Here is a 288,358-nt window from a genome sequence, read left to right on the forward strand (position 1 = left end):
AGGTCACACAGCACAGACAAATGGCAGAGCTAGAATTAGAACCCAGGTTCTCTGACTCCCAGGTCCATGCTTGATCTACTAGGCCACACTGCTTCTCAGTTTCCTAAAACTAATTTAGGAGACCCATGGGATTAATTTGTCTCCTGAAATACATTTCAAAGATTAAAGTAGAAGTTACGCTGGGGTGAGGCCCTTGATTTTTTATAGACAGGCAGGGGAAGTAAGGGAAAGCCAAGATTCTCTCTAAAGCCCAGGGATCCTGGGGAATATTTCCCCCAACTAAACAGAGGGCTTAACCAAGATGGCAGCAGGGGCTCTGGATGGGGAGAAACACCTCAGAAGAACTTGGAGGTTGACAGGAAAGGAAATAGCTCCCTTAGGGATTCAAGGGATATTTCTGTTGAGGTGTCCCTTGAACTAAAACATGCTCTCCAGGGCCTTCTGAACTAGGATGTGGCTCCAGGAGGAGAGAATGGTGACCTTTATCCCCCCAGCAAATCAATCAATCAATGGCATTTATCGAGCACTTACTGTGCCCAGAGAACTGTACTAAACACTTGGAAGAGTACAGTGCAACAGAGTTGGTAGACATGTTCCCTGCTCACAAGGAGTTTGCAGTCTACAGGGGGGAGACAGAAATTAGCATAATAAATAAATTATGGATATGTATATAAGGGCTGTGGGGCTGAGGGATGGAAGTGTAAATATCTACCCCTTGAAGGATACAGATCCAAGTGCATAGGCGATGCAGGAGGGAGTAGGGGAAATGAGGGCTTAGTCAAGGAAGGCCTCTTGGAGGAAATGGGATTTTTAGAAAGCTTTGAAGGTGAGGAGAGTGGTAGTCTGTCGTATATGAAGAGAGAGGGAGTTCCTGGCCAGAAGAAAGACATGGAGAAAGAGTCATAGCTAGGGATGTAAATATCGTTTTGTCCCTTTAATAATAATAATAATAATAGTAATAATAATAATGGTATTCGTTAAGCACTTACCATGTGCCAAGCCCTGTTCTACATGCTGGGATAAACACAGGGTAATTAGGTTGTCCCACGAGGGGCTCACACTTTAATCCCCATTTTACAGATGAGGTAACTGAGGCACAGAGAAGTTAAGTGACTTGCCTAAGGTCACACAGCAAACAAGAGAGCTGGGACTAGAACCCATGTCCTTTGACTCCCAAGTCCATGCTTTTTCCACTAAACCATGTTGCTTCCCTTCAGGGACATGGGCCTTAGAGTCAGGAGACCAGGTTTCTAATCCCATCTCTGCCACTTGCCTGCTGTGGGACTTTGGGCATTATGCTTAATTTCTCTGTGCCTCATTTTCCTCATCTGTAAAATGGGGATTGAATATCTGTTCTCCCTCTCCCTTAGACTGTGTACCCCATGTGGGACAGGGTCTATGGTCAATCTACTTATATTGTTCCTACCCCAGCACTTAGTCCATTACTTGACACATAGTAAGTGCTTCACAAATACAATTATTATTATTATTAGTAGTAGTAGTATTCAAAATACTGCTAATAATGCTACTACTAATAAAAAGTCCCATTCTGAGTGTGTGCCCTCTCCCTGGCTCTAGTCACCCTCTCCCAAGCTGTTCTGAGCATCTGGCTTCCAAGTTATGTTCTGATGTTCTAATTTGGTCAGTCTAGGGCAATGGCTTGGGAGCCACAGAAAAGTTTAAATAAAAACCAGTGGGGAAGGAGTCCCTTGGGCACTGAAGCTTGAAAACCTCTGTTTAGGTACCCTGATTCTCAAAGACTCCAAGCCTTTGGGATTGGAGTGGTTTTGTAACTTTTCCATAACAAGGCACAGTTACGAAATGCTTATAGTAAATTGGAATTGTTATCTCTATTTTCCAGGTAGGAAACTGAAGCATGGGAAAGTTAAATGGATCCAGTATCAGCTTGTCAGTGGCAGCAGTCAGAACTGGAGCCTCAGAGTCCTTCACTCAGTTTTCCATCTGAGTCTGACAACTAAGACATGAGGGATCCGCTAGATTGTATGCTCCTTGAAGGCAGGGATTGTGTCTACCAACTCTATTGTACTCTCCCAAACACTTTGCACAGAGATCTGTGTGCAGCAGGCCCTCAGTAAATGTTATTGTTTCTTAGAGACTGGTGGGGAATACTTTTAAACTGTAAACTCCTCTCCAGACTGTAAGCTCCTTTTTTATAGTAAGCACTGTTCTAAGCACTGGGGTAGATACAAATTAATCAAATTAGACACAATCCCTTTTCTACGTGGAGCTTACAGTCTAAGGTGATGGGGGAAGGAGAACAGGTATTGAACATTCATTTTATAAATGAGTAAACTAAGGCAGAGAGAAGTTCAGTGACCTGCCCAAATTCACACAGATTACTAGCAGAGTCAGGATTAGAACCCACATCCCCTGACTCCCAGGCCCATCCTCTTTCCACTAGACCACAAGCTCCTTGTGGACAAGGAATGTATCTTCCAATTCGGTCATATACTCTCCTGAACACTTTGTATGGTGCTCTGCACACAGCAGGTGCTCAATAAATGTTTTTGATTGATTTTTAGAGAGATTGGGGTGGGCGGAGGGAGGGAGTGCCTAAGTAGAATTGTGCAGGGGAGGGTGTTACATGTGAATGTGTAAGTGTGGAGTTTTTCTGCTTAAACAGGCAAAGTTAAAATGCCCATATCACACAACTAAACTATTAAACCATTTGGAATTGGCAGGGTTGGGGTGAGAAATGTACTTACTTCCATGAGATGGGGATTAGCTTTCATGTTATTTATCTAAAAGCAATTTGTTTTGCTATAAATGAATTCCTGCAAAATGCCAAGGAATACTTGCTGTTTCTTTGAACACATCCAGAGAAGCCCTTTGCTTTTCTTTGAGTGGGATCGAATGCTAATATTAGTAATGATAATTCATTTTGGACTTTCAAAATCATCTTCACTTCTAATAGCTCCAAGCACCAGGAATTTAGTTGAACTGAACTGTGTCTGTCCAATCCTGTTATTGCCTCTCAGAACACTTGCTGGTGGCTGTAAGTGCTTGATCTTAACTTGATCTTCCTTGAGCCAATCCTAGAAGTCAGTTGTCAAAGAAGTAGCATAGAAAAGAATCTACCTACTACCTCCCTTCTCTCCTGTCAATCTTGTCAGGAGAGGAGAGAGAGGAATCTACATACCTACCTACCTACCTTCCTTCTTTCTTTCTGTCTGGAGAGGGGAGGAGAGGAATCTCCCTATCTACCTTCCTCTGCCGTGTTTGTCTGGAGAGGATTAGAGAAGCATCGTGGTTCAGTGGAAAGAGCATGGGCTTGGAGTCAGAGGTCATGGGTTCAAATCCCAACTCCACCAATTGTCAGCTGTGTGACCTTGGGCAAGTCACTTTATTCATTCATTCATTCATTCAATCGTACTTACTGAGCGCTTACTGTGTGCAGAGCACTGTACTAAGCACTTGGGAAGTACAAGTTGGCAACATATAGAGATGGTCCCTACCCAACAGTGGGATCACACTCTAGAAGGGGGAGACAGAGAACAAAACATATTAACAAAATAAAATAAATAGAATATGTACATGTAAAATAAATAGAGTAATAAATACGTACAAACATGCATACATATATACAGGTGCTGTGGGGAAGAGAAGGAGGTAAGGCAAGGGGAATGGAGAGGGGGAGGAGGGGGAGAGGAAGGAGGGGGCTTAGTCTGGGAAGGCCTCCTGGAGGAGGTGAGCTCTCAGTAGGGCCTTGAAGGGAGGAAGAGAGCTAGCTTGGCGGATGTGCGGAGGGAGGGCATTCCAGGCCAGGGGGATGACGTGGGCTGAGGGTCGGTGGCGGGACAGGTGAGAACGAGGCACGGTGAGGAGATTAGCGGCAGAGGAGCAGAGGGTGCGGGCTGGGCTGTAGAAGGAGAGAAGGGAGGTGAGGTAGGAGGGGGCGAGGTGATGGAGAGCCTTGAAGCCGAGGGTGAGGAGTTTCTGCCTGGTGCATAGGTTGATTGGTAGCCACTGGAGATTTTTGAAGAAGGGAGTAACATGCCCAGAATGTTTCTGGACAAAGACAATCCAGGCAGCAGCATGAAGTATGGATTGAAGTGGGGAGAGACAGGAGGATGGGAGATCGGAGAGGAGGCTGATACAGTAGTCCAGACAGGACAGGATGAGAGCTTGAACAAGACAGGACAGGATGAGAGCTTGAACAAGCAGGGTAGCGGTTTGGATGGAGAGGAAAGGGCGAATCTTGGCAATGTTGTGGAGATGAGACCGGCAGGTTTTGGTGGTGGCTTGGATGTGAGGGGTGAACGAGAGAGCGGAGTCGAGGATGACACCAAGGTTGCGGGCTTGTGAGACGGGAAGGATGGTAGTGCCATCAACAGTGAGAACTTCACTTCTCTGTGCCTCAGTTCCCTCATCTGTAAAATGGGGATTAAGACTGTGAGCCCCCCCGTGGGACAATCTGATCACCTTGTAACCTCCCCAGCACTTAGAACAGTGCTTTGCACATAGTAAGCGCTTAATAAATGCCATCATTATTATTATTATTATATTTGTTGTCTGTCTCTCCCTTCTAGACTGCGAGCCTGTTGTTGGGTAGGGACCGTCTCTATATGTTGCCAACTTGTACTTCCCAAGCGCTTAGTACAGTCCTCTGCACACAGTAAGCACTCAATAAATATGATTGAATGAATGAAAGAAGCACAAGGGAAGTAGTGTGGAGCACAGGCCTGGAAGTCAGGCAACCTGGGTTCTAATCTCAGTTCTGACACTTGACTGCTATTTGACCTTGGCCAAGCCACTTAACGTCTCTGTGCCTTATTTTCTTTGTCTTTAAAAAAGCTGTTCTCCCTCTCCCTAAGACTGTGAGCCCCATGTGGGGAGACTGTGTCCTACCTGATTATCTTATACCTGCCCAAGTGTTACAGTGCTTGGGAAAGTGACTTGTCCAAAGTCAAGTGTTTATATTTTTTTATTATTATCCTTATTATGAAGTAGAACCACTTAACAAATACCACTAGTTTTATTATTTTGAAGTAAATTACTAGATTAGGTTTCCTCAAATGGATCTCTTTCCTATGCTACAGGGACAGTTGAAGCCTGGGGCTGAAGTAAACACCCCATTGTTTGGGTGGAGTGTATATCAGTCTCTGTCTCTCATTCATCCTCTGTGTGAATTCAGGAGCTTGCTATCCTCAGCTCAGCTAGAAATTGCATGTTCCAAGAGACAAAGGATTCAAGGTGCTCATCAAATGCCTGGACTCCTGGAGGTGGCAGGTGGATTTCTGCCACCCTGCTGTTTTTCCTAGTGTGGTGGGGTAGAGTTCCAATAATTTACCACTGTAACATTCCCAAGACCTGAGAAGGTGGTTTCACAGCTGCTAAAAACAAGGAATCAGTAATGGAGGTGATGATTCCTGCAGTGCCTGGGCCTAGGGTGCTGAAGAGAGCAAGCACTTTCTCAGTGTTTAGGATCAGCAATCAGTTTCCTGCCAGCAATCACAAATTCTTTCCCAGGATGCTAAGGAGACTTTGGTGTTTATTTAAAAGGAGGGCTCCAGTGGGTGTCCCGGGAGCTGTTGTGGTAATCGGTAGTGGAACGGAAAGGGAGGAGAAGCTGCTTGTCTGATAAATGACCCCCTATCTGGTACAACCCATCTCAGTTTTCCCTCCCTGTCAGCCCTTGGAGGCCTGGGACTATGAAAATCCATGGGGAGGGGGCATGCTTTTCTCTCAAAAGGAAGATTTACTGTCCCGGCTGCCATTTTGAGCCATAATGATTTGAAATTTCTCGGGATTAACCGGAAGAAGGAAAGGAGAAAAGTGGGTCAGGGTCAAGCAAAGATGAAGGGAAATCCCCGGAGGGAAACATTCCAGAGCTGATGGAGTGAAAGTCCATGAGACCGGCAGGACAAGAGGCAACAACAGGCGCCCAACTCATGCTGCAGTCTGAACTGCAGATTCACAAGTTCTAAATCTTCTTGCTGTCCCATCCCCTCCTCCCAGGGTTCTGATGGAGGAACTCTGGGTCGATCCCACCATTACATCCCTAGTGGTGAGCAGCAGCATATCCTAGGAGAAAGAAAAATCACGGGCCTGGGAGTTTGTGTGATCCTGGGCAAGTCACTAAACTTCTTGGTGCCTCAGGTCTCTCTTCTGTAAAGTGGGTTTTCAGTACTTATTCTACCTCCCCTTTATACCGTGAACCTCGTGTTGAACAGGGACTGTGTCTGATCTGATTGCATTGTATCTTCCAAAGTGCTTGACATGTAGTAATAATAATGACACTCTTAATTCTCTGTGCCAGAAGTGGCTTTAGGGGAGGGTAGAGAACGTGGCAGCCCAGGGGCCACTCTTCAAACCAGTGAACCTAGACTAAAGCTCAGTCTTAAAAAACAGAACAAAACAAAAAACCACACATTTTTTCTCCAAAAAATAAATCTTTTTTTTTTTTTAAAAAAAAAAAAAACCTAATGGATAAGGAAAAGTGAAAATGGACAGTTTACTCTTGGACCAGAAAATAGGGCCTCTAGGAGACCCCAAATGCCTTTCTTGCCCATGTTCTGGCCACTTACAACCATCACTCCCTGGCAGAACTGGAAAAGTCTCTGGAGACAGTTGTCCTGGTCACAGAACTCACCTTCTCAACCTGAAGCCTGTAGCTGGAGCTTTCTAACTAATCCTTAAACAGGTTTTCCCTGTCTGTGCAAGGCCCATCTAGTCCAGCAGGGGTCTGATATTCGTTGCTTTTAGTGACCAAACTCACCTCTGAAGAAAGGCATGGAAAGAGAAATCAACGAGAATGGCTGGAGACCGCAGCAGACCCTCGAGTTATAAGCAGGTGACTGCAGGCCTGACTGTCTCTTTCAGGGACATAAACTTAAGCACTAGTTTATTTTCCCCTACCTTTACCAACAGGGAAGCATTGTTTAATCACATTTCCATGGTTAGCAAAGATATATCCATTAAGAGGGCTGCTTTAATTCTTCAACTCTCAAACAACTAAGATTTTTTTTGAATATACACAATCTTTAAGTTACCAAGGAAGGGATTCACACCGTAGTGTTTTCTGAAAAGCAAAAATGAAGTGTGTTTGAACCTTTAAAATGTTGAGGCTGATGAAACAGAAAATTCTAACAGGCAACCTTAAAGTCTGGTGCAACCGGAGCGATGGCGTAAGCCCAGTGGTGATGATGCAGGAGAAGCTGGAATTGACAGTGATGGTAAACTGTAATTTCTCTCTCCATCCTGAGGAAATGTTGTAAGTGAGGGAAACAAGTAAGTGGATGCTGATAAGGCCACCTAAGCCCAAAATGTTTAAAAGCCTTTACTGTAGTAAAGTCTATTTTCATCCAAACTGCCCTGGGCCAAATTTAACTTTAAGGGTGCAGTGAAAAGTGGCCTGGATTGGCCCACGTAGAAACATCAAGGTCAGTGCCGCACAGAAGGTCCACTATCTGCCTGATTGGCCTGATCCATTCATTCATTCAATCGTATTTATTAAGCGCTTATTGTGTGCAGAGCACTGTACTAAGTGCTTGGGAAATACAGAATGGCAACATATAGAGATGGCCCCTACCCAACAATGGGCTCAGTTCTCCAGCTGACCGCATGGCCACGCTGAAGGAGCTCAGGGAGATTCCCAGGGCCCAGAGGGGCTTCCAGAGGAACTGGGCCACAACTGCCCACTGGGCAGACTCCTGGATAATTAGGAGCCAATCACAGAGTTGGATTCTGACAAAAACAAACAAACAAAAAACCCTAGTCAGTACACCGTCAACCCAGTGCCTTCCTCATTCAGCTGATGGTAAATGCCCCTATCAGTAGCTGGATAAGGACGCACATTTTGTTTGGGTTATGACAAAACAAGTGGAAGTGTACCTATTCCCAAAATGATATAAGGCTCGGCCAGTGTATATTCCTTAGTTTAAGTCAAATTTATAAGTTCAATTCAACAAGAAGCACTTCTGTATGTTTCTTGCGTACTCTTTTCCTTAAGTGCTAATATATTCCCTTTAACTTTTTCTGTAATTTATTTTACCATGTATCTCCCCTGCTAGATTGTAAATTTTTTGAAGGTAGAAATCATGTCTACTAATTCTATTGTGTTCCCCCAAGTTCTTAGTACAGTGCTCTGGCCACAGTAGGCACTCATTTTTTCTTTTTAATTGTATGCATTAATGCTTACTATGTGCCAGGCACTGTACTAAATGCTGAGGTAGATAAAAGACAATCAGATCAGGCATAGTCCCTCTCCCACATGGGCCTCACAGCCTAAGGGAGGGGAGAACGGTTATTGTATCCCCTCAGATGAGGAAACTGAGGCACAGAGAAGTTATGTGACTTGCTCAGAATTGCACAACAGGCAAGTGGCATATCCAGGATTAGAACCCTGGGCCTCTGACTCACAGGTCCATGCTCTTTCAACTATTAATCATTCAGTGGCATTGATTGAGTGCTTACTGTGTGCAGAGAACTGTAATAATCAAGTGGGAGAGTTCATCCATTCATTCAATCGTATTTATTGAGTGCTTACTGTGTGCAGAGCACTGCTAAGCACTTGGAAAGTACAATTCAGCAATAGAGACAATCCCTGCCCACACCAGGATTACAGCCTAGAAGGAGAGAGACAGATATCAAAACAAGTAAACAAGTAAACAGGCATCAATTTAAATACATAGAATTATAGCTATGATGATGATGATGATGGCATTTGTTAAGCGCTTACTATGTGCAAAGCACTGTTCTAAGCACTGGGGAGGATACGAAGTGATCAGGTTGTGGTTCACAGTCTTAATTCCCATTTTACAGATGAGGTAACTGAGGCACAGAGAAGTTAAGTGACTTGCCCAAAGTCACACAGCTGACAAGTGGCCGAGTTGGGATTAGAACCCATGACCTCCAGCTCCCAAGCCCATGCTCTTTCCACTGAGCCATACTGCTTCTCTTGAACATATGTACATATGCACATATATACACAAGTGCTGTGGAGTGGGGAGAGGCAAGTAGAGCAAACGGAGTGAGTCGAGGTGACGAGGAGGGGAGGGAGAGCTGAGAAAAAGGGACTCGGTTTGGGAAGGCCTCTTGGAGGAGGTGAGCCTTCAAAGGCTTTGAAGGGGGGAAGTGTGATTGGTGGATTGGAGGAGGGAGCTCATCTAGGCCAGAGGTAAGACATGGGCCAGGGGTTGACAGCAGGACAGGTGAGAACAAGGTACAGTGAGAAGGTTAGCACCAGAGGAGCGGAATGTGTGGGCTGAGATGTAGAAGGAGAGAAGGGAGGTGAGGTAAGAAGGGGCAAGGTGATGGAGAGCTTTAAAGCCAATAGCAAGGAGTTTTTGTTTGATATGGAGGTTGATAGGAAACCACTGGAGATTTTTGAGGTGGTGGGTGACATGCCCAGAACGTTTCTGTAGAAAGATGACCCAGGAAGCAGAGTGAAGTGTGGGATGAAGTGGGGAGAGATAGGAGGTTGGGAGGTCAGAAAGGAGACTGATGCAGTAAGCCAGTAGGGATAGGATGAGTGACTGTACTAACGTGGTAGCCATTTGGATGGAGAGGAAATGGCAGATCTTGGCGATGTTGTGATGGTGAGACCAGCAGGCTTTGGTGACAGGTTGGATATGTGGGGTGAGAGAGTGGAGTCAAGGATGACACCAAGGTTGCAGGCTTGTGTGATGGGAAAAATCGTTCTGTTGTCCACAGTAATGGGAAGGTCAGGGAGAGGACAGGGTTTGGGAGGGAAGATAAAGAGCTCTGTCTTGGACATGTTGAGTTTTAGATGTCAGGAGGACAGCCAAATAGAGATGTCCTGAAGGCAGGAGGAGATGTGAGCCTGGAGCGAGGGAGAGAGAACCTGGGAGGAGATATAGATTTGGGTGTTATCCACATAGAGGTGATAGTTAAAGCCACGAGAGTGAATGAGTTCTCCAAGGGAGTGAATGTAGATGGAGAACAGAAGGGGACCAAGAACTGACCCCTGAGAAACCCATACAGTTAGGGGATGGGAGAGGGTGGAAGAGTCCACGAAGGAGACTGAGAATGAATGGTCAGAGAGATGAGGAGAACCAGGAGGTGACAGAGTTACTGAAGGCAAGGTTGGACAACATGATGAGGAGAAGGGGATGGTCGACAGTGTCAAAGGCAGCTGAGAGGTTGAGGAGGATGGAGCTGGAGTCATTGAATTTGGTGAGAAGGAGGTCATTGGTGATCTTTGAGAGGGTGGTTTCAGTGGAGTGTAGGAGGTGGAAGCCAGATTGGAGGGAGTTCAGGAGAGAGTTGGAGGAGTGGAATTTGAGGCAGCAAGTGTAGATGACTCACTCAAGGAGTATGGAAAGGAAGGGTAGGAGGGAGATGGGGCGATAACTGGAGGGGACTGTGGGGTCCAGGGAGGGTTTTTTTAGGATGGAAGAAATGTGGGCATGTTTGAAGGCAGAGGGGAAGAAACCATTGGAGAGTGAGTGGTTGAAGATGGTCATTAAGGAGAGGAGGAGGGAAGGGATGAGAGTTTTTATAAGGTGCAAGGCAATGGGGTACAATGTGCATGTGGAGGGGTGGCACTTGAGAGGAAGCAGGAGATCTCCTCTGAAGATTTTGCTGGGAAGGATGGGAAAGTTGAAAAGGGTACTGAGAGGAGGGGGGATGGAGAAGGGGGATGGGTGATTTTGGAGAACGCAGACCTGATGGTGTTAATCTTCCTAATGAAGTAGGTGGCCAGATCATGGGGATGAGGGATGGTGGAGGGGGAGGGACAGGGAGCCTGAGGAGGGAGTTAATTGTCCGGAACAACTAATGAGTGTGATGGGCATGGGTGTCAATAAGGGAAGATAAGTAGTTTTGCCGAGCATAGGAGGGGTCAGAGTTAAGGCAAGAAAGGACAAACTTGAAGTGGACAAGTTCAGCCTGAGGTTTAGATTTCCTCCAGCAGCATTCAGTGGCTCAAGCATAAGAGCGAAGGAGGTGGACAGTGGGAGGTGACCCAGAGCTTTGGGTTAGTGGTGCAAGAGTGACAAAGGGATAGGGGAGCAGGTGAGTTGAGGTGAATAGAGAGGGTAGAGTTAAGAGCATCTATTTGGTCATCAAGAGTGGGTTTGGAGGCTAGCTGAGGTGAAGCCCTACTGAGAGCTCACCTCCTCCAGGAGGCCTTCCCAGACTGAGCCCCCTTTTTCCTCTCCTTCTCCCCATCCCCCCAGCCCTACCTCCTTCCCCTCCCCACAGCACCTGTATATATGTTTGTACAGATTTATTACTCTATTTATTTTACTTATACATATTTACTGTTCTATGTATTTTGTTAATGATGTGCATCTAGCTTTACTTCTATTTATTCTGATGACTTGACACCTCTCCACATGTTTAGTTTTGTTGTCTGTCTCCCCCCTCTAGACTGTGAGCCCGTTGTTGGGTAGGGACCATCTCTATATGTTGCCAACTTGTACTTCCTAAGTGCTTAGTACAGTGCTCTGCACACAGTAAGTACTCAATAAATACCATTTAATGAATGAATGAATGTGATGTGCTGAGAGAGTTGGATGGGGTAGAGAGAGCAGAGGTCTCTGTGGGGAAATAGAACAGATTAACAGGGAGGAGGAATGTGGGAGAGGAGGCAAGTGAGAAGGTTGTGGTCAGAAAGAGAGATTTCAGAGTTGGCAAGGGTGGAAATTGTGCAGCAGTTAGAGGTGATGATATCAAGTAGTGTCCAAGTTGGTGGGTGGGGGAAGTGGGGTGGAGCAAGAGGTCGGCGGAGTTGAGTAGTAATAGAAGGCGGGCGGCAGAGTCAACGGGGACATCTATGTAGATGTTGAAATCTCCAACGATCAAAGTGGATATCGATTCAAAAGAATAGGTATAGACAATCCCTGCCCACAAGGTGCTTACAGACTAGAGAGGGAGGTAAGCATTAAAATAAAGTACAGATGCCTATGTACATAAGTGCTTTAGGGCCGGGGAAGGAGTAAATATCAAAGTGCTTTAAGAGGAAAAGATCCTAGAGCAAAGGCAACATTGAAAGGGGGTTAAGATAGGAAACTGAGGGTTCAGTTGGGGAAGGTCTCTTGGAGAAGATGGATTAGGCCCCTCTATTTGTAACCATTTGTAACTAAGTGCCTACCCCTGCTACTAAGGAGACTGACGGGAATGGTGGATGACAAGAAGGAGATCTTTGAGACCCACTTATTTTCCACTCCTGTCAGTCTGTCTCCCTGCCCCTACAGGAAATGTCTTTACTCCAGGGTCTGGACTGCTTGTGGTGAGCCCAACAGCTAGGTTTCAGTGGGGCTTGGATCATTGAGGTCTTCATGGTGTGTAAGATGTCTCCCTCCTGCTACAGTCCCCGAACCTAACCCAGAGGACCTGGGAAAACTTGATTTCACATCAATTAATGGTATTTATTGAGCACTTACTGTGTGCAGAGCACTGTACTGAGCATGTGGGAAAGTGCAATAAAATAGAGTTGGTAAACACCATCCCTGGGCACAAGGAGCTTACTGTTTGTGGGGAAACAATTGTGAAAATAAATTACAGATAGGGGAAATGGCAGAGTGTAAAGTTATGTACGTAAGTGCTATGGGGATGAGAGTGAGGTGCTTTACGAGTACAGATCCAAGTGCATAGGCGACACAGAGGGAAGGGCATATAGGGGAAATGAGGCTTAGTCAGGGAAGGCCTGTTGGAGGAGATGTGATTTTAAGAGGTTTTTGAAGGTGGGGAGAGCAGTGGACTGTCATATATGAAGGGAGAGGGAGTTCCAGGCCCCAGAAAGGATGTGGGGAAGGGATTGGGGATGAGATAGATAAGAATGAGGTACACTGAGTTGGTTGATGTTAGAGGAATGAAGTGTGTGGACTGATCGAGTAGTAAATCAGTGAGATAAGATAGGAGTGGAAAAGCTGTTTGAGTGTTTTAAAGCCAGTGGTAAGGAGTTTCTGTTTGATGAGGAGGTTTTTGAGGATTGGGAAGGTATGGATTGAACCTTTTTTAAAAAAGTGATCTGGGCAGCAAAAGGTCATGTGACCTCTTCATGTTGGGCATGAATTCTGGGGCAAGGTTGGAGGAGGGTGAGACTGGAGCGACCCCTCACTGGGGCCCCATGGTAGGGTGCTGATGAAGCATCAGCCAGAAGCGGGTGAAAGGAATGCTTCCTTCTATGTGTATGAAGGCTGGATAGGAGCAAAGCCTGACTCCTTGCTGCCAGTTTCTATACACCTAGAGGCCAGTAACTTCCCCAGTGATTCAGGCTAGAAACAAATGCCAGCATTTCTGCCACAAAAGTCCAACCCTGGTTCAGTCCAGCTTCTATGGCTGTGCTGCTGGTCCCTAACCTCTTGCTGAGGCAGCTGGTGTAGCTCATCAATATTTCATTTCTTTTCTGTCACCAGCATTTGCAACTGAGGACAATTAGCAGGGACATAACTCTGCTTCAGGTGGCGCGCAGGCCCCTGCCCAGGTTTCCAGTGTGGGAACATCAGGGAAATTTATTGTTGCTCTGGAAAAATATCCATCAGAGGGGAGAACCTTTAAATTGGTTAGAGTTAAATATGTAAGGTTTTATTCCTGGTTTTGCAAACTTCGGATACCTTGACTAGGCATTGTTCACCCCAGCATACAAGCCAAAGTGGGGCAGGTTAAGCTTTTTACCTGGCAGGTCAAGACCCACTTAGTGAGTAACTGAGGGGGCATCTGCTTTGATTTTCTGTCAACAACAGCCCTAACCTCTTCCATCACCCAGGAGGAAGTAGGAGCAGCCTGGCAGTTGCCCTGTCTTCTAGGGCTCCTATGATAGCTCATCCTAGGAATGGATTTGAAATGGAGTTCCATTGCCTCTGGTTAGGCCAGGGGAATTGTGGCGGCAGAGGTGATGATGGTGGTGGCAGCATCAGTGGTGGTCCACACTGCTGCTGAAGAGGAACAGGAGATCGCACCCTTGAGCTCATCATCTCTTACCGCTGAGACTGACAGGATTTAGCAATGGATTGAGTATGTGGGTTGAAAGAGAGAGAGGAGTCCCAAGGTTGTGGGCTTGGGAGACAGGAAGGATGGTGGTGCCGTCTACAAGGGGAGGACAGGGTTTAGGTGGGAAGATAAGGAGTTCAGTTTTGGACATGTTAAGCTTGAGGTGACATACAAGTAGAGTTGCCTTGAAGACAGGAGGAGATGTGAGACTGAAGAGAGGGAGAGAGATCAGGGCCAGAGAAATTTGCGTTTCATCCGCATAGAGGTGGTAGTTGAAGCCAGGGGAGCGGATGAGTTCTCTGAGGTAGTGTGTGTAGATGGAGAATAGAAGGGGACCCAGAACTGAACCTTGAGGGACCCCCTAAGGGGGGTGGGAGGCAGAAGAAGAGCCCACAAAGGAGGGTTGCAAATGAACGGCCAGAGAGATAAGAAGAGAATCAGTAGAGAACAGAGTCAGTGAAGCCAAGGTTGAATTACATTTCCAGGAGAAGGGGGTGGCCCACAGTGTTGAAGGCATCTGAGTGGTCGAGTTCCAATAGTATGACTATAGAGTGCACTGCACTTGTTATTCCATATATTTTTCCCAGCTGGAGACCAGATGATTCCCAGCTTCTGCATCCTCCTCATCAATCTCTGCCCACCATCCCTCTTCCACACTGCATATTTCCGAGCCCCTGCCACTCTCCTTAGGCACCTCTGTTCTTCTTGGGAAGTCACAGAGTCCTGAAGCAGTGGCCTTGGAGCCAAGAAATTGGCAGAAGTGTCCCAGATTTCTGGAGTGGTGGGAAAAGCAGCCGCAGTGGCAGCAACAGCATACCGATGTGCAGTCAGGGGCAGCCTGCATGGAGTTTGCAGAGTGCTAGCAAGCAGCGAGCTTGCAGGGAACTAGCATGCAGCAAGACTGCCTACATCCCCACCTCCCAGCATACCTACAAAGAAGTCTGAGTCCTGGAATGAGACCGAGATCATTTTTAAATGCAAGACATGGGACCTAATCATCCGTCTAAGGGGGTTGGAATTTTAAGTTGAGAGAGTTTAATGTACTATTTTAAGCTGTTGAAATTGTTGGGCGTCTCTAGTGATTTTTAAATAATATTATAATATTTGTACTTGTTCCAGAGAGAGGGCTACACAACACACCGTTTGAAAAATCAGCAGCTTTAATAGATATGGTAAAACCATAGTGTTTTGTTGGGTGTCGGTGAGGAAGATTGGCTCTGGGTGTTTGTGGGTGTCCTTGTTGATGAAAAGCCTCACTGGAAAGACCCAGCTTCTTTTTCCTTAAAAACACTTTTGTCCTTTTGCCCAACCCAACCTTTTACAAGTCTTGCATGGCTCACTGACCGCTGACCACTGTGCCTCAGGCAGAATGAACAGGAAGGAAACTTGCTCAAGACCAAGCATGTTACTAAAGAAACAAGCCCCATGGATGGCTTTGGTGGGATGGGCTTGATTCTGACCCATCATTGGGACAACAAAGAAAGTGAGTTGGGGAATTAGCAACCATGGGCAGACATTCTCCAGCCCCACTCTCAGATGCCTCACTGTCAGCCCCTCACCCTCGTTTAGGAAGTACAGTGGCCCGGGATTGGAAGAAGGATCTCCAGAGGGAGCCAAATCCAGTCAGAACCTGTCTGTCCTCCTGAGGGCTCCACAGTAGTGATGCAGTGCTGGCACACCTAGTACAGGAGAGACTCGGGGAAACAGCATAGCCTAGTGGAAAAAGCACAGGCCTGGGAGTCAGGGAACCTGGGTTCTAATCCTGGCTCTGCCACTTGTCCACTGTGTGACCTGGGGCAAGTTACTTAACTTCTCTGTTCCACAATTCCCTCATCTGCAAAGTGGGAATTCAGTACCTGTGCTCCCTCCTATTTAGACTGTAAGCTTCATGTGGGAACTGATTATTGTGTCTCTATCCTAGCAGTTAGAAAATAGTACGTACTTAATACATACTATTATTCCCAGACTAAGCCCCCCTTCCCAGACTAAGCCCCCTTTTCCTCAGCTCCCCCTCTCCTCCGCCTCTCCCTGATTCGCTCCATTTGCTCTACCCCCTCTCCCTGACGCACAGTACTTATTTATATATGTACATACCTAAAATTCTATTTTTATACATTAATGCCCGCTTACTTGTTTTGATGTCCATCTCCTTACTTCTAGACTATAAGCCCGGTGTGGGCAGGGATTGTCTCTTTTTATTGTATTTTCCAAGGGCTTAGTACAATGCTCTGCACACAGTAAGCGCTCAATAGATATGATTGAATGAATGAATGTTACTATTATTACTGTTATTATCATTTTCAATAGGAGGATATTACTGACCCATTGCTCTCTATGCCTATAATAATAATAATTTTGGTATTTGTTAAGTGCTTACTATGTGCCAAGCACTGTTCTAAACACTGGGGGAGATACAAGGTAATCAGGTTGTCCCACGTGGGGCTCACAGTCTTAATCCCCATTTTCTAGATGAGGCCACTGAGGTACAGAGAAGTTAAGTGAGCTGATCAGTGATGGAGCTGGGATTAGAACCCGTGACCTCTGACTCCCAAGCCTGTGCTCTTTCCACTTTGCCACACTGCTTCTCTACAGACCATGACCTGGTTTGACTCTGGTCGGAAGGGGAAATTTCTGGTACCTGTAAATCCTTAAACATGATCTGTGAATAAACTCCAATCCTCCTCCTTGGGGTAATATGGAATATTGTGCTGGTTTTGGCATAGGGAATGAAAGGAAAAATTATTATTGAGCACCTGTAGTTTGCTAATCAATCAATCAATAGTATTTATTGAGCACTGGCTGTGTGCAGAGTACAATAGAATAAAATACAATAGAGCTGATAGACACAATCCTGCCCTCAAGGATCTTACAATCTAGCAGGGCAGATGGACATTAAAATAAATTACAGGAAGAGGAAGCAACTAAGTATGGAGATATGGACATAAGTGCTGTGATTGCGTGCCCAAGTGCTTAGGATTATGGACTCAGAGATGACCCCTTGTAAAGAGGGAAAATAAGTGATGAGAGATTAGTCAGGGAAGACTTACTGGAGGAAACAAGATTTTAGTAGGACTTTGTATTTATTGAGCGCTTACTGTGTGCAGAGCACTGTACTAAGCGCTTATGGGGAGAGTGGTAGTCTGTTAGATATGAAAGCAGGGGGAGTTCCAGGTAAGATGGAGGATGTGAGCAAGAGATTGACGGTGTGAGGGGGAGAGGAGATAGAAGTACAGTTAATAGGTTGATGTTAGAGAAAAAAAGTGTGTGGGCTGGGTTGTACTGGGAGAGGAGCAAGGGTAGGTGAGAAGCAGCATGGCTCAGTGGAAAGAGTATGGGCTTTGGAGTCAGAGGTCATGGGTTCAAATTTTGGCTCTGCCAATTGTCAGCTGTGTGACTTTGGGCAAGTCACTTAACTTCTCTGTGCCTCAGTTACCTCATCTGTAAATGACTGTGAGCCCCCTGTGGGACAACCTGATCACTTTGTAACCTCCCCAGCACTTTAAACAGTGCCTTGCACATAGTAAGCACTTAATAAATGCCATTATTATTATTATTATTATTATTATTATACATGGGGGAAACAAGCTGATTAAGGGCCTCAAAGCCATTTCTATCAAACACTTGATATGATAGGAAATGGTTTATGTCTGGTTCTCATTCTAGAAGCTGGCTTTCTTGGAGGATATGGCACAGATAGTTGACATATTGTACCTATGCTACACATATGCATATATAATAATAATAATAATAATAATGACATTTATTAAGCACTTACTATGTGCAAAGCACTGTTCTAAGCACTGGGGAGGTTACAAGGTGATCAGGTTGTCCCACGGGGGGCTCACAGTCTTCATCCCCATTTTTACAGATGAGGGAACTGAGGCCCAGAGAAGTGAAGTGACCTGCCCAAAGTCACACAGCTGGTAATTGGCAGAGCCGGGATTCGAACCCATGACCTCTGACTCCAAAGCCCGGGGCTCTTTCCACTGAGCCATGCTGCTTCTCTCTGTATGTCTGCACTTACATATTATTTACACTTGCTTTTCCTCCAGCTTTCACATTCTGTTAATTTTTGTCTGTCCCTGCCACTAGATTGTAAGCTCCTTAAGGACAAGAAACATATGTCTTGCTAATGTTGAATTCTCCCAAGCACTTAGCATGTAGTCTATCATTCATATTGGATAATCCATAAATGCCACTGATGGATTGATTAATGGACATATGACTACCACCTACATTTACAGTAGACCCTCTATTAGCCAGGAGAGTAGATAGGCGTAGATTCCTGAAATTCAGAGATCAATCAGCTCCATCTTTTCAGAAAACTGTGACCACTTCCTCTAGCACCCAAGCCTTTCAGTCCAAGAAACCGAACTGACTGATTTTAGTTACATCTACTTTCCCCAACTCTACCCATCCTCTGAAGGAGATGTGATTAAAAAACAAACAAACAAAAAAAAACAAAATGAGAAGGCAGAAAGTGGGAGGCAAAGACAAAACGGAATTATATGTTGCCAACTTGTACTTCCCAAGCGCTTAGTACAGTGCTCTGCACACAGTAAGCGCTCAATAAATAAGATTGAATGAATGAATGAGTCTGTCCCCTGGGTACATGACAGGTGACTCAGTAGTCTAAACTTTGCTTTTTTGTTTTTCCTTTCTATTTTTGGTTTCCCATTTCATGTTTCCTTTATGGAAGATTTGATAGAGTCTTGGAGACTCAGAGCAAAAGTTGCTGTATTGCTGCTCTGCCCCACACCAAGTGAAAAGGTCAGGGGGGCTAGTGGACTTGGATCAATCAATCAATCAGTCAGTGGTAATTATTGAGCACTTCCTGTGTGCAGAGCATTTTACTAAATGCTTTGGAAAGCACAATACAACAGAGTTGGGAGACGTGCTCCCTGCCCACAAGGAGCTTACAGTCTAGAGGGAAGACAGACATTAAAATAAATTTAGGAGAGATACATAAGTACTGGGGGGGTAAGGGTGAAGGTAATATGAAGTACTTAAAAGAAGGCTTTAACTAGGTTCAGATCCGTCCTAAATTAGGGGACGGCAAAGATTGTCTCTTCCAGCTGCTCAGAGACCTCTTGTGCAACTCCTGCCACCAAAAGTATTACTTTGATTCCTCAAGGTCTGGGCTAAACTGCCCAGCAGAAGCCCCTTTCTTGCTCTTCCCTCTCCCCCCTTAATGTTTTTTAAATGATATTTTTAAGTGCTTACTTTGTGCAAGGCACTGTTTTAAGTGCTGGGTAGATATAAGCTGGGTAGATGTAGATATAAATCTACATCTCTGCCCCTGCTCTCTCTCCCTCCCTCCAGGCTCGCATCTCCTCCTGCCTTCAGGACATCTCCATCTGGTTGTCTGCCCGCCATCTAAAACTCAACATGTCCAAGACTGAACTCCTTGTCTTCCATCCCAAACCCTGCCCTCTCCCTTACTTTCCCATCACTGTTGACGGCACTACCATCCTTCCCGTTTCACAAGCCCGCAACCTTGGTGTCATCCGCGACTCTGCTCTCTCGTTCACCTCTCACATCCAATCCGTCACCAAAACCTGCCGGTCTCACCTCCACAACATCGCCAAGATCCACACTTTCCTCTCCATCCAAACCGCTACCCTGCTCGTTCAAGCTCTCATCCTATCCTGTCTGGATTACTGCATCAGCCTCCTCTCTGATTTCCCATCCTCCTGTCTCTCCCCACTTCAATCCATACTTCACGCCACTGCCCGTATCGTCTTTGTCCAGAAACGCTCTGGGCATGTTACTTCCCTCCTCAAAAATCTCCAGTGGCTACCAATCAACCTACGCATCAGGTAAAAACTCCTCACCCTCGGCTTCAAGGCTCTCCATCACCTCGCCCCCTCCTACCTCACCTCCCTTCTGTCCTTCTACAGCCCAGCCCGCACCCTCCGCTCCTCTGCTGCTAATCTCCTCACCGTGCCTCGTTCTCGCCTGTCCCACCGTCGACCCCCAGCCCACATCATCCCCCTGGCCTGGAATGCCCTCCCTCCGCACATCCGCCAAGCTAGCTCTCTTCCTCCCTTCAAAGCCCTACTGAGAGCTCACCTCCTCCAGGAGGCCTTCCCAGACTGAGCCCCCTCCGTCTTCTCCTCGTCCTCCCGCTCCCCATCCTCTCCGCCTTACCTCCTTCCCCTCCCCACAACACCTGTATATATGTATATATATTTGTACGTATTTATTACTCTATTTTATTTGTACATATTTATTCTATTTATTTTATTTTGTTAATATGTTTTGTTTTGTTCTCTGTCTCCCCCTTCTAGACTGTGAGCCCACTGTTGGGTAGGGACCATCTCTATATGTTTCCAACTTGTACTTCCCAAGCGCTTAGTACAGTGCTCTGCACACAGTAAGCACTCAATAAATATGATTGAATGAATGAATGAATGAATAAGCTGACACAGTCCCTATCTGAAATGGAGCTCTTTTATCCCCATTTTACAGATGAAGGAACTGAGGCATAGAGAAGTTAAATGACTTGCCCAAGGTCACCCAGCAGACAAGTGGCAGAGCCGGGACTAGAACCCATGTCTTTCTGACTCCCAGACCAGTGCTGTATCCACTAGGACATGCTGCTTTTATATAGTACCGAATAGCTACCAACTGAGTCCAGTTTAGTGTGTGTGTGTGTGTGTGTGTGTGTGTGTGTGTGTGTGTGTGTGTGGTATAGTGGGTAGGGGAAGGGAGGGGAGAGTTGAAAGCCAAATATGGAAATTAGGGGACAAAGTTCCATGGAGAAATCTGAAAACAAGAGAAAATGGGAAGGTCATTTCGATGGCACATTTCACTTCCCTGTACATCCTAAACAGCTCCATTGTGAAGCCTCTGGCACCTTATAACACAGTAAGGGAAATAAGACTCCCTTGAACTTAACCAACGTATTTTCCTCCCAAGAGCCTGTATGGATCACTCTATCTAATTCCCAACATCCTTCTGGTGTAAGCAGGTACAGGTGCAAATATCCCCATTTTAGGGCAAGGGAATCTGAGTGACAGAGTAAACGACTTGTCCAAGGCTCACAAAGCCAGAATTAACAAATGAAAATATCATTTCAACCACCTGAGCCTGTTTGGGTGCAGCGTGGCACATAATGGAAGAAACTGGCAGTATACATAGGCATAGAATCTGAAGGGATGAGTCCTAGAGCTTGAGATTTCTTTAACACAAGTCTTTGCAAAGATGCAACCCTTTTTTATGGTGTTTGTTAAACACTTATGCCAGGCACTGCTCTAACTGCTGAAGTAGATACAAGCTAATCCAGTTGAATACAGTCCATGTCACAAATGAGGCTAACAGTCTTAACCCTATGAAGTTAACATGAAGTAACTGAAGCGCAGTTAAGTGACTTACCCAAATTCACCCTGCAGACAAGTGGCAGAGCTGGGATTAGATCCCAGCTCCTTCTTACTCCTAGGCCCGTGTTCTATCCACTAGGTCACGCTGCTTCCCTTGCATTATAGAAACCCTGGAGGTGAACTCGAAATTAGGCCAGGCTCTCCCAGAACTCAGAGTGGGTACCCTCTGGCACACACGTTTTAAGAAATCATGGTGAAAAAAGGAACTTTAAAAAATGCCTTTAATTAGCCCAGGGAGGCTAAGATCTGGTACTTGGTTATATCAGTAAAAATCCCTTGGCCTGGTTCTGGGCAAAGGAAAGGGAAGATATGTTTCTGAGAAATGGATCCCATGGTGTTTGGGTCAGAGATGGATGTTTGGGGAAGGTTTAACGTACCTGGGCAACTGTTCCTCCTTAATGACAGGCAAGCTGTTGCCTTCCTGTGAAGGGCACCGCTGTCGCTAATGAACCTGAAAATAAATCGTTATTTCCCAGCACATGTTGGTGTGGACAGGTCAGATCACAGCCTGATCATTATGACTCGATTTCCTAAGCAGAGGCGTCCAACAACACTTCAGACTGATCATTAGAGTGGAAAAGAGCAGCTTAATGCAGCTTCACAAAAATTTCTCGTAAGAGGCATCTGGCACGGAAGCAGCACTTTCCCATTCTGTACATTATAGAAATCGTGTTGTCAATGAGATGAGTCTGAAGAAGCCACAGGGGTAATGGTTTAAACCTCAAAAAGGATGTGGCATCTGGAGGAAGGAGAAATCGGCGAGGTGCAGAGGTGATACCTCCTTTCAGGCTAGCATGAGGAAAAAAAAAAGGAATCCTGACAACCCAGCTCAGCATGACCTATCAGAAGTGGAGATGTGTTGCCCCCAAAGCATGTGCTTCACAATTGGCATAAGCAAGATATTAACACTGACATTAAAGGAACAAAGCCTCCTCATCCCTCTTTCCATGCCAGTAATGAACGCACTTCCTACTAAAAATGACATCCAATCAATCAGTGCTGTGTATTGAGTGCTTAATGTATGCAGAACTATTCCAAACATCTTGTTTGTTTATTTGATGGTACTCGTTAAGCTCTTATTATATGTCAAACACTGTTCTTAGTCCTGGAGTAGATCCACATTTCATTAGGTTGGACAGACTCCTGTCCCACTTGGGGTTCACGGTCCTAAGTAGGAGGGAAGTTCTAGTTAAGGAAACTGAGGCACTGAGAAGTTAAGCGACTAGCCCAAGGTCACACAGAAAATGAGTGGCAGAGCAGAGATTCAAATGCAGCTCAATCAGTCAATTGATCAGTGGTATTTATTGAATGCTTAATCTGTGCTGAGCACTGTACTAAGCTGACTTCCAGATCCGTGCTTTTCCCACTAGGCCATTCTGCTTCTCTAAACTCTAAATAAACTCTCCTGATACAAACATATTTTCTAAAACAGAGACAGCTGCTGTTTCTCAGGTATTTCCTTAGAGTTTAACCTTTCTTGGACCTGGATTAGTCCCAGCTTAGTATGGGTTTTATGAGGGCAGAGCACATTCAGAAGGACAGAGCTTGAGCGACCGGCTGAAGAAGCCACCTTATCAGCCTCTGTTGATTCCAAAGACTCCAGACTGTTCTGTAGGCACTCTTTTCTTCAGAAAGTTCTGACAAAGAGGCAGGGACTCACACTTCTCAATCTAGGCCTTGTGTCTATGTCTGACACTAGGCCCTCCTTGAGCATTAGTGATAAGGAATCTCCCCACCTCGTCCCCCTTTACCCGTCCACATGCTCCTCATGCTCTGGTCTCCTCTGCTCTGGGGATAAGGCCCCAGGAAGGATGTGAGTTCATTGGCAGGGCCTTGCTTCTTCCCACTGGCAAACAGAGAATCACCCTGACAAGCTGGAACAGGTGACTCTCTGCTCGAGTGTTGTTCTCAAGTGTTGCACCAGATAAACGGCACGTCCCTTGTATCTGGGTTTCTTCGCCCATCACCAGGACTGGAAAGTGGAACTACAGACTCTTGAGATAATATTAGCTTTAAGCACAAATGAAGGGTGTCAGTTTTCCAGGATATCAATGCACTGACGGATAGTGACCCCCCCCACCCACCCAAACACGCAATCAGTCAATCGTATTGACAATTCTGGCTCTAATCCAACTCTAGAAGGAAAGCCAGTTAAGGATGGCAAAAAGCAGCATGGCTTACTGGAAAGAGCAGGGGCCTGAGAGTCAGAAGACCTGGGTTCTAATCCCACTCTACTACTGGTCTGCTAAGTTACTTTGGGCAAGTCACCTACTGTCTCTGTGCCTCAGGTTCCCCAGCTATAGAATGGGTATTGTAAACCTGTTCTCTATCTGTTCTACCTTCCCCTTAGACTATATGCCTCATATGGGATAAGGACTGTGTCCAATCTGATTATCTTGTATTTACTGCAGCACATAGTACAGTGCTTGGCATTTAGTAAGCACTTAACAAATGCCATAAACACTCCATGACAAAAAAAAACAACCCACAATCCTGCTCTTTCATATTCCAGATTGGCATGGCAGGCAGTTAAAGTACCTACTAAGAGCTGGAGCACCAGACAGTTAAGGATGGAAGGCTGGGAGTGTCAGAGGCTGGAAAACTGGCAGAGTGGAATAGGGAGGGTAATACCATGTCTGGTTTGATGGCTTATTGTTAGCCCATAATGCCTTACTGATTCAGTGAAGTGGTTTACAAATATTTGTGTGTTTACTCGAGTGGATGGATGCCTCTAGAGCACCACTAGACTGTAAGCTCCTTGAGGGCAGGGATCAGATCTACCAACTCTAATGTATTGCACTTGCCCAAACTCTTAGTTTAGTGTTCTGCACAGAGTAAGCGCCATGTAAATACCATTGATGGATTGATTGAGCATAGTCAACTTCATACAGTAGTAATTCCTGAATGATGCTCGAAGCCTGCTGAGGCATTGTTTTTCAGAGGAGTAGAAGAGTATACAGGTCTCTTGTTTATATTCCAGCATGGCTGCAGTAGAACAAAATGAACAGGCCCAGGCTCACTACTCTTCCCTACTTTACCCCCATGACAGTGGGGAATGGATCAGATGAGGCACCCTCTGCTCTGACATGACCAGCCATGCTGTCTTAAGGTAGTCTTGAAATCTTAATGAACTTTCCGGGGCAGCCAAATTTAGTAAATAGTTTCCAGATTCCAAATTTACTGGTCATAATAATAATAATAATAATAATAATAATAGTGATATTTTTAAGCGCTTACTATTTTCCAGGCACTGTACTAACTGCTGAGGTAGATTCAAGACAATCAAGTTGGACACAGTCCCTATCCCACATAGGTCTCACAGTCTTAATCCCCATTTTTTGCAGTTGAGGTAACTGAGGCACAGAGAAGTTAAGTGACTTCCCAAGGTCACACACAGCAGATAAGTGTTGGAGCTGGGATTAGAACCCAGGTTCTTCTGACTTCCAGGCCTGGGCGCTATAATAATAATGGCATTTATTAAGTGCTTACTATGTGCAATGCACTGTTCTAAGCACTGAGGAGGTCACAAGGTGATCAGGTTGTCCCACGGGGGGCTCACAGTCTTAATCCCCATTTTACAGATGAGGGAATTGAGGCACAGAAAAGTTGAGTGACTTGCCCAAAGTCACACAGCTGACAAGTGGTAGAGTCAGAATTCAAACCCACGACCTCTGAGTCCCAAGCCTGGGCTCTTTCCACCAAGCCATGCTGCTCTATCCACTAGGCCATGTTACTTCTCCATAGTTCCAAATAGAAAACCATAGAGTAGCCTTGGAATGCCTCCTTTCCCTTTTCCCATGATGGCTTCAACCATCATGTTCACTGTACCACGTTGTGATCTGAAGACACAATGGGGATTCCAGGACCATTTGGTCAGTAATATTCTCTAATAGTCAATCCAGGAGTACTTTGACCAAGATCGTTACATCACTGGAGAGTAAGGCTGTGGAAATATCTTGGCCTAGTGGAAAAAGCAAGGGCTTGGGAAACAAAAGACTTGGGTCATTTGCCTGCTGTGTGACCTTGGGCAAGTAACTTAACTTCTCTGTGCCTCAGTTTCCTTATCTATAAAATGGGGATTCAATACCTGTTGTCCTTCCTACTTAGGCTGTAAGCTCTATGTGGGACAGGGACTGCATCCAACCTGATTCTCTGGTTACTACTCCAACTCCTAGTATGAACAATTGACACCCAGAGGTACTCAACAAATATGACAATTAATCATTATTATTAAGTGCCTCAGTAATTATTGCAATCTGATTTTTTTTCACCATTTTTCTTATATAGATGATGATGTCTTTTGACGGCCTTGAACATCTCCTCAGTGTTCCATAAGTTGTGGAAGAACTTTGTGTAAGTGTTTAAGTAGGACAACAACACTATGCTCATAGATCTCACTAGATAATGTCATGAGATGCAGCGTGGCATAGTGGAAAGAGCAAGGGCTCAGGAGTCAGAGATCATGGGTTTGAATCCTGGCTCTGCCACTTGTCAGCTGTGTGATTTTGGGCAAATCACTTAGCTTCTCTGTGCCTCAGTTACCTCATCTATAAAATGGGGTCTAAGGCTGTGAGTCCCATGTGGGACAGCCTGATAACCTTGTATCTACCCCAGTGCTTAGAACAGTGCTTGGTTCATAGTAAGTGCTTAACAAGTATGATCATTATTATAATAATTATTATTATCATTATTATTTTCAGGTCTAGCTAGCAAGCTGGCCTCTGGTCCAAAGCAGTTGGCAAGAGAGTGATGATAGTGAACTTTCTGTCTCTTATGTAGGGGAATTGGGGGTAGGGGTGGGGAATGACCTATATCTAAAGTTCCTGGAGGCCCAGAAACAAGAACATGTGTGTTCAAGTTGGGTTAAAGTTTCGCATAATGATAGCAATAATAATAATATTTATTAGGTGCTTATTATGTGCCAGGCATTCTACTAAGTGCTGGGGTGGATACAAGCAAATTGGGTTGAACACAGTACCTGTTCCACATGGGGCTCACAGTCAATCCCCATTTTACAGATGAGATAACTGAGGCACAGAGAAGCTAAGTGACTTACTCCAAGGTTTCACAGCAGATAAGTGGCAGAGCTGGGATTAAAACCCAGGTCCTTCTGACTCCTAGGCCCGTGCTCTATCCACTAGACCATACTGCTTCTCAAGAAGCATTTGTGCCACTTATGGTTCCCTGATCTTGCTTCCCCAGAGAGCAGTTTGAGGACAGAAAGATGGGTGGTCGAGAATATATAGATGAGAAGACGAATATGAGAAGAAGGTTGGCCTAATGGATAGAGCACAGTCCTGAAAGTCAGAAGGACATGGATTTGAATCCCAACTCCATCATTTGTTGGCTGTGTGACTTTGGGCAAGTCACTTCACTTCTCTGGGCCTCAATGATCTTATCTATAAAATGTGGATTAAGACCACGAGCCTCATGTGGGAAATGGACTGTGTCCGTGCAGTGCCTGGCACATAGTAAAGGTTTAACAAGTACCATAAAAAAAATGTGAGGCATTGGCTTGGAGAGGGATAGCCAAGGATAAAGTTTCCATCTCTGTTTGCCAAGTAGTCCTGGTCCCCTGACTGAAACCCAAGAGATCCAAACAGTCAGCAACTCCTAATTGAATTGTCAACTGAAATAAGAACAATACCATCCAGATAGGTGAACCTTGTTCTTGGGGATTAAAATGCATCATGCCATTTGGAAGATAATCCTGATGAAAGAGTGACATCTGCAGAGAAATAAAATACATTTCACAATGATTAGTTCCTTCAACTAGGCCTTATTTTGAGGCTGGGTAGGGAGGAGTTAAGATTCTTAATTATCTTGGACACAGGAACCAGAATTGGAGCAGGAGTTGGGATCTAAATAGTGATGAGTAGTGGATGGGGCCATGCTTAAAATTCCCTTTACCTTTTTGTAAATATTTGTTAAGCACTTACTATGTGCCAGGCACCATTGTAAGCACTGGAGTAGAAACAAGGTAATGAGGTTGGACATAGTCCATGTCCCACGTAAAAATGGTGGTATTTGTTAAGCGCTTACTATGTGCCAAGCTTGGGGCTCACAATCTTAATCCCCATTTTACAAATAAGGTAACTGAAGCACAGAGAAGTGAAATAACTTGCCCAAGGTCACACAGCAGACAAGTGGCAGTGCAGGTATTAGATCCCAGGTCCTTTTGACTCCCAGGCCAGCGCACTAACCACTAAGCATGCTGCTTCACACTTTATCGTAGCCGAGGTGTTTACTCCCCTGCTGTGAGTGGTGATGAGGAGTGACTGAGGCAGCCTTAAAAACTCCTCCCTTACCTTTTCCTAACCAAGGTGCTTGCTCCCCTGCTCTGACTGTTGATATTAGTGAGCACCTACTATGGGTTTTTCCCTTCTTTCCGTTGATTCTTAGGAAGTTCTGGAAATAGGAATATTCATGAAATCATTGTCTATCCTCTTATAGCAGCGTGGCTCAGTGGAAAGAGTGTGGGCTTGGGAGTCAGAGGTCATGGTTTCAAATCCCGGCTCCACCACTTGTCAGCTGTGTGACCTTGGGCAAGTCACTTAACTTCTCTGTGCCTCAGTTACCTCATCTGTAAAATGGGGATTAAGACTGTGAGTCCCAAGTGGGACAACCTGATCACCTTGTATCCCTCCCAGCGCTTAGAACAGTGTTTGCGCATATTAAGTGCTTAACAAATACCACCATTATTATTATTATTCTCTTTCCAAGAGGGAATGATTATGGATCACAAAGGAGAGAAGCATCAATCCCTAAATCTGGAGCAATTTCAAGAGGTGACCATACATCTTACCTGGACAGGACAATCCTGGAAATTCATTATGTAAGGGTATCTTTTTCCCTCCCCTCTCTCAACACACTGTCAACTTTCCAGGAGAGAACAAGTCATGTTCAATATCAGGACATCATGACAACGAGCATGTTCTGGAGCAGGGCAAGTCTGTTTTCATCTTGAAATATGCGGTCAGCCTATTAAACCATGTAGTGTGGATCTTCCCTCTCGGTTGAGGGTGTATAGATAGGAATATACTAGCAGACAATTTTTCCAGACAAGGAAACCAAAGCATAGAACTCCTTACCATTGGCTTTAACACACTCAATCAGTTTGCACCATCCTATCTCACCTCACTATTCTCCTACTCTGCTCCTCTAGTGCCAGCTTACTTACTGTGCCTGGATCTTGTCTATCTCACCACCAATCCCTCTGCCACATCCTCCCCCTAGCTTGGAATCCCCTCCCCCTTCATATATGCCAGACCACCACTCTCCTAAGCTTTACAGCATTACTAAAGTCACATCTCCTCTAAGAGACCTTCCCTGATTAAGCCCTTTTTCCCCCAGCTTGCTCTCCCTTCTGTGTCATCTATGCACTTCGATCTGTGACCTTGACGTATTTGATATTCACATCACCCCTATGCCCACAGCACTTATGTGCATATCTTTAAATTATATATTTATAAATTATTGATTTATTCATATCAATGTCTGACTCCCCCTCTAGACTGTACGTTCACTGTGGGCAGGGAACGTGCCTGCTAATTCTGTTGTACTGTGTTCTCCCAAGTGCTTACTACAGGGCTTTGCATGTAGTAAGTGCTCAATAAATATGATTGGTTGATTGATTGATAGGTGCATTCCCAGAGGGAGAACAGCCTGAGGACTGAACAACTTCAGAGCTGTTCAATCATAAAATCGTATTTATTGAGTGCTTACTATGTGCAGAGCACTGTACTAAGAGTTTGGGAGAGTACAATACAACCGACTTGAACACATTCCCTGCCCACAGTGAACTTATAACTAATCACCCATGCTCCTGGCATGGCACATGACTGGCACATAATAAGCATTTAATAAATACCATTAAAAAAGAAATGTCTGTTATTCCTCCCTCTTAAACTGTGAGTACCATGCAGCACAAGACTGTGTCTGACCTGATTATCTTAGTACAGTACTTGGTTCATAGTAAGCACTTAACAAAGACCCCATTATTATTGTTGTCATTATTATTCTGAACACATCTGATGTTCTTGGCACATAACAAGCACTTAATAAAGAGCTTGCAATCTAATGGAGGAGATAGGACAAATGTATATAGAGGTAAATTTCAAACATTCACAACTTTATCTGTACAGAAGTATACAACAAAGGGCAAAGAATTCTGGAATCAGAAAAGACTAGTTGCAATACTGATGTGAGTCATAAGCAGGATTTGGAAAGAGAAGAGAAACAGTCAGGCCTTGGCAGAGAGAAAGGAGTGAAGGCATTACCTGGATGGGCAAAATGCCAGCGGCCCAGAGGCAGGAGCGGAAAAGTGTGTGTAATTATGTTTGTGTAGCTGAATCGGGAAAAACAAAGGTCGAGGGGCAGTGGGACCCTTTATTCACCCCAGCCTCAGCCCCTTCATACTATGTACATATCTGTGATTTATTTTAATGTCTGATTCCCTGTCTAGACTGTGAGCTCCTTGTGGTCAGGGAACATGTCTACCAACTCTGAGTATTGTACGCTCCCAAGTGCTTAGTACCATGCTCTGCACATAGAAAGCACTCTATAAATACCATCAATTGATTGATTGATGGGAAGACCGCCAGGAAAGTGAGGCAGGTTGTTGGGGGAAAGGCTAACACCAAGGATCAGAGTGATAAATTGCTGAGGGAAGGCTGATTCAAAGACAAAGGAACTATGTAGGTATATTCTTCCCCAGTTAAAATTCTGTATTTCCAAAAAGAACCAATTTTCCATAATCTATTTATTGACTTCAAAAACACCCCACTGAGAAATATATCTTCCGTTTTATTTTAGAAGTGGGCCTTATCCCCAAGGAACATGGTTTAGCGATGCTGAATTAAAGAAATGGAGTAAAAAAAATATGATTCTTCAATGAATTTACTGTTATTCTGTGAAGACTTTAATCCAAGGAGAGAGAAACATATCCTTACTTCAGACAATGGGGCAAGGACTTGAGAGAGGAAAAAAAACCTTCCCCATAAAAACAAATGAGTTAATCATTTTTGCACCAATCCACCAACTTCTATGCTGAAGGACCTCATAGATGGCTTGAGTTTGTTAAAGTCAAAGGTTATAATTTTTTGATTTGGCAAATGAAATAATTTAGGGCTTGTTCAGGGTCTTAAAGCATAGGATAGAACTCTTTTTCTAAGAAGCCATTCAGTATTTCTCCTGGACTTTTGACAAAAGGCAAAGGGAAAGGTGAAGGGGAAGGGAGGCAGGGGTGGGTTGAGCTAGGACAATACTGTGTACACTCTCTCAAATGGATCACAGGATTCATTCACACCAAGGTTAAACCTCTAGAGGCCTGACACTGTCATGGTCTAATTGCTGCTCAGAAGGGTGTTTGTGTGTTGTGCATAAGATTGCATACTTAGCTTGTTCTTTGTGTTTGAAGATGATCCTATCCATGCCTGAGGATGAGGCCAAAACAAACTATCCATGGCTGTCAAGCCATTCCACACTGAGTGCATGTGAAGATAGTCTCTTGTCATATTGATGTGTTCACCCCCTGTAGGGCTGGACAGTGCTTTCAAAGATACTTCTTGGTATCCCCATGCTTCTAACGAGTCTACTCAAGGAGAGCTACCTTACTCCGGACTGTGGTCAAAGAGATTGGCTACTTGTTTTATTTTTCAACAAACTTCTGCTATTCTAATTTGTTTAAGGATGGTTCACTAAGTCTCTAAAATATTGGCTGTCCTCTTTGCTTGTGCTTAATGCTTTTCAGTTCCTCTTTCAGTGGTCGTTTGGGTATACTGCATCCGTTCTCCATATATACTTTGATGATCAAAGTTGTGCGGCTACAAGTGTCACGTCCGTGTTGATGGATTGAGCCCCTTGGGGGACTGGGACTGTGTCCACTGTGCATAGGATATATCTACCCCAGTACTTAGTATAGTGCTTGGCACATAGTACGTGCTTAATGAATACCACAATTGTAATTATTTTTATTGTGGCTTTCAGACCTTGATTACCAGGGAGCCTATCTTTGCCATTTGACATTGACTACATTGCTGCTGTTTTGCCACTTGGTCTGTGATGAGGGTAGACCCATCTATGATTTTCAGCAGTACCATTGAGAGGTATTTCCTTCAACACTTGGATTGCTGTGACTGGACTGGCCTCATCCAATATCAAAATTCATTCTTCTTGGGCTGCAAAATTGCACTTGTTCCCCTCTCCATCCTGTAAAGAACAGAGAAGACAGGCACCTGGTTTCTCCAGGTCTGGCCTGGACTTGTGGTGACTTGCTGTTTTCTGTTACTAGGTTGGGAATGGGACAGAGCATGGGAAGGGAGCTAGAAGAAAGAGAGGTAGAAAGACCTCCACGAGAGGCATAATCCACTGTCAGCACTTGAAAGATAAGAAGCCATTAGGTTATTATTCCATAACATATCACTTAGGCCAATGCAGGAGAGCTGCATTTTGTTAGGATTTGACAAAATTCAGTCTATGGTGAGACAGAGCAGAAAGAAGAGGCAGAACATAAAGGTTAGGGTTTTAAATGGGGATGGACAGAAATGAGCAGCCAATAGGGCCCAGTCTTCCAGGTTCTCTGAGACTGATGTTTTATGATTCCTCAGTTAGTTATTACCCCACCCCCTGACCCCAACCAATAAGCCTATCAACCAACGCCACCATTGGTCATCTACACCCAGAGAGTGAATGTCTGTGTTGTGTTCCCTTCCAGTCCAGAAACAAACCCTGAGTTCCAATCTCAATCCCTGATCCACTGAGGCTCTTGTCTGTGCCGTTCATTCAGCAAAGAGTTAGGGAAAGCATAAATGTTCACTCAGACTCATGAAATGCCTCCTTTCCTCTAGACCATAAGCTCTTTGTGGGTAGGGAATGTGTCCACCAAAACTGTTATAGTGTGCTCTCCCATATGTTTAGTACAGTGCTCTGCACACAGTAAGCTTTCAGTAAATATGATTGATTGGTTGGCTGATTGATTCCTGACTGAACAGTCTTAGCCAACAAGAGGTTGTTCCAGCTGATGCCGCTAACCAGCCTCTATGTCCTGGAACCTGAACCATGGCAATAGAGTGGGGCTTGGGGTTGTGGGGAGAGAGGAGGAGACACAGCAAACAGTTTGGATGGAAGTTTAAAAGACCATTCATTCATTCAATAGTATCTATTGAGCACTTACTGTGTGCAGAACACTGTACTAAGGGTTTAGAAAGTGCAATTTGGCAACATATAGAGACAGTTCCTACCCAACAATGGGCTCACAGTCTAGAAGGGGGAGATAGCAAAATAGAACCAGCAGACCGGTGTCAATACCATCAAAATAAATACATTTATAGATATGTACACATCATTAATAAAATAGAGTAATAAATATGTACAAATATACAAAAGTGCTGTGCAGAGGGGAAGGGGATAGGGAAAAGGGAGGGAGTAGGGGTGATGGGAAGGGAAGAAGGAGCAGAGGATAAGGGAGGGCTCATTCTGGGAAGACCTCCTGGGAGAGACCACTGGGAGGGTAATCAATCAATCAATTGTATTTATTGAGCGCTTACTGTGTGCAGAGCACTGTACTAAGCGCTTGGGAATTACAAGTTGGGTAAGACATTGGGATGGGGAAAGTTCGGGACAAACTAATAAAAAGGAGTAAAAGGCTTAGCTGACAAGTGTGGTGCCCTGAAAAATTATGAACACCAGCATACAACAGAAAGTAATAACAGTATTTTTATTTGCTTACTATGTGCTAAGCACTACACTGAATGCTGTGGTATGGATAGGAGGATCAGATTGGAATAAATTCCTGTTGCCACATGAGGTTCACAGTCTAGAGGAAGGGAGAACAGGCAATAAACCACACTTACAGATCAAGAAACTGAAGCACAGAGTAGCTTGCCCAAGGCCGCACAGCAGACAAGTGCTGGAGCCGGGATTAGAATCTAAGTGCTTTGACTCTCAGTCCTTTACTCGTTCCACAAGGCCACTCTCTGATGCTCATCACCATGACTTGCTCACCGAAGACATCACCTCTGGGTCACGATGACAGTGGGATAATAATGAGACTCACACTCTCCCTCTCGCAAGTGACTCTCCACCCCATTTTATGCAATCTGAGTCACAGGTCACTTGGCTTCCCTCCTCCTCCTGCAGTGTAGTCAGTGAGGTTCCAGAGTTTCTATATCCCCATAGATGTTATTTTTTTTTTGGTTTTGATTTTGGTTTTTATATGGTATTTGTTAAGCACTTACTATGTGCCATGCACAGTACTATGCCCTGGAGTAGATACAGGCAAATCAGGTGGGACACAGTCCCAGCTAAGGCTCACAGTCTTAATCCCCATTTTACAGATGTTGTAACTGAGACACAGAGAAGTTAAGTGACTTGCCCAAGGTCATACTGCAGACAGGTGTCAGAGCTGGGATTAGAACCCAGGTCTTTCTGACTCCCAGGCCCATGCTCTTTCTACTAGGCCATACTGCTTCTAATTCTTTTGTTAGTGTAAAGAAATATTTAAATCAAATTTTAATGCACTAAAGTTGGAATAATAACTCCCTCCTCTTTCCCAGCTTGCCACCAAAGGCCTGTATTTCAGTGGAAGGCCTGGGACAGGGCCGGGGGCCGGTAGGGGGAGTGGTCAAAAAGAGTTGAGTCTGGACTTTATGTGCTTTGGTGCTGAAAGATATTAGACAGATTTCTGTGAACGGTTTCAGTCAATGGTATTTTTTTCTGCTTACGTGTGCAGACCACTGTACTAAGCACTTGGGTAAGTACAAAACAACAAATTGATAGATGTATCCCCTGCCCACAAGGAGTTTATAGTATAGCAGCTTGTTTGTTTAAATTCACTTGACATAAAATTCTCCTGGAGCTCCAGACCAAGCTGCCTTTATAAACAGAGAGTGAAAACCAAATTCAGTATTGGAAGCTTCTTGAGAACTGGGATCATGTCCACCAACTCTGTTGGGTTGTACTCTCCCAAGCCCTTGCCTCTGCTCTGCACACAGTAAGCATTCAGTAAATACCATCGATTGATTGATTATATGCCAACCTATCAGTGATTAGAACAGGTATATAAGACATTTGTCCTATTTGTCCCCCAACTCTCCCCTGGCCTGTCCTGGCACCCAGTCCTAAGAAATTGCTCCCAGAATCTGTTTCTCCTCGATTGCTTGTATGCTGATGTAAGTGCTCAGGTTTTTCTGTAGTGGGTGAGTCTTAGATGGACATTAACAGCTGCCTTGACCAGATATTCTGCAGCTGTGCTTTTGAGGGTGGACATAATCCACATGGTAAAAATTCCAGCTATGTGTTAAAACTCAACATGCTACTCTTCCCATCCTCTGTAGAATGAGAATTTTTGCAAGGCAAGGCCCTCCCATTAATGTGTGGCCAAAACACTGGTCACAAGACTATTTCACTCAGTCTTCTCTTTCTGAGGTAGAAATTCTGGGTCTGATTGAGAACATGTGCTGCTCTAGACTGTCAGTCCCCACTAGATCATAAGCCCATTTTAGGGGTAAGTTCTGTGTGGGCAGAGAACATATCAACCAACTCTGTGGTACTGTAGTCTCCCAAGCACTTAGTACAGTGATCTGCACAGTAAGCACTCAATAAATACCAGTGATTGATTGATTGACTGATTGAGCCAATCCAAAGACACATCTTCACTGAGATCCCAACAAGCTTCTACAGTCATCTGTTCCAAGCACCTCAAGAAGGCTTTGGGGATCATTTTCTCCAATTCAAACCGGCCCCTGCACTGAATCAAATGGCTGCTATGTCTGTAGTGAATCACAGTATGTGGTACTGTAGCTCTATAGTCAGTCAGCCTGCCCACCAATAACTACTGCATTCCTCTTACTGAGCTCTCGATTTAGGGGCAAGGAGTGAAGCCTAACCACAGTGGTTGATGCACAGGGAGGATATCAGAGTGAGAACATTCTGGCTGACTAGAATTGCCCAAGGCTCATTGCATCTTCCTGGGATTATCCACAGCATCCCTTCCTGGTACTGCTTTGGGAAACTAATCCTAATCTGATAGACAAATTCTACAAGAAATAACTGGTATTAGGAATGGAAAATCATTCAGGGAACCTGGGTTATACTATTGTTAAATCATTTATAAACTGAGATGGGGCTTGCTTACCACTGGAATTAACCTCATTCAGTAAACTGGTTCCTGAAACAAGTGTTGCCTACAGTTCTGTACAGTAAACTCCTTGTGTCCCATAAATGTATTCCCCATGCAGTCCACCCAAATCCAGAAATGCTCCATAAGCTAATGAAAGTGGATGTTATCACAGTTTACTAGAAGAAAATAATAAGTGTTGTTGTCCTTTGAATGCTAAAATCAATTTACAGCTCAACTCCCCCAGGAATACCTCCCCCTCCATTCAGAAACTGGTTATACGACTTTGGTAGTACAAGATGATCTTGATTTTCTTGCTGCCTTGAAAGTAAGAGCAAGAACTATAATAAGACGCTGGGGAAATTGCATGGTATCAAAAATGCATTAGAATAAAGCCTCTAAATCGGTCTTAATGGCAAGCGTGTGTGTGTGTGTGTGTGTAATATTTTGTGAACATAAAAATAGATGTGTGCATGTGGGAGATGTGATACACGTTGTATGCATGTGTGTGTGTGTGTGTGTGTGTGTGTGTGTGTGTGTGTGTGTGTGTGTGTGTGTAAGTGGGAAGTGATATAGGAAGCAGATGGGAAGAGTTACCCTGCTTTCCCTTACACCCAACTCCCTCCCACTTTGACGAAATAGAAGCAGTTTTGACAAAGCCAAGTAAGCATTCCTGCTGCAAGTGAAGATTTCATTCCAGCATCATGTTAACAGCTGCTCTACTTGACCCTAAATTGTTTTCCCCAACAATTCATTGGAAATGAAAACTGAACTGCTCAGCACTGAAGAGAGATTTTAAGGGAGGAACAACCCACTTTCCAAATCACCCACATCTTGACTGAATCTCCTTGGTTTAAGAGTCTCTTAATTTGATGCTGCCACCTGATGAGCAATGATCAGCAACATCACCTTAGAGAATCCAAAGCCTGAGTTAGAAGGTTATGAAGGTCTATTCAGAGACCCCCCCCCCCCCCCCAACCCCTTGGGAGAACTTGGGCCTTCCTTTCTCTAGCTGGAGAATGAAAATGATACCATAATTCAATGATACTATAATGAGCCACAGAGGCAGATGGAAGAGTTGATGATTGAAGAGGGTTTTGAGAAAACAAGGAACCAGAGAGCAGCATGGATTGGAATCAGTGAAGTCAGGTATCTGTATCTGGGAAGTGTCTCACTGTTCTCTGGTCCAACACTAGTTCAGGTTCAAAATCCTTTCAGTCTCTTCCATTAAAGCATAGGCTCTCGGTGGGCAGGGAATGTGTCTCCTGCTTTTGTTGAACTTTCCCAAGCACTGAGCATAGTGCAGTGAAGCCTGAAGGTGCTACTACTGTTACTATAACTGAAGAGATAAGATGAGTAGTTGCTCTGGGAATCCTAGGACTAGTCATCGGTAGGTTCTGGGATTAATCTTTAAGGAATTCATCTTTAGGGAAGCAGTGTGGCCTGGTGAAGAGAACAAGGACAGTCAGAAGATGAAGGTTCTAATCCCAGGTCCCCCACTTGTCTTCTGTGTGACCTTAGATGAGTCTCTTAACTTTTCTGTGTCTCAGTTTCCTCATTTGTAGAATGGGGATTAAATCCTACCATCTCCTACTTAGACTGTGTGTCCAATTTGATTACCTCAGTGCTTTGTACAATGCTTGGCACATAGTAACCTTTTAACAAATACCATCATTATCATGACAATTTCCTTGGCAACAGGAGCTTTTCCATTTCTTCCCCATCAATCAATCAATGGTATTTATTGAGTGCATATTGTTTGCCAAACACCCTAATAGGCTCTTGGGAAAGAACAATATAGAAAATGTTCCCTGCCCACAAGGAGCTCACAGTTTAGAGGAGGAGACAGACTTTAAAATAATTACAGATAGGGGAAATGACAGAGTGTGAGGATATGTACTTCAATGTCTGGAGTTGGGATGATAATCGAATGCTTAAGAGATTCCACGAGGCCGGCTTACTGATCCCCATTTCTGGGCCTCAGCCTCCCCACTGGAAAATTGGAGTGAATGACACGTCCTGGTTTCATAGGCTGTTACATGGTTTAATGAACGTCTGTAAAGCACTTCAAGATCCTTGAATGAAAGAAGCTAAGTACCCAGCCAAGGTAATTATCAAGGCAAGTTTTCACCAGCCCACTGTATAAAGCAATCATTCACAAAAAACAGGTTGTTGCAGTTGCTTAAGAAGCAGTGTGGTCTCCTGGAAAGACTATGAGCCTGGGAGTCAGAGTACCTGGGTTCTAATCATGGCTCCTCCACTTGTCTGCTCTATGACCTTGGGCAAGTCACTTAACTTCTCTGCCTCAATTACCTCATCTGGAAAGTGAACATTTAGTCTGTGAGCCCCATGTGGGACAAGGACTATATGCTTCCTGATTAGCTTGTGTCTACCTTAGTGCTTTGTACAGTGCCTGGCACATAGTAAGGGCTTAACAAATATCATTAAGAAAATGCAACAAAAATATTATCAGGCAGAAACTCCTCACCCTGGGCTTCAAGGCTCTCCATCACCTCGCCCCCTCCTACCTCACCTCCCTTCTCTCCTTCTACAGCCCACCCCGCACCCTCCGCTCCTCTGCTGCTAATCTCCTCACCGTACCTCATTCTCGCCTGTCCCGCCATCGACCCCCGGCCCACGTCATCCCCTGGGCCTGGAATGCCCTCCCTCTGCCCATCTGCCAAGCTAGCTCTCTTCCTCCCTTCAAGGCCCTACTGAGAGCTCACCTCCTCCAGGAGGCCTTCCCAGACTGAGCCCCTTCCTTCCTCTCCCCCTCGTCCCCCTTTCCAGCCCCCCCATCTTACCTCCTTCCCTTCCCCACAGCACCTGTATATATGTATATATGTTTGTACTTATTTATTACTCTATTTATTTATTTATTTATTTTACTTGTACATATCTATTCTATTTATTTTATTTTGTTAGTATGTTTGGTTTTGTCTGCCCCTTTTAGACTGTGAGCCCACTGTTGGGTAGGGACTGTCTCTATATGTTGCCAATTTGTACTTCCCAAGCGCTTCGTACAGTGCTCTGCACACAGTAAGTGCTCAATAAATACGATTGATGATGATGATGATGATTTGGTTCCTCCTTATTCTAAAAAGGGAATCAAGTCACAAGGAGAAATAGCCCAAGCACTTGCAGCTCTGAATTTATCCATCCATTTGACTCATAAAACACATCGTCCCCTCACAAAAGGGACAGTTAACACTAAATAAAATCTGGTACAAATTTCCTATGCATTTTCTATCAATTGCAATGACAGAATTAGGGGGCATTCTTTTAGCAACATGTCTCAAGCTGCGACACAATATCAGAAGAAATGTTTGTACATGTATTTGAGGCATCAAGTATAGGATGATGCCTGAAGTTCCAAGTCAGTCTCCCTTCAGATAGGTCACTGCAAGGGAGAAAATCCCAATTTTAGGAAGACTGTCTATCTTTACAACCAGCATTAGGATGGCTTATGTAGACAGGTACTTCCTGTTTGTTGTGCTGTCCTCTTCATGCAAGAACATTCTCTGTTCTTGCTCTGTTGCCTGTAGATACCTTGGGTGGAGTTTTGGGTTCAGTCTATATTCTTCTCTGCACAGGGAGACAGTAGGGTTGTCTGAATCCCCCAAAATGAGAAAGAAAAATTAAAAAAAAGAGAGTCAAAACTAGGTATGACCTGAATAGCCCCAGAGGAGAGAGTGGTCAAGTGAACTGGATCCAGGAACGCTTTTGAAAAGCTGAGTACTTCTGCCCTGAATTCAGCCCCTGTTGCTTCTGAGGACTGCCAGGAATCAGACAACAGAAGAGCTCCCCTCCCCCACCCCTTGCCCCTTCCTCCCCCATGCAAGATTTGTCCATTGAACTGCCAGGGAAAAGACTCAGGCATCGCATCCTTAAGAGACACATGTCCACCGGAAAGAGGGAAAAAATGATCTGGAGGCTTCATATTGTACTCTGAAAAAACAACTGCAGCATAGCCAGCTTTTCTCAGCTTCTCCATCCTGTCCCCAGTTGTCACAGAAATCAGACATTTTTAAAAGGAAGAAAAGAAAGGCAGGAGAAAGCCAAGTTAAAATTCAGAGTCAGGGTCTAATTTTACAGGGAAATATATTTATTTAATGTCAGTTTTCTTGCATTTTAAAAGTTTAAGGGCATGGTGAAAAAAGCCTGGGGCATTGCTGCATTCCAGCTGAAAACTGGGAGTCAGTTGCAAGGGTAGACCTGCATGGCACACTGCCGTAAAGAAGGGAGAGGCTCTTTCATTCATTCAATCATTCAATTATATTTATTGAGTGCTTACTGTGTGCAGAGCACTGTACTAAGTGCTTGGAAAGTATAATTTGGCAACAGATAGAGATAATCCCACCCAACAAATGGGCTCACAGGATAGAAGGGGTAGATAGACAACAAAACAAAACATGTAGACAGGCATAAATAGCATCAAAATAGATAAATGGAACTATAGATATATACACATCATTAATAAAATAAATAGAATAATAAATTTGTAAAAATATACACAAATGCTGTGGAGTAGGGAAAGAGGTAGAGCAGAGGGAGGGAGTAGGGGCAATGAGGAGGGGAGGAGGAGCAGAGTAAAAGGGGGGGCTGAATCTGGGAAGGTCTCTGGGAGGAGGTGAGCTCTCAGTAGGGCTTTGAAGGGGAGAAGAGAGCTAGTTTGGCAGATGTGAGGAGGGAGGGCATTCCATGCCAGAGGCAGGACGTGGCCCAAGGGTCGATGGTGGGACAGGCGAGACGAGACACAGTGATGAGGTTAGCAGCAGAGGAGCGGAGTGTTCAGGCTGGGCTGTAGAAGGAGAGAAGGGAGGTGAGGTAGGAGGAGGCAAGGTGATGAAGAGCTTTGAAGCCTATAGTGAGGAGTTTCTGCTTCATAAGAAGTTTGATAGGCAACCACTGGAAATTTATGAGGGGGGGGATGACATGCCCAAAGCGTTTCTGTAGAAAGATAATCCAGGCAGCAGAATGAAGTATAGACTGAAGCGGGAAGAGACAGGAGGTTGGGAGATCAGAAAGGATGCTGATGCAGTAATCCAGTCAGGATATGATGAGAGATTGTGCCAACAATGTAACGGTTTGGATGGAGAGGAAAGGGCAGATCTTGGCGATGTTGTGAAGGTGAGACCGGCAAGTTTTGGTGATGGATTGGATGTGTGGGGTGAATGAGAGAGTGGAGTCAAGATGGCACCAAGGTTACGGGCTTGTGAGACAGGTAGGATGGTAGTACCTGCATCAGCCTTCTCTCTGATCTCCCGTCCTCATGTCTCTCCCCACTGCAATCCATACTTCATGCTGCTGCCCAGACTGTCTTTGTCCAGAAATGCTCTGGGCATGTTACTCCCCTCCTCAAAAATCTCCAGTGACTACCAATCAATCTGCGCATCAGGCAGAAACTCCTCACCCTCAGCTTCGAGGCTTTCCATCACCTCGCCCCCTCCTACCTCACCTCCCTTCTCTCCTTCTACAGCCCAGCCTGAACACTCTGCTCCTCTGCTGCTAATCTCCTCACCATGCCTCGTTCTCACCTGTCCCACTGTCGACCCCCGGCCCACGTCATCCCCCTGGCCTGGAATGCCCTCTCTATGCCCCTCTGCCAGGTTAGATCTCTTCCTCCCTTCAAGGCCCTACTGGGAGCTCACCTCCTCCAGGAGGCCTTCCCAGACTGAGCCCCCTCCTTCCTCTCCCCCTCGCCCCCCTCTCCATCTCCCCATCTTACCTACTTCCCTTCCCCACAGCACCTGTATATATGTATATATGTTTGTACATATTTATTACTCCATTTATTTTACTTGTACATATATATTCTATTTATTTTATTTTGCTAATATGTTTGGTTTTGTTCTCTGTCTCCCCCTTCTAGACTGAGAGCCCACTGTTGGGTGGGGACTATCTCTATATGTTGCCAACTTGTACTTCCCAAGCACTTAGTACAGTGCTCTGCACACAGTAAGCGCTCAATAAATATGATTGATTGATTGATTGATTAGTACCATCCACAGTTACGGGAAAGTCAGGGAGCAGACAGGGTTTGGGAGGGAAGATAAGGAGCTCAGTCTTAGACATGTTGAGTTTTAAGTGGCAGGCGGACATCCAGGTGGAGATATCCTGAAGGCAGGAGGAGATGCGAGCCTGGAGGGAGGGAGAGAGAACAGGGGAGGAGATGTAGATTTGGGTGTCATCTGCATAGAGACGATAGTTGAAGCCGTGGGAATGAATGAGTTCACCAAGGGAGTGAGTATAGGTGGAGAACAGAAGGGGACCAAGAACTGACCCCTGAGGAACACCTACAGTTAGGGGATGGGAGGGGGAAGAGGAGCCCGTGAAAGAGACTGAGAATGAATGGCCAGAGAGTTAAGAGGAGAACCAGGAGAGGACGGAGTCTGTGAAGCCAAGGTTGGATAATGTGTTGAGGAGAAGGGAATGGTCGACAGTGTCAAAGGCACGTGAGAGGTCAAGGAGGATTAGGATAGAGCAAAACTTCACATGGAAAAGAGAACAAGGAGGCAAAAGCAAAATGAGCTCTAGGCACTACAGACATTAAGTATAACACCCCAACAAGAGGCAGCCATTTTGTGTGCCCAACAAGGATGAGACTGTGGATCCCAAACTGGCCTTTTCAGCCACACACACACTCACAGGTGAACTTTTCCATGGGCAGTGACTTCTTCAAATACAAAGGACAACTATCTATATTTTGTAAATGGATATTTTAATCATTTTCCAATTTTGGTGTTTCTGTACATGAAGCTCTACTCAGCTTTTTAACTTCTCCTTCTTTATCATTCCTAAATACTAGTCCTGTTGTCCCTCCTTTTAGACTGTGAGCCCTGTGTGGGGCAGGAACTGTTTCTGATCTGATTAGCATGAATCTAACCACTTCCCTATTTTTACCAAAAAACCTCTATGGATACACTACCAGTATGATTGCAGATGGAGAGCAGGGTGCTCTGGGAGAGATGTGTGCGTGGTGTTGCTATGAGTCCGAAACAACTCAATGGCATAAGACAAGATTCCAGTGCTTAGCACAGTGGTTGCTTGGCACATAGTAAATGTTTAAGAAATATCACAATTATCGTCATCCTTATTGTTGTTGTTGTTGTTTTCATCATCCTTATGGGTTTGCTCAGTGTGAGCCTTGCTCTTTAGCATGCTGTGGGTAAATATTCCCGATTCTGCTCTGATTGCCCATCCTTAAATTTATCTCTGCTTCAAATATAAAAATGCCTGTCCCCAACTGGAGATCTTTGTGAAATGAGTTGGATACTCTGAAAAGCACTGTGTGTCCTTTGGAAGGCAAGGGCCACATATATTCAGAGTGAAGTCCTAAGAAAACAGGTCTCATTTGGTACCAAATGGTTTAATGTAATATGGCTTTTGATTGTCAACCCAGTCCCTATAATAATGATTCTACCTGCAGGAGTAAATCCAGTAGTTCTCTTTTACTGATGGTAATATGGTAACTGCGCTACCTACTGAAAAAGTCTTTGTAATGTGTCACTTGGCTATAATATCTGTTTTCAGTTCTTCTCCTAAATGAGAGTTCAGTGTTGTCATACAGGTATAAATTAGTAGCCGCCTGCATCTGGTTGCATCTCACTACATGAAGTAATTACTGTATGTTTGTAAATTTGCAGGCCCCTTTGCATCTCCAGAATTAAAGGACCTCTACTTTGGTGTTGTTAAGAAAGTCACTCTTCTCTAGTGTACTGGAATGGGGAAGGTGGACTCAGTTGAGCTAGACTGTAAATTCTTTGTAGACAGGGAGTGTGTCTACCAACTCTGTTATTCTGTACTTTCCGAAGTGCTTAGTACAGTGGTCAATAAATATGATTGATTGATTGATTTTAGAGGAATTACAGTTTTGCCAGTGGCTAGAACTCAGGGAAATGGTGATAACCACTTCCATTCTCTTTCATTTGCCTAATTGTGGGGTCTCTGAGGAATGCCGTTAAGAGACTTGGATTACAGCAGAAAGGCTCAGTGTGTGTTGGTGTCATAGGGCTGGAAAAGTGGTGAAAATCTACTTGAAAGTGCATTTATGCAATTCTCGCCAATTTTACCCAATCTAAGCTCATCACCAAGGCTCCCACAGTTGGCTTAGAGAACCCAGGTACAGACAAGAGGGTTGGTTAGGTTTTGAAGATTAAGGACCCCAAAATAGGAATGTTATTGACTGTACTAAGAAGTAATTTGAATTCTTCCAACTTTCCTTACCTGTTCCCCAAAACAATTGATTCTGGCTTTCTGGCCCACTCTCTGCCAAAGTCTGGTTTTTGAAGGCACTTCTACTATACTACTTTGTGGAGAAACAACAATCAGCCCCTGGAATGGCTGGGTTCTCCATTAAATTCATGAGTTTGGTCAGCGGGGTGTCCTGGCTTGGTCCCACCTCATAACTTTCTTCTACCTGGTCTTGCTTCCTGAGTAGAGAATTAAACCAAATGAGGAATCTAAAAAGAGCAGGAACCGGTATTTAGATTTTCCTCTAAGAAAACAAACCATGTTTTTTAAAAGGGAAGCTGCTCATCTGGTGTGCTGTTGCTCAAGAGATAATTTTGCAAAAGCAGAAAAAAATAGCTTAACCATCTTGGCACATTGGTTCATTTGCCAAGGTTGTGGGGAAAATATTTTCTTCAAATGGTAATTTCTAAACAACGGTAATTGTGCCTGAGGCTCCCGCCAGCCTGCCACAGAATCAGCAGCCAGAGAACAGGAAAGTAACTTCACTTCACAGCCAGTCCTACCTTTAACATCCTCCTAAAATCCTACCTCTTCTAGCAAGCCTTCCCCAGTCAATTCCCCCTATCCCGCAAGACCTATCAACAAAAGTACTGTAGTACTTTTAGTAAGTACTTACATATGCATTTAGTAAGTACTAACATATGCATTTACACCCATCCTCAGCACTTACACTTATTTAGGTATCCAACTGCATATTCATTAATTTATTTGATTCCACAATTTGTGAGTATTTTTATACCTCTCTCCCCTGTTAGACTGTAAACTCCTAGCAGGCAGGGAATTTTGTGTTTTGCTTCTCCTGTACTTTCTCAAGTACTAAATGCAAGGTATTATACTCAGTATGTATTCAGAAAAACAGCCTGAAGCAGTGTGGGCTAGTGGAAAGAGCACGTCTAAGAGTCAATGGACCTGGGTTCTTATCCTGATTCCACCACTTACCTGCTGTGTCACTTTAGGCATTTCTCTGTGTCTCAGTTTCCTCATCTGTAAAATGGGGATTAATTACCTGTCCTCCCACTTACTTAGACTGTAAGCCCCATGTAGGACAGGGACTGTGTCCGACCTGATTATCTTGTATCTATCCCAGTGTTTAGTAAGATGCTTGGAACATAGTAAGCACATAACAAATACCACAGTGTTTTCTTAAAGGAAAATATCATTTTCTACTACCAGTACTGGGTAACCACTTAGTTATTTAGCTAGGTCAAACACAGATAATTCTGAGGTTGTGAGCCGAGGATACAACAAAGTTCAACAAAGGAGCCTCTAAAAGATGGCCTGCTGGTCCTCTCATTAATGATGTAAGTGTATGGAGGGAGAGAGGAAGGGAATGAAGACAGCTTAGGCAGCAACTAATAGGAAAGAAAAATGGGGATCTAAGTCCCATTGCCCCTGCCTGACCTGCTGCTCTGGGCACACAGTCTTGCTTCAGTGCTTGAGGATTTTTCTAGAGTAGCAAAAATATTTCAAGCAAATTTTTTTTTTTTTTTCTTCAAGGGCCAGACTCTTGCTTCCTTCCTTACCTTCCTCATAGCAAGCTTTGAACAGGAAACTTCAAACAGATTTCCCTCCATTGCCTTTTGTTCCGTCCCTTCCCCCAGCACTTTGGCTATACCATTTGGTCTATTTTAAAACAGAAAGGAACTGGAGCAGGGTTGGCCTCTGAGGAAAGGCGTGGATTTACCCTTTTGGACCATGAAGCCGCCATGTTGAAAGGCCTACTGGGACCCGATTGGGTGCTAAGCCATTTAAACAGGATCCTCTTCTTATGTAGGGCAAGGAAGGAAGTCTGGTGAATTACTAATCCAATGTGAACTTGGCTAAACCCAGGGCTATAGGAGCTCACCCCATCTGAGGGGCCAAAAGGTTTCACTGGAGAGAGCTGACAGCTCCCAATTTACCCAGCCTGGGTGACTCCAGGCAGTGACTCCCTATCCACTATTCACATGGCTACACTTCACTCTGAAAAATGGGCCGAAAGTTGTGCAAGCAGAGCAGAAGCAGCCCCACCCGAGAGAAAACAAAGGGAGCAGAAGCATGATACAGTCAGACCAGTTGAACCAAGAAATGGGTACTAACTGAACCTAAGTGAACTCTGCACCATCCCCAAGCAGGAGCTGTTGTCTCAGGAAAGCTACAGCACTAGGAAGAAATATCTTCCAGGAGCACTTGGCTACTCACCCTACCCCTCACCCCTACCCACAGCACTTATGTACACATCTTTCTACTTTGTTGCTTCCCCTACCTGCAATTTGTTATGTCTGTCTCCTCAGCTAGATTGTAAACTCCTTAAGGGTAGTGACTGAATCTATGAACTTTATTATTGAACTCTTCCACATGCTTAGTTCAGTGATTTATAAAAAAATAAGTGCTCCGTGAATACCGTTCAATCAGTGGCATCTGTTGAGCACTTACTGTGTTCAGAACACTGTGATAAGTGCTTGGGAGAGTACAATTCAGTAGAGTTGGCGGACACAAGTCCTACTCCTAATAATAATAACAATTCTGGTATTGGTTAAGCATGGATTAGATACAAGCTAATCAGGTTGGACACAGCCCCTGTCTCACAAAGGGCTCACAGTCTTAATCCCATTTTGCAGATGAAGTAATTGAGGCACAGAGAAGTGGAATGACTTGCCCAAGGCCACACAGCAGATGAGTGGGGGAGCTGAGATTAGAACGCAGGTCCTCTGACTCCCAGGCCTGCATTCTTTCTATTTGGCCATGCTGCAATATAGAGGGGGAGGCAGACTTCAAAATAAATTACAGGAATTAATTGAGCTAGGCGTTTTGCTGAATGAGAGAGGGTATTGGGGTCGATGGTGTGAGAAAAGGATTTCATCTCCTTTAAGAATCTCTTCTGATCAGGACAGAAGCTTTCCATTCTTGCTCGTCACCCTTATAAATGCCTTAGACACTCTCAGAGCTTAAAATGGGTGAGCTCTCAAAGGCTATCAGAGCTGATACTGTTGGTTTTCTTTTGGCTATTTCTCCTTTGTTGCTATGCCAGGGTTCCTAGAGTCAGTTCAGTCTAGAACGGGAAAAAGAGAAATAGTGTGATGAAGTAGACAGGATACCAAGTTTTCCTCCACTCACCAGTCACAACCAAAAGATGCTCCCTGACCTGGTACGGTGGGAAGAGGAAACATCCTTCCCCCATCCCCTTTCCCCCGCTCATTTTGGTCCAGGATGATGAGATGCTGGAGGTCCTGGCCGACACATTTGTCAGAGGCCTGTAGAGGCCTCAAGAGGCCTGAAATCTAGGTTTGAGGGAGGGTGGGGCAGAAGGAAGTGGAAAGAAAGGGAACTTCACTTTGCCCCCCCCAGACCAAGATCCAAGCAGCACTGAGAGGATGAAAAGGAGTTGGAGCTTCTAGGGCAGAGCAAGGGTGACAGGCTTTATAAAAGCTAACTGGTCACAAGCACCATTGCTGCCACCCATCCAAATGGCTTTCCCTGTCTAAGCTCTCATTTCCCCTACTCACCCTGCCTTCTGCACTGCCTAAGCACTCAGATCTGTAGACGGTAAGGTCCTAGTGGGCAGGGAATGGGTCCTCCAACTCAACAGTACTCTCCCAAGTGCTTAGTACAGTGCTCCACATCCAATAAATGCTCAATTTACCACTGATTGATTGAACTGTATCCCTTAAGCACTTGATAGTCACCCCACCCTCAGACCCACAGCACTTTCGTACATACTCTGCCACTTCCCCCAATTGTAATTTATGTTAATGTCTCTCCCTCTAGACTCCACACTCCTTGTGGGCAGGTATTGTGTCTACCAACTCTATAGACCTTAGTATGGTGCTCTGCACACAGTAAACACTCAATAAGTACCACTGATTGAGTGAAAGACCTGGTTCTGAACCTTTTCAGGTATGCTTGAAAGCTCCCAAGTCTCAGCCCTGACTGATTGCAAAATTATTACCTAGAAATCCCAGCATGAACACTTAAGAGCATAGGGGTAGCAGGGTTTGAGGAGTGGAAATGCTTCTGTTTCTGTCCATCTATAGCACTCTGTCCTTCTCTTCTCTTACTCCTAGCTCTGAGCAAAAAGAGTCATTACGGAGGCAGACATAACTCAGAGTACCAGACCAACTGGACTGTAAGCTCCTATTGGGCATGAATCGTGTCTACCAACTCTACTGTATTATACCCTCCCAAACATTTTGTACAGTGTGCTGCACACAGTAAGCGTTGATTGCCTGATGACTGATTGATTGGTAGAGGGCCAGTCTGACCCTGCTCAGTTGGTGTTGGAGGCCTGGGATAAGCCGGTGGGCTTCTGGCCCCCAAAGTTGTTGGGGCTTCTCCCTGACAGCTGGAACCCCAACATGCTGGCCACCATCATTTCTCCCATGGAGTCGGCATCCATGGGCTGCATCAATCAAGCTATTCCCTTTGCCTGTAATTATCTCTAGGACACATCTATCAATCAATAAATGGTATTTACAGAGTATTTTATCTGTGTTGAGTACTGTGCTAAACACTTGGCAGAGTACAATGGAGTTGATAGAGGTGATCCTTGAACAGAAGGATCTTGCAACCTAATGGGAAAGATAGACATTAAAATAAATTACAGAGTGGAAGCAACAGAGTATAAGGAGAGATACATAAGTGTTGTGGGTGTGGAGGTGGGGAGAATAAAATAAAATACATCATTCATTCAATCAATCGTATTTATTGAGCGCTTACTTTGTGCAGAGCACTGTACTAAGTGCTCAGAAAGTATGATACAGCAATAAAGAGAGACAATCCCTGCACACAACAGGCTTACAGTCAAGAGTATTGCATTTGTTATGCTCTTAATATGTGCCAAGTACTGTACTAAGTGCCTGGTATATACAATATTCAGGTGCCACATGGAGCTCACAGTCTAAGTAGTAGGGAGCGTAGGTATAGAATCCCCATTTTGCAGATAAGGAAACTAAGGCATAAAGAAGTTAAGTGACTTGCCCAAGGTCACACAGCAGGTAGGTGGCAGTGCGAGGATTAGAACACCAGTCCTCTGACTCCCAGGCCTGTGTTCTTTCCACTAAGCCAAGGGTGCAAACCCAAGTGGATAGGCAACACAACAAGCGGGGAGATCAGGGTAGGGACATACGGTTCGACAGAGAAGGCTCCTGGAGAAGGTGTGATATGGGAATATCATCCGCCATGTTTCCTCATTTCAAAACCTGTTTCCATCAAGAAGCCTTCCCTGATTAAGAAGGAACTGGATTTTCTCTATCACACCACCATCATTGGTAGTAGCCTTAGCCACTTGCAGGACTTGCAGAAAAGAACGGAGAAGAATGGATGTGATAGTGAAGCAGCATGGTTCAGTGGAAAGAGCACAGGCTTTGGAGTCAGAGGTCATGGGTTCAAATCCCAGCTCTGCCAATTGTCAGCTGTGTGACTTTGGACAAGTCATTTAACTTCTCTGTGCCTCAGTTACCTCATCTATAAAATGGGCATTAGAACCTTGAGCTCCCCGTGGGACAACCTTGTAACCTCCCCAGCACTTAGAACAGTGCTTAGCACATAGTAAGTGCTAAATAAATGCCATTATTATTATTATTATATGCCCAGCAGCAATACCATTTCCATACATGTTCATGGATTCTCCTATACCAGTTAGCAATAACTGGACTTTATTACAGATTTTGGGTGGGAAAGAGAGCAGAGCCAGAAGGTACTCTGAAGACAAAACACTCTTGGATGTAAAGAAGAAGAATCACAAGTTGAAAAACAAACAAGAAAAAACCCTGAGAGGATAATGAAATACAGTATAGATAGGGGCCACAGGAACCTTGTGGGAAAATAAATTTCCTGGCTTTTGTACATTGCTGAGAAATGTGGGAAATACCCTAGAAGAGTGGTTGCAAAATGTAGAATATAAATGTTCTCATTAAAACGTTTATCTCCCTCTTTTCAAAACCTAATTGTTTGTGTAAAACAGTTCTCCATGTAAGAGAAATAGGCAGGCAGAATATATTAGTGGAAAAAATTACCCTTTTAATTCAAATGGCTTTGTTTAAATGTAGGATTTCTATAGTTTGGAATAGAAAAAAAAACAATATCTAACAGACAGTGTGTTAAGGAGGGACCAAGCCACATACATTTGAAGTGAAAAAGTACGTTCCAAGAAATCGAGTTAGAGAACTGAAAATACATCTTTTATGAGCTAATAATAAACCGGCATGCCCATGGTGATGTTAGGAAGATGTAATCCACAGGATATTTCTGGGAAAGAGAACAGTTGAGAAAAGCAGGATAAGATGGAGGGTAATGAAGACGCATCAGAATAAAAAGAAGATAATTACTTTGGGCATGAAATGCAATCAATTCAAGGCTTATATTTTATCTCTGCTGGAGGCACTTGTATTTGTTAGTAAAGTACTGGAGTAATTAACCATTGTTCTCCCTCAAATAGTCAAAACAAATACAGACTTTGTTCAGCCCTGAAAATGACTGATTCCTCTGAGAGCAGCTGGGTGAAAGCAATCTTGCTCAATTTCACCATATTTTCCCAAGTATTACATTATTCAAAGCAGCTGGTACAAAGAAATAAAAATTCTTGCCCAAGGGATGGGCTTGTCAGAAGGACACTTTATGCATCAAATCAAAACATGACCAGTGTGAAGTCAATCAATGGTTTGTATTGAGTGCTTATCATGTGCTTGGGATTTTGAGATTTTGATTCCTTGATGGAAGGGACCTTTTCTGGCCTCTTGCCCAAGCGGGTTAAGCAGTGTTTTCATAAATGGGACAGGTTAGGCCTGAAGAGTGCCCCTGAAAGGAGCACTCTTCCACAACCCAGAGACAATGTGGGACTCCTGACTTACTTATCTTTAATAATAATCACTCTAGTATTTTTAAGCACATGGCATGCTCTGTGCCAAGTTCCAGGATAGATACAATATAAGCAGACCAGACACTGTCACCATTTCACACAGGGCTCACAGTCTAAGAGGGAGGAAGAACAGATATTGAATTCCCATTTTACAGTTGAGGAAACTGAGGCATTAAACTGGATTGAGGAAATTTAGGAGAGCACAATACAATAGAATTAGTGAGCACATTTCCTGCCCATAACAAACTTACAGTCTAGATGGTAACTACTTTATACTTGAGCTCCCAGTTCCAGAAGTGGACCTGTTTAAGCAATTTTTAAAAATCACACTGTACAAATAAATGACATTTGAGTTACTTCTTGTACATAAAAAATAATGCCAATTGATTTGCAAAACATTGCACCCAGGGCTGCTTCGGAAACATCAGTACTGCCCTCAATGTCTTGGGAATCCCTCCCATTTTCCACTGAGGAAAAGTCTGCCTTTCACACATTTTTTAATGGTATTTGTGAAGTACTCACTATGTGCCAGGCACTATACTAAGCACTGGGGTAGACACAAGCTAATCAGCTTGGACACCTCCATTTCCCACATGGAGCTCACAGTGGTAATCCCCATTTTACAGATGAGGTAACTGAGGCCCAGAGAAGTTAAGTGACTTAAGTGAAAAAGGGAGAATCCAGCAGAATGAAAACAGAATGTGATGGGATGTGTACTGAAGAAAGGCACAAGGTAATTTAAATGTATATGTACTGTAGTGCTCTGAGCTTTTAGTTGGAAAAACACAACAAGTGCATATCTTGTTAGTGCTCAGATCTTTTCTTTCCTATGCCCTCTCCATCCCTAAACTGAAGGGAAGCAGCATGGCCTAGGGGAAAGAGCACAGGCTGGAGTTGCAGGAGCCAAGTTCTAATCCTGACACTTCCACTTCCCTGTTGGGTGATCATGGGCCAGTCATTTAACTTCTTCTCAATGCCTCAGTTTCCTCAACTGTAAAATGGGAATTCAATATCTGTTCTCCCTCCCTCTTAGACTGTGAGCCCTATGTGAAATGGGGACAGTGCCTGATCAGCTTATATTGTATCTATCCTGGAACTTGGCACATAGCAAGCGCTTAAAAATACTAGAGTGATTATTATTAAAGACAAGTAAGTCAGGAGTCCCACATTGTCTCTGGGTTGTGGAAGAGTGCTCGTTTCAGGCCTAACCTGTCCCATTTATGAACACATTGCTTAACCCCCTTGGGCAAGAGGCCAGAAAAGGTCCTTTCCATCTAGGAGTCAAAATCTCACCATCGCAGAGTCATTTTCAAATTGTTAGAGAGCGTGAGTTTTTACCTCCTTTTCACCCATGATTTTCTGAGCCCTTTGTAAATGAATCTCCAGGGCATTTGGAGAATGACGGGATTCATTTTCACAGATCCCTGACTCTCTTTTTGAAGAAAGGGAAATTGAAGACTTGAGAGGGAAAGTGTGTTATCTGAGATGTCTGATGGACCCAGAAATGCAATCCAGGTTTTTCTGTCAAGGCTACCTCTGTTTGTGTACAGTCTTTTATTCTTGATTTTTCCTGAACTAATTATAAATCAGTGGAAATTTTTCATACAGTTCCTTCCTGAATTTCCCAGACTGCATATACACATTCTGCCTGTTGCCAATTAGCAGTAATATTGGAAAGGGGCCGACACGGGGCTTAGTCATAGCTGCAAACAGCCTGTGTACGAACGTGTTAGAATCAGGCTAAAAAGATCTCTCCAAAGACACATGATGTCTTAATGTGGTTTGTTTTTAGCAAAATGGCTGTGTAAATGTTTAAATCAAGTTGTTCTGGCACAGCAATACTGCCACTGAAAAATACAATTATTCACCAGGAATCATTTTTTTTTGTGGAATTTGTTTAGCACTTACGTTGTGTCAAACACTATTCTAGGTGTTGGGGTAGATTCAAGTTTATCAAGTTGGACACAGTCCCTGTTTCACATGGGGCTCCCAGTCTAAATAGAAGTGAAACTGGAGAACTGAGGCACAGAGAAATTATGTGACTTGCCTAAGGTCACACAGCAAGGATTTGGCAGATCCTCTGACTCCCAGGCCTGCATTTTTTCCACTAGACCATGCTGCTTTCCATTTTTGTCAGAACCAAAGTCATTCTTCCACGTTAGGTAGTACCATTGCTGCTGTACTCAAGTTAACCTGTTAATTGATCTACATCTGACTATTCAAAATGCTTTTAAAAGCCCAAATGGTCAACATTCCCACATACCTCATTAAATTGCAAAGAAATTTTTTCAGGGGATAAATTATTATGTTTTACTTATGACTGAATGAAGTTATTAAAATGTACATTAAAAAATAATGAACTACAACCAGTTAATCTCCTCAATTCTAAATACTTCCCTGTTCATCATTGTTAAATAAGGGTAGTTGAGAAGTACAGAGAAGCAGCATGGCCCAGTGGAAAAGACCACAGGCCTGGGAGTCAGAGGACCTGGGTTCTAATTCTGGCTCTGCCACTTGTCTGTTGTGTGACATTAGGCAAGTCATTTAATTCCTCTGTGCCTCAGTTCCACATCTGTAAAATGGGGATTAAGAATGAGAGTCTCATGTAGGATAGGGACCGTGCCCAATCCAATTATGTTGTATCTACCTTAGTGCTTAGAATGGTCCCTGACATGAAGGAAATGCTTAACAAATACCACAAAAAAATTATTATATTTTACCAGAATATAATGGAGACATATCATTTTGGTTTTCCTAGCTTGATTTCTGGGATGAAACCTTTTTCTTCTGTTGCTGGTAGCTTGTTTTCCTACAGGCTCTTCCCACATGATTATTTATAGTTGTAAATATAGGCAGTACGGTCTTCAAGGCGCTCTGAAATTAAGCTCTCCCTAAAACATATGGTTCAGCACGTTGGAAGACAAACTGACAGAGAAATCGTCTATACTAACTTTGATTATTCTTTTTCCAGTCTGGGTTTTCCTCTTGTGGGAGAGCAGGCTGTCATTAGGCTAATGCAGAAAGAGGTACACTTGGGGTGGGAGTGGGAGGGGGTCGAAGGGTGGGGAACGAAGAGGAGCAAGGGAGAAGAGATAAAAGATCAGTCTAAGCTGAAATGCAGAGCTGTGTGTGTTGATCCCAGCAGGGTGAGGCTGCACCGCTGACACTCTATGTTCCTCCTTCTTTGACAGCTTGGCATGGTTTGGGGATTTAGTGACTTTGTCTCTAATCTTCCCAACCCCTCCCTTAGTTCCAAGTCTTAACTCCCCAAACTCAACTTGGACCCTGTAATCAATCAATCAATGGCATTTGTGGAGTGCTTACTGTAGGCAGAGCACTGTACTAAGCACATTTTTAATGGTATTTGCTAAACACCTACTATATGCCAGACACTGTACTAAGCTCTGGGTTAGATGCACGCTAATCATGTTGGACATAGTCCATGTCCCACATGGAGCTCACGGTCTTAACCTCCATTTTACAGAAGAGGTAACTGAGGCACAGAAAAGTTAAGTGACTTGCCCAAGATCACACAACAGACCAATGGCGGAGCTGGGATTAGAAACCAGATCTGTCTGACTCCCATTACAATACTCTATCCACTAAACACACACATGCTGCTTCTCACTAAGTGCTTGGGAGAGTACAATATAACACACTTGGTAGACATGTTTCTTGTCCACAAGGAACTTACAGTCTAGAGGGGACTGTAATTGCAGGGGAAGCAAGACTTTATTAGTGGTCAGTGCCCTTAGTCTCCTGTCATAACTCAATACTGCCCTATCAAGGGACTTTTATATCTCTGCCCCACTCCTACAGACTGGGCATGGAAATGGATCATGGATTTCTTTTTGGCATTCCTCTTGTCTGGCCCTGTCTCTCACCATGTACCTCCATACAGAGCCAGCTATTCACCACAGGGACATTCCTTATATACTTGGTGGTAACAAAACCCTTGAAGAGAGATCTGTCTCTTGATCCCTGTGAGTGGCAGCTCTAATATATTTTGGGAAGATGCTGATCCAGCCACCAGAATAGTTCACAACTGGATCTGCCTTTCCAATCAGCCTGGCTAAAGAAATGCAATGTGCTAATGACATGTGACAATCTTATTCTGTTCTCTGGCATCTCTGTGTTATGTGCCCTTGCAACTTTCAGCTAAGGCTAAGTCTGGGGGAGGCAATTATTTTTCACTTTGAGTAGCATGTGGAGCCTGAATTCCAGATTCACACCATCCAGCTAGTTTACAAGCCTATCAAAACTCTAGGGGAAGAGAGAGTTTGGGCCAATTTTTTTTTTAGTCCATTCGGAACCTCCCTGGTGAACTACAAAGGCCCTGCTGAAATTAGAAGGGCAGAGAATAACTTGTAATTATGACATGTAATTAATTAGGGTATTGATTAAGCTCTTACATTGGGCCATTGGGCTGTACTAGGTGTTGAGTTGGATACAAGACAATCAGGTCAGACACAGTCCCTGTCCCCAGTGGGGCTCACAGTCTAAGTTGGAGAGGAGAACAGATATTGAATCCCCATTTTACAGAACAGGACACTGAGGCCCAGAGAAGTTAAATGACTTACCCAAGGATACGCATCAGGCAAGTAGCAGAGCTAGAATTTGAACTCAGGTCCTCTTATTCCCAGGCTCCTGCTCTTTCCACTTGGCAACATTGCCTAGTAATTCCAAAATGTGTGTGATGAGAGTCCTCCAAGGCTCCATAGGCACTGGGAGAGTAAGGTTCAGCAATCAGCTTTCGATTCTCTCTCTCTCAAGTTTATTTAATGTGGCTTCCAAGTAGTCTTGAAAACTAGGCATCATTAAAAATTGCTGCAACCCAAAAGATAGAGTTATCAATTATCATTGAAAAATTCAGTTCTGGTGTCCTGCCCCACTTTGAGAAAGCCACTTTTCCCTTCTGAGGGAAATCCTGTTTTCCCTATGCTGTGCAACCCAGTTTCACAACTGTCTCTCCATCCTTCCAGGTGAGCAGCCAGCATGCCTGTGTGCAATGGCAAAGCTTACTTTAGGCTTCAACCAGCGGGGATTTTTCACTTATTAATGTTCCACTGAGAGTCCGTGTTAGGGGGGCTAGTTCAGCACAGTGGAGTTTATTACTGCTTACACAGCCTTTCAAACTAACTCCACTTAGAGAAGATGGCAGAGAGAGTGAATGCCTGCTGCTCCCTGGAGTTTTGTCAGAATAGAGAGTCTCAAAACTCTGGGAAAGAGAGAAAGATGGTGTGGGATTCTACGGTGACAGCGGATGAGTAATCCAATCTAGTCTACAATCATTTCCTTCTATTTGAGCATCCGTCACATTATTTGCCTAACCTGAAATTGGATCTCACATGTTGGTGACATCCTCTTTCCAACATACATTCTTACCACTTATGCTTCCTCCTCAGCTCCGAGTTCAAGCAGGAAACTGCTCCTTTCTCTAGATTATGCTGACATGGACATATATTCTTTTCTAAAGCATGCGCCGTGGAAACCGGAGGTGCAGCCAATCTAAAGTGGTCAGAAGGACTATTGTTCCAGCTTGTAAAATAACCAGAGCCTTGGTATCGTTTGTTGTTGCATGATTTAAATTCGCGTCCACATGAATCCGAGTCTGATGGAGGGTATAAAACGGAATAACCTAAAGATCCAATCTACATTTGTATTATTTATTCATTGCGGAGCCACTGTTCAGTGTTCCATGCTTTGAGGTATATGTTAGGGGGGTTCCAGAGGGGGTGATAAAGACAGTGAGGCAATGTTGTTCTGATATAAAATACATAGAGAAGGCTAACAAAAGTCTTTAAGGTTTTTAGTTATTTTCTTAATCCCTTCACAGGAGAATAACAATGAAAGAATTTGCAGATTAAATTGGTCTGCAGGAAGGATTTAGGGAAGACAAGTAGGCTCTTTTGGCATGAACAATGAGGAGAGAGGAAAGAGAGAGAAAGGGAGAAGAGGAAGGGAAAGACAGAAAAAGGACAAAGAAGGCAGCATGGCCTAATAGAAAGAGCATGACTGGGGAGTCAGAGTACTTGGGTTCTAAACCCAGCTCCACACACCTGCTTGTTGTGTGATCTTGGGCAAATCACTTAACTTCTTTGTGCCTAAGTTTCCTCATCTGTAAAATGGGGATTCAATACCTGTTGACCCACCTACTTAGTCTGTGAGCCTCATTTGGAATAGGACTCTATCCTACCTATCTTGTACCTACTCCAGCATTTAGAACAATACTTGTTATATAGTAAGCACTTAACGAATATCATGATTATAATTATTACAAAGTAGAGGCAGGCCATGCTGTTCAGTGGACAGAGGAAGAATTCAAGGACGGGAACAGAGAGGGAGTCTCTTGAGGCTTCTAGTTGTGACTAGTCTCCGGCAAATGTCTGAAATCAGCCACCCAATGAATCAATGGCATTTACTGAGTGTTTTTTTATGTTAAGCACTGGATGGGTACAATACAATCATATCAGACATAGCCCTTCCCTCACAGTGTTCAGTCCAAGGGGGAAGGAGAACAGGCACTTAATGCCGATTTTATAGATGAGAAATTGAGATGCGGAGAAGTTAAATGAATTGCCCAAGGTCACCCAGTGAGGTCATTCATTCAATTGAATCATATTAATTGAGCACTTACTGTGTGCAGAGCACTGTACTAAGTGCTTGGGAAAGTACAGTACAGCAATAAACAGTGACATTCCCTGCCCACAGCAAGCTCACAGTCTAGAATGGAGGAAACAGACATCAATACAAATTAATAAAATTACAGGTATGTACATAAGTGCTTTGGGGCTGGAGGGGGAAGAGCAAAGGGAGTGAGTCAGGGTGACACAGAAGGGAGTGGGAGCTGAGGAAAAGTGGGGCTTAGAATGGGAAGGCCTCTTGCAGGAGATGCGCCTTCAATAAGGCTTTGAGATCGGGTAGAGTGGTTGTCTGTCAGATCAGAGGAGGGAGGGCATTCCAGGCCAGAGACAGGGCATGGGCTATGAGTTGGTGGCGAGACAGGGAGACTGAGGCACAGTGAGAAGGTTAGCAATAGAGTGAAGTGTGCAAGCTGGGTTGTAAAAGAGAGAAGCAAGGTAACGTAGGAGAGGACAAGGTGATGGAGTGCTTTAAAGCCAAGAGAGAGGAGTTTTTGTTTGATATGGAGGTGGATGGGCAAGCACTGGAGTTTTTTTAGAATCAGGGTAAAATATCAAGAATGTTTTTATAGAAAAATGATCTGGGCAGCAGAGTGAAATATGGACAGGTATGGGAGAGACAGGAGACTTGGAGGTCAGTAAGAAGGCTGATGCAGTTCTCCAGGCAGGATAGAATGTGTGATGGGTCACACAGAAGGCAAGTGGCAGAACCAAATCTAGAACCCAGGTCTCCTGACTTTTAGTCCTGTGATGTTTTAAATAGCCACACAGTCAATATGATGGCTTCTATTCTCTATCTACGCTCACTCCCTTGGAGAACTCATTCACTTCCATGGCTTCAACTACCATCTCTATGCAGATGATACCCAAATCTACATCTCCTCCTCTGATCTCGCTCCCTCTCTCCAGGCTTGCATCTCCCTCCTGCCTTCAAGACATCTCTACATGGATGTCTTCCCATCACCTCAAACTTAACATGTCCAAAATAGAGTTCCTTGTCTTCCTGCTCCAAACCTGTCCTCTCTCTGACTTTCCCATCACTGTAGACGGCACCACCATCCTTCCTGTCTCACAAGCCTGTGACCTTGGAATTATCCTTAACTTCTCTCTCTTATTCAACCCACATATTTTAGACTGTGAGCCCACTGTTTCTAGACTGTGAGCCCACTGTTGGGTAGGGACCGTCTCTATATGTTGCCAACTTGCACTTCCCAAGCACTTAGTACAGTGCTCTGCACACAGTAAACACTCAATAAATACGATTGAATGAATATTCAATCTTTCACCAAATCCTGTCAGTCCCACCTTCACGACATCATTAAAATTTGCCCTTTCCTCTCCATCCAAACTGCTACCACTATTATCGCTCATCCTTTCCCTTCTAGATTACTGCATCAGCCTCCATGCTGACCTCCCAACCTCCTGTCTCTCCCCACTCCAATCTATACTTCACTCCACTGCCCGGGTCATCTTTCTACACAAACGTTCAGAACATGTCACTCCACTCCTCAAAAATCTCCAGTGGTTGCCTATCGACCTCCATATCAAACAGAAACTCCTCATCATTGGCTTTAAAGCACACCTATCACCTAGAGGTAGGAGGCAACCTCACCTTGCTTCTCTCCTTCTACAAGTCAGGCCACATGCTCACTCTTCTATGCTAATCTTCTCACTGTGCCTCGATCTCTCCTGTCTCGCTGCCAATCCCTGGCCCATCCTGCCTCTGGCATAGAACACCCTCCCTCCTCCGACAGACAATTACTTTTCCCCCTTCCACTCCCTTTCAAAGCCTTATTGAAGCCACATCTCCTCCAAGAAGCCTTCCCAGACTTAGCCCCATTTTTCCTCATCCCCCATTCCTTTCTGCTCCCTTTGCTCTTGTCCCCCCTCCCTGCCAACACCACAGTACTTACCTATATATCTGTAATTTTATGAATTTGTATTGATGTCTGTCTCCCCCATAGACTGTGAGCTCATTGTGGGCAGGGAATGTGACTGTTTATTGCTCTATTGTACTCTCCCAAGCAATAGTACAGAGCACTGCACACAGAAAGTGTTTAATAAATAGTTGAATGAATGAATATGGTGGAGCTTATGCTTGAGTTAAACTACTTTTTTAGGGTATAAACTTCTTAAGAATGAAGACCATCTTGATATTCAGTGCAGCTTCTAGATTTATTATTATTAGTAGTAGTAGTAGTATTAAATAAAACCTATTCTCCCTATCCCTTAGACTCTGAGTCCCCATGTGGTACAGAGACTATGTATGATCTAATCATTTTGTATCTGCCCCAGTGCTCCGCACAGTGATTGGCACAAAGTAAGTGCTTAACACATATAATTATTAGTATTATTCATAATAGTAGTAGTAATAATAGTTGTGCCAATAAAATAATCCTTTCTTTTCATAGAAGATTAAAATTTACCCTGACAAAGGTAATAAAAGTTTAGTAAATGCTAAATAACCCCTAATAGTAATCCTGCATCTTCCCAACCAGCTAATTTAGTAATAGTTAAAATCTGTAATCACATACTAAAATCAAACTGCACGTGAATTGTTACAAAATGGAAAAAATATCTTTGTTATTCTGGCAGAATAGAGTTAGTGTGACATTCTTGACTTTCCCATTGCCAAGCAATCAAACTCTCAGGCTAGCACCAGAGGCCCTTGCTCCATGACAAAAATTCTAAAATTTCAGCTTCCGAGGTCAGCACCTCCTGATTTTTCCAAGCCTCGCTTCTAATCCCCCTTAAGTCCCCCCACTCTCCTGCCACCAGCCCCTGCTTCCTGTGTCCATTTTTTTAAAACAACAGCTTGCACTTCCCCCGGCTATGTCCACAGCTTTGGCCTTCAGAGCCATTAGCAAATATTGAGCATGTTTCAACAAGGTGGGCACTAGAGAGACAAAAACCCCACATGACTCTCTTTATACATTTTTCATTACAGTACTTGGCAGCACAGATGTAAAAGCCATCTAATTTTAGAAGAAGTGTTAAAACAGAGGCTTAGAGGGAGGCTATATTGTAAAACTATGTATCATATCCAAGTGTAAGCAACCTCCTGTGCTCCAGTTACAGTATGTTTTCTAGTAAGATGTATTGATTACTCCAGTCTAATTTATTTGTAAGAATTTCTGCTAATGGACACTTTGGGATCATCTTCCACATAAAATGTATCTAATATCTATTGATCAGGTCATTCATTTATTGATTATCCACTCTGCTGCCAAAATCTTCACTCTGATTGCTTTTCTGTATTCCAGAAGCAGATCCTATGATATCTTTTAGATATTTCCCATTACACTAATGGAAATTATTGACATGGAAATGATCTAGACAGTCAGCTCAAGAATTCAGTATCACATTGCATTTCTTCACATTATATAAAACTGCTCTGGAATAATTAACAGTAAATATTGACATGTCACTAAGATTGGTTAATTAATATAATTGAACTTAAAAGAACTAGACAAGTTTTTGGAAGGAATGTAAAATTTCAAATATCTTACAGTATTACATATTCTTTTAACCAAATAATTACAGAAATCCCTGCATTTATAAGTAACTTTTTGGGTTTTCAAAATTCTTTACAATTGAGATTTAAGACTCAACATCCTCAGGTAGTAGTGAGAAACAAAATACACAAAAGGGTTAAATGAGTTGTCCAAATTTGAAAGCAACAAAATATTTGAACTTGGAATGTTTGTCTGCCCACCCAATGCTCCTCCACTGGCGTAGTTTCAAATGCCAGTTAAGCAATGTTAGGTGAGAGCTATACCAGATATTCCTAGTTCAAGGTTTATTACTTAACTTTACAGGCTAAAAGTCCTGCAGAATTAAGCCCATACCCCCATCCCTTTGGGACAGTGAATTCAAGAGACATCAGATTTCTTTTGAGGAGAAAATAGAAAAAAAATCACTTAAAAGGAAAGGAAAACCTCAGCAAAATACAAAAATCAAGATGTGCAGAGTCATTTTGTCATTTTCTTGAACTGATTTTGGTTGTCATCTGGAGTTTAAGATTCATAGATGAAGACAACTTTGAGTTAGTGGGAAGATGAATGACAAGTCCATTCCTTTTGGGAGCCAGATTTTGATCCCATTATAATCTCCACAGAATCAGTTAAAATGGGTAAGAATCGGAATCTACAGCACATTTTCTTCACCTTTTTATCCCTTTATCTATCTTAACTTGTTCATATCTAGCATATGGCTCCCCTTTACTGAAGGGACATTTCTTTCTTCTAACTTTGGTCTATCTGGTAATTTAAGGTAGGTTTTTAATTTAGTGAAAACCCTGAATTAGAATTAAGACCACCAACTTTAAGAATGTGAATGTTCATTTTAATTCTGTAAATCCAAACCAGCAGCAGTATTTTAATGATCAAGATTAGCATAGGATATCCCCAGTGCATAGGCAGAAAATAGACTCAAGCTGATTGTTCAGACTGGATGTCATATAAACAACAAGTAGACTAGAAACAGGTATCAATCATTCTCTATTGATAACGTCAAATGTGACTGGTGAATTTGGGTAAGAATTATTTTACTAAATGGGGTCTAGCCTTCAGATCCTTCATCTCTCTCAGGATTATCAATTTACATTTACTAGACATCCACATAATAATAATAACTGTGGTATTTGTTAAGCACTTACTATGTGCGAAGCACTGTTCTAAGCGCTGGGGTAGATACAAGGTAAGCAAGCGGGTTTTCCCAGGTGGGGCTCATAGTCTTAATCCCCATTGTACAGATGAGGTAACTGAAGCACAGAGAAGTTAAGTGATTTGCCCAAGGTCACACAGCTGATAAGTAGTGGAGCTGGGATTACCTCAGTTACCTCATCTGGAAAATGGGGATGAAGACTGTGAGCCCCACGTGGGACAAACTGATCACCTTGTATCCCCCCAGCACTTAGAACAGTGCTTTGCACATAGTAAGCACTTAACAAATACCATCATTATTATTATTAGAACCCACGTCCTCTGACTCCCAAGCCTGTGCTCTCTCCACTAAGCCACGCTGCTGGCCTAGGCCCTTTACATATAACGTTGGCACCCAATCCCTCTCCCCAGAACATATGTAGGGAGGGGGTGATTTATGGATGGAGGGATTGGAGAAGCTTTCTATCACTTGCTCAGTGCCCCTCTCCCACCAATCAATTCCCTTGTTGCTTGGCAGTGAGATCAGAGCTGTGACTGCTGCTGCTGGCAAAATCACTCCCTCTCATCCTGGACAGTAGGGCTTGCTTTCATAAAAAACAGAGAACTTGATTTTCCTGGATTGTCTAAGCTAGGAGTTTGATGGCCTTAGGCTAAACTAGCAGAGAGGAACAGTGTCTGCCTAAATGGTGCTCACCTACCAACAGAAATAAGACTACCTGCTTTCATCCCCTCAGTGACATCATAGAATCTTTTTAATGTCTGTCTCCCAAATTAGACTGTAAGCTCTTTGAGGGCAGTGATCATGTTTCCCAATTGTCTTATAGTCTCTCAAGTGCTTACAGTAAACGTTTAATAAACACATCTGATTAATTGATTTTACGCAGAGCTGAGAACAATAGAATTAACGGATATGATCCCTGGCTTTGGGGTCCTCAACTTAATATTTTTAATTTCCCTCCCTCCCTTTTGCAGCATGGCTTAGAGGATAGAGCACGGGTCTGGGAACCAGAAGGACCTGGTTTCTAATCCTGACTCTGCCATTTGTCTGCTGTGTGACCTGGGGCAAGTCACTTCACTTCCCTGGGCCTCAGTTACCTCATCTGGAAAATGGAGTCCACATGTGGGATGTGGACTGTGTCCAACTTGATTAACTTGTATCTACCCCAGTGCTTAGAACAGAGCTTGGCACATAGTAAGCACTTAACAAGTACCATAATTATTATTGTTATTACTTTGCCCTCAGAATTAAATGGGCAGGTAGCATGCCAATGTAAAACTGGCACTTCTTTCTCTGAAATGTAACCAGGAATGAAATCTCTTATTGCATCCCTGGTTGTTGTGCTCCTGGTATTAATCAATCAATACTGAGTACTTAGTGCAGATTACTGTACTAAACACTTGGGAGAGTACAATACAATAGAGTTGGTAGAGTTGTATATATATATGTATATATATATATCTATATAGATATCTATATATATCTATATAGATATATATATATATCTATATATATATCTATATATATCTATATATATGGGTATATATATATAGATATAGATATATATATATACGGGGCGGGGGGCGGGGGGAGAGAGAGAGAGATAAAAGAATGAGAGGGAGACCGAGAGAGAAAGAGAGAAGCAGTATGGTGTTGTGGATAGAGCATAGGCCTGGGAGTCAGAAGGACCTGGGTTCTAATCCTGGCTCTACCATTTGTCTGCATTGTGATGTAAGTCACTTAACTTCTCTGTGACTCAATTAACTCATCTGTAAAATAGGGGTTAAAATGTGGGTCCTATGTGGGACATGGATTGCATCCAACCTGATTAGCTTGTATCTACACCAGCATTTAGTATAATGCTGGCACATAGTAAGCGCTTAAAAAATACCATAACAAAATTATTGAGCCTGAAGATGCTAATTGAACAGATCTTGAGTTAGGTGTCATGCATTTAGCTTTAATTCTATTTGTTCTGATGACTTGACACCTATCCACATGTGTTTGTTTTGTTGTCTGTCTCCCCCTTCTAGACTGTGAGCCCGTTGTTGGGTAGGGACCATCTCTATATGTTGCCAGCTTGTACTTCCCAAGCGCTTAGTACAGTGCTCTGCACACAGTAAGTGCTCAATAAATATGATTGAATGAATGAATGAATAATCAAAAATGCTGGAATGAGTCAAGGTCTCTTTCATATCCAGTTTCTAATACAATGCTCACCTCTCAACTCAGAAAACATAAAACCTCAGCCTATGAAACCAAAATGCAAATATGGGACACTCATTGCTCTCCCTTTCTAAGTCCCATGAGCCCTCTTGGTTTGCTTCTTCCTGGACAGCATGAACCCAGATAGTCAGGTTCTTCCCCTTTCTTCTCAGGAAGGGGCAAAGGCAAACCGTGAAGCTTCTCCCCCATCCAAACCCTGATTTTTAACTCTACCTCTGCCACCAACCCCAAGATAGCCTTGGTTTCTTTATTTTGGAGAATCCCCACCATGCCCCCCTCCAAAAAAAAACACCCAACAAAACTAGCCAACAAATAGGAACAGGTGTCAGAAAAAGGGTTCTTGGACATTGTCTGACCTGACCCTATGAAAACTTAAAATCAATAAATTTAAAGTGTCTCCTTTGAAATGAAGAAGTGTGGAAAAAAAAAACCTGCCCAGGTGAGGAGTCCTAAGAAAAATAATAAATTATTAAAGCAGGATTAAAGCAGAGGAAGTAAGGAAGTATCACCAGATTAAATATTTTCATTTTATTACCTTTCAGATGAGTTTCCCAGCTGTCATTATTAAAATTTGTTAGATATCTGTGTGCATGTTGGTTGAGAGGGATTCCGAGCTGAAAGTTCTGTGATGTGTCACTGATGCCTTAAGTGACTTTAACCAATTTCATTCATTTCTGTGACTAAGAGCAGGCAGGGCAGGGGATGGGGCCTGAGGAGGTAGAGTGACTTACCATACATCAGAATGTCAGTTGTGCTCTGCTGCCAGCTGTTGCCTTCTCTGGGCCACTGCTCCCCCTGGAGACCCCTTCAGCCCAAATCTGAGCATTGTTCTGAGAGTGGGGTCGGGAAGGAGGGAGGAACAGGGGACAGCAGTGGCATTAAAGCCTGGTTCAGGTCGGCACATTCTGTAGGGGGTCCAGTAGAATGAAAACAGTGAAAGCACCACCTCAGGTTGTCCATCTCACTAGGTGGGTGCCCTGCTTGGCCTGAGGCTCATCCCAATTGCACCACACAAACCCTCCGCCTCTTTTTCAGGCCTGCTTCATCTTAATTTACCTACTGCAATATTGAAATAATAATTTAATTATTTAATTTCAGAAGGTAAGTACCAGATGCTTCCATTTTCATTTAACAAGCAGATTTCCTTGACTATTCCTTTTCCTTGATCCTCAGCAAACTTTATAATATTGACTTTATCATATTAAGACCACTTCCATGTCAATCAATTAATCATAGTTATTGAGGGCTTACTCTGTGCAGAGCATTCTATTAAGTGCTTGGGAGAGTACAATATGACAATATAACAGACACATTCCCTGCCCACAGTGAGCTTAAAGTCTACAGGGATGAGTTTAAGGTCTAGAGTTTACAGTATAAACCAGTAATTCTAGAGCTTAGTCTACAGTCCTAGGCAGTTAGAAGTATTTTACTGAGCTCTTACTGCGTACAGAGCGCTGTACTAAGTACTTGGGAGAGTACAATGTAATAGACACATTTTCTGCCCACAAAGAGCTTAGGGGGGAGACAGACATTAATATAAATATATAAATAAAATATAAATAAAATAAAATAAATATAAATACATAAATTACACACATGCATTTCAGTGCTGTGGGGTGGAGATGAATAAAGGGAGCAAGTTAGGGCAATGCAGACGGAAGTGGGAGAAGGGGAAAGGAGGGCTTAGTCAGGGAAAGCCTCTTGGGGAAGATGTGCCTTCAATAAGGCTTTGAAAGCAGGGAAAGTAATTGTCTGTTGGATATGAGGAGGGAGGATGTTCCAGGCCAGAGGCAGATGTGGGCGAGAGGTTGGCAGTGAGGTAGACGAGACTGAGGTACAGTGAGAAAGTTAGCATTAGGGGAGTGAAATTTGCAGGCTGTGTTGTGGAAGCAGAGTAGCCAAGTGAAGTAGGAAGGGCAAGGTGACTGAATGTTTTAAAGCCAATTATGAGGAGTTTCTATTCCAATGGTGAGGAGTTTCTATTTGATGCAAAGGTAGATGGGCAAGCACTGGAGGTTCTTGAGGAGTGGGGAAACATGTCCTGAACGTTGATGTAGAAAAATGATCTGTGCAGCAGAGTGAATATAATCTGGAGTGGGGAGAGACAGGAGCTGGGAGATGAGCAAGGAGGATGATGTAGTAATCAGTCCCATGTCTTACGAGGGCTGCGAGCTATGATCAGTCAGAAGGCGGACAGAGCTGAAAGTCACTTCATACTTATGTAGTTTAGCCAAGAGTGTTCCAACCAGAACCATGCCTTTACTTGCCACATTAAGCACTCTTAGGCAAAGTTCGATGATTCTTTTCCAAGTGGTAAAATTACTTCTGTTCCGTTTAATGAATGTGGATGATTTTCCTGACTTCAAAAGCCTGGAAAAAATATCCTTTGAAACTGGGCTAAAGGGCAGTGTAAACATCCACCCAGTTACGTTTTTTGGTAGAATTGCCCTTTGTTTCCAAGGGTAAAAAAAATGACCCTTTTACAGAACTTTCTTGAAGTGATAATGTAATTGAGACATTAGAACAAATAAAGCAGCATCTTCTTTTTTAAGATGAGAAAACGTCCGTCTTTTCAGGTGAGACCAAACCTTCACGAATAAATGTCAGTGGCTCTCTTTCCACAAGCTAGTGACTGTATTAAACTTGAATTAAAAGAAACCTACTTGTTCCCAGAAGTATATTTTTGCAGGTGAGTCTGACAATTTGAATATAGAAATACATGGCAACTTTTGGTTGATTTAAATTTTGCTAGTAGACTCTGATGCTCAGCCTTCTTGTGGTGCAATAATTAGAGGTAACCTGAACACTTTCCTGGGAGTTGGAGTTTATTACAAAACTAATTCAGTCTCATTTGATTTGCTGTGCTCTCAATAAGCTCCACAGCCCGAAACTCAGTGGACATTTCTTCAGAATGTGCATTAAATTTGCCCTAATACATAGAGAAATCATTTATTTTAAATCAATTCTGGGCTTTGGGAAATTTCTGGTCATTATTGGAAAAGTGTTGTACTTCAGAAAAGTATAAGCTTTACTGAACCGCTGAAAGAAAGTACACTGAAAATGAGTCACAAGGCTATACTGATGCGACTTGTACATACAGTAGTGCTTTTGCCTTAGTGCTGATCTTGACATATGTAGGCATTTGCTTCTCAAGGCTCTCCATCACCTCGCCCCCTCCTACCTCACCTCCTTTCTCTTCTTCTACAGCCCAGCCCTCACGCTCCCCTCTCTGCCGCTAACCTCCTCACTGTGCCTCAGTCTCGCCTGGACCACCGTCAACCCCTGGCCCACGTCCTTCCCCTGGCGTGGAATGCCCTCCCTCCACACATCAGCCAAGCTAGCTCTCTTCCTCCCTTCAAAGCCCTACTGAGAGCTCACCTCCTCCAGGAGGCCTTCTCAGACTGAGCCACCTTTTTCCTCTCCTCCTCCTCATCCCCCCTGCCCTACCTCCTTCCCCTCTCCACAGCACTTGTATATATTTGTGCAGATTTATTACTCTATTTATTTTACTTGTACATATTTACTATTCTATTTATTTTGTTAATGATGTGCACATAGCTATAATTCTATTTATTCTATTTTGACACCTGTCTGCATGTTTTGTTTTGTCGTCTGTCTCCCCCTTCTAGACTGTGAGCCCATTGTTGGGTAGGGACCGTCTCTACATGTTGCCAATTTGTACTTCCCAAACGCTTAGTACTATGCCCTGCACACAGTAAGTGCTCAATAAATACGACTGAATGAATGAATGAATCAATGATGATTCAGTGACCCTAGACACCTAACAGCCACACACAATGATCTCCTGTTCTCTCTAGCCAAATGCTCCACATGCTTTTGCCCTCTATTGCAGCAGAGTGGGCAAAAAATTTACACTAGGACTTATTGCTTCTGGAGATCCCTAGTGTGCACAGGGGATAAAACGCTGGGGGGAAAATGTAAAAAAGAAAAGAAAAGGGAGGAGGGAGTTAAAACATGCCCTGAAGCTCAGAACTTGTGAGCCACAGAGAGCTCACATTTTCTGAAGCGGGGATCAAGTTTCTTCACTTTTAAGGAGCCATTTTTAAGGTTCCTCTCTTTTTTCTTGTGGGTTCTCTCTGCCAAATAATGGATTTATAACCCTACCCTGCTTTGCTTTTTGATATTAAAAAGTACTTATGTAAATATTAGTTACATAGCTTAGCAATTAGCACAGCATCTTAAACTCTTTGGGGAATAGGTGCCCTGTGGGACAGAGGTTGTGTCCGATCTGATGAACTCATACCTGCCCTAGTGCTTAGTACATAGTAAATAATAATGGTATTTGTTAAGCGCTTACTATGTGCTAAGCACTGTTCTAAGCACTGGGGTAGATACAGGATCATCAGGTTGTCCCACATGGGGCTCACACTTTTAATCCCCATTTTACAGATGAGGTAACTGAGGCACAGAGAAATTAGGTGACTTGCCCAAAGCCACACAGCAGACAAGTGGCAGAGCTGGGATTAGATCCCACGTCCTCTGATTCTGAAGCCCATGCTCTTTCCACTAGGCCACACTACTTATCTTAGTAATTGCTTAATACCATTACCATTATTAACAATAATAAGTTAAACAAATAGTCGAATACACAAAGAACTGTGGATTGAGATTGAACACAGTAAAAGCAATCTCCATTGACCATTTATTTCACTCTTTTAGGGATGAAAGTATCATGGCATTTTGATGGCAGGAAGCTCCACATTTTGGTTAAAACAAAAGGGGCCTCAGGAGAACTGAGATGGTAGTGTTTCAGCGAGATGAGCGCCTCGAAAGAGTGTTCAAAACTTCCTCGGGGACCGGATAAGTTTACTGGTAAAGTGGAAAATGAAGATTCTAGGTGAGAGGCCGGTGACGTCCTAGGTGGGTTCGTCTAGGCCTACGGAGTGCCAGGGAGAAGTTGGCATGTGGTGCCGGGAGTGGGTGGGAGCTGTACAGGCGGCTTACAACTCACAGGCTTCTTTGTATCTTGGGTCCCAGAGAGAAACTTTGGCTCCCACTGAGACCAGAATGACAGAAATCTGCCCAAGAAAACGCTCGGCACTTGCCCAGAGCCGGCTAAGTGCCCTGGCTGGAAGGAGAGGGGGTGGGAAGTGGGGCAGGCGTCCCCAGGTGCATAGGGTTTTTACAAAGGGCAGAAGCCCCAACAGTTCAGGACAATGGTCCCGGGAAACGCGGCGATCGCAGGTCCCAGAGTCAGCCAAGAGGCTTAGAGGCAGGCCCCCCGTGGACCCACGAATCCGAGGGGTCAACTCCCCGGAGAAGGGGATGGAAGACGCCCCCGGACGGAGCTAAGGAGGCTGGGGAGGGGGGCGTGGGGCAGAGGGAGGGGGACACACGGAGGGGAAGAGAAAGGAGGGTGGGAGGGGAAAGGAAAAAGGGGGAGGAGGCAGGCCGAGCTCCGTGCACGAGTGTGCAGAGCTCCGGGAGGGAGGGAACGAATGAGGAAGCCGAGAGGCGGAGAGGGCGGTGGCAGGAATAGGAGGGGAGAGAGAGAGAGAGAGAGAGGGAGGGAGGGAGTGCGTGCCCCTGTCTGGCCGCCCGCCCCTGCCTCCTCCCCGGGCGCCCCTTCGGCCTGGCTCTGCGATCGGGCCGGGCGGGGGCCGCCCGCACCCGGACCCGGACCCGGACCCGGCGGGAAACTTTGCGGGGCCCGGGAGCCGGAGCCGGGGGCGTGACGGAGCGAAGCCGCCGAGACGGGAAGCCGGGCCCGCGCCATGTGGCCGCTGCTGGGGCCCCTCTGCCTGCTCCTGAGCGGCAGCAGTGCCCCCGGGGGTGAGTAACAATAGTCGTGGTATTTGCTCAGCGCTCCCTCTGGGCTAAGCCCTGTTCTAAGCGCTGAGTAGCGCGGGGGAAGCCGCGAGGAGCGGCCGAGGAGCTCCAACTTCCTTCCCCGGGCTGGCAGAGGGAGCGGGGAAGGAAGGAGTTTCCAACCCCGGTTGCTCCCTCCTCCCTCCGGCTCTCGGCCCGGCTGCGGGGCGTCGGAGGGGCATTGTGCCCGCTGGCTGGCTGGCTGGCTGGGTGGGGTTTCCTGGCCGGTCCGGAGGCATCGGAGGCTGCTCGGCCCTGCCCTCCCTCCCTCCGACCGTCCGTCCATCTCTCCGGCCATGGGATCATCCGCTCGGGAGAAGCCTGACCCCCCCGGAACTCCTCCACCCCTCCTTTACCGCGCTGTCACTTCAGTGTGGGTAAAGGCACCTCTTTTAGTAATAATGATGGTATCTGTTCAGCGCTTAATAATAATAATAGCAGTGACATTTATTAAGCGCTTACTATGTGCAAAGCACTGTTCTAAGCACTGGGGAGGTTACAAGGTGATCAGGTTGTCCCACAGGGGGCTCACAGTCTTCATCCCCATTGTACAGGTGAGGGAACTGAGGCCCAGAGAAGTGACCTGCCCAAAGTCATACATCTGACAATTGGGGGAGCCGGGATTAGAACCCATGACCTCCGACTCCCAAGCCCGGGCGCTTTCCACTGAGCCACACTGCTTCTCTGTGCCAAGCACTGTACTAAGCGCTTAACCGATGTTTGGCTATGGCATCTTATTGTTGGGTAGGGACCGTCTCTGTATGTTGCCGATTTGTACTTCCCAAGCAACTAGTACAGTGCTCTGCACACAGTAAGGGCTCAATCAATACGATTGAATGAATGAACCAAGTTCCATCATATATGACCGTGATTGCAATCACATAAATACTGTAAATTAACGTTACACCATATTTACTTGTTTAAAAGGCCACTTTATCACCTCCTTCCTCGTCTGTCTCATCTAATTTAGTGGTTAAGGTGTGGCATAAACTCAATGTAGGGAAGGGTATGAACAGGAAAATGTTTTTACTGAATGGTTAAACTCGAATCCAGACCCCGCACCGAGGTGGGCGGGGGAGATGGGGGAGGGGGAGAAGAAACCACCCCTTGGAAAATTAGGGAACCTCCACGTGCCCTCCGTGTCTTTTTGCCTCCAAGAACAGGGATTTGCCTTACAGTTGACATTGCTCCTGTTAGAGCTCTCACAGGTCAAAGACTGGTGCCAAAAGACTTGCTCTTTACTTCTTTGTTCGTTTACTTGTATTGATGGCCCTCTCCCCCCTAGACTGTGAGCCCGTTGTGGGCCGGGATTGTCTCTGTTAATTGCTGTATTGTACTTTCCAAGTGCTTAGTACATTGCTCTGCATGCAGTAAGAGCTCAATAAATGATTGAATGAATGAATGAATGCTCAGTGTTTAGCATTTTTGTATCTCCCCCTTAGCAGGTTGAATCTTAATCCTATTTGGGTTTGATCTTTATTATTGTTATTAATTATTATTATTAATTATTATTATTATTATGGTATTTGTTAAGCACTTACTATGTGCCAAGGACTGTTCTAAGTGCTGGGGATAGATACAAGGTAATCAGGTTGTTCCACGTGGGACTCACAGTCTTAATCCCCATTTTACGGATGAGGTAACTGAGGCACAGAGAAGGTAAGTGACTTGCCCAAGGTCACACAGCAGACAAGTGGTAGAGCTGGGATTAGAACTCACGACCTCTGGCTCCCAAGCCCGTGCTCTTCCCACTAAAGCCACGCTGCTTCTCAAAATCTTTGACATGGGAGTGGGAGAGGACTTTTTCCCTAAATATCCTTGTTTCAGTGAACCTCTCCTTTTTCCCTTCCCCACTCTCTTTTGTTTACAAACTGATCTCCCGTGCTGGCAGTTAGCCAAGTTATCATTTTGATACAGTACTGCTAGCCCTTCACGTAAAGGTAAATAAGTGAGTCTTAAGGAGATTTCTTGTTTTTTCTTTGATGGGCCTGTACATTCAATCCTCTGCAGAAACTTGGATTCCATGGTTCATTCAGTAGCTTGTCACACTGTTCCTTGCTCCTGATGAGAGGAGCTGTGTCTTGCCCTTTGAGATGGCAGTCAGGCAATCAATGGCACTTACGGAGTGCTTGCTTTATGCTGAGAACTGTATGAAAAGAACACTACAGTAAGGGTTGGTAGACACAGTCTCTGCCCACAAGAAGTTTATAATCTACCCTGTGAGACAGATATTAAAATAAATTGCAGGTAGGGGAAATAGTGGACTATATGGTAATATCCGTAATTTGCGAGTCCTTTTTGTGTGGATGTGCATTGTGTTGAGCAGTTAATTTTGGAAATTCATAGGTAACATTGGGGATGTGGGTGTTCTAAGGTACATTAACTTCATCTTATTATGCCTTGCCATTTTGCAAAATTCTGGCAGCATTTTCCATTAAGCTCAGGGCCACAGGTTAACACGAGCTAGGGATCAACCCCAACTGCTGCAGTTGGTCTGAAATCCCCCCCTTCTCTCTGCCTGACTTCATATGTTTCCACCCATTTGCTCCATGACATAGAGGAGAAGAACTTTGGGTTTCTCTCCCCATTTCGTAACCTGTGGAAAACTACTGCAGAGAAGCTGTAAGAGGTTTCCTTCAGCAATGTGAGATCTTGGGGCTTTCTTGGGGCAAAAACCTTAACATTCCAGGGCTTTTGAGGTAGAATCCTAGAAATGCGGAGGCAAAGCCATTCATTTTCTTTTTGGTGAAGTGGCAGAATGAACTGTATATATTGGGGACTTTCTAGACCAGGATCATGGAATCAACCAGCATGCAGTTTTTCTTGCTCTTGGGGAAGGTCTTCATGAGCTTAATTAAAAAAAAAAAAAAAAAAAGGGTTAGTTCCAGGGTGATGACTAAGCCCTGCGATGTCATCTTTACAGTTCAGTAGCCTCTCCTAGCTCTCTGTGCAGTATACTTGATTAAAAGCTGTGGCATTGGGCAGGACCCTACAAGAGACCTTGTGGGGCATACATTTCCTCAGAAGGATTTTCTTGGGGTTATTTCTAATGATGTTCGTATGGGCTTATATTTGTCTTAAATGGGCATGTGTATCCAATAAGTAGGAAGTTGGTTAATACCGTTCCCTGTGTTTAGCCTGGGGGGAGGGTGTGAGTGTGATTATGTGCGTGTGTGTAGTGAGGGAGAGAGCAGGTATACACACTTTAGTTCCTAATGTAGGTCTAAGCCCATCATGGGGTCTTTTGACTGATTTTTGTCCTTTCAGATATGCCATTAATTTTGGAGTGTATGTGTGTAGTTTAAAAGACCCCGTGTAAGGTTCAAAGTACCTTCCACACTGGTTATGTTTGTCTTGGACCAAATTATTGGTATAGCATTCTGGGACTGGACATACAGTATAAGCATGTCCACAGAAGGACAGTTGAAGTGACTTGATAAATGGTTCTCCTGGAAATTTTTGGAAGCATGGTTAGGGAACATTTGAGAATTGGGAAAAAATCCAGAAAAAACAAGTCGCTGTGGATTAAACCTATGTCCCAAACTGTGTGCTAAGAAAAATAATTGGCATTTAAACATGTCTTTTCCTCTACCATTTGTGGAAAAAAACCAGGTATACATCTACTTAAAAAAAAAGATTTACAGAGTGTATGGCTTGGCTACATCCAATCATATAAGTGAAAAGTGAGTTTTCCCGGAAATGTAACTGTCCTGAAAATGTGTGAAAAGTCAGGGGTTGGTGGAAAGACTGGGTGGGGCCTACAATGGCAAGGGAAATATTGGAGGGACAAGGAAATGTTTTCATACAGGAAAGTCTTTCATGCCAGGGAAATGGTTTGGAAACACCTGGATTGATGTAACCTCACTGATATTTTCAGCAGGTGGTTTGTGACGAGAAAACCTCCTGGGAGTGGATGTGAGCAGTAACAGGGTTATAAGCTAGCAGTCTGTCTGTATTGCCTGGAAGAGACAATACTTGTTTGAAGCAAACATGTCCTTGAAAATATTTGGGGAAACAAAGTTTGTTTGAAAACTAAACATTTGTTTGTCTAAACATTGGCTTTGTTTAGAAATCGTTTGTCAGTAAAATCCCAACAGCAAAGCAGACGGTAGAAGGCATAGAAAATATTGTAAATGGTCTCTGTTTGAGGGTGAGAATCATCAACAGTTCCTCTGAAATTATTCTAGAGATGAGGTTAGTTTGGGGGGGCTAATGTGATCAGGGCAAATGCTCAGTTCTCTGAGCAGAACCTCCTAATAGCCACTGCCTACGTGTTGCTGCATTTCCGATATGTTTGTTGTGTGATCCTCAGAATGTGGTCACAAGGACAGGAGGAATTGGAATACTATCCATGCTGGGTTGTTAGAGTACCTCAGGTGCCGAGACCTCTCCTTGGTAATGACTTCCTGGTGGCGTGAGTCCATACAAAATTCATATGTTGCATAAACATGCATGTATAAAATCCAGATGCCAATTAAAAATTCAGTTGCATTGACCATGTTCCCTACCCTCTCTTTGTTCTTTTGCCCATTTAATGACAGCTGGAATTGTAGGAGTTGCTGCCAGAGCTCAAACACAAAACATACCCATGGGTCCTCAACTGGATTCTCAACAAACAGCTTTAGCATTGGGAAAACTGACACAAAGGACAGGAGATATTTGACAATTGGAAGGCTTTATTGTATTCAATTTTGTACTCGGATTGTATTCAATTTTGTACTCGGGCCACACAGGATTTTCTAGGAGACTGTTCTTATCATTACTGAAGTACAAATTGGTGTTAGGGTGTTCTCTGTTCTGACAGATGAGAGTATTTGTTTTAAAGATGGGCACTGAAATCCTAATCTTAGAAGTCTCCTTAACTTGGTACCTCCTAACATCCCACTCACTCTCACGAGAAAGGTAAAAAAAAAAAGTATTAGCAAAACAGTAAAATATACTGGAAGGGTGAGGAAAATTCTCCAGAATAGGTCTTCTGATGGAATTCTAGTCATTTATAAGCCCCTCTTGATCAATGCAGTATTTCACTTGCACACTGTTCTGCTATAACATCGGTTCTCATTACATGATTGGCTATAGCACAAAGAGAGAAGTAGGGAACGTTCTTCCAGTAACACGATCCACAAGTTGGTGCGAGAAGATTTAGTTTGGAGAAATTGGGTGTGCACATGTGTGTGGTGTGTATCAAGGTATGATGCTGCTATACTTCTTAGCTTCTGTCTTAGCCTTCCTATATTGTGCTGTATAGTTCTTTGGATTTCTCTAGATTTTTGTAACTTTATAGTATTTAATATAGTAAAATGGCAGTTTGTGGCAAAGGATGTGTGGCAGGTCTGTTCATGGCAGGCAAAATAATATAGAAACATATCTTTGACCCATCTACCCCCACCCATTCATTTCCACTGAATCAGTGATTACCATCACATGATTTCCTCTATTATGAGAGAACATAACCTCCACAGTAAAGGAGGACCCCTTGTACTAACTTTTCATGTTATTCTAATAATAATAATAATGACATTTATTAAGCACTTACTATGTGCAAAGCATTGTTCTAAGCGCTGTCAAATGCTAATATGGACTTTTTTTGGACTTAATAGTGTCAAATGCTTACTATGAGCCAAGCATCAGACACAGTCCCTGTCCACACAGTCTTGTAAGCTTTTTCCTGGCTGCTAGTGCTTTACAGTAACAGTGAAGTTTACCAAACCCAGATTACTTTAATAAGGCATTTAGCCCCAAACTGTGGTATTCCTGTTTCCTTTCTGGGTCTGCAGAAACTAAAAACCTGTTCCTCAGAGTGGAGATATATAGCATTATAGGATGGATCCTGAACTATTTTATTTTTGGCAAAGTTTTTTGGTTGTATTTTTTTCTCCCTCCTTTTTAAAAGTCACTTAAAGTCTCATCACGTTTGTCTAGAAGGCTGGGGGTCATGACTTTCCAATACCTCTAGCACCAACACTGTTCATCTCTCAACCTTGTGTAATAGTGTAGGTGTCTTTGGGGCAGGGACTTTTTTTTTCAATTCACTAAACCCCAGGGAAGATTGTAGCCACTTCCAATATTCAAATCAAGTGATTTTCATCCATTATGGAAACTTGACTGAGCTTACCTGGTTAACTTCTGGGTTATATTATATGCTTCCTGGGGGAACGGATATTTCGTTTCACACCAGCTACTAACATCTTAGTCCAGGCATTGGAGATATTTTTTGTTTCTTTCCTGATGTGGAAAGAGCCATGATGGGAGGAATAGGGCATGTGGGCCTGCTCCGGACCAGTAAATCTTGGATGCTGTTTGGAACTCATCCCTTCCCCCATGACTTTTGGATTATGGGGGACCATCCCGCTCCCCCCCCCCCCACTGTCCACTATGTTGCTTTGGGTGCCAGGGGAAATCTGGCACTTCTGCTTCCCCCTCACTCCCCCAGCAGAGGCCCTGTGCTACTTGCATGCTCAGAAGGATATCAGGGGCCCTTTGAGTGGTGGCCTGCAATCAGGGAGTTGTGGCAAAAATATTCTCTCACACATCCCTGCTGGAGGCCATATTCTTAGGTAAATGACCAGGAGTAACATCTGGCTTTAGGCAGGTGAATTTCCATGACTCCTGTGGTTGCTTACTCTTTGGGTGCTGGAGTGTTCCAGTGTCATCCTGAACTAGGAAATCTTTGCAGCAGGCTCTTGCTGCTCAAAATGACTTTTGTTTTGTGAGCTGTAAATCTTCCATCTTCAACTAGCCTGGGTACACATTGAACCTCATTTTCTGTTATGTTGCCAATGGTGAGCCACTCAGGGTCTTGCCTTTCAAAACAATTTCAGAGCCACCAGTATTATTCATGATAAATGGTGATGGTGGGTTGGGGGTAGGGAAAACTGACTTCTTGGGTACTAAAGAAATCAAGACTTATGAAAAGAACACCAAACAATCTCCATTTTGTCAGAAATGTTTTCCATTTTGCCGATAGATTCCCTACCTACTGCAATTCCCAATACTCAAATTCCACTGGCAGTTTTTTTAATGGCATTTATTAAGCGCTTACCATGTGCAAAGCACTGTCCTAAGCTCTGGGGAGGTTACAAGGTGATGAGGTTGTCCCACGGGGGGCCTCACAGTCTTAACCCCCATTTTACAGATGAGGGAACTGAGGCACAGAGAAGTTGTGACTTGCCCAAAGTCACACAGCTGACAAGTGCAGGGCTGGGATTTGAACCCTTGACCTCTGACTCCAAAGCCCGTGTTCTTTCCACTGAGCCATACTGCAGTTGTGATGGATGAAGAACAGTCAGGTTTATTTTCTACCTAATAGGAATCCATGTTTTAGGGAGTTTCAAGCTTCATGGACACCATCTCAGTGAACTTCCTTCTTCCCCGCAAAAAACTATGGCAAGCCCAGCTCTCTGCAGCAGCAGGCTTTGATTTCAAGTCTGTATTTTGTGATGGCCAGTGCCCTCAGCCAAGATCTGATTATCCTTGATCACAGTTGTAAGCCTCTCCTCTCAGGACTCTGAATTTGGCTGTTTGACCTGGTGTTAACAAGGGCTGTGCTGGGCACGTTTGCTGAATTTCAGGATCTTTAGCTGGTCAGGGTGCAAACCCTTGCCATCACCCAGCCCTTATTTACCTCTGAGACAGAGGGCACCCTACTTCTTTCCAACACTTGCACATTAGATTTGCTTATGTCTGAGCCTATGTTTGCACCCAAAGCCCAATCAGTCGTATTTATTGAGTGGATACTATGTGCAGGGCACTGTACTAAGTGCTTGGGAGAGTACAATACGACAAAATTAGTAAACACATTCCCTGCCCTTAACAAGTCCAATATCGGAGGCAGAGCTAGAAATTTAAACTCTTAAGATTTAAGGGCACTACTCTAAACCCTCTGGCTTTGCTCCCTATTAGGTCATGAACAGGAGAGATTCTTTTAATTAGTTGCTTTGCTCACCTGAAGGTGAAGAAAAAGCCAGGATGGCCAGTCCCTTAGCAGTTGCATTACCTGCCTCAAACCAAAGAAACCTCAACTGGAAAAACAACCATTGCTTGTGAAATCTTATCACCTGCTACATGGAAATTCAGAGAGTCAGTCAGCAAGCTGAGGGCCAAATCTAGAATGCCTGACTTCTCCTCCCTTGTTCTTTCTCACACCATGCTCCCCTCCTTAGGAGATGGTAAATTGGCTGAGTCAGCGATGCCGTGATTTGACAGGCATGTAGTGTAGTGTTAAAATAAGGTTGGTCTCCCGCTTTTAAACCTGGAAGTCTGCCATTGAGAGAGGGAGGTAAACACTCTTGCTTACCCTGGAATGGCTATTCCACAGAGCTCAGCTGAAATTTGAAAGTTATGAATGAATAGATTTAGAAGACTAGGAAACTAGATGGCCATGATCTCAGGGGCAGTTGGACATGTGTACGTTGGCAGGACAAGAAAATGGAGTTATGTTGTGGCAGACTCTCTCTCTCTTTCTCTTAATCATATTTATTGAGCACTTAAGAACTTGGGAGAGTACACTGTAACAGAGTTGGTAGACACCCTCGTTGCCCACAACAAGTTTACAGTCCTGAGAGGAAGACAGACATTAATATAAATAAATAAATTATGGATGTGCACATAAGTGATGGGGGGCTGAGGGAAGGGTAAAGTAAGCAAATCCAAGTGCAAAGGCAGCACAGTAGGGAGTGGGAGAAGCGGAAATGAGGGCTTAGTCAGGCCTGTTGGAGGAGATGTGCCTTCCATAAAGCTTTAAAGGCCAGGAAAGTGATTGTTTGTTGACATGGAGAGAGGGCATTCCAGGCCAGAAGCAGGAGGTGGGTGAGAGGTCCCTGGCTAGATAGACAAGATTGAGGTACAGTGAGTAGGTTAGGATTAGAGGATCGAAGTGTGCAGTCTGGGTTGTAGTAGGAGAGCAGTGAGGTGAATTGTGGGGGAAAGAAGTGATCAAGGGCTCTAAAGCTCATGGTAAGGAGTTTACCCTTTTGATGTGGAAGTGGATGGACAGCCACTGGAGGTTCTTGAGTGGGGAAACATGGTCGAACGTTTTTGTAGAAAAATGACCCGGGCAGTAGAGCGATGGAGAAGCAGCATGGCGTAATGGATAGAGCACGGGCCTAGGAGTCAGAAGGTCATGGGTCCTAATCCCTGCTCTGCCACTTGTCTGCATTGTGACCTTGGGCAAGTCACTTCACTTCTCCATGCTTCAGTTACCTTATCTGTAAAATGGGGATTGAGACTGTGAGCCCAACTTGGGACAGGGACTGTGTCCACCCCAATTTGCTTGTATCCATTCCATTGCTTAGAACAGTGCTTGGCACACAGTAAGCTTGTAACAAGTACCATAATAATAATTATTACTATTATTATTAAGTATAGACCGGAGTGGGGAGAAACAGGAGGCAGGAAGGTCAGCAAGGAGGCTGATACAGTAATCAAGGCAGGATAGGATAAATGCTTGGATTAGCGGGGTAGCAGTTTGGGTGGAGAGGTAAAGGGCACTCTCCCAAGTATTTCTTACAGTGCTCTGCACACAGTAGGTGCTCAGTAAATGATCAATTGATTGTCCAAAATACATACTCCTGGATGAGTGCACTGAAATCCTGTAAGACTTGCCTTTGGTTTTAGCCTTGAATCAGCTCAGTGTTTTCCCCAAGTCATTAAACTAATTGGACACAGTTGAAAAATCAGCCACAATCACAAATTTGGAAAGCTGCCCTTGATTTAAAAGGTCTTTCGACTAGTTTGGAAAGTTCCAAGAACTATTAGCTTCTAATTGTGAAGGTGCAATGGGTTAATCAGAAGTAACTGGGCATGGTGGTTTTTGGCTTATAACCTGCCTCTGAAGGCTTTCAAGGTTAGTGTCTTGGTTTTTCTAGCTGTTACAATTAAAAAATGAAACAAAAACGCCCCGATGATTAGAAGTGCGTGTGATTTATAATTGTTCCTGGATGAGAGATGGATAGCGGTTCTCAAGGGAGTCTGGAGTCAGGGTTCTCAGGGGACTTGAGGACTTCTGTGCTTTGCACTATCTGGCTTGAGAGCCAGGAAGGAGCCAATGAGGTTGTTTGTGAACTGAATCGATTCCCCAACAATGAGTTGAGGAAGAGGTGGTGAAATGAGGTGAAGTCTGTGGGGGTGGGGCTGGGGGAGGGAGGGGGTTCTTGCTGGTCAGGCTGTAGATGCATCTGGAAGCACTTTGGAGAAAATATAGTATTAATAAAAAGAATTATAACTCAGAGCAAAGGCTGTATTTTGTGGCTCCAGAAACAGAGGCAGTTAGAAATGATTTGATCCGAATGAAACTGGACAAATAAGCAGCCATGCAGGTGGAAAGAAAAGCTAGTCTTGTTGCTTCACTCTTAGACAGCTGTGGTCTGTTCAAAGCCAATTTGCATTATCAGTGTTATTCTGAGTATGGATTGCAGACACTAATCAATGTTTCATGAGAAAAGGTGCCATTGAGTGTTTTTAAACTGTGGGGCTCTTTGTTGCCAATATCCTTTAAATTAATCTGGATGACATCCCTGGAATGAGATGGGGGTAAACGGAGACAGAGAGGGGAGTGAGGAGTCTGGAACACCGTTAGGACCGCCCTGTTCTTTAATTTCTTGCTGGGGTACTATGTTGGGTGTATGTTGCCAACTTGCACTTCCCAAGCTCTTAGTACAGTGCTCTGCACACTGTAAGTGCTCAATAAATGCAATTGAATGAATGAATACTGGAGAAAGAATTTATTCTGTTTTCATCATCATCATCAGTATTTATTGAGATGTCAACTATGTGCAGAAAACTGTATTAGGCACTGACTAGTATTCAGTTATCTGTCTGTGTCAGTGCTGCCTGCAAGTTAACTAGGGGGAAGCACTATTTTCTCACTCTTTGAGTGTCTGTCTATGAGAGGCAGCATGGTGTAGTGGAAAGAGCACAGACTGGAAGTCAGGTGTCTAGATTCTAATTCCAGATCTGTTACTACATGCCTTTCTGTATGACCCTGGGCAAGTCACTTAAATGCTCTGTGCCTCAGTGTCCTCACCTAAAAAATGGGGGTTCAAAAATGGGGGTTCCTTTTATACTGTGAATGCCAGTACTCAGCACAGAGCTTGACATAGAAGGCCCTTAATAAATGCAATCGTCATCAACATCCCCCATTAGATGATAGACTCCTTGAGGCCAAGGAATGAGCATTTTGCTTTACCTGAACTCTCTCAAGAGTGTAGTACAATGTTCTGCAGATAGCTTTGATTGATTTTTGATTTGAAATTCCTAGTGAGCCCTTGCCTTGTAGGTTTGCCTATACCTCACAAGGAATATGTTTTCCAAGACAGTCTCCCCTGTGTGGTATGTTATTTGTGCCAACATAAACTATCTCGAGAGGGCAGTGAGATCAAGCCTGAGTGGTCTAGGGGCCTGAGAGTTAAGATGGCTAAAGAATACTGGTGCATCCTTGCCCTAACCCGTCCTTCCACCCCTAAAGACCACCTAGGACTTCTATCCACCCTATCTCTGCTCTGGTTAAAGTAAGGAAGCCACTGTTCCCCCGGCCAATGAGATAATTGACATTATTCCGGAAGGCAGGTCTGGAACGTGGTAAGAAACATGAGATGGCATTTTAGAAGGTGTATTACCTATTTCAGGCTCCGAGGGCAGTGGAGCAGAAGTGACCTTGTCTAATGTACTAAATGGCACAAGAATCCAAGAGAGTTACCTCCTGGAAATAATAGTGGAGACCTAGCAATTACCAGGGGGCCTTATTGCCTGAGGTGGTTCTCTGCCTTTCATCCAGTTGATGGTATTTATTGAGCACTTTCCCTGTGCCTAGCACTGTACTGAGTGCTTGGTATCATCAATTATCAGTGGTATTTATTGAGAACTTACTGTGTGCAGAGCACTGAATTAAGTTCTTGAGAAAGTACAAGAGAGTTAGTAGACATGTTCACTGCCCACAACGAGCTTACAGTCTAGGAGTATGTGTAAGTAAGGGAGTAAGAGTAAGTAGACACAATCCTTGCTGTCAAGGAGCTTACAGTCTTTAAGCAGACTCTATATCTCTCCAATCCACCGTTTTCATGTTTTCCATGGAAGTCTTAGGCCCAGAGGTTAACTAGAGCATGATTTACCACAGAGTCCCGAAGAAAGCACCCACCATCTGCCGAGGATGTTATTTAGGGTTTTTTTTTCCAAGTTATTCAGTGGAAACTCCGCCTTGAGGTTTGTTCATGGCTCCCGAGTTACCTTCAGGCCACTTACTTTCAAATTTCCAAGCATTTTCTGTGGAGAGTACCTGTCCAGCTGGAGTGAAGGACTAAATTAACCTAGTCAAACAAAATATGAAAATTGGGGAAGCCACTTTGATCACCTTGATCTGTGTTCAAGTTCCAACTGAGTTTGAACAGAGAGCCACTAGCCCCTCTGATTTCTTAATTGCTGGCCAGGTTCATAGCTCCTCACTGTGCACTCTGGAAGCAGAGAGAACGTTCAATCAGCGAGCCGACTTGAACAAAGATTTCAGCCTAAACTTTTTGTTTTATCTTTGTGTCTGTGGTGCTTCCTTGTGGTTTTTCATTTTCCTGGCAGTGAGCCAGACTTGGAAATATTAAAGCGGACACCAACGGAGGTAAAGGCATCTCCTTTTTGAAAGCAAGCTGTGCAATGCCTTCTGCTGTGGTTTTTTCAGTCCAGTGTGCAGGTTCTCTGTGGGTGTGTGCTCAGGCCTTGCAGTGGTTTTTTTTTTCTTTTTTTTTTTTTTTTTTCCAAAGGGATTTAGGGATAAAACCCAGCAACATGCTTAGTGGATAGAGCACGGGCCTGGGAGTCAGAAGGTCATGAGTTCTAATGTCGGCTCCTCCACTTGTCTAATGTGTAACCTTAGGCAATTCACTTCACTTCTTTGTGCCTCAGTTCCCTCATCTGTAAATGGGAATTGAGACTGGGAGCCCCAAGTGGAACAGGGATTATGGGTTGTGTCCAATCTGATTTGCTTGTATCCAGCCCAGTGCCTAGTACCTAGTACATTCATTCAATCACATGTATTGAGTGCTTACTGTGTGCAGAGCACTGTACTAAGCACTTGGAAAGTACAATGTAATGGCAAATTTGTAGTACAGTGCCTGGAACACAGTAAGTCCTTTACAAATACCACAGTTAATTATAAAACATTTATATCAGTGACATGGTACTCGGGTTTTGGTTTGTTTGATTAAAAGTTTTAACAAAATGAAAAAACTCGCCTGCCGTGAGGGTGCAGGTGTGCTTTGCTTTGGCTTTGTACTTGCCGTGTGGGTTAAAGTCATTAAATGCCTTGATGTTATTGGGCCTGATCCTGTTGCACATTGACTACTGTTTGACAGCTAAACTGGTCGCTTCTCTAAGCTTCCCCTTAATAATAATAATTATGGTACTTCAAGCAGCATGGCTTAGTGGATAAAGCACCGGCCTGGGAGTCAGAAGGTCATGGGTTCTAATTCCAGCTCCGCCACTTGTCTGCTGTGTGACCTTGGCCAAGTTACTTCACTTTTCTGTGCCTCAGGTACCTCATCTGTAAAATGGGGTTTGAGCCTGTGAGCCCCATGTGGGACAGGAACTGTGTCCAACCGGATTTGCTTGTATCCACCCCAGTGCTTATTACATTGCCTGGTACATAGTAAGCACTCAACAAATACCACAGTTATTATTATTAAGTCCTTCCTGTGTGCCAAGCACTGTCAAAGCACTGGGGTAGATACAAATTGATTAGGTTGGACAGAGTCCCTATCCCACATGGGCCTCAAACTCTTAATTCCCATTTTACAGATGAGGTAACCGAGACCCAGAGAAGTTAAGGGACTTGTCCAAGATCGCACAGCAGACATGTAGCAGAGCTGGGATTAGAACGCAAATTCTTCTGCCTCCCAGGCCTGTGCTCTATCCACTAAGTCATGCTGGAAAACCTTGTAGTGCTCTGATAAAGGTAGTCACCGATTTGTACTTCCCAAGCACTTAGTATAGTGCTTTGCACACAGTAAGTGCTCATTAAATAGGAATGAATGAATGAATGAATGAAATGTCTGTTTTTTCTTTATAGAGCCCTGCCTGGTGTGGGTGAGGCCAGCACTACACCTAGCTGAATTTGGGTTTGGCTGCCTCCAGGCCTCATGCGTCCTCTGGTTTGATGATTTCCAGGTGCGGGATGGTGGAGGGGAGGAAGATGGTGCTTGGAGAGCTACTGTGGCTTTTGGAACAGACTTGGTTGTTCCAAGGTGTTGTGGGAATGACAAATCTTTGACTCCCCTACAACACCCACACATCGTCAGATCCTGTGTGTGAATCAGTCAGATGTATTTATTGAGCACTTACTGTGCGCAGAGCACTGAACTAAATGATTGGGAGAGTGCACTATAACAGAGTTGGTAGGCAGGTTCCCTGCCCACAGCTAGCTTACAGTCTAGAGGGAGAGAATGTGACCTATTTAAGGTTCAGCCTGGGTGCCTGTTTGATCTGGCTTGGTCTTCTGCCAAGCCAAGGGCAGGAACAGGGACCAGGGGCTAGTACTGGGTCAGCATCTAGAGCTTTGGCTGGCGAAGGACTCTGGTGTCTAGAACATTATGTAGGCCAACAGTGAACAGTTGACTCCTGTTGTGAAAGTTTAGTCATTAATGGTAGCCAGACTCCCTTCTGCCAGAGGAGTCTGTGCAGTTCAAAACATGAGGGGTTGGCTTTCCTCTCAGGAAGATCGAGGTGTATTCCAGGTTAATTCTCCTTTCACTTGGTGAGACAGGCAGCTACAGGAGTGAGATTCCTATTTTTCACTAGGTGACTTTGGCACAGACAAGGTGAGCAGCTTGCTCAAAGTACTCATCTCATCCACCCGGTTGTATATTTAAACCAGTGAAACATAAAATTTTCTCCACCAAGGATCCCCTGGGCCCTGATTTTACTTCCCGAATAACCTTTGAATGCCTCACCCAGTATCTGGAGTTGAAGTAAACTTGGGGTTCTAGACTGTGTGACATTCCCTGTTAAATCATGCGTCTTACTAGTTGGCTGACCATTTGTCGAGTGTTCAGCAGGTGTGTCTCCTAACAGAGATAGGGCACCACATGCCTTTATGTCTGGAGTTTATATTTTAAGTGCTCATGCCACGGGAGTTGTGTGTTTCAGAAGTGGCACTTGTGTTCATGGGGATCTGTGAGGGGAACACATGGACCTGGAGGAGTGGGAGCTGGGAGGGCCAAGGGGCCTTCTGGAGAAATGATGTAGGTCCTGATGGACTTTCGCAAAATGTTACGTTGTGTGCCTTCCTTGCATACACCACATCAAGTGCATCTGCTTGGGTGTCCGGTATCCACAAGTGTTGCTATTACCCCCACCCCCATCTTATTATTAGGATTTAAGATTTTGGGGGGATGAAGCCATTTTTCGGAATTCGGAAAAGCTGTCCCAAGGAGGAAACCAATGAATTGAGAATTGAAAATTGCAAACAGTAGTATCAGAGTACGTTAGTGCTGCTTTCACAAACTTCATTCAAAGATTTTTGAAATGTTAATCATCCAGAAGAGGAGAAGCCACTGTGTAGTGAGTTGATTGCTAGGTTCTTCAGGGCAAAGAACAGTGGCCTTGGAGAAAGGAGAGCTGGGGCAGGTGCTGGGTGGGGAGTGGTGATCTTAGCATGGTTGGTGAATCAAACCTTGATGTTAGGTTTAGGGCTTCATCCTCTCTCTTTTCTCTGCATTTGTAGAAAGGCGATATCATGCGGTCCTCCAGTATTAGAATAAAGGAGAAAGGGTGTTCAGTTATTTTGTTTTAATCTCCAAAATGAGTGCTATGTGAAGCTGTTAATTTTAGCCATTCACCTAATATAAATATTGTATAATCTCATAAATCTGACTTGCTCAGTCTCTGGATTATCAAAAAATTTGTATCTGTGTTCACTTTTGCAGTTTTGGGGCCAATGAAAATACCGTGTATAGAGACAACTTTTTATCAGACATGTTGGGGGAATGAGGGGTGCACGTAGTTATTTGAGAGTCAGGATCCATACAGGAGGCTAGAAAGAGCCATCAAATTAAACATCCAATAGTATTTATTCAGTTAATCATCTTTTAGAGCTTACTGTGTGCCGAGTACTGTAGTAAGTGATTTATTGAGTGCGTACTCTGTGCAGAGCATTGTACTCAGCACTTAGGAGATGAAAATACAACAGAGTTGGTAGACATGATTTTTGCCCTCAAGGAGTTCAGTGGGATAAAGTCCCTTCAGAAAGAGGCCTGTAGTCTGAGGGAAAACTGCAGTGGGGAACACCAATGGGGAAGTCCCACTACTGTCCTGAAACCAAAGGCCTTGTTGCTGATTGCCTGATTGCTGATTGCAGCCTGAGGCTGCCCAACAAGGGTTGCTGGGAAAAGGTTCTGGAGAATGTCCCAGAGGAGAACATACAACTTGGATTTATTCATCCTGGCCATTGTAGGTGGCAGGTAGGCTCTGCAGTTTCCTTGAGTTTCAATTTCCTGCAGTTTCCCAGGATGCCAGGTTTTTGAGAGCATTTGAAAGCAGTGTTAAAAATGAAGGTAATCTATCAAAAGACATAGCTTGACCTCCCAAGAATATGTTGCTCTGTTCATTAGAAGCTGAGAAATGGTATATGTGTGTATATTGGGGAGGGGAGTGGTTTATTATGTTACTTCAGCTTCAATTTTTCTCAGTCTCTGGACTTGAAAGGAAATATTTGTTGTGTTGGTACATATTTCCAAATGTGATTTGGTGTGATTGCCAACTATACTGTTAGAATTCAAGCCAATATTGGGCTTATTTTGAGCTCCTTATTTGCCAGAATACTTTGGAACTCAGTAGTGTGGTGTTTGTATTGATGGTCATCTCCAATGAATAGGAATGGAAATAGTGAAAGGAACCCCAATGATTTTCTTTGTATAATACTATCAATCAATCAATCATATTTATTGAGTGCTTACTGTGTGCAGAGCACTGTACTAAGTGCTTGGGAAGTACAAATTGGCAACATATAGAGACAGTCCCTACCCAACAGTGGGCTCACAGTCTAAAAGGGGGAGACAGAGAACAAAACCAAACATACTAACTAAATAAAATAAATAGAATAGATATGTACAAGTAAAATAAATAAATAAATAGAGTAATAAATCTGTACAAACATATATACATATTATATATATACTACTACTACTAAGAATAATAATAATAATAATAATTGTGGTATTTATTAAGTGCTTACTGTGTGCCAGGCACTTTATTAAGCTCTGGAGTGGAAACAAGCAAGTCAGGTTAGACACAGTCCCTGTCCCACATGGGGCTCACAGTCTCAATCCCCATTTTACAGATGAAGTAACTGAGGCACAGATGAAGTGAAATGACTTGCCCAAGGACACACAGTAGACAAGTGGTGGAGCTGGGGTTAGAACCCACGGCCTTCTGACTCCCAAGCCCATGCTCTATCCACTACACCATGCTGCTTCATGCTGCTTTGTTTCTTAAAGTTTATTTCTTGAATGGGTAGATCAAAGCTTAGGCAGCTCCTCTCGGTTGCAGATATTATATTGTCTTTGGTATGTGTGTGTGATATTTGTTAAGCACTTAATGTATGCCAAAAACTGTACTAAACGCTGGGGTAGACACAAGATAATCAGATTGGACACCGTCCCTGCCTCACTTGAGACTCACAGTCTAATTAGGAGGAAGGAAAGTATTGAACCCCTTTTTACAGATGAGGATTCTGAGGAACAGAGAAGTTAAAAGACTTGCCCAAGGTCACACAGTAGGAAATTGGAAGAGCAGGGATTAGAACCCAGGCTGCCCCCCCCCCCCCCCCCCGACTCCCAAGCTCTGTTGCCCTCAGAAAGCTTCTCAATAGGTCATGCTGCTTCTTAGTGTGATGATGTGATGATGGATGCTTTGTCAGAACTGACAGATGAACCTCAATCATAAGAATTTGGTATCAATAATCTGTATAGAAGAATTGCTTATAATTCTGGTGGCTTGAACAGCATCACTCACACTTTCCCATCCCTGCCAGTCATGTTTCTGCCGAGGCATGGAGAACAATGAGCAAGTAATCATAAAGCGTCAAAGAGGAGTTCAGCGTATTGTAAACTGCATGTGTAGTGCTCATGCTTAATGCCCATACTAGCCAGCAACAGGCACAAGTGGCACTAGAAGCAGAGGCATACATTAGAGAAGCAGCGTGGCTCAGTGGAATGAGTACGGGCTTGGGAGTCAGAGGTCATGGGTTCTAATCCTGGCTCTGCCACTTGTCAGCTGTGTGACTCTGGGCGAGTCATTTCACTTCTCTGGGCCTCAGTTACATCATCTGTCAAATGGGGATTAAGACTGTGAGCCCCACGTGGGACAACCTAATCACCTTGTACCCCCCCCAGCACTTAGAACAGTGCTTTGCACATAGTAAGCACTTAACGAATACCATCATCATCCCTAGAACCCAGATCTCTTGATTCCCAAAGCAGTGCTCCTTCCACCGGACTCATAGCAGAGTAGAATTAGATGTACAAAAGGTAAGATCTGGGCAAGAGACTGTATATCAAGTGTAGCAAGATTGGAGTAGGGCTACAATCCAGGATGCCTATCATGAGCTTTTTTTTTTTCCACCTTCAGAAGGAATTATTTTGTAAGTAAACTTTCTTTTAGAGGTAGAAACTGATGAGTCTTCTTGTGGGGCATATCTGAAATCTAGCCACTGAGAGCTTGGCCTGAGGAAGGTGACCAGGATGCGATTTAATTCCTTTCCCTTCTCAGGAATCCTGAAAAGTTGTGGAAGGATTTTAGATTTCTGTATTATTAACTATTCTGTTTCTCTCCGTGGCTATCTAAGTAGTCTTCTTTCTCTCCCTCTTGCCATTTCATCCTTGTCCTATCTGTTGGTCTGATCCAACTGTGGATGAGAGCTTAGCACATGCTCTTGGTGGGGGGAGGTTTAGGGTGTGTTTGTGTAGGGTCCTGTCTGGATTTGGCCTGGCCCGCGGGCTCTGGTTGGGACCAGACTCATTAAATGGAAGGGCTATTCAATCGTATTTATTGAGCACTTACTGTGTGCAGAGCACTAAACTAAGCCCTTGAGCCAGACCATACACCTCCCATATTCTTCAAGCTGCCCCTGGGCTCGATGAATAGTCACAATTCTTGACAAACATTGTGGCCAAGTGTGTAGAACATGGACCTGGGAGTCAGAAGAACCTGGGTTCTAATCCTGGCTCCTCCACTTATCTGCTGTGTGACCTTGGGCAAGTCAGTTAACTTCTCTGTGCCTCAGTTACCTCATCTGTAAAATGGGGATTAAGAATGTGAGCCCCATGTGGGACAGGGACTATGTCCAACTTGATTAACTTGTATATACCCCAGTTCTTAGAATGGCATATAGTAAGCATCATAATTATTATTATTCGATGCAAGAGGATCACCAGCTGGTGGAATTCCTTTTGTGGTCTCTGGGATGACAGGTCCAGGAACAAAGATGCCACATCCTTCCCTGCTGGAAATGAGGCTGGCTCCCGTCAGGCCTGGCTGTGGCCCCAAATTCCGTAGGACTTTTGTCAGGATTGGTTTGTGCAGTGCATATCATGAGCGTGATGTGTCTGGGGAGAACTGTGTCCTATGAGTGCCTCTCATTTCCATGTCTCATTGAAGCAGGTGGCACTACTTTGCCAAGCAAGGATTTCTGACATAGAGAAACTTTGAAAGGTAAATTAATCACCAGCTGAGGCTGAGATCTAACTCATGTAAACATTTAATTTTAAAATACCTGCATTAGTTTTGTCATTCAATGTCTCCTCTGTGACTCCCCTGTGCTGTCCCTGTACAGAGGAAAAGAAAAAAAATGTACTTATTAAGCACTTACCATGCTCCAAGCACTGTATTAAACTGGGGTAGATGCAACATAATCAGGTTCATTCTTGGACCCACATGGGACTCACAGTCTAAGTAGGAGTGGGTAGGATTGAATCCCCATTATACAGATGAGGTAACTGAGGTATAAGGAAGTTAAGGTGTCACAGCACACAAGTGGAAGAGCTTGGATTAGAACCCATGTCCTCTGACTCCCAGTTTCATACACTTTCCACCAGGCTATGCTGCTACAAAATAATCTGCCTTCCCATTGGGGAATCAGACACCTTGTCTCCCATGTGACAGGTAGCCATTCTCACCACTAAGCTAACAAGGAAAGTAGTAACTCTGGGTGTGTATTCTTTCTCTGTCTTCCTCAGGTCATAGTTACCCCTGCAGTTGCCTGTTAGAAAACTGAAGTTTATTGTAGACATGATTGAGTTGGTGTTTTCAGTGTCTCTTCTGTGAGCCATTGCTAGTTATCCTCCCTGTAAGCTCACTATGGGCAGGGAACATGTCTGCCAACTCTGTTATATTGTACTCTCCCAAGTGCTTAGTACAGTGCTTGCACATGGTAAGTGCTCAATAAATGCCATTGATCCTTTTTGGGTGGCTCTTCTCTGGTAAAAAAAAAAAAAAAAAAAAAAAATGAGACTACACAAGCCTGTAAGGGTGGAGAGAAATGGGCCACTCTTATAGGTTCCCACAGCAGATTTGCTTCAAAGGCAGAAGGATAGGAAACACAAAGTTCCAAGAATCAGCCTGGTTGTTTGAAGCCCAAGAATGGGCACCAGGAGCTGGGATAATGTGGCTTCTGCTTTTAAACATTCTCCAGCCGTGCAGTAGTTCACAGGCCCAGATGGGAGAGTGACAGGTTCAGCCTTGGTTACAGTCCAGACAGGGCAGAAGAGTTTTCAGAATAGATGTTTGCATAGGAAACATGCAGTTGCAGAGCCTTTATTAGCTTCATGATGGTCTTTCATGTTTTGGAGAGGAACAAGAATGTGAATCTACTGAACATGGGAAATGAAATAGCATTATCTATTACAGTGAAGGGAGAGTTGAGGCAAAATGAAAACATCCATTGTGTTACCAAACACATTTTCTGAGTCCATATAGATTTGTGTCTTAGTGAGTGGTGTTAGTTCTTTGTCCCTGTCAGTTAACAAATAATGCAATGGAGGAGTATTTAAATAATCCAGTTTGTTACTGGAAATGAGGCAGGGTTCATTTGCTTCTTTGAAAGGCATCTGAAGGAGTGTGTAGGTGAAGTTGATGTCTCAATTTACTTGAGGTTTTTTTTTAAACTGTGATTGTTGAGTGGCTCTGGCAAGCAGTATTTGGTAGGGGAGTTGCAATGGGATTGATCTGGTGTAAAAATAAAGGGGCATTTTCCTGGATTGCTTTCTTTTGTGAATGAGGGATGAGATCGTCAAGTCTGGGTGGTCCTGGGTTGGAAAAGAGGGCATGTAGAGGTTCAGGCAGTCTTCTTCAGCTTGATTCTGGTCATTGGGTATATTAGATTAAAAGTCTTCACCACAAAACTTCATCAAGAAAACATTGGAGGAATGTTCTCCTTACCTTAGAAATATTCACATGAAAAAGTGGTATTTTATTCCCATTTTTCAGATGGGGAACTTGAGCTTTAGTTAGAGGGTAAAGTTTCATGGAACCAAAATTCACATTCAACTCATTCTTCAGGGCTCTATAATAATAACTGTGGTACTTGTTAAGCACTTATTATGTGCCAAGCACTGTTCTAAGCACTGGGGTAGATGCAAGTTAATCAAGTTGGGCACGATCCCTGGTCCCACATTGGGCTCATACTCTTAATCCCCATTTTTTTTACAGATAAGGGAACTGAGGCACAGAGAAGTTATGCCCAAGGTCAAACAGCAAAGAAGTGGTGAAGTCAGGATTAGAACCCATGACCTGACTCCCAGGCCTGTGTTCAATCCACTACACTATGGTTTGCTTATGAGAAATGCTGGATCGTGAATAGAGTGCTGAACTAGTAGATTGGGTCTGGTAAGATAAGGATATAGGTACATGTCTGTCTGCCTGGCAAGGATGTTGTGAAAATGAATATGATAATGATTATGAAATTTGTTTTAAAGAAATGTTATTAAAAGGCTTCACTTAAAATAACCTTGAGGTGAGAAGGAAAAGGTGAGCACATGTGTAATAAATGTCATCAGGGCAGTTCTGCCCCTTATTGTCAAGCTGTCTGTCATCAGAAGTAGACAGTTCTAGAAAGATGGAAATGGATTTTTACAAGATTGCTTTTCTCTCTGGATGGGTGATGGGTGAGTCTTGATGCCTTTTCATTATGGATTCTTCTTAGGTTTGCTTAGTATTTCACATTTTGTAGTTACCATGTTCTCTTTTTAACAGGGAAAAAAATAAAATCTCAAATGCTCCATGGTTGGCAGGCCTGTGTTAGGAAGGAAATGTTGGTTTGTATGAACATGTCTGATAAATCCTGCTGTGGGATTTCAATTTGCACTTCGTCAAGTAGATCCTTTGATGCCCCTCATCTCTTATGGATTGCGTTTCTGCAATATTTATTTAAATGTGTTTTTCTTTTCTTCCTGGTTGTCTAAAAATCTCTGTAGATTTCAGAGTATGTAACACATTTTATTTTTAATAGACACATATTGGTTTGTCAAATGATGCTATTGGCCTGTACAGCTTCTTGGCATGAGTGCCTTGGAGAATCGACAGGCCTCTGGCAGCACCCAGGAAGCTGGCATTAACCAAGGTTTAGCTGTCAACATGAACAAATTGGTAGCCTGGGTCTGAAACAGTGCTGGTAGCTGCTTAATGGCATATGGTTGTCATATGTCTAAGGGATGCATATACTGTAACATCCATGTTCACTTCCGTTGCCCATCAGACATGTGATCTTTTATTTAGGTGCTGTGACTGGACAACTAGAGACCTGGACAATATTCCCCATACCATATAGGCTCATGTGATGCCAGTTGAAATGAGACTCAAATTAAATCATCTTATTATTACTCTGAGCAAAGGACTGAAGAAAATGCTGGGGTAAATGCAAGACAATTTAGCATTGGGGGTGCCGCACAGCAGAGTCAGATTGTATGTCAAGCTGTCTCACTTGGCAGTTATTAGGGTTGGTGGACCACGTTTTGAATGTTCAAAATCTTCTGTCAGAGAAGCAGTACGGCCAAGTGGATAGAGCTTGGGCCTGGAAATCAGAAGGACCTGGGTTCTGATCCTACCTCCGCCACTTGTCTGCTATGTTACCTTGGGTAAAGTCATTTCATTTCTCTGTGCCTCAGTTGACCTAATTTGTGAAATGGGGATTAAGATTGTGAGCCCCATGTGGGACATGGACTATTTCCAACCTGACTAACCTTTATCTTCCCCAGCACCTAGTACAGTTCCTGGCACCTAGCAAGTGCTTAACAAATACCGTAAAAAATTTAAAAAATGGTGAAAAACATGGGGGGCCGGGGCAGAATGTCTGGGGAAAGCGTGTAAAGGACAGAAGTCACAGTAGTTCTTCCTATCTAACTCCAAGCTAGTTGAGGATGAACTCAGCACACTCTGTCTCCTGCAGCCCACTCCTTGTCCAGCAGTGGCCATGTTTTGTGCAAACCTGGATCTAGACCTTCCTTCTGTTCAAAATGAATGGGAGTAGCCTTTGAGTACTGGCACTTGGTATATTGGCCCAGCATCAGTCTTTTTTAAGATGGCTAGTGAGCGTTTACAATGTTCAAAGCCATACTAAACATCGAGGAAAGGCACAGAGCTATGAATTGAGACATGGCATCCTCTCCGCAAGGGTTAGGTTCTCAGTATGAAAAGCAGGAAAGGGGACAGACACACAGAGAGATGTAGCAGAGTGGATTCAGCAAAAACAGAAATTCCACAACAACAGTAGTCACAATATATTATGACAGAGAGGGAATAGTTTATGTAATTTAATTTATGTAACTTATTTATATTAATGTCTGTCTATCCCTCCAAACTGTAAGCTCATTGTGGGCAAGGAATGAGCTTGTTATATTGTTATGTTATATTGAATGTATATTATATTGAATGTATATATTATATGTATATATTATATGAATATATTAATTATATGTTATATTGAATTATATGTATTATATATTATATGTTATATTGTTATATATTGTTATATGTTATATTGTTAGATTGTACTCTACCAAGTGTTTAGTAAATGCTCTGTACATAGTAAGCGCTCAATATGTTCAGTTGACTGACTGAATAGTCATTGAGTGCCTCAGTACTCTAAACCAGGTCTTTTGGCCCTTACTGACACACCCTATTTCAAATTTTGGGAAGGTAGCATTGTCTCCCTACATTCCAGCAATGGCTGGCTCTGACCCTAGCAATAGTGGGGGGAACCTGGGTCGAAAGAAACTGTCTATTATTAGTGTTTATTTTAAAGTATAGTGATCACATTACTCCCTGCTGCTGACTTCAGTGATTCATAGGTTTTGGTTTTTTTTACATTTGTCCTGATCATCTTTGGGACATTGAATATGTGTCCTGAAAATGACTATATGGTACAGATTCTTTCATACCATAAATTTCCCTCTCATGTAGGTGAGGTGGGATGAGGGTCAATCAATCATATTTATTGAGTGCTTACTATGTATAGAGCACTGTACTAAGTTCTTGGGAGAGTACAAGAGAAGTGGAAGAGCGATGGTTTTGTGAGTCTAAGGTATTTTTTTCCCTATGAGAAAAACTTCATTTTCTCTTCAAGTTCTTTGTTGAGAAGCAGGTCCAAGTTTTTAGTGATGGCCCACCAGTTATCAGTGTAGCTGAATGCAGGAAATTGCCTTTTTGGATCCTGTGAGATCTTTTCCTTCATTTCCTGTTAGAATGTGATCATCCATAAAACTCTTGATGATAGAGGTGAAACTCCAGTGCAACAAGAGTTTGATAAAATTCCAGTAAATATTCACTTTAATAAATGCTTTTTCTCTCCTGAGGTCAACATATATAAAACTGCCCTTTGAGTTTAAAGATTGCACTACAGATGAAATTTTATCCATGTGTGTTGCTGATTAAACCAGTAATTCCTTCCCTAATGAAGAATGCAAGCTATTACACTTTCCCCTCTAGACTGTGAGCTCATTGTGGGCAGGGATTGTCTCTCTTTATTGCTTTATTGTGCTTTCTCAAGCGCTTAGTACAGTGCTCTGCACACAGTAAGCACTCAATAAATAAGATTGAATGAGTGAATAACAGTACTGTTCATATCTAATCTGCAAAATACTCCTACCAGAAATCTTGGGGAGAAGGCGGCGGGGTGGGGGAGGAGGGAAAGCAGTGGTTTGTGCTTTTCTTTTGTGGTACTTGTTAAGTGCTTACTATGTGCCAGCACGGGAGTTCTAAGCACGGGAGTAGATATAAGCTAATCAGGTTGGACACAGTCCATGTCCCACATGGAGCTAACAGTCTTTTACACATGAGGTAACTGAGACACAGAGAAGTTAAGTGACTTGCCCAAGGTCACACAGCAGACAAGTGGTGGAACTGGGATTAGGATCTAGATCCTCTGACTTCAAGGCTGTGCTTTAACAAACTGACCACACTGCCTCCTACCTCTAGTTCACGCTGTTTGGTCCAAACAGAAGATAATATTTTGGGGTAGGAAATAGTGGTGAGACTTCCAGTCTGCTGTCTTGTGCACCACCGATCCACTGCCCCTTGTTATAGAATTTTCGTTTATCTGACTCAGCAACTGACTGGTTATGCAGAGTTGCTGCTGACTAGGCACGTGCTAATCCTACATTTAAAGTTTCATAACGGGGTGCTGGAGGGAAGGCAAGAATGTAGAGGGGAAAGGCAGGGATGGTTAGGGTCCCATGTTTAACCAGAGCTGTCTCTCTTTGTTGCCCGAACAACTACCCCAGTGAAGGCCACTGAAGGAAGGAAGGAGGAGAGGGTGTAATATTCAGCAGTTCCACCTTTAAGTCTTTCCCTCTCCACAGATGTCATGGAGTGTTAAGGCCCCTAGCAGACCTGTGGTTGCTGCTGGCTTTGTGCAGCCTTGGGCCCCCTGCCCCCTGAAGATGAGGGGACTTGGGGGGAGAGGGAGCCAGGGGGTTCCAGTAATTCAGGCTAGAGTAGGTAACTGCTCCCACCTTCCAGCTGGTGTCCAGAGATCCTTTTCCAGGGAGGTGTGGGGACCTCTTGAAAGCAGGGCCTGGGGTGATTGTCCCGATAGACATACCTACAGGCAATAGCCATATCCAAAGAATGGCAGTGTTTCCAACTCCTAGGATGAATGTCAGTGAGGGCAACACTTGTCTAGGTCCTTCTTCAAGCATCCTGTTGCTGCAATAGGAGACAGAATAATCTAAACTGGATAGACCAGAATTCTGACTCAGTAAGTGACCTTTCTTATAGTCTCAATCTCAGATTCCCCAATTTTCCTAGCAGTAGTACAAAACTTTCTTGACTGTAAGCTCCTTGTGGGTAGGGATTGTATCTACCAACTCTGTTGTATTGTTCTTTCCCAAGCGCTTAGTACAGTGCTTTGCCTGCAATTGGTGCCTAGTATACTATACTCTTGATTGTTATAGACTGTAAACTCCTTGTGGGCAGGGTTTGCAACCACCAGCCCTGTGGGATTCTTTCCCAAGCGCTTAGTACAGCGCTGTGCACACAGTAAGCATGCAGTAAATATCATTGATTGATGTGTTATTCAAGGGATCAGTCACTAACCAGTTGTTAGAGGAATGAAATGGGGATTTTAGGGCATGTTAAGCATCACTTGAAAAATATGAACATGTCTCATGGAAGCTTTGTAATGAGGAATTTAAAAGTTTTTCTGCACTTTCTCAGACTGTTGTGTTGGTACCAACCGGGTGAAGAACATTTTGGGCTAGCTTTTGGTGACTCAGAGGTTTCTAATTATTTTGTTTTCTGGGGTGTGTCCCAGCACTGTCATGTATGGCTAAGCGAAATACTCTTGGTGGCTGCTTTACAGTGAATATAGCTGAACTCGCTCAATTTCTTCCAGGCCTTTTTATCTTAATGATTCAAGTCAGGAAATGCACCAAATAATTACACAGAACAAGACTTGTAATATTGCTTCTCCAAATCTAAAGTGGCCAAGCACTGTAGCTTATTTGTGACAAAGCAATGAATGCATTAAATCTCCTACCACCATATATTATGTTCCATATTGCATTTGAAAGCAGTGAAATTAATTGCAACAGAGTCAAGGAAGGCAGGAAAAACCTGTAGTGGTTTATCACATTTCAAAGGCTTTATGAGTGCTATAAATTTAAAGCATATAGGAATTATATTTATACTTTACATTTCACTTATTCATCATTTTTCCTTTCTCGCAGTTGACCCATATTTCCAAACAAAAGAGACCCCGTTGTTGACTTGGTTAGAGAAGGTGGTGTTTCTGGCCGGGCGAGTTGCCTTCAATGTAATGGCCAGCCACAGCACTCGTGCCTCTTTAATGTCCTCTAGTTTCATGGACATTAACAGCTAAATTATTCATGTAGATTGCTGGGGGAAGAAACTGCTTTTGACTGTCAGTTCTCCTCTTACACCAGCACTTTAAAGCCTGCAATTATAGGAGTTGTCTTCCATATGGAGCCTTTCATGGAACAGATTTTTGTTGTTTTGTTTTTCCAGATCAGAGGCAGAGAACATGGTCCAAATTTATCTGGATTTTGCCTGTATTGTTGGGGGGGCAGGGGGGAGAGGGAGAGAGCGAAGGAAGGGAGGGGTCGGGGGAGGGAGGGAGAATGCCCACTTTAACAGTTTAGTCCAGGGGTCTGCAGCCTGGATAGGGAGCCATATCCGGCTCTTCTGGGAAGCATATGTGACTCTTAGATTGGTGGGGGATGTGAGGCATTTAAACTGGCATTTCGGACTTCAGGAGGAATGGAGGGCCCTTAAAACATCCATCGGAGCCACCATAACCCACCTGAGAACTGTGACAGACTGCAGTGTCTCTAATCTCCATCGTTCCCATTGCTCCAAGGGGCGGGAATCAGCAGTGGGAAGCACCATCCTCTCCTGAAAGCCAAAGGAACCCCTGGGAAACCCCAGAACTTGGTGGACAAACTCTGGATAGGTCCACATGCACAGAGTTTAGATGTCACCTTGTGATTCTGGACAAGAGAATTGCCACACTATTTCACCAAGGGAGGGAATTTGCATCCCTTTGCAGAGGGGAGGCTCCTCCCCTCCACCACCCTGCATCTTAAAGGATCTGTTCACCTCCTTGCCCCTCCTCTCCCCTGATGGCAGCAACAGCTGTTGTGCAACAGCTGTTGGGTGCAATGATATCACAGTGTCATGCACAACATAATATTCAATCATATTTATTGAGCACTTACCATGTGCAGAACACTATACTAGGTGCTTGGGAAGTACAATTCAGCCACAAATAGAGACAATCCCTGCCCACAACGGGCCTCACAGACTAGAAATGGCTTCAGTGTCGTGTTCATTCATTCATTCAATCAATCGTATTTATTGAGCGCTTACTGTGTGCAGAGCACTGTACCAAGCACTTGGGAAGTACAAGTTGGCAACATATAGAGACGGTTCTTACCCAACAGTGGGGTGTTGGAGCTCCCCCCAAAGCAAGAGATCCTGGAGATAGGCGGGGGCTGTTGATCTGACCCAGCTGCCACTGATTGGGCGTTGTGGGGTTTGGATGGGGATGAGGCACTTAAAAATTAGATTCTCCAAGAAGTACTAGTCTGTCAATGTGTGTTTAGATTGCCTGCTTGACTCTGTGAACTCTCAAGGTTTCATATGGTTGGGATTTTCTATGCAAAATTGTTGCTAACTCCTGGTTTGGGCTAATGAATGTACATCTAGGAATTAAGGTAGGGGAGGAGCAAGAAGAGACAATTTTTCACTCTCTTCCTTATTGAGTCTTGCCATGGGATTAATCTCCAGCATCGCAGGTGCTTGGTTAATTCAGAGAGAGATCAAGCTCTAAATGCTGGAAGAAGCCCAAATGGCCTTAAGCAATTCCAGTCAACCAATTATATTTATTGAGCACTTACTCTGTGCAGAGCACTGCATTAAGCACTTGGGAGAGTGGAGCATCACAGTTGGTAGACACATTCCCTGCCCACAAAAAGCTAACAGTCTAGAGGGGGAAGCAAATATTAATATAAATAAATTATGTGCATATACATAAGTGCCGTGGAGCTGAGGAGGGATGAATAAAGGGTGCAAATCCAAATGCAAGAGCAACAGAGAAGGGAATGGGAGACGAGGAAATGAGGACTTAGTTGAGGAAGACCACTTGGAAGAGATGCACTTTTAATAAGGCTCTGAAGGTGGGGAGAGTGATAGAGTGTCAGACATGAAGAGTGAGTGCATTCCAGGTCAGCAGCAGGTTTTGGATGACAGGGTCGGTGGCGAGATAGTTGGGATTGAGGTCAGTGTGTAGGTTGGCTTTAGAGGAATCAAGTGTGTGGGCTCCCTTCTTTCCTTCTACAGCCCAGCCTGCACCCTCCGCTCCTATGCTTCTAACCTCCTCACTGTGCCTCATTCTCGCCTGTCCCGCCGTCGACCGCTGGCCCACGTCCTCCTCCTGGCCTGGAATGCCTTCCCTCCGCACATCCGCCAAGATAGCTCTCTTCCTCCCTTCAAAACCCTACTGAGAGCTCACCTCCTCCAGGAGGCCTTCCCAGACTGAGTCCCCTCTTTCCTTTCCCCCTCCCCATCTCCCTGCCCTACCTCTTTCCCCTCCCCACAGCACCTGTATATATGTTTGTACAAATTTATTACTCTATTTTACTTGTACATATTTACTATTCTATTTATTTTGTTAATGATGTGCATCTAGCTTTACTAATATTTATTCTGATGACTTGACACCTGGCCACATGTTTTGTTTTGTTGTCTGTCTCCTACTTCTGGACTGTGAGCCCGTTGTTGGGTGGGGACCGTCTCTATATGTTGCCAACTTGTACTTCCCAAGTGCTTAGTACAGTGCTCTGCATACAGTAAGCGCTCAATAAATACGATTGAATTAATGGTCTGGGTGTTAGTAGGCAATCGGTTTGGTAAGGGAGGAGAGGGCAAGGTTATTGAGTGCTTTAAAGTGTATGGTATGGAGTTTCTGTTTGCATAGGTGGATGGACAGCCACTGGAGGTTCTTGAGGAGTGGGGAAATGTGTGCTGAATGGTTTTGTAGAAAAATGATCTGGGTAGCAGAGTGAAGAATGGGCCTCAGTGAGGAGGGACAGGTCGGGAGCGCAGCAAGGAGGCTGATCCGGTAATCAAGATGGGTTAGAATAAATGCTTGGTAGCAGTTTGGGTGGAGAGGAAAGGGAAGATTTTAATGATGTGAAAGTTGAACTGATAGGATTTGGTGACAGATTGACTATATGGGTTGAATGTGAGTGATGAGTAAAGGACAATGCCAAGGTTACTTCTAGGTGATACCAAGTTCCTCAAACTAGGAGTGAAGCTCATCTCACTCTCTTGTTTCCTCTGTGTGTACTCTGGCTCTGTTTATGTGCTGTGGTGGTGTGTGTTCTTTCTTAGAAGGGGACAGATCCTCTAGACCAGAAACTCTTTGTGGACAGGGAATGGGACTGCCAAGCCAGTTTTATTGTACTCATGTGTTTACTACAGTGCTCTCCGCACAGTAGGTGCTCAGCAAATATCATTGATTGATTAATTTGATCCTTGCGACTCAGTCCAGAATGCAGGTGGGAAGTATGACATTGGGTGGGTTCTAAGACCAACTGAGAATGAAGTCCACTGTCCTGCCCTAGGTGTGGGGAGAGATCTGTTATACCTACTAGGTTTTTGTGTTGCTCAAGAGCTGGAAAGAGCACAAAGCCTCCTCAGTTAATCATTTGTGTAAATATTTGCCTTTTTCCAGCAGGAGCATTCCCTGAATAAGTGGAGACCTTTGTGGATTTAGTGCTGGTACAAGGTGACAACCTTGGGGACTGCTAATCCTCTGTGCAGCTGCAGCCGTCCCTGGCTCCAGTTGGCAGACCTTCAGTGTGTTCTGAAAAGGTCCTTTTTTTGCTTGTGCAGAACTTGGTATATCTCGACCAGTAGCTGCCCTTTTGGGGACCAGTTAATGCTCATTCTATCGAAGCAGACTTCTATTGTCCAGGGCTGTAGGGACCAAGGTGGGGCTAGCAGTCATTTGACCAGTATCATTGATTGAGCACTAGTGACATACTAGTGGCCGTGAGTGGTCTCAATGGAAGTACAAGCAGGCTTTGCTCTTTCTGGGGTTCATGTTCATCTCCCAGTGAAGGGCAAATGGTAACTGACAAGCTGTTGTGAAAGAGAGTTAGGCTCCTTGTATTCATGGGCCCTGTGTGTCCTTGCCACTGCTGTAGATTGATCCCAGCCAAGTGACTCCAGAGCTGGCCAGCATGGAAATTTAGCCCTGTTTTTACAATCTGCTTGATTTTTCTTGCTGTTCAGTGCTGTGGTTTGCTCCTATAGAATGAGGGAAACTTGTCACTGGAAACTGAGACTAGTGAGTACTGACTGCGAAGTTCTCTTCCCTGCCTCCATGAAGGATTGGTTGTCGCTGATTTGTATGTGTCCTGCCTGGCATGTGATGGCCTCAGACCTGGCTCAGATGTCACTCTGAGTACCTGTGGAGCTCCCCAGTGCTCCTTTAGCAACACCGGCCATTCTGCTCCCCCCATGTACTCCCCCTCCTCATGCCACATCCCTGCTGGCCTCATATGAACCCCCCTCCTCTGCTCAGGTGATGGGGTCCCTGGAGCAGTGCTGTCCAGTGCCGTCCGTGTGTGATTTTAGCCTCACAACAGGAAGAGGAGATCTTGCCCATTTCATTCTGAGCCCCCTTCAGTCCGGAAGTGTTCTGATGATGCTGCGTGTTGGAGTCAATGTTCAGGCCATGGGGGAGGAGGGCAAGAGTTGGAAGTCTGCCATGGGGTCTTGGGCAAGTCACTTCCCTTCTCTGTGCCTGTTATCTGCAAAATGGGGATTAAGATTGTGAGCCCCATAGAAGACAAATGTTGTAATTATTATTATTACTAAGTAGGGCCTACCCACAACTGCAGGAGCTACTGCTGCTTCTCACCTCCCTGCTGCCTTTCTTTTTCTACTTTTTAAACTTCTGGGAGTCTGGCTGGATTTTTATAAATTCTTAGGTGAATATGTTCTGTGTGTATGTCATTCATTCAGTCGTATTTATCGAGCACTTACTGTGTGCAGAGCACGGTACTAAGTCCATCTTATTGACTCTTTTCTACTGGAGATTGTGATCTGTCACTATTAGCTCCAGGAGGCTAATAAGCATCACGTGCATCTATCCGTTTAGAAAAGTAATAATAGATCCAGGGAGGCATTTTTTGTCAGTTTCTATCTGGTAACAGCTAATCTGACCTTGTCCTGAGTGGACAACCACCATGTTGTGGAGGATTCCCTGGTCTGACACAAGCCAGCCTTGGAGCAAGGTGGTATAGGCCAGGACCCTATTCTTCCCCAGGGAGCTCTTTGTCTACATTGCCAAGGAGGTTGGAAGATGAACACTTGGAGACCATATGTCTATGCAAGCCTCCCGAACTCTGCAGCTACAAAATAGATTAAGAAATCAACCCAAGAAATTCTAGTTGCCCAGCTTAATGATGATCATTTAAAATGGGTGCCATTACCAAAACTAATCTGTTACGAAATAGACCTAAGAGAAAACCCATAAAATTAATGATTATGGGGATTTTGAGTGGCCAGACCACCCCATGTTTATTAAATTGTACAGGTGGTTTCATCAGTTAAGCAGTAGTATTTATTAAGCAGTGCCTAGATGCAAAGGACTGCATTTAATCCTGTACTAAGGAACTACAGTAGAGGAAGGAGACATTAATCCCCTCAGCTTTGTCCCAATGCCACCGCTCCTCCTAAAAAGCCACCTCACACAAGTATTTCCTGATTTAATCCCCTTCTTCCTGCAGCCGTGATCCCAGGCTGCCTTGCACTGGTGTAGTGGGAAGGACTCAGTCAGTGGCAGTCTGTGGTTCTCACATAAGTTATTGTTGGGAAGGTTGTAGCTGTGACTGGCAGTTACCGTGGCTGTGGTTTTGATTGTTGAATGCTGAGCCAAGAATAGCCCAAAATTCTGCTCCTCTAGCCATATTTCCTTATTGCTTTTTTTTAATATTCCTGTCTTCATTTTTTATGTTTCTTTTGTTTTCTTTTTCCTTATGTGCCTAGAATTGAGTACTTAGTCTATGCAGAGCACTTTACCGAAAGCTTTGGATTGTACAATAGAGGAAGTAGGTAGAGCCCCTCCCTCAAGTAACTTACAATAGAGAGGGATAGACAGTCACTAAAATTACAGGTGAGGGGAATCAGTCCTCTGTCCCCATTTTATTCTTAAATGCCAGCCCCTTGAGGGCCAAGGGTGAGTCTCAGAAAAATACCCACACCTTCTTTACCAGTGGCTAATACAAAGTTTTGCATGCACTAGACACTGAATAAATACTATTACCACTACTGCAGCACTAGCCATTCCAGGACTTTGATACACACCTCTGTTGATCTCTTATTTATTAAACTCACTCATGTCTATTACCAACACCTGTTCTCTCATTCTTAGCTAAAATGTATTAGCATATTTATGCATCCTGTAGTAATAGAAGAAAGGGTAGCAGGCTCTATGAGGGTAGAAATTCCATCTTTCACTTCTTTTGTATGTTCCTCCCAACACCTCAAACTGAGCTGTTCTCTGAGTAGTTGCTCAGTAAGTACCGCTGCTACTATTTAGTACTTATAGTCACTCAATCAGTGGTATTATTGAGTGTTTACTGTGTGCAGCGTACTGTGTTAAGCTCTTGGTAATAGAGTTGGTAGATTCGACCCATTCCCACGAGAAGCTTAGAGTCTACAGGGGACATGAAAATAAGTTACAGATAGGGGAAATAGTTGAATATAAAGATATGTACACAAGTGCTCTGTAGTTGTGGTATCAAAATGCTTAAGGAGTACACAGCCAAATGCATATTTGGTGTCGTGGGGAGAGTGGGAATGGGATGTCAGGGCTTAGTCAGGGAAAGCCTTCTGGAGGAGATGTGATTATAGGAGGGTTTTGGGGGTGGGGAAAAGCGGAGGACTGTCAGAGGCGAAATGGGAGGGAGTTCTCGCCCAGGGAGAGGATGTGGGCCAGATGGACCTGATTGAGGTACAGAGAATAGGCTGGCATTAGAGAAGCAGAGTGTTTGGATTAGGTTATAGTAGGAGGTTAGCAAGGTAAGGTAGGAGGAAGAGAGCTGACTGAATGCCTTAAAGCTGATGGTAAGGAGACTGATGCAGAGAACATTTAAAAAAATGGTATTTAAAGTGCTTACTATGTGTAAAACATTGTTCTAAGCGCTGGGGTAGGTCAGGCACAGTCCCAGTCTCGCATGGGTCTCACGATCTAAGTAGGAGGGAGAACAGGTATGGAATCCCCATTTTACACTTGAGGAAACTGAGGCACAGAGAAATTAAGTGACTTGCCCAACATCTCACAGCAAGTAGTTGGAAGAGCCAGCATTAGAATCCAGGTCCTCTGACTCCCAGGCCCATGCTCTTTCCACTAGGCTATGCTGCTTCTCATTGTGATCAAAGATCATGAAATGATCTAGTGGGCCCAGTCAGAAAATTACTAAGGGAACTGATACAGGTGGTATCAAGGGTAGAGCTGACCATTTGCTGATTCTTAAACTGTTTGCTAGAGTGGGGGAATAGGAGTCTTGGGATGGAGCAAGATTGAATAGAAACCTTGGAGGATTCATCTGAAGTAATCCTTGAAGGGAAAATCTTACCTATACCAGATGACTCCTCAGCACAGGTTTTTAATATGTACATACATCTTTCCCTGCCCCCTCCTCTTGGCTCATTCGGGGTGTATGGACTGAATTCCAGGTGTAGGAGATCTTACCCTTGAGCGGCATTGATCTCACATGTGCTTGGGACTTTATTAGCTTGTCCACATGCTCTCCATTTATGAGACATTTCCTTGTGGGGCAGAAGAAATTAGTCAATCATCAGTGGTATTTACTGAGTACTTAAAGCCTATGATGCGTATGCAAGGTAGAAAAATCCGAACTGTCTTGCCTTCTTGGGTGGAGGTGTGTATCCTTCAATACTTTGGGGCAGTGGGGGTGGGGTGTATCTGACATTTACATTTTTGGCATCTGGTATTTTTGAGTAGCAGCCTGACCTAGTGGAAAGACTGGCTTGGGAGTCAGAGGACTTGAGTTCTAATCTCAGCCCCTCCAATTGTCTGCTGTGTGACCTTTCGTAAGTCACTTAACTTCTCTGTGCCTTAGTTCCCTCATCTGTAAAATAAAGATTAAAATTGTGAGCCCTTTGTGGGACAGAGACTGTGTCCAACCTGATTATCTTGTATATATCCCAGCTCTTAGTACAGTACCTGGCACATAGGCTTAACAAATACCATAAAAAAGTATATGCGAAGAGGGAGTATCTCAAAGAGCTTTCAGTCTGAATCAAAAGCCTTGGATAGAGTGGATTTGAATCTGAAGCAGGTCCCAAGGGAGTGAAAGTCACCAGTGTTTTAGTTTGAGTTCTTATCTGAATTTTTAAATTGTTGAGTCCGGGCTCAGAATTGGTTCTGTTTATCAGCTATCACACTGAATGAAGAGTCAAGGAGAGGAACCTGCTTCTCTTCTAGGTTGTTTGTAGCTCCTTCTGCACAAAGAATGCACCACAGAATAGACTCACTTGGCTTGTGCCTCTATCTCAGTTCACAGTTCAACTCTGATGTAATTATGTTTTTGGCCTATGCTTATGTTTAGAAAGTTTTATGCTGGTCCAAAGAGAGTAAAGGATCATCTACTAGACTTTAAACTCCTTCTAAGTCTACCAACTCTCCCAAGGGCTTAGTTCAGTGCTCTGCACAGAGAAAGTGCTCAATAAATCACTGATAATTCTGTTGTGCTCTCCCAAGGGTTTGGTACCATGCTCTGCAGAGTAGCAGAGTAACTTCTAATGAGAAGAAAGTGTGGTCTAGTGGATACAGCCCTTGCTTGGGAGTCAGAAGGACCTGGGTTCTAATCCCAGCTTTGCCACTTATCTACTGTATGCCCTAGGGCAAATCACTTAACTTCTTGGTGGCTCAGTTACCTCATCTGTAAAATGAGGATTAAGACTGTGAGTCCCGTGCAGGACAGGGACTGGGTACAACGGGATTAGACTGTGTCTGTCCCAGCACATAGTACAGTGCCTGGCACATAGTAAGTGCTTAGCAAATACCATTGAAACAAAAATAAAGTGCTTAGTAAGTAGCATTGGTTGATTATTGGATTGATTGATGGACCAGCAAGAGCAGGGAGCTCACGGATGGCCCTTATGGAAATCGGGAAAGCATATGAGAAGCAGCATGGCTCAGTGGAAAGAGCATGGGCTTGGGAGCCAGAGGTCATGGGTTCTAATCCCACCTCCACCACTTGTCTGCTGTGTGACTTTAGGCAAGTCACTTAACTTCTCTGTGCCTCCATTACCTCATCTGTAAAATGGGGATTGACTGAACCCCATATGGGACAACCTGATTACCTTGTATCCCTCCTTGCACTTAGAACAGTGTTTGGCACATAGTAAGTGCTTAACAAATGCTATTATTATTATTATTATTATCATAAGCATGTGAAATCTACCTTATTCCAGGCATGCAGCACTTTGTAATTATATCATTTTGTGGGAATATTTCTGGGACCACCCAAACAGAGAGCATATCTCTTGGGAGATTCTTGATTCCCTCACGTGCCCCAGAGCCTTTGTGATCTCTTCTCAGGTCTCTCAGAATACAGGTGCCAATTCGGAGCTGGGGAATCTGGTGGGAGGAGCTGAGACGAAGAGAGCCTGGATGCTGGAGATAAAAAAAAAAATACCAGACATCAGTGCATCCGGCGTTTTATCATCAGGCTGGCTTGAAACCGGACTGTCTGGTTTAATACTGGATGACGGGTTACCCTTGACAAGAGGCTCTCTTTATTATGGACCCTTTTGCATTTTTAACAGCTGGCCTAAATTTTAATCTCTCAGCCCTTGATGATAGGTTAATGTTTATAATAATGATGATGATGATGGTATTTAGTAAGCCCTTACTGTGTGCCAAGCAGGGTGCTAAGTGCTGGGGTAGATCCAAGGTATTCAGATTGGAAATGGGACTCAGACTAAAAGGGAGGGAGAACAGATATTTAATCCTCATTTTACAGTTGAGGAAATTTAGGGTAGAGAACTGAAGTGCCTTGCCTGAGGTCACAGAGCAGGGAGGTAGTAAAGCTAAGGCTAGAAACTAGGATGCTTGGTTTTCGAGTCTCCATCTCCCTGCTCTTTCCTCTTGATTGGACTGCCTCAGAGCCTCTCCCCCACCAACTGCCCCCTTGCCAGTGGCCTCCATTTATATTTTAATATTCATAAACTTAGTTCAACTCCACAAAGCTCAGAGTAAGTGGAAGTGTTCCCTGCAACGGAACAAACAGATACACTTTCTACCAGCAAAATAGGAACCTGTAATTGTCAGGAGTGTGTCAAGACCCACCTTGGTAAAATGCACGCCCTATAATTTGTAGACAGTTCTCTGGCATTTAATTGGCAGATTGGTAGGAACCAAGCCTTCCTGCTTTGAAATTTCACATTTGAAGTGCTGGTGTAGTGAGATTGAGTAACTGGGGGAAATGAGATCTCATTTATCTAAGCAAATTAGCATCAACTCCTTATATCACAGGCAAATAGGTGATGTTTGCTAATCCAGTTTCTTAGTCTAGAAACTTGTAAGATCTGGATAAATAGGAAGGAGAGCTAGAGAAACATTTAACACTCATTCTGCATTCCCAGTGTGGGCCTTTGTTTGGAGTGAATTCAAGAGTTATCCTTTGATTTGAAGTTGATGTTGATGACACGAGAAAAAACCTGGTGACATGATTGACATAGGGAGATTCACTGGTTCACTTTGTCTATGAAAATGCAGCAGTACACCATTTTGAGCCCCAAGACAGCCCTCCATAGACATCACAAATGCGTAAAAGCAGGATGTTTTTATTTTCTACTTTTATGGCCCATTTTCCAGACTAACACTGACACTTGAGAGAACACTAGAAAAAGGACACTAGAAATGACTGTCAATCTCCACCAGGAAATGAAGTTCCATTGATTTTTTTTTCCTTTTCCCAAAAAGTCTCATTAACTTTTCTTCTGGGGAGACCTGAGAAAGTTGATAAGAGTCTGTTGCACTCTTACTGAATTACAAAAAGTAGAGGGTGAGAGCAAGGTTTGCTAGGGTCAGAACTGGCAGAAAGAAAGAAGTCTTACTGGAACTTGCTGGATGAGACTCCAGGACTGTGCCATCCATAGGGGAAAGCAGCATGGCATAGTGGAGAAAGCACGGACCTAGGAGTAAGAAGGACCTGGCTCCTCCAATTTTCTACCGTGTGACCTTTGTCAAGTCACTTTACTTCTTTGTGCCTTAGTTACCTCATCTGTAAAATGGGCATTGGGACTGTGAGCTCCACTTGGGGCAGGGACTGTGTCCAACCCGATTTGCTTGCATCCACCCTAGTGCTTAGTACAGTGCCTGGCACATTGTAAGTGCTTAACAAATACCATAATTATTATTATTAGAGAAGCAGCATGGCATAGTGCATAGAGCACGGGTCTGGGAGTTAGTCATGGGTTCTTAATCCCTGCTCCACCACTTGCCTGCTTTGTGACCTTGGGCAAGTCACTTCACTTCTCTGTGCTCAGTTACCTCATTTGTAAGATGGGAATTAAGACTGTGAGCCCCATGTGGGACAGGGACTGGGTCCAACTTGATTCGCTTGTATCCTCCCGAGCACTTAGTATGGTGCCTGGCACATAGTAAGGGCTCAACAATACCATTATTGTTATTATTAATAATAATTGTGGTTTATAAGTGCTTACTATATGCCAGGCAGTGTACTAAGCGATGGGGTAGATACAAGCTAATTAGGTTGGAAACAGTCCATTTCCCAAATGAAACTTAATTCCCATTTTACAGATGAGGTAATTGAAGCACAGAAAAATGAAGTGACCTGCCCAGGGTCACTCAGCAGACAAGTAGCAGTGACAGAATTAGAACCCAGGACCTTCAGACTCCCAGGCCAGTGCTCTATCCATTAGCCCACACTACTTCTTCCCAAGGGATCTGCCCACATTTAGGAGATGCAGATAAAAGCTAAACATATGCTTCTGAATGGATGGCAGGTGCAAATTGCAAGGCCCTGAAGATGGATTGGATATAGTTGGGCTGAGGAAAGAAACATCTACTTGTCTGGGGAGGTAGAGGGCTCATTAGGGAGCAAGAAATTGGGGACTACTGCAGGGTCATTTTCAGTCATGAGCATGCCAAGACCAGAGAGATGGGAAACGGAAATAGAAACAAATAAACCAAAGAGTGAGTGTTGAGAGTGGACAGCAAGGATGGGCACTACATTACATGGAAAATCCCCAGATTGATTAAATCTTATGGAGAACTAGAGGGAGTTTAGGCCTTCTAAATATTTTTTTTTTGACTAGCAGACTGGAGAAGACTTCGTTTAAATTGTTATAAATTAACAAGCACATTTGTGAGAGCCTGCATTTGTTTTGCTGTTCTTCAGCCCCTCTATCTTCTTAGGAAATAGGCAAGTGGCCTTGAGTCTTGTCTACTCTTATGTGATAACATTGGTTTTTTTCACGTTTTAATTTTTTAAAATGGCATATGTTAAGCGCTTACTATGTGCCAAGTACTGTACTAATACTGGGGTGGATACAAGCTGATCAGGTTGGACACAGTTCCTGTCCCACATGGAACTCAAAGTTGTAATCCCCATTTTATAGATGAGGTAACTGAGGCACAAAGAAGTCAGTTGCCCAAGGTCACATAGCAGACACGTGATGTAGCCAGGATTAGAATCAAGGTCCTTCTGATTCCCAGGCTTTTGCTCTATCCACTGGGCAATGCTGCTTCCCTTCAGCTGGGTGGTGTTTTAGTCTCTTTGGTTTTTTTTAGAGGTTCCTCCCCCCTCCATGTATACTTGTGTGCATGTGTACACACCAAGTGCATATGTACATGTTGCGTTTACTTTTCAAGCAAAAATGTAACAACCCCTCCCTAGCTGTTTTTCAAAAACTTGGCAAGAATTTTTAAAATTGAAATCCCTCTCTGTCCATCACTCTCCCTTTGTCTATTATTTTTCCTCATTCCACTGTCTCCCCAGAATCTCTTTCCTGCTCCACCCCACTTCTTCTCTGCTTTCTGCCTCCCTCCTCCCACCCCTGCTTCCATTCCTCCACCTCCTATATCTCATTATTCTGGTTTGCATCCAGTCTCGTTTGATCAAAGTTGCCCATTTGACTTTGCTTTCTTGCCCCGGGAGGTAATTTTCTTTATATATTTGAGGCTTCCCCTTTCCATGGGAACTGCTTTTCGACTCTTAGAACCTTGAACCAATCCCTGTCGTTATCCAGGCCATGGTTTATTAGGAACTGTCTTTAAAGTGGAGCAGCTCTGAGATGTTTGTTTACTAAATCAGGTGTCTCCAGGCTGCTGTACAAATCTTCCAGTTAGGCTGCAGTGCAAATCTTCCAGTTCGGGAGCTGTTGTCATAGACAAGACTACTTGATTAGCTCTGGGGTAAGAGCTGTTTGGCAGTCCTAGTCCCTTGCTGTAAAAGAAGATTTAGATTTTAAAAAAGTATGAGGATGGCAGTCTTGCTTTTTATTTTCTCCTTGTGTACTTGAGAAATTAGTTTCCATTAGAATAGAGAGATGTTTTATTTCCACCAACAGTTTATGTTGGAAGGACTAAAGAAGAATAGATAAATGGATAGGGTGAAATTAAACTCTTGCAGAAAGAATGAGTCTCCTCCTCTCGATATAATCCTTGCTGTGTATCATCATAACTGGGTTTGTTGTTGATGAAATGCAAATGTCATTCATTCTGTTATTGATTTGCTTACAGAAAGTAGCTGAAATCTAATCCAAGTAGAGAATACTATGAGTCACTTTATCTGGGCAAGTGCTTTTCTTTTTTTTTATTACTATATCAGAACGGAGCACATCAAAGAGCCAGGTTTGGAGAAACAGTTTTCAAAAAAAGGTAGCTTTATTTTTCACTGGAAGCAATTACCCTTTAGCAGTTTGGCATGGGTAGTAGGGATTTCCAGCTCCACATAAACAGCTCTGTCTTATATTTTTAGATTCCTTTCATTTTTGTGAGGGGGGTAGGGAGGGGCAGGGGTTGGTTTGAGGAGCTGAGAGGTAGTGGTTGTGTTAGAAGCTGGAAATACGAAGGGCAGAATTCTTAATCTGGATGTCCGTAGCTTGAAAAATTGATAAGGACGCAAACCCTTTGAAGTTTGTGTAACTGTTAAACACTTTACCTCCCAAGATTTCTTGTTGGAGAAGCGTGACCAAATGGGTGAAGATCTGGCTCCCAAATTCCAGCCTGAATCCTTCCTCAGGCCTCAAGGAGGTGGAGCAGTAGGGCAAGTGGTTCTCAGCAAGTTGTCTAGCACCATGCTGCAGTGCCATTGATGGCAGAATGCTGCAATGGTAGCAGGGTTGTACTGATGGTCCCTCTTTTGCCTGTGAGCATACTAGGATTTTTATGGTATTTGTTAAGGACTTGCAATGTGAGAAACACTGTTCTAGTGGCTAGGGTAGGTCAGATACGGTCCCTGAATTGCTTGGGGGCTCACAGTCTTAAGTAGGAGGGAGAGCAGCTACTGAATTCCCATTTTACAGTTGAGGAAACTGAGGCACAGAGTAGTTGTGACTATGTGAGGGCACAACATCTTCCAAAGTAACTCCACCTGGGATTCCTTCAGGACAAAAGAATCACAAAATAAAGTCTGTTGAAGGTAGTGGCCTGATGATGATCCTTTGTTTAAGGGCCTTAACCAATCCATTGCTTGTGTCTGTTGAACTGGGGAGGTCCCAATGGCAGCCATAATCCTTAATTTGCAGAAGGTTGGCAGGACAGATCTCTGCTCACTTTAACAGGATCCCCCAGGCCTTGGCAACTTGTTAGTGGAAAGGGGAGAGGAAGGAAAGTGTGTGTGTTTGTGTTTTACTGGAATAGGTCACTTTTAAAATTGCATTTTCAAAGCCTTTTAAAAAAGATCCAAATTTAGTGGAGGTCGAACCCCAAATAAACATGTGTTTAGAACAAATTCTTTTATCATTTCTTCCCTGTGGGTTGGGAGGATTGGTAATTGGTAGACAGTTTAGTGACCTGGCTATTAATATTTCTTGACCACATTGGTGTTGACCTCATCTGTCTGCTCTATGGAGATTCCAGCACGTCAGCCTCAAGGAGGACTTCCTGCCTTGAGCAGCCTGAAACTCCAAACACCTTTTTCTTCTGACCAAAGACACAGGGACAAATAAGGGCACAGGGGGTGGAAGGGGGAACACATTCACACACATGTATGTGCACTTGACCCAAAAGATGAAATGCCAAGATCCTAATTAATTGTGTTCACTGTTGGCTACTTATGACTAAAGTATTTTGGAGGGGAAGAAGGCTCATCCTCCCATTCTCCAGGTGAATTCTAGGTGTCCTCATGCCTTAGTACAGTACTTGGTACACAGCACTTAGTAAATACTATTAATAAACCAAACTTTATGGACATTTGTCCATTAGAAAGTTTTTCTTGATTTTTTGGTGCTTTTTTATTGTATTTAGTACCTACTATGTGCCAGGCGCTGTACTAAGCACTGGCATAGAAACAAGCTAATCATGTTGGAAACAGTCCATGTCCCAAGTGGGGCACAGAGGCTCAATCCCCATTTGACAGATGAGATAACTGAGGCACAGAGAAGTTAAGTGACTTGCCCAAGGTCACACACCAGGCAAGTGGTGGAGCCGGGTTTAGAACCCTGATCCTCTGGCTCCCAGGCCCGTGCTCTTTCCGCTAGGCCATGCTGCTTTTCATCTAGTTCTGTTGGTTCCAGCACTGTTCCCACCCCATGCCCTGTGGGAAAACCGGTGAAGTGTTTCCTTTCCAGAGAGAAGGTGTCCCTCACTTCTGGTACAAAATAGGGGGCAGGTGCTGTCGGATTGTTCTGCTCAGATGGCACTCTGTGATCTTTGGGCAGGAATCCTGATGGACTGGGATAGATTTTTTTTTCCGATGATGTCATATGAGCATGAGGTGTTCCATTCCAGTTGCAGCTCTCCTGCTATCCCCAAACCATCAGCAGGCATCTACCTGCATACACAAGCCTGGGCCTTGTAATTCAGGTGGGGGAGGTGCCTAAGGATCAATTTGCCTGGGCGGAACTCTGAACAAAAGCATTCTGTTCGTTGGCAGCACAAACAGATGGTCTTTGAAAAAAATTAAAAAGCAATACCACAAATTAATTAGCATCTAGAATTATAGAGGATTATCAACTGTCTTTTGGGAGTATCGTGACAATGAAGTTGTGGTCTCTGTTGGATCAGGTGAAGCTGGGGGATAGGGGTTATGAAAAGCAGAATGGTTAAATAGGAGTTGCTGGAATCAACCAATTTATCAGTCATATTTTTTGAGTGCTTATTGTGTGCAGAGCACTTGTACTACATCCAGTAGTACATTGGGAGAATACTAGGATCTTAAAATCAAGTATTGATGAAGTTCAGAATCCTGAATTGATAAAGGCAATTCACATTGTGTGGGGAACCTTTCCTACCCAAGGGAACCATCCCCTGGTCATGTGGGCTTTATCCTTGTATTTTACTTAGGGCTTCCCACTTGGCTTTGTGCTAAGGAGCAGCTAGAACTCATTCCGGGGAGCTATGTCGGACTCCTGAGCATGCTGGGTAGTGCTCCTGGATAGTGGTAATGGAGGGGTGGGTGAGCAGAGAATGCCAAACTCCAAGAATCTTGCTTGTTGGGCAATGATCAGCCTTAAATTGCTTAATTAAATGGAAGTGTTTCCAGACTGGGTAATACAGATTTTTCTTTCTGCTTTTAATGCCTCTTTTTTTTGAGACTCCTCCCCAAGCTGTTAGCTATATTTGATCCATGACAGGCTGCTTCAAGGAGGATTTACCTGTCATGTGGATTGTAATAGTCGATGGAATTGACCTGAGGGAAGGGGGCACAAATATCTGGCTCAGATGTAATTTACAATTAAATGGCAAAGCAGAGAGCCAGACTCTAGATTGTGTCTGGAGAATTGCAGATGCAGTTGAATCTCCAATCGAAGAAGTTTGTTGCACAGTTCTTATCAAAGGACATGATTTTTTATTGACCAATTGTATTTAATGTTAATTTAGCACCTACTCCCTGGAGAAATTTTGAATTGATTACCTTTTGGAACTTTTATTTATCAGGAGAAAAGGGGAAACAAAATAAATCAATCAGTGAGAGATAGGAAATATTCCACTCCCCCAGCCACCCCCAAATTGCTGCTGCAAGTAACACTAGGTTCTGGATCATCAACTTGTTTGTCTTGTTAGACTAGTTTGGACTAGTTTGTAAATAATTTGTGTTTCCTGTCTCTGGGAGGCAACATGACCTACTGGAAAAAGCACAGGAACTGGCAGTCAGGAGATCTGGATTGTAGTTGGCCCTTTACCACTTGCATATGTGTGACCTTGGGTGAATCACTTAACCTTTTTACTTCATTTTTATTCATCTGTTAATTGGGGATAAAGATACTTGTTCTCTCTCCGTCTTAGAATGTGACCTTGTGTGGGACAGGGACTGTGTCCGATGTGATCACCTTGTATCTATCCCAGTGCTAAGCACAGATCTTGGCATTCAGTGTGCACCTAATAAATGCCATCATCACTAGTTTGTTGGCAGGCCATGTTGCAGGGAAGACGAGAAGTGGGAAATCAAAGCCGGTTTCAGCAGAGATAGACAGCCATAGCCCTGTAGACAACCTATGCCCTTAGAAGTATTTTCCAGGAGCAATTTTTCCAGAAGGAGGGCTTTTGAATGGCCCTGTGCCTGCTAGGGCTGTGATGGGAGTCCAGAACAGATACCTTTCACCCCCCAACTTCAAACCCCCAAATTGGAATAACTTCTCCATTCTGAACTGTAGCTGGCTCTGGTAGGAAAGGCCTCCGATGGGAGGGCAGAGCCAAGAGACTTTGAGCAAACTCATGAGGTTTTGAAAAAATCATAAGGTAATTTTTATGTCTTATTTGTATCTTGTAAATTACTAATGGTAAGTTAATGATTTGCATTAATGCAATTCCAAAGAGTATTATTTTCTTAAAGATCTCCAAAGTTGGAGCTCTCTCAGCCCACCTCTTGGTAGCCTGTTCCAGTGGTTTCATGAAGTCTGCAAGTTCTTCCTTAGGCCCAATTGAATTCTCTCTGGCTGCAGATAAAAATTCTTTATTTGGTGTTTTGTGAATGTGGTGAAACTAGTCAATGACCTTCAAAAAACTCTCTTCCTCTGCTAAGGCTTTTTACTAATTCATCCCTTGGAGAAAGCAGAGTGAAACCAATGTCATCAGTGGTTGCTCAGCAGGTCTGTTTTCATTCTGGTCATCATTTTGGTTTCTCTCCAGTTTCTATCCATCCCCTTCAATATACGGTGCCCCAAACTTAGAACCATAGCCCTGTTCTACATGGGGCAGGAAGTTAAGAGCAGAAGATGCTTATCAGAGAGGCACAGATAAAATGAGCCAGGCAGAGAGAGTGATTTTCCTTTGAACATTCCTGGGCTCACATTGAGTAGGAGATACTTTTGTGGCAGTGAAATTGCAGTTAGGTTCTCTCCAGATGATTTACCTGTAGTCATTGTAACCCTGGGGACATCAAGTAATTTTAAAATGGTGGTGAAAGTGAAGAATTGTAGGTATGTAGTCCAGTAGAAAGAGCAAAGGCCTGGAAAACCAGAAACCTGGCTTCTGATCCCTCTCCACCACTTTCCTGCTGTGTTACCTTGGGAAAGTTACTTCTCTGTGCCTCAGTTTCCATATCTATAAAATGGAGATTCAAAATCTGTTCTCCACACCCTCCCTTAGATTGTGAACCTTATATGGGACATGGATTGAGTCTAATCTGATTATACTGAATCTAGCTCTGCTGTAACCACAGGGTTTAACATCTAAGAAGCACTCTACAAATGTCATTATGAGGACAGATGGTATAGTTTACTGGTTAAAACTTGGTTCTGGCAACAGATTCTTTGATGCTATTGATGCGACACCTTCAATTGAGTTGAGTCTTTGTGTCAGTTTGTCCATCGTGAAAGTGGGAACATCCCTTTCCATAAGGATGTTAGTGAGCCTTAATTTAAACCCATATTGTGGATTTTTTAAATTTGAAAATTATCTTCAATAAGCTACTCTTGGGTTACCGGGTGTACAGTGTGATAGGAAGACTAAATATTGTTTTCAGGGGTTTTTTTGCTTAATTTTGGATTTTTTTCCCTACTGGAAAATTGCCTAAATGGAAAAGTCCATGCACCAGATTTCATTTCCTTCATTCATTTCTTATCTTTTGCCTAACAGGAATTACATGTCATTGTGGAAGCTAAGCTTATCTCATTGACACAAGCATTCATTGATATTGCTAAGAACTGTGGGCTCTGTGTCTCTTGTCAATCATTTGCCTTAATACTCTTGGACATCAGAACTGACCTGAGCTGGAAATTCTAGTTCATTATATAGCTTTGTTTTTTGGGCTTGGTCCAGTTCATGTCTGCATTCTTCCTCAACTCCCTGAGTAGTTTGAGATTCTGTCTTTGTCCAGAGTTTGGGACAGTGTATATGGTTGTTTTGGAGGGATAATGGCTCTATAGAGATTGGGAAGGGCTCCCTCAGGTGCTCAGTAAACATACTGAGCTCTCTGGAAGGTGTCATGTAGTCAACAGGATTTTTAAAATGACATTTATTAAGTGCTTATTAAGGACCAGGCACTGCACTAAGCACTGGGGTAAATACAAGCAAATCAGGTTGGACAGAGTCCATGTCCCACATGGGGGCTCACAGTCTCAATCCCCATTTTACAGATGAGGGAACTGAGACACAGAGAAGTTGAGTGACTTGCCCAAGGTCATTCAGCAGACACATGGCGGAACCAGGATTAGAACCTGAGTCCTCTGACTCCCAGGCCCAGGATTTTTCCCATTAGGCCACACTGCTTTTCCGGTTTGTGTAGATGTATTGTGAGATCTTCCACTCCAAAGGAATCATCTTCTCAGGATGACAAAATAATAATGCTGGTATTTGTTAAGCGCTTGCTTCATGGACCATTCCTAACCCCTTCCCGAACTGAGGATTGACCACTAATCCAGTGCTGTGTGAAAATGCCTGTCTGAAGTTTAGCTGGGTCCAGTGCAACAGCTGTTTCTACTCCCTGGATACAGACAGAGGTCATCAGGCCAAGTTTAAGATACTGGTGGCTGGGTGAGGCTGCCTTGTGAATCAGGAGCTAGTGTGCAAGGATGTTCTCGTTGAATAGTTATCAAGTGCTCCCAGGTGGAGGCAGGTCCTGGCTGAACCTAGACACGGTCCCTTCCTCCCAATAGAAGAACCAGTGGGTGTCCCCTCATTAAACAGGTTCAGTTTGTAGAAACTTGCTGGGCCATTAAGCTAATTAATCGCCGTTATGGTCTTCCTCATTGTCTTCAAAAGCATTTATTAAATGCCTGACTGTACTTGGCACTGAACAAAGTTAACTAAACCCAGATTCTTCCTCTCAGAATTTATAATCTAAAATATTAAGTGTAATTTGGGCAGTTAACCTTGATCCATAAAGGTTATGTGCCAGCGACCAAAACTGTTTTGCAGAAAGGTCTTGGGGAATAGGATATGGGGCTTTGAAACTGATTTCCCTGGATTTATGGTAGAGTTCAAGACTCTCTTGTCCTTTATGTGAGTATATTTTCTGTCTGCATCTGGGTTTTTGTGGGGAGAAAAAACCCCACAAGCCATAGAATGTCCATGAAAGAGTCAGTGAAGCAGCATGGCTTAATGGACAGAGCATGAGCTAGAGTCAGAACCTCAGTTCTAAGCCTGGCTCTGTCACTTGTCTGCATGGGACCTTCTTTGGTCAAGTCACTTAACTTCTCTGTGCCTCAGCTTCCTCATCTATTTAAAAAAAAGAGATTAGTTACATGTTCTCCCTCCCTTTCATTCATTCATTCAATTGTATTTATTGAGCTCTTACTGTGTACAGAGCACTGTACTAAGCGCTTGGGAAGTACAAGTTGGCAACATATAGAGACGGTCCCTACCCAACAGCGGGCTCACAGTCTAGAAGGGGGAGACAGACAGCAAAACAAAACATATTAACAAAATAAAATAAACAGAATAGTAAATATGTACAGGTAAAATAAGTAGAGTAATAAATATGTACAAACATATATACAGGTGCTCTGGGGAGGGGAAGGAGGTAAGGCAGGGGGAATGTGGGGGGGAGGGGGAGAGGAAGGAGGGGGCTCAGTCTGGGAAGGCCTCCTAGTCTGGGAAGTCTCCCTTAAGACTTTTGAGCCCCATGTGGGTCAGGCACTGTGTCTGATCTGTTTATATTGTGTATTCCCTATCACTAAGTACAGTGCTTGGCACATAGTACATGCTAAATAAATGCCACAATTATTATTATTACACAAATATAGACAAATATAGGCACAAAATTAGTTTTGCAGACAGTATACCTCAAGCCATATGTCAGCCCACATTTTTCATCTGGTCCTCTCCTACTCAGGCATGTCAGCACTAATTCATTTAATGTCATGCATTTTGCACACAATTGTCAGTTTTTAAGAGAATTCTAGCTTACTTTCTTTTGACACCAACTTAATGTCTTTGAAGTTCTGGTTGTGTTGTCTCTCCTTCATCGGTTACCTGTTATTTTTGTCTTGGGTCAGATTTTTCCATAGTTCTAAACACTACTCACAGTTACATTCTGTGTTCCGACACTACCCCGATGAGTAGGTTGGATTAAGAGGGTGAATATAATGAAGTGCATTTCTTTGTTGGTTTTTGAGGATGGTGTTCTGAAATTATTTTTTATGAGGTGGAAAGACTGAACAGGGTTCATCTACACAATTGTGGAGCTTTGAGTTAATAAGGCTAGATGACTCTCTCATGGAGGTAAATTGCCCACTCCTGAGCACTGGAATCTACTTTGATTCAGACATGCATACTAAAGAGAAAACTCCAGCAGTAAATACTGCTTAACTGTGGCACTTGTTAGATGTACAAACATCATTTGCTCAAGAAGTCAGCTAATTCCTCATGATGGAGAGCCTGTCATCTCTGATCAGCTCAGAGGGAGGTTGCTGGCGTGAGCAGATTATAGAGTGGGGCAGACTGGTTTAATGGATTATGCTACTTAAGAAAATTTAAGATGATGCACCCTTTAATCTATGTGTGTATATATGTCTTTTTCCTCCCTGCTTGGTTATAATAGAAATATATTGTCATTATCACTGGCTGAGTTCCTCTCCTAATGGAGAATGATTAGATAAACAATAGTTCATAAAGTACAATGTGTTGGAAACTTGTGGGTAATTGAAGTCAGGTATTTTTTAACCCACAGTGTTGTGACTCTTTGGGGCTGTTTTCTCAATCAATTAACAGCCTTTATTTATCCCTAACTCTGCACAGACCACTGTACTTTGTGCTTGGGAGAGTACAGTAAGTATAGTAGACCTACCCTCAAGGAGTTTACAGTCTACTGGGAGAGAGAGACATTAAACTACAGGTACGGGGAAGCAATATAATTTAAGGGTATGTACAGAAGTGGTTTGGGAATCAAAGAATTGCAAATCTCCAAGTGCTGAGGTGATGTGTTGTACTTTCCCAAGCACGAAGTACAGTGCTCTGCACACAGTAAGTGCTTAATAAATAAGATTGAATGAGCCAGTGTGGAAGTGCTGAAGTGACAGTAGGTGGAAGGGTAGAGTGGGGAGGTGAGAGATTAATCAAGGGAGGCTTCCTCTGGACTGTGAGCTTGTTGTGGGCAAGGATGGTGTCTGTCAACTCTGTTGTATTATACTCCCCCAAGTGCTTAGTACAGTGCTTTGCACTCAGTAATTGTTAAAAAAATGCAATCAATTCCTGGAGGAGCTGTGATTCAGAAGGGCACTGAGGATGGGGATTGTTTGCTTGAGTTGGTAGTTGTGGAGATCAGTTTGTCTGTAATCATTATAGCCCATATGTAGTACATATTTTACCAAGCACTTAGTACGGTGCTCTGCACACAGTGAGCGCTCAATAAATACAATTGAATGAATGAATTTTACTTTTACCTCCAGGGGCCCAGTGCATGGGAGAGTGGGATCAATCCTCAGGACAGAATCAAGAAACTAAAGTTCTATTCATGGCTTTGACAGTAATGGAATGACTTTAGGTAAAATCTCAATCGTTCTGTATCTTGGTGTCTCCATCTGTAAAATGCTGATTTTAAATACTTCAGCTGTTTATTTCAGGGGATTTTTGGGGCTTAAAAAAGATCATTTATGTGCAAGTGCTTTGAGCTCTTTGAAAACAAGGTGCTATCTGCAACCTGATACTAAACCCCTGCCCACCTTTTTGCAAGTGGCACCCTGAAAATGATAATCACTACAATCCCTTACTTCATGCAGGTTCTCAGTCCTGAAGTCTCAGGACTGAGTCTCTCCCCTCATTCTTTGATGGGAGAGTTGAACATTATTTTCAGTATTGACGTAGGTCAAGTAGGACAGAGGATGAAGCAGAGCATATAGTGCTACTGCAGGGGCAGGGTATACATTGGAATCTTTGCTCAGCTGACAATGTATTTTCCTAGTGTCTCTGGCATTCTCCCTCAGTCTCTCTATAAGCCATCCTTCAAGAAGCATTGAGCATTCCTGGCCTTCTGAGTTTTTTATTGTCTAGTTTTATTGAATTGTTGAATTTGGGATTTTCCTGGTTAACTAAGGTTGAGAATCCCTGTTAGAAAGGAAGAGATTAGGCAGAAAGCAGAAGCCAGGTTCAGGAAGAGGAACGGCTCAACTTTTAGCCCCGAACTGGGGTTGGGGATTGTTTCCTCTGACCCTTTTAGCTGGTGACATGAAGTACTGAAGCAGCACACTCAGTTAGCTCTATCTGAATGACTGGTACTAGCTTATCAAACAGCTGATAAAGATTGGTTATAGTTATCCTCCTTTGTGCCCTTCTAACTAGCCTCCCCACTGTCACTGTCCAGCCCTATATTGTGCTGCCCCTAATAATCACTGGCATTGTGAGCCCCATGTGGGACAGGGGCTGTGTCTGACCTGATTATCTCAAGTGTACCTCAGTGCTTACTTAGTACAGTGTCTTAACAAACACCACGGTTATTATTATTAAGGGTCCCCATGCATCTTATGAGAAGCAGCGTGGCTCAGTGAAAAGAGCCTGGGCTTGGGAGTCAGAGGTCATGGATTCTAATCCTGGCTCCGCCACTTGTCAGCTGGGTGACTTTGGGCAAGTCACTTCACTTCTCTGTGCCTTAGTTACCTCATCTGTAAAATGGGGATTAAGACTGTGAACCCCATGTGGGACAACCTGATCATCTTGTATCCCCCGCCAGCGCTTAGAACAGTGTTTTGCAAGTAGTAAACATTTAACAAATACCATTATTATTATTATCTTGTTAGGGGGTAGTGGAGCTGCCCACAATGAAGGAGGTCATATTAATGATTGCAGGCCAGTACCAAGGAAGGCAGGTTTGTGAAACACTCAGGTTGGCTTCTATCTACACATTCCAGACCCTGATGGAGACCAAAACAAATCAAGTTGGAGTATTAGAGGGGTCCCTGAAGAATTGTTAAGCAATGTTTATAGATACGTGATTGGAGGCAAACGCAGATGGTGGGCATCACATTTTTAGTTGTTTGTTTTTGTTTTTTAAAGTGAGTCAGAGGAAAATAAGTTGCTGTTTTCTGAGGCTTCATTCAAATTTGTGCGTCAGCAGAATGTATTGAGAAGTTGCCTCAAACTGGAGGGGTTTCAAGAGGTTTGCAAAAGCAGTTGTGTTGATTAGGGAGAGGGTGAGTCAGTCAGTTGTATTTCTTGAGTGCTTCCTGTGTGCAGAGCACTGTACTAAGCACTTGGAAGAGTACAATACAATAATAAACAGACATGACACAGCCCCTCCCACAATAAACCTACAGTCTAGAGGAGAGGAAGGGAGAGAGAGAGACAGAGACAGAGACAGACACAGAAAGCGAGAGAATTTCTTGAGCATGCAGATTTAGATAGTGTGGAAATGAAGAGGCATGTGATCAATCAATGATGCTTATTGAACTTTGCTATGTGCAGAGCATTTAGGAGAGTACTATAAATACAACAGAGTTGGTGGACACGTTTTCTGTGCACAGGAAGTTTAGAGATGTAATTCCAAGTGAAGCTCATAGATGCCCATTCCATGGGGGCCATTGCCTTCACAGCTGTCTGAGCTGGACTCCCAACCTTGCTCAGCCCAGCTTTCTGACATGACCCGAGAGATTCCAGTCAGAGCTGTATAGACCCTGCAATGGGTCTTTAGGGTCTGCCTCATCCCTTTCCTCATCCCCAGTAGACCCCCTCCCCCCTCTCCACCCTCATGCTCAAAATGTAAAGTTGGACCCTCTGGTGGATCTGTGTTCTCTCATACTGTTGTGGCGTCCATATGGTTGTGGTCACCCAGCTGGAAAAAAAGAGTAGCATTTGGCACTGTAACGGAATGTGGCCACTGACAAATTTCTTCCATGTCTAAGCTCTCAGGCTTTATTTCAGCAACTGGGCATCTATGGGTAGTCACTAGCAAATGGTTCATATGCCCCCGTGGTCGGAAACCTTGGCTAGATTTTGATTTATTTTCCCTGCAATTGGGTTATTGAAATTAAGCACTATGTTTTAGTGGCCACAAGTATTTCACTGTACCATCTCCCTTCCATCACTTGAATTGACACAGCTGCACAAACCCAACCACCTCCGTGCCTCTTGGTGTTACTCAGCACCTATAGGCTGTAGATGGGGAAATGAGTCTCAGCCTTCAAGAGTCCACTTGAGGGACGTCCCACCTGCTCCGGGGTCATTGTAGTGGGGAGCTTAGTCTGGGATTTCAGAGTAACTGCTGTAACCTCTCTTTGTCTTGCCCTACTTTTGCCTCTTGTCTTGAGGAACAGTAACCCTTGCCACTCATCCATTTTAGAAGGGTGGGATTACTACCTATGAGTGCTAGTGCTTTTGAACTTATTTACACACTCCCTAACACTCATGCATATATGTATTTTTGACCCCTCCAGTTATGACTATATTTTTATTTTTTTTGTCTGCCCTGTTAGAGTGTAAGCTACTTGTGGGCAAGGCACAGGTCATTTTGTTTATTCTATCCATCCCAGGAGGCTAGTATAGTGCGCTGCACCAAGTGGACATTTTAATAAATGCTATTTCTACAACTGCTGCCACTGCTACTCTGTATCTGTCTACTATTCTCTGTCTTTTTCATTTAGGGAACTCCAGCACTTTTAATTCATTCTCACAAAGCATTGAATATGTGGGTTTTAACTTGCTGATGTAGGTTAGGATTTTGATTGCTATGGCAGAAATATGCTTCCAAATAAAAATACAAGGAGTTATTATTTAGTCTGTGCTTCACACCCATCATTCATCAGGTCTGTCAGCCAGTAGTCTTATTGACTGAAACCCTGGTGGTTGGAAACCAATCTGGCCAATTTTCTGTGTCTGGAAATTGATCTTCCTGAAAGTGATTTAACCAATTCCAAGTCTTGACTTCACGCTCCCCTGCAGAAGTTAGTATTAATGATTTAATCCTCCTTGCCATAACAAAACGAATATCTAAGTGTTCCTCTTTGGAACCCCTGCAGAGTTGAACCCTGTTTTCACTGAGGAATAGTTGTTGCAACCCCAATGAGAGGGTGCAGGGACTCGAGTGCTGAGTGCAAGAGCCCACATCAGGATGACATGTACTGTACTCGAGACATTGACATTGAGGTGCATGTGACATCACATGCCTGACACTGAGCAACCTGGGTAATGTACATGCTATTTTGCAGATGTCCACTGAGTTTTCCTGAAACCTAGGGTGCTTTTCTGGAGGGACTCCTGAACCCTCCAACACCCACTTTTGTTCATAGCTGTAGCTTTCCCACCCCAGGCTTGTGTGAACGTGAGGGCCACAGCCCAGCCATGAAACACTGCAACATGGGCAGAGGTGGGTGGGGATGGAGGAGCTGGGGGAGGCTGGACATTTAAAAGTGAAAGTAGTGGATGTAAAGGTGTATTTTGCATGCCATATCCTCTAGACTCCAAGCTCATCATGGGCAGGGAACGCGTCTGCTAATTCTGTTGCATTGAACTCTACCAAGTGCTTAGTACAGTGCTCTGCACATAGTAAGCACTCAATAAATAAGATTGATCGATATCTATCCTGGATTAAGAACAGCAGAGAAGTGGAAAGAGCACAAATTTGGGAGTCAGAAGACCTGGGTTCTAATCCTGACTCTACCACTTGTCTGCTGTGTGACCATGATCAAGTCACTTAGCTTCTCTGTCCCTCAGATTCTTCATCTGTAAAATGGGAATTAAATCCTACTCCCTCCTACCTAGGCTGTGAGCCCCATGCAACAGACTGTGTCCAAACTGATAACCTCGTCTCTACCTCAGTGCTTAGAACAGTGCTCAGCATGTAGTAGGTATTTAACAAATACCATATTGAGCATCAGTCATCAGTATCATCATCATTATTATTATTATTATTCTTAGAAAATCAGACTGACTGGTGTAAAATCAGATGACTGGCCACCCTCGTCTCAGACGTTGCCAAGCGACCTTCTGAATGTAGGCGGCTGTTTGGACTGCGCTTTGTCAGTCACGCCGTGCTAGGGGGAGGTGAAGCTACCTTAGCCATGATTTGCAGTGGCACAGCATCAGTTTAGCCTCATCTGTTTTGAAAGGGGCACCATGCTTCATTTATAGAGGGGAAGCAGAGGTTTAGGGGAATAGTGGGACTTGGGACATATCAGTAGTACATCTATCTATTTGGGACTTATCGGAAATTCCAGTCGCAAGTCTTAGGGTGGTGGTTTATAGGGACAGTAATATCATCCAGGAGGCTAATCCCTTCTGGACCAATGAGGTGGGTGCTGAGGGGCTAATTCCTACAGCATCCTCTTGGGCCTCCTGCGTTCCCCCTGGGACTAGACGCTGAGGACAGTGACCAGGGATACGTGGCTTTGGCTCTGGCAGTGGCTGCTGGAAAGAGTTGGTGGCATCTGTACTAGCGGATGGCTATTCTAAAAGGGTCAACATGTGGTAACCACCTGCATTTCACACACTGGGCCTGAGTAGCTGGAAGAAAAGCCCACATCGGCACAGAATGTTCCACATTCAGGGAAACAGGGGCCGGCAGTGATTCAGTTCATTGGACGGTGGTAAACCACTCCTCTCTCTGAGGTGACCTTAGAGGACTGCTTGGTTTGGCGATGTGAGCAAATGTCTCCACTAGCTGGATATGTTTTGAATTCTGACTCATGCTGTGCTGACCTCTGTGGCCTTCAGAGTGGTCAGAGTGCATTAGCTGGTTCTTAGCTAACACCTTCTAGCCTATGGAAAGAGGTGAATCCCAGAGAATGCTACTACTACTACTAATAATAATAATAATGATGATACTTGTTAAGCACTCACTGTGTGTCAAGCAGTGTTCTGAGCACGGGGATAGATACAAGGTTATAACCTTGTATATTAGGTTGCCTGCTTTCCCTGTCCCACATGGGGCTCACAGTCTTAATTCCCATTTTAGAGATGAGGTAACTGAGGCACAGAGAAGTTAAGTGACTTGTCCAAGTTCACTCAGCAGACAAGTGGCAGTGCCGGGTTTAGAACCCAGGCACTCTCATTCCCAGGCCCATACTGTTTTCACTAGGTCACTCTGCTATTGATGCAGCATGGACTAATGGAAAGAGGACAGGACTGGGAGTCAGGAGATCTGGGTTCTAATCCCTACTCCGCCACTTTCCTTTTATGTTATCTTGGGCAAGTCACTTGGACTTTTCTCTGCCTCAGTTTTCTCATTTGTTAAATGAGTATAAACTATGTGTTCTCCCTTCCCCTTAGACTGTAAGCCCTGTGTGGGATAGAGATAGTGATTTATCAGATCATTCCTTATCTTCCTGGCATCCTGCACAGCTTAGCACATTGTAAATACTTAGCAAATATAAGTATTGTTAATTTTGTTTGGCGGTGCACATCTAGGATTTTGGTTACACGGATCTTTGGATGGTTGAGGAATCCTGGCTCTGCCAGTTGCATGCTGTGTGACCTTGGACAAGTCATTGAACTTATCTGTGCCTTAGTTTCCTCATCTGTAAAATAGGGATGATGTACCTGTTCTCCCTCCTACTTCTTGTGAGCCCCGTGTGGGTCAGGGATTGTCCGACTTAATTGACTTGTAGGTACCCCAGTGCTTAGCACAGTGTTTGACACATAGTACGTATTTTAACAAACAACACGATAATAATAATAAATCCAACACCAAGTGTTCCGGCTTGGGCCGGCACAGATTAAAGGACTTGTCCAGGGAGCTGCAGAAACTGGCAGCGGGGCTAGAGGAAGCAGTTCTGGGACAGTGGGCTGGGGAACATATGTGTAGAAATGACCCCCGTAGGGACTTCCAGGCACTTCCATTCCTTCTGTCGTGGATGGGCTAACTGCTTTCTTGAGCCTTAATTAGCTTCAGCTGACAACCGTAAAGAAAGCTTGTCGGGGCTGCAGTTAGCTTGTGCAGGTCTCATAAACTGAAAGCAGAGACTTTACATCATATGAGCTGTGTTTTATTTTCTCCCCTTCTCCCTGCAGAGAGCCAGTTGTTGCCTGGAAATAACTTCACCAACGAATGCAACATCCCAGGAAACTTCATGTGCAGCAACGGACGCTGCATCCCCGGGGCCTGGCAGTGTGACGGGCTGCCTGACTGCTTCGACGAGAGCGACGAGAAGGAATGCCGTGAGTGACCCTGTCTTCCACCCCGAGGGGCATAGGGGAGCGAGGCGCCAGTGTTCGGCTGGGTTCAGACCCACCAAATCCTCCTGTGGCCACATGGCATCCCCTGTCGAGCTGCAGTTTGTTCTTGGATCTCAAGCAGCTGCTTTGAAAAGGGCCTTGACCAACTCTGGCTGTCCGTGACCAAGTTGGTGAAGATTGCAAAGAGGAGTAGGAGCCAGAAGGCAGCTCTTGTGGCCACTGCTCACCTGGGCTTGTGGGCACGGATCCTTCTTTCTGCAGGCCTTCCTCTAGATTAGTGCTCAATCCTTCCTCCCTGTGCGTCCTTCAAAAAAAGATACTTGGTACTTATGTAGTACTTTTTAATCAAAGATTACCAAGGCTCAGTCACAAAATTGTCTAACCCCCTTGAGAAGAAGGTAAATCCGTTATTCTGTTAGATGTGGAACATGGGGGCCAGTTTTTGCATTCAAAGAGCAGGGGCAAATATGGGGTGGGCTTTCAGGGGATGGGCCTGGGGAAAAAGTGAGAGGAATAAGTTACATAAGGGACATGCAAATTCATTCATCCAATCGTATTTATTGAGCACTTACTGTGTGCAGAGCACTGTACTAAGCACTTGGGAAGTATAGGTTGCCAACATATAGAGATGGTCCCTACCCAACAACAGGCTCACAGTCTAGAAGGGATGCAGATGCACATCTGCACTCGGGCCAGGGGGGTGGATGTGCAGCCACACACGAACACAGCATCTGGGGGCTTGGCAGAAAGAGGCATGCCCATGGCTGGCTGCTGGAATCCTGGAGGCCACACCCCTCTCAGGTTGGGATCCAGAATGCCTGGTTAAGAGGTGGGTGATGGGAGAGAGCTGCAAACCAGAGCCTCATTAGAGATCCAATTTCTGGCCTCCTCTGTTTGATGGCAAGGAGTGGGCTTTGGATACCCCAAAACTGGTGGGTTTGCCCCATCTCCCAGTTCCATAGAGGATAGTGTCTGCTGCCATTCCCACTTTGCTCTCTCCACCTTCACTCCATTTATGTAGAGAGCCAGGAGGATTGTGGCCTAGTCAGGCATTGACAAGGATTTTCCTTGGGCAGACAACTTCCAGGGCCACTGCCTGGGTAAGGAGTGAGGGAGGCTTGCATTACCCTGAGGCACAACTCTCAACTATTGTTTAGATGTAGCTGTTTTTTCCACCCCAACTCCTGGGTTTGTCAGCACATCTGTTGGTGGTCATTCCAAGCTGGAGCCTTGGTTTCCATATCCTGTGCCTCCTCTGGGGGCCTAAGTTTCCCAAGCAGAGCTGATGGGGCAGGAGTGTGTGTGTGTCATGGTATACTGCCTGTGGCCCACCAGAAGTGGCAGTTTGGGTGGGCTGTGAACATTACCCTAGTCCTGTGCAGAGGTATGTGGTAGAGACGACTTCAAGGCCTTTCCTTCCTTATTCTGTGAAGGATTGCGAGTGGAAATGCAACAGCAGTGGAGCTCTAGAGAGGCAGTGTGCTCTCTGGTGAGCTCAGTCAGAGGCTGGAAGCACCAGGATTCCAGGATCTGTTTCCAAATGTACCTTCCGACTGCCACACAATCATTCAGTCAGTCAGTGGTATTTATTGAGCACTATGCTAAGTACTTGGGGGAGTGGAATACAACAGAGTTGATAGGCATGGTCCCTACCTACAATAAGCTTACAGGCTAGAGGGGAACATAAGGTCTGCTTCTCCCAGTCTTACAGTAGACAGTGTGTTTTTTAGCTGAGTTGTCCCCAGTCTAGTATGGGTATGGAATTGAACATCTTTATGTCTGGTATTTTAATTTTTCAGCACCACACCTCTCTCTTCTGCTGTGCCTTTCAGTGAGTTCTGTCACTCAGAAATGGCAGGACTTGATTAGGGAACACGATAGGTCTGAAGCAAGTGGGAAGGAGGTATGAGAGGGGGAAGGGCCAGAAGACTCCAAAGAAATGGTTTGGGTTTGGGCAAGTTTGGTTAGAATCCAGCAGACTTCCGCAAAGATAAATTCCATATCACATTTTTATGCCAGCGTAACTTATGTGTTGCTATGTGGGCCTCAGTATCTGGTATTTTTGGGTGCCATCGAGGGCCACCTTAGTTGCTCAGTGACTCCCCTTCTCTGTACCCCAGGGAAATAAGAGATTATCACACACCTTCCTACAATCAAATAGACAGGAGGCTTTCTAGAGCTTCACAGCCTATGGAGAAGAGGCACTACATCTCACAGGTTTGTGAGGCTCACACCAGATAAGTGATAAGAAAGTGACTGGGAAATATAAGAAAGGTTATGCAAATTTGAGGTGGTATGATGATGACTGCTATTATTCATAACAAGCCAACATTAAATTATTATGGAAAATGCCTGCGTGATGCACAGGAAGGTTGTTGGGGAGAGTTCTGGTTAGCTCCCCTTCCACAGAGGAGCAGAAGATGGCACATTCATTCATTCATTTAATCGTATTTATTGAGCGCTAACTGTGTGCAGAGCACTCTACTGAAGTGCTTGGGAAGTACAAGTCATCAGCATATAGAGACAGTCCCTACCCAACAACGGGCTCACAGTCTAGAAGCATGGGCAAATGACTGAATCATTCTGGTGTGAGAAATTCATGAAGTTTTACCTGCTCTGCAGAGTAGATTAACTCATCTGCCTCAGCTCAGCTGCAGGAATAAAATTCTCCCTTTAAGGGAATTTCTGAGCAGAAACATGTTATTAAACTCTTTCATAAAAAAATCTTGCTGCACAACTTGAAAGTAAGAAATGGTAGTCATCCCTGTCTCATTAAAAAGGGTCATGTTTGTTGAACTTCCTGATGCCTTTCCTCAATTACTAGGTGCTTACCTTGCCAGCAGATTTTTGCAGTCTTTTCTGGATTTCCTTTTATTTTTCTAAAGCAGGAACTGGCTCAGTTCAGCTGATAAATTAGAAATTATCCACCTGCTCGGTTGCTACTCTTTTATTAAATTTCCCTCACTCTCACCCTCCTCAAAACAGGATTTACACAGAGAAAAAAAATCTCTCCACTCTTTCACTATTTTCTTATTTTATGTAACATGTAACTCTGGCAGGCCAATATTAGCCACAAACATCTATACCACTTAAGAGGCTTCTATGTAACTCTTGTGCTTAGCTTTTTCTTCCTTAAGAATAACCATCATGCTTTGCATTTATAGCACTTATAAACTCTAGGAAATGAAAGAATTAAGATGCAATTTTCCTTTCAGACAATATTGAACAGAAAAATCCTAAATTCTGAATGCATCAATTTTCTCCCTTTAAAGTGTGTGTTATTTTTTTTAACATCTAATAGCCTCCTCAAATCTGTAGGCTCAGCATGTAACCACATGTCATGATTTTGATTCAGAACACACAGTCCAACAAACCTGGGAAGGACATGTACTTTGCCTGTCTTGCTCCCAACATTGCTGTGCACCTGTGGAAATGAGAACAGATGAAAAGGTTGTCATTTGGAAACTGCTGAAAATAAGCAACCTCCATAATTAGATCTTCTAGCAGTCTAGCCCTTCCATCTCTGGACAGAAGCACATTGCATTCACATTATCTGACTGATTTAACTGGGAGTAGTTGGGGGGCAGGCCACATGGTGCTTATTGAGCAGTGTAGGAAAGGCAAGGATGAGTAGTTACAGACCATATTTTTCAAATGATTGTCCACTTTCAGGGAAGTATCTGTATCTGGCATCTGGGGATTATCTTTTGGCTTTCAAATGTCAGTGACCAACCTGTTCCCAGAGGTTTGGAACTATTTTCCCCCTTCTTCCAGGGAGAGGGCAGGGTGTCCAGCCTCAAGCTGAAGTCTCCTGTCTGCCAGTATAGGAAGACATTCCGTGTTTAAGAAGTTAGCAGTTACTCCAGTGGGCAGTGCAGTGCTCTGCACCCACTAGGCATGCAGTGAATAATGGTATGTGGATGAGTGGGGGCTACTATCCAGAGTCCGAGAAGCATCATGGCTTAATAGAAAATGCACAGATCTGGGAGTCAGGGAAACCTAGGTTTTAATCTGACCTCTGCCACTTCCTGCTTTGGGGCCTAGGGCAAGTTACTTCTCTATGCCCCAGCTTCATCCTCTGTAAAATGGGGAATTCTGTCCCTGTTCTCCTTCCCCCTTTGACTGTTGGGGGACAGAGACTGGGTCCCTCCTGGCTATCTTGTATCTATCTACCCCAACACGTATGCAGTGCTTGACAGGTAGTAATTCTTAACAATTATTATATTATTATTTTATTATTATTATTGTTATTATTATTATTATTATTATTATTTAGAGAAGCAGCGTGGCTCAGTGGAAAAGAGCACGGACTTTGGAGTCAGAGGTCATGGGTTCAAATGCCGGCTCTGTCAATTGTCAGCTGTGTGACTTTGGGCAAGTCACTTAACTTCTCTGGGCCTCAGTTACCTCATCTGTAAAACGGGGATTAAGACTGTGAGCCCCCAGTGGGACAACCAATCACCTTGTAACCTCCCCAGAGCTTAGAACAGTGCTTTGCACATAGTAAGCGCTTAATAAATGTCATTATTATTATTATTATTATCTTCCTGCTGCCTGACAGCAGGAGTTAACTGAGGCTCCTGGCTGAGGATTTCAAAACCTCAAAGATCTGAAACACCCAAGGGTCAGGGACTCCTTGCTTGGAGCCCCTGAATTTTACTGTCTTTTTTCTGGTGCTCTTGACTTGATGCACACTTCCTTGGGTAGAGCCCTCTGGCCCTGTATTTTGTTGTTTGAAATTAGCCATTTGGGTGTTGTTTAGGGTTTCTTTGGTTTGAGTAATTTCTCTTTTTTTTCTATTTCCTCTTTCCCCCTTTTGTGTCAGACCATGAGGAAGGGCTTGTGGTTTGAGGCTGGACATGATAAAGTGAAAATACGATCCTTAGAATCAGTCAATCAGTAGTATTCATTGAACACTTAATTGTGCAGAGCACTGTACTCCAGGCTTGGGAAAGTACAATATAACAGTTGGTAGATGTGTTTCCTTTGCCCACAATGAGCTTACATCTAGACAGATTAGTTTACAGTCCTAGAGGGGTAGAATATCTTAACGCTGAATGGGAGACATGAGCCCTGGAGGGAGGTGAAAGATATGGGGCAGTTGTCCCTACCCTTATTGGAAGTAGTAGCCAACTTGAGATTCCTCTTCTGGTCAGGGGAGAGGCAGGAGTAATTCTGCTCTCTGGAAAGTTGATTTGAGGCTCCTCCATTAGCTCTGAAGAGGGTGGGTGGGATTTCTGACTGTCCAGCAATGAAGGGTGGCCCTGGAGCAGTTAATTCATGTTGTTCCCTCCACTGTGCAGTTCACACTCGAAGATAACACGCTAATGTTTGAGTGAGCCACCGTGCCACATCACAGTGACACCAAATTGAAAAGATGACCCAATCCTCATGTATAAAACTGGGTGCATAAGAACCGTTCATTAAGATATCCCCTAGTCCATCTCACAGGACTTACGTGTCAGGGGAGCTATTACCTGCATAGCATACTGCTTTCTCCCTAGCTGCAAGGACAGAATCTTAATGAACCCTGGGTTGGGGTTAGTGTTCATGGGTTCTTAAATTGGGCAGAGCACAGACATCAGGGGTGCTGTCATTCGGGCACACACTCACTGATAAATGGAGACTGAGGCAATGGGTTTAGTAATCGCAGATAAAATTAGAAGAGATGCAAAAATTTTTAAAAAGCTAATTTTTTTTTCAAATGCATCTTAGCACATTTTGCTGATCTGAGGGAGGCTGAGATTTTGCAGCTTTTTATTGAATTCTAAAGGTACACTTGCATTTCTGACATGTTAAAGTGCCTAATGGCTTAAAAATCCCAGAAACAGATGAGATAAGAAAAAAGGAAAGCAACCCCTTTCAGCAGATCCCTGCACTGACAACATCTCCACCAGCTCAAGGAGCCAAGTTTACCAGCCACCTGAAATCAGGGAGGTAGTTGGGGCCTACAAGGAGATAGGACAACTTTGCTTTCTCACACTGAATTGAATTGTCGGACCTAGGAAGTCAAATTCAGCTATTAGTATCAGTATTTATTGATCGCGTACTTGGTTCCGGGAAGTACAAAAGCAAAAACTAGCAACACGTTCCGTGACCCCAAGGAGCTTACTCTTTATTGTGGAGACAGACATAAATAAATAAATAAATATATATATATATTTAGAATAGCCATGGTAAATAATTGAACATGACCTAGTGGATAGAGCAGAGGCCTGGGAGTCAGATGGAACTGGGTTCTAATTCTAGCTCTGCCACTTGTCTGTCTCTGTGACCTTGGGCAACTCATTTTACTTCTCTGTGTCTGTTACCTCATCAGTAAAATGGGGATGGAGACTGGGAGCCTCATGTGGGACAGGGACTGTAGAACTTGATTAGCTTGTATCTACCCCAGTGCTTAGAACAGTGCTTGACACATAATAAGCACTTAATAAATACCATCATTATAATAATGATATAATAATATGCAGTTCAATCATATATTTTGACTGCTTTGTGCAGAGCAGTGTACTAAGCACTTGAGAGAGTACAATATAACAGAACAGGTAGACATGTTCCCTATCCACAAGAAGCCTAAATGCTAGAGAGGGGGACAGATATTAAAATATATTACAACTCTGTACATTAGTGGAGTAGGGCTGAGGGTGAGGTGTGAATATCAAGTGCTTAAAGGGTACAGATACAAATGCAAGGGTGATGCAGAGAGAGGAAGAGTAGAGGAAGTGAGGGCTTAGTCGAGGAAGGCCTTTTGGAGGAGAAGTAATTTTAATAAGGCTTTGAAGGTGGGGAGAGTGATGGTCTGTTGAATACAGAGGGAGTTCCAGGCCAGAGGTAGGACGCAGGTGAAGAGTCAGTGGTGAGATAGATGAGGTCAAGGTACAGTGAATAGGTTGCTGTTAATTGTATTTAGCGCTGACTGTGTGCAAAGCACTATACTAAGTGCTTGGGAGCCTTAGTTGGTAGATATGTTCCCTGCCCACAATGATCTTGCAGTCTAGAGGGAGAGCCTGGCATCAGTATAAATAAAATACAGGTATGTACATCAGAGTTTTAGGGCTGAGGGAGGGGTGAATAAGGGTGCAAATCCAAGAACAGTGCTTTGCACATAGTAAGTGCTTAATAAATGCCATCATTATTATTATTATTAACTGCAAGGGTGACAAGGGAGTGGAAGTGGGAGAAGAGGAATTGAGGGCTTAGTCAGGGAAGACCTCTTGGAGGGGATGTGCTTTTAATAAGACTTTGAAAGTGGGGAGAGTGATCATCTATCAGATATGAAGGGGGAGGGCGTTCCAGGCTGGAGGCAGGTTGTGGGTGACAGGTTGGTGACAAGATAGATAAGATTGAGGTACAGTGAGTAGGTTCATTAGAGGAACCAGCTGAGCATACTGGGTTGTAGTAAGGAATCAGAGAGGTAAGGTGGGAGGGGTAAGGAGATTAAAGTGCTTTAAAGCTGCTGATAAGGAGTTTCTGTTTGACACGGAGGCAGATGAACAACCACTGGAAGTTCTTGAGGGGTGCAGAAGCATGGACTAAACTTTTTTTAGAAGAATGATCTGGGCAGCAGAGTAAAATATGGACTGGAGTGGGGAGAGTCAGGAGACTGATGCTGTAGTCAAGATGGGATAGGATAAATGCTTGGATCACTACAGTAGCAGTTTGGAAAAAAAAAGCGTAGATTTTTAGCAATGTGAAGGTAGAACTGACAGGATTTGGTGACAGATTTAATATGTGGATTGAATGAGACACAGATGAGTTGAGGATTATACCCTGATTATGGACTTTTGAGACAGGCACGGTGGTGGTACTATCTACACTGATAGGAAAGTCAGGGGGAGGACAGGGTTTAGGTGGGAAGATAAGTAGTTCTCTTTTGGATGAGTTGTTCGAGCTATTTGTGGGATATCCAGGAAGAGATGTCCTGAAAGTAGGAGGAAATGTAAGACTACAGATGAGAGAGATTAAGGCTGGAGATGTAGATTTGGGAATCATCCACGTAGAGAGGTAGTTGAAACCATTGGCTACCAATCAACCTATGCATCAGGCAGAAACTCCTCACCCTCGGCTTCAAGGCTCTCCATCACCTCGCCCCCTCCTACCTCTCTTCCCTTCTCTCCTTCTATAGTCCAGCCCGCACCCTCTGCTCTCTGCCGCTAATCTCACCGTGCCTCGTTCTCACCTGTCCCGCCGTCAATCCCCAGCCCACGTCATCCCCCTGGCCTGGAATGCCCTCCCTCCGCACATCCGCCAAGCTAGCTCTCTTCCTCCCTTCGAGGCCCTACTGAGAGCTCACCTCCTCCAGGAGGCCTTCCCAGACTGAGGCCCCTCCTTCCTCTCCCCCTCCTCTCCCTCTCCATCCCCCCGCCTTATCTCCTTCCCTTCCCCACAGCACCTGTATATATGTTTGTACATATTTAATACTCTATGTATTAATTTTGCTTGTACATGTTCTATTTATTTTATTTTGTTAATATGTTTTGTTCTCTGTCTCCCCCTTCTAGACTGTGAGCCCACTGTTGGGTAGGGACCGTCTCTATATGTTGCCAACTTGTACTTCCCAAGCGCTTAGTACAGTCCTCTGCACACAGTAGGCACTCAATAAATACGATTGAATGAATGAATGGGTTCTTCAGAGGAGTGCTTAGATGGAGAATAGAAGGGAACCCAGAACTGAGCCTGGAGGGACTCCCACAGTTGTGGGGTGAGAGATAGAGGTACACTCCGTGAAAGAGACTGACTAAATGTGTATACAAAAGAAGTGACAAACATGAAAAGCAATGTGGCGTAGTAGAAGGAGCACAGGCCTGGGAGTCAGAGGACCTGGGTTCTAATCCCGGCTCTGCTATTTGCCTGCTGTGAGACATTGGGTAAGTCACTTAAACTCTCTGTGCCTCATCATGGCTCAGTGGAAAGAGCATGGGCTTTGGAGCCAGAGGTCATGGGTTCAAATCCCAGCTCTGCCAATTGTCAGCTGTGTGATTTAGGCAAGTCACTTAACTTCTCTGTGCCTCAGTTACCTCATCTGTAAAATTGGGATTACGACTGTGAGCCCCCCGTGGGACAACCTGATCACCTTGTAACCTCCCCAGCTGTTAGAACAGTGCTTTGCACATAGTAAGCGCTTAATAAATGCCATAAAAAAATGGGGATTTGATACCCGATCTCCATCCTCTTTAAATTGTGATCCCCACTATGGGACAGGCATAGCACAGTGCCTGGCACACAGTAAGTTCTTAACAAATATTGGAATCATTCTTAGTACTATAAATAAGTTCATAAGTGCTAGATGTGGCTAATGGGGTTATATGATTTAGAGTGACTGATTATTGGTTTAACACTGCTTGTTAGTCCTTTTAGACTGCAAATTCCATAGAGGCACAGGTCACATCTCTTGGTTATATGTGTATTCCCCAAGCACCTAGTGTAGCAGTGCACACAGGAAATGCTAAAAATGGTGGTGATTAAGATTTGATTTGAAGAGAGCTCCCAGGGGCAAACTGCATGATTACCGCTCCGTTGTGGAAGGGCCGTGTTAGGTTATCTTGAGGGAGAACAATCAGGGTTAAAATCTAGACATGGTCCTTTGGGCGTCCTCCCTGACTAGTTCCTAATTAATCAAGTCCCCAGTCCAGTTGCAGAGGAGCAAGTTTTCAGAGGAGCAACTTAGGAAGATTTATTTTCTCAGTTGATATTTCTGCTGGTCTCTTGTCACCAACTTGTCTCTTGCTTCTCTCGGCCTTTTCCAATCTCTCTATGTCTTTACAGAATTTGAATGAGTTTAGACAGAAGCCAGCCCGGACATCTCCCTCATGGGAGCTAGGGATCATTAGTAGCAGAGATCTCATACCTGGCCTGGGGGCACAGAGTGGGCTCTAGTGTCACTTTATTTCATTTCCTCAAGGAGAAGGAATGTGGATGATGAGATGGAGCTCTGGAAGTGGATTGGAGCTAGAACAAGGGCAGTGAAGTGTATTCTTTGGTCTTTAAAATTGGCATTGAAGACAATTCCCCTTTCCACGCCCTTCTCCCCCATCCCTCAAAGGGCAAGAGAAAAGCTGATGTGTGAAATGACACCACACAGGGTAGGGTAGAGAGGAGGGATATTTACACAATTTTATAAATTAATCAGTCTCTAAAATATGTGGTTATTTCTGAGAGAGCTAGAGGCTGACAATTAATCTTCCTGGCATTTGCCATGATCTCCCTCTTCCCTTTGGTCCCTCCCTGCTGTCTTTTGTGGAGCAGGATCTTGTGTTCCTAAAATGATGTGAAATGTGAGCACCGAAAAATGCTTTTGTCATTTAATGAGCAACAGAACATGCTGCTCCGTGGCACACTGTCTGCTTCTTTGTCAGATAACAAGCAGCAGATGGTGCTGGTGCAGAACATGGCAGATCATTGGAGCTCGTTGCTGATGTTACAGAAGCCAAAAATTGGGTCCTTACCAAATTCTCTCAAACTGGTATTGACAATCACTGGATTCTGAGAGACCTCTTTGCCTTTTTTCTGCTTCATTTTGTGTGTTCCTCCGCTTCAGTGGAGTTGCAGTGACACCCAGTGATTTGTGTTTTGGCTTCCAAAACCTGTGCTAGGGAAATTTTCAAGACAGATGCATCCAGCTGACTTTCTGCCTTCTGATTTAGAGGTGGAGGTGGGATGCGAAATAGCTAAATCTCCTAGTCGCCTCCTTGCTCCTCCTTAGGACTTAATAGCACGGAGTATTTTTTTTTCTTTTTTTTAATGGTATTTGTTAAGCACTTCCTGTGTTCTAGGCACTATACTAAGTGCTGAGGTAAATACAAGCTAATCTGGTTGGACACAGTCCCTGTCCCACATGGGGCTCACAGGCTTTATCCCCATATTACAGATAGGGTAGCTGAGACACAGAGAAGTGAAGTGCCTTGTCCCAGTCACACACCAGACAAGCGGTGGAGCTGGGATTAGAACCCAAGACCTACTGAATCCCAGACCCATGCTGTATTCACTAGGCCACACTGAATTTGGGTTTATCACTAAGGACAGAGCTCAGGGCCAGGAGCCAACAACAATGATGGCATTTGTTAAGCGCTTACTATGTGCCAAGCCCTATTCTAAGCACTGGGGGAGATACAAGGTAATCAGGTTGTCCCACATGGGGCTCACAATCTTAATCCCCATTTTACAGATGAGGTAACTGAGGCACAGAGAAGCTAATATAGGATTCTGGTTCCATTATTGGCTTTCTCTGTGATCCGGGGTAAACAGTTCAAATTCTCTTGGCCTTTGTTTTCTCACTTCAGTTTTCCCCACTGCAGTCTATATGAAACACCAAGTACAGGAAACACGAATTCCCAAATAAACTCATTCATTCAATCGTATTTATTGAGTGCTTACTGTGTGCAGAGCACTGTACTAAGCGCTTGGAAAGTACAAATTGGCAATATATACAGACAGTCCCTAGCCAACAAAGGGCTCACAGTCTAGAACGGGGAGACAGACAACAAAACAAAACAGGTAGACAGTTGTCAATACCATCAGAACAAATAGAATTATAGCTATGTACACATCATTAATAAAATAGAGTAATAAATATGTACAAATATACACAAGTGCTGTGGGGAGGGGAAGGAGGTAGGGCAGAAGGAGGGGGGTGATGGGGGGGAAGAGAAGGAGAGGAAAAAAGGGGGGGGTTCAGTCTGAGAAGGCCTCCTGGAGGAGGTGAGCTCTCAGTAGGGCTTTGAAGGGAGGAAGAGAGCTAGTTTGGTGGATGTGTGGAAGGAGGGTATTCCAGGCCAGAGGTACGACGGGGTCGATGGCGGGACAGCGAGTAAGAGGCACAGTGAGGAGGTTAGCAGCAGAGGAGCGGAGTATGCGGGCTAGGCTGTAGAAGGAGAGAAGGGAGGTGAGGTAGGAGGGGGTGATGTGATGGAGATCTTTGAAGCCCAGAGTGAGGAGTTTTTGCTTGATTCGAAGGTTGATAGGCAACCACTGGAGATTTTTTAGGGGAGTGACATGCCCCTCAGCCATTTCTGTACAAAGTTAATCCAGGCAGCAGAGTGAAGTATAGACTGAAGCTGGGAGAGACAGGAGGATGATAAACGTCCAACCCTCACTAAAGTCATTAGACATATAACAAATGTGGCTTGGACTGGGACCTAGTAAGGGGAAGTGACTGAAAAGTTAAGACTCCTGCAGGGTACTTTGTGGCCACATCACAGCAGCCTTCTCTGGTCATGGGGATTGATCAACCATGCTAATGTATCTATTAATGGTATTGGAATGCACTGTACCGATTGCTCGGGAGAGTACAGCAGTATCAAAATTTACATTCCCTATGTCAAGGAGTTTCAGTCAAAAATGATTTACAGATAGGGAATGCTGGAGGAAGAACATGGATAAAAAGGGAAGCGGTATTTTAAAAAATGGAATGCAATAGCTGAACAAGTAATTGAACACATAGATAAATATATGATTTGATAAAACTTGCACGTGTATATTAATGTTTAGGATAGGATGAAATTTGCAAATGCTAATGGTGGGTGATGGTCTTATGCAATGGCAGAGTTCTGAGTTAATCGGGAAATACTTCCTGGAGGAGGTGGAATTTGAGGGCTTTTAGGTGGGGAGACTGGGGAGACCTGGGTTCTGGTAGCAATTAAAGTTCCAGGCTTGGAGAACAACCTGCGCTGAGGCAGGGGCTGGTGACCTTTGAGTGCAGGAGAGCCAAACAAAACACAGCCTTTGAGCAGTTGGTTTGCAAAGTGCCAATCATACAATTAAAACACACACCTTGTGAATCTAGTGGTATTGTCTCGTTTTGCTCCACAGTGGCCGGGCTGGGTCAGACCCCCTCTCTGGGCTACCAAGTCTATTTATTTGATTGGGCCCCCAAATGGCCACATGTTCCCTGACACGATCATTTTGCATGTGCCTCAATGTAATGATGTAATTTTTTGAAATATTTGGTAAGCGCTTACTGTGTGTCAAGCACTGTTCTAAATGCTGGAGTACATACAAGGTAGGACACAGTCCCTTTCCCACATGGGACTTAGAGGCTAGATGGGAGGAAGAACAGGTATTAAACCCCCATTTTGCAGTTGAGGAAACAGGTACAGAGAAGTTAACTTGACCTGCCTGTGTCACACATTAGGCAGTATTAGAGCCGGTATTAGAACCAGGTCCCCTGGATCTCAGGACTGTGCTTTATCCATGAGACCATGCTACTTTTCCATTGTGCCATACAAAGACATATGTGTCCCTGTGCCGTACCTGGCTACTTCAGAGCAACAGGTGGTGTTGTGAGTGAGGTGAGGTAGAGTGGAGTGATGGGCTGATACCGGCAGAGCTTAGTTTCTTCCCCCTCTCTCCTTTCCTTTCCTCTCCCTTCTCCCCTCTCACCTCGTATAGCCGAGGCCAGTGCTCACTTGGTGGGGCATAAGCAGCAGGGGCTGGCCCCTCCCTCATGTCCTGGACCTACCCACAGATAACTGGAGCCCCTCGTCCTCTTCTTTAGCGAGGTCACTGGAGAGAGGCAGTTGCTGTTCACCTCATCTCAAAGCAGGACATCGTTGTCCTCCACCCCACCACCAACTCAGGCGCAAGGGCTGGGGCATGATATCCTAGGGTTAGGTGGTGGTGGGGTCTAATACCAGCTCCTGTTCACAGTCTCCCAGTCCTTTTTCCCCACCTGACCCAAAACAGTCACCCAGAATCTCTAGTGTGGGCAAATGACACGTGGGGTGGGTGGTCCCAGTAGTGTGGGTCTGGCCCTTCTCTGAGACTACCCCCTGGGGGGGTGGTCTCTGAGCTGGGACACTGGATTCATGGCCTTCTTGGGGGTTGGCACCCACCCCTCTGCCCAGTGAAAGGCCTAGCTATTGCTGACTCTCCCAACCTCCCTCTTCCCTCCCCCTCCGACCCTGGAAATGATGGGAACAGCAGAGACCAGCGGCCCTAGGGGACAAGGGCCGTTTTCTGAATTCCCCCCTCCCACAAACACTCTCCAGCTCGAGAGTCACATTTAGTTCCAAGAAGATCCAGAAATGGCTTCTGAGCCATATCTTACAAACCCCTGAGCTAGTGATTGGAGGTGGGAGAATAGAGAGTGAGGTATAAGGTAGATAATGAGCCTGAGAGGAGCAAAGAGTCAACATTTTGGTGAATGGCAACTGAAGAAAGCTGAGCTGTAAATGGAGAGAGCAATTTGTCTCATTACCTCTTCAAGTGACTTAAGGGATTCACTTTCAACATCTTCTATGTGCCATGAGACTCGAACCTGCCATAGATCTAACATTTAGTTCTTTGAGCAGTTTGATCAGCTGGCCACTATATCAACATTGTAAGTACAACCCTTGTGAAGCAGATGCACACAAGAGGGGTAATGACAGTAGTGATACAGATTCATGCAGCTGATGAGTGCTGAGCTGGAATGTGGCATCTGCAAGCAGGATGAGCAGAAGACATGCTGTCAAGTTGCACCAAAGCCCACTTTAGAGTAGCAGAGCCGAGTTGTAGATTCCTGGGTGGCAGCAGCAGTAGCAGACCAGCATGGTGGAGAACAATCCGAAGTGGAATGACTCGTTTTGAGTAAAAGTGTCCAGCCTGCAAGGTAGAAAGACAGTCAGTCAGCCATATTTATTAAGTGCTTATTGTGTGCAGCACACTATACTTGGGAGAGTACAATATAACAACAAACACACACATTCCCACATACACATTCCCTGTCCAGAGGCTTTAAACAGTGGCACCTGCCACACATCATAGACAGAATTGCTCCTCCAGCCTTGAAATCCCTCGTGTCAGCCAGATCACAGATCATTCCATCTTTAAAGTCCTCCTAAAAATCTCACTTCCTTCAGGGACCCTTCTCCAAGTAATTCCCAATACCCCAGTTGTCTTCAAACAACACTCACCTTTGGCATTTAAGTGCTCTAATTGTCTCCTCAGTCAGTGTGTACGTTAATATATAACAATAATAATAATAATGATGATGGTATTTGTTAAGCGCTTACTATGTGCAAAGCACTGTTCTAAGTGCTGATAATAGGTATAGTTTCATTTATTTGTACATTCTATTATTTTCTCAGCTGATTTATCTTGGTATGTTTGTACTGCTTCCTGATTTATCCCAAGCTCTTCTTCCTGCTTTCACTATCTGTAAATCATGTTTGTCTGTCCCTTGATACATTGTGAGGAAAGGGAATAGTCTTTTGACACTGTTCTACTTTGCTAAGTCCTTAGTACAATGCCTAGCACTCAGTAGATGTTTAATAATTGTCATTGAATAGGATCTCTACCTTGTCTTTGCTGGGTATCATTTAACAAATAGAATGGTAAATGAAACTTGTAAGTCAGATTTCAGTGGATTTTTATAACTCTATTTTGTAAAACAACTGTGGATCATTAGGCAATCCCTGTGAAGCATAAACAGACACACTCCACCCAGGTTGTATGGTTGCAATATGAAGGCTTGGGCAAATTTTTTTCTCCGGAGTGTTTCTTTTTAAAGGTCAGAGGATATATAAGCCAGGATATGTTTTATACTAACTTTTTAATTCAGCCAATTTTTTTTTCCTAAACTGTTTTGAAGGCCTGAATTTTCAACAGTGAAAATTAAGAATTCCCCATGGGCTGATATGTACCAACTTTGTTGTATTTTCCCAAGTGCTTAGGGCAGTGCTCTGCACATAGTAAACACTTTGTAAATATCATTGATAGATGTGTGATCAAATATCTCATCATGTGTAATAGTAAGAGAGAAGCAAAGTATGCAGTGAGACTGGTCATAAAGGCAGGCTATTGGGTAATAGGGCAGAGTGGTTGAGGAAGGCTGAGATTCAGAGATGAAGAGGCCACCAGCTTGCGCAATCTCCTGGATCCTCCATTTCCCCATAAGAATCACTCCTGCCCCAGATTTCCTCCTAGGGATGAGGTGATGGCTAATTGGAAGAATTAATCTCTCAACTATCTTCAGTTTTCTCAGAGACAGGGCCTCATAAATTCAAGGAGCTATGTTAGCATCAAAGCAACACCATTGAAACCAGACAGTGAATTAAATAGCTTGAAGGGTTTCATGTTTCATCAGCATCATCAACAGCATTTATGACTTTCCTACTATCATGGTGAACACCCCATTAGATTCTTGGGGAGTACACAATAGAAGGAAAGAGGAGGGCTTTGTCCATGAGAAGGAAGCTAACCCTCTTATGGGACCTATTGGTCCGTCCCTTTCAGTTGAGCGAAATCTGTTATCTCATCAAGGCACACACATGATGAGTATTTAGGCTACCATGTTCTCTTCCTAGGCTCTCTTCATCTCCTCACTCACACTGCCCAATTTTGCCTTTCCTCCTGAATCAATTCCAACATTTTCCTCTTTTCCTGGTCCTCAGTTTACATTGTCCCTTTGAGTTAGAAGTGATCCTTTATTTTTTTCCTTCTTTCAATCTAAATCCTCATTCAAGATTCAGTCCCTTGTCTGGGACATTTCAGTATCTCGATTGCAGAAATCTGTCATGATTGACTAACCAAAAAATAATTAAACAGATATTCTGCATTATTAATGCTACTTGCTTTTGTTCCCTCCTTGCCCATTCTTGATTTTAGGTTGTAAACTCCTTGTGGGAAGGGATTGTATCTGCTGACTCTGCTGTATTGTACTTTTCCAAGTGCATAGGACAGTGCCTTGCACAAGTAAGCAGTCAATAAGTTCCACTGATTGATATAAAGTGAGGCTTGCCGATTGGGCAGAGACCACAGATGTGGCATTCTCTATTAATAATAATAGTAATAATTGTGGTATTTGTTAAGCACTTACAGTGCCAGGCACTGTACTAAGTACCAGAGTGGATGCAAGCAAACCGGGTTGGAAACAGTCCATGTCTCTTGTGGGGTGCTTAGTCTCAATCCCCATTTTACAGGTGAGGTAACTTAAGCCCAGAGAAATGAAGTAACTTGCCCGAGATCATACACCAGACAAGTGGTGGAGCTGGAATTAGATGATGATGATGGCAGTTGTTAAGCCCTTACTATATGCAAAGCACTGTTCTAAGCAATGGGGAGAATACAAGGTGATCAGATTGTCCCACGTGGGGTTCACAGTCTTCATCCCCATTTTACAGATGCGGTAACCAAGGCATAGAGAAGTTAAGTGACTTTTCCAAAGTCACACAGCTGACAATTGGCAGAGCCGGAATTTAAACCCATGACTTCTAACTCTCAAGCTCATGCTCTTTCCTTTGAGCCATGCCCTAAGTTTCCAAATGACTGCCTATTATTCTCAGCTCCAGTAACTGCATACTGGAATTTTGCTTAAGTTCAGAGTTGTTATGTTTCAGACCAGTGAATGGCTTTCATGTGCAGGATCAGTCAGTGGTATTAATTGTGACCTTTGTGCAGAGTATTGTACTCAACACTTGGAAAAGCACCATACAGTTGGTAGAGGGAGAATTACATCATTTTTGCTTTCACAACAACTCTGCAAGTTAGGTAGGAAAGGTAGGCATTATCCCATTTTGCAGGCAAGAAACTGAGGTACAGAGAAGTCCAGTGATATGTGCTCACAGTCACACAACAGTGCAGTGACAGAACTTGGACTTGAACCCAGGTCCGCCGGCTCCCAGACTTGTGCTCTGCCACTCCACCATGCCTCCCCTACAAAGGGGAACAGAGGGCCTGTGGCAAGACAGAAGGTTCTCTGACGTTCTGAGCTGCTCATTACAGTGCAGGAGGGGAGTGAGGCAGGAAATGCTTGTTTGTGGGTGGGTATCTTGTGTGTGTGTGTGTCAGGGTGGGGAGAAGGGGGGCAGGTTCCCCCGGGGGATTGGATCCCCACTGTCTCTGCTCTTCCTTGAAATCCTGCAACAATAATCTCCAAAACAGACTAATCCTCCAGATTTGACAAGTTTAGTCACTTGATTGGGTTGTTTACTTATATAAATAGAAACTTACCCAACAAGCAAAAAGTTATTTTCCTGTGATTTATTTGTCTCCTTATCTTAGGCAATGCAAACAGTCTTCTGGGTCAGGAGGCTGGCACCAGCACTTGAGTGTGTATGAGGTTTTAAATTTGTGCGAAAAGCAGGTTGTAGTTGTCACCCAGTTGCCCAGAATTACCAGTTTTGGCTGGAGTCTGGCTACATATCCCTCAGGTATCACCCACAAACAGCTCACCCCAAATAGCACCCATGTGTTTTTGCAGCTGGACAGCCAAGAGGCTGAGGGGTGATGATTGCTGTCACTGGATTTGGTCTTGGCTTTGTGTTACTGCTCCTTGAGTTAGTTTCCACGCTGGAAGTTGTGTGTGGTCTCTGTCTTGGCATATGAATGGATTCTAGAATCGAACACATCTTGGGGCTGGGGATCATGGCCACCGGGACATGGATTCTGGGTGGGATGGATTAGAGGAATAGTGTGATCAAATTGATCCCAGTGTTCAGTCTCCTTAGCATTCCTGATGGCATTATTCTGAGATATTACATTCCTAAATCAAGTGCACCCACTCCCTTGGAGAGCTTATTCATTCGCATAGCTTCAATTACTATCTTTATGCGGATTATTCCCAAATTTACCTCTATGGCCCCAACCTCTATCTTTTTTCTGCACAGCCTCTCATTTCCTCTTGCCTTTAGGATATCTCTACCTGGGTGTTCTGCCAGTGCCTCAAACTAAACATGCAAAACAGAACGCCTCATCTTCCCATCCACACCGTGCCCTCACCTTGACTTTCCCATCACTGTAGACAACACCACTATCCTCTGTATCTCACAAGCCTATAACCCGGACATTCTGCTCAACTCATTTAGAGTTGAAGATGAAGAGGAGTTCCCCCAAACTGTAAGTTCACTGATGTCAGGGAATGTGTCTGCCAACTCTGTTATACTATACTCTTCCAAGTGCTTAGTAAAATGCTCTGTACATAGTAAGTGCTCAGTAAATATGATTATCTCACTCAATCCGCATATCCTACCTGTCACCAAATCCTGTCAGTTCTACCTTCTTAGCATCACTAAAATCAGAGCTTTCTTCTCTATCCAAACTGCCATTGATCCAAGATCCAAGAACACTGATCCAAGAACTTATCCTATCCCCCACCCTTGATTACTGCATCAGCCTCCTTGTTGATTCCCTGACTCCTGTCTCTCCCCACTGCAGTCCATACTTGACTCTGTTGCCCAGATAATTTTTCTACAAATAAAATTCACTCTGTCTTCCCATTCCTGAAGCACCTCCAATGATTGCCCATCTACTTCATCAGAACAGAAACTCGTTGCAATGGACTTTATAGCACTCAATCAACTTGCCTGCTCCTATCTTGACTTGCTGATTTCCCACTACAGCCCAGCCCACACATTTAGCTCCTCTAATGCCAGCTTACTCACTGTGTCTTGATCTCATCTATCTCACCCTGACTCCTTTCCCATGTCCTCCCTCTGTCCTCCATCTGACCTGGAGCTGAACTCCCCCTCCTTGTATTCCAGATCATCACTCGCCCCACCTTCAAAGCCTTATTAAAATACTGTCTCCTTCAAGAGGTGTGCTCTAATTAAGCCCCCCTTTTCCCTACTCCCACTCCCTTCAGTTCCCTATGCACTTAGATCTATACTTTCTAAGCACTTGATAGTCACCCTACCCTTAGCCCCACAGCACTTATGTACATACCTGTGATTTATTTATATTAATGCCTGTCTCCCCCTCTAGACTTTAAGCAGGGAATGTGTCTACCAACTCTGTTGTACTCTCCCAAGTGCTTAGTACAGTGCTCTGTACCCAGTAAGTGCTCAATGAATACAACTGATTGATTGAAGTAAGTCCTGGGTGAAACAGACCTAGGAAAGGCAGTTGCCCAGATTGTATAAATTATTTCTAGGTCTTCATCCTTGATAGAACCATTGGCTTTATTTGTTGCTGGTTCAGGCACTAGCGGCACATTTGCAAGGGGTTGGATCTCTGTTTCCATTTACCTGGATTGCTGACTTCTGCTTCAGTTTTAAGTGGATGATTGAGAGGGAGAGGATTAAGTCCACGTGGCTAGGGTGGCTTCTGTCGAATTTCTGGAATGAAGTGATCCTCTCCACTGTTACTGCCATGTTGGAGGCTTCCCCAGATAAGCACAAATCTAGTTTTGTGGACCACCAGGATTGTGCAATGATCAACTCTAACTCTACCTGCTATACAGATTAATTGACATGTCTTCAACAGGAAGGAGCCCTTTCTCTGTTGTTGCCCATCCTAGAGAACGTTACCTTGGAAGGTGTATTTGGAGATTATGATATTTGGGCCCAGGTTTCTGGAGCCAAGTTTCTGTCTCCAGTCAATCAATCGTATTTGTGTACTTACTATGTACAGCATACTATACTAAGCTCTAAGGAGAGTATGCTGCAACAGTAGAGTTGGTAGACACATTCCCTGTGCACTGCTGGTAGATACTGGGGCTAGAAGGTAAGGGAGACCTTGAGCTGCCTGTTGGCTTCTGATCATCAAAAGACCATCAGTTGATAAAAGCACAAAAGAGCACAGAGCTGCCTGTTAAGGTGATCATCATCTTCTTACTAATCCAGACTCAAAAGGATATCATTCTGTAATCCAAGCCGCTGAGCTTCTGATTTACAAAGGAGTTGCATATATGCCTGCAAGAAGGGTGACTCTATTTGAGTGACCCTTTCAGTGTTGGAAGATTTAAGGACCCAATGCCACTTTAGTATTCCCTTCTAGTTACTTCTCAAGATGTTGCTTTGAATCAAGTGCTTGGGGAAGGTGAGTGAATGGGAAACCTTCATCGGAGGAGATTCAGCTGGACCCAGAAGTGGAGCTTCAGATGCGCTGCTTTTAATGGAAAAAACAGTCCCGCCTCTCCTTGTGTTTCACAATTTCTATAGTCTCATGTTTCCTGTGAAAGTCATTGCAGTTTAAATGATGATATGTAAGATATAATTGGCACATCCAGAGTTTCAAAAAACCCCTTTCAGAGACCAGTTTGTTCTTCAGCAGCCATCAGAACCTAATTCCCCTGCACACCAAATATATCTTTCAAAAGAGGCTCCTGCTGTTGTACTTTGGCAGGGATTACTGCCTGTTAGGATGATCTCAGCAGTTTTTTTTATTACTTTATTCAAAATCAATTGCTAGCATTGGACTCGTACCCCAATTTAATTTCTGGAAACCAGATTGAACAAGGAAAGCTGTGAAACAGCAGTGTCATTCACCTCTCTGACAAATAGTCACCCTAGTAAATCTACCACCAGCTGGGTGTGGAGAGAGGCCAAGAGGCATTGACATTTTTTCACTGATGCTTCCTAGTACAATTTGAATTTGAGATTCACTTCATTGTTATCTCTCCTTATTTTTCGCTATTTTCAATATACCTAGAGGAGAAAACATACAGAGAGCATAAAATTAGACATTGTTGGTAGCTGTTCAGCTGATGAGGTGAAAATACAAAACTTCTGATATATAGCCTTTATCAAAAAACTTCACCATGGAAGATGTAGACAAACACTACAAGTATACCCAGACAAATATGTTACTTCACAATTTAACTAATTTCTCATCAACTTTCCCCATCAAATGTGCAGGTTGGTAATTCAATCTATAGTACCTAAAATGAATCAGTCTTCCTGAGCTATCTGTTTAGCTTTCTGTTGAATTGATACCTAACAACAAAAATTATAGTGGTATTTGTTAAACACTTTCTGTGTGCCAAACACTATGTGCCAAGTGGTGAGGTAGAGAGAATCTAATCAGATCAGACATAGATCCTATCCCATGTAAGCTACAGCCTAAAGGGGGAGGTAGAACGGAACTGAGGCCCAGAGAGGTTAAGTGACATACCCAAGGCCAAACAGCAGACAAGTGGCAGAACCCAGATTAGAAGTCAGGTCTCCTGACTCCCAGCCCTGTGCGTTTTCCACTAGGCAACACTGTTTCAACCTCTTTAAATTAGAGGAAGAATATTTCAGTGATAACTGAGAGCGGCAGTAGGAACTTTTAATTAAAAAAAAAAGAGTAGTGCAGATTGTTAATGGGAAGAAAATGTGCGTGTGGAAGATTCAGCAGCTAATACATTGTAATCTGTCACAAACTACCGTAGGCCAGTGAGTGGCCACAAATTGAGGAAAACCCAGGACCAGCTATGAAAGAGTCCTTACCATTGTGAAGCTTAAGGAGAGTTGAGAACACTGGGGCAGACACAAAATCACTTTCAGATATTTTTGTCAGGCTATGATTTTTTTCCCTTCATTTTGTTCCGAGCCCCATCAGTCACAAGGCCAGCTCACTTTCATGTCAATAGCTCTGTATTTATATTAGAAAAAAAATCAATGATAACATTCACAGCATCTTATTCTTCCTGATCTGTACTGGCCTTTTGGCTGTTTAGTTCACTCAGTAGCCTCAGGACAAGTGTGCCTTCATCTCTGTTTTGAACTTAGCAGCTATATTAAGTTGATGCAGCTGTACCATTAGATAACTATGTGCGGAACACTAGAATTGAGGAGGGGAAATGAACAGAGGAAAAAGAGTCCTCAAGGAGCTTTTACTCTAACTGGGGAGAGAGTGTTAACACAAGTGTGCATGAAAGATACTATTGTGCTTTTAAGGCAGGAATTGCTGATAGAGTGGTGGGTGGGGGGAAGAGGCACACTTAGAAATACTGTAGCAGTTTGCCTTGGCTTGATTACTTCCTTTGTAGTACATTTGAAGTATTTCAACTAATTTGATAGAGTGATTAAAACCCATTTCAATTTTGCATTAAAGGACCTCTGTATAGCATTGATAATGACAAATGTGTTAAGGTGTCTTTAGCTAAAGACAGTGCTTTTAAAATTTAAGTATTGTACACCTGAAGACAAAAATCATCTGTGATTGTTGCTACATCCATTGCTATTTGATCTGTAACTATTGTGTTTTTATTACTAGTTTTTTACAGTTAATAACAGTTTTAAGTTTTTTACACCTTGTGAACACAGTGTTGGTATTTACTATTTTTAGAATTTCTTATGGGAAACTCTACTTTGTTTAAACAGCACTCTTTTTGCCTTAACTTTCTCTTTTCCTGGAAGCAATTAAGAGTGCTAACTGGAAATCCAATAGTCAAGTGAAATGTGTAAAATCAATCAAGCACTAATATTTATTGAGTATTCACTATACAGAGTACCAAACTAAGCACTTGGGAGACTACAGTAGAAGTCAAATTCATGGTCCCTGTTCTCAAGAAATTAATAATTGAAGGGGACAGCCAGGCACAACTTATTTACAAATAGTAGGACTGGGAGGAAGAACAAAGATGCAGTTGGTCACAGCAGGAGAAGGGAAAGATGAAAGAATAATTACATAGATGCATACATTCTTCAGGACTGTAGGGGCAATAGCAATTAATCAGGGAGTGTCCCCCACAAAAGGACTGACTGGATAGAGGCTAGAGCATGGGCCTGGGAGTCAGAAAGTCATGGGTTCTAATCCCACCTCCACCACTTCATCATCATCAATCGTATTGAGCGCTTACTATGTGCAGAGCACTGTACTAAGCGCTTGGGAAGTACAAATTGGCAACATATAGAGACAGTCCCTACCCAACAGTGGGCTCACAGTCTAAAAGGGGGAGACAGAGAACAAAACCAAACATACTAACAAAATAAAATAAATAGGATAGATATGTACAAGTAAAATAAATAAATAAATAAATAGAGTAATAAATATGTACAAACATATTTATGTACAAACATATATATACATATATACAGGTGCTGTGGGGAAGGGAAGGAGGTAAGATGGGGGGATGGAGAGGGGGATGAGGGGGAGAGGAAGGAAGGGGCTCAGTCTGGGAAGGCCTCCTGTCTGCTGTGTGACCTTGGGCAAGTCACTTCACTTCTCTGTGCCTCAGTTACCTCATTTGTAAAATGGGGACTGAGACTGTGAGCCCCACATGGGACAGGGATGTCCCAACATGTCTGATCCAATTTGCCTGCGTGCGTCCCAGTGCTTAGTACAGTGGTACTTAGTAAGCACTTAACAAATACTGTGATCATTATTATTATTATTATGAAGAGGAAGGCTGTGGTTTGGTGTGTTTTAAGATTGAGGTGGGGAATCTAGGGCAGTGGGCTGGGGGTAAGGAGGAGGCACAAGATAGGATTTTCAGTCATTCGTTCAATTGTATTTATTGAGCTCTTACTGTGTGCAAAGCACTCTACTAAATGCTTGGGAAAGTACAATATAACAATAAACAGACACATTCCCTGCCCACAGTGAGCTCACATTCTAGAGGGGGAGACAGATGTTAATATAAATAAATAAATTACAGGTATGTACATAAATTCAAGGTTCAGGTTTGAGGTTCAAGTCAAGAGTGAGGTGCAGTAAGTAAGTAGCTTATCTAGCAAAGACTAAATAGGGACTGGTATGTGAGGAGACCAGATATGTGGAGAGCCTTGAAACTGATGATTTGTGGTTTGTGATTAGGGTAGATGGAATAACTTTTAAAAAAAAAAAACACCTCAATTTGATTGTATATGTAATCACTGTAAAAAGTCAGGTGGTTTTTTTTTTAGGTGAAATTCCAAATCTATGAAAAAGTTAGGTTAACTTTTAAGTTATCCAGATGAGTTGCAAAGAAATGTACACTAAGAGCATATAATTAAAAACTGACTATATTACAGGACAACTTGAGAGGATCCTTTTGGCACAGGTTGCCTGATCTCTGAGAGAGTCAGAGAGCAATCTATCAGCGTCTATTTTTTTTTCACTTGAGTTGCTGCTTCTCTTCAAGATTTTAAACTGCCTTTGATTTTTTTTCCCTGCTTTTCTTCTCCTTAGAAATTATCCCTTAGAGACTATTTTTATGAAGTTGGATGATGCCTTCATTGAAACACTCTTTTGAAGGAGGAAACTATTCAACTGTACCAAAGATCCCACTCTCCCATCTGTTCTTAATCTCATGGACTCTGCACCCCTGTCCTGAAATTTCTCCACCAACTACTAATTGAATGTTAGTGGAGACCACAAATGCCTCACCTACAGTTATTTATTTGTCTTTGGAAGAACTGGGTGGAATTCCTTGACATCCAGATTTATTTCTATCTTTGTTTTTGATTTTGCCAAGGTAAATGTTTTGGGAAAGCATCCGGATAGAACCAGAATGTTCTGGTTCTGGTTCATGAGAAGCAGCGTGGCTCATTCATTCATTCATTCATTGAATCGTATTTATTGAGCGCTTACTGTGTGCAGAGCACTGTACTAAGGGCTTGGGAAGTACAAGTTGGCAACATATAGAGACGGTCCCTACGCAACAGTGGGCTCACAGTCTAGAAGGGGGAGACAGAGAACAGAACATATTAACAAAATAAAATAAATAGAATAAATATGTACAAATAAAATAAATAGAGTAATAAATACGTACTAAAGAGCCCTGGCTTGGAAGTCAGAGGTCATGGGTTCTAATCCCAGCTCTGTCACTTGTCAGCTGTGTGACTTTGGGCAAGTCACTTCACTTCTCTGTGCCTCAGTTACCTCATCTGTAGAATGGGGGATGAAGAGTGTGAGCCCCATGTGGGACAACCTGATTACCTTATATCCCCCCCCAGCGCTTAGAACAGTGCTTGGCACATAGTAAGTGCTTAACAAATGTCATTATTATTATTATTATTGTTAGCATATTCCCCAGGGTTAACTTGGAGGTTTTGGAAGGCAGATCAACTCCCTTCCCACCATTAAGGAATGCTTGCCCTCCTGATGATCCACTGGCATGGGGCCCTTAACAGACCAGTTAGACTGAAAGAGTTAAGGGTCCTCCCTAAAAGTCCAGTTTACTACCAGGGTGAAACTTGAGGCAGTGGAAGGATTGGGCTCAGTGATCAGGCTTGGACATCAGCTTAGATAAAGAAGCCAGAAAGCTCTGTGGACTTTTTCACTCACCTTTCTCATCTCCCTTTTTATGGAAAAGATTTTCCTGGACTGATATGTGTTTGTATCCACCCAGGGAAGTGTTTTGCGTTATATAGTCTAAATATTGAACTGAATTCCACCTCAGCATTCCTTGTCAAGCAGCCCCACATTTGTGCTCTTTGAAGGAACTAGATGTAGGGCGCCTGACTAACTGTTTGGAAGGAGTTGAACTATCCTATTCACTTTTGCAATTGGAATTGCAAATGCAAGCTTGGAGGAAGAGAATTTTCCAGTATATTATCTTCTGGAGAGGCAGGATGGTTCCGTCACACAGTCTACTGCATTCTTTTAATGCTTAAATTTATATTCCAGTCAGGCCGTGACTTTTTTTATTTCCAAATGTGTATCCCTGAAGCTGCCAACACAAGTATTTTAGGAAGAAATAATGCTGCAAGGTATCTCTCTGATTAATACAAACCTTGGACTCAGCACAAGCAGTTCATGGGAGTTGAACCGTTTTGATGGAGAAGGAAACAAGCCAAAAGTTTTGTTGTTCACACAATAATAAATTTGCAAAGGCTGAAATTCCAGGACACCGCGGTTTCCATTAATGTCCATCACCTACTTTGTGACAACTCTGAAAGGATTTTCCAACTACATAGTAAAGCCAAGGATATTGTTTTTCAAAGGTCTGTTACTTTCATAAATGCTGTCAGTGGTAACCTTCTCTTTCTGCCCCTGAACTACAAAGTCCTTTTGTCTTTCAAAGAAAGCTGCTATTAATGGTTTTAACTTCATTTTTTGCACAAAGCATTTGACTGGAGGTGTCTCTGTGAACCTTTCATATTAAGTTTATAAGCATTGATTCTAGTGGTGATGATTCATTCGAGTACATATTTTTTTCTATTTAGAGTTTTGTATTGTAGCACCTAATTGAAGTCATTCTATACATTTATCTTTTGAAGTCCCAGTTTTCTTTAAAAAAAAAAAACAGCCCAAAATCTTTGGACGTTCATCTTTTTTTTCCCTTATTTTAAATTTTCTGAAGGTGTTCACCTGAGTTCGGAGTGTCAGTTGCCTACTCCTTTGATGCAGAGCATATGATAAACTGGATTCATGCACATCTTTGTCCATGGGTTTTTGTGACTTCAAGTACAGCATCTCTATATCACAATTTTAAGGTGCTACTACTTTTCCCTGTTTAGGTTAGGTTCGTGGCTTAAAAGCAAATTTCACTCTTTCACAAGTGGACGTTGAGCCTGATACCAGCCATGGTGGACAGAAAAGATATCCAGGCTAGTGCTATAAGCTCCTTGTGAGCAGTGACCTTGTATACCAATTCTATGTCATACTCTCCCTAGTGCTTAGTACTCTTCACACAGTAAGTGCTCAATAAATACAGCTGATCCCTGACTAAGCCCTCATTTCCTCTTTTTCTGCTCTGTTGTCCGTCATCCTGATTTGCTCCCTTTATTCACCTCTCCCTCAGCCCTAAAGCACTTATGTACATGTCTATAATTTATATTAATTTCTGTCTCCTCTTCTAGACTGTGAGCTCATTGTGGGCAGGGAATTGTCTATCAACTCTGTTTAATTGTGCTCTCCCAAGCACTAAGTGCAGTGCTCTGCACACAGTGAAGCCTTCAGTAAATACAGCTGATTTACTGACTGGAATTTGGTGCTAGTGAGATGCCAGTTCTCCAGTGTAGAAATTGGTGTGCAGGTTTGACTAGCCCCCAGAGGTTAGTTATCTCACCGGGAGAGAAGAGTGGACTCCTGGAGAATCAGCCCTGAGTGCAGCAGTGGCTGCTGCAGCATGAAAGATAGAGCTCCTGATTAGTCAAACACGTCATTGTACTGGCAGGAGAGAAAATTGCTCCAGTGAAGCTGCTTCCATCTGTTTTGCATGATTGCTACCTGGGGAGGTTCTGAGACAACAGCCAAGTTGGAAATGTGCTGATGCTCCAGCACACATCATACCCATTTACAGCCCCGGGGCAGGCACAGGGCCCTCCAGCTCCATCAGTTTCCCATCCCCATCAGAAAAAGGGCAAATGGAGAAGTGTGTCTCCGATTGTCAGCCCCCTCTCCTGGATGTAGTGCCTTCTCTTCTGGATTTCATTCTGCTGCGGATTCAGGACAAGCCCACAAGAGTTTAATGAGACAGTCAGTCAGTCTAATTTCTTGAGTGCTTATTGTGTGCGAAGCACCATACTAAGTGCTTGGGAGAGTATAATATGACAATATAACAGAAGCATTCCTAGCCCACAATGAAATAAAGAGCCAAATCTTTTTCTCCCTTAGGCCAAACATCCCAGTGATGATGCCTCATTGCAAAATGTGAAGCAGTGTGGCCTAGTGGAAAGAACCCAGGCCTGGGAGTCAGGAGGACCTGGGTTCTAATCCCAGCTTCACCATGCCTGCTGTGTGATTTTGGGCAAATCACTTCAATTCTGTGTGCCTCAGTTACTTCATCTGTAAAATGGGGATTAAGATTGTGAGTCCCATGTGGAACAGGAATGGTGTCCAAGTAATTACCTTGTACCTACCCCAGCGCTTAGTACAGTGCCTGGCACCTAGTAAGTGCTTAACAAATTCCCTAAAAGCAAAAAAAAAACCAAACCCAAAAAACCCCCACCCAAAACAAAAAAACAGATTTCCTTTCCAATTATATGTTAGTACCTGGAGCAACCCTGAATGAATGAGCCCCAGTCACTTTGTGCCCTTAGGGATTTTTAAAGATATGGAGCATCTAAACAAGTGTGAGCTGAAGGGGAGCTTCCCCTGCCCCATCCAGTGAGCCAGGGCTTGTCAAAAATCAGGCAGAAATCTTATTTTTAAGGAACCAGGAAGCCAACCGTGGTTTGTGGTCCAGGACTACTGCATGCTTCATTTTAAATGCTTGTTTCAGCGGTTATATAAGGGTTGGAGAATGATGGCGTCAGGCATCTCCACTTCTCTCTACAGACTTTTGCCAGGTAGCAGCTGGGTGTTTTTTGTCTCTGGGATATTTTCTCATTGTCACCTTTAGCTGTAAATTCAGCACAAGTGGAAATGACCCTAAGGTAATCATCTCCAAATCGGAGAAGCAGCGTGTCTCAGTGGAAAGAGCATGGGCTTTGGAGTCAGAGGTCATGGGTTCAAATCCCTGCTCCGCCAATTGTCAGCTGTGTGACTTTGGGCAAGTCACTTCTCTGTACCTCAGTTCCCTCATCTGTAAAATGGGATTAAGACTGTGAGCCCCCTGTGAGGCAACCCGATCACCTTGTAACCTCCCCAGCGCTTAGAACAGTGCTTTGCGTATAGTAAGCACTTAATAGATGCCATTATTATTATTATTATATGCCTAGTGGTAATACTAGGGAGTGTCAGTGGTCATTTTTGAAGGGCAGAGCAGCATCCATCAAAAGATTTGGGGAAACTGAGTGGTCAGTTTCGTATGGAGGAAGGCGAGGGAGAAAGTCTTCAAAATAATGGTTATACCAAAGCCGTGGCACCATCCTGTTAGCAGTGAAGACTCCCCAGTTAGGGTAGCTCCTGTCCCATTTCCTCCCCTTCTCACGCCACCTACCCTTCCCCTCAGAGTTCTGAGAGGAGAACTCAGTTATAAAACTGTGGATGTGGAAAACTGGATAAGTGCCTTATACAAATAGTCCATTCTGGCTCTTCTGAGTGCAGACAATCCAGAGCAATTCAGAACCACCTGAGAAACACCACCAAAGCCCGTGACTGAAACACAGTTGTCTTTTAGTTTTTAAAACCTGGGATGTCCTAGTTAGTCAAATCCACTTAATTGCAATTTGGCCTCTGCCAAAATTTGTGGGTTACAGTGTATATAATGTATCAGTGTATCAGTACTTCAGTATATCAGTGTATAGTGTTGAGGTAATTTGCTACCTGTTTTCTCCAAAGCAGTGACTTACTCTTCTGTTTTAGCTTGGGTTCTGCTTTAGAGGAGGAGAGGAATTAAAGGTATAGGTTAAGGATATCTGAAATTCATTGATTCTTCTTGTTTTCCACTTCATAATCCTGACACATAAGTATTGGTGTAGTTAAAGGAAAGGTACATTAGTATCAATAGGGCAATTTTGTTGTGACACTAAATCAAACAAGTATCTGTCTTTAGACTTGATTTTCAGAACTGATTGGAAAGGAGGGAAGGCTTCCTTAGGGCTCAGTATAATGTAAGTTTGGGAGCAAGAACCATTCTCAGCCAACAGAGGTGAAAACTTTGACAATTCTAAGTGCAGTAAAAATCCTGCTCTCTTAATTTGGTGTTCCTCAGTAATGCTCCCTCCATTTCTCTCTCAGCACAGTCCCCAAACTAGATCAGGTGGGTCATTTCAGGGTAGAAAGGCACTGCTCTAAAGTCTTTCCATTGGATCAAACGTACTTTGTTTATTTCTGCTCCAGTGCCTTTCACTGCCACAGGAGTAGGAAGACAGGTAGCCCAGTGGCTAGATTAGTGGCCAAACAGGCTTGACTTTAGAAGATGTGGATTCCATTCCTAGTTGCCAGAGATTTGCTCCCTTGACTGTTAGGTGGCTGATTAAGTTCTGGACTTCAGTGTATATCCCTCCGCAATGATATAAAAATTACATTTTTCCATCTTTTTCTTTTCCATGGTATTCCAGAAAATAGAAGTGGGCTCTGTGGTGTAGGATCCTGGAAGGAAAATGCCAGTGGAATAGACAAATAGAAGTCAGAAGTCAAGAACCCAAAACAAGAACAATCCCTTAGAAAAATGTTTGATGGTTAGGAAGGAACATTTCCACTAGGATCTGTCTTTCCTTAAAACAAGTTGTAATTGAAGCTAAAACTGAACATTAGCCTTTATTAGGCGTGCACTTTAACCCAGGGATTTTGCATCAAAATCCCTGCTGTCAGGGGTCCCAGTTTAGAGCTATACCAGGCAGTTTTCTGGCTGAAATTGCCCATCAATCCTTGAACAAGGCTGTACGGTGGTCCAAGCCCAACGGTGGTTCCAAAGAGAATATTTCATTCCTTGAAAATTTTTTCTTAGTTCCATTTCCTAATGAATGTTAGTGTGAAAATTTTAGTTATGGTGGGAGAGCTCAAAGACCTCAGTGGAGGTGAATGTGGAGAAGTGGCTACTGTTCAGTTTATTTCCAGGTAGTCCTTGTCCACTTTTATCATCATCTATGGAATTAAAGAAAAATGATGTTAAGCAAATGTGATAAGCAAAATTCAGTTCGGGTGAAAAGTGAAGACTGCCCTTACAGTGTCTTTCATGGATCCTTCTTCTTGTTTTGTTTTTATCTTCTAGCCAAGCATAAATCGAAATGTGGCCCTACTTTCTTCCCCTGTGCAAATGGCGTCCACTGCATCATTGGCCGCTTCCGGTGTAATGGGTTTGAGGACTGTCCAGATGGCAGCGATGAAGAAAACTGCAGTAAGAGCCACATTTGCTGAAGTTTGGCAGCATGTATTTTTTTTTTTCTTTCAACAAATCAAACGTATAAGAAATGGAACCCAGCCCTTAACTCTTTCTCTCTCTCCCATTCTGGCACACGCTCTTTCTCTCTCCTCATTTTCTCCCTCATCTCTGTTTTATTTACTCCCTTCATTTTTATGCATTTTCAGGTCTCTAATTGAAGAACTGTTTCAGAGAGCTGATTATAATGCCCATAATACTATTGAAATATGGGAGACCATTGTGGCTTTAAAATGACTGCTGGAGAGTATTTGTGTAAAATATTCATCCCACATCCCTTGTCTGTGGGACAACTAGAACCATGATGGTCCAAGATTTTGTATAATTTCTACTCTTGTTAGGATACTAATTTGAACTCATATTTTGAATATTTTTGTATTGCACTTCCCTTTTAGTACCAATAAAGCAATCTCATTTGTTGCCTAAACTTTGTTTACTGGACCATCATTCATCATTTTTTGTTGTTGTTGTTGTTCTTGAAGTACATACATTCTGTTGAGCGATTTGCTTTTCTTTTTTAGGTTCTGTGGCTTTCACAGTATTCAGTTAAATTTCAATGTATAACTGATAGTCCATAAGTAAGATATTTCTGTTTTGAAAAAGTGCCCACTGAATCCTGTTTGTCTCACTTATGTAATGCCTAGAAACTAGGAGAAACAGGGAGTCAATGTAGTTTTTAGAAGAAGAGAAATAATGGGAAGCCACGTGGCCTAGTGGATAGAGCACGGGCCTGGGAGTCAGAAGTATCTGGGTTCTAATCCTGGTTCTGCCACTTGCCCATTGTGTGATTTGGGGAGTCACTTAACTTCTCTGTGCCTTAACAACCTCATCTGTAAAATGGGGATTAAGACTGTGAGTCCTACGTGAGGCAGGCACTGTGTCCAACTTGATTATCTTGTATCTATCCCAGTGCTTAGTAACAGTGCCTTAGTACAGTGTATGTATCATTTATAGTAAGCACTTAACAAATACCATAAGAAAATAATGGCACCTCTGCTTTCCTCAGCATGTTTTTGACTTTGGGGGAAATTAAAAGCATGCAAAGTGTACTCTCTGGTATTTGTTCAGGCCTATTTTCTTCCCAACTCTGATCTCCTAGTTTCCTCTCCCTGTATCCCTCCTTTTTTCCTTGCTCCATCAGACATTCTCCACCTCCAGCTGGCTCACTGCTTCACTGCTACTCTGCGAAGCTGTCACCCCGACAAGCCCTAGCCTCACTTGTGGAGACCCACCTACTCTTGGAAGACCTGGGCTTGCAGCTTGGGTAGTTTTGGTGAAAGGTTGAATACGCTTTAAAATGATTGCCAGTTGTTTTGCAGTTAGAGGTGGAAAACAACCTTATACAGAATAATAATAATAATATTTATTAAGCACTTACTATGTGCAAAGCACTGTTCTAAGCGCTGGGGAGGTTACAAGGTGATCAGGTTGTCCCACGTGGGGCTCACAGTCTTAATCCCCATTTCACAGTTGAGGTAACTGAGGCACAGAGAAGTTAAGTGACTTACCCAAAGTCACACAGCTGACAAGTGGCGGAGCCGGGAATAGAATAGATTCCTCAACCCTACTGCCTGTTGGCTGCATGTCCCCTGAATCATACCTTAATTATTTAATCAACTCATCAAAGATTTTTTGTAGCACCTCAGGGATATTTCAGCTATGCCCAACCCAAACAGGCTTGTGTCCTTTATTGCACTACACCTGCCAACAGATTGATTAATTAAGTCCCAAAGGAGGAACTTCTAGCTCACACATCTGGTCAGGCTAGTGAACTAGTCTCCAAAGAAACATCCCTAACAGGATGAAAGTGTATTTGTACGAGAACACAACCTTCTAGAAATAAATCCCAAAGGTTGAATTTGGGTGTGTTGCCTATATGCTGAGACTTGTTATTTCATATGGGAAATGCAAATGGGCAAAAGCCTAGACCCAGGAAATATCTTTACAAGTGAGTAAGAAATGACTGTTCAGCCTCTCTGCCCAGTTCAGTCAAGGATGCAAGTCATTTTAGAAAAGTGTTTTGAAAATTACTTTGTTGTTCCAGTCAGTCTGGGGCTGGTGAAAGGTTGAAGGGAAATAATAATGAGGATAACAATAATGGCATTTACTAAGTGCTTACTGTGTGGTGAGCTTTGGAGGAGATTCAAAACAGTCAGATCAAATTCACTCTAAGAAGGAGGGCCCGTATTTAATCCCCATTTTACAGAGGTTACAGAGAGGTTAAGTGACTTTTCCCAGAGACACATACCAGGCCAGTGGTAGAGCTGGGATTAGAACGCAGGTCTCCTGACTCCCAAGCCTTTGCTCCTCCCACAAGACCATGCTTCTCTGGATATTTACTCCTGGGCTGCTGGCACAGAATTTATTCTGATCCAGAAATAGTGCAGCCCCGACCAAGTCCTTTCAGTAGACAGCAGTCTTTCTGTGGCAGTAAATAGGGCAATGCCAGGATTTTAGCAAAAGGATCCCAGAGTGAGGAGATGTTGCACTGCCCCTATCAGTCACTGGGGTTTGGTAGGCCAGGGCTCATGGCTGGCAATAGCTCCTCAAGCAAGCAAAATTTTTCTCTGCAAAGGTCAAAAGGAGGACAGTTTTCTAAGCTAATGAGGTTCGGCAGCAACATTGTAAACTAACAGTGGGAGCAATCTTTGCTGGGATACATCACTGCCCAGACACGGCATATATAATTGCCCCTTCCTTCCCCTTATATACGCTCTCCATGCTTGAGTATCAACAGTGGCACTGATACTGTCAGTGGTTTCCAGATGCCATCTGTTGTGAAACCTTGTGGCGCTCTGGCTCGGAGAAGGTTTGGGGCAAGGAGGCAACACCCCTGCAGTGAGGATGAAGCTTGAGAAAGAGGATTAGAGACAAAGGAGCAGAGTGATAGCCATTGTGATAACAGAGTAACAAATGATAATTGTGGGAGGTGGCAAAAACTATTTGATTCCTGTGTCTTGGAAAATAACCCTTTGAGATGGGCTGAGGAACAGATTCATCAATTTAAGAGAATAATAAAATGCACAAGGGTGATGACAGATTTCCTGGACATTTGTCTGGCAGTTTTTCAGTCCTACAAGCATGCTTGATTATAATCATCTTTTGATCCTCCGCATTAAATACGATTGAAGTTAATACTTGCAGTGTGCTTAACTGCTAAGCTCTTTCCCCAGCTCGATCTTGTACGACCGGCTCCACAGCCTTGACTGGTGTATTTGGCTGTGTTGTGTCAGAGGAGCCATAGCTGTTGCGGAGTTAAATTTTACTGTCAGACATTTCAAGGCATTGGAATCATTTTTTTTGGAGAGGGCTTGTGTAGCTGAATGTTGTTCCAGGAAGAAATACCAAGCCTGGTGCCCAGGACCTAAGACAAGCTGGGATGGGCTTGATGGGAAACAGACAGGAGCCTAAAGAATCTGGCTCTGTTTTCTGGGTCTTAGGGTGGTTTCTGTGTAATCTGTGTTTATGGGGGAAATCTGCAAGTAAATGCTGCAGTCTGGGAAGCCTGAGGGGTATTGGAAAATGTGGGTAGGATGAATGCAAATTTTGAGGGTCAAATAAAATTTGGCCATGAAGGAGAGGTGGTCTGATGATTTTTAGATGCTCATTTCTCATCCTGAACATTGATTGCTCTTTAGGTCTAGGCAGTCTTAATTGTTTCAAGGCCCCTTTGTTCCAAACCACCAATTTTTGTATTGGGTGAATATAAGAGAAGTTTATTCAGAAGGGTGGAAGCCAAGCCCTGACATTGATGTGGGCAGAAAACATTTCTACCGAATCTGTTATGGCATGCTCTCCCAAGCACTTAGTACAGTGCTCTGCACACAGTAAGTACTCAGTAAATACGACTGATTGATGAATGGAAAAGTCTTGATTGCTAGAGGCCTCTGGCTCAAACATGGCATTCGTGGTTTGGATTTCAGCCTTTGGTTTTGAATATATTTTCAACTCCCAAGAAACTTAGAAGTTAAATTATCGTCCTTCAAATAGGACGTAATGATTAGGTAAGCAAGCTCCAAAGTCAATAGGACTAGATTCCCCCAGGAAGAAAATTCTTCTTATCCTCCTTCTCCCCACAATCCCTGTGGTGCATCTTATTCCTGTCTGTCTGGGATATTGGTTATACCATAGCCGATACGTAGTTTTGAGTTGACATTAGCAAGCTCAGTATTTCAAATCTAGCGGGGCAGGACCTGGCCAAGTTGACCAGGACCTAGGAACCTTCTGAAAGGTCCAGTCAAGATGGCAGATGAAAGGGAGGAAAAACAATGAGAGCCAAACAATATAAGAAAGACAATGACAGTGGTACAAAAGAAGGTCATTTTGCCCCCAGTCTTTGCCTGACCTACTCCCAAATGGGATCAGCTCTTCTGAAAGACCACTTCTTTGATTATTCATTCGTTCATTCATTCATTCAATCGTATTTATTGAGCGCTTACTGTGTGCAGAGCACTGTACTAAGCGCTTGGGAAGTACAGGTTGGCAACATTATGCATATTGGCTGGTGAGGTTGGTAAGTGAAAAGAGTAGTTGGCTCTCTTATGATATGACATCCTTTCTTTCCCAGCAGCAAACCCCTTGCTGTGCTCTACAGCCCGGTTCCACTGCAAGAACGGTCTCTGTATCGACAAGAGCTTTGTGTGCGACGGTGAGAATAACTGCCAGGACAACAGCGATGAGGAAACGTGTGAGAGCCCTCAAGGTAGGCCTCCTCACTTTGCTCTGTGGAGCAGCAGCTAAAGGAGTTTGTGGAGTGGAAAGATTTTTGCCTTTGCCATCTATTAGGTAGGTGGCCAAAGAGGCTACATTGTGATAGAGCATGAGCCTTGGAGTCAGAAGGACATGGGTTCTAGTCCCAGCTCTGCCTCCTTTCTGCTCTGTGACCTTGGGAAAGTCATTTCACTTCCCTGTGCTTCAGCTATCTCATCTGTAAAGTATGGAGTAAGACTGTGATCCCCATGTGGGACATGAACTATGTCCAACCTGATTACCTTGTGTATATCCCATTGTTTAGTACAGTACCTGGGCACAGAATAAGTGCTTAACCAATACCATAAAAAAAACCCCAACAACATTGTCAATAGCCTTCAATGCCTACTTCCTGTAGCAAGTCTGGGAAACATATTGACTCGTGGGAAGAGAGGGAGCTGGTGGTTCAGTTATTTGTGTCAGACTTCTTTGAAGGGTAGAAGATTTGAGCCTCCAGAGTGGTATCGTGCCTTTTCTTGTGCCTTTTAGTAGCAAAATATAGCTCCACATGTTTTTCTCCCCTCTTCCTTTGATGATGCTAGGTATTCAGTGCTTATCAAGGCCTGCTTTGGCTTTTAATATTAGCGACAGGAAAAAGGGCCTGAAAGCACAGTAATGGCCATCCTCTTAAATGATTTCAAAGCTGGTTTCAAGTTTTCTTTTTAGGGTTTTACAGTGTTCTTTTCCCTCTTGTTTTCTGTTGGGACCTTAAAAGGGATCAATTTATGGAACAGGATTTTAATTGGGCTTTGTTGGCAAGAAACAGATTATTCATTCATTCATTCACTCGTATTTATTGAGCGCTTACCCTGTGCAGAGCACTGTACTAAGCACTTGGGAAGTACAGGTTGTTAACATATAGAGACGGTCCCTACCCCAAAGGTGGTCTCTAACTGATAAAATTAACTAGGTTATAGGAATTGTTTGAGACACTAACCTAGGTATTATGTCTTGCAAAGACCTGAGTCAATATTATAGCAACAATGATGGCATTGTTAAGGGCCTATTGTGTGTCGAACACTGTGCCAAGCACTGGGGTAGATAGAAGCTAATCAGGTTGGACAGTGCCTGTCCCACAAGGGACATTGAGGCAGATAGACTTCTAAGCTCATCGGTGGTCTGAAGACATGGGATTTGCTCCTGGACTCTTCAGGGAAACTAAAAGGCACTCTGACAAGGAACTGTGGTAGAGGGCAAATTGCTTCCTCCTTAAAAGTCCTCAGTTTCCCCACTTGAGTGATGGAGGTAATGGGAGCAGTAACATTCCTGCCCTGCCCACTCTGGGTGTAATGAGGCTGATAGTGAGATGAGATCTTTGAGCGCTGAAGAAAGGGGCCTCTTGAAAATGGAGGTGTTCCAGGTCATAATGCAAATTAATAATTGGCTCATATCATCACCCATCTCTGTGTAGCTTGTCCTCAAAACAAGTCTGTGGTGAACAGAAACCACCATTGTGCCAGTAATTCTTCTTGTCATCAAAGCACATCAATTGTCAGCTCTGCTTTTCATGCTCTGACCCCCTTTTTTTAATGAGAGAGAGAGAGAGAGTGTGTGTGGGGGGGAGAGGGTCACCTTTCATATGAATAGAGGTTGTTCTTGGGACAGCTCAGAAGGTAATAGGGTGAAAGTGAAGATTTGGCTGTTGATCTCTTTAGTTGCTACTTTTCCTGCTGCTCCTGAATCTTTGCACAGAACTATCTAATCAGTCTGGCATAATTAATTGTTTTGTTTCCTGAGGTCAAAGTGTCTTTCTTTCCACTGTGCACTCCACGGGGGAGTGCCTTTGAATGCTTCAAAAGTTTAATAGTATTGTTTTGAGCTGATCACCCCTTTAAGGAAAATTAAACTATCTTGAGCTGTAGTGATAAATAACCCTGAAATAATGTGTGACATGCAGAATTTGGGATGTCTTTTCTGATTCAGAAAAGAAAAAAATGGCATCGAAGCCATGTGTTCTCTTGACCTTTATTCTCGCTCTCTTTCTCTCTCTCTCTGCCTTTCTCTTTTTTTTTGTTGTTGGTTAAAGTGCAGCCAGAACTGTGGGTCATTGGGCTTTTCAGCCACCCAACAATCATAGGTTAATATATCTGTTAGTGGCAGCATCTTCTAGCACAATGGATAGCTACACACAAAACACACACACACACACACACACACACACACACACACACATATACATATACTTATGAAGATATTTGAACAGGTGTTTCTCCTGCCATAAGCACTCTGCAAAAGGTACTTTGAGGACTATTTCAAGCCTTCAGCATCTGAAGCAATTGGTAACTGAGACACTTCTGTGCTTGTTACCTCATCTGTAAAGTGTGGATTAAATCCTCCTCCCTCCAGTTTAGACTGTACTATTAGTCCCATGTGGGACAGGAACTGTACTTCAGTTACCTCATCTGTAAAGTGAGTATTAAATCCTTCTCCCTCCAGTTTAGACTGTGAGTCCAGTGTGGGACAGGAACAGTGTCCAACTTGATAAACTTGTATCTTACCCAGTTCTTAGAAAAGCACTTAACAAATATTATAAAAAAAAAACTGTTATGGGGCCAAAACTACATTGAGCCACATGAGCTGAGATTCAGAGGACTTTGATTCCTGCTTATAGGGGCACAAGGAAGAGAGAGAGAAAATGGCTCTTTCCATCATCCCATCAGCCCTACTGGCACAAACACATTGTAAATTTTAAGAGTGGGATTGGAGCAGGGAAGGGGAGGAAAGGGAAAGAATAGTCCATTGTCTTGAAATTTGTTCTGGAACCATATTCTATGGAGAGAGAAGCAATTATGCTCTCCTAGCAGATCCCCTGTATCATAAGAAGATTAATGTTCACTGGGGAGGAAGTAGGGGCAGAGAGGTAGCTGATGGAGGTTTGAGGCTGTGTCCACTCCAGGGCTGGAATGAGTGCTTCTGCCCAAGATTAATCTGTTGGATTGCCTCCAGATGTTGATGTCATGACAGTTGAATTTTAGAAGTGATTGACAGGAGCAGGAGATGGACTGAATTTTATCACTCCTGTTCCCTCAACCTCTAGTCCTGTGGAAGGAAAATTTAAGATGCTTGTTGTTCCGCCTCTTGCTCATACCTGCTTTTATCTTTCTTTCGACTTTGCTAGAGAATCAGGGACACATGCAGCATTTTATTTTTTCTTGTGGTATGAATAGTCCAAAACCTCAGTTATAGCAGATGGGTTTTGGCGGTGGAGGGGAAAGGATGGGAGGAAGGTGATAAAGGATATAGTAAGTGCTGGAAAGGTCCTAGCCTGTTGGCAAAATTAACTTGTTTGCTGCAGTTTATGCCTTCTGTTAAATGGCACCCACTTCTTCACTTTCCTTAATTCTTGAAGGTCTCCTTTGTCGCTCTTATTTTCCTGAGCTTGACGAAACTACTAAACCATATTTTCATTCTTTAGCTCTGCATGGATTTTCATTTATCCTTCTGTCTCTGCCTCCTGGTTGCAGGAATAACTGAGAAAGGGCAGGATGCTTAAAGCCATATTAATGCTATTCTGATAATGGAAGAACATTTGTTTCCCATTCCAAGAGCAGTGCAGGGTCCTGGGGGTAGAATATCATTCCTGAAGGAGCTAGAAGAATGTCATCCAGGGTGGTGAATTTATGAAAAGCATTTATTTCGAGAATACTAGTCTTGGGCTGATTAAGCAGAAAGCAGCTTGAATCCATACAGTCGGTCCACATCATTTGCTAAGCACCCATGGTATGCACAGCATCTTACTGTAGTTGGTAGAAGACTCGAGAGAGCATTATCAGTGTGAAAAATGCTGAATCTTTTTGGCATATTTCACTTGGAGTGAACATGTTTGAGATGGATTTGAGGGTAGGAATAATTCGAGTTTGTGGAGCACAGCTGGATTTGGGAAAAGGCGGAGGCCATTGAGTCAGTTGTAGAAACAGAAAGAGGTTATGAGAGGTTGATTGCTGCCTTTCGGTACCTATAATTTGTCGTCTTAATTGAATGTTGTGCATCTACAGAGTATTCACTGTACTGCTGTGGCAGGAGTCTGAAATGTCTAAAATATCCCTCATTTGGAAGTGAGTCAAATTGTTCTGCATTTATTCAAGGCCGTAATTACTTCCAGCTCTTTCCGCTGCCAGGGTAATTTTCTTAGCTCTTCCTTTGATCTCCTCCATTTACGTCTCCTCCTCCTCCTTCCCCTTCCCCTGTTACCCTGCTATGAAGAACTGGGAACTGGGCAGCACCTGCTAGGGGCGAGTGACAGTCCTGAAGCCTGCAGGGAAGCTTTGGGAGACCATAGTCTGGTGCAGGATGAGGCATCGATGGTGTAAATCTGACCTGGGTTGTCTGACCCTTTCAGCTCTCCATCATTCAGGGGTCTGTTTAACCCATCCTGCTTCCGTTTTGGGTAGCAGTGTTGTCTAGTGGAAAGAGCACGGGTCTAGGAGTCAGAGGACTTGGGTTCTAATCCTGGCTCTACCACTTGTCTGCGTTGTGACCTTGGGCAAGTCACTTTACTGCTGTGGGCCTCAGTTATCTCTTCTGTAAAGTGGGGATTAAGACTGTGAGCCTTATGTGGGTCAGGGCCCATGTCCAGCCTGATTAATTTGTACCTACCTCAGGGCTTTCCCCGCTCAGGGTTGCACCTGGAGAGTTTCCAATACTGCACTAGTCTCGACTAAGGGAGGGAGAGTCAAGCAGAATCACACCCATTTCATTCCTAGCTTGGGCAATGGCTAGCGAGTTGAAGGCAATCTGCTACAAGTCTGTGCTGGGCAGCAGAGGCATGGGAGAGTGTCGAGGGCAGAGACTCAAGTTGACTGCAAGGAAGGAGGCAGTGGTAAACCACTTCGGTATTTTAACCAAGAAAACTCAATGAATACACTACCAGAATGATTGCAGATGGAGGTGAGGCGTTCTGAGAGAGATGTGTCCATGGAGTTGCTCTGAGTTGGAGATGAGTAGACGGCATAAGACAAGACAAGACCTCAGGGCTTAGAATGAAGTACTTAAGAAATACCATTTTAAAAAAAACAAACCCCAAAACAAAACCCCTCCTAATGGAAAAGTGAGCCAATAACTAAATGACCAAAAGGCAAGAAACAGAAGAGCAGGACGAATCCAGCAGGTCCCTAGATAATGGTAATCATAATAATTATGGTATTTGTTAAGCACTTACTATGTGTCATGCCCAAGCACTGGGGTAGATAAAAGATAATAAGGTTAGACACAGTCCTTGTCCCAGATGGGGCTCACGGTCCAAGTAGTAGGGAGTAGGACTTAATCCCCATTTTAGAGATTGAGGCACGTGGAAGTAACGTGCCTTGCCCAAGGTCACTCCGCAGACATGTGGCAGAGGTTAAAGGCAGATCTGTTAATTTTGTTTGTACCTAATGAAGATGATGATGATGATACTCATAATGACGTGGTATTTAACTGCTTACTGTCTGCCAAGCACTGTACTAAGCATTGGATGGACACAGGCCCTGCCCCATTTGGGGCTTTTAGTCTAGCGGGGGAGCGAGAACAGGCATTTATTTACTTTTACAGATGAGGGATTTGAGGCACAGAGAAGTAAAGTGACTTTCCAAGGTCACCCAGCTGGCAAATGGTGGAGCTGTCATTGGAACCCAGGTCCCCTGACTCACGGGCATGCTTTTTCCGCTAAACCAGGCTGATTGAGGGCAAGAGTGGTAATAGTACAAGTACAGGGCTCTGCCCTTGGGTCAGCTGCAGCTTAGCAGGACAGGTGAGCCTGCGTGGTGGAGGCCAGGAGCAGCAGCAGGGCTTTCTGAAAAAGGAAGTTCTGGAATAGGCTTTGGAAAGGGGTTCTGAAAGTGAAGAATATGGTTTTGTAAATCTCGGTGAAAGAATATTTTAGTCTCTTTGGGATGGGGGAGGGCAGCGTTCTTGCTTAGCCACAGACAATTTACAGTGTTCAGTTGTAAATAGAAGAGATTGTGTAAGAATAGCTGAAAACAGTGGATTTCCTGAGGATAGAACATCTGAGTTAGCTGTTCGTGTCACTGAAAGCCTGCCCTGAGGTAAACTCTGACCCTTTGGGTTGTAAGAAGTCTTGGATCCAAATCCAGTTTGGATCACAGAGTTGAGGTGTGACCCTAAACAAGTCCCTTGATTGCTCTGGACTCCATTTGTCCATGTATCATTTTAAGGGGTTCGGTCAATACTTCAAGGACTTTAATGTCCTTGAAGGAGTGGCATGATGAAACTGGAAAATGATTAGCATTCCTAGAATGTCCCCAGAATTTGCTCTACGCTTTTATTAGATTCTGCATTGTTTCTCAATAAGGGCCTCTGTGGTCGTAGGCATGGTTCATTTTGGGTTCAGGAATTCTTCCATTAAGGTGCACTTGTACAGCTTCCTTCCTATGCAGTATTTTTATTTTTATCTAGTGTTGCTGGGGGAAAGCTAAGCTCTGCACCCCTCAAAGCATAGTTCAGATTCCCATCTGGCTTGCAGTAACATCTTCCCCCCACTCTGGGACTTTAAATCCCCATTTCCTGATGAAGAAGATGAAAAAGGTGAAAGGCAAGCAGATGAACTCCTGAACAATTCCCAGTGTCTTAACCGGTTACTTTCCAGAAAATCAGACCACTCCCACAGACGTATCGGGATCTCCTTCAACCTTGCCGCCTTAGAACTTGCCAGACTCTTCTGGTCCTTGTTGTATGATACCTTGTGGCTGTAGCATCTAGGGTTGCACTTTCCTGGCTCTTGTGCAGCCAGCAGTTTCTTGCCCCCTGTGCACATCAAACTTTTCATCACACCTACACACACAGGTCAGTCACTCATTCATTCAATCGTATTTATTGAGTGCTTACTGTGTACAGAGCACTGTACTAAGCACTTGGAAAGTACAATTCAGCAACAAATAGAGACAATCCCTGCATACAATGGGTTCACACTCTAGAAGCGGGGAGACTGGCATCCAAAGAAGTTAACAGGCATCAATACCACCAATATAAATAAATAGAATTATAGATATACATATAATTAAAAAATAAATAGAATTGTAAATATGTACATATATATTTTACAAACAGTTACTGTGGGGGAGGAAGGGGGGATATAGAGCAAAGGGAGCAAGTCGAGGCAATGGGGAAGGGGAGCAGAAGAAAAGGGGGACTTAGTCTGGGAAGGCCTCCTAAAGGAGGTGAGCATTTTGTAGGGCTTTGAAAGGGGAAAGTGTGATTGTTTGGCAGATTTGAGGAGGGGAGGGCATTTCAACCTGGAGGTAGGATGTGGGCCAGGAGTCAACAGCGGGACAGGTGAGAACGAGGCTCAGTGAGAAAGTTATCACCAGAGGAACAGAGTGTGTGGGCTGGGATGTAGAAGGAGAGAAGGGAGGTGAGGTAAGAAGGGGCAAGGTGATGGAGAGCTTTGAAGCCAATAGTGAGGAGTTTTTGCTTGATTCGGAGGTTGATAGGCAACCACTGGAGATTTCTGAGTAGGGGGGTGACATGCCCAGAACTTTTCTGTAGAAAGTTAATCCAGGCAGCAGAGTGAAGTATAGACTGAAGTAGGGAGAGACAGGAGGTTAGAAGCATCAACTTCAAATCCTTGATGGCTGAGATAGCTGCAAGTGCTAGGGTAGTAAATTAGATCGTACACAGCCCCTGCCCAAGGGGGAGGGACAACAGGTATTTAATCCGTATTTTATAAATGACGAAACTGAGTCAACTGACTTGTCCAAGGTCACAGAACAGGTAGCGGAGCAGTTAAGAGAATCAGCATCTCCAGACTTCCAGTCCCAGCTCCTTCTACCGTGCTATCTCCCTTGAATATTAGTAAAAATAGTGTATCGTGGTGTGGCTGTGATAGGTGTTACATTACCAAAAACTGCTGTTCATTTCAGGAATTTCTGGCCAATCAACAGCCACTTTTTGGGAAGGGACTGCAGAAGGACCGGGGGAGAGCCAGCCCCGGGGGAGATTGTGAAAGAGGAGCATCAGGGGATTGTTTATTATGTGTGTGTGTATATCTGAACGTAATATTAGGTCACAGGCCTTTGACATTCCTAAGGAAAACTTTGAGAAGGAAAATACGTGTGGATAACAGTCAAGAAATGAGGAAAGTTTTATAAACAAATTGCACTTGAGAAATCAATCAATCAATCGTATTTATTGAGCGCTTACTATGTGCAGAGCACTGTACTAAGCGCTTAGCACTTGAGAAAGCCATTTGAGGATTTATCTAAGCAATTTTCAAGTCTCTCAAGCCTTATACAGTGAGGAACATAAAGGTCATCTGTGATATGATGCATGTTCCTCATACGATGTGCAAACCAGGCAGCTGAAAAACGGCCACCTAGTTGTTTTATGTAACCCTGGGGCTTCTAGGGGCCCCGGTCACTTTGGGAGGAGCTGATCTCTCACTGCCCATGCCAAATCTGAAAAACTCATAAGACCTATCAGAGGCTCAACACCCATCTCAGTCTGGGTTAGCACTTCCTTTTATTGAGTCTGCCTCTGACTCATTATTTACAGAGGTTGTAAAATGAAACTTAACTTGCAATTACAGTACATCACCTCCATCCAAATGCAGCCTGCAGCTGAACTTTCCTATTGAAAAGCAGACTAAATAAAAGGTGAAAAAGAGGAGATGCAAATAAATGTTCCAATGCTTAATTATATAAAGGTTATTCTTCTGCTTGCATAATTGCCTAGAGTGGCTTGATTGTAACAGCTGGCTGAGGGAAGCTAGTTTTAAAGTCCTATTTATGTAGTTTTATGGTTACTGTCACTTTAATAATTGTTATTGATCATGAATTAATTTTGTGTCATTCATCTTATCCTTTCTTTGGCTCCTCTCCTAGCCACGTCCCAAAGTGGAGGGTTTGGAAGACATATTCACATTTCCTTTTGAAAAGGACATTTGATAACAGCAGTCTTCTGGAGGAATCATGAGTCTGATTGACAGCAGAGATATTTCAGATAGTTTTCACAAATTAAGATGACAACATCCTTGAAATTATTCCTTTAATTCCTTTGCTTTACCATTGGAAGCAGCAAGAGCAGCGTGGCTCAGTGGAAAGAACATAGGTTTGGGAGCCACAGGTCATGGGTTCTAATTCCGACTGCCACTTGTCAACTGTGTGACTTTGGGCAAGTCACTTAACTTCTCTGTGCCTCAGTTGCCTTATCTGTAAAATGGGGATTAAGACTCTGAGCCCCACGTGGGATAACCTGATCACCTTGTATCCCCCCCAGCACTTAGAACAGTGCTTCGTACATAGTAAGTGCTTAACAAATGCCATCATTATTATTTAATATTAGTGGATGGAACATGGGCGTGGGAGTCAGAAGGATTTGGGTTCTAATCCTGGCTCTGCCACATGTCTGTTGTGTGACCTAGGACAAGTCATTTCACTTCTGTGCCTCAGTCCCCTCATCTGTAAAATGGGGATTAAGACTGTGAACCCCATGTGGGACAGGGACTGAGTCCAACCTGATTTGCTTGTATCCACCCCAGTACTTAGAACAGTGCCTGGCACATAGTTAGTGCTTAACAAATACCACAGTTACTATTATTGTTTATTATTATTAATATTACAATGGTTGTTATTATTACAACTTCCGGGTTTGATTGCTTCCCCTGGATTCAGGCACTGAAGGATCATTATTGTCTGTAGGGGCAGAAATACCCAGAATTCCCAGCTTCTTATTATTATTAACATTATTCTTTATTTTGGTATTTGTTAAGTGCTTACTATACGTCAAACACTATTCTAAGCAGTGGGGTAGATATAAGTTCATCAGATGGGATACAGGAGGTGGGAGAACGGGTATTGAGTCTCCATTTTACAGTTGAGGAAACTGAGGCACAGAGAAGGTAAAGTGACTTGCCCGAGGTCACACTGCAGGCAAATGTCAGAATTGGTATTAGAACCCAGACCTCTGTCTCCCAGGCTTATAGTCTTTCCACTAGGCCATGCTGCTTCCAACAAGGTCGTTCTCCACTCTCTGGCAAAGTTAGTTCTCCCGTAAAGTGTTTTACTATGCATTTTAGCTAGTGTTATTGCAGAGTTAGGGTCTGTTCTTCCCATACTGCATACCTATCTGAATACAGCTTGGTGTGTTGGAAAAATCAGTTTTGTGCTGGGCGTCAGTCATTGGGTGAGAATTATAAGTCGTTTGGGGGAATGCAAAGTTCTCTGGGAATGTAATCCCTCTGTTTTAGCAGTACTGACTATCATTCAAAGGAGCTCCCTGCCTCCAAATTGAAGACATTAGATCAAAGGGCTTTCAACTTGTGTGCTTTTAGCACTCTTGTCTTCAGGAGTATGATTTCACTGTGACTGTGAGATGTGGATTGTGAAGAGACACCACATCCGGTTCCCTGAGCTGTTCCGTCAGCATCATATACAGGCTATTCTGAACATCAGATGGCAAAACAAGATCACAAACAATGAAGTCTGGAACACAGTCTGTTTTCTAGCATCAAAGCTATTCTCACTTCAACCCAGTTACTCTAGGTACGACGTGAGAAGAATGAATGACCCTCAAACAACTGCGGTACAGAGAGCTAAAAGCAAGGAGGGCAGAGGCAATGATGTAAGGTTATGGTAAAACAAAGTTTCATGTGATACCACAACCCAACTAATAACTAGAGTCGATTGCCGAGGGTAGATAGACCAGTCTGGCATGCTACTTTCGAGAAAAGGGAGGCTTTTTTTTAGAAAAGCCAAAGCCAGGGTGAGATGAGGATCCAAAAGAGAAAACACTGAGACCCTGCAAACATTGAGCATGACATCACAACAAGGAACAGCTTTTTTGCATGTGTTCCATCTGGCTCTTTCAGTCTCTCAGGCACACATAGGTGGATTTCACTAAGATTAGTGTCATCTTTGACCATGAAGGTCAACTTAATACAGATATAGACATATACATATACCTAGAATAATTATTCTAATAATTATGGTACTTGTTAAGCACTTACTATATGCCAAGCACTATTCTAAACACTGAGGGTAGATGATGATGATGATGATGATGATGGTATTTGTTAAGCGCTTACTATGTGCCAAGCACTGTTCTAAGCACTGGAGTAGATATAAAGTAATCAGGTTATCCCTTGTGGGGCTTACAGACTTAACCCCATTTTATGGATGAGGTAACTAAGGCACAGAGAAGCTAAGCACTTGCCCAAAGTCACACAGCTGACAAGTGGCAGAGCTGGAATTAGAACCCATGACGTCTGACTCACAGGTCCCTGCTCTTTCCACTAAGCCATGCTGCTTCTGATTAAAAGTTTATCTGGTTGGACACAGTCCCTGTCCCACATGGGGCTCACACTCTTAATCCCCATTTTACAGATGAGATAACTGAGGCCCAGAGAAAGGAAGTGACTTGCTCAAGGTCCCACAGCAGACTTATTTATATATGATTTTATTAAGTGATTAAAGTCTAGAGATTTCACCATCTCTTTTGGCAGCTCTTGAAACCAGGGTGTTAAAGTCCTTTGTTAGCAGTTATCTCACCTAGTTCCCATATGGTGAAATGGAGAACTCAGAGAAATGATGATGTCCAAGGTCACCCAGCTGGCCAATGTCAAGAAAAGCCTCAATGTGTGTAGTACCGGTCCATGGCACTATTACCTGAATCCCTTTCCCCCTTGTGTTTGTTAAAATTCAGTATGATATGATGTCACACATTTGAATTTTTTTTTTTCATTATCAAGGGCCATCCTCTACTTCTGGGCAACATAGTGTGGAAACCCAACCAGTTTTACTACATCAGTCAATCAACAGTATATAGTGAGTGCCCAAAGTGTGAAAGGCACTTTGTTAAATGTTTGGAAGAATCCAATAGTAGAAGTACTAGTAGTAGTGATAGGAGTAGTTGCAGTGTTTAGACCTCCACTGAGTACAAGGCACTTTAGGGAGCACTTGGTAAACAAAACAAGAGACAGATTCCCTGTCTGCAAGAAGCTTACAGTCTAATTTGGGTGACTGACAGAAAAGTATTTTACAGAGTATTCAAAGTAACTGAATGTACAGTTGAATAGATGTGTAGTCATAAGAGTTGAGGATGACTATAAGTACATAGGTACCGCCAATTGTCAGCTGTGTGACTTTGGGCAAGTCACTTAACTTCTCTGTGCCTCAGTTACCTCATCTGTAAAATGGGGATTAAGACTGTGAGCCCCCCATGGGACAACCTGATCACCTTGTAACCTCCCCAGTGCTTAGAACAGTGCTTTGCACATAGTAAGTGCTTAATAAATGCCATCATTTATTATTTGATGCCTGCCATCCCCCTTCTAGACTGTGAGCCTGTTGTAGGCAGGAATTCTCTATTTGTTGCTGAATATTGCTTTCAAGTGCTTAGAACAGTGTTCTGCACGCAGTAAGCACTCAATAAATATGATTGAATGAATGAATGAATGAAATGGGTATGTATGACTTGTGATGCTGGGAATTAATTGGGGAAGGCATATTGGAGTAGAAGTTCTTTGAATATGGGGAGTGCCGTGGTCCATCTGATTGAAGGAGGGGAAAGAGTTCCAAGGCTGAACAGTGTGAGCCAAGGGCTTGGAGGCGGGAGTTAAAGGCAAGGTTCAGTTTGAAATTTGGCTCTGGAGGAATTAAGGGACCAGGTTGGGGAGCGAAGACAGCAGATGTGAAAATTGGGGTGAGTTGGAGAGCCTTGAAACCAGTGGTGAAGAGCGAAGAGACACAGTGTCTACCCCCAACAGCTTACAGTTTAGCTGGAGAAGCAGCACAAAATAATTTTCAGAAAGAAAATGAGAAAGGAAAAATGGATATGTAATTGAGTAAGTGCCTAAATTGCAGGAAATAGACATGGATCTGTACAGCGTGGCTACGGGTGGATGACTGAATCTACGTAATTGATGCAGGAATGTTGAGGGAAGGATGTAATCTGTGGAGAAGAAGTGGAAGCATGTTTTGGGGGTTTGGGGAAAGAAAAAGACACACAAATACATCCTCACAGTTCAGTAAATAGTTAATTGCCGAGCCATCATGAATGAGTGTAATTTCTGCAAAATGCTTTCCCTGCATATTCAATCAGCTGGGTTTTGTCAAGATATATGGAGCAAAAGTCTCCGCTTCATGCTGCTTTTCTCTGGTAGGCTATGTTGCCGTAGTTTTTCTCTTCATCTTGTGACTCATTGTAATTGAATAGTGAAAATGACTCCCCTTGGAGAGCAGCTGACATATGCTTCAGTTGTGTGTTGAGATCCATCTGGGAAAGGCACAAATGAGGTTAATTTGGAGTTGCTGTGGCATAGAGCTGCATTTAGATGTTCTTAAATCGATTCCAGGCAGCCGGAGAATCTTGATCCAGATGTTCCTTTGAGGCTTTCCTCCGCTCTTCATTTGCATAAATTGGTGGCAGGTCCCCTCAGCCTCCGGCTCCCTTTTCTCCCATAGTTTCAGTCCCTTTTCGAAGATTTGGAAACCACGGAGCAATCAACTGATGGCATTTTTTGAGCATTTACTGTGTGCAGAGCACTGTACCAAGCACTTGAGAGAGCACAGTTGAGTAAGTGGATATGATCCCTGCCCTAAAGAGTCTTACAGTCTAGCGGGGAATTGAATAGGCAGAATACACCAGAACAATCTTGAGTAGACAGATTAATGAATTTCCTTGCACTTCGGTGTGCAGGGACTCTCTCCTGCCCCACAAATATTCCTGTTCCTGTCAACTCTGCAACACCTGCCTTGCACCTTGCCATCAATCAATCAATTGTATTTATTGGGGCTTACTCTTTGCAGAGCACTGTACTAAGCGCTAGGAAGAGTATGGTATGACAGAGATGGTAGACCCATTCCCTGCCCGCAACTATGTGTGTTCTGTGACCTGGGGCAAGTCACTCAACTTCCCTGTGCCCCAATCACTTCAACTGCAAAATGGGGACCAAGACTGTGAGGCTTAAGTTTGCCGGAACAACCAAGTTTGCCTTAAGGTGACTGGAAAAGTGGAGTTCCTCATCAGCACTTGTTTCCTGCTGATGTGGCAGTGTGTCTCCCAAACCCGTCTTTGGTTCCTTTAGCTTGTTTCTTTCACTGTGACTCCATTTGGTTTCTTTAGCCCTTTCTTTCCCTTCCTAAACCTGTTCTTTGCCCTCACTGGGTGCCATCCTCCTCTTTCCTGGCTCTTTTCTGTGTCCTTCAATTATGAGTCCTGTCTAGATGAGCCCAGATCCTTTATTTAGAGAAACAGGCAAGGCCTGTGTTTTTTAGTGCTGCAAAACCTTCAGGAATATTAAGCTGTATTGTAAGAGTTGCCAGCAGGTGGTGGAGGAGGAGAAAGAAGATAGTCGGGCTCAGTAAGGAGTGGGAACCTACTCCTGTTTAGAGCTGACAAGCACTCATATCTGGTTGAAACTTACTTATACTGAGAAAGAACATGACCCAGTGGATGGCGCACTAGCCTGGTAGTCAGTAGGTCATAGGTTTTAATCCTGGCTCCTCTACTTGTCTGCTGTGTGACCTTGGGCAAATCACTTAACTTCTCTGCGCCTCAAGTACCTCATTTGTAAAATGGGGACTGAAACTGTGAGCCCCTTGTGGGACATGGATTGTGTATAACCTAGCCATCTTGTATCTGTCCCAGCGCTTCGTACATTGTCTGGCATATGTAAAGTCCTTAACAAGTGCCATTATAAACAAAACAAAACCAAAACAGTATTTTGGGATAGAACTCTTTATTTATTGGTGCTCTGGCAATGTGGAGATGAGAGGTCAGGACTGATCTAACCAATCCTTTTGGTTCTTTGTCTTGCAGTGTTTTTGTGTTACCTGATGTTAAGCATATTTGTGGGTTTCATCTCATTTAAATTTTGTGAAAAGGAGAAAATTCTATGTCGCGATATAAAATAAACAATATTTTATAACTTCTAAGGGCTGGGACTGCTTAGTAGTTGGAAAATTTGCAACCAGGCAACTCTAACCTTTCTTCCTTCCCTCCCTAAAAATAAAGTCATGTGCTTATGCAGACGGTTACCAGAGCTTGGCTTGCAGGAGGATTTCCAGCCATGTCAGTACCTCCTAAGATCACGGTCTAGAGCTGCTAATGTTTCAGAGGAAGAACAATTAATTTTATTTTGCACCCTGCATCTTATCTGAGCCATCATGCTCTACAAATCATATCGGATCATGCCTAAAGTACTTATTTGACCATGGAAACTCAGGAGTCAACTCACCCGGAATGACACACTTGTACATGAGATAGAACACTTTAACTCTTGTCTTTGTAAGCTAAGGGGCAGTGATAAACTGAGAACTTATGGATAGCATAAATACACTGCTGACTAAGCTCTGATAATAGACTGAAGGAAGAGAGGAATTGTTCCCTCACCTTAAAAAAAAACGAGGCACATGTCTGTGTGCTGTAAACAAAGAAGCAGTGACACATAAATAGCTCTGTGTATGAACTAGAATTCGGATGAATGCTTTGCTAGAGGAAAGAATCAAAATGAAAAAATTAGATGCTTTCAAACTGGCTTAGATACCTATCAGGCGTTTCCAGGCCAATATGTGACTTAAATCCCTTTGGGTTACAAAAACACCATTCCATCATACAGGTGCTAAGAGAATTTTCTTTGCCTAGTCTTGGTCTGGCATTTGATCTGTGCTCCAAGAGATCCCCAATAGCAGTACCTTTTATTGCCTTCCAAAGGGGTTTGCCCACCATTTTCCCCACCCTTTAACACAATACTAAGGCAAGTTGCATGAGTGAATACTTGTATATTTCTTCAGAAGTAACAATGGCCAAATCTGTCTGAAAGAATCAGGCCCTGAGTGCCAATTCACTCTAAAGGAATATATGCAAAAGCAGTGCATATTTATGAGAGTATAAAATTTAAATGTTACATGGTTTGCAATTAAATTCAGAATGGGAATTGAAAAATGAATAATTAATTTTCTGTTTGTTTGTAATATGATATCTAGGCAAACAGTTAATCAGCATCTGTGTAAATAGGCAGGAGTGTTGAAGTGGCACTGGATTAGGGTTTCTGTAGTTCTTGATGCGTAAGGACTGCTAGGTCAAGCCTGTTTTAGGTTAGAAGGAGCCGGTCTTTGAGGATTCTAGGTGGGAGGACCTCATTGCTAAACCATCTGATAAATCAGATCAAATCATCTGATAAATATGGTTGTCTTTGTTCACAAGTGGCCAGTAGCATAAGGGGTAGCGATGCCTGCCTAGATTAAGGCAGGCAAGGAAGGGGAGGTAGGTGTGTTGTGCAGAGCCATAGTGGGATTAAAAGTTGAAGTAGAATGAATAGCAGGATAAAGACCCATTAGAGATCAAGGGGCAAGTATCTAGTTGGGGGTGAGAGGAGGTGTGTACTTTACATGACACTGAAGGATAATAATAATAATAATACTGGCATTTATTAAGTGCTTACTATGTGCAAAGCACTGTTCTAAGCACTGGGGAGGTTACAGGGTGATCAGGTTGTCCCACGGGGGCTCACAGTTTTAATCCCCATTATACAGATGAGGGAACTGAGGCACAGAGAAGTTAAGTGACTTTCCCAAAGTCACACAGCTGACAGTTGGCAGAGCTGGGGTTTGAACCCATGACCTCTGACTCCAAAGCCCTGCATCTTTCCACTGAGCCACGCTGCTTTTCATCCATTATGGAACTATCAGGTACAGCTCCCTGCTCCAGAAGAAGTGGGGACAGTGGCAGTTTTCCACTTAGAGGGAACCTGGGAAATTATCGGGACTCTGGACTCTCTCGAGTGTAGGCAGGTCATGGGAAACAAAGGAGAGAGAACAAAGGACTCCGACAGGCAGAGCTCCAATGAAATAGATTTCTTAAGAGAAAGGAAGGAAGGAGGAAACCAACTGCCAAATTAAGTCCACTTTTGAACAGGTTAGGGAGACTGCAGGGGACCTTAGAACAAGCTCTGCTTTTAATTTCAGGTTTTAATTCCATTAAACATTAAGCGCTGCAATCAAATTGTCCCTGGTTTGGCGTGTTGTGTCCTCCTCAAAAGAAAATTGCTGTTCATTCTACCTGTCTCAGGAGCGAAGCAAAGACCTGCCCCTGCAGAGCTGTGACAGCCTCACTGGCCTCGTGCCTTCAAGTCCAGTCTAGGAGCCGACCCAACCCAGTCCAGTCCGGTCTGATCTGATCCAGGGGGCAGCGGGTTCTGGGCAAAATCTCTCCCCCAGCTCTCCATTATTTCACTCTGGCACTTTTGGAGCAGGGGAAGAAGGGGTTAAATCAAAGCCTCTGCAGTATCCTTCTGAGTCTTGGCTTCCTGTTTGTATTTTGGTAACTCTTTCCTGTCTGACATAATCCTCAGATGAGCATGAAGGAGTGCAGGGGGAAAACCCCTGGAGGGAGGTAAAATGTGCCAAACATCTGTTCCAGAAGGAAGCTAAAACATGTAGTGCCCCTGCCCTAAGTTTAATGTTTAATCCTGCTGTGGGGCCTGGGATTCCCCTCCTTTTCCGTTCCTATAGCCTGCAGTGCCGCTGTGGTCAGGTGGCAGCAAGTACAGGAACAATGACCCCTCTTAAGTAACAGTCCAGAGGGACTCTTTAAAGCCTTCCATCGGCTTTGAGTGTGTGTTTTTTTTCCTTTCCCCTCCCTTCTCCTCTTAGAAATAGTCTGTGTTAAAATGTTGCTTAACCTTATGGTCAAAGAATGAGTATATTTTACTCTTATGTAAGTTAGTCTTTCGGGAAACTCCATACATTCCTAAACGCTGTTGGGTCTGAATTGACATGTGTAATGGGAGGTTGGCAAAGAGCAGATACGGTTAGGTTCCCTCTTATAGAGGAGGCAACAGAGGCCTTGGAGGGTGTAAATAATTTGCCTCCATCAAGACAGTAGTCAGAGACTTAATATTTCTCCATTTGCCAGACTCCTACAGCCAAAGACTTAGTCCACTAGCTTATGGCTTTGCTGGCCGGGGTAACTTCCTCCCCCTCGGGCAGGCCTCTTCTCTATTGTCCCCTCCCTCCTGCCCTGCTTCTTCCCTTTCAATTCCTCTCCCTTTGCTCATTCATTCATTCATTCAATCGTATTTATTGAGTGCATACTGTGTGCAGCGCACCGTATTAAGCACTTGGGAAGTACAAATTGGTAACACATAGAGACGGTCCCTACCCAACAACGGGCTTACAGTTTAGAAGGGGGAGACAGGCAACAAAGCAAAACAAGTAGACAGGTGTCAAGACAATCAGAATAAATAGAATTATAGCTATATACACATCATTAATAAAGTAGAGTAATAAATATGTACAAATATATACAAGTGCTGTGGGGAGTGGAAGGGGGTAGGGCAGAGGGAGGGAGGCGGGGTGATGGGGAGGGAAAGAGGAAGGAGGAGAAGAAAAAGTCGGGGGCTCTGCAGACCTGTGCAGAATATGAAAGAACACCTGAGGTTTTATTGAAAGAATCTTTGGGCTGGGAAATTGTTTCCTAGGGAGGATTTAGGGATCTGCACTCATGAGAATTTGCAGTTAATAGTACAGTACTGAGCAAGTGATGGGCAGTGTGGTTTAGAGGAAAGAGCCGAGCTGAGGTGTGAGAAGCAGCGTGGCTCAGTGGAAAGAGCCTGGGCTTTGTAGTCAAAGGTCATGGGTTCAAATCCCGGCTTTTCCACTTGTCAGCTGTGTGACTTTGGGCAAGTCACTTAACTTCTCTGGGCCTCAGTTCCCTCATCTGGAAAATGGGGATTAAGACTGTGAGCCCCCCGTTGGAACAACCTCATCACCTTGTAACCTCCCCAGTGCTTAGAACAGTGCTCTGCATATAGGAAGCGCCTAATAGATGCTATCATTATTATTATTAGGAATAAGAGGACCTGGTTCTAATCCCAGCTCTGCCATTGGCCTGCTGTGAGACTGTGAGCCAGTCACCTAAGCTCTCTGGGCCTCAAATTCTTCATATTTAAAACGGGGTTGATACCTGCTCTTCCTGCCTCTCAGACAATAAGTCCCACAAGGGACGGGGACCCTATCTGATCTGATTGATTTGTATGCAGCTCAATGTTTAGCATAGTGCATGAAGTGTCGTTATTATTATGATTGTTACAAAATATTTCCAGAATGTCTTTGGCCAGCTTTCAACCCCACTGTGGAAGTCTAAAATGGAATGTCAGGCAGGGAGAGTGTGCTTATAAGAGCATCTTTCCAAAGAATGACTTTGTGGAAGGATCATGGGCCTGGGAGTCAGAGGTCTTGGGTTCTAATCTTTTCTTTGCCATTTGCCTGCTGTGAAGTCACTCGACTTCTCTGTGCCTGTTACCTCATCTCTAAACTGAGGATTCAACACATTCTCCTTCAGATATTGTAAGAGGAATAAAGGATTCATCCATGGGAGAGAAAGGAGAAGATAACACTATTTGCATATAACTTCTTCATTCTTGATTTAGCTTGAGGTATTGCACAAGGGCAAAGAGATAATGTTACTTCCTCTTTATTTTAGAAAATAATATTTTTTTAATATTAGTGTGCCTTCAAATCACAGCACCACACATCATTGTAAGCAGATTTATAATGCTTTTCTCGTACCCATCCAAAACTCCTAAAACCTTTCTTCTTACTGGCTCTCAAAATCCTTAAAGGGCCCACTTGTTCACTTGACTTAAATTTTCCAAATGCTTAGAGTGTCCTCCTGACTTCTAGAAGGTTGCCACCGAAGTGGCAAAAACACAAAGTTTCATGTCTCCCTTTGTAGTTTACTTTTTTGGAGAGGCCTGAGATTTAGGCAGAATCTGTGTTTGAAACATAATAGTGCCATCTAGTGTCGAAACACAAGTTTCTGAGTGCGTTCAAATCTAAAAACCCCTTTGTCAAAATCCCTTTTGGCATAAAGAAAGCCTTGGTTTGTTTCCCAAGCGTCACGCAGTTATTCTAGAAATAAATAGCTTTAAAGAAAGCTGTGGAGATATTTGTCTTTTTTAGTCTACTGTTATTCTTCCCTAGTTACCATTTTGAAGCTAAAATCTGTTTCATTAACAGTTGGACAGTGTGTCTCTGAAGCTTAGACAGGATGAGATTAATGTGACTGTGATATTAAAGCTTGAATTTTCAAGCCCCTTCATAAAAGAAAGGAGGAAAGATATTAGAGCATATTTGTCAAGTTCTTTTTCGCTCCTTCCTTTCCTACTCATCCTGCTCCCTTTTGAAAAATTACATTCATTTATCTGGTTTTTGTGCTGGAACCTCTGTATGGTGGGAGAGCGAGTGGGTACATACTTTCGGGCAGAGTTGGTAGACATGATCTCTGACCACAAGGAGTTGACAATCTGTAGGGAGAGACAGACTTTAAAATAGATTAAGGATAGGGGAAATGGCAGAGTATAAGAATATCTACATAAGTGTTGTGGGGCTGGGATAAGTATTAGAGTGCTTAAAGGGCCCACAGCCAAGGTCATAGCTGTCTCTGAGGAGAGGGTGAATAGAGGAAGGGCTTAGTCTGGAAAGGCCTCTTGGAGGAAATGTGATTTTAGGAGGGTTTGGAAGGTGGGGAAAGTGGTCAACTGTCGGATATGAAACCGGAGAGAGTTCCAGGCCTGAGGGAGCTCTTGGTACCTTCTGTGCACACATTAAGTATTCAGTAATTACCACTGATTTACATCACATTCCTTCATTTCTTATGGGTAAAACTGACCTGATGATTTCTTGACTCTCCTTACTGTCTTTCCACACCAGTCGTCGTCTCAATCAATGAGTTAATTGTATTTGAGCGATTACTATGTGAAGAGCACTGTACTATGCTGGGAGAGTACAGTACAACAGAATTAGCAGACATGTTCTTTGCCCATAACAAACTTACAGTCTAGAGGGCTGATGTATGTGACACTGCAAGCATATTTTTAATAGCAAAAGATAAGTGTATTTGGGGGTGGGCATGAAGCTTGGTTAAGTCACTGCCACACTGCTCTAGTGAATTTTATCTTTTCATCATTGAAGTAAAAGCATCATTGTTTTTCTTGTCTTCTCTTACCTGCAGTGGTTTTGTTGATATCATTTCCTTGAGAACAGGGACCATATTATTTTGTAGCATGTGGGTGTGTTTGATTAAAAAATAGTAATAATGGTTGGCGAGGTAAGCAGCGTGGCCTAGTGGAAAGAGCACAGATCTGGGAGTCAGAGGACCTGGGTTCTAATACTGGCTCCTCCACTTGTCTGACATTGGTCAAGTCACTGAACTTCTCTGTGCCTCAGTGCCCTCATCTGCAAAATGGGGACTCAGTGCCTGTTATTCTTCCTATTTAGACTGTGAGTCCCACGTGGGACCTGATTATCTTGTGTCTAACCCAGCACTTAGTATGGTGCTTGACATATAGTAAATGCTTAACAAATACCACTTAGTAAGGGGGTGAATTTGAGGCTGGTCCTGGGCCCTGTGGTCCTGGGCCCTGTAGAGCCCTACATCACATGTTGCCACTTCTTGTGGGATGTGGTGACAACAGATCTGAAAATCGTTCTTTTCATGGGATATCTAGGCTGATCCATCTTCTTGTGGAAAGCTAGGGCATCTTGGGTTGGCATGCTGTTAGGGGAAATAGAGAAAAGGGGAATGGGAGAGAAGTGTGGGGTGTTCTGGGATATCCTCTAGACCGTAAGCTTGTTGTGGGCAGTGAACATGGCTACCAACTGTTATATTGTACTCTTCCTAGTGCCTAGTACAGTGTTCTGCAAACAGTAAGCACTCAATAAAAAGGTTGATATATGTAATCTAAGTCTGTAAATGCAGAGGTAGAAATAGTGAGTGAGTTTTGGGCATAAGACAGTCCAGATGTAAAAGTCCAGACATTCCAAGTGAGAAAAACAGCTGGGTGTCTGTCAGGTCGCTGGGACTGTCCTAGCTAAACTGGAGCTGGGACCGAGGATCCACCCCAGTACGCCTGCCAGAGCGTCCCAGCCCCCTCTTGTGGCTAGTCCTGAATGTACTGGGGGAGGAGGAGGAGAGAACCATCTGGAGAACAAAAGACCACGCTTCCTAGTTGACTGGAATGCAGCCTAGCAGTAGTAGAGGGGAATCTGCTTTCAGTCTGCATTTCTGGCCTGTCAGAACAAATTCATTCATTCACTCCCATCCACTCGTTTACAAATGTCTTTTTAACATGCCTCAACCGGTCCTCTCGCCCAGCCTCATTAGGTTCGAAAGCTTTTCATTTGCACCAGCAGTCGCTGCAGCTCGTTAGGTGGTTTCCACCTGATGAATCCTGCAGATGCCCTGGAAAAATCATTATCTGTCCAACACGTTGAAGCGACAAAGTGGTGATTGATGTACAGTTTGATCTAGCACAGACAAGGGGAGGTGAGGGTGCCCAGTACCCTCAGGTGCTACAGTGCCCACAGGGCCATGGTTCTTTGGCAGGACTGAGAGGTCTGCTACTTCCTTAGATACCTATTGGGCATGTTTTCAGATTAAGAGTTCATTATCGGAGTCTCGAGAGAAAGCCAATACCTGACTAATTCAAATTCAAAGCAATTGATCAATCTTTCAGTGGTATTTATTGAGCACTTATGTGCAGAGCACTGTAATAAGCACTTGGCAGAGTACAATGCAATAGAGTTGGCAGGCACATTCCCTGCACACAAGAAGCTTAAGTGGGAAGCCAGTCATTAAATTCCTGACCTATCCATAAGCACTGTGGGGCTGAGTATGGGCTAAATATCAAGTGCTTAAAGGGTATAGATATAAGTGCATAGGTGATGCACAAGGAGAGGGAGTACGGGAAATGCCTCTTGGAGGAGCTGGGATTTTAATAAGGCTTTGAAAATGGGGAGAGTGGTGGTCTGTCATACATAAGCGGGGAGGGAGTTCCAGGCCTGCGAGAGGGGTTGGCGACAAGATAGAAAAGACCGGGGGTTCACTGAGTATGTTGTTATTAGAGGAGCTAAGTTTATAAGTTGGGTCGTGATAGGAAATCAGCTAGGTAAGGTAGGAGAGGTTGAGCTGATTGAGTGCTTCAAAGTCAATGGTAAGGAGTTTCTCTTCAGTATGGATGGGCAACCACTGGAAGTTTGTGAGGAGTAGAGAAACGGACTGAATGTTTTTTTGAAAAATGACACAGGCTTCAGGGTGAGGGATGGACTGGAGTGGGAAGAGACGAGAGGCAAGGAAGTCAGCAAGGAGGCTGAAGCGGTAGTCAAGGCAGGATAGGATAAATTCTTGGATTAATGGAGTAGCAGTTTGGATGGGAAAAAAAAGAGTGGGTTTTAGCGATATTGTGAAGGTAGAACTGACAGAATTTGGTGACAGATTGAATATGTGGGTTGAATGAAAGCAGGAGCTCATCAACTGCCCTTCCTAAGTAAACTGTCAGCTTCTTTCTTCAGTTATGCCTTTCCCACCTGCTAGTCTCCTACACGCCCAGCTTCCTGAAACCGTGGTCCATAGCTCTTTACATTTTCATCATCGGTAACCCCTGTAGTAAATTAATTCAACTTAATATGAAGCGTTCCATGGGATTTTTTGAGTCTTATATTGATTGCCCGCTTCATCCTGAAATTCTGGATAGAGAACATTGGCAAATATAGCTTTGGATTTAGTTCTCATTTTGTGGGGCATCTCCAGTTTTCTGTTAATGGCAGTCATTCAATAAATAGTATTTATTGAGTGCCTGAAGTGTTCAGAGCACTGTACTGAACACTTTGGGCAAGAACAATAGATGTGGAAAATATCATCCCTGCTCTCAGGAGCCATGTAATCTACTTCATCTCTGCCACTGGGGAGTATTTTTCATCACAGAATTTCCAGGTGCTTCATACTCAATCTTTCAGCAACATGGAGTGCCTGTAATCCTGTAATACCTTCCATTATACCAAAAGGTAATTTGAGGAATGGAACAATTGCCTGGACTAATACAGAAAACTAGTGGTAGAACCCAGGAATCTTGGAGCCCTCTCCAACTAATCTTGTATTTGACTCAGCACTTAATACGGTGTGTGGCACATAGTAAATGCGTAATAACTACCATAACTAACACATTGACGGTGGTTGGCAAAACCTATTCTTTGAGGTGATCTTGTTCCTTTCCTGGTCTTTTTATGGTCTATTGCAAAAACCTTCCTATTTTTATTCTTTTTTTTTGATAACTATAATTTTGCAAAATAGGAATTTATTTGGGTACTAAAAATTCCAGTCTTTCCACCTTCTCTTAGTTATGTAGCTTCAAGATATACATTTTACCTCTAACACTACTTCCTGTATTAACAAATCTTCAGTAAAACCATACTCACGACTGATGGGTAAGCTCCAAGTCCCACAATTCAGGTAGAAATTCTGCAGCCAGCAGGATTTAGCAAATCACTCATTCTGAAATGGCTGAGATCACTTAAAGTAGGTTTCTAGGAGAGTAGGGTTCAAGAGACTATTACAGCAGCACACTTATACCTTAAAACCAAGTCTGTGTTAATAAGGTAGTTCTGCCTGTGGATTTTATGGTAGATCAATATGATTTATATGCTCCATGTAACTATGCGATAACTGAGCACTATTATGTCCTAATTATAGTTGAAAAGTGAATATCCCTAAACACAGCCTACAGTTTTGTAAGGCTGCTCTTGTCTGATGCAAAAATGTAGGAGAGTTAGTGGTAGGATCTGAGAGGAAGAAATAAATCTATTTAAATATTTATTTGCTCTAGTGACAGGTAAACATTTCTTCTGGGCTTGTGCACTTTTCTGGCTTAGCTTTTCTCCTTAATGCTTTTTTTAAGGGTAAATAATGTTAAAGTGTCAACCCGGACTGAACAAGGGCCAAAGAAGCTATTTGAGACAGAAATTTACTGCATCTTTCTCAGCATTTAGACAGCTGTTCCTCCCCTGATTTGTTACCAGGCATGAGTTTCAGCCTCAAGTTGAAAATCCCAGTGATAGTTATCTTAGTGCTTGGTCTCCAATCCGGGCCTGTAGCCAAGCAAGCAGCCAACTATACCAGGTCTTCCATTTACCTTGGAAGTTCCTCTGAGCCCCAGTTCCTCCATCTATTAAATGGGATCATCCCACTTTGCCCCTTCCTGACTGTGATGGTGGAAGACCATGTAAATGAATGATGTAATAATAATAATAATTGTATTATCCCTTAAGTGTTTACTGTGTGCCCCAGGTACTGTACTAAGCACTGGGATAGTATAGACAGATTGGACACTGCCCCTGTCCCACAGAAGGTTCATAGTTTGAGAGGGAGAAGGGGTTTTGAATCCCCATTTTACAGATGAGGAAACTAAGGCACTGAAAAGTTAAGTGACTTATCCAAGGTTACACAGCAGGCAGCTGGCAGATCTGGGATTAGAACCCAGGTCTTCTCACTCATAGGCCTGTGCTCTTTCAACTAGGCCACACTGCTTCTAGATGTGAGAGCAACCAGAGTCCACTCAACTGAGATGGACTCCTGCAAAAGTTTTAAGTCAGTTTCCACCTGATGTTGAACAGTTGGAAGTCCAGACTCCAGCTGGCTGCAGCACACTCTGTGAAACTAGTCCTCTTAGAAGAGTCAGCCACCTGCTCCCTGTGTATGGAAGCAGGTCCTCAGAGGTCCAACAGTGGAGTAGACTGTAGCTGTGACTGCTTGCTGATGGCTTATTTTTGGGCAGATGGTAAACTTGGTGTTTTGCTGCCTACCTGTATGGTAGTGAAAGGTACCAGAAGAGCAGGGGTTGTCTTGCTGTCCTATTGGATTTTCTGGTAACTGTCAATCAATCAATCCAAAGGTATTTATTGAGCACTTACTGTGTGCAGAGAGCAGTACTAAGCACTTCGAATACAATACAGCAGAGTCGGTACACACAATCCCTGCCCACAAGGAATTAAATGTGAATGGACTCAGGATGTAAGGAACTCTCCCTCCTGTAGCTCTAAATAAAGCTAATCAGCCGTGGTGGAAAATGACACTTGGGGAGTTTTTTGTCCTTCACCATGCTATTTTTACCATTTCCCAAAATATATGTTTGACTTGCTCTTCACGTTTTGATAACCGCCTGTCAGGCATTGGTTGAGTCATTTGAGGTCCGAAAACATTTAGAGCATTTTTAAACACCCTCTTCCTCTGAAAGTATGAAGTTCATGTTTGTGAAAAATCGCCAGAACATACAGCCAAAGATAAAAGTAAAGAAAAATCTGATGCCTCTTTTTTTCCCCATTGCATTCTGTGAGGGGGCAGAGGAGAACAAAGAGAGATGTTTCATTCCAGGTAGACAGCTGCCTGGGCTGGAGACCAGAAGAGGCACTTTAGCAATTTTGTTATCCACAAGGAAGTTTCTCTGATGAGCACAGTCCTTGGCAAGGATCTGAGAAGTCTTAAACCCTAGGAACATGGGGGCAGGAATGGGAAGAAGGCTGAGGATAAGGATGAAGGTGTCAGAGAGGACTGGGGAAGGTCTGTGAATTAGCTGACATAGATGGTGGTTAGGAGTGTGAAACTGTGGTTTCTATGACAACAAGTAGATTGAGCTAAATCCAGGCCGTTCAGAGTGAGTTCACAGTTACCTCAGCAGATAATCTTCTGGAATATCGGGGCTGCAGGAAATCAGTTTTTTTGAGGTGGGGAGATGTTAAGAAGCAGACCAAGGACACATCTGCATTTCTGAAAGTAATAAATTCTGATTTAAAGCTATAGTATTGATCTGCACTGCATGAAATTGTGAGATCAGTGGGTTTTTTTTTTTTTAAAAGGCCATATAGCCTGAATCATTTCCTGAATCCTGGATGAAGTGCCGGAGCAAATTTGTTCAGTGTTGAGGGGGAAAAAAAGGGATCCCTGTCCCTAATGCCCCTATCCTTTCCCCAGCTTATATACCAACTCAAGAGAGGCCAGCAACAGCTGAAATGAGCCATCAGTTCAGATTTCCCAACTGGATTTGAAGTTTGTTCTGAGTGGGGAAGATAGAATTCTACACACTTGAGTTTCCACAGAAAGACATTGCCTCCTGTTCAGTGTCTTCACTGAATGGGAGTGATTCCTTTGAATGATCATCATTGCTCTTTGCCTGTTGCAATACATTATGCATTGGAGTTTGGAATTGAATTTTGGAGACTTGTGATGGAAGTGCTACCCTCTGTGGTTCTCATTGAGTACAGCTTAGTAGAAATCATGTGGACCTCTTGGTTGGGGTTGGCCAACCACGTAAAACTCATCACCTGCTGACTTGTCTTGTGACTGTTCTGCTTGATTTTATCACTTTGGTTCCCTTAGCCAGTTTCTTCTGGCCCCAGTGCAGTACCACTTTGGGCTCAGGCCTAGAATTATGATGAGACTAAAAACCACACTGACCAGGGGGAAGAACTAACTACAGATCAAGATTTGAATGCTGACTTCTAGCCTAAGCAAGACTGAAGATCTCAGTTGGAATTAAAATCCAGTGGTTAAGGCTAGCTTTGGGGTCTGTTATGTGGTGCCCCTTCCCACAGTCTCAAGGGTCTAGTAGGCTGGTTTTGCTACCCACCGGGAGAGTTGGGACACCTGAGTGGCAGATTCTGTTCTCCATTTAATGAAAGTGACAATGCACACCTTCCCTAGCCCTCCTGGTGTGTGCCTCATCACTTCAGACACATTCCTTGTCTGAAGGTATAGACAGAATCCCGTCACTGGCACTGACCAAATCTATCTTTAGGGTCACTTACTATGCAAAGTGAGCAGTGGCCCTTTGTTGCCCATGTGGTGCTGGTACATTAAGGTTATTTTGCAAGTTGCTGTCAGTAGATGGGGTTTCCAACAGTTTCCAACAAATGCTAAACCTGTGACAACTCATCGACTTTAAAAACAATTATTTTGGTTGACTGTCATCCCATCTTGGGTACTGCGTGAGGATCCTCGCTGACCTCCCTGCCACCTGTCTCTCCCCACTTCAGTCCATGCGTCATTTTGCTGCTCAGATCATCTTTCTAAAAAACCATTCAGTGTATGCCTCTTCACTTCAGTGGTTGCCCATTTGCCTCCTCATCAAACTGAAATTCCTCAACATTGACTTTAAATCACTCAGCTCTACCCCCAGACTTGCCTTAGGGATTTCCTGATTTCCTACTACAACCCAGCCTGCGCACCTCACTTCTCTAACACCAACTTATTCACTGTATCTCAGTCTCGTCTATCCAACTGCCAACTCTTTGCCCACATCCTTCCTCTGAGTGGGAACTCCCTCCCCCTCCATATATAACAGACCACCACTCTCTCCCCTTTGAAATCTCATTAAAATCACATCTCTTCCAAGGGCCTTTCCTGTTTAAACCCTCTTTCCCCTACACTCTCTCCTTTCTGAGTCTCCTATGCACATAGATCTGTCTCTTTACTGCTAAAGCACTTCGATTTGATAGTCACCCTACCCCCCGTCCCTCAGCACTTGTGTACATATCTGATATTTATTCATTTTAGTGTTAGTTTCCCCTTCTAGACTGTAACCTCTTTGTGGGCAAGAAACATGTCTACCAATTCTGTTGCATTATACTCTCCTAAGCACTTAGTACAGTGCTCTGTGCATAGTAAATGCTTAATAAATACCATTGATTGATCATGGTTCTGCTCTGTGTTCCTGGGGGTACAGACAGAGGAGGCAGTAGTGAGAAACTTGTGAGTACTCACTTCTTTGAAACAACTAATGAGATCATAGGGTCCAGCTGTCCTTGATTTGACTTAGTTTTGATTTCCTTTCCCTGCCTCAGTCTTGCCAAAATATTATCCCTGACCCACAGGGAAGTAGCTATTTAATATAGATCAGTTCCCGTTCCCCCCCCCCCATCCCCAGATCCCCCTTGCTCTTTGGATTCAACTTGAAGATTTTTTAATTCAGAAATTTAGGAGTTTTTAGGACCTTATTAAACAATTCCTATTGTGGAGGAAGAAAATGGATGAGGAGAAGCAAATATCATCATGACTTTGTTAGTGATAAATTTGGTGTGCCGGTTAAAATTAATAGCTATACCACTTCACTATCACCAGAGTCCAGAGTTGTCTTCCTCATTTTTCTCTTCTCCCCCCTTATACTCCTCTTCCTTCTCCCCCTTGTACGTCTTCTCCTCCTTACTTTGTGCATACACTGTGCACTAGGCATTGAGGAAAGTTACAAGAAGCATATAAAACACGGTAGGTCCCTGTCCTTTAGCATGCAGTCAAATGGGAAAATTCATCGTGCTATCCCCATTCCTCATTATATCTTTGTCTCTGTTAAGCTGGTCACTGAGCTTGGGGGAGCACAACTCTGTCAACTCTGCACTTGAGATCTTGCCCTGCAGCAGCCAACCCAGTGTTCATAGTACAACAGAAAGGAAGTAAGCCCAGTTCTCTTAATGCGGGAATTATGTTCCTAAAGTAACCCTCATTAAGGCAAACAGATGCTGTAGTGCTCATCCATACCAATGCCACGAACTTGGGAATTGTCACAAACCTCTTCTTACGGCACTGTGGTGTGCTGTATCCACACAGGCTCAAGTTGTTGGATGAATGTTCCTAACTCCCTAATAACATTCAAGCCAAAACATGTAGAGAAAAATGCATGTTCTTTGAGAATGGAGTGGAGTTCCATTTTTATGGCCCCTCAGTTTCAGGGTGTCCCAGTCGTTGCTTTAATAAGCAGCTCAGAGAATGAAAGGGCCGGGAGCACTCCAACCTTTTGAACTGTGTGGACAGGCAGAACAAAGACGAAGGATGGATGAGGAAGACGGAATAATAACAGGACATGAAACTAGAGGAAATGGGCAGGGACAGAGTTGAGCACAAAGGAGAGAAAGGCAGAAAAGGAGAATAAGCAATGAAAGTTTATTAACTGGAAGAGGATTAGAGGAAACGGACTCACAGCCACTTGTAGCATTTTTACATGTATCAACTTCCCATCTTTTTACTTAAGGACTCTCCCTAAGTGCAAAGCCCTTCTGAAATCACACCTCCTCTAGTAGACCTTCCCTGATTGATTTCTACGTCCCCACTTTATGTTTATCCCAACTGCCACATCAGCTCTTCAGAGTCACCTATGCAATTTAGAACTCACAGGCTCCTGTAGCGCTGTTGTGCCTAACTATATGTTCTGTTATATCCTCCTATGCATAATCTATTTTAATGTCAGCCTCCCATCCTAGATTTTAAGCCATTTAAGCGCTTAACAAATGCCATCATTATTATAAGCACCTTGAGGGCAGGTGACTAATTCTGTTGTACTCTCTCAAGTGCTTAATAGAGCAGGTGTTCAAAAAGTACAATTAATTGATTGAAACTGACTGAAACACAAATAATACTTAAGGCCAAAGAAAGAACCTTTGGAAGCAGTCTTAAAGTAGCCTATTTTATAAGGTGCCTGCAGTCCAAAGATAAGGGCCTAAAGGAGTTCATATTAGCTATGCCACTGTTTATTTCCTAGAAACAAAACTTGAAACATCCCATCTGCCTCAGTATGGGTGTTCAAGGGTCAGGGTTTCACAGTGGCTTAAATCCAAGGCTTTTTATTTCATTCTGTAATTAAGAAGAAAGCCACTGCCTGGGAGCTATCGATCAGGCCTTAGAAGCACTCACTATACAGCACAGAGCCCTCATTGTGGTCAGGGATGCTTTTGGCAAATCCCTCATGCCAGGCACTGTGGGCTTTGACTAAGGGTTTGCACATGTCTTCACATGATTTAGTACATTTCTCGATAAGAAAATAAAGTGTCTCTTCATTCTTGCAGCTGTATTTTTCTACATGAGGTAGTGTACTGGCCTCTGAGGAATTAGAGGGGAAAAAAAGCATTATTCATACCTGGTGACCACATTTAGGAAACTGTTGTCAGTCCACAGGTGTGTAGAATTGTCACAGTAGTTATTCAGCCACAGCATGCTCAGAGGAAAGTAGAGATTGGTGTGGCTTTTCCCTATTAAACTCAGCAATTTCTAGGCTTGGGGACACATCAAGAAGTTGCTTGGGTTCTGACAGCTACTCAATGGTTGGCTGTCCTAGGGAGAAAAGATGTTGTTCTTCAGAGTCTTTTTTTTTTTTCTTTTTTGGTCAAAAGGATAGGGATGATCCTGAAGCCAGTGGGTGGGGGAGGTGTTTAAACCCACAGTGTTACTAGCTGGTCTTTCTGGTTGTCTTACCATCCACCTTTGCAAACCAAATCACCCCTTAACCAATTGAGCAGCCTTTATCTGCTGCTTCTCAGCTGGGACAGAAGGAAGAGTGGCAGGAGGGATGAAGAGAATTACGTGTGTGCAGTGTGGGAGATGTAAAGTCAGTGTCTGCAGTCTGCCCCTCCTCTAGGGAGCAGCAGTGGGACATGGGCCCCAGAAACACGTAGGTTCTCACCCCGTGGCTTGGGTATGTGCTTCTCAGCAAGTGGGGTGGACAGAACTTAATGTGGGTCTTTTAAGGAGACTAAATCTGGTTTCTGTCTAATTGTATTTTATAACATGAGTCTATTGGGTTTTGCTTTAATTGCATTTTATAATACAAATCTGTACTGTGATAGTTTTAGTTTGATTCATTAAAGCTCACAGTTATCATGGAATAGGAATTGTAACTACAAATAATATACTTTTACAGGAGCTAAGGGTATAATATATAATAATAATATTAATAATAATGGCATTTGTTAAGCGCTTACTATGTGCAAAGCACTGTTCTAAGCGCTGGGGGGATACAAGCTGATCAGGTTGTCCCACGTGGGGCTCACAGTCTTAATCCCCATTTTACAGATGAGGGAACTGAGGCTTAGTGAAGTGACTTGCCCGAAGTCACACAGCTGACAATTGGTGGAGCCAGGATTTGAACCCACGACCTCTGACTCCAAAGCCCGGGCTCTTTCCACTGAGCCACGCTGCTTCCCAAAATAATAATAATGGCATTTGTTAAGCGCTTACTATGTGCAAAGCACTGTTCTAAGCGCTGAGGGGGATACAAGGTGATCAGGTTGTCCCACATGGGGCTCACAATCTTAATCCCCATTTTACAGATGAGGTAACTGAGGCTTAGAGAAGTGAAGTGACTTGCCCAAGATCACACAGCAGACATGTGGCAGAGCTGGGATTCGAACCTATGGCCTCCGACTCCCAAGCCCGGGCTCTTTCCACTGAGCCACAATGCTTCTCTAAAAAGGGACATGGCATACCATTTAGCTTTACTTTTGAGGAAAAAAACATTAATAGACAACCCTCTCCTTCACCCCTTACCACCCCAAATTAACGTTCTGTGCCTAATCAAGGAAAAGCACAGAAAGTATCTCTGATGCCTAATTTTAGTCCTCTTCCTGAGGGGATAGCATCCTCCTTAAAAGCAATATATGGGCATGAATGGCAGAAAATCACACAGCCGTCAGAAAAGCAGCATGGCTTAGTGGAAAGAGCACAGGTTTGGGAGTCAAAAGGTCATGGGTTCTAATCCAAGCTCTGCCACTTATCAGCTGTGTGACTTTGGGCAAGTCACTAAACTTCTTTGTGCTTCAGCTACCACATCTATAAAATTGGGATTAAGAATAAGCCCCACGTTGGACAACTTGATTACCTTGTGTCTACCCTAGTGTTTAGAACAGTCCTTGGCCCATAGTAAGCACTTAACAAATATAAGCACTGGCTTAGTGGAAAGAGCATGGGGCTTTGGAGTCAGAGGTCAGGGGTTCAAATCCAGGCTCCGCCACTTGTCAGCTGTGTAACTTTGGGCAAGTCACTTAACTTCTCTGTGCCTCAGTTACCTCATCTGTAAAATGGGGATTAAGACTGTGAGCCCCCCATGGGACAACGTGATCACCTTGTTACCTCCCCAGTGCTTAGAACAGTGCTCTGCACATAGTAAATGCTTAATAAATGCCATCATTATTATTATTACAGTGCTTTGCACACAGTAAGCGCTCAATAAATACGATTGAATGAATGAATGAAGTGGTTCTTTTCTAGCAAAGGCTTTCTAAAGAAAGAGGGACATGGAGGAAGCACTAAACGTAACAACACAACAAAGGGATGGCATTTTGTGTGCACATTGTGACTCCTACATTGACCTTTTCAACCATACAGGCACTCTGTTCATTCATTCAGTCAGTCAGTCATATTTATTGAGTGCTTACTGTGTGCAGAGCACTGTACTAAGAGCTTATATTTGTTAAGCACTTACTATGGGCCAAGGACTTTTCTAAGCACTAGGGTAGATACAAGGTAATCAAGTTGTCCCACGTGGGGCTCACAGTCTTAATTGTGTACAGAGCACTGTACTAAGAGCTTGAAAAGTACAATTCAGCAACAGAGACAGTCCCTACCCACAACAGACTCACAGTCTAGAAGTAGAGACAGGCATCAAAACAAGTAAACAGGCATCAATAGCATCAATATAAATAAATAGAATTATAGATATACACATCATTAATACAAATAAACAGAATTATAAATATATACGTATATACACAAGTGCTGTTGTGGGGAGGGGAGGTAGAGCTAAGGGAGCGAATGGGGACGATGGGGAAGGGGAGCAGAATAAAAGGGGGGCTTAGTCTGGGAGGGCCTCCTGGAGGAGGTGAGCCTTCAGTAGGGCTTTGAAGGGGGGATGTGTGATTGGTGGATTTGAGGAGGGAGGGCATTCCAGGCCAGAGGTAGAATGTGGGCCAGGGTTCGATGGCGGGACAGGTGAGAACGAGGCACAGTGGGAAGGTTAGCACCAGAGGAGCAGAGAGTGCGGGCTGGGATGTAGGAGATAAAGGAGGTGAGTGAATAAATCACTCTGATAAGTGAACTTCATCCATAGGGTTTTCTTTGAATACAGATTCATGTATTTATATGCACACATATATGCACACACATATAGATAGAAGCAGTGTGGCCTAATGAAAAGATCAAAGACCTGGATGTCAGAGGACCGGTTCTAATCCCAGCTCTGTCATGTGTTTGCTTTGCAATCATGTGCCAGTCACTTTCTGTGCCTCAGTTTCCTCATCCATCATCTGGACTCCCTCGTACTTAGACTGCGAGCCCCATGTGGGATAGGGACTTGTGCCCAACCTGACTACCTTGAGTCTGCCCCAGCACTTAGTACATAGTAAGTGCCTAACTAATACCACAACCATTTTTATTATCATTATTATTATTATTATTGAAAGATATAGAGACTTTATTCAGTTACATACATTGATAAAGCTGAATAAAGGCAGCCTTTTGCAAGTTGTGTTTACATAGTCAATTCTTTCCTTTCTCTAGTTCGTGGCTGGGAATGGAGTAGATGTTCCCGAGGAGAAGAGGCATTACCTATTCAAAGCCCACACATCTGGGAGTTTCCATCCTGACTTACTTCATCCAGTGCCAGTCATTCATTCATTCAGTCAGTCATATTTATTGAGCACTTACTGTGTGCAGAGCACTGTACTAAGCACTTGGGAAGTATAAGTTGGCAATATATAGAGACGATCCCTACCCAAAGCAGGTTCAAAGTCTAGAAGGGGAAGACAGACAACAAAACAAAACATATTAACAAAATAAAATAAATAGAATAGTAAATATGTACAAGTAAAATAGAGTAATAAATCTGTACAAACATATATACAGGTGCTGTGGGGAGGGGAAGGAGGTAGGGCGGGGGGGATGGGGAGGGGGAGAGGAAGGAGGGGGCTCAGTCTGGAAAGGCCTCAGGAGGTGAGCTCTCAGTAGGGCTTTGAAGGGAGGAAGAGAGCTAGCTTGGCGGATGTGCAGAGGGAGGGCATTCCAGGCCAGGGGGAGGACATGGGCCAGGGGTCGACGGCGGGACAGGCGAGAACGAGGCACAGTGAGGAGATTAGCGGCAGAGGAGCGGAGGGTGCGGGCTGGGCTGTAGAAGGAGAGAAGGGAGTTGAGGTAGGAGGAGGTGAGGTGATGGAGAGCCTTGGAGCCAAGAGTGAGGAGTTTCTGCCTGATGCGTAGGTTGATTGGTAGCCACTGGAGATTTTTGAGGAGGGGAGTAACATGCCCAAAGCATTTCTGCACAAAGATGATCTGGGCAGCAGCGTGAAGTATAGATTGAAGTGGGGAGAGACGGGAGGATGGGAGATCAGAGAGGAGGTTGATGCAGTAATCCAGTCGGGATAGGATGAGAGATTGTAACAGCAGGGTAGCGGTTTGGATGGAGAGGAAAGGGCGGATCTTGGCGGTGTTGCGGAGGTGAGAGCGGCAGTTTTTGGTGACGGATTGGATGTGAGGGGTGAACGAGAGAGCAGAGTCGAGGATGACCCCAAGGTTGCGGGTTTGTGAGACGGGAAGGATGGTAGTGCCGTCAACAGTGATGGGAAAGTCAGGGAGAGGGCAGGGTTCGGGAGGGAAGATAAGGAGTTCAGTCTTGGACATATAGATAGTCGATAGAAGTGGCAAATTTTGTTACTGTAGCTAATGACCATGAGTCTCCTTGCTAAAGCAGCAAACAGGAACCAAGTACAGCAAGTGGCTTCTGTAACATGGGTCCTTTTGCTTCTTCGATGAGCGGCCACAAGGACCCACCCAGCTCTTTGTTTTTTAGGAAAAATTTTCCATCACGACCAATCGGATTGAGAGCCGCAGAGTGAGCCAGAGTGCAAACAGTCCCCTGCTAAGTTTCCCAGCCTCCTGGCAGTGGGTCATCAATTTTCTCTGTCTCTTTTGCTGTTCAAACCTGGCTGGAACAGCAACCACAGAGTGTTTTGAGGCACCCGTTGCATTTTAAGCCAAGATGACACTTCTGGAGAAGGTGTTTTCTCTGTCATTTAGTTCCTCATTGATCAGGAATTATTTGATGCCTGGCTAGGCTCTCAAGTGGATCATGGGTGGCAAGGAAATGCGCTGATCCAGAATGTATTTTTAGACATCAGTAAAGACCTAGGGAATATACCGTCAAATATTTTCTTTTTTCAGTTTGCTTGGCAACACATCAGATGTGATTCAGCTTGTTCTGTCTGTATTCTTTGGGCGACGTGGCTTATTTATCCAAGGTCTTTGAAGTTAGGTCCCAAACAGGCACTAAAAAGTCCAACTTGTTTGATTTTCTTTCTCCGTTATGTGGTGGGTTTTTTTTTTAATCCAAAGTAGATTATTTTTACTGCCAAACAGATTTCCTCATTTATGTATCCAGGGCACTCCCTCTTCACTTCAGCCTTTTTATTTCGCCTTCTCCCTGAATTCATTCCCTTGGATTTTATCTAATGCCAAGTCTTCAGTCCTCTGCTCCTTGGGGACCCAGTGTGCACAAATTCAGGTCAGTGGCCTGGGACCTCATTTCTCCCTGTTTCTATTCTGACATCTTTGTCAGAGCAGCCAAATCCACCAGGCACCATAGAACTTCCGCAGGATACCACCACCAGTCTCACATTCAGTCTATTCAAAGAGGCAATGGGCCATGCCATTCAGGAGGTGGTTCGGGTCAATGGTTTGGTTTTAAACACCACTAAAGGACTCTTCTGGAATTTCATTCTGAAAAAGATACTTGTAGCAGCTCTGTAAATCCGGATGCCCAGGCTGACATCATTTTGAAACGATTTCTCTTTGCAAACCTGTAATCAGGTTGCTGCAAAGGCAGAGAATGAGAAAAGAAGTCTGGCATTCATCTTCTCCACAGTAGTATTTTGAAGACTTCGAGTATTTCTTTGCAACATTTTAAACAGTTAACATTGGTCATTCATATTGCTAAAATCAGAATCATTACAATCAATTTAAGAGAACATTTGTGTCATCTGCAGTGCATCCCATGCACCTTGGGATCTTACATACTTCTCCCCACTTCAGGACCTGTTGATGTCAGGATGGGTTTATTTGGTTCTAATTAACTATGAGGGGCAGGAAACTCAAGAGCAAAGGTTCTAAATTTCAACTTGGAATAGAAGCAGCAGTTTTAGCCTTTATGAAAAGCTCTTTTAAGGGTAATCTTTGGTTACCTACTTAAGAAGACAAACTCCCACTTGGAAGACCTTTGGAAATGCTATTTGGGTGTTGATGTGGTATCCAGATCCAGTGCTGCATGGAGTTTTCCAGACAGAGACCTATTTTTCCCTGTTATATGGAACATTAATAATTTTCGTAGTAGAACACTATGGATTCCAAACCCAAGAAATGCATTGTCCAGATAGAGTGAGTACTCGGGGGAGTGCAAAACCAACTTCATTTTGTTGGATATAGGAAAGTCAGAAGGAAGACTGATCAGTTCCCCACATTGCACTGATGGTATGCAGTTGTGTGAGCATTTATTTTTGAATGTCCAGACAAGCCAAAAGGGAACCTGAACAGAGCCTGCTTTTTTTCCTGCCATCCAGTAGAGGAGAAATGGCATCTTTGTTATTCCAGGGAGACATCATTCAGCAAAAGACTGATGAATTAAGCCCAAAATGGATGTCTGTTCTCACTTGAAAGTGCTGAAGCTTTCAGAGGAGACACAGGCACACACAGGTGTGCATATACATGCACATCATATCTTTAAGCATCCAGAATGGCTATTTTCAGGGTGCCAGCATGCCTCTCTATGATGTACTGTCTGATTGTGATGGGCTTGAAAATGCTGAATCTTTGAGATGTCTTGTCTGCAGTTAATGCAGAGTTAAGATGAATTTATGAATCCACTGCAGCAGTTGCTATAACTGAATTAACTAAGCATTTCTGATAAGAGATAAAACCTATACTCCAAAAGGAAGAATCTGGCTTTTTGGTGCAAGATGATAAGATGACAAGGTCGTTATATTAAGTGTTTTGTAAAATGTAGTATGCCAGTTGAACTAAATTCATATTGAACTTCAATTATGTCACTTTCCCTTTTTCTTCTGCAAGGTAATATCTTTTCCCCCTGTATCAAATGTGCCTTCTAGAGCAAGGGTTTTATTCCACAGAATTTATCTTCCCTTACTTCTGCTCAAAAAGGAGGGTCTTTGCCCATGATACCTTATCTGATCAAGGGTCTTTGCCCATAATAGCTGAGTCATCAGGTAGGTGGAATTTAAGGCAAAATAATAGTGAAACCTCAAGGAGAGAGCCTAAAATAACCATACTTCTGTTTCTCTTTATGCTAATTAACAGGCTGCCAAAAGCTCTTGGTTCTTTTTAATTCCCATCACCATTAGGCGCACTGAGCAGAAACTGAATATTTCTTAGCAGAAGAGATATGAAACTAGATGTGCCATAGGTCTATGGAGTGTGTAAAATGCAGGAGAAAGGTTCATATTCATGATTAGGACCAAATAAAGTACTCAGAGTCTGGCTATTCCTTTAGTGGCTATGTTCAAGCAGACATAATTTGGGTTTTACACCAGCCCTACAAACCATGGCAGGGTAATTAGTACATTATACACATCTAAGTAGCTCTTTGTCCTAACTTAATATAATGCTATTGGCCTTTTAGAAGACAGGTATATAAGGACAAATAATGAACTGGTGGATAAAAGGATGTATCAGAGTGAATGGACAATTATCAAGATGTCTGGAGTCCACTGATGAACTACTTGAAAAGGAGAAGTAACAAAAGAGATGTCATATATTTGGTATGAGTATAATCAACCAGTTTCAACCACGGGCAAAGCCAAATGTAAAGTCGGGGGGAAGAACAAGTTTGCAAAATCTAAAAGTTGTTTGGGAAGTTTTAAAAGTTGGGAAAAATTAACAGAGCTGGAGTACCAGTCAACCCAAAGGACACAATCCCTCAGGAGCTTTGGCAGGGTGAGAGAAAGAACATCAGAGAACATAAGCAGTATGGCATAGTGGATAGAGCACAGGTCCGGGAGTAAGACAATCATGGGTTTTAATTCTGGCTCCACCATGTGTCTGCTATATGGCCTTGGGCACTTCTCTGTGCCTCAGTTATTATCTCATCTGTAAAATGGGGATTGAAACTGTGAGCCCCACATGGGACAGGGACTGTGTCCAACCAGATTTGCTTTTATCCACCTCAGCACTTAATACGGTGCCTGGCACAGTAAGTGCTGAACAAATAGCATCACAATTATTATTAGTATTTTTATCATAACAGTAATCAAAATCTCCTTTACATCATCTTAAAATGGCACCAGACACAAGAAGATACGTTTCTGTCATCCTCTCGTCTTTTGCCTTTATATTTACAACTTTCAATCAACCTGCTGAGTGTGAAGAAAGAACATTCAAAGAATATTAATGCTGGGAAATAATACACCAGTTTGGGAGTGGGGGATGGTGATACCATTGTGATTTGAGTGAATACGAATGGAGAGAAGATCAGTCAGCTGAATCTCTGCTCATTGCATTAGTTTTGATTTGCTTGACATTGCATAGGAAATGAACTGAATAATCAGATGCTAGCAGAAAAATGTGTGTAATCGCCACACTTCTGACTCCAATCAGCTTAAGATATCAGCCAGGATTGCGAGCAGAATCGAGTGTTGTGCTCAATGAATGGCTGATTAGTAATGAAAATTCAAACCTGGGTATTAAGCTTGTATTTTAAATAATATCTTGGCTAATTTTGGTAATTATGAAACTTTCTTTCCAAGTATATTTAGATTCCCTGTTTCTAGGCAGCCTTGAACTGCACTATGTCTATCTGTAACTTTGTTCGGTATCTGTGGCAAACAGTAACAGTGAAATAAATATCATTGAACAGAAGCAAAATGACAGCTTCCCACCTACAGGTGGTTCCAAAGTCAGGTGAGATGCCCAACTATTGCCATTTTCATCATGTCAGGTAGTCAAGGGGGATGAGAGAAATTTCTAGTGACTTTGAATCTAATGAGCACAGAACTGGAAATCGTGATTCTGTGCCCTGCCCTTCTTTATGACTATGGGCAAAGTGTTTCACTTCCATGCTTCATCTGTAAAAAGTATATTTTCACTGACCTAACTGGCATTAGGTGAGTAGTAGGAGATTACAGAACTACAACTGCCCCTAAGAAGGCTGGAAGAGTTGAGGCACCTCCTGGAAGTGAGCCCTGTTAATCTAAAGGATCAGGCACAGTCTGTAAAGTTTCTTAAAACAAGCAGTGTGGCCTAAAATGTCAGAGGACCTGGGTTCTAATCCCAGCTCTACTATTTGTCTGCTGTGTGACCTTAAGTGAGTCACTTAACTGTGCCTCAGTTACCTCATCTGTAAAATGGGGATTAACACTGTGACCCCCATGTGGGACATGGACTGTGTGCAACCCGATTGTCTTGTATCTACCCCAGTGCTTAGCACAGTGCCTAGCACATAGTAAGTGCTCAACAAATACCATAAAAAAACCACCAAAAAACAAAAGGAGTTTTAGGGCTCAAAACTGGCATTGATATCTAAGACCCATAGCTGTAAGCAGTGTGTGATTACTATGTTCCTGTAGGAAAAGTTCCTGCAACTAGCAGGCAAGGTTCTTAGATGAAAATCATTCAGATGTATCATTCATGTGTCTTGTTCTTGGTCCACATGTTCATTCAAGGAAAGTCATATTCAGTCCTTTCTTGCAGTTCTCATTAGACTGCTTCTTACTTTGGCCACCAAACAATCATTATATGTAAAGGGGAACCAAATTCAATCATTCATTCATTCATTCATTCATTCGTATTTATTGAGCGCTTACTGTGTGCAGAACACTGTACTCAGTGTTTGGAAAGTAGAATTTGGCAACAGGGACAATCCGTACCCAACAATGGGCTCACAGTCTAGAAGGCGGGAGACAGACAACAAAACAAGTAGACAGGCATCAAGAGCATCAAAATGATAAATAGAATTATAGATATATATGCACAGCATTAATACAGTAATTAGAATAATAAATATGTATACATATACACAAATGCTGTGGGGCAGGGAGGGGGACAGTGCAGAGAGAGGGAGTAGGGCCGATGGGGAGGGGAGGAGGAGCAGAGGATAAGGGGGGCTCAGTCTGGGAAGGCCTCCTGGTGGAGGTGAGCTCTCAGTAGGACTTTGAAGGGGGGAAGTGAGCTAGTTCGGCAGATGTGAGGAGGGAGGCATTCCAGGCCAGAGGTAGGATGTGGGCCAGGGGTTGACAATGGGACAGGCAAGAACGAGGCCCAGTGAGGAGGTTAGTGGCAGAGGATCGGAAAGTGCGGGCTGGGCTGTAGAAGGGAGAAGGGAGGTGAGGTAGGAGGGTGCAAGGTGATGGAGCGCTTTGAAGCCAATGGTGAGGAGTTTTTGCTTCATGTAAAGGTTGATAGGAAACCACTGGAGATTTTTGAGTTGGGGGTTGACATGCCCAGAGCATTTCTATAGGAAAATAATTCGGGCAGCAGAGTGCAGTATAGACTGAAGCGGTGAGAGACAGGAAGTTGGGAGATCAGAAAGGATGCTGATGCGGTAATCCAGTCGGGATACCATGAGAGATTGTACCAACAAGGTAGCCGTTTGGATGGAGAGGAAAGGGCGGATCTTGGTGATAATAACAGTAATAATAATAATAATGGCATTTATTAAACATTTGCTATGTGCAAAGCACTGTTCTATGTGCTGGGGAGGTTACAAGGTGATCAGGTTGTCCCATGGGGGGCTCACAGTCTTAATCCCCTTTTTACAGATGAGGTCACTGAGTCCCAGAGAAGTTAAGTGACTTGCCCAAAGTCACACAGCTGAAAAGTGGCAGAGCCGGGATTTGAACCCATGACCTCTCACTCCAAAACCCGTGCTCTTTCCACTGAGCCACGCTGCTTCTCTAATATTGTAATGTTGTGAAGGTGAGACTAGCAGGTTTTGGTGACAGATTGGATGTGTGGGGTGAATGAGAAAGTGGAGTCAAGCATGACACGAGGGTTGCGGACTTGTGAGACAGGAAGGATGGTAGTGCCAATCATGTTTAAATGTATATTTTATATGCATATATTTATATTTTTTATATATTTATAAAATAAAATAAATTTTATTTTAAATTTATGTGTTTAAATATATATCTCATTTTTTTTACCCTGTGCATATGGTTTCTTATCCCCCTTAGCTCCTTGGTCTCTACCAAAAATCTGACAGAAAGAGGGTCATGAAGTGGCAAAGGAAAACTTGTAAGTGCCCAATTCTCCGAAGGAGATAAAATGATTTAGTTGATCCCCAACATCTATCTAACCCCATCTTCTGTAGTCCAATGTATTCATGTCTGGTTTTTTTTTTGCCTGACTGTTCAGACATGCAAGATGCATTTCCTTCCAAATGAATGACTGAGCTGTCAGATTGTGACCCCTCCCTCCACCCCCAAATCGGTGTCATGGTCTGATCCCACAGCATATAGATTTAAAGCAAGCAGTTCTGACTCCATATCATTGCCTTTCAGTGTGAAGTATCTTGGCCTTGGACCCCTAACTTTGATCCAGATGGCAAGATTTGAATTTTAAGTAATTCACAAAACCAAAACCAGATGCTGGACATTTAAGTTTTGTTATTCTTCACCATCTTAGTAAATTGGAATAAACTGCTTGGAGGCTCCTAAAACCATTTAAAAACGTTTTTTTGAAAGTGAAAGAAATTGAGCTAAAGAGGAACTTTGCATCTGGGTAATGTAACGTTGTAAAAGGCTCCTTATAATGGGTAAGGGGATAAACAGTTTAAGCTCATACACTACCACCTTGTCGAGTGGGGTCTCCATTTATCCTTTTTCAAGAGACTAGCTCCCTCCTATCCACCTCCTACAGTGCCATCAGGATTCTGTCCTTTGTGATTCTTGGCTCTGAGATCAATCCTTTGTTCAGCTTGGGCCAAACCTATTTCCTGTCCCAATTTGCCTGACATCACCAAATAAATTCCTCAGTCACGCTGATAGTGTTTCAACACTCCTGTTCCTATTTAGCTTGCTATTTTTGTAGGATGACCCATATGAAACAGCCCCAATTTAGGTGTGAAATGAAGACTGTTTTAAATACGCCTGCCTAGTTCTTACAGGGTGAATTGCAATTTCTAGAAGAATTTCTTAGAAGTTTTGGAATTCCACAGGCTTAGTACAGTGCATTGCACCTAGCGGGCACTTAATAAATCCTGCTGCTATTACTACTAAGTCTAAGAAAGGGTCTACTTTAACTTTCTAAGAGATCCGGTCTTGGCTTATTTTTTTCAGTTTAGCTCTGTGGAATCTCTTGGGAGGAAATAAGCATCAAAACTGCTGAGGCAAAAAATGTACTTTTAAATAGTAAGTGATGATATCTATCTTTACTCCCATGTAATCACTCCTGCCTCAGCTCTCTCAGCTTTGTTTCTTTCCATTAGTACCGTCTGCTTCCTCTTCTTTGGGTTAGATCAGTGTTTTCCAGCCAGTGATCGTAGATTGTAGTGGTACTCCATGACCCACCAGGTGATATTTGGCCCAGAACTTTAGGGAACCACAGTTATGTTTTTTTTTTCTTTCTCCCGGATATAGCCCTCCATTGTAAACAATGGGTGAACCTTCAGTCAAGTCAGAAGGACTGAAGGATCCGGGACATGTACAAAGGAATAGTTCTAATGGTTTATGATGTCTCTTGCATTTATAGTAGCTGCGTTATTTGTTAAGCACTTACTATGTGTCAGGCACTGTACTAAGTGCTGGGGAAAATATAAGTTAGTTTGGACCCAAGCCTTGTTCCACAGAGGGCTCACAGTGTAAGTGAGAACAGGAATTTATTTCTCATTTTATAGGGGAGGAAACTGAGAAACAGGGAATAATAATAATAATTACAGTATTTGTTAAGTGGTTATTATGTGCCAGGTACTGTGAGGTGACTTGCCCAAGGTCACCCAGCAGGCCATTGGCAGAGCTGGGATGATAACCCAAGTCTCCATTCTGTGTTCTCACCACTAGGCCACACTTACTTCTCACTCCACTCTAGCTAAGCATGGCCATCTTGCACAATCTGTTCCTTGTCTTGCTTATATTGATAATGATTTACAAGAATTTGGAGGAGGTTCTGAATCTGATTCAGGTGGAAAATATATGATTCCCTGGCACAGTCATTCAAAGGAAATCTCTATAGATCTGAAAATTAAGCAGTCGTCTGCCATGTCAACACAAGTTTCTGTGGGGGCCTGGAGCAAGTCTATAATATTAGAGTGTGATGCTGTTATTCAATATTCCTCATCAATCCAGAAGCATTTCTAGGTGACAAGAGAAGGGGAAGAAAGATTATTTTTACACTGTGATGGGTGAAAATGCAATTTTCTTTTCCTCCTTTTCCTTAGAGTATTCTAAATAGAAATCCTCATTTTATTTGAAAACTATTCTGAGAGCTCTTCCCAAGATAACTCATTTTCACGATGTCGTTTCTCCCTCTTCCTTTATGTTTCCGGTACTCATTCTCACTTGGCTCTTCTTCATTCTCTGGTTTCTAACTTCCAAACCTTATATAGTAGGAACATGAGCTTCCAGCTCCCATTAACTCAAGTGAGTTACCATGAAGAGTGGAAGGGGACCATAACAGGGAAAAACTGTTTAAATATTAAACTACTATTGGGAAAGATGGGTCTCTAACTATGCAATCAACAAAGTGTTTTAAAATGTTTCCCATTTAAAAAGAGGTGTCTATGTCTGCATATACCTTATATACATACGTATATATATTTTTATGTGCATATATGTGTGGGTGGGTGTTTATATGAGGGTGGATATGGCTGTATGTCTGTTTGTATGTAAGCTAACATACAATCAGGTCACATCTAATGAAACTTCTACACTTTTTTGGCTTTTTCTTCTCTGTATTCAGGTGGCATTACAGCTGGGTGACGGATGAGAAGGAATGAAATTTTGTTTTCCTTTGAACAAACCATACTAATTAAAATCTACCCCACTGGGATTGTTGTTTGCCATAAGTAGCACATATTTCATCAACATTTGCATTAAAAATCAGAGAGATCATAAACGTAAAATTGCTTTAGCCTAAATGCGACATATATTTAATCTGAAAGATATAACCTCAAGGCTCAGCAATAAGCATAGGCAGGCAGCTTTGGTGCATTACAAATGTTTGTGTGTAACAGGTAGAAATTCAGTAATGGCTCTAGGTTTCAATGAAACAAGTTACAAAAAAAGTTCTAATTAAAAAAATAATTCTTGTGACAAATGAACCGGGGAAATTTGGTTTTCTTATAGACATAGGAGAGAGATAGAGGCTAGAGAAATTCTTCAATCATGGCATGTTCAAGTAAATGTCACTGATGATCAATGAGATAGCACTAGAGTCTGCTGCTCCTAAGAAAAGCAAAACTGAAACAGTCACTCAATTCAGTCTGTTTGTGCAAACGTATCACTGGTTTACATGTATGAAGGTGGCAGTGCTTCCGATGCTGTTACCTATATGAATGGCTTTGGCTGAAAGTTAAACCAAGAAATAAAAAAGACTTCCACACAAATCCACGATTACTCTCCTGTGGTTTGCAGCTGTGTGGCACCTGCTGGGGCTGTCGCTCTTTGCAGTTCTGCCTCATTACCTTGCAAAATTATTTTTCTTTCTTATGGTATCTGTTAGGCTCTTACTATGTGCCAGGCACTGTACTAAGTGTTGGGGTGGACACAGACCATGTCCCACAAGATACTCACAGTCTTAGTCCCCATTTTGCAGGTGAGGTAACTGAGGCACAGAGAAGTTAAATGATGCTCTGCACATAGTAAGCGCTCAATAAATACGATTGATGATTTGTCACGCAGCAGACAAGTGGCAGAGCCAGAATTAGAACGTGGGCCCATCTGACTCCCAAGCCTGTACTCTATCCATTAGGCCATGCTGCAGGATGCTTGAAGCTTTGTTCAACATCAGTCAGTAGTATTTATTGAGTAGTAATAGTAACAGAGCACCTGCTGTTTGCAGAGGACTGTACTAACTACTTGGAAAAGTACAATAGAACTGGTAGTCCTGTTCCCTGCCCTCAATGAGTTTACAGTCTAGTAAGGTGAAGACATTAAGATAATTGGACTAACAAGAGTTAGAAGGAAAATAGAATATTCACATGAATTACCACTTAAGTAATGGGGTCCGTAAACATGTACGTAAGCTTTATTGGTGTACTTTTGGGAGGGTGTGAGTTCACAAGTGTTCAGGTGGCTTAGCCTGGAACTGCTGAAAGAGCATTTGGGATGTAAGCTGGGAGTGTGACAAGCCATGTTACAAATCGCAAACAATGAAAGGGAGTGGGTGAGGAGGTATAGCAGGAAGATTGCAGCAAAAGATGTAAATCTGGTCCTATGACCTCAATGCCTTCGAGGGTTAGGAATGCGCCCTCCTAAATAGTTCTTATTTACATCTCAGCCTTTGCTTTCTTCCTCTTGCCTTAAGCAAGCAACATGATAATACACTTTAGAGTTTCAGGAGAAAGGATATCTCTTGAGCACCTGGCCAGCCTATAGTATACTTTGCCAGTGAACAAGATGGGAATATGGGAGAAGGAGGAAGGGTCCAAATGTAAGGAATTAGTTTTTGGTCCCCAGTTAAGCAGGGAGAACTGTAACTTGGTCCCACCCTCAAAAATTCCAAAATGCAGCGTCAAGCTCTGTTTAAGTGGTGGGGTAGATACAAGTAAATCAGTTTGGACACAGTCGCTGTCCCACATGGGAATCAGAGTCAAATATTCCTACCTTTCTCTGCATCTGGAGAAGGAGAAGGTAAACACCCCACCAACGGTGTTTTTTTAATTAATTTTTGTACAGTGCTTAGGATAGGACCTTGTACCACATCTGCTTAATAAAGGCAATGTGATTGATTAAAAGCTCCAGCAAAGGCCCTCTGAGCTGACAAATGAGCACTTGACACCAGTCAGCAGTTTCCGTTATTGAAAAGCGAATGGGAGATTTGATCCTGAGCCACGTCTGTCTGCGCTGTCTGCATTTTCAGCATTTCCTCACCGGATTAATTGTCCCCACAGTTGGGTTTCTGATCACTGAGAAAGATGCTTCCCTTTGCCACACTGCAGCTTGTCTGTCCTTCTCTTGGCTTATGAAAGTCACTCCCGGGACGACGCATTCCTCTCACACATGAAGCTTGATTTATTGGCAAACTCCACAGAGAAGAAACAACCAGATAAAAACCATTGGCTATAAAACACTGTTATACACTAGGCTTTGTTGTTTTTGTGTCTAGACAGGCCTGGAAGCTCCCTGCGTAGCTGAGCAGTACCTAGGGATGGGTATATATTTACCCTATTGTTAGGGGAAGAGACCTGACATCTTTATGTGCTATGGAGAGGTTTTTGAGCCTTGCTAGCTGGACTGACCTGAAAGTTGAGGGCTCTGAGCCCAGCCTTAGCTCGGCCTATAACTCATCCCTTCTTATTGTGTTGGTTCTCTCGCTCTAAAAGGAAGAAAACCATTTCACCTCCTTGCAGCCTGGTCGTGGAGGTACATAATCACTTGGCCTGATTCTTCCAGAGAGCAGAGAACAGTTGTGCTCCCCTCTTGCCCATCACTGCCTGTTCCCCAGGCAAAACATACTTTTTCTCCTTTCTATCAATCAGTGGTATTTATTGAACATATACTGTGTGCAGAGCAGTGTACTAAGTGCTTGGGATAATACAACAGAGTTCATTCCATCATATTTGTTGAGCGCTTACTTTGTAGAAGCAGCATGGCTCAGTGGAAAGAGCATGAGCTTGGGAGTCAGACGTCATGGGTTCTACTCCTAGCTCGGCCACTTGTCAGCTGTGTGACTTTGGGCAAGTCACTTAACTTCTCTGTGCCTCAGTTCCCTCATCTGTAAAATGGGATTAAGACTGTGAGCCCCATGTGGGACAACCTTGATTACTTTGAATCCCCCCCAGTGCTTAGAACAGTGCTTGGCACATAGTAAGTGCTTAACAAATACCAACACTGTTATTATTATTACTAAGCACTTGGGAGAGTACAGTACAACAATAAACAGACACATTCCCTGCCCATAAAGAGCTTACAGTCTAGAGGGGGGTGGAGAAAGACATTATTATAAATAAATAAATTACAGATATGTACACAGGTGCTTTGGGGCTGAGAGGAGGGGAAGAGCAAAGGGAGCAAGTCAGGGCAATGCAGAAAAGGAGTAGAAGAGAAAAGATGGGTTTAGTTAGGGAAGGCCACTTGGAGGAGATGTGCCTTCAATAAGGCTTTGAAGGGAGGGGAGAATAATTGTCTGTCAGATTTGAGGAGGGAGAGAGGGTGTTCCAGGCCAGAGGCAGAATGTGCATGAGGGGTCAGCAGCAAGATAGATGAGATCAAGGCACAATGAGAAAGTTAGCATTAGAGGAGTGAAGCCTGCGAGCTGGGTTATAGTAGGAGAGTAGTGAGATGAGGCAGGAGGTGGCAAGGTGATTGAGTGCTTAAAGGCAATGGTGAGGAGTTTTTGTTTGATGTGGAGGTGGATGAGCAACCACTGGAGTTTTTTTGAGGAGTAGGGAGACATATCTTTTAGACTGTGAGCCCACTGTTGGGTAGGGACTGTCTCTACATGTTGCCAATTTGTACTTCCCAAGCGCTTAGTACAGTGCTCTGCACATAGTAAGCGCTTAATAAGTACGATTGATGATGATATCCTGAGTATTTTTGAAGGAAAATTATTCGGGCAGCAGAGAGAAGTATGGACTGGAGTGGGAAGAGACAGAATCAATCAATCAATCAATCGTATTTATTGAGCGCTTACTATGTGCAGAGCACTGTACTAAGCGCTTGGGAAGTACAAATTGGCATCACATAGAGACAGTCCCTACCAAACAGTGGGCTCACAGTCTAAAAGGGGGAGACAGAGAACAGAACCAAACATACCAACAAAATAAAATAAGTAGGATAGAAATGTACAAGTAAAATAAATAAATAAATAAATAAACAGAGTAATAAATATGTACAACCATATATACATATATACAGGTGCTGTGGGGAGGGGAAGGCGGTAAGGCGGGGGGATGGAGTGGGGGACGAGGGGGAGAGGAAAGAAGGGGCTCAATCTGGGAAGGCCTCCTGGAGGAGGTGAGCTCTCAGGAGGGCCTTGAAGGGAGGAAGAGAGCTAGCTTGGCGGATGGGCAGAGGGAGGGCATTCCAGGCCCGGGGGATGACGTGGGCCGGGGGTCGATGGCGGGACAGGCGAGAGCGAGGTACAGTGAGGAGATTAGTGGTGGAGGAGCGGAGGGTGCGGGCTGGGCAGTAGAAGGAGAGAAGGGAGGTGAGGTAGGAGGGGGCGAGGTGATGGAGAGCCTTGAAGCCCAGGGTGAGGAGTTTCTGCTTGATGCGCAGATTGATCGGTAGCCATTGGAGGTTTTTGAGGAGGGGAGTAATATGTCCAGAGCGTTTCTGGACAAAGATAATCCGGGCAGCAGCATGAAGTATGGATTGAAGTGGAGAGAGACACGAGGATGGGAGATCAGAGAGAAGGCTAGTTTAGTAGTCCAGACGGGATAGGATGAGAGCTTGAATTAGCAGGGTAGCGGTTTGGATGGAGAGGAAAGGGCGGATCTTGGCAATGTTGCGGAGCTGAGACCGGCAGGTTTTGGTGACGGCTTGGATGTGAGGGGTGAATGAGAGAGCGGAGTCGAGGATGACACCAAGGTTGCAGGCTTGTGAGACGGGAAGGATGGTAGTGCCGTCAACAGAGATGGGAAAGTCAGGGAGAGGACAAGGTTTGGGAGGGAAGACAAGGAGCTCAGTCTTCGACATGTTGAGCTTTAGGTGGCGGGCAGACATCCAGATGGAGATGTCCTGAAGGCAGGAGGAGATGCGAGCCTGGAGGGAGGGGGAGAGAGCAGGGGCAGAGATGTAGATCTGGGTGTCATCAGCGTAGAATAACTTCTTAAATCAGTCAATCCATCAGTGGTATTTATTAAGCACTTAAACAGTGTTCTCTGTAAGTAAGCACTCAATAAATATGATTGAATGAATTGAGCTCTTACTATGTGCAGAACACTGTAATGAGCCAAAGAAAACTTATTTCCTTCTTTGTCTTGACACCTTGTATTTCTCTGTCTTCAAGGTCAAGGGGGGATTTGGAGCCATAGAGGGGCAGAGGGGGATGGAAGGTTGTTTCAGGAAATGACACTGCAAATATGATCAGGAAGGTCAGCCCCCTACCTGCCCTGAGCTAATGGCCAAAGGAAATGTGTTTCCAATTAAGCAAAAGAGAATCGAGCCTGGATATATGGAAGCACTTCTCCACAGAGTAAGGATTAGGGTCACCAAGAAAGTTGGAGAATCTCTTTCTCTGGAGGTAGGATAGATGCCAGGCTGAAGGGTAGATTAAGGACAGGGAAGTCAATATTACACATCATTAGTTCTCAATTGAGACTGATAATAAGGAGAAATACCATATAGAAAAAGTGGTGGTAGAGATAAGCGTTCATTCTCAACCAGAAGGTAGAGGAGGAAGGGAATTGGGAGTGGGTGAGGCAGACTAGATGATTTGCAAATGGTATCAGGATGCTGGTATGCCTAGGATGTACTGACTTCTGTATTTTGAATTTAGTATTGGAAAGTAATTTGAGCTCTGTCTCTTCCTATCTCTCCATATAGTATGGTGCTCAAAAAATAGTACAGTTGTGTGGCACTCACTGAGCACCGTATTAGTTAGAACCTGCTTAAATTATAAGAACTACTTTTGTGCATATTCATACCAGAACGATAGGGTAGGTGACACTTTATCCTTCTGCATGAGACAAGGATGAATGTTCATAGGATAAATGACTTGTGTAAGCATCCCTTCTGGATAAAAGGCAGTGACCTCCTCCAGAAACTACAGAAACAATTGTGGCAGACTTTTAAAAATGGACACAGAGCTTTTTGGTATCAACGGAAGCATCAAATGAGCCCTTCTAGAATGAGAGATCCATTTTCTGGTGGGTATGGTTGTCAGAGAGAAGAGTTATGGTGCCACTTTGGGCCTGTTTTCAGAGTCAAACCAAATTAAGATCTTGGGAAATAAGTGCTAGGGATAAGAACAAAGTCACTCATCTCCTCACCCAGTTCAGCTTCCCGAAGAAGAAGCAGTCCATTCCAAGAGATCAGACTTGTAACTTCCAAGCTCGCATGGTCAAACTCTTAAAATGTCAATAACGAAGGCTCAGTAGTCCTTTTCTATCACACACACACCTTAAATAGAACAAAAACTTTCAGGGTTCACTAGGTATCAGGTACTCCTAAGCAATTCAGCATCTCCTAGAACCAGTTCTGAATTTAGAAAAATGGTCCCAATCAGATTAAAGCACAGTTCAGTTCCAAAGGCTGGAAGTACCTTCTCATTCAGCACTAGGACTTCTCAACAAACTAAAAAAAAATGCTTATTCTTCCTTGGATGTGTATTTCTCTCTTTCCTTGTTCCCACCAAAAAAACAAAATGAAATTGCAGTGCAACAAATCAAAGATCCCGACAAAATTTAGCCCTCCAGATCTTCATGCTGTTTCCAGCTACCCAAAACCATGCTGGGGTCCAAACTCCAGGGAGATTCAAGGTGTGGCTGACGACTCACAGAGTAGTTTAAGTTTTGTGGGAGAACTAGAATAGTTTTACTTTCCTAACCCTCAGGATTTGTTTGTGAAGTTGGGGTAGGGGGAGAGGGCAGATTCAGTTCTTCCATAACATGGATTTTCACTACATGATTTGGTTAAAATGCCACCAGGGAACTAGGAGTGTCCTTCCCACAGTGTGCCTCTTTCTGAATTGAACATGATTCAGGGTTGGAAGCCTGTGTATAGCACTAGTTAAAGCGGGAGCGAGTTTTCCTTAACAAGGGGTTTGTCAATAATGTAACCCCCACATTGTAGGAGAATGAGGTGACTGAGAAGCACCGTGGCTAAGTGGAAAGAGCCCGGGCTTTGGAGTCAGAGGATGTGGGTTCTAATCCCAGCACTGCCACTTGTGACCTTGGGCAAGCCACTTAACTTCTCTGTGCCTCAGTTGCCTCATCTGTAAAATGGGAATGAAGACTGTGAGCCCCACGTGGGACAACCTGATTACCTTGTGTCTACCCCCACATTTAGAACAGTGCTTGGCACATAGTAAGCGCTTAATAAATACCATAATTATTATTATTGTTATTATTACCATGGTTGACAAAAAAGATAGCTGCTGCCACTGAATAGGGAGAAGTAATAGCAAAAGTATAATTGTTTAGAGGTTCTGAAGCTATTTAAACATATCAAATGTCATAAAGCCGTATCTTCATTAATAGTCTGCATGTACAAACTGTGCACAGCACTTCTTGTATAATAACTTTTTTAAAAGAGTTCTTTCTAAGCATAAGAAAGTGGTTGGAAGTCTGAATTTTCAACACATTTTTTTCTTCTTCCTGTTTAAGCTGGGGCCAATTCAAGGAATAGAATTTTACTCAGTGGATGTTATATCATGTGAACAGCATGAATCAGACCTGGCTTATAGTATATTCTGTCTTAATTTATTAAATAGTCCCACCTAACATACACGTGGATCTTTAACTCCACAACTCCTGTAGTCCATTAAGACTAAGCAAGTGCAACTTATTCCTAGTTTGTTTTATTTGCAGTTTCCCAACCCTGTATCACTCAAGTTGCCTTTACAGTTCACTCCTCAAAAGGTAAGGCTAATTGCCTCATGATTGAGGGAAATGAGTGAGGATAATCCCTTTTCTTCTTTTGCAATGAAAGGTCTACAAGTAGGATTCAGAAGAATGTTTCAAAGATGGAGGGGGCAGTAGGGGGAGGCTTTCTATATTGAAAATCTGGCCAAGAGATCAGTTGTCTCTCTTTCAATAGCAAATCTAAGCCAAGAAGCAAATTTGGTTTCTCATCCCCACTAGATTGTAGGCTCCTTGAGAGCGTGGACTGTGTCTACAAAGTCTGTTCTGCCCTCCCCAGGGCCTAGTACAGTGTTCTGCAAAGCATAGGTGCTCAATAAATACTACTGATTGACTTTGATTCCTACTCAGCAGGCTTCAGATTTATTCATAGAGGTTGAACTTTGTGAAGTTTTTGTACCAAGACCATTTTTGTGGGCTCTTAAAAATGGTTTTCCAGCATTCCTATTTTCATCTGGGAAGATAGCAAAATCGATGGGCTGTTGTATCATGGATAGTACTGAAAATGAAATGAGCATTTTATTCTTGCCTGGCAGCTACACGTGCAAGTGGGCAAGTTGTTATCTGTAAGATTGTCCAAGATTGTCTCAGGCACCCCGGTACATGTCATCATGTATTGCTGTTCAAATCCAAAGGCATCCCAAAGCTAACAAAACTGGATTAGGAATTAAATTTGCAGAGTGTGATAAGAGGATATTAGCCTAGTAGGATTGTATTTCCTTTTTACAGTTGTCAGGGTGTTATGGCCACATACCGTATGTACATACATATTTTTCCCTAACGCTTCCACCATTTTACCCGTCTAAAGGCTCAAAATCAATCCCGTGAAGACCTTTGTTCTCTGGCTCATTGGAGAAGTGCTGATTCAACTGAGGCTTCAGAGGAGTAATTGTTTTTCCTGATACAGTGAAACCTAGGTCACGGAGGTTAGCTTTGAAGGAGACGCTTTCATATGGTTGAAAAACGGATTTGATGAGCCATATGAATTGACCTTTTTTCCCTGCTGCTGTGAGGAAAGTATTATTTTAATTCCTCTGGAGCCTGGAAGGGTTGAGCACATGGCTTGCTGGGACAGCCCATCAAACATGCATTGTGTGCCTATCATATGCAAAGCATTATTTTAGGTACCATGGTTATCTGATGCTCTGCTCATTTGGTGTCATGATGCCACAAACTCAGAGTTTTGCTACTTTCTTCTTTCTCTTCACCAGTAAAACTGTACACTGGTTACTGAAAATTCCTCAGACTTCCCAAGTTCCTCTGAAAGTAGTTCTTCCTCCATTGATCCTTAACCTGATCTTAACATAGTGTCTTCCAGTTGGTGACTTGATTTCATTATTGAACACTATTTCACTATTGGCCTATTGTAAAGCAATAGGCCAATGCAAGGTGTGTACAATTTAATAAAATTAGACAGCCTTCGGCAGATGGTGCACATGAGAGAAAATGGGGCTAGAAAAGGAATGCATTGTGGGCAGAGAATGTGTTTATTGTTCTATTGTATTCTCCCAAGCGCTTAGTACAGTGCTCTGCACACAGTAAGAGCTCAATAAATATGATTGAATGATTGAATGAATATGTAATAATTAAAATCAATCATGTGACCAGAAACAGACTGGAGTGAGGAAATGTCAGTAGATAAATGTTAGGAGAAGCTCTTGCCCCAGTGGTAATACGAGTGTAAGGGTGAAAAATATAAGACCAACAGTGAAGGAGAAGAGATAGTAAAGACCCTGAAGCAGAGTTTGTAGATGGAATTTAGCCTTATTAAAATCACATTTCCTGCAAGAGGCCTTCGCTAACTCAGCCCTCATTGCCTCTTCTCCCACTCCTTTTGCACTGACTTTGCACTTGGATTTGCACCCTTTATTCACCCCACCCACAGCACATGCTGTTTATTTAAATTAATGTCTGTCTCCCCCGAAAGACTGTAAACTCCTTGTGAGCAGGGGACATGCCCACACACTTTGTTAAATTGTACTCTCCCAAACAGTATAGTGCTGTGCCTGCACTAAGCACTCAATAAATACAATCGATTGAATTAGGAATTGGATCCTGTTTTAGTACTGGAGACATTTGGGGCTGGCTAGGGCTAGGGTGAGAAAGGAACTGGACCTCATAGCCATTCCTGTGTGCCTGAGTGGGAAGAAGTACCAGTTATATCCAGTTTAAAAAGCTGGAAATAAAATGCAGGCAGCCTGGAGATACATCCACATCACCTATAAATGTGGGGGTTGCATGCCTGCACCACCCAGCCTGCACATTTTTCCCCCTAATGCCAACATGCTCAGTGCACCTCAATCTTGCTTGTCTTAATCAATTAATGATGGCATTTGTTAAGTGCTTACTGTGTGCAAAGCACTGTTCTAAGTGCTGGGGAGGATACAAGGTATTCAGGTTGTCCCACGAGGGGCCACCAATCCCTTGGCCAGGTCAATCAATCAATCGTATTTATTGAGCGCTTACTGTGTGCAGAGCACTGTACTAAGCACTTGGAAAGTACAAGTTGGCAACATACAGAGACAGTCCCTACCCAACAGTGGGCTCTGACCTGGAATCTCCTCCTCCTTTGTATCCAACCAATCTCCACTCTCCCCAGCTTCAAAACCCTCAAAAAAAATCACTTCTCCTCCAGGAAGCCTTCCCTAACTAAGACCTTATTTCCCCTATTTCCTTTCCCTATGCAATTGCATCTGTACCCTTTAAGCACTTAATCACTGAATATTCACCCCACCTTCGGTCCCATAGCATTTATTTACATATCTGTAATTTGCTTCAATATCTGTTTCCACCTCTAGTCTGTAAGCTACTTTTTCAGGGAACACGTCTACCAACTCTTGTATTTTATTCTTCCAAGAGATTTGTACAGTACTGTGCACATAGTAAGTGTTCAATAAATAGCATTCGTTGATTGATTCCAGATTCTTGTGGTAAGGAAAATTTAGACTGTAGTAATCACATGTTTCAACACCTGATATTGTTGCATGCCGCTTGAGTGGTATTTGAGTGTTTACTGGGTGCAGAGCATTATATTAGAGAAGCAGCGTGGCTCAGTGGAAAGAGCATGGGCTTTGGAGTCAGAGGTCATGGGTTCAAATCCCAGCTCTGCCAATTGTCAGCCGTGTGACTTTGGGCAAGTCACTTAACTTCCCTGTGCCTCAGTTACCTCATCTGTAAAAGGAGGATTAAGACTGTGAGCCCCCCATGGGGCAACCTGATCACCTTTAGAGAAGCAGCGTGGCTCAGTGGAAAGAGCCTGGGCTTTAGAGTCAGAGGTAATGGGTTCAAATCCCAGCTCCTCCACTTGACAGCTCTATGACTTTGGGCAAGTCACTTCACTTCTCTGGGCCTCAGTTACCCCATCTGTAAGATGGGGATTAAGACAGTGAGCCCCACATGGGACAACCTGATCACCATATAACCTCCCCAGTGCTTAGAACAGTGCTTTGCACATAGTAAGTGTTTAATAAATGCCATCATTATTATTATATTAATAAGCACTCAGGTGAGTCAGAGGTACATTATTGGACAAAACTTCATTTATTCCTTACCAGTGTCCTCACCAAAATGAGCAGTGAAATCACACACACAGTAAACGCTTAATAAATACGATTGAATGAATGAATGCACTGTGGCAGGATGGAGTATATCCTTATTTTTGCCACTATCGTTTATTAGAAGCTCATGAGGAGCAGCGTGGTATAATGGATAAAGCACAGGCCTGTGAGCTAGAGAACCTGGATTCTAATCCTGGCTTCTCCACTTGTCTGCTGGGTGACCTTGGGCAAGTCATTTAACTACTTTATGCCTCAGTTACCTTATCTGCAAAATAATAATAATGGTATTTTTAAAGCACTTACTATGTGCCAAGCACTGTTCTAAGCACTGGGGCTTAAGACTCTGAGCCAAATGTGGGGCAGGAATGTGGCTGACTTAAATGTCTTGTATTTGTTCCAGTGCTTAATCAGTGCCTGGCACATGGTAAGCACTTAAAATAAAGCTCCTCATGGGTTGAGGACTGTGCATATAGGGAGAGAGGCATGGCCATTGTCATAGGCTTGTGGGAATGGTCTCTGACTATTTCATGAAACAAATTACCCAGTGTTTTAGTGTGAACCTTAGTTAGGTGCACTGTGTTTGCCACCATGACTTGCTTTGAAAAAATAATTTTCAATTATGTCTGAAAGGACAAAGTGCAGTATTAACTAACTTGCCATTAATTTGAGCAATAATTACGCAGAAATTCCAGCATGTTGAAGATGGAGAAGGTGGCATAATTAGGGTGTGTGTGTGTGTGTGTGTGTGTGTGTGTGTGTGTGTGTGTGTGTGTGTGCGCGCGCCCGTGCGCTTTTCCTACTGCCATAATTACAGTGGTGAATATGCATGAGGCTGTTTGGGAAGAAAGCACAGCAAGTGATTGTATTTAATTAAACTTTTAATTAAAAGTTTAGCTCATGGAACCTGTTTTTTTATTTTGTTTTAATCTCTTTAAACTCAGAAAATTCACAGAAAACTAGATTCATCCTGAAATATAATAAAAGGCATTTCCTAATACAGTTTTGCTTAAGGCTTCTGCCATTTCCTGAGCCTCCTGGGCACACTCAATTTTATCTAATTCTGTGGGTTTCAGTAAGCTCCGGGTCCAACTTAAATCCCTGAGAATAAATGAAACGTTACCTCTACAGGCGTTTGAGGTAGGTAGCGATGAGCTACTGAAGCATGGACTAAAAAACTGTGTACAAGTTTGTCTCAGTTGAACCCAAGAGTTCAGCAATGTCTGGCCATGTCTCTGACGTTCACTAGAGAACCTTAGGCACTGTACAAACCTTTGGCACATACAAATGCAAGACCCTTTGAGCCACAGATCTTAAAACTGTAGTCTCATTTTAGGAGGTTAGTATCAGTAGATAGGAGATAAACCCAGCTTGATATTAAACTTCTTCCACTTTTCATTGGGAAAGCAATAATCTGAGACAGAAATCCAGGGCTGACCATTCCCTCACCTGTGAAATAGGGTGATTACAGCGAAGTTAATACAAAATAGATATTCCCATGAATAGTGCATTGCCATATTTCCATTCTGTTCATCAAAGGCTTGATGTCTCTCGGTCTTTCCCCTGTACAAAAGTATGAGCAAGCCTACCGAACCTCCTTCCAGCTGTTCTGTATTAAATGGTCACGTAAAATGATTACCTTGGGATTCCTTTTATCTTATTTTCCTTTAAAGATGGGGCCACTTTCCGGAATACGAAATAATTTATATTGACTGGTGTGGGCTAGCTGCAGTGAGAGTGGCAGCCATAATGAATGTTGCAGCAATCCCTTACTATTATCATTAAACTCAATGGCTTAACAAGAAAAACCCCATCTGAAGCCTGCATGCCAGATTGCCATTATCAAAAATGGATCAAACCTTTTGCCAAGGGAAGCAGCTTCCTCATTTGGTAATTAAAACAATTTTTTGCTTAATTTATGTGAAAATTGCTCAAGTGAGACTAAATCTTTTTATAGTATGTATATCAAAGAGACGTAAAGTATCTGGAAAGTCACCCAGGTACAGGGATATCTTGATTTAGTATCAAAATGCCTCACTGAAGACATCTACAAAAGAAATTTGAGCCGCCTGTCTGTGCATTATGGCCAAAGATCAGCTTCTGCTCTTTTATGTACGTGTGATTTACCTCCATCCTTGAATACCTTGGTCTGCTCACAGTCTAGAGCTGTGTAAAATTGCTGGACTAGTTAAGATGCAGTAAATGGATTAACTCAACTGAGACTTTTTAAAAACTTTCTTGGAGGAATGGTTTCCTTATATTTTCCTGCAGCTATGCAGGTAGTAGAGATAACTTATGTGTTTGACACCTCTTAAAACAGCCCATTGTTGTGGTATTGTGATAGTGATTGTGATAGTATTCAAAGATCCCCTGCAGCCCCAGGAAAACCACACTCACAAGTCTGGTCCTTAGTTGAGTACTGTTACAGTGAACAACTTCTCTCCAATTTTCCCATCCATTGCCAATGGCTAAACTTCCCTTATGCTAACATTTGCATTTTCCAGGCTCCATTCAGATCCTGGCTGGGCACTGGCTTTCATGTGCATCTTACTGTTCAGAGCTCTCTGTTGGTTGCCCTCCCTGAATCAGGAAATCCATGCTACTAGGTCATCTGGGAATTGGTCTGCTTGGACTCCAATAGTTGAAATGAAACTTGCCCTTTAGTTTGAAAGTCCCAAAACACAGTATTGTGTCTGTACAGTTTGACTCCTCTGTCACTTGTTTTGGGGAAACTCGCTGGACTGGAAAATGGTGCTTATTATACATTGAAACCCATATGCTGTAAGATTGAATGTTATTGGGATAGTCCAGGAGTTGCACTATCCAAGGTGGAAAAAGGACAGGCCTTTTCAGACAGCCTTTAAGGGAGCACTTTTGCCTTTATAATTCAAAGGAGTAGTTAAAACCCTATGAAATTGGCCCACTTTGCTCCTACAAGAAAAGGAACCAAGAGAAAATCAACTTCCCATGATTCTTTGGAATGCATAAGCCTCAGCAAAGGAGGGGATGAATTGTTAAATAAAATGATGAGTGGTTTTTAAAAGATAGTTGTATTTCAAGAGAAAGTTGTACAGATCTCTTATCTCCCATCTTCACCCTGTAGAATAGTTCCTGAAGAGCTGTGAAATGTTCAGACCACAACAGGAGTTTGTAATCATTACTGATTATGAGGCTTTCTCCTCTAAAGTCACTAAAAAAACATAATTAGCCCAAGTTTTGTTTTTTGCACATCATGGGATGTTCAATTAGTGCAGTCAAGCATGACCATGGGAGCAGAACTCTAGAAACTAAAACCTTTTGGGGGATTCCATGGGGGCCAACTTGGAATCATTTACACTTCGTTCTGCTAGACTATGTTTTAGCTGGACTGCCATGGTAGAATTACGGAACATTCTTCCAGGTTTCAGTGTGATGCCATATCTGAAGTGATTTTGTGTTTGTGTGTGAGAGAGAGAGAGAGAGTGTGTGTGAGAGTGTGTGAGAACAAAGTGAGTTTTTCTTAATTTTTTTCTTTGTAGTATTTATCCATTCATTCATTCAATCGAATTTATTGAGCACTTAATGTGTGCAGAGCACTGTACAAAGTGCTTGGAAAGTACAAATCGGCAACATTTAGAGACGGTACTACCCAACAACAGGCTCACAGTCTAGAAGGGGGAGACAGACAACAAAACAAAACAAGTAGACAGGTGTCAATACCATCATAATAAATAGAAGTATAGCTACATACACATTATTGATAAAATAAAGAGAAATAAATATGTACAAATAAAACAGAGTAATAAATATGTACAAATATATACAAGTGCTGTGGAGAGGGCAAGGTGGTAGGGTGGGGAGGCGATGGGGAGGGGAGTAGGAGGAGGAGGAGAAGAAAAAGCGGGGGGTCTCAGTCTGTGAAGGCCTCCTGGAGGAGGTGAGCTTTCAGTGGGGCTTTAAAGGGAGGAAGAGAGCTAGTTTGGCGGATTTGTGGAGGGAGGGCATTCTAGGCCAGAGGTAGGATGTGGGCTGGGGGTCGACAACAGGACAGGCTAGAATGAGGCACAGTGAGGAGGTTAGCGGCAGAGGAGCGGAGCATGCAGGCTGGGCTGAACATGGACTGAATGTTTTTGTAGTGCGTACTACACTATTGTAGTAAGTTTGTAATTTTTGTAGTGCTTACTATACTACTGTATATTAAGTGCTTACTTTGTGCCAAGCACTTTTCTTAGCTCTGGGGTAGATAAAAATTGGTCAGGTTGGACACAGTCCCCATTCCACGTGGCGCTCACAGTTTTAACCCCCATTTTACAGATGAGGTAACTGAGGCCCAGGGAAGTTAAGTGACTTGCACAAGGTCACACAGCAGACAAGAGGCTGGAATTAGAACCCAGATCCTCTGACTCACAGGCCCATGCTGTAGCCACGAGACCAACCTGGTTCTTAACTTTAATCCACTCCAAACTAAACCCAGTGCAATGAAATAAATACCTGCTGGCCCAGGGCTGCAAAGCATCTACAAATGGCCCTGTGTGAAGCATCAGAATTTCACCTGCACACTTGGTTACTATTTTCTTCTACACATTGTTGGTATCTGAGTGAGTGTGTGGCGAACAGATGTTTGGTTACTCAAGGGCCATCAATGCTTCAACTCTTCTCCTGTGCTTTACCCTCTGTCAGAAAAGCTTTCGTCAGACACAAATGAATTCTGAAGATGCCCTAAGGATGACTGTTCCTTCCTCTAATCTCCAGCATCCTGCCTAACAAAGCTCTGTTAGTTATTCATAAATACTTCAGATCCCTGGTAAAGTGTTTTTTTTTTACCTTGGAGGCCCAGTGGATATTCTGATGTAGTTTCCAACAGTAGACTGTATGCCTCATCTCATGGCTCAGTAAAATGCATAATTAAGTCTATTATACTGAGAATGAATATGGAAGAACCAACCCCCATCAGAACAGCAGGAGTTGAGAAATGTGTCGCTTTTTAATCCTGTTTTGGCATTTTCCCTTGGTTTTCCATTTTTTCCAAGTAAATCACACTTTCTCTTGAATACGGATTCCATGTCCCTGGTAACATTTTATTGTTTCATTTCTCTCAAAAGAAAAATGGTTTGTAGTAAATATAGACACTCAGTAGGATATGAACACTTTTTTAGAAATACTTAGAATTAGTAGTTTCTAAAGATGCAGTTTACCCACAATTTTGTAGTGTTTAAAAGCAATAGAAATGTACTAGTTATCAGTATTTATCTCAGCAGCTGATGCCACCAGCTCAGGAAGCCCAGGTTTTGTAACCTTGAAAGCTTCATTAATTTTGAAGTTTTTGTAAAGTAGTGAAGGTAAAAATAGGTGGTAAAGAATATAAATAGTAGTGCTGTGCAGCCATCCTTATTCAGCAGATTCCAAAGACTTTTTATGTGTTTTATATCTCTACTTGTAATGCAGACACTAACCTGAGAAAATCATACAGAAAACTTTTAGCTGTCACAATTCCATTTGTAGGTCAAAGCAGGGAAATATGTTTTCCACATGATGACCCTGCCACCTTCCTTGTAGATGAGCTTAGGAGAAGGAGAAGGACACAAACAAAATTCTTCTTCCTCCTCCTCCTCCTCCTCCTCCTCCTCCTCCTCCTCCCTTTCTTCATTCTCCTTGCTCCTCACTGTCTTCTTCCTCTCCTTTCTCCGTCTCCTTATCGTCATCCTTCTCTTCTTCCTCCAACATTAAAAGTGCTCAGCAGTGTTTTAAGAACTCATCTCTGTGGCACCCCTAAAAGCTAACCTTGCTGCTTCTCTGTAGCTTGGAGATATACTGTGCCAGGAAGAAGACACAAAACCCTGCAATGCATTATTAGGCTCTTTGTGGCCAAGGGTTGGACCACATCGGACTAGATAATCAAGCAAACAGTCAATCATACCTATTGAGCACACTGTGTGCAGAGCACTGTGCTAAGCTCTTGGAAGAGTACAATATAGCAGAGTTGGTACAATATAATGGTTCCTGCTCACAACAAGCTTACAATCTTGAGGGGCATACAGACATTAATATAAATAAATTACGGATACATAAGTAAGTGCTGTGGGGCTAAGGGAGGGAGGAATAAGGGTGCACATCCAAGTGCAAGGCTGAAAGAAAGGGAATGGGAGAAAAAGAAATGAAGTCTTTGGGAAGGCTTCTTGAAGAAGATATTCTTTTAATATGACTTTGAAGGTGAGGAAAGTGATTATCTGGCAGATAAGAAAGCCAGAGGCAGGACGTGGACAAGAAGTCAGCGATGAGATCGGTGAGATTGAGGTACAGTAAGATGGCAGTAGAGGAGTGAAGTGTGCGGGTTGAGTTGTAGTAGGAAATCAGGGTGGCATGGTAGGAGGGGGCAAGGTGATTGAATGCTTTAAAACCTATATATGGTAAGGACTTTTGTTTGTGGAGGTGGATGGGCAGCCACTGGAGGTTCTTGAGAGGTGGGAAATCATGAACTGAACAGCTTTTTAGAAAAATGGTCTGGGCAGCAGAGTGAATTATGGACTGGAGTGGGGAGAAACAGAAGGCAGGGAAGTCAGCAAGGAGGCAGATGCAGGAATCAAGGTGGGATAGGATAAATGCTTGAATTAACCTGGTAATTAATGATCATGGAGTCTATACTCTCAGCTGTCAGCAGTAAACTGAAACTAATTCTAAATCCTTCTAAGAAAAAGACAAGAATATATACTTAACAGATATTTGCCATAGTTATCATTAAAAGGGCAGTGAAAAGTATTGATTGAGAAGCAGCATGGCCATGTGGAAGGAATTTGGGCCTGGGAGTCAGAAGACCTGAGTTCAAATTTTGGCTCTGCCACTTGTCTGCCGATGTGACCTCGGGCAGGTCACTTAACTTCTCTGTGCCTCAGTTCCCTCACCTGCAGAATAGAGATTCAATACCTATTCTCCCTCCTACTTAGACTGTGAGCCCCATGTGGGGCTTGATTATCGTGTATCTACCCCATCACTTAGTATAGTGCTTGTCACATAGTAAGTCCTTAATGAGTACCTGTAAAAAACTTAGTCACTTATCAAACTACATCAGAAGCAATGTAAGTCCACTGCCTGAGTAAATCAATCAGTCTGGGATACTGAGTGTTTACTGTGTGTGTAGCACTGTACTAAGTGCTCGGGAGAGTTTGGTTGAATTGGTAGACATGATCCCTGCTCACAACGATCTTATAATCTAGTCCTCAGTTTCTTCAAGGGTCTTAAATAATGGGAAGGGAAAGAATTATGCAGATCCCCAGAACTTCACCCAGTGAATATCTTTATCAGGCCATAGATTGTTTCTGTTCTTCTTTCTCACCAATGCAAATATGGATCTCATCAATTCAAGATCAAATGGTAACCTTTCAGGATATGCCTGAGATTTTGTCTTCCTTGTGTAGAAACTGGCTCTTCACAGCAGTTCTGACCTGCCTTCTGATTCTTGGTTCTATTTGTGCTTAAATCCTCTTGAATGTCAAACAAAAATCTTCACTCTCTAGATCATCATCATCAAAAATCTTAAGCTATATACAGAAGAGGTTTAAAATAGTATTGAGGTACATGGTCCATGCTCTTGAGTTCATAATGGTCAAGAAGAAAAGAGAACAGCCTATACAGATGGGTAGACATATGCATATTCAGGCTTAGCTCAGGTTTTGGCCACCCCACAATATCTCCAGCCATTCCTCAGAATAGTAATAATAATAATAATGATAATGATGGTATTTGTTAAGCACTTACTATGTGCCAAACACTGTACTAAGCTCTGGGGTGGACAAGCTACTCGGTTGGACAAAGTCTCTTTCCCAAGTGGGGCTCACAGTCTTAATCCCTGTTTTACAGATGAGGTAACTGAGGCCCAGAAAAGTAAAGTGACTTGCCTAAGGTCACACAGCAGACAATTGGCAGAGCTGGGATTCATTCATTCTATCATATTTATTGAATGCTTACTGTGTGCAGAGCACTGTACTAAGCGCTTGGGAAGTACAAATAGGCAACAGATAGAGACAGTCCCTACCCAACAATGGGCTCCCAGTCTAGAAGGGGGAGAAAGACAACAAAACAGCTATGATTATGGCTGTTCTGTGCCAAGGATCCTGGCCTCTGCCACCATTCGATGCTAGCAGTTTAAAGAGGCAGCAGCAGCAGTGGAATCATGAGTAATAATGGCGTTTAATAACTGTCTGCTATGGGCAAAGCATGGTAACGAGTGCTGGAAAAAAAGCAACTGGATTAAAACCTATGACCTTCTGATTTTCAGGCCCATACTCTATCCACTATGCCATGAGATCCATAAATCCCTCCCATTCCTCCAGTCACCCTGTTTCCTCCCCACTCCCCCCTGTTCTGAGCAACTTTTCTCCCCCCCCCCACCCCGAACTCAATGAAGTGACAATGTTCAATGATACTGGTACCCATCAATCTATCAATGGTATTTATTGAGTGCCTGCCATTTGCTGAGCACTGTAATAAGCACTTGGGGGAATACAATATGAGTTGAGACACTTGAGACACATTCCCTGACCACAAGAAGCATACAGTCTAGAGAAACTATATACAAATCAATCAGTGTTTTTTATTGAGTGCCTTCTGTGTGCAGAGCACTGTAGGAAGCACTTGGGAAAGTACAGTACAATATAGTTGGCAGGTGCTATTCTTGACCAAGTAGCATTTCAGTATTTAGAAATATGAAAGAAATAAAGGGCAGAGTCCTGGTGGAGAGAAGGGAAAGGGAAGAAGAGCAGTGAGAAAAGAAGCAATGTGTGAAGGCTGTGGTGGAAGGAGACTGAGAAAGGAATTTCCTCAGGAGACCACTTCTACTTAGATCCTTGATTCTGTTCCAGAGTGGATTATTGAAAACCGTAACTTGCAATGTTACCTTGATCAAGTCCCTTTTTCCATGGTGTTCCCATCTTTAGAGTGTGCCATCTCCCCAGCCCAGGTTCAGGCAGGGATGAAAGACATGATTGATGTGTTGAAGTGAATTTTGGCTGTCTCTGAAAAGACCACAGTGGTTCTTAGAATAAACATGTCTTAATTATAGCTCCTGTAGTAAAGGAAGTCAGAAAGCAATTAAAACTATTTTCCCCATAGTGATACTGGCCCTGAACACAGAAAGCCAAGAAGTTCCTTAATGTTCTAAAGAGCAGGAACCCACCCAGAGAGTGACTCTCTCTTTCTGTGTAATTTGGTCTTGAGCTTTTCAAATAGTTTCTCTCCTGGTTCTGAATAAATCTTTAGGAGATTGGCTCATAGACGGTCCTGGAAGCATTGCCAAGCTTCACAGCAGAGATGCCGCCTTTTAATTTCTTCCATGGCCTGGGGCCAGTTGTAAAGCATGTTCACATCTGTCTCCAGGACTGCTGGCAGATCCGGTGCTGATTTTTACGTAGTCCTCCTTTAAGTTAATTTTAGAATCTTGGGTTTCCATGGTAATGGTTCAGTGGACTTTTCACGTTTTCTTTTGATTCATTAATTTGCCAGCCTGTCCTTTAAATTAAACTTTTTTTCCAATAAGCACCTAATTTGGGATGGTAGATATGCTTGGAATAGTGATCCAAGTGCTAGTTCCAACCAGATTTTAAAATGCAAAAGAAAAATGGAAAAACGGGGGGTAAGCCAGATGCGGGGAGCTGGGTGCCAGTCCTGGTAGAGGTAGTGTGGCTTAGTGGAAAGAGTACGGCAATGGGGTTTTGGGGACCTGGATTCTAAACCCAGTTCCACCACCCGTCTCTGCTGTGTGACTTTGGGTAGGTCACTTCTCTGTCCCTCAGTTTTCTCCTCTGTAAAATAGGGATGAAATACCTGTTCTCCCTACCTCTTAGACTGTGAACCCGATGTGGCACAGGGGCTATGTCTAACCTGATGATCTTATCTATCCCAATGCTTGCATGTAGAACTTAACACTACCACAGTTATTGTTACTGGTATGCCTTGGAAGAAGGCCATTATTTTATTGGTTCCTGGCTTTAGAAGGGCACTAAAACTACTCCTTAATGGTAATGAGCAGCGTAGTCTAGTGGATAGGGCACAGGCATGGGAGTTGGAAGGATCTGGGCTCTAATCTTGGATCTGCCACTTGTCTGCTCTGTGCTAACTTAACTTCCCTGTGCCTCGGTTCCCTCATCTGTAAAAGAGAAGCAGCGTGGCTCAGTGGAAAGAGCCCGGGCTTCAGAGTCAGAGGTCATGGGTTTAAATCCCGGCTCTGCCACTTGTCAGCTGTGTGACTTTGGGTAAGTCATTTAACTTCTCTGTGCCTCAGTTACCTCATCTGTAAAATGGGGAGGAAGACTGTGAGCCCCCCCCGTGGGACAACCTGATCACCTTGTGACCTCCCCAGCACTTAGAACAGTGCTTTGCACATAGTAAGCACTTAATAAATGCCATCATTATTGTTATTATTATGAAATGGGGGTTAAAACTGTGAGCCCCATGTGGAACATGGGCTGTGTCTAGCCCACTTAGCTTGTTTCTACTTCAGAGCTTAATTCAGCGCCTGGCACATAGTAAGCACTAAACAAATACCATTTAAAAAGTAGTAGTAATAGTGTTTATTAAGCACTTGTCATGTTCAGACATCTGTGCTATGCACGGAGGAAAATACACAGGTGGGAATTAAACAAGGTACATCAATCAGTTGTATTTATTGAACACCTACTGTGTGCAGGGAACTGTACTAAATGTGTGGTTAAGATCACTGAGAGAAGAAATGTCTGTCCCATGGATCCAGATCTTAGTGATGGTTAACTTCCATTTTTTTTTGTCCTGGTCTACCTCTGAAGCTCCCCCTCATCCCCCCTCCACCAATTCCCCAAGTAAAACTCTATAATCCCATAAAACCCCTCCTCTTTCTCTTCCAGAAGCCCTAGTAGGGGTTGGCAACAGACTGTAGATCTGGTATTGAGACACCTCCGGTAGGTTATGTTTTTGGGTGTGCTGGGCCTGTTTACAAAGGACCCCTGGGTTCCTCTTGAGGAGCTGAACTCAGACCCAGGCAGAGAGGCAACCATATTTGTGAGTACTTACTGTGTACAGAGCACTGTACTAAGCACTTGGGAGAGTATAGTATAACAGAGTTGGTAGGCACATTCCCTGCCTATGACAAACTTACAATCAAGAGGGTGCTTTGTTTTGTTGTCCTTCTCCCCCTTCTAGACTGTGAGCCTGTTGTTGGGTAGGGACTGTCTCTATATGTTGCCTATTTGTACTTCCCAAGCACTTAGTACCGTGTTTTGCACACAGTAAGCGCTCAATAAATATGATTGAATGAATCAATGAAAGTCTTTCTCTCAGATTTTGTCGTTATTTCTCAGGGGTCTCTTTGAGCTCGTCTCTTTGGCTCAGGAGGAGTGAGAGCAGGGACCAACTGTATTGGTCATCTACCTTCATCTACCAACTTCATCTACCACTGTATTGTACTGTCCCAAGCACTTAGTTCAGGGCTTTACACACAAGAAATGACATTGATTGATTGACATGGGCTATCTTTCCAGATACCTTTATTCCCAATCAAATTTTCTCACTTAGAACAGAAGGAGATAAATTATTCTTGATAGGAACTTCTGAAGCAGTTGTCTGCTTATATACTTAACTCCCAACTTATGACAGAGATCCATTTAATTCCCGACCCACAGAGCAAGTCTCAAGGTTGTGAATAACATGTTTGCTCTTTAGGATACTTTAGATTTGGAGAGTTAACACCAACCAGCAGCACTGCTGAAGAGCAAAGCCCAAGTTGGTATTGTGGCAAACCCAGTGTAGGCTTCCAACTCTGTTGTGAGCTGCTTGGAGCCTGTGCAGTGTATCCTAATCTTCTGGAGGCAGCCAACCCACAAAGAACCATGTTTGAAGTAACATCTTGGCACCTTTCCTGAGCGTTTTGAGTAGTTTCCTGCAGAAGATATAGGTTCTTCAAATTTGCTCTGTGATCACAGGCAAGTCTCTTAAAGACTCTGCACTGAAGCATTCCTCCTCCACAAAATGAGGACATCAGCAACCCCTATCTAAGAAGTTATCTCCAACCCTTCTGAGACTTTCCAACTGATATGGAAGTGCCTTGAATAACAATAGAAGTGCTTGAAGTGGCATTTGGTGCCGTCCATTGTACTCAGCCCATGGGAGGAGGAGAATAATGAATTGATATGGTGGCAGTACTATTGCCACTGGAGAGAGATACCCCATCGTACAGTGCATCTGAATAATGTTAATGTAATGTGATGAGAAACAGTGAAGTCTAGTGGAAAGAGCAAAGGCCTGGGAGTCAGATGCCCTGGGTTCTAATCCCCGTTCTACCATTGCTTGCCGCGTGACCTTGGGCAAGTCCCTTCACTTCTCTGTGCCTTGCTTTCCTCATCTCTTAAGTGGGAATTCAGTACCTGTTCTCCTTCCTTCTTAGAGTGTGAACCCCACATGAGACAGGGACTGTGTCCAACCTGATTAGCTTGTATGTACCCCTGACCTCAGAACAGTGCTTGCTACCTAGTCTGCACCTAAATTCAATGGTAATAATGAGACAGCACAGAGATAACTGACGTAGTGGATTGGGGTGAAACTAAACGTCATATTACTAGAACAGACAAAATTGCACCTGCTGCTATAGCAACAAGTGGGTAGTGAAAACTGGGATGGATGTGGGCGAGTGACCTGTTAATGACTGCCTGCAAATTGGAACGTTCCAACCAAAAGCCTTTGCAGGCAGAGACCCATCCCCCTGGTGAGGGAACAAGAGTGAAGAGAGAAGTGAAAGTCATGCAACCAGTGAGGAAACTTGGCCCGGGCACCTGTGGAGTTTGGGAGACTGGGTTTTTTTTATGGTATTTCTTAAGCTTTTACTATGTACCAGGCACTATTCTAAGCACTGGGGTTGATATAAGTTAATCAGGTTGGACACAGTCCATGTTCCACATGGGACTCACAGTCTTAATCCCCATTTTACAGGTGAGGTAACTAAAGCACAGAGAAGTGAAGTGACTTGCCCTAGGTCACATAGCAAACAAGTGGCGGAACCAGGATTAGAACCCACGTCCTTCTGACGCCCAGGCCCGGGCTCTATCCATTAGGCTACACTGCTTCTCTGATTGAGAAGGAGGAAGCAGAAGGGGGAACACCCAGCCCAAGGCTGCATGGGCACCTCATGCATAATAATAATAATAATGATAATAATAATAATGGCATTTATTAAGTGCTTACTTTGTTCAAAGCACTGTTCTAAGCTGCACGCATGCTTCACCCTGTGGAGTTCTGCTCCTTAAATGCCCCCATTCACCCACCCCTGGATCTAGTGCCACCCACGAAGGCTTCACTGCTGCAGCTTGCCCCCTCAGAAGTAAGAGGCAGTGAGTGAGATGACAGGAAAATTCACTGGTGGCATCTCAGATGGCCTACATTACCTCTCATAAGGCACTTTAAGAAGAAAGTTAGTCAATCATTTATTGAGTGCTTACTGTATGCAGAGCACTGTACTAAGTGCCTGAGAGAGTGCTTTGGGTGGGATTTTAGTATGGGGATGAATATGATCTTAAGGTAGAACTATGCCTAAGGCTTCATTCACAAGAAGCTCCCCAAGGCTCTTGGCTGTGAGGATGATCAGCTATGAAGGAAACAGTGGGGCCCAGTGGAAAGAGCTTGGGAGTCAGATGACCTGGGTTCTAATCCCAGCTCAGCTGCTTGCCTGCTGTTTGACCTTGGGAAATGATTTAACTTTTGTCTGTGCCTCAATTTCTTCACCTATAAAATGAGGATTCAGTATCTGTTCTCCCTCTCCAATAGACTGTGTCCCATCTGATTATCTTGTGACTACCCTAGCACATAATACAGTACTTGTCTCATAGTAGGTACTGTATAATTATTTTTACTGTTACTACTATTCATACTAAGGAACTAGAGCAGTGGGAGCTAGTGTGGCTTTGTTGCCAGAGCTACCCACATTGTAATCATTTATACCAAAACAGTCACACAGGCACTTTTTGTTTTACCCATAGAGTGTTCCAAATTGCTCCAGCTCAGTTTCACCTCTTTAGTGGGTCAGTGTTAAGAAGAAAAAAAGATAGAAGTTCCTCTTCTAACCAGAGTAGGCACACAGTCAATGTGATTCGTGAATCGCCGCCTCCCAAAGCTGAGGCCATTTATTTCTAAGGGACCTCAAAATTTGAATGACAAAACGTGAGCATGTAAAGTTTCATTTCCCTGGCTTATGCACTTAGGATTTAAGGCACAAGACAGCTATAATAATGGTAATTGTCCAGGAGGCAAATTAAACATTTTAGGAAGGTTAGCTCAGTTAATGATTTAATAAAAGATGACATCTTGAATGCAGAATGAAAGCCATACCAAGCACTGCGGAGTTATATAACGTCATAATTTCCCAAGTGCATAAGCTCGTACCTGCACTTCTGCCAAAGTGGAGAAATCTGGAGAGAGTCTGCCTTCAGAAATGGAAACGAGATAGCTATGATATACAGACATTTTACATTCAAGCCATTTTAAAGAGGCGTCCCAGATGGACTCTTAAAACCTCAACTGGTTACACAGACATTAATGTTGTAAAAATTCTACTTGGATTTGTCTGCCTCATGAAAATGCACCCCATTTGGTAAAACAAAGGAATAGCTGTGGCTCTCTTGGAAAGTCCCACAGGTAATTAATTAGGTCCCGATCAGCCGAACGATGATGGGTTATCATGGTCTCTACCCACCAAGGCAACTAGACAAGCAAGAGAGTTTCCTCGAGTGGAGTGGAAGTTGCAGTTCTCAAGAGACACTCAGAAGTGCATTTTATTTCCCTACGTCTGTTGCAAATCAAGTACAGATAGTTTGGAGGCAGGGGAGGGTGGGGGAATATTTTAGGTTGAACCCGGATCTCGGAATAAGCAGATGCACAAAACCCTAACCAGCTCTCAGTCATCCATATGCTATTACCAGGAGAACAAACTCTCAAGGCAACTTCAAAAGAGGACTGTCCATTTTTCAGGGTAGTGACTGACAGCTATGGATTGGGGAGAAAATGTTAGATTTCTGTCTGCCCGCCCCACCAGCTCAGCGGTGCTGTCTCTTCACGCACTGTTCTGCCTTTGAGATGAGACATTAAGCAGTTTCCGACCACTAGAGATTTACAGAGATATTATTTGATTCATTTTAGCAAAATAAATCAGAGAAGCGGTGACAGTCGGCAATTTGAGAGACTTTAAAGCTTTTCATTCCCTCATGTTTGTGTGGAGAGGGCAGAGATGTCCAAGTTTAAATGGGTTCAGCATGAGAGCTGTCAGTGCAAGTGACAGTCTTCGTTCCGGCCTGTTCACGATCATTGTGGGAACTTGGAAAAATTTGGGGGCTGGGTTTAGGCTCTGAGGAGACCAGAAAGGGAAGTGTTTGTTTCACAGTTATGATAGGGTTGATATTACCAAGTTTATTTTCTTTGGAAGCCATTTGACACATATTAAGTCTAGGATAAAAGAACAGATGATTGTACAGTTTCAACTTAGAGCCTTTTATTTATTAAACTTCTATATATAGAACCTCTCCTGGAGGATTCAGGGTCAGAGCTTTCTCATAAAATGAAATTAAAGTCTTCTTAATCCATTAACAATAAAACAGCTAAATGAGAAAATGAAGACAAAGAGGAAGGCTGAATAGGAGGGAGATACTGAATGGAGATACCAGGAAAGTAAATGGGGCAAGAGCAAGAAAAAGAAAGTCTGCTGATTGGTCAAGTATTCTGACCCTATCCCTTGTCACTGAGTCGCTGAGGTTTCCTGAAGTTGTCAGGAGGTAGAAAGGGGAGCATTTGGAGTTGATGAGGGCCCTTATTTTTCACAGTTTCATGGTCTTCTGGACAAACACTTCAGTGCCATCTGATTTCTTCACATCTTGATTTCCTTGTTCAGAATAGTGCTCTGCACACAAGTGCTCAGTCAATCCCTCTAGACTGTAAGCTTGTTGTTGGCAGGGAACAAGTCTGCCAACTCTGTTGCATTATACTCTCCCAAGCGCTTAGTGGGGTCCTCTGCACACAGTGAATGCTCCGTAATTACTACTGATCAAGTCCCTCTTGACCTTTCAGGGAAGGGAAGAGTTGTATCATTTCCCCCAACACATCCCCTCCCTAGTATTTCAACTGTTGGAAGCTACTTTCAAGAAGGCATGGAGAGGAGCTCTTCAGCCACTCCTCCCACCCCACTGATGTCTATGTAATCCCTGGTGAATGGTAGAGAGGATTTGCAAAACTAGCAGCAATTTCTGAATAAAAACCCCCTGACTGTCTAAATGATAGCTGGAGATTTACCAAAGAGCCACAGCATCTTAACGTGGGGGTGTGAGACCACCCTACTTAGTGTTCCTTCATCAAAGGATGCTTGATGGGAAGCCATTTGCCTATTTGGCATGCCTTTAGATAGTCCAGAAAGTGAATCAGAAATATAGCCCCTGATGACAAACAACCATATATACCAAGAAACGCACATCTCCTTAAAACCCATTTAGGTCCACTTATCTCCTCCCACAAACCCTGTCCACCTCCTGACTTTCCTAGCACCATAGACAACATCACCATCTTCACTGTCTTCTATGCTTTGGCATTATCTTGGCATTATCCTCAACCCCCCTCTTTCATTCAATCCCATTTATTCAGTCTGTCACCAAATCCAGTTGATTTTACCTTCCCAGTACCTCTAGAATCTTCCCTTTCCTCTCTATCCAAACTGCTACCCTGCTGAACAAAGCGCTTATATCACACGTGGACTACTGTATCAGCCTCCTCGCTGACCTTCCTACCTCTATCTCATCTCCAATTTATACTTCACTCTGCTGCCCAGATCACTTTTCTAAAAAAAGTCAGTCCATATCTCCCCACTCCTCCAAAATCTCCAGTGGTTGCCCAACCACCTCGGCTTCAATCAATCAGTGATATTCAGTGGTTGCCCAACCAGCTCTGTTTCAATCAGTGGTATCCATTGAGCACTTACTATGTGGAGGGCACTGTACTAAGTGCTTGGGAGAATGCAATGCAACAGAATTAGTAGACACAGTCCCTGCCCGTGTACTGTACAGAAACTCCATATCATCAGCTTTGAAACACTTAATCACCTTTCCCTCTTTCACCTTACCTCACTGATCTACTACAATTCAGCCCGCACACTTCACTTCCCTAACACCAGCATACTCAAGTGTATGTCTGTCTCATTTGTCCTGCTGCCAGTCCCATGTTCATGTTGTCCTTCTGACCTGGAACTCCCTCTCTCTTCATACAGGGCTCTGCACACAATAAGTACTCAATAAATACAGTTGTTGGATTGATTTTTCTTATTATAGTATTTAAGTGCTTACTGTTTGCCAGACACTGTACTTAGTGCTAGGGTAGATACAGGGTAATCAGGGTGAACACAGTTTATGTCATATGTGGAGCTCACAGTCTTAAACTTTATTTTACAGATGAGGTAACTAAAGCCCAGAAAAGTTAGTGACTTACCCAAGGTCATTCAGCAGACAAGTGGCAGATTTGGAATTAGAACCCAGGTCCTCTGACTCCTAAGCTCCCAAGCCTGTGCTCTTCCCATTAGGCCACGTTGCTTCTCCTGTTCTTCAGAGCCTCGACTCCACATCCAGCCCACACCATTTGTCTCATCCCCCTTGCTATTTGCTGTCTTCTTGATCCTCAACACATCTGTGGAGAACATTTGGATTTTGGTCAGTCCAGTGGGATTTGAGGAGGACTCCCAGTGTGTCTGTATGCTCCCCTACTCTCTAGGTTCAGCAAATTGATTGACCAGTCAGAATGGAAGGAGAAAACTTATCTGACCCTGAGTCGTCATCCTCCCTCTTGCCTGGAACTCCCTTCTTCATATTGGACCACCACTCTCTACACCTTCAAAGCCTGACTAAAATTAAACCTCCTCCAAGAGGCTCTCCCTAAGCCTTCATTACCCCCATGCCCCCTACCCCCACCCCATGTGCCCTCCATTCTGTGGCATATATGCATCTGACTCTGTACCTCGTAAGCATTTGAAGTTCATCCCACCCTCAGCACTTATGTATATCCTTATGCCCTGCTCTTTCTCCTCTAGTTTATTTTAATGTCTGTCTCCCTTCTAGAAAAGTTCCTTGTGGGCAGGGATTGTGTCTAACACCTCTGTTGTATTGTATTCTCCCAGATGCTTAGTAGAGAGCTCTGCACAGTAAATAAATACAGCTCAATAAATTCCATTGATTAATCAATTGATCCAGAAGTCACAGCAGTGCTTGTGGCAACTCTCAATGATGGGCAGATAATAGGAATAATTATTATTTTGGCATTTAGTAAATACTTAATCTGTGCTAAACACTGGGGTCTACACAAGGTTTTGAGATCAAATAGAGTCCCCTGTCCCACAGGGGCTCACTGTCTATCTTATAACCATTTTAAAGTTGAGGAAATCACATCCCAGAGAGGTTAAGTGACTTTTCCTAGGTCACACAGGAGGCAACTGGCTGAGCTGAGACTCGAACTTGGCTCTTTGTGTCTTGCCACAGGATCACTAGGCCACTTCCTCAGAGGTCTGAGATGCCATATTTGTACAACAAGCAAAACCCATCTGAAAGATCTCTCTCTCTCCCTCTCTCTCTTTCTCTCTCAGAGTCGGGCAGTGGACAGGTATATGTGACCCCAGGGAACCAGCTGTTGTACTACCCCAGCATCACCTACGCCATCATCGGCAGCTCAGTCATCTTTGTACTGGTGGTGGCGCTCCTTGCCCTGGTCCTTCACCACCAAAGGAAGCGAAACAATCTCATGACCCTGCCCGTGCACCGGCTCCAGCACCCCGTGCTGCTGTCCCGCCTGGTTGTTCTGGATCACCCGCACCACTGCAGCGTCACCTACAATGTCAACAATGGGGTCCAATATGTGTCCAACCGGGTCTACCACAACTCCGTGGACCTGGAGTCCCCACCATCCTACTCGGAGGCCGTCTTGGACCAAAGGTAGGGATCGGAAGCTTTGTCAGTGGGCTTGTGGGTGGAGCATGGATTTGTTTCTCTGATCTTATTTTGGTACGAATAATAATAATAATAATGGTATTCGTTAAAGCACTTACTATATGCCAAGCACTGTTCTAAGCACTGGGGTAGATACAAGGTTATCAGGTTGTCCCATGTAGGGCTCACAGTCTTAGTCCCCATTTTACAGATGAGGCAGCTGAGGCACAGAGAAATGAAATGACCTGCCCAAAGTCACCCAGCTGACAAGTGGCAGAGTTGTGATTCGAGCCCATGACCTCTGACTCCAAAGCCCATGTTCTTTCCACTGAGCCACGCTGCTTTGATTCTTTCCCTCTCTAGAACCCAGTTCCGCCACCCATAGCAAGGGAGTTATTAGCTGCATCTGTGGCAGAGGTGTTGGGGAGGTGCCTAAAACATTGATTGGAAAGCCCTTTAAGCTTCCAGGCGGAAAGGTCCTGTAGAGAAGTAGCATGGCTTAGTGGAAAGAACATGGGCCTGGGAGTCAGAGGACCTGGGTTCTAATTCCCACTCACCCCTTTCCAATTGTGTGACCTTAGTCAAGTCACTTAACTTCTCTGTACCTCAGCTTCCTCAATTGTAAATTCGGGATTAAATCCTACATTCCCTTCTACTTAGACAGTGAGCCTAGTGTGGGACAGGGGCTGTCTGATCTGATAATTGTTCTCATTATCGTTATTATTTTTATCATCATCAATCAATTTTATTTAGTGAGTACTTGCTATGTGCATTCCACTTTACTAAGAGCTTGGGAGAGAGTACACTATAACAGAGTTGGTAGACACATTCCCTTCCCATAATGAGTTATCATTATTTGGTGTCACTGCCTATGGCTTTCCCTGCAAACTGGCCAGTTTGAGAAGCAGCATGGCGTAATGGACAGAGCATGGGCCCAGGAGTCATAAGGTCATGGGTTCTAATGCCGTTTCTGCCATTTGTCTGCTGTGTGAACTTGGGCAACTCACTTTACTTCTCTGTGCCTCAGTTACCTCATCTGTAAAATGGAGATTGAGACTCTGAACTCCACGTGGGGCAGGGACTGTGTCCAATCTGATTTCCTTTTATCTACCCCAGCACTTTGTACAGTGCCTGGCACATAGTAAGTGCTTAACAAATACCATAATTATTATTATTGTTTTTATTAGTTTAGCAGGACTCAGAGCACGTTTGTGAAGAATGTCCATTCACCCAAGGAATAATAATAATTTTCAAAGTTCTTCCTAACTCCATCATTGTCTGGCCACTCATTTTCAAAATTGTAATTTGGAGTAGCATCATAAGTACTATCTTGCCTATGGAGCCAAGATTTGTAGTGGAAACCAAAAACTTAAATCCCTTTCTCCAGTGTTCAGAATTTAGCAATCGCCAACTTAACACTGCTCTCCTCACCACACCCATTCATCTCCAGGCTCCCAGGATGGTGAGGGGGTATTCCCATGGCACTTTCCCAAGGAGCAGCTTGCTGCTCGCAGTTTAGTTGATTCCAGACCAGATCCAGCTTAAAAGTAATCAGCTAATCGTCAAAGCCGACCAGAGCCAGTGTCCCAATGAGCAAAGGGCAGGACATCTCTGGAGCCTAAGGGGAAGAGAGGGAATCTGTTTGAGCATACTCACTGAGTCCAAAGGTAGACCAGCCAGAGCTGAAGGCATTTTTCTGTCTGTCTTCTGGGAGGCATTTTAGCAGAGACAGTAGGGAGAGTGACTGCTGAGCTGCTGAATAGTTCACTTGGGAACTCTTTTTGATGCTTCTTCCTTATCCCCCCCAACTTTTAACACCCACCTCCATCTGTTGGATGGATTTCCTGATATTCAAATATGTTGCCCCAGAGCCCTGTACTTTTCAGCCAGCCAGCCTGCCTGCCTGCCTGCCTGCCTGCTGCCTGCCCATGGAGATATACCCACCGAAAGGATTTATGGCTGTTCCTGGGCCCTGTCTGAGGCGTGGCTGTGCCAGGGAAAGTCTCATGACCCTTAAATAGCACTTTTTCTCTCTGGAGCCCAAAGTGCATCCTTGCTCACCACCCCATTTGGGGGTTGAAAAATTGACAATGGAACCCCGTTGTACAGCACAGAAAGACTGGGTGACTTTTCCACAGCACCATAGCTTAAGAGCACTATAGGAAGAAATTGATCACAGGACTCTGTCCATTAGAGTTACCATGAGACATGCTCCTCTTAGGTTATGTTAGTGCTCAGGAAACCAAACCGGAGGAGAATGTCCAAGAACTGAATCCCAGCACTACTGGTCAGTCAATCGTATTTATTGAGCACTTATTGTGTGCAGAGCACTGTACTAAGTGTTTGGGAGAATACAATATAACAGTAAAACAGACATATTCCCTGCCCAGAGTAACCTTACAGTGTACAGGTGCCTGGTCTTTGTGTCCTTCTAGAGCACTGTGATTCCAGAGCACTGATGTAACCTAACAGAACATATCCGAATTCCAGCCCTTCAGGATGCAGTCATGCATAGGATGAGGTTATAGGCTACCCGACGATCATTGATATTCAGTGAAAGGATGGTATTTTCATTCCTTCTCCGAGTTATATTTTTTCAAACCAGGGCTTTCCAGTATCCACAAAATAGCCCTTTTTTCTGTCGGGGGGAACCTGGTACTTTAAGAAAAGTCATTTGTTAGTGCATACATATTTTGTAACAAATGCCAGTTGTGTGTAACACCCCTGTCTCTGTTTTGTTACCATCGCAGCCGACCCCCATGGTTTGACCTTCCCCCTCCTCCTTATTCTTCGGAAGCTGAAACCTTAAGCCAGATGGAGCTGCCTCCTTACCGCTCACGGGCTGGCAGCACAGCCAGCGCCGAGCCCCCAGGGACTGGAAGCCTCCTGGGCCTAGAAGACGGTCAGCCTCGAGGCAATGCCAGCAACCCAGACCAGCCCTGCGTGCCTCATGAGAGACCACCGGAGCCTAGTGACTCTCTGCTCAGCTCCACAGCCAGGCGGGATATGTAAACTGCAGTTATTTAAAGTTCATATAGGTTCCTCTGCTGGGGCTTGTTACCATGTTAATCTCGTCATGCTCTTTAGTGGCTGTCAAGGAGACGTGTTAAAGGGCTGATTTTCTTTTCATTTTTTAGGAGGCTTGGTATTTTTCTGACACCTTGGTAGACATGTTTTAAGATTTTTACTGGAACCTGATAAATACCTATTTGTCACCTGTAGTCTCCCTTAGGTTATTTTGTTGGACGCAAATTAAGTTCCGGCTTAGAAAATCAGACGCAACAACTCACATCTCTCCTGCTTTCCGATGCTGTCGTTGGAATCTTATGAAAGTCTGGACGTTTTTGACAGCAAGAGAGAACAGTGTTTGGGTATCTTGGTGAGAGGTGGTATTTAAATGCCAGGTACTCTGCTTTGGAGAACAGAAAACCTCCACCAAAATGATACTTGATTGTGCCACTGCCACAGTCTTCTGGTTTGGGCAGCAAATGCTATCAGGGAGAAATATTAGAGGCAGATATTTACAAACAACCGCTATTATTAGGACAGTTTGCTCATTTAGGAATAAATTCCAGAGTTACTTTTTTCTGGCTTGTTTTTGAACTATCTATTTTTCATTAGCATTCATTAGAAGTATAAACTAAGTGCCTGGTCTTATAATAGGTGCTCTGGGTTGAGGTCACAGAAAATCAGTAGGATAATCTCTTGTCCATTGTGGACAGCTGAACAACATTGGAAAACCTTCAGGTGGGGTTCATTCCACATTGGAAATCTTTTTATAAGATATGTGGTTTGGGGGAATTCCTGCAATCATCATCATCAGCATCAGGAAACTTTTTAAAGAGAACTCAGCACAAAGCACTCTTCTAGGCATTAGAAAGTGCAAAGTGCCCTAAGTAGTACTAAGAAATTGGTAGCTATGCTGGTTTCCATTGTCCTATGTATAGGCATTTGCTACTCAGCCAGGCATGCCTATACCTCACAGTGGGCAAGGAGGCTACTTTCCTTTGTCATATGACCAGCTTTTGGTCCAGACTGCCCGATTCCATTTAAGCGCAGCAGCTGATTATACCATTCCTCATCCAGATCAGTGGCACTCAAAATCTATGTTCCTGGATAGCCATTCAAGTCCCAGAACCCTTGGACTGGAGCCGTGAGTGTAATGATTTGGAAACCCTAGACCCCCGTGACAGCAAAAATTTAGTAAGTGGGAACTCCTGGTAGCCAGAAGGCTCTTTCTCTGTGTCCAGGATTGCCTGCTCTCATATGCAGGGTCTAAATAGTAATGGTCCCTGGTCCCATGTTTCCTCTCTTCATATGCTGATGGGTCCTGGATCTCTCCCTTCTTCCCCCCCCCCCCCCCCCCCCACCCCCCAACCTAACATTTTCTGTTTCTGGAGAATGTAGTCAGGAGATACATTGGAATCAAGGTGCTCCATTTGAACTTTTGATACAACACATTTGAAATGGTGTGTTTAATTTTTCCCTTCTGGATAAGGGTCTATTTATATGTGTATAGAAGAGCTGTATTTTTTTTTAACGCGGTCCAAAGATATAAAAGGAGATTGTGCCTTTGCCATCAAAATGCCAGGAAAGCCCTTTGGTAACAAGTCACACTAGATTAACCTGTGTGCTAGAAATTTGTGCGTTGTTGCACTTTGGGGTTATTATTTATCGTATTCTCAAAGGACGCAGAACTAGGTATGTGTTTTTCTCTGATCTGGGTCTCTGTATGTGTGTGTTTGTGGAGATTCAATATGGGTGTGTACATGGGGTGGGGGACCCCAACTTTCTTCTGGGAACAGCAGAAGGATCAGCCAACTCCAGGGGATGCAGAAGATCACTGCAGGTCTCTGATAGAGTCTACTGGCCTCTCCCAAGATAGAACTGTATGTATCATCGCATCAGAGGGTGGTGTCCCAACACCACTTCTAAGACAACTGGAATTCAATTGTTAGAACTTCAAGAAGCTCTTACTTGGAGAACATATCACTCAAGGCTCCCTCCCTAGGTAAAATGCTTCAAATGGCTTATTGGACACTCATTAAAATTTTAGCGGTAGGAAGAGAATTGCAGGGAAGGAACAGTATTAAGCTCGTTGAATTGACCCTGTTTTGTGGATTCTTTTTTAGTGAATAAACCTAAAGTTGTAAAACATCTGGCCACTATGTGATTAGTGAAGAAAACTAGCTGTGGGTTGGTTTTCTTTTCCCTGTGAGGGACATTATTTTAATCACGTTTTGACTCTGCTCATTTAGATGGAAAAGTTCTTATTCTAATTTTAAGTTTTTTAAAAAAAGCTTTGTCCTAATGCATAACTTTTAGTTCGTTTGGTTTCGTTTCCTCCCCTTTTTGAAGTAGTTGGTGATTCTGGTGGTTAATTGGGAGAAGCATTCCAGTTTTAATTATAGTGCATTGAGTTGATCTCCTCTGTTTCAGGTGTCTTAGGAAAGCCAACCTTAATAGAGAAGGAAAAACTAATAATGATGAAAAGAACACAGGCATGTTTTTATTAAAGATTGGGATTTTTAAAATGAGTGTTTTACACAAAAGAGTACTAAAGCTGTAATTATATATGTAAATTGGTAATCACATGGCCAGCAATAATTTTCACCGACTTCCGGCAAGAAGCAAGGTTTCAAAAACTGCCCACACCTACAGAAACAAGTAAAAAAAAAAAAATCTGTGCTCTGATCTGTGAATGGATTCCCTCATGCTGTGCTTGTTCTGTTATTTTAGAGTTAAAATAATTCTGATGTGATGCAGATTTTCCCTTCCTCACTATCCATCCTGCTTCTCTCTTTTAGAATTGGTGCTTTCTGTGGAAACCAGTCCGTGAGTGTGTTCTGGGCCACATTCAATATTAAACTGGAAAGATTTGTGGTTTCCAGTTTTCTACTCTTGAATAAACTTTCACATTCGCCATTGTCGAGGTTTTACGTGATGCTGCTGCATATGTCCTCCACAGTATGGATAATTGTCAGTTACTCACTGTACTTCTAGTCTCGAAATCCTGCTATTTGTCTCCCTTTTCGTGTTCTGTTTATATTGACACATATTGTTCTTGCTGTTTTTTTTAATGTTTTATTCCAAAGGTGTTTGTACAAAAAAATAATAACAGTGTTTTTAAAAGATATTCAGTGATGCGCTTCTGTTGCTTTTCCCTCTGTAGTGTCCTTTCTTTGGGAGCTACGCTATAAGGGTAGGGCATAGGGGAGACTCACCAATTTCACGATGAGCCAGAAATTCCCAGTTTCTTGCTGCGTTTGTTGTGTTAAAAGACAAAATTTATCTTTGAAAAGGCTCGCTGGGAAAGTTGGCATTCAGACCTGTTATTGTCATAGTTGTCGCTAGTAGATTGGAAAGAGCAGTGAATTAACAGTCAGCTTGGTTTTTGTGGCATCAAGTGAAGACCTTTAAGAGCCGGAACCTCCTGTTCCTGGCTTGCAAATGATTTCATATGCAGCCCCAGCCTTCTTCACAGGAGAGAAGCAGCATGGCCTAGTGGATAGAGCATTGGCCTGGGAGTCAGAAGGACCTGGGTTCTAATCCCAGCTCTGCCACTTGTCTGCTGTGTGACTTGGGCAAGTCACTTCACTTCTCTGTGCCTCAGTACCCTCATCTGAGAATGGGGATTAAGACTGAGCCCCATGTGGGACATGGACTATATCCAACCTGTTTACCTTGTATCTACCTAGCATTTAGTACAGTGCCTGCCATATAGTAAGTGCTTTACGAATACCATAAAACAAGTCAACTGATCGATGGTGTTTATTGAGTGTTTATTCTGTGCAGAGCAGTGGACTAAGCACTTGAGAGAGTCCTGAAGAAGAATGAGATTATATGAGGTGCACTGAGATGCTGACTTTCCTCATAGGAAAATTATGTGATAAAATTAGGTGATAAATCAAAAATGATTAGTCAGTTCAAATTGGAGGTCTTCCTAGAAGCGGAATGAACCTCAAAGAGAGAGGAATGATCTGAAAGCTCCAAGTTTCCACCTGTACTTGAGAAAAGTCTTGTTTTCTCTGAAGGGTATTGGCTGCTTCCTTCCTTGCGTAAGGCAGTCAGATCTCGGTAGCTCTGTTTGTCCTCTTTGTTCTGGTAAACTGCAGAGAGTCAGGTTGGCCCACTGGGAGTACAAAATACCACCAAAGAGAACATCTCTGCCTGCCTGGACTGTGGTTTTTCCCCTTGGGTGTTGCAGGTCCTGTGGGTTGTGGAATTTTAACGTCACATCGAAGTCAATGAGAAGATGGGCTAGATTAGCCTAGGAGAGCCACACCAATAGTAATAATCTTAATAATAGTAATTTTGATATTTGTTAAAATATAATGCTTGCCAGGCACCACTAGGGTAGATGTAATATAAGAAGCTCGGACATAATCCCGGTCCCTTGAGACCGATAGTCTAAGGGGAAGAGAGAACAGTAGTGAATCCTCATTTTACAGATGAGGAAATTGAAGCACAGGTAAGTTCAGCAAATTGTGAAGGGTCTCACACAGCAGGCAAGTGGTGGACCCAGGATTAGAACCGCCATTTCCTGACTCCCAGGGCCGTGTTCTTTCCAATGGGCCAAGTTGCTTCTACTGGGACCAGGAATGGGAGGTGGACTTCTGGCAGTGTCCTAGCTTGTCCTCTGAGGAGGAAGTCTCAGAGCTCTCAGAGCTCTGAATCAGCACTGCTTATCTCCCTCCAAGAGCTGGACCAAAGATGTATTCAGCAACAAGACAGCTGCTTATGAAAATCAATGAAGTCTGCACTGCTTAGACCTTGTAGTTTAATCGCTTCTTCGCTCTCTCAACTTTAGATTTATTTCGACATCTTAATTTTGATTCCTGCAAACGAGGAACGGTCATGGCAGAGCTAGGGGGGAGGATGGGGGACTCTCTGAGAAGACAGAAACCTATGCACACTATCAGTTTGAGTGATATGTCCTTCAGGAAAATGTCAGGCCCTGTGGATGGGTTGATGGATAGTCTGAGTTATTGATTAAGACTTTAATAAGGCTGTTTTCAGCCAAATTATGCCAGCTTGTCTGTCCACATCAAAATGGAATTCCTGTGACCTCTTTTTATCTCTTCACGTGGTCCCTATGACCAAGGACAGCAGGAAGGTGACCTGGCTCATGAGGAAATATCGAGGAAGAGTCAGGCTGGGTCATCTGGGCACAAGACTTAGGATATGGTCCTGGCTGCAGCATAAGGCGGGTTGCCACCTCCCTTTGCTTTATCATCACCATCTGCAAAATAGGAATGTGCTGGTGAGAATAGCAGTAATCGATCGGCTAAGCTGAACAGCAGGGATGCTCTGAGAAGAAAGGGTGAGAGAGAGGTCTGCAGGCAGCTCCTACACATTCTTTATATTTTGAATAAATTGCATGCTAGAATTTAATTTAGAATCCCTACTGTTTTCCTGATGAACGCAAACCACACTGCAATTAGAGTGATGAAGAAGGCTGTTGCTACTTCTGACAGAAAAGATTTGTCTGCTTTGGTGGTTTGTGAGGGTGGGAGGGGGTGGGGAATGAGCAGGCAGGCAGCACACAGCTGTTGACTGGTTCTGGGCCTGAAGAGTAATAATAATAATTATGGTATGTATTAAGTGCTTACTATGTGCCAAGCACTGTTCTAAGCACTGGGGTAAATACTAGTTAATCAGGTCAGACAGAGTCCCTGTCCCACATGGGACTCACAGTCGTAAACCCCTTTTTACAGATGAGGTAACAGAGGCACAGAGAAGGTGAAGTTACTTGCCCAAGGTCACACAGCAGACAGGTGGTGGAACTGGAATTAGAACCCAGGTCTTTCTGACTCCCAGGCCCATGCTCTATCCACTAAGCCACGCTGCTTGTCACCTCTGGACTGGGTGGCGGGAATTTGGTTGGGTTATGTGATTGCCCCAGCTCTCAGTATGGGCTGGGGCACCAGTGCACTGAGCTGTGGATAAGCCTTTCTTTTTAATATCAATGCAGGCCTTCTCCCATGGACCCTGGGATCAGCAGTTGCCCCTCCCTTTGCCTGTTACATTTTACCAGGTCTGTTCCTGAGAACAGTGGGCCCTGGCCTGGAGTGCTGGGTCTCCCGTCAGTTTCATTTCTTCTGCAGAGCCCCAGCCCCGGCTGACACTAGTCCGGTTGTTGGCAAGGCAAGTATTTGAGGATTGGGACTGTGATCTGTTTCCCATGATTATTTGACCTTCCAGTTACCAGTTGGTCCTCCCCTGCCTTATTTTCACTCTGACTTCTGTGATGCCCAGGGCATGCTTTTAGGTGATAACCGTTGGTGCAGCTGCCCCCCTGTGGGTCTGTATCCTGTGAAGGATGCAAAGTGAGCTGGGATGGCTCCTGGGCTGAGTTTGGGGATCCCTCTGACCCCAACCGAGATTCTATTCCAGGCGAGGATAACACATACTTTCTGGCCGGTTACCTCAGGAGATGTGTGCAAGAGCAGAAGGGCAAGACTCGGCCTCGGCCTGCAGGGCACTTGGCGACAGTCACCCAGAAACACAATTAAGTTGAAGGAAGTGGGATGGGGGAAGGAGAAGGGAAGCCAAGAAGAGGCAGGGGAGCAGAGGAATTTGGTTGTATTACATGACGGCCTTAGCTCTCAGTATGGGCTGGGACGCCAGTCCTGTGAGCCTTTGTTTTATTTTCCCCCCTTGCTTGTCAGCTGACAGGTCCAAAACAGTGTGGCCTTTGTTTTTTCAGGATGATGACTGCACCATAGATAATGTGAGCCCAAACTTTTTTCTCCCTGGGGGTTCTCGCCTACAAGGGTTAGTCAAAGTTCAGTCTTCAGTGCTTGCTTAGTCCTTGGCATTGGGCGTCCCCACCCGCAGGGATGGGATCGGAAGCCCTGTCTTTACCCACTCTTCATAGGCTCCCTTAGACTGTGAGCCCCATGTGGGACTGAATCCAATCAGACAACTAAGTAAGCACTTAATAAATACTCTAATCTTTAATCCTCTGACTCTACCCTTGCCCCAGCTGAGAGGCGGACTGCTCACCATATTCTGTGGGTGAACAGGAGTGTTAGCAGAGAGTCAGGAGCCTCGGATCCTGTTGGTGCCTCCTCTTTCTTCAGCCCTTTGTTAACTAGGGGGACCCATCCTAGAGCAAGTCCTGAGGGCTCTGTGCACCCAGGAATCCACAGACCAAGAGAGGAAGAAGCTATTTGAATTCCTGATTGATTACCTCTAGCTCCTTGCCCTTCCACTCCCTGGCCTCAGTTTCCCCACCACCTGTGAATTATGGAAGCCCTTGCCTACCTGTAAGCTTGTTGGGGGCAGGGAAGATATCTACCAACTCTGTTATACTGTACTCTCCAAAGCTGTTTACATAATATGTGCAATAAATACAATTGATTGATTGCTAGGGCTAAGAAATAATTCTCAAACAGCAAGTGAAAGGCCTTTGAGCCCTACCATGTAAAGCCCAAACGCTTTCTCCCCTACCCTTTTGTTCTGTAGCTGCTTGTGCACTTTATTCTGACCACTCTTCCCCAGAAAGAAATTATCTTGAGAGGAGCTGTTCTGTCATCTGATCACCTACCTCCTCCCACAATAAGGTTTGATTTCACTGCCTTTGGTATTTTCAGTGTAGGTAAGTGTTTGTCAGGCTCTTGCCGGGCAGCAATTGGTAGGAGTGAAATTCCAGGTTCCAGAAAACAAAGCACAAAAGAAAGTAAGTGGAAAGGAAGCCAATTCACTTTTACAGAGTTTCTGAAGAGCTTCTCCCTCTCTCTCTCTCTCTCCCTCTCCCTCTCCCCCTCCCCTCCCCTCCTCCCTCTCCCTCCCCAGTTCCATGGAGGGAGCATGGATGTTTAGCCTCTGCCCCAGGATAATTCAGTTTTCCCCTCCTTTACTCCCTCTCTCAACACTGTATAAAGCATTGGGAAAGAATATACCAGTGATAATTAGACACAGTCCCTGTCCCTTGGGTGGCTTAGAATCTGAAAATAGGGGGAGAAGGGATTGGCAACTGACACATAAGAAGAGATTCATTCATTCATTCAATCGTATTTATTGAGCGCTTACTGTGTGCAGAGCACTGTACTAAGCGCTTGGGAAGTACAAGTTGGCAACATATAGAGATGGTCCCTACCCAACAGTGGGCTCACAGTCTAGAAGATGAAACAAACACTAAGACAACATAAAGACAAAAACCAAAGATCTGTAGGGTGTTGTGGCTAGAGGAGCAGAATGTCAGGCTCCCCACAGTTCAGAGTCCAAGTCACAACTGTGGCCATGGTGACCACTGCAGCAGCAGCCCCCACAGGCTTCCCGAGGCCATATGGAGGCAGCTCCAGGTTGTGACTGCTTTTCTCTGTCCTGCTGATGTCAGTGAGTCCAGAGTCCTTGGGAGGGCTGGAAAAGCAGTGTAAAGGGGAGCGGCACTGCTCTCTGAGACATGGTTGTGGATGGGTAGAGGGACACTTTAATCAATTACTACCAACAGGTAAGCAGGGGAGAGGGGATGATTTGAGCTGCCTATAAGCCAGGGACCACAGGGCATGTGGAGGCCTTAGCCCACCTTAGTGCTACCCACTGAAAATGAACTTAGGACTCCACTTCTGAAAGTGCCTCGAAGAGACAACCTCAGCAGGCCCCCAGACCAGCCAGGTAGAGAGGATAGAGTTGTGAAATGAAAGGTTTCCTGAGTTTGTTTTTATTCTTCTTCTGAGCCCTTTGAATATCAGGTAAAGTCCATTATAGCATATTATCACTTTTGCCCCTTTCATTCCACCCCTATCTTCCAGCCCATATGTCTAGCTTAAGCTTTGAAAACCTTTCTCGGTTTTTCTTTCCTTTGTGATTGTGCAGGGCTCCAGATGAACAAAATAACTTGGGGAGATCCAAAGATATTAAAAATCACCAATAGAGAATGAACAAGGGCTTAAAGAAGCTCATTTTCTAGGATGGGAATGATCAAAGTCCAGAAATATCCATGGCCCGAAAAAGGCAAAAGTATTCCAGAGTAACACTGCAAATTCCTTTCAAACTGTCTAGAGTATATTCTGCTTAATACCTAAGTGGAGATGGAAGCGTCTCTGAGGAGGCAACAAATGCAGGGCATGTGTCTGTTTTATTGTTATAGTGCACTCTCCCAAGTGCTTAGTACAGTGCTCTGCACACAGTAAGCACTCAATAAATATGAGTGAATGAATGAAATGTGCATCATAATCTCTTTTGACCATCTCATCCTTCCAAGGAGTCAGGTTGGCTCCACAGTCCACTCATCCATTAGGTCACTAAAATTCTTCATGATCTGATTCAACCAATATGTTAATGCTTGACCCTTAATGTCACATTATTTAATTCTTAAAGTCATCTGTCTGTGATCTACATAAGCCCTGTTTGTTCCTGTGTATTTCTGAACTATAGGCTGAATGACCTTTAGGATAGAGTTGACAAGTTTAACCAAATAGTGGACTGGAGGGTTCTGGAGGAATCCCACCAGCTGGAGAGTTCACAGAGCATTTCACACCAAGGACTCAGAATAGCAGAGCCTGGCCATAGATGCCCCCACTCAGCAGTTTTCATCTGACCCCTTTTCCCTTCCTGCCCTTAGTAGTTAACAAGGTTATTACCTATTGCATCCTCCCCTCCACCAATGTTTGTATAATATTGAGGTGGTGTCCCACTTTTCCAGGGTTAACGTGGGGCACATGCATAAACTGGTACAGACAGAGGATAAAATATTCAATCATTTTTTTTCTTTAGAGAAACATATTCCAGAGTAAATTTAGGTGTTGACATTCTTGAAGTGTGCTCTCCCTATTATTCAGGAAGAATAGTTGGCATTGTGCGGTAGGGATGAGGGTAGGGAGTTGCGGGCGGGACACTCTGGACCACCCGCTGTAGCAGCTTAGATCCAGGAAAAGCGTGTGACCAGTGGATGCCATCGGTGACAAATGGTGCTGTAAAAGGAGGTGAGTTTCTCCCTGTCCCCAATTCCAATCTCTTTTCCTTGTTGCTTTCCCTTTACCTATTTCCCCTCCTTTTCTCCATTCCCCTGTTGTCTTGCTTTGGCACATGAACAGTACAGTTTACATGAAAACTTGTGTTAGCTTTTCTGCCCTCCGCCAGGCATCACCTCTTAATTGCAGGAAGCCCAAAAGCAAGTGTCCACTTGGGAAACTCTTTTCTAGGAATGGGATGTAGGGCTTTGGGAGTTTCCTTCCAGGGAGGAAGGGAGGCTAGCCCTACTGCCCCAACAAGGGCCCCCAGATTTCTGCCAAGGCATTGGTATTCAGACCATCCTGGAGCAGCCCTTCCACTTCTTGGACAGAGCCAGAACCGTGATGGTTGGATTTTTCCTTTCTCCCTCTGAACCCCCAGGTCTTTGGCCTTGACATGCATGTCATGTATGTCACTTCTCCTTTTGACTTCCTAAGGAAAGAGTTCCAAGTGAGTGGGATCAGTGTTGGGTTATGGGGATATTAATTCTTTGTGGGTTACCTTGGAGCCAGGAATGAGCAGGGATGGGCATTGGGATGAGCGCGGGGATTGTTCCAAGGCTGAGTTGGATCATCAGAGGACAGCTGCGCTTGACTGACTGACTGGTCATTTGATTCCCTCCCAAATCATTCTCTTCTAACCAAACTAATTTCAGCCCTTTTAGGCACTTCTGGTTGAGAGAGAGAGAGAGAGACATGCTATTCCCCCGTTTGCTTCTTAGATGGAACACCCTTCCTCTTAATATCTGACAGATGATCGCTCTCCCCACCTTCAAAACCTTTTTGAAAGCACATCTTCAAAATGCCTGCCATTATTATTGTTATTATTATTATTATTATTATTATTATTATTATTATTATTATTATACTTGTTAAGTGCTTACCATGTGCCAAACACTGTTCCAAGCACTGGAATAGATACAAGGTGATCAGGTTGGACAGAGTCCCTGTCCCACATGGGGCTCTCGTCTTAATAGGAGGGAGAACTGAATCCCTATTTTACAGATGAGGGACATGAGGCCCAGTGACGTGATTTGCCCAGCAGACCCTTGGTGAGCCCAGCTCCTCTGACTCCCAAGCCAGGCTCTTTCCCCTAGGCCACACTGCTTCTCTAAAGGTAAGTCGCCCTCCTGGTTCACCTGGAGTCCTGAGTGGGGCTGGCTCCTGGCCCCTGTGAAGGTTGTGTGTCTGCTCTGCTTCACCCATGCCTGTTGGCTCCCCAGAGACCTAAAACAATCTGCATGAGAAATGGGGTGTTTCAGTCCCTGGTCCTGATTCCCGCTCTCCTCTGGGAGAAGGTTGGCCTTTGGCTTTGTCCAAGCTTTCGAGGCTGCTGCTTGGGGGCATGCAGGCCCACTCCTTTACTGGTATTAAATGATCTCTTGGTGCCAAGCGAGCTCCAAGGGGGCACACATGGACCTGACAGAGTGCACACATTCCCACATTCTACCTGTCATTTGTCCCAACACAAAGATGGCGCTCAACCCCCTTAGTGAGGAGCAGGTCAAAGGCTGCCCACGAGAGGCCTGATTTTCCCTTTTACATGACTTTATCATTAAATTTAGCCAGTCACTTCCAGACCTCCTGTGTCAGACTGAGAACTGGTCTCTCACCTGGCGTGAGCCCACTGGTCCAGCTTCCCAATGGACAAAACCAGTTTCCTCTTTATTCAGGCCCACCACCCTGGCTCCTAGGGGCCCTGCAGATTCATCACGAACAAAATGCGGTGTAAAATGTCAAGGTCATGGCTCTGAAAGACTGGATAGATGCCAACATGTTCCTCCAGAGGCTTAATGGAAAGACAATAATAATAATAATTGTGGTATTTGTTAAGTGCTTACTGTGTGTCAGGCACTATACTAAGCCCTGGGGTGTATATAGCTAATGAGGTTTGGACACAGTCCCTGTCCCACATAGGGATCATGGTCTCAATCCCCATTTTACAGATGAGGGAACTGAGGCACAGAGAAGTGAGGTGATTTGCTAAAGGTCACACAGCAGACAAGTGGCAGAGCTGGGAATAGAACCCATTACCTTTTGACTCCTAGGCCCATGCTCTATCCACTACGCCATGCTGCTTCTCTGTGCACAGTGAGACATCAAACAGCAAAAATATCAGGAAGATGCCCATCATCTGAAGACCAAGCCTGACTAATACTTCATTTCCTCTTCTACCTCTCCCTTCTGTCACCCTTGCACTTGTATTTGCAGCCTTTATTCACTTCTCCCTAAACCTCACAGCACTTATGTACTTATCTGTGATTTATATATTAATGCCTATCTCCTCCTCTAGACTATAAGCTTGTTGTGGGCAGGGAACATGTCTACCAACTCTGTTATATTGAACTCTCTCAAATGCTTATTACAGTTCATTCATTCATTCATTCAGTTGTATTTATTGAGCGCTTACTGTGTGCAGTGCTTTGAACTAAGGGCTTGGAAAGTACAATTTGGCAACAAATAGAGACAATCCCTACCCAACAACGGGCTCACAGTCTAGAAGGGGGGAATAATTGTCTTAGATAAGCACTTACTATGTGCTAAGCCCTATTCTAAGCACTGGAGGGGGGGTACAAGGTAATCAGGTTGTCCCACGTGGGGCTTACAGTCTTAATCTCCATTTTACAGATGAGGGAACTGAGGCATAGAGAAGTTAAGTGACTTGGCCAAAGTCACACAGCTGACAAGTGGCAGAGCCTGCATTAGATCCCAAGCCCACCTATTTAGTGCTCAGTAAATACAATTGATCAGTCTGAGAAATGGTTTGGTGCCACTCACCAACAAATTTTCCTAATAGCAGAGACATTTCTGAAACCTGCCCCAGCTTTGATGAAGGTCTGTTGTGTTTCCTGGCTTTTCCTCAGCACCATATTCTTTGTCCCTCAGAGTTGGTGGCCCTTCCTGACTAAGCCCTCATTTCTGTTTCTCCCACTCCCTCCTGTGTCACCCTGATTTGCTCCCTTTATTCAGTGCCCCCTCAGCCCCAAAGCACGTAAGTACACATCTGTAATTTATTCCTCTTAATGTTTGCCTCCCCCTCTAGACTGTAAGTTCATGGCAGGCAGGGAATGTGTCTGTAAAATTGTTATATTGTACTCTCCCAAACCCTTAATACAGTGCTCTGTACACAATAAGTGCTCAATAAATATGGCTGATTGGTTGATTCGTGAGGACCAGTGGTGGAAGCAGGGCTTGAGGTGGCCCAATCCCCTGCTTTGTCATTTTGGCCAAGGTGGCATAGGCAGGCAGGGGAGGGAGTTAGATTGTAAACACCACCATGAAATCCAAAGATCAGTTCCTGAGAGAAAACTGGCTGACCCTTTCTTTCTCTCCCTTCCCAACCCCTGACCCTCCTGCTCCTTCCACCCCCAAGCCAGGCCATGTATCAGCCAGCCTGTTCAATCAGTCAAGGGTATTAATGGGAGACCTAGATCAGTTTTTCTACCAAGCGGGCAGCCTATCGGTCCCCAACCTGCTTTGACTAGATCATTCAAAGTCTTAAACCTTTCATTCCCTTAAACCTTCCTGTGGGAAGTCAGGGTAGAATTAATGTTTCTCCATTAAACATTTAGTGTAAATTGAAGTTTCCTCAACCAGGGCTTGCTCTGAAGAAAAGCTGACACTGATGGAAGACTTATGTGACATGCTGTGTAAGTGGTGGTAGGTGGGACTGAGATAGGACCCAGAAAATCATGGAAAGGGAATTGAGACCCATCTTCTGCCCTCCTCTCACATCTGCATCCTCTACCCACCCAATCCAAACAAGGAGCTAAAAATGCATGAAAACTGCAGCCCAAGGATTGTAGGGGAGAGACTTGTGAGCTAAACCAGAGGTGCTGAAGAGGCAGAGGAAGTTGGTGTTGGCCAGTTCTGAGCCCAGCTGTGGAGAGGTCCCTTAAGGCAGGAGTCAAGGTTACTCTAGAGAGTGGCAGGCCAGCAGCTCCACAGCTCCCTCTGGGAATTCAGGGGTCACAGAACCAGCCCATGATGATAATAATAGTAACAATGGTGGCATTTGTTAAGCACTTACTATGTGCTAACCACTGTTCTAAGCACTGGGGTAGATACAAGGTAATCAGATTGTCCCACGTGGGGCTCACAGTCTTAATCCCCATTTTACAGATGAGGTAACTGAGGCACAGAGAAGTTGTGACTTGCCCAAAGTCACACAGCTGATCAATGGCAGAGCCAGGATTAGAACCCATGACCTCTGACTACCAAGCTGTGCTCTTTCCACTATGCCCCGTTGCTTCCCCCATGATCCCTCCCAGCAGGAGAGAAATTAAGGCCAAATGTGCTCCAGCCCTCCTCCACCTAGTTTCAGTTCTGGGCTGAGCAGCAGAGAGTTTATGTACTGACAAAATGGCCCCGCTCCAAAGCCCTCTTCATAACTGGTTTACTGTTGGGCCAAAGAATTTGCTCCGCATCCTGCCCTCTGACCCGGCTTTCTCCCTTTTAAAAACAAAAGTTGAGCAATGTTTAGATTAACTGTCATCCAACAATGTTTATTCAGCAGCAAAGGAGCATGGAGTGTATTTGCATACGTTTTATTTTCCTCAGGGATGCATGCTTGGGGCTGAGAAGAGAAGTCTGGATCAGGGGAGACTGAGATCCAAGACATATCCCAGTGCCAGGCTCACTGGATCACAGCCCCAACGACTACTGAAACCCACAGGCTGCCCCAGAAATGCAGTTCCATACCCCCTTAAAAACCAACATGCTGGAAGACAGAGAGGAGCTTGAGAACTAACTGAGCAACAGCACCTCGGCCATGAACAAAGCCACACTTTGAAATGGGCTACAATCCATGCCTAACCCAAGCTCAGGGACAGTTTCACTGAGGCAGGCCATGAAAACAGAGAAAAAGAACAGTACAGTTCAATTAACACCAAGATCTGACCCCAGAACAAAAGGCTGATTGATTTCAAGAGTTGTCATGATGCTGTAGTTCTTTCTGTACATTTCTGTTCCTCTTCCTCCTCCACACGGAGAGAGGGTCTCTTCGACCGGACTTGGCTTTTGTGTGGGCTGCTCTGTGGCTTTCTGGAATGGAGGGCAGGGAGGTTGTGTGTGTTTATGTTTGTGTAGTTGACAAGGTTTCAATATTGTAATTAATTTTAAGAATTTCCTAGCATGTGAGTGATTTCTGCCTCCTCCCCTTGAGATGCCATGCTTAGCTGAGATTTATACCCTGCTCCTGTGGGAAGCTTATGGTACCAATCCAGTCCCATTTATGGAGGTTCCCATCTCAGTTCTCCACCTCTCTTTCTACTGAGTTTAGAAGGAAATGTTCTTCCCTGGCTTCTCAGGGATTTATATGTGTGTGTGTATGTGCTAATGTGCATGTGTGTACATGTGTGTGTATCTATGCAGGAAGTGAGAAAGTTGGAGGCAAATGAAACACTGATTTGAGGCCCCGACCCCCCTGACAGATCTGGAGGTGCGTGGGGCAGACATGAAAAATGACTTTGTTTCTTCCTCCATCTCCACAGTGGTGAAGTTGGGGGTGAAAAATGCACATGCTTCATGACTGCTGACACTTTGCCTTTGTGTGCTCTCAAGATAAGCTACACCTGCAGGGGCCCCTTGTTAATCAAACACCCAACTGGGCTGGCAACCCTCCTGCTTGGAGCAGCCTGCCTGGGCTGGGTCCTTCCCCATCTGGATGCCAAAGGAACGCAGGGGCATTTGGGGGCAGGGGGCCAAATGGAAGTGGTTCCTTATTAATGTGGCTAATTACGGAAGGCAAGGGTTTAGCAGAGAGCAAAGTAGCACCACCTAGGGTACCTAGGATATTTGGCTTATCATGTTGAACTGTGGAATCAAACACAGCCTGCCGGTGTATTTCAATTCAGACCAGGCACTGGGGAAAGAAGGGAGGTGATAATAATTGTATTTGTTCTAATTGGGATAGACCCATCCTAACTGTGTTTTCCATCAGCACAGTTACAATCTTGAATGGGAGTAAGGTAGGAGATGCAAGGGGATTGCACACTGAGGAAAAAGTGGGTGGGTTGATATGAGTACAATGTTGGGGGGCCCTCTCAGCCTTTCAGTCTAAAGGTCTTTGATCAAATTCTTCAGCAATGAAAGTGTTTTCCTGAGTGTTTTTTTCAATTGTATTTTCAATCATATTTATTGAGTGCTCACTGTGTGCAGAGCACTGTACTAAGCACTTAGTACACTGTACACTTAGTACACTGTACTTAGCACTTAGTGTTGGTGGAAGCAGCCTTTTGTTTGCCTTTAAACCATCTCTGAGGTGCTGGAAACCTCAATATCTCAGCATGGGGCAAGGCACCCAGAGCCAGGAAATGAAAAGTGAAGCTGGGGGAGCTTCATGTCCAACCTGCAGAGCTGGCCAAAGTCAACACAGAGAATACAAGAAGAGATCTGCAGGTGCTTGCACTCCAGAGAGGAAGAGAGGCTTCCAATAGAACATTTTTTCTGTCAATTTGACAAAAATATTGCACGGATATTTGTTAACTAAAGAGCGGGTGGTCAACCTTGGATCTGTTTATTTATTTATGGAATTTATTAAGGGCTTACTAAGTACCAATGCTGTGCTCAGCACTGAAGCAGATGCAAGGTAGTATGAACAGGTTAACTCCATGTTCCGCAAGGGGCTCCCACTCTAAGAGGTGATGACTTGTCCCAGGTCACACAGCAGGTCAGTGGCTGAGTGGGATTAGAACTTCTAGCCTCATGGTGTTTTCCAGTAACCCATGACACCTTCCTGTAAACTTCCCAGAATCTATTGCTTAGTCTGATTGAACCCTGTCTCCTCTCCCAGTCACTTCCCTTTCCTTTCTTCATTATGTCTGTTCTGAGAACATCTCTCAAGGCAGAAATAAAACAGAAGCACTTTTGCGATTTAGGAACCCTAGTTCATTCATGCATTCATTCGCTTGTGTTTATTGAGCGCTTACTGTGTGCAGAGCACTGTACTAAGCGCTTGGGAAGTACAAGTTGGCAACATATAGAGGCGGTCCCTACCCAACAGCGGGCTCATAGTCTAGAAGGGGGAGACAGATAACAAAACATATTAACAAAATAAAATAAACAGAATAAATATGTACAAGTAAAATAAATGGAGTAATAAATATGTACAAACATATATAAATATGTATGTATATATATACACAGATGCTGTGGGGAGGTGAAGGAGGTAAGGTGGGGGGATGGGGAGGGGGAGGAGGGGGAGAGGAAAGATGGGGCTCAGTCTGGGAAGGACTCCTGGAGGAGGTGAGCTCTCAGTAGGGCTTTGAAGGGAGGAAGAGAGCTAGCTTGGCAGATGTGTGGATGGAGGGCATTCCAGGCCAGGGGGAGGACGTGGGCCGGGGGTCGATGGCGGGACAGGTGAGAATGAGGCACAGTGAGGAGGTTAGCGGCAGAGGAGCTAACTTGTCAGGACAGTGTGTGCTGGTGGTGAAATGTTTCAGTTAACCAGCTACAGGTCCCTTTACTTCTGTCTAGTCTTATCAAATGATAAATGTGTAACATTAGACCTACACCCCTTCTATAAGGCATCCTCTGATATTTCAAGCTGATATCGGCACACTATCAGGCCTCACATCTATTTGGCTCCAAGAGCATGCTCACCAGAAGTAGAGTAGTTTAGTGGAAAGAGCATGGGCCTGGGAGCCAGAGCACCTAGGTTCTACACCCAGCTCTGGCACCTGGTGTGTGACCTTGGACAAATCACGTAACTCCACTGTGCCTCAGTTTCCTCATCTGTAAAATAGGGATTCAATACAATTCTCCCTCCCCCTTAGACTGTGAGCCCCATGTGGGACAGGACCTATGTCCAACCTCATTATCTTGTATCTAGCCCAGTGCTTAGACAATTGCTTGGCACATAGTAAGCACAAGTTCCACAATTATCATTATTATTAGGGAGCAGCCTGGTCCAATAGCTGGATCTCTGGACTGGGGGTCAGGTGTGGTTTCTACTCCCTGCTTTATCTTCAGGTGTAAAGATAAAGAGCAAACAGTCAATGGGGTATAACATGGGCAGCTTCATTAACTGTTCTGCACCTCAGTTTCTACAGCTATGCATTTTTTAGGGTATTTTTTAAGTGCTTGCTTTGTACCAGTCACTGTACCAAGCACTGGGGTAGATACAACCTGATCAGGTTGGACACAGTCCTTGTCTTACATGGGGCTCACAGTCTTAATCCCCATTTTACAGATGAGATAGCTGAGGCACAGAGAAGTTAAGTGACTTGCCCAAGATCACACAGCAGACAAGTGGAGGAGCTGGGATTAGAACTCGGGTCCTTTAGACTCTAGTTGATTGCACCAGAATCTCCCTAGCTCACAGGGATGTAGAGAAGACAAAGGCAAAAGATGAAAGCAGCATGACTCAGTGGAAAGAGCCCGGGCTTGGGAGCCAGAGGTCATGGGTTCAAATCCCGGCTCCACCACTTGTCAGCTGTGTGACCCTGGGCAAGTCACTTAACTTGTCTGTGCCTCAGTTCCCTCATCTATAAAATGGGGATTAAGACTGTGAGCCCCACATGGGACAACCTGATCACCTTGTATCCCCCCCAGTGCTTATAACAGTGCTTCATACATAGTAAGTGCTTAACAAATGCCATTATTATTATTGTTATTAAAGGCAGATCAATCAATCAATAGTATTTACTGAGCACCTAATGTTTACAGAGAATTGTACTAAGAGCTTAGGAGAGTGCAGTAGATTTAACAGATATGGTGCTTGCACTCTCACCTATCTACTTGTTTTGTTTTGTTGTCTGTCTCCCCCTTCTAGACTGTGAGCTCGTTGTTGGGTAGGGACTGTCTCTATATGTTGCCGATTTGTACTTCCTAAGTGCTTAGTACAGTGCTCTGAACACAGTACGCACTCAATAAATTGAGAAGCAGCGTGGCTTAGTGGAAGAGCCTGGGCTTGGGAGTCAGAGGTCATGGGTTCTAATCCCAACTCTGCCACTTGTCTGCTGTGTGACCTTGGGCAAGTCACTTAACTTCTCTGTGCGTCAGTTACCTCATCTGTAAAATGGGGATAAAAACTGTGAGCCCCACGTGGGACAACCTGATTACCAAGTATCTAACCCAATGCTTAGAACAGTGCTTGGTGCATAGTAAGTGCTTAAATACCAACATTATTATTATTGTTATTAATAAATATGATTGATTGAATGAATGAATGAAGAAGCTTCCAGTCCAACAGGGGAGAGAGACACTAAAATACAGTTAGGAGGAAATGAGAACATAAAAAATATATATGCACATCCTTTTTGAAGTTGGAGAGGAGTGAAGCCCAATAGCGTAGGTGATGTGGCAGTGCTGAAATGACAGAGGGGGAGAAATACAGTAGGGAAATGAGAAATTTATCAGAGAAGGCTTTCAGGAGGAATGTGACTCCAGAGTATTTTTAAAGTTGGGGAGGGAGGTGGCCTGCCCGATGAGAAGGGGGAGGGAGTTCCAGGGGTTGAAGCCAGAGTTTGGAGGCAGGAGAGATGAGAATGAGGCACAATGAGCAGGTTGCCTTGAGAGGAACAAAGGGAGAGAGCTGAAGTGTAGTGAGAGAGAATTGAGGATAAGCAATGAGAGCAGCTGATTCAGTGCTTCAGTCTGAGATTTGGATGATCAATTGATATCGAGTGAAAAATTCTGGTTTGTCCTGGTTTAACCACTTTCCTGTGTATCCTCATGGATTTCTCTTGAAAGCTTTCCTTCCCTGGGAAGAGAAAGATCTCCCTGCCCCTGGGACAATCCTCCCATCGCCCTAGTTCACAAGATAAATGTGTCCCTCTGGAGCCCTGTAGCCTATTAGAAGAGACTGGCGTGCTAGGTCTGTAATCAAGGTCAAAGGGAAAGGGGCCGAAGAAATCAAAGGGCCTTGACATCAAAGGTAAGATGAGCTGATCCACAGGGAACCCCAGGAGTAAAGAGATCTGAACCACTTTCAGACATCCTTGGCACCATCCTCCTCATCCTGGACCTCATCCATCTTGCTGGGAATGTTGACAGATAAGAATTGCTGACAAGCAGGTGAAGGCTGGAGAGTCAAAGGCTTCCGGCCCCAGATCCGGGAAGAAGTGGTTCAGCTCATCTGCTTTGAATTTACTGCTGCTTGAGGTTTCAGTTCGTGAGTCATACTGATGGGGCCATTTTTGAATTTCTGCCTTTTTATGCACCACATCCCTACTCCTTCAAGGCCCAAGTGCCACACCTTAGGGAGGAAAATTGAGGTCACTTTAAAATGGGAAAATGTTAAGTGGGCCCTCCCTGACCTATTTCCACCTGTGGGGCTTGTTTGACACTTGCTCGGGTGAGTAGCGATGGCCAGTGACCCCATTTGATGGTTTCTTTGAGACAAGAATTATGATGGGAAGGATATTGGTCAGTGCCACTGAAGAGAGAGTTCCAAGGCAACAGGTTCTTCCTTTTCCCTCAGCTGGATGAAGATGGAAGAATGGCATCCCACCTAAGACATATGGTTACTAGTGAAATCCTTTCTTTTTTTCAGAGGACAATAAGTATTTTCTCAGTAATTTACACTAGACTAGACAGGATGGAATGGAAGTTCAGAGAGGTAATGTAATTGGCCCAAGGTCACGCAGCAAATGAATGTCAGGAATGCAGTGCTCTGTGTTCAAAGGTTCTCACCCCAACTCCTTCCATCTATGGGAAGTGTCTAAAGATATTCTAAAGATATTCCTTTTGGAAACCACTTCCTGCCACTCTCCACTTCTGAGGGAGCCTGTGAGTCTACATTAAATGGTAGGCTCCCTGTGGGCTAAGGGCTCTGTTGTACTTTTCCAACTGCTTAGTACAGGGCATTCTACTCAGCAGATGCTCAAATACCATTGTTTTAACGATTATAAGGAAACAGAAATTAGCAAAGGGAAATCAGGCGAACAAAGGGCTGTTATCCCGGTCACTGATCCCCTCAGAGGTAGTTGCTGTCATAGCCAGAGGTTAGTGAACGGAACAGTTCTTCACCCTGAATAGACTTGGCATCCTTCAGAGTTTCCTAAGCAACAGAGTCAGCCCCTCCTCGGATCTACATCAATCAGGACAGTGAGAAAATGTCTTTTGAGCGAAGCTGCGATTGGGGGTGGTTTCAGGGTGGATGATCTTGAGACAGGGAGGGAGACAAACATAATGATGGCATTTAGTAAGTGCTTACTATGTGCAAAGCACTGTTCTAAGTGCTAAGGAAGTTACAAGGTGATCAGGTTGTCCCATGGGGGGCTCACAGTCTCAATCCCCATTTTACAGATGAGGTAACAGGCACAGAGAAGTTAATTGACTTGCCCAAAGTCACACAGCTGATAATTGGCAGAGCTGGGATTTGAACCCATGACCTCTGACTCCAAAGCCTGTGCTCTTTCCACTGAGCCACACTGCTTCTCTCTGAGCCATGCTGCTTCTCTTGCAGTGAGACCAAGAACGTCTATCTGGATGGTTCCCTCTTCTGCGGCTTTGCTTGCTGCCTCCGATGACTCCAGGAGCTAGGATAAGCCTCAGTGGCTCCTTGTCACTGCCAGACCCAGTGGAGAGAGGACAGGGGTTATTTTTGGAAGGAGTTCCAGTAACAGGAGAGTACTAATCATAGTGGAATTTGTCAAGTGCTTACTATGTGCCAAGCACGGTAATAAGCAACAGAGTAGCATCAAGATAATCAAATCGGACCCAATCCCAGTGTCATGTGGGCTCATAGTCTAAGGGGAAGAGAGAACAGGTATTTAATCCCCATTTTACAGGTGAGGAAACTGAGGCACAGCACAGTTAAGTGACTTGCCTACACAGAAAAAGCAAAAGACACAGTCTCTACATTTAGAGGCTTACAGTATAATGGGAGAAGGGAAATTCAGCAGTCTGAGTAACCAAAAGATAGATCTAATTTACATATATTGAATGAATGAATAGAACATCCAAAAGTCCAGCAATCAACCTGCCCTGGTCTATGATTTCCTCCCCACTGCTCTCCTACTCTTCTGGGTTGAGAGGGGCAGGTTCTTCCTGCAGAGATTGTTGGCCCGACCCTCCAATCAATCAATCACTCGTGTTTATTGAGCACTTACTGTGCGCAGAGCATTCTACTAAGTGGTTGGGAGAGAACATTCTAGCAGTCGATAGACATGTTTCCTGCCCACAACAAGCCATCCATGGAACTCCATGTGGACTGGCCCAAGCTGAGTTTTGGGGTGGTGCCCCCACAGAATCACACCCAAGCTTGAGTGTGGTTAGCTTCAGGAGGCGATTCTCCAAGTCTGCCTGCATATGGAGCTGCAGGAGCCAACTGGAAACCCGTGCCTGCCCAGCAGGACCATGCTTGAGGCTTGAGTAGCTTCTACAGCAATTGTTCTGAGTCCTCCCAGTCCCCACAGTCCTTACCTGCCAGCGCTGGTTGAGAATGAGGGAGAAATGGGAGTGAAGCAGTGTGCCCTAATGAAAGAGCACAGGTCTGGGAGTCAGAGGACGTAGGTTGTAATCCCGGTTCTGCCACTTGTCTGTTGTGTGACCTTGGGCAAGTCACATAACTTCTCTGTGCTTCAGTATCGTCATCTGCAAAATGGGAAGTCAATACCCCTTCTTTCCCCTAGTTAGCCTGTGAACCCCATGTGGGACCTAATTAGTCAGTATCTACCCCAGCAGTTAGAACAGTGCTTGGCATAGAATAAGCGCTTAACAAAAACCACAATTAATTAGGGAGTGGAGGAGAAGGCGAGAGATTTTGCTCCAAACTTGACCACGATTGATTTTAACCTGGGCCCTGGGTTTACTGCTCAGGCAGAGCTCTCCTTCCATCCTGTCTCCCTCGAGTACCCCAGGGTCTCCTCTCTAATGCATCCAGGTGTGAGAGCACAGGTCAAGGCCCTAAAATAAAGCAGAGCATATTGTGGAGTGGACATTATTCAAACTGGAGCCTGTTCCACCCCCACCTCCCACTCCTTTCCTGGTAATATCTCAGGGTCCCGATGCTCACACCTGTCTGATACTCATGTGTGTGTATGTGTGTGTGTGTGTGTGTGTGTGTGTGTGTGCGCGCGCGCGCGCCCACCCGTGTGGGGTCCGGGAGAGGGATTGATACCTGGGCCCCAGGAGACTGGACCAGATTCAGCCTAGCGGGCCCCCGATGTTGCTTGTCGGCCTGGAGGGCAGGGCCTCCAGTGTTTCCTGATCTGCCGGGTTTCATGGTCTGTCGGTCTTCAAGCTGCCCTTCAGCGGTGGACACAGTGTTTCCAGAATGGTTTGGAGGGACAGAAAGCTGGTGGCCTTGACAACAACCTGGGCTGAACTTTGCTAGTATGGACACGGTTTACTGGCCTCCCACAGGGAGCCTGGATGCCTAGGACAGTGCAGAAAGGGCCCTGCCTTCTCGGAGTTTACTCTCTAAAGTTACAGTGGTCTCAGTGCCACAGGCATTAGTTTAGGAAGTACTGTGACCCAGTGGAAAGAGTAAAGAATACAGGCCTGGGAGTCAGAAGACTTGGGTTCTGATTCCAGATCTCCCAGTGGCCTGCTGTATGACCTTGGACAAGTCACTTAACTTCTCTGTGCCTCAGTGTCCTCATATGTTGAATTAAATACTTGTTCTCCTTTCCGCTAAAACCTTGAGCCCCATGTGCAAAGGGATTGTCTGATCTGGTTATCTTGTACCTTCCCCAGCATTTAGCACAGTGCTTGCCCAGATTAAGTGATTTACACATTGCACAATTATTATTATTATTATTATTACCTCTACTTGAGGATAAATAGAGTCAATACCAAATTTATGTATCATTCACTATAGCAAAGAAGCAGCATGGCTTAGTGGATAGAGCATTGATCTGGGAATCAGTTCTGGGTTCTAATCCTGACACCTCCATGTGTCTGCTGGGTGACCTTGGGCAAGTCGATTCACTTCTCTGTGTCTCATTTACCTCCTCTGTAAAATGGGGATTAAGACTGTGAGCTCCATGTGGGATAGGGACTTGTGTCTGACATGATTACCTTATGTCTACCCCAGTGCTTTGAACAGTGCTGGCACATAATAAGCATTTAACAAATATTATTATCAAATCTCAATAGTTGCAAGCCTGCATTTTTCCAAGACATTTTCCAGACTACAGCCCCCACATCCTCCAAGAGATGGTTCTCTTTTGGCCCAAGGCTGGCTCCCCTCACTCCACTTTCTTTCCACCCTAATGGGATCCGAGTTCTCTATTAATCATTCAACAGTATTTTAAAAAATGGTAATTGTTAAGCACTTAGTATGTGCCAGGCACTGTACTAAGCACTGGGGTTGATACAAGATAAACGGGTTGGCTCACTGTCTTAATCCCCATTTAACAGATGAGGTAAATGAGACACATTTATTGAGTGCATTGTATTTGTGGAGCATTGCACTGAGCACTTGGGAGAGTACAATAGAAGAAATAGATATGAAATTGATATTATTTGGGTCACTTCGGGAGTGTGGATAATGGAGACTTAACCGTTCCTCACTCTGGCCTGAGGATCGATAATGTAGTAACGGACAGTGAGGGAAGGATTGGAGCATCAGCTCGGCAGGCTGTGAATTCCTTGGCACTTAAAGATGCTTAAGGAGGGTGGAAGAGTGCACTGCTGGGAACTGTTCAAACCAGCTGGATGAAGTAGCCACATCTTCAGGGAGGACTCAAGCTGAGCCCTTTGGAGGTGGGACAGCTGTGATGAAAGCCTGCTGCTGGGCTTCGGTTTCTTACAGATTAGAGGTCTTGCCCTGGGTTTTTTTTTCTGCCTTTGTTTCCTCAAAGACCAAGGAAAAGCATCTCAGGAAGTCCATGTAACTTAACAGGATAAAGCATGAGCCCCCCTCCTTTCTGTCCCCACCTCCTCCAACAGCAGACCCGCTGGACATCCCATGAGCAGCTTAGGTTCAAGGCTGTCCTGTGTCCTGCATCCCTCCCCTAATGGCCCACTCTCCTCCCCCAAGCCAATTAAGGATGAATGGGAGGGAAGGAGAGAATGAAAAGTTACTGATTCACAGGAATGTTCCAACAGAACAGTTGGCTGGGTGCATCACACAATTCAGTTGCGACTCCTAAGTCATGGCACAGGAAAGGTGGGGTCTGTGGTTCCTGAACTCCTTGGAACAACTGTTCTCCCTCCAATGTAGACTGTGAGCCCCATGCAGGGACTGTGTCTAACCTAATTCACTTATATCTAACCCAGCTCTTAGAACCATGTTTGGGACATAGTAAGTGCTTAACAAATACCATAAAAAAATAAACCCACAAGAGAAATCAGAGAGGCAAGGGGCGACCCCTGGAACCTGGGCTGGAATACAGGAGGAAGGAGAGAGGGCCATGTGAGAGCAAAATGGAAGACTTTGACCAAAAAGCCCATCCTGAGGCAGAAACAGGAAACAGAACTGTAGTGAAGTTACATTCAGAGGAGAGCTCCAGTATGCCCCCAGCCTGAATCACCTACTTTTGCCATTCTCTGAGACTGGATACCCAGGGCTACCCCTGGGTCTTAGCCCTCTCATCCATTTACAGTTGAGCTAGGGCTCTTTCAGAGGTCCACACTGGTGCGTCCTAAGACGGTAGCAGGAGTTGTTGACCACCAACTCATGACTTTCAGATTTTGAACCCCAGGCAGCCCAGAAAGTGCCAGTCCCACTCCCCAGGGGTAATATCTGAGGCTTGGAGGAATATCCAGTCCATCCTCCCTCCCTCCCCCCCCTCCCTCCCTCCTTCTGCGGTAGGCATTGCTCTGGATTTTTGGCTGCCATTTGTGGATTATTCAGGCACTTTTGAGGGTGAGCAGGCAGCCTGTGTTTCCTGAGAAAAGGATTTTAACAATAACATATTTGTGCAACAGATTATAACCCAAATCCTGGAATAACCACCAACACATGGTCTACAATTGATTTCTAGCTGATCCAGGAGTACCATCTCCCCCTAGAATCACCGCTATACTTCTTGAACTAGAATTAATGCCTAGCTCCGAGTGACAGGGCCCATCTCTTATTTTCATCTGTGCATTCTCTCCCAGGGCCTAATACAGTGTTCTGTACTATTAAGCCAGAGCTTAATAAATCCTATTACTACTGCTGCTACTACTTAGCCTATGAATGGTTCATCCCATAAAAGTCACTAGCTTTCTTTTAGAAGCTACAGTTTTTCCCTGTTTGTTTACCCTACTGGAATACCACTTTCCAGATAAACACCAGCTCTTCTCATTCAGATGATGTTCTTCCTGGGGTCTCTAGCCCACTGTCTATCTCCTTCCTCCTTGCCCAAATTCTCTCCTGCAATTGCCTATCACCAGATGATTGACATCTTATGCAAATCACCTTTCTTTTGCGGGGAGGGCAGTGTTTGTGGAGGATGGAAATTGGAAGACGATTCTTAACTAGGGACAGGAAGAGGAGCGGTAACAGGTAATGAAAGATCCTGCCCAAAGGTCTTTGTGTTTGTTAGCCGTTCTCTCCCTTTCACAAGAACCTGGGATCATCATGTGAACATTCCGGGGATTCCACGGCCCCAGCTCCCTAGCACACCCATTGTCCACCCACTCTTCCAGCCTCACTGGAATGTAATCCAGCAGTGAGGAATGGGGTTTTTCTCTTTGGCCAAGCTGTTCGGATCCAGATGTGTCTGGAAAAACCACATCATTGGATTTGTGAGAGACAACCAAATTGAGGGTGTAGTGTGGCTTAATTCAGTGACCACACTGTGTGGCAAGTGAAACATCCTTAGTAGCAGAACGGTCTCTCAGGCAGACAAGCCCAAAGCAACACACAGGCTGTGGGTTTGGCTTCCTCTTTCATTCCAAGCCCCATTCTCCTTCTGATGCCTTTGACTCGATTTTAAGTCTCTGAAGAGGGGCCTTCCCTTTCTTTAAGGTGATCCATGGCTTCGCTGAATTACTTTGGATGAGCCTTCCTAGTCTCCAGTTTTTCAATCTGCAAATGGCCCTTGCCTCTCTCCTTGGGATGTTGTGAAGAGGAATCTATGTATGTTTGTTTCTGTCCACCAACCCAGCCTACCATTTAGAAGACAATAGGCCATCCAACCCCACCCCAACCTCTTGGCTTGTCCTGAGCCCTCTACTTCCTCACCTGGACAGGAAAACAACTACCGAGGTGCCAGAACAACAATCCTACTGTAGGGGAGAGTTCCGCCTGTTCTCAGACCAAGCAGCAGGAAGGATGACAGGGTTCAGGAGCACAAGGATGGGCTTCCTTTGGGCTCCTCAGTGAGGGAAATTCTACAAACTCAATTGGTGCCCTGCAGAGTTGAAATATCACACAGGTACCAGCAGTTACTTCTGACACATGGGAGTTCCAGGAATTTGACTCTTCAGGGTTGGCTTGGTTAAGAAGGTGGTCTGGGCTGAGACCCAGAATTTCAGGTCATGCCAACTGGAATGAGATTAGAGTCTAAATCTCTGGTGGGCATTTTTTATACTTCCCGAGAGTTTAGCACAGTTCATCACACACCACAGGTACTCAATAAATACTAATACTATTATAGGATAGGAAATGAAGACTAGAGGAGGAGATGTCTGATTGAGCAAACTCTTACTGGACCATTTTGAACTACTTGAACAGTCTGATCTATGTTTGGGGGCAACCTACATTTCTAGATTTCTGGATTCATGAGCAACTGCCTCATGAGTAGGGAGAATCAATCAGTGGTGTGTGTAGAGCAATGACTGTGTAGAGCACTGCACTAAGAAATTTGGAGAGCACAGTGAAGTTAGTAGACACCATCCCTACCCTCAAGAAGCTTACATTCTTGAAAAAATTCTCCAGTAAAAAGCCTTTATTAGGCCAGATACCCTGAAGAGAGACACCACATCCTCCATCCTCAACAGGAGGAGAAAGTAAGGCCTCTCCTTTCTTACACTCCTCTTTGATTTCCTCCTAGATCTCGCCTGAGCAGGGGAGGCACACGTATGTGTGTGAGGTTTTTGTGAATTCTGTGGAAAAAATAATCTCCACTGGGAAGCTGAGAGCAATGTGAGAAATGAGGTCGTGAGAAAGTACCAGGCCGAAGCTGCAAATAGCACTCTTCACCAGGCTGCTGTTTTACATGGAAGAGAGAGCAGCATCTGATGTTTACCATCTGTGCCCAGGAAAAAGCTATCATGGAAAGCAGATGGCCGGGCAGCCTCCCTCCCGCTGCCAAACCCAGAATGAAGAGAGATGTGTGGAGTCGATCCACACATCAGAATTAACACCCCCATCTCGGTGCATTCCAATGTGACCTTTGCAGGGGGAAAGCCACAAGTTGGAGGTGGGTGAGTGTCTTGCTAAGGTCTGTGGGAGCTTGGTGCCATGGCCTCTCAATGTGATATCTCCCAACTCGTCCTAATTCTGAGCTTGCCTGGAAAGCAAGCTGCCCCTCTCCACCCCTAACCGGCCAAGACCGGGCCTCTGAAGAACAACCAAATGTTGCTTAATTATGAGACTGCTGGTATGGGCCAAACCATTACTGTCAGAACTTTTTCACCTGAGGGCATGCAGGGGAACCCAGTGGGGGCTCAATCAATGTAGGTCCTCAACAGGAGGTAGAAAAGCAGCTCAGCAGAATGGATAGAGCATAAGCCTGGGAGTCAGAAGGAGCTGAATTCCAATGCTGGCTCTGCCACTTGTCTGCTCGGTGACCTTAGGTGCATCAGTTAACTTCTCTGCACCTCAGTCCATTCATTCATTCAATCGTATTTACTGAGCGCTTACTGTGTGCAGAGCACTGTACTAAGCGCTTGGGAAGTACAAGTTGGCAACAGTTATCTCATAAGCAAAATGGAGATTGAACTATGTCCAACCTGATTTGCTTGGATCCTCTCCAGCGCTTAGTACAGTGTCTGCCAAATAATAAGCACTTAGCAAATGCTACAATTATTATTAGGAGGTGAGTAGGTGCCTAGGCCAAGAAATGGTAGAGGGATGAGGATTTTCAGTGAGCTGTAAACGCTGCCTGAGCTCTACCTGCATAGCCCTCACTAACTTCTGTCTCGGACTTTTCACACCATTGTACCAGCGGGTGCTGCTCCGAAGAAGAGGAAGAAAAAGGTTTTTTGGCCATCATGGGTCCACGTGGCTTCGGCCCAACAAGCTGGGCAGCACTGGGGCAAGCCTGCCATCTGCTGGACATGCTATGTAAGCAGGGAGTTTCCTTATTTATCTTACCCGTTCACCATCGTCCATTGCAGGTATTGAGTTGCTGTACGGAGGCTTTTTAAATTTGTTTTATTGGGTTTGTTAAAGAGCTTACTGTGTGCCTAGGCACTGTACTAAATACTGGGTTATATACAAGGTAATCAGTTTGGACACACGTGGGGCTCACAGTCTTAATTCCCATTTTACAGATAAGTTAACTGAGGAACAGAGAAGTGAAGTGACTCGCCCAAGGTCACACGGCAGACATGTGACGGAACTAGGATTAGAACCCAGGTCCTTCCGACTCACAGCCCTGTGCTCTATCCACTAGGAGCTTGTTTCCTTTCCATGCTGTGAGCCTGGGAGAAGAGGTTTGGAAGAAGAGCTGAGCTAAGAACCTGTGGTCAGTCTCAAACCATCAGAGGAAGTTGGTTCCCGGAACAGCCGGGAGTTCATCTTTCAAGGGTGAGTGTGTGGGCTTCCAGTAGAAGGGCAACGTGGGGGTGGGGAAGAGTGTGTGTGTCTTACTAGACTGGTGGCTGGCCATGTGACTGCTGCCAGGAGAAGCTGCTCACCATCCACTGCCATCACCCATGAGAAGTGGGACTCAGTAAAGAGTCCCAGGCTTCTTTTTAGTTCCCAGAGCATTGTCCCAAGAAACACTTCCTCAGAGTGCATGTAGAGTCTTGGACAGCCTGCTCGTCTTGGGAGTCAGCCTGCAGTTCCCCCCTTACCCCACTCCCTCCTCCCTCCCTCCCTCCATCCCTCAAATCCCTCTCTTCCCACTTCCTGTTATCCTTATTCCTTGCTGCCCCCATAGGGTGAGGATACATTGAAGAATACAATGAGTTCCATGACTGAGGCTCCATGTAGAAAAGGAGCTGAAAACATCTCATAAACGACCCGACTGGTCCAGAAATCATCTGTGTCTGGAAGCAGGTTAGCCGGGCCACAATGATCCTGAGACCTCTCATTTCCCTAACAGAAAACAATACTCACAGTTCTCTGTGGGAAATGTTTGTATGTGACCCCCCGCCCCCCCCCAAAAGAGGTGCTTGCTATACAAGAGGAACAACTTAGACTAGAACCCAGAAGTGATTTGCTCATGTTGAAAATAATGCACCATAGCTTTTGCTCCTTTTGATCTACAGAGCTGAGCCTACTCACTCTTCAGGAGTGTACCTGTCTAGTCATCTCTGACCCATAGTGACGCAATGTGCATATTTCTCCCAGAATGCCCCACTCTCCACTGCAGTCATTCTGGTAGTGTATCCATAGATTTTTCTAGGAAAGCTCATTTGGGGGAATTAAATGAGGACCCTGCATTAGAGCATCTGTGTTCTCTGCCAAAAGCTTCCTTTTCCAGGAACTTTCCAATGGGCATTGACTTCTGGACAGCATGTTGAGTAGCAATCACAGGCTGAATTCATTCATCAACTGACCTCACCCTCAGGGGGCAACAGCTAGCTAACATTTAAGAGCCCACAGGCTCTAACTTCAAAAGGAGGTCACCCAGTCTGGCAGAGTGAGCCAGGGAGTGGAACTGAGATCAAATTATCTTAACTTCCTCACTGGGTGAGTTGAGTTCAAGTTCTGTATGTCTAAGCCTCAGTGTCTTGATTTCCAAAGTAGAATGGATTCCAACTAGGTAGTGGCTCTGGGGTTCATCATATCCTCCTGCCTTTAAGCTCCTTAAAGGAGATTAATGGCAAAAGAATTCAGTAGACTAAAATCCCACCATCAGATAGTAAGCAACCACTATGATGGCAAAGGAAGCCTTGGGTACTGGAGGTATTGGACCTCTGCTGATTCAGGACAAGTGTGGCACCTGATGCCTTTTTCCCCAAAGTCTGACCTGGGCAGGGCCTGAGCCTGTGCTGGGAATCCCAAGCTCCACTTTCCTGCCCCAGTCACCCTGAGCTTCTTAGGGTTTTTTTATTCTCTTGGGAATCCCAAGGGGGAAAAATATCCTGCCCACATGGCCTCAATTGATTGCTTTTCCTGAACGGGGACAAAATACACTACTTCCAAATCCCCCTAACATTATCTGGGTAACACATTGGAGTCTGTAAATGCCCATAATGTACAGGAGGAACCTGAAGTTTGAACCCCGATCCATTCAATTGCCAACCATGACCCAACCCAATTGGAATTTGGCATTACCACCCATGCCAGTTAAAACACAGAGGGCTTACCCCATATTACTAGGTACCAACTTTCAGGAGGTGATGGTAACCACCAACCCCATGGATTTCATGATTTGCAACAGAACTGATGGTTTTGTTCACCTAGCTCTCTGGGCAGACTACCTTCCCCTCTCCCATCTCCAATCTCTAATAATCAGCCTGAAAGGAATCACAGAACAGCTCAGGAGCACAGGCATATTTATTTCCAATCCTTTTCCCCATGAGGGTGTGATGCAGTTCGGGGGAAGACAGGGCTACCCTGGAGAGAGTTCATGATGGGGGTGATGTGAGGAGCGTCTTCCCTCCCCTGATCCCACCCAACACCTGGTGCTCTGGACTTGCTATGGTTTTCCACTGCTAAGGATGATCAGGTGGGATATTTTCCACTGATACCATCCTAATGAGCGCGAGAATATTCTTCTGTCAAAGCCAGCACTGGACAGCAAGAGCCCACCAGGTACTCAACAACCCCATGGCCCCTCTGCACCTCCCAGCTCAGGCCGGACAGGAGCTGATTAGCCAAAAGCAGCATTTTGCCCCTGCAATTGACCAGCAGCGGAATAAGCAGCCGATGGAGTAGAAGTCCTTTCACGGCTGCCCAGGCACTTTCAGAAATGGAAACCCTTGTTCATCGATTTGAAGGAAGAAACTGGGAGACAGAACAGGAACAGAGTGCAGGTTTTGGTGCTGAAGAGCTGTTGCTTGCGCATCCCAAGGTTACTTCTGCTCAGGGAGGAGGCTCAGGCCCCCAGGCTGGGAAGGCTTCAAGAATGTCTTTTTTCACATGACGCCCAGCAGGAGACTCGGTCGGCTTGGGTCATTTGGCCACCGCAGACAACTGGTCGCGAATGCGGCCCAGCCCATCCAACATGGTATCCAACGTCTCTTTGCTCAGCTCCATGGTCACAGCCGAGACTGTAGGCTTGTCGCCACACAAACTGGCATCTTCCTGGATCTGGAAAGGGAATGGAGATGAAAGGTCAAATAAGCTTCTCCTCCCCGCTTCTCCCCTCCCATCGCTGCCTCCTCAGTCAGGGCTGGCTGGTCAGCAAAGCACATAAGATGGGGTTTCCAGTTGTTCTGGTAAATTACTCAATAGTTTAGGGCATCCTCCCCCCACTTTTTTTATGGTATTTGTTAAGTGCTTACTGTGTGTCAAACACTGTTCTGAGCACTGAGGGAGATATAAGTGAATTAGGTTGGACAGAGTCCCTGTCCCACATGGGGCTTACAGTCTAAGTAGGAGGGAGAACAGGAGAACTGCAGCACAAAGAAGTTAAATGACTTGCCCAGGGTTACAGAGCAAGCAACTGGAAGGGCCGGGATTAGAACTCAGGTCCTTTGACTCTCAGGTCCGTGGCCCTTCCGCTAGGCCAGGCTGCTTCTCATTCTCTGGGTTTGAATTTTCCAAAAGCCTCTGGTCCTGGGCATTCTCTGCTTCTGTTCCCCAGGTGATGGAGTCAGATCCTGTCGTTTCCTCTACGTCTACCAAGATTATTGGGCCCAGGCGCCACCAGGCCTGTCCAACATAGCCACGATGGCTATACCCTCCTTTTCTTACCTTCATTTGGAGCAGGCAGGTGGGGACCGCCATGCGGCTGATGCTGTCAGATGACATCTTGATATCCACCCTCCAATCCATGTCGACCAGCCGAGGCAAAGAGACTACAGGGGAGAAAGGTGCGCTAAGCCCCAGAGCTCGCACGACCTGGAGCTACATTCAAGACTCCCCATCCAGACATGATTAATGGCTGAAGCCTGAGACCCAATCCTTCCTCTTGGATTAAATGGGAAGCGATACCCATGAACCTTAATTTCAGGATCCAACAGCCGTGACCACCCTCTTCGGTATGTGGGGGGAATGTTTGAGTTGGTGAACTGCCTTCTGCTCCCCGGACTTCAAGGCTGAAGAGAGCTCACAAGCCTCGTTGGAACCATCATTGAGGTTTCATCTACACGACCTCTCCAGATTCTTAGCTTGCCAAATGGAATGGGTAAGAGGGGTGGGACACCTGTGAAGTACAGGGAAAAATCCTCCTTCTTCTTCCCCTAACCTGGCATGAACAATGGGCTTTAGTAGCTCTCTGTGGGGTCTGAGGATTCTAATTTGTTCCCCTCCCAATTGCTGGTCCCCTTGGGAGACAAACAGCAAACAGAGAAAATGTGTTCCACAACTAGAAGGCTGGGAGCATAGAGCAGGGCAGTGGAGCCCTCTGAAGGACAGTGGGAAGGGAGCTTCTGGCAACTCACTCTGATTTGTCTGGGCATCATTTCTCCATGCAGGCCTGTTGAAGGTAGTACAGCAAAAAAGAAAACCACAATTATTTTTCAACCTCCTAATGACGGGTAACACCACCCTCAGACTGGGAACCAGCAGCATACCTTCACCCACAGCCTGACAGGAGGGAAGACAAATTCCTCCGTCCAAGTCCTAGGCTTCCCACCGCAGAGCTGGGCAAAGCAAAGGCACAGCTTCTCAGTGCAATTTCTAGCATTCAGGATAGAACACCTGCACCTTCATGCAGAGATGGGACACTTTGGAAAAGGGCCTGGGGTCTTCAGGTTTCATGGATAAATTGTTAAATCAATGAAGAAGTGTGATCTAGTGGATAGTGCACAGGCCTGGGAGTCTGAAGGACCTGGGTTCTAATCCCAGCACAGCCACATGTCTGCTGTGTGACCCTGGGCAAGTCACTTAACCTCTCTGTGCCTCATTTACGTCATCTGTAAAATGGAAATTAAGACTGTAAGCCTCATGTGAGACATGGACTGTGTCCAACCTGATCAGTTTATAGCTACCCCAGAGCTTAGTACAGTGCCTGGAACATAGTAAGCACTTCAAAAATACCATTAAAAAAATCAGTCCCATGTCCACCTTTCTGCAAGGGTTAAATGATTAATCAATCAATCGAGCGCTTAATGGGTGCACAGCACTGTACTAAGCGGTTGTGAGAATACAACACAATTGGTAGACATGATCCCTACCCTTGTGATTTTTAAAGTCTGAACACTTACACATATTCCAGGATGATTTTGGTCAGCAGGTTTTTGAGAGATTGATGAAAGTTTTCAGGAAAGAGGGCAAGAATGTCTTCTGCTGATGTAAGGCCTTGGTAGGCTACCTGTGTGGTGAGGCTGTGCAGAGAATGGATCAGCTGAAAGAAAGAGGGGCGATGAGACACATGGTGAGAAAGCTGGCAGTAAAACATAGCACAGAGCTCGGAAATGACTGGCCATCGGCCAGGGGCTGGCAAGCAGAGAAGATAAGGAAGCTTCCTAGCTTCCTAGCTTCCTTGTCTTCTCTGCTTGCCAAATCCTGGGAGACTTGAGCTCTTTGGCTACCACTCTGTATTTTTAAAATGGTTAGGAAGGGGAGAAGCTTATTTTAAAAATACAGAGTGGTAGCCAAAGAGCACAAGTCTCACACTTTAGAGAGCATTTGGTTTCAGGGAGGTAGCATGGGGCAGTAGTATCAAAGTCTAGAATGCAATACTTTAAAGATAAGTACGTAAGTGCTGTGGGGTTAGGAGTGGGGTGAATATCAAATGTCCAAAGGTCACAAATTCAAATTACATATATGAGGCAGAAGGGAGAGCAAGCTGGGAAAAAGAAAGCTTACTTGGGGAAGGCTTCTTGGAGGAGATGTGACCTTAATAATACTTTGAAGGTGTAGAGAGTGATGGTCTGGTGTACATACAGAGGGAGGACGTAGAAAAGACTTCAGTGGTGAGATTGGGGCACTGTAAGTAAACTGGTGCTACAGAAGCAGAGTGTGCAGGCTGGGTTGCAGTAGAACAGTGCTTTAAAGCCAGTGGCAAGGAGTTTCTGTTTAAAGTGGAAGTGGATAGGCAACAATTGGAGGTTCTTGAGGAGTGGAGAGACATGGACTGAACATTTTTGCTGAAAAATGCAAGAGAGTGAAGTATGGACAAGTGAGGAGAGACAGGAGATCAGCAAGGAGGGCAATAGAATAACCAAGACAGGATGGGATAAGTACTTGGATCAGTGTGGTAGCTGTTTGGATAAAGAGGAAAGGGTGGATTTTTGCAATTTTGGATTCATAGGTTTGTTTAATCTAGTGATCTGGATCAGGGTGGGCTAGGTACCAGAGCAAATAGCCAGCTAATTATGATGGCCCAGTGTAATTTGGGAGGCTAGCTATTTTCAGAAAATGTTCTCCTGGATGTAATTTCCGGGAATGAGAGGATGAAGGAAGGAGGAATGCTTACAGATTACAGGAACTTTCTGGAAACACCTTACCTGATCTGCCTCCTCTGGGGTCACAGGCAAAATGGAACACGTATGGTTGAGCAATTTTTGTGAGCCTACAGCCGAATTGGAAAAGCTCTCTTGACAGAGTTGTCTGACAACATCTTTTGAGGAGGCCTGTATGTTCAATAGAGAAAGAAAATAAAAATCCAGAAGTTTGCTGGAGTGTAAATCTAAGTATCAATAGGATTCCCTTTGAGAAATATGGGGCTGGCTGAAACGTCTATTATAAGAATATGCCCACTGGGAATGCATGTATAGGGAGGGCACCCACACTTTGGAAAGAGAACTACTAGTGTTCTGTTTAATTGTACTCCTTTCAGAGAGCCCTTAAGGAGCTCGAAGCTGGTTCCGACATGCATAATTGACAAAAATAAAGCTGAGGGTTTCCAAGAGAGCTTTCCCCAAACCTGACAAAGCCCAGGGGCATCTGACTGACTGAGGAAAAGGAAATAAACACCAAGTGAGAAAGAAGAAGAGGGAAATAATAATAATAATAATGGTATTTGTTAAGTGCTTACTATCTGCTAAGCACTGTTCTGAGCCCTAGGGCAGATACAAAGTAATCAGGTTGTCCCACGTGGGGCTCACAGTCTTAATCCCCATTTTCATTCATTCATTCATTCAATTGTATTTATTGAGCGCTTACTGTGTGCAAAGCACTGTACTAAGTGCTTGGGAAGTACAAGTTGGCAACATATAGAGACGGTCCCTACCCAACAGTGGGCTCACAGTCTAGAAGGGGGAGACAGAGAACAAAACCAAACATATTAACAAAACAAAATAAATAGAATAAATATGTACATATAAAATAGAGTAATAAATACGTACAAACATATATACACGTATACAGGTGCTGTGGGGAGGGGAAGGAGGTAAGGTGCGGGGGATGGGGAGGGGGAGGAGGGGTAAAGGAAGGAGGGGGCTCGGTCTGGGAAGGCCTCCTGGAGGAGGTGAGCTCTCAGTAGGGCCTTGAAGGGAGGAAGAGAGCTAGCTTGGTGGATGTGGGGAGGGAGGGCATTCCAGGCCGGGGGAGGACGTGGGCTGGGGGTCGACGGTGGGACAGGCGAGAACGAGGCAGGTGAGGAGATTAGTGGCAGAGGAGCGGAGGGTGCGGGCTGGGCTGTAGAAGGAGAGAAGGAAGGTGAGGTAGGAGGGGGCGAGGTGATGGAGAGCCTTGAAGCCAAGGGTGAGGAGTTTCTGCCTGATGCGTAGGTTGATTGGTAGCCACTGGAGATCTTTGAGGAGGGGAGTAACATGTCCAGAGCGTTTCTGGACAAAGACGATCCGGGCAGCGGCGTGAAGTACGGATTGAAGTGGGGAGAGACAGGAGGATGGGAGATCGGAGAGGAGGCTGATACAGTAATCCAGACGGGATAGGATGAGAGCTTGAACGAGCAGGGTAGTGGTCTGGATGGAGAGGAAAGGGCGGATCTTGGCAATGTTGTGGCGGTGAGACCGGCAGGTTTTGGTGACGGCTTGGATGTGAGGGGTGAACGAGAGAGCGTAGTCGAGGATGACACCAAGGTTGTGGGCTCGTGAGACAGGAAGGATGGTAGTGCCGTCAACAGTGATGGGAAAGTCAGGGAGAGGGCAAGGTTTGGGAGGGAAGACAAGGAGTTCAGTCTTGGACATTTTACAGATGAAGTAACTGAGACACAGAGAATTTAAGTGACTCGCCCGAGGTCACACAGCAGACAAGTGCAAAACCAGGATTAGAACCCAAGCCACGATGCTTCTCTACTTTGCTGTGTGACTGTGAGCAAGTCACTTAACTTCTCTGGGCTTCCGATACCTCATACGTAGTAATAATAATAATGATGGTATGTTAAGCACTTACTAGGTGCCAAGCACTGTTCTAAGCACTGGGGTAGATGCCAGGTAATCAGGTTCTCCCATGTGGAGCTCACAGTCTTAATCCCCGTTTTACAGATGAGGGAACTGAGGCACAGAGAAGTCCAGTGCTTAGAACAGCGCCTCGAATCTCCCAGCGCTTAGGACAGTGCTTGGCACGTAGTAAGCACTTAACAAATAGCATTTATTATTGTTTGCCAATCCTCGGGAGGTGAGGAGACTCTCAAACGCCACTCCTAGGCAGAAAACTAATCTGCCACTGTGGGCTGGTGTCCTCCCTTCGACTCTGCGGGCAGCGCCCGCTCCTAAGCAGCATTAGAAGCAGCATGGCTTAGTGGCGAGAGCACAAGCCTGGGAGTCAGAGGGTCATGGGTTCTAATCCCGACTTGGCCACTTGTCTGCTGTGTGACCTTGGGCAAGTCCCTTCATTTCTCTGGGTCTCAGTGTCCTCATCTGGAAAATGGGGATTGAGACTGTGAGCCGCACATAGGCCAGGAACTGCGTCCAACCTGATTTGCTTGTATCAACCCCTGCGCTTAGTAACAATAATAATAATAATAATAATGGCATTTGTTAAGTGCTTACTATTTGCAAAGTACTGTTCTAAGCGCTGGGGAGGAAACAAGGTGATCAGGTTGTCCCATGTGGGGCTCACAGTCTTCATCCCCATTTTACAGATGAGGTAACTGAGGCACAGAGAAGTCAACTGACAATAATAATAACTATGGTATTTGTTAAGCACTTTCTATGTGTCAAGCACAGGTCCAAGTGCTGGGGGAGATACAAGGTTAATCAGGTTGTCCCATGTGGGGCTCACAGTCCCCGTTAATAAATAATAATAATAAATAATAAATAGAGAAGCAGCGTGGCTCAGTGGAAAGAGCCCGGGCTTTGGAGTCATGGGTTCAAATCACAGCTCTGCCAACTGTCAGCTGTGTGACTTTGGGCAAGTCACTTAACTTCTCTGTGCCTCAGGTACCTCATCTGTAAAATGGGGATTAAGACTGTGAGCCCCACGTGGGTCAACCTGATCACCTTGTATTCCCCAGTGCTTAGAACAGTGCTTTGCACATAATAAGCGCTTAACAAATACCATTATTATTATTATTAAATAGTCCCCATTTTACAGATGAGGTAACTGAGGCCCAGAGAAGTGAAGTGACTTGCCCAAAGTCACACAGCTGATAAGAGGCAGAGCCGGGCTTAGAACCCACGACCTCTGACTCCCAAGCCCGGGCTCTTATCACTCTTTTCACTTTTCACATTTGTGAATCAAAGCAGGACAGGATAATCAATCAATCAATCAATCGTATTTCTTGAGCGCTGTATTAAGCGCTTGGGAAGCACAAGCTGGCAACGTATAGAGACAGTCCCTACCCAACAATGGGCTCACAGTCTAAAAGATACTTATCAGAGGATAAGTGATTGTATTAACGTGCTAGCAGTTTGGATGGAGAAGGAAGGGTGGATTTTAGCGATGTTGTGAAGATCGAACCGACAGGATTTAGTGATGGACTGAGTGTAATAATAATGGCATTTATTAAGCGCTTACTATGTGCAGGGAACAGTTCTAAGTGCTGGGGCGGTTACAAGGTGATCAGGTTGGGGCTCACAGTCTTAATCCCCATTTTACAGATGAGGTAACTGAGGCCCTGAGAAGGGAAGTGACTTGCCCAAAGTCACACAGCTGACAGGTGGCGGGGCCGGGATTGGACCAAATGACCTCGGACTCCCAAGCCCGTGCTCTTTCCATTGGGCCACGCTGCTTTGCCTGGAACATAGTTAATTGCTTAAAAATGCCATTCTTCTTTATTATTATTATTATTATTATTATTATTATTATTATTATTATTATTATCGCTGAAAAGGCGGGCTCGGCGTTGCACTAACCGGGCCCGCTCCCGACCTCACCTTCAGCAACAACTGCAGCGCGGCGAACTCCGCCTCCCCCACGGAAGCCATCTTATCCGGGTCGCGTAGGCCTCCTCTCCCCGGCTCCTCCACCGCGCGCGGGGGGCCGGCGTTGAGTGACGGGCGGGCCCGCCGCTGTGCATGCCGGGACTTGTAGTTCTCCGGCCGCCGCAGCCGAGGGTGGCGGGGCGCCGAGCGAGGCCAAGCGGGCAGCTGAAGGTACATGGCACAGAAGGGAAGTCGGGTCGGCTGCGTTTGGGATCTAGAGGCTATACTGAGATCACCACTAATTGGAATTGGGGTGTTGGGAGCAGGGAACGTGTCTATCTATTGTTATAGCATCCTCTCCCGAGCGCTTAGTACAGTGCTGTGCACGCAGTAAGCGCTCAATCAATCAGTCAATCGTATTTATTGAGCGCTTACTGTGTGCAGAGCGCCGTACTAAGCGCTTGGGAAGTACACGTTGGCAACCTATAGAGACAGTCCCTACCCAACAGTGGGCTCACAGTCTAAAAGACTTTTAAAGCTCAATAAATAGGACCGGATGAAAGAACGAATAAGAGCCGGCGGGCTGGCAGAAATGAATGGGGGTGACTGAACCGGGTTATTTCTTGGCCGTTGCCAGCACGGGCAGGTTTGCGGAAGCCTTGGTAATTGGGGAATGAGAGTGATGATTTTAACCCCGTGTAGCTTTTCGAGACAGATTAATTTGCTAGTTGGAAATCCGTGTAAGACGATACAAAGCAGTTCAGTCATAGTCACCTGGGTTTATTTGGTACCTGCTCCTGAGAGTTTGCAGCAGCTGCGGGGGTATTCCCGACTCTGCCACATGTCTGCTGTGTGACCTTGGGCAAGTCACTTAACTTCTCTGAGCCTCAGTTACCTCATCTGTAAAATGGGGATTAAGACTGTGAGCCCCATGTGGGACAACTTGATCACCTTGTATCCAGCGCTTAGAACAGTGCTCTGCACATAGTAAGCGCTTAACAAATGCCATCATTATTATTCATTCTTTCATGGAGTTCATTCATTCGTATTAAGTGAGTACTTACTATGTGCAGAGCACTGTACTAAGCGCTCGGAAAGTACAATTCAGCAACAGAGACAACCCCCGCCCACAACGGGCATATAGTCTAGAAGGGGGGAGACAGACATCAAAACAAGTAAACAGGCGACAGGTACACAGGGTATCTCATTTGATCTCCTAATATCCCTGGAGCTAGCGTTATTCCCCCAATTTTCCAAATGGGAAGCAGAAGCACTTTGTGAACGAGTGAATGACTCTCTCACGTCATACTGACTTAAGTTTAGAAGCAGCCGCAGGTGAGGGATCATTTGCTTAAAGAAATCTGAATTTCTCTGAAATGGCACATCTGTTTAGCCAGGGACCAACAGCAAAGCTTAGCTCTAGTAAGTTTTACCGCTCTGTGATGGGCAACCCATCTCCTTCATGACCGGACTGTCCACTTTCCAACACTCTCTCTTTGTGAAAAGCTTTAAAATGGGGGAGGGGGAAGTGCATTCTCTCTTTTTCCTACTGCCGAGCGAGGCAAGCAGTGCTCAGTGGCAGCGGTGGGGTGAGGGGAAAGGTGGGTGCAGGGCGAGGTTGGGGGGTGGTCCCTGATAAAATAATGTGCCCCACTTACACCCCCAGAGATAGGCAAACCCTTCCTCCGTGTCCTCTCCCCTCCTGTAGACTGTAAGCTCTTTATAGGCAGGGGCGTGTCCCTGTTCTGTTGTACTCTCCCAAGTGCTTAGAACAGTTCTCTGCACTCAGTAAGCGTTCAAGAACTACCATCGATGGATTGACTGGCAGAAGAGAGCTATCAGTCAAGACAGATTGGCTGCAGAGCCTGAAAGCTTGATGCCGTGAAGAGTTATTGGTCAACTCTGCATCACTCTCTGCCTTGTCTCATTTGGCTCTTGAAAGTTGTAGCCAGTATTTGCCTTTACTGGGCAGGCTGAATGGAACAGAGCAATCAATCAATCAATCAATCATATTTATTGAGCGCTTACTGTGTGCAGAGCACTGTGCTCAGTGCTTGGGAAGTACAAGTTGGCAACATATAGAGACAGTCCCTACCCAACAGTGGGCTCACAGTCTAGTGGGCCTCCTGGTTTGAAGAAAGGGCCATTTGACAGGAGAGAAAACTGCAGTTTTATCCCTTCGGACATTTGTGAATGTACTTCTTTTGACCCTCTTGGGCCAGAAATTGAGGCCTGAACTAGTTGATGATGTCTACGTGCAGTATGTATCACAGTGAGAAGGGAGGTGGGGCTGGTGGGGCTAGAAGCAGCATGCCTTAGTGGATAGAGCACAGGCCTGGGAATCAGGAGGTCATGGATTCTAATACTGGATCTGCCAAATGTCTGCCGTGTGACCTTGGGCAAGTCACCTCACTTCTCAGGGCCTCATTTACCTCATCTGTAAAATGGGGATTGAGACTGTGAGCCCCACATGAGACAGGGACTGTGTCCTACTTAATTTGCTTGTATCCATCCCAGCCTGGCATATAGTAAGCCCTTAACAAATACCACCATCATCATTTTTATTATTATTAGAAGAGACCAGACCTTCAGTGTAGGGGTGAAAAGGGGGAGAGGGAACTTCTGTGCCCTTGGGTTTCCGCTGCTGACTCTTGGAAACTGTAGGGGAAGCAACCAGGACAACTACCCTGGAATGAAAGCTCCTCACAGACAGTCAGGAATGCCCCTCTCCTACCACTCCCTTCCTCTCACCTCTAAGTAGGACCTCCACTACTTTCAGTTCAGCCTAACCAATCAATCAGTGGTATTTATTGAACACATTGTTTGCAGAGCACTGTACTAAGTGCTAATAGAGGCTCCCTTTGGCTGGGAGCCCCACATGGGACAAGGACTGTTTGACCTGGTTAACATTTGCCTACCCCAGTGTTTAGACCAGTGCTTGACACATAAGTGCTAAATACAACAACAATAATTATACTAGCACAATACAACAAAGTTTGTGGACAGGTTCCCTACCCACAAAAACTTAATTCTAGAAGTTGCTAAGGGAAGGATAGCAGGGATGAAACAGCTTGGCCTAGTGGAAAGAGCATGGGCCTGGGAGTCAGAGGACCTGAGTTGTACTCCTACCTCTAATCCAGGCCACTTGCCTTCTGTATGACCCTGGGCAAGTCACTTACCTTCTAGGTGTTGCAGTTTCCTCATCAGTAAAATGGGGATTCACTGCCTGTTCTTCTCCATGTTTAGAATGTGAACTCTGGTTGGAGCTCGGACTGTGTTCAGCCTGAATACTTTGAATACCCCAGCATTTACTACAGTGCTTGGCAAGTAGTAAGTGTTTAACAAATACCATATTATTATTGTTATTATCTTGTAGAGAGATAGTATTCCTGGGTTAGGTAAGATTAAATTCAAGACCCCAAGATTTGGTTTAAGATATGTTGCACAAATACTGTTAAAATGCTGCACTATGTAAACACTGGTCGCTGATCCGTAACCATAATCATTATCAGTAGAATTTATTGAGTGTTTACTCTGTGCAGGGCACTGTTCTAAACACTTGGGAGAGTACAGTAGAGTAAGTAGACACAATCCTGGCCCCGCTGAGATCACTATGATGTTGGGGGGAGTGGGAGTTTAACATTGTTCCAAGCTTCAGGACCAACTTTCAGAGAGAAATGCTGAGTAGCTGAAACTGGGTGCCAGCCACATGCTACCTGGGTTTCAAAATCTGGGAGTCATTCATTCATTCATTCATTCAATCATATTTATTGAGCACTTACTGTGTGCAGAGCACTGTACTAAGCGCTTGGGAAGTACAAGTTGGAAACATATAGAGACGGTCCCTACCCAACAGCGGGCTCACAGTCTAGAAGGGGGAGACAGACAACAAAACAAAACATATTAACAAAATAAAATAAATAGAATAATATGTACAAGTAAAATAGAGTAATAAATATGTACAAATATATATACAGGTGCTGTGGGGAGGGGAAGGAGGTAAGGCGGGGGGAATGGGGAGGGGGAGATGGGGGAGAGGAAGGAGGGGCTCAGTCTGGGAAGGCCTCCTGGAGGAAGTGAGCTCTCAGTAGGGCTTTGAAGGGAGGAAGAGAGCTAGCTTGGCGGATGTGCGGAGGGAGGGCATTCCAGGCCAGCGGGAGGACATGGGCCAGGGGTTGACGGCGGGACAGGCGAGAATGAGGCACAGTGAGGAAATTAGCGGCAGAGGAGCGGAGGGTGCGGGCGGGGCTGTAGAAGGAGAGAAGGGAGGTGAGGTAGGAGGGGGCGAGGTGATGGAGAGCCTTGAAGCCGAGGGTGAGGAGTTTTTGCCTGATGCCTAGGTTGATTGGTAGCCACTGGAGATTTTTGAGGAGGGGAGTAACATGCTCAGAGCGCTTCTGCACGAAGTATGGATTGAAGTGGGGAGAGACAGGAGGATGGGAGATCGGAGAGGAGGCTGATGCAGTAATCCAGTTGGGATAGGATGAGAGATTGAACGATCAGGGTAGCAGTTGGGATGGGGAGGAAAGGGCGGATCTTGGCAGTGTTGCGGAGGTAAGACCGGCAGGTTTTGGTGACGGATTGGATGTGAGGGATGAACGAAAGAGCAGAGTCGAGGATGACACCAAGTTTGCAGGCTTGTGAGACGGGAAGGATGGTACTGCCGTCAACAGTGATGGGAAACTGAGGGAGAGGGCAGGGTTTGGGAGGGAAGATAAGGAGTTCAGTCTTGGGCATGTTGAGTTTTAGATGGCGGGCAGACATCCAGTTGATGTCCGAAAGGCAGGAGGAGATGTGAGCCTGGAGGGAGGGAGAGAGAGTAGGAGCAGAGATGTAGATTTGAGATGTAGAGTCACATGGCAGCAAGCTATGGGGCAAATCTTTGGAGCCCTAGAGAGTCTACCAGCTCTACTGTACTCTCTCATGCACTTAGTGTAGTTCTCTGAACACTGTAATAGTCTACTCTTTTAGACTGAGCCCACTTTTAGACTGTGAGCCCACTGTTGGGTAGGGACTGTCTCTATATGTTGCCAATTTGTACTTCCCAAGCGCTTAGTACAGTGCTCTGCACATAGTAAGCGCTCAATAAATACGATTGATGATGATGATGATGACTGTAAATACTCAATTAATACCATTGATTGATAGATTTGACCTGTGAGGAAGGCCCTACCCCAGTCATAAGTAGTAGTAATAATAATAATAATAATAAATGTTGGTATTTAAGTGCTTACTAGGTGGCAAGCACTGTTCTAAGTTCAAGATAATCAGTTTCCACATAGGGCACACAGTCTAAGTAGAGGGGAGACCAGGTAGTCAAATCTCCATTTCACAGATGCGGGATGTGAGGCACAGAGAAGTTAAATGACTTGCCCAAGGGTGCAAAACAGACAAGTGCAAGAGCTGGACTTAAAACTCAGGTCCTCTGACTCCCAGGCCTGTGCTATTTCAACTAGGCCATGCCACTAAAGACCCCGGGAAACAGGGAATACTCTCTGGGCATCCAGGGCTAAATGGATGACTTGTGCCAGTAGAGGTCTACTGTGAGGTACTCCCCCTCTAAATTGTAAACTCACTGTGAGCAGGGAACATGTCTACCAACTCTGTTATAGTCTACTCTCCTAAGCGCTTAGTACAGTGCTCTGCATGCTGTAAGCACTCGATAAATAGGATTGATTGATTGATTACAAAGTGGTTCAGAGCCAAGGTGGCTGCATCAGATTGAGTGGCTCAAAAAAGTTGTTGCTTCTGTGTGCTGTAAGTGTCTGTTCAGAGCCATGGTGGCTTTTTTGAGTGAGTCAAAAAAGTTGCTTCTTCTGTGTGCTGTAAGTGACTGCTCAGAGCCAGAGAGCCATTAGAAGTCAGGTAGCCGAGCAGCATGGAGGTTGTAAAGGAATAGATCCAGATGAAGTTTCTGCTTACAGAACTGCTCATTATTTTGATTGCAGTGTACCATGCTAGTTTAGCTGCAGGAATAGACTCCTCATCTTAAACTGAAATGAAGTATAATCAGACATAACAATAACGTACTTTAAGCTTCTTGAGGATTATGCCTATTTACTGTGTTGTAATTTTCTAAGCGCTTAGTACATAATAAGCACTCATAAAGACCATTGGTTGATTGATAGAATCTAGATCTTCCTTTCCAGCGTACTGATGATTTGCCTCATGGACCATGAAGTCTAGACAGATTATCAATCATGCTTTCCCCTTTTCTACCGTAGCCTTGTTTTTTGGGACATGGGTATATTTTGATCCTCAGGCACCAAATTTCAGTTTATGAGTAGGAATGGAAAGGGATAAAAATAACAGTAGGGATGAGGAATGGGAATGGACAGGCTTCAAAAAGCAAGCAGATGGGGGGGCCAGACACCACCTTTATGGACACTGACGCTCAAATGCACATGACATCATGTGTGTCATGCTAGGCATGCAGTATAACCTAATGACATGACATGAGACATGACATGTGTGCTTGAAGCTAGAAAGTTTCCCTAAGGGAAGGGTGGAGAGACCCTTGACCCCCTGACTTTATCTAAAGAATTGGCATTCCCCTCAATCACTGGAATTAATCAATGGTATTAATCAATGGTATTTATTCATTCAGTATTTGTTCATACAGTATTTATTAATACTATGAGCCTCATGTGGAACATGGACTGTGTCTAACCTGATTAGCTTGTATCTACCCCAGCGCTTAGTACATTGCTTGGCACATAGTAAGTGCTTAAGAAATACCATTTAAAAAATGAGCACTTAAAATGTGCAGAGCACTGTACTGATCACTTGGGAAAGTACAGCACAGCCGAATTGGTGGACACATTCCTTGTAAACTCGTTATGGGCAGGGAATGTCTGCTAATTGTATTGTATTGTACTCTCCTAAGCTTAGTACAGTGCTCTGCACGTAATAAGCTCTACACAAATAGCAATAATTGATTGTCTACCGGAGTATATAGTTCAGAGATACCTTCCTCTTCTTCCCTCCCATGTACTGCTGAACATGGGCACCATTTTTTCACGTATTTAAGCGCTTACTATTTATCCAACTTTTATGGAGGAAAGATGTACCCTGACCTTTGACTTGCTGAGAGAGCCCCACTATTTTTCATCAGAGGTCTCGGGGTGTTAGAATGAAAGCTGGAAAGAATGTGGCATCAGAAGGAGAATGGTATCATATCTCCTGACTCCTCAGCAGCAGAAGCCCAGCCTTGATTCGCTAACATGCTGGAATTGTCCCCAGAACACAAGCACTCTTTGTTTGGAACATTGAGACCTACCATTCTAAAACAATGACCTCGAATGGCTCTTAAGCCTCACACATAATCCTCATAGTTTATGCTTCCAAACCCAGTGAGGCTATCTGGTGGCAGGGCATCCCATTTTCAGATCGGACATTATTTCCCCCCAAAACACCTAGTGCTAGCACTTGCTGGGCACCAAAAACAAAAGTAATAATAATAATGATGACATTTGTTAAGCCATTACTATTTGCCAAGCGCTGTTCTAAGCACTGGGTATTGAATAAATGTGGCTTCAGCCTACAGAGTGGAGAGAATGAACCTGTCTGGCTCTGGAGGGCCCAGTAAAAACTGCAGCAGTCTCTGAAATGGAACATTTTAGATTTTCTGTTTTCACCATTTTACATCTCCTACAAGATTTGACAGGTCTGGACTGAGTCAAATGAAGTCAAGAAGGAAAGAGAAGGGGAGAAGAGAGAGGGTAGGTGAAGATGAGAAGACTGTAACTGGTCTTAGTCAAGGGCAGGGCAAGGAGGAGCACTTATATATTTGAGTCACCGTTTCTGAGTCACCTTTGAGCAGAAATCCCTCGCCTGTCAGGAAAAACTGCTGCTGCACAGAAAATCCTCCACTTGCCCCAGTATTTCATCTCCTTTCAAAAAAGGTTTTCGTTCTGCAAACAATGACATGTTGGCTGCCATAGGTAGCCTTGAACCTATTTTCTAAGTCCTGGGAATGGTTCAGAGTGGGTGACAAAAGAATGCAGGGATATTTGGGTTAGACTTCTTCTTTTAGGTACTTTCTGTCTCCTGGCTGGTCAGAGAGGTCATGAAGAACTCAAAGTGCTTGTTTGATACCAACTGACTAAGGCTTAGCTCCTGGGTGAAGCCAGTGGTGTTGAAATTGAGAACTCATAGGTCTAAAGGAAAGATTGGGGTTAGAATTGATGATGAGGTTAGGGAGGGCAGAGCATGTGGATTCAACAGTGGGAATGAGTGTGCAACATTTTGGGTTCTGATATTGATTTAGGTGATTCCAGGAAGTTCAGAATTTCCAGGAAGTATGCCTAGTTTTTCTTGGATAAAGTGTGATCATGCGTATTATTCAGAACTCAAAGAATGATTTGGGATCTTGGTTTTTCATGCTGAGGTCATGTGGGGTTTATCTCAGCATCCCCATGGCATCTGGACATCAACACTAAAACATAATAGGAAATCTAAGTTGATGTTCGCATGGAGAACAAGCTTATTATATGGGTATAGACACGCAGATGCTTTCAAATGGATTTACTTTATTTCCTCGTGGTCTTCTCTATTATATAATTTGTGGTGAGAAGGGTTGAATAACTTTAGCAGAGCTTTTTTTCTGAAAGCAAGACTCTGTGGTAAACTCTGCATCTTCTTG

General features: G+C 44.1%; 2 protein-coding genes across 3 annotated transcripts; one reads left to right on the forward strand and one right to left on the reverse strand.

Moving 5' to 3' along the window:
- The first annotated feature begins 69,601 nt into the window (after positions 1–69,601).
- LDLRAD3 (low density lipoprotein receptor class A domain containing 3) lies at positions 69,602–241,805 on the forward strand. Of its 2 annotated transcripts, none has more exons than XM_038764405.1 (6): positions 69,602–69,828; positions 126,464–126,610; positions 157,773–157,898; positions 162,508–162,642; positions 237,097–237,442; positions 240,187–241,805. In XM_038764405.1, exons 1-6 carry the CDS (start codon positions 69,771–69,773, stop codon positions 240,446–240,448), a joined length of 1,074 nt encoding a protein of 357 aa, XP_038620333.1. In that variant the 5' UTR covers positions 69,602–69,770; the 3' UTR covers positions 240,449–241,805. The 2 variants fall into 2 exon arrangements, with proteins under 2 accessions (XP_038620333.1, XP_038620334.1); XM_038764406.1 differs by having other exon boundaries at positions 162,511–162,642.
- A 30,056-nt stretch (positions 241,806–271,861) lies between these two features.
- Positions 271,862–279,806, reverse strand: COMMD9 (COMM domain containing 9). Its single transcript, XM_038765196.1, has 6 exons — positions 279,727–279,806; positions 275,953–276,078; positions 274,708–274,847; positions 273,943–273,977; positions 273,254–273,357; positions 271,862–272,647 (listed from the first exon to the last, which is right to left on the reverse strand). Exons 1-6 carry the CDS (start codon positions 279,775–279,777, stop codon positions 272,510–272,512), a joined length of 594 nt encoding a protein of 197 aa, XP_038621124.1. The 5' UTR covers positions 279,778–279,806; the 3' UTR covers positions 271,862–272,509.
- Between the last annotated feature and the right edge of the window lie 8,552 nt (positions 279,807–288,358).

This window comes from Tachyglossus aculeatus, chromosome 22, assembly GCF_015852505.1.
Source record: "Tachyglossus aculeatus isolate mTacAcu1 chromosome 22, mTacAcu1.pri, whole genome shotgun sequence".
Classification (NCBI taxonomy): Eukaryota; Metazoa; Chordata; class Mammalia; order Monotremata; family Tachyglossidae; genus Tachyglossus; species Tachyglossus aculeatus.

Bases quoted from the DNA above. Each gene is read 5' to 3' on its own strand.
- LDLRAD3 (XM_038764405.1), top strand. From the start codon at position 69,771: ATGTGGCCGCTGCTGGGGCCCCTCTGCCTGCTCCTGAGCGGCAGCAGT. The intron at 69,829-126,463 runs GTGAGTAACAAT...TTCTCCCTGCAG, and splicing joins CGGCAGCAGTGCCCCCGGGG to AGAGCCAGTTGTTGCCTGGA. The intron at 157,899-162,507 runs GTAAGAGCCACA...TTTCTTTCCCAG, and splicing joins CAGCGATGAAGAAAACTGCA to CAGCAAACCCCTTGCTGTGC.
- COMMD9 (XM_038765196.1), bottom strand. From the start codon at position 279,777: ATGGCTTCCGTGGGGGAGGCGGAGTTCGCCGCGCTGCAGTTGTTGCTG. The intron at 274,848-275,952 runs GTAAGGTGTTTC...TCTTTCTTTCAG, and splicing joins CCCCAGAGGAGGCAGATCAG to CTGATCCATTCTCTGCACAG. The intron at 273,358-273,942 runs GTGAGTTGCCAG...TCTCCCCTGTAG, and splicing joins TGATGCCCAGACAAATCAGA to TCTCTTTGCCTCGGCTGGTC.